This window comes from Pseudorasbora parva, chromosome 7 (assembly GCF_024679245.1).
Source record: "Pseudorasbora parva isolate DD20220531a chromosome 7, ASM2467924v1, whole genome shotgun sequence".
Taxonomy (NCBI): Eukaryota; Metazoa; Chordata; class Actinopteri; order Cypriniformes; family Gobionidae; genus Pseudorasbora; species Pseudorasbora parva.
The window spans coordinates 28,390,641-28,630,192 of NC_090178.1; the positions used below are offsets into that span (position 1 = coordinate 28,390,641).

The 239,552-nt window shown below is 39.1% G+C and overlaps 12 protein-coding genes and 2 long non-coding RNA genes across 20 annotated transcripts; 8 read left to right on the plus strand and 6 right to left on the minus strand.

Moving 5' to 3' along the window:
• Positions 1-12,044: 12,044 nt before the first annotated feature.
• Positions 12,045-21,369, plus strand: il11a (interleukin 11a). 2 transcript variants are annotated; one of them, XM_067448947.1, is made up of 5 exons: positions 12,045-12,312; positions 15,286-15,446; positions 18,548-18,640; positions 18,942-19,103; positions 19,191-21,369. In XM_067448947.1, the coding sequence occupies exons 1-5, from the start codon at positions 12,294-12,296 to the stop codon at positions 19,362-19,364; spliced, it is 609 nt and encodes a 202-aa protein (XP_067305048.1). In that variant the 5' UTR covers positions 12,045-12,293; the 3' UTR covers positions 19,365-21,369. The 2 variants fall into 2 exon arrangements, with proteins under 2 accessions (XP_067305048.1, XP_067305049.1); XM_067448948.1 differs by lacking the exon at positions 12,045-12,312 and adding an exon at positions 14,308-14,709.
• Positions 21,370-21,577: 208 nt separating this feature from the next.
• On the plus strand, positions 21,578-31,914 carry znf628 (zinc finger protein 628). The gene is made up of 7 exons (XM_067448896.1): positions 21,578-21,888; positions 23,175-23,716; positions 23,870-23,942; positions 26,152-27,237; positions 27,317-27,659; positions 27,899-28,053; positions 29,015-31,914. The coding sequence occupies exons 2-7, from the start codon at positions 23,343-23,345 to the stop codon at positions 31,265-31,267; spliced, it is 4,284 nt and encodes a 1,427-aa protein (XP_067304997.1). The 5' UTR covers positions 21,578-21,888; positions 23,175-23,342; the 3' UTR covers positions 31,268-31,914.
• Positions 31,915-32,413: 499 nt separating this feature from the next.
• On the plus strand, positions 32,414-38,695 carry nat14 (N-acetyltransferase 14 (GCN5-related, putative)). Of its 2 annotated transcripts, XM_067448954.1 has the most exons (3): positions 32,416-32,575; positions 33,009-33,094; positions 35,947-38,695. In XM_067448954.1, exons 2-3 carry the CDS (start codon positions 33,014-33,016, stop codon positions 36,706-36,708), a joined length of 843 nt encoding a protein of 280 aa, XP_067305055.1. In that variant the 5' UTR covers positions 32,416-32,575; positions 33,009-33,013; the 3' UTR covers positions 36,709-38,695. The 2 variants fall into 2 exon arrangements, with proteins under 2 accessions (XP_067305056.1, XP_067305055.1); XM_067448955.1 differs by lacking the exon at positions 33,009-33,094 and having other exon boundaries at positions 32,414-32,575.
• Positions 38,696-47,321: 8,626 nt separating this feature from the next.
• aicda (activation-induced cytidine deaminase) lies at positions 47,322-49,337 on the plus strand. The gene is made up of 4 exons (XM_067449700.1): positions 47,322-47,534; positions 47,658-47,937; positions 48,051-48,166; positions 49,199-49,337. Exons 1-4 carry the CDS (start codon positions 47,322-47,324, stop codon positions 49,247-49,249), a joined length of 660 nt encoding a protein of 219 aa, XP_067305801.1. The 3' UTR covers positions 49,250-49,337.
• A 10,256-nt stretch (positions 49,338-59,593) lies between these two features.
• On the minus strand, positions 59,594-62,782 carry LOC137083763 (uncharacterized). Its single transcript, XR_010906600.1, has 6 exons — positions 62,308-62,782; positions 61,669-61,805; positions 61,406-61,450; positions 61,256-61,320; positions 61,058-61,169; positions 59,594-60,218 (listed from the first exon to the last, which is right to left on the minus strand). It is a non-coding gene; the product is annotated as an uncharacterized lncRNA (long non-coding RNA).
• Positions 62,783-89,332: 26,550 nt separating this feature from the next.
• Positions 89,333-102,335, minus strand: mfap5 (microfibril associated protein 5). Its single transcript, XM_067449698.1, has 7 exons — positions 102,239-102,335; positions 100,815-100,899; positions 100,668-100,697; positions 92,808-92,840; positions 92,639-92,726; positions 92,458-92,531; positions 89,333-91,322 (listed from the first exon to the last, which is right to left on the minus strand). The coding sequence occupies exons 2-7, from the start codon at positions 100,858-100,860 to the stop codon at positions 91,219-91,221; spliced, it is 375 nt and encodes a 124-aa protein (XP_067305799.1). The 5' UTR covers positions 100,861-100,899; positions 102,239-102,335; the 3' UTR covers positions 89,333-91,218.
• Positions 95,177-99,822, plus strand: LOC137083765 (uncharacterized). The gene is made up of 5 exons (XR_010906601.1): positions 95,177-95,249; positions 96,071-96,127; positions 96,360-96,400; positions 96,636-96,768; positions 99,384-99,822. It is a non-coding gene; the product is annotated as an uncharacterized lncRNA (long non-coding RNA).
• A 15,528-nt stretch (positions 102,336-117,863) lies between the features above and the next one.
• Positions 117,864-125,735, minus strand: sbk3 (SH3 domain binding kinase family, member 3). Its single transcript, XM_067449699.1, has 4 exons — positions 125,254-125,735; positions 119,616-119,760; positions 119,285-119,487; positions 117,864-118,636 (listed from the first exon to the last, which is right to left on the minus strand). The coding sequence occupies exons 1-4, from the start codon at positions 125,257-125,259 to the stop codon at positions 117,872-117,874; spliced, it is 1,119 nt and encodes a 372-aa protein (XP_067305800.1). The 5' UTR covers positions 125,260-125,735; the 3' UTR covers positions 117,864-117,871.
• Positions 125,736-131,647: 5,912 nt separating this feature from the next.
• Positions 131,648-149,786, plus strand: epn1a (epsin 1a). 2 transcript variants are annotated; one of them, XM_067448956.1, is made up of 13 exons: positions 131,648-132,038; positions 133,761-133,910; positions 134,328-134,428; positions 136,971-137,129; positions 137,221-137,349; positions 137,814-137,934; positions 138,160-138,302; positions 141,378-141,449; positions 141,941-142,024; positions 142,410-142,662; positions 142,774-142,932; positions 147,737-147,988; positions 148,074-149,786. In XM_067448956.1, the coding sequence occupies exons 3-13, from the start codon at positions 134,360-134,362 to the stop codon at positions 148,559-148,561; spliced, it is 1,929 nt and encodes a 642-aa protein (XP_067305057.1). In that variant the 5' UTR covers positions 131,648-132,038; positions 133,761-133,910; positions 134,328-134,359; the 3' UTR covers positions 148,562-149,786. The 2 variants fall into 2 exon arrangements, with proteins under 2 accessions (XP_067305057.1, XP_067305058.1); XM_067448957.1 differs by lacking the exon at positions 141,378-141,449.
• Positions 149,787-149,798: 12 nt separating this feature from the next.
• On the minus strand, positions 149,799-157,771 carry foxj2 (forkhead box J2). Its single transcript, XM_067448959.1, has 10 exons — positions 157,511-157,771; positions 156,935-157,254; positions 154,712-154,786; positions 154,469-154,549; positions 154,297-154,392; positions 153,487-153,640; positions 153,092-153,367; positions 152,902-153,003; positions 151,494-151,862; positions 149,799-150,676 (listed from the first exon to the last, which is right to left on the minus strand). Exons 2-10 carry the CDS (start codon positions 157,238-157,240, stop codon positions 150,567-150,569), a joined length of 1,569 nt encoding a protein of 522 aa, XP_067305060.1. The 5' UTR covers positions 157,241-157,254; positions 157,511-157,771; the 3' UTR covers positions 149,799-150,566.
• Positions 157,772-158,019: 248 nt separating this feature from the next.
• Positions 158,020-165,017, minus strand: isoc2 (isochorismatase domain containing 2). The gene is made up of 6 exons (XM_067449701.1): positions 164,668-165,017; positions 164,035-164,159; positions 162,563-162,775; positions 162,380-162,450; positions 161,918-162,035; positions 158,020-159,083 (listed from the first exon to the last, which is right to left on the minus strand). Coding segments are annotated over exons 1-6 (594 nt in total). The 5' UTR covers positions 164,669-165,017; the 3' UTR covers positions 158,020-159,017.
• Positions 165,018-165,643: 626 nt separating this feature from the next.
• On the plus strand, positions 165,644-173,940 carry u2af2a (U2 small nuclear RNA auxiliary factor 2a). 4 transcript variants are annotated; one of them, XM_067448962.1, is made up of 11 exons: positions 165,646-166,153; positions 167,027-167,177; positions 167,256-167,362; positions 167,895-168,046; positions 169,529-169,645; positions 169,744-169,912; positions 170,016-170,095; positions 171,724-171,846; positions 172,174-172,260; positions 172,372-172,623; positions 172,709-173,939. In XM_067448962.1, the coding sequence occupies exons 1-11, from the start codon at positions 166,105-166,107 to the stop codon at positions 172,841-172,843; spliced, it is 1,422 nt and encodes a 473-aa protein (XP_067305063.1). In that variant the 5' UTR covers positions 165,646-166,104; the 3' UTR covers positions 172,844-173,939. The 4 variants fall into 4 exon arrangements, with proteins under 4 accessions (XP_067305061.1, XP_067305063.1, XP_067305064.1 ...); XM_067448963.1 differs by having other exon boundaries at positions 169,744-169,882; XM_067448961.1 differs by having other exon boundaries at positions 165,647-166,153; positions 172,153-172,260.
• Positions 173,941-173,958: 18 nt separating this feature from the next.
• cacng6b (calcium channel, voltage-dependent, gamma subunit 6b) lies at positions 173,959-192,786 on the plus strand. The gene is made up of 5 exons (XM_067448965.1): positions 173,959-175,923; positions 179,527-180,270; positions 184,793-184,867; positions 185,989-186,126; positions 187,955-192,786. The coding sequence occupies exons 2-5, from the start codon at positions 179,925-179,927 to the stop codon at positions 188,176-188,178; spliced, it is 783 nt and encodes a 260-aa protein (XP_067305066.1). The 5' UTR covers positions 173,959-175,923; positions 179,527-179,924; the 3' UTR covers positions 188,179-192,786.
• An 84-nt stretch (positions 192,787-192,870) lies between these two features.
• Positions 192,871-236,669, minus strand: cacng8b (calcium channel, voltage-dependent, gamma subunit 8b). The gene is made up of 6 exons (XM_067448964.1): positions 236,343-236,669; positions 201,904-202,169; positions 201,464-201,688; positions 197,018-197,101; positions 196,246-196,386; positions 192,871-195,245 (listed from the first exon to the last, which is right to left on the minus strand). Exons 3-6 carry the CDS (start codon positions 201,684-201,686, stop codon positions 194,425-194,427), a joined length of 1,269 nt encoding a protein of 422 aa, XP_067305065.1. The 5' UTR covers positions 201,687-201,688; positions 201,904-202,169; positions 236,343-236,669; the 3' UTR covers positions 192,871-194,424.
• Between the last annotated feature and the right edge of the window lie 2,883 nt (positions 236,670-239,552).

The following is a 239,552-nucleotide window of genomic DNA, read 5'->3' on the forward strand; positions in this document are numbered from 1 at the left end:
GTACCCCATTTTTCTTAGACTGCAGTCACACCTTTCCCATTTAGGGACAATATTTGCCCCCTTAAATTGATTTTCAGATTTATTTCTTACCTTTATAAAATGCAATGTTTTTCTATCACCATTAAATGTCTCATGTTTTATGTCAAATTCTTATAATTCCATTACTTAATGGCATTGTTAAACTTAATATGATAAAGAAATCAATAAATTAAACTAAACCAATCATTTCAATCAAGTGAAATCATTACTAACAAAAGTCATCTTTGCACTGCAGTGGCATAAGATTCATTTTAAAGGGGCCATGATCTGAGAAATAAAATTTTCCTTGAGCTTTTGACATATGAGGTCATCATACTGTAAGAATATCCTGTAAGTTTCAGAAAACTTGTTAATCCAAAAACAGCTTGTATTGTAACCAAGCCCAGTTTAGGTTTCACTGTGGAATATGCCTAGTGAAAGACCGCCTCTGCAGAAAAAAATAATCAACTACTTCTTTATTTAAATGTTGGCCCCGCCCACTGGCATGTTAGTGACATGATGAGGACAGAAGAGTGATACAGGACCACTGGACTAAAAAAACATTACCTTCCAAAGGATCCTAATACTAGGAATGTGGTTATTTAATTTTCAGCAATGTGAATGTGTTAGTTGAACATTATTTCTGTATTCGGTACATTTGTGGAATCTTTGGTAATCAGTTGCAAGCAGCGGCATAGCACCAAATTTTGGGCCCTGGGTACAAACCATCTTGCTGGGCCCCCATACCAAATACCATATAGTGATACCAATGGTTGGGGTATTGCATTTTTATCATAAAAACACTTAAAATGTAAACAAAATAAGCTATTTGTACATAAATTCTATACAAATGTTAGTGCATGTGTATGTAAGTATAGAAAACTGACTTCTAATGGAAAACTGTCTGTGATCGGCTGCAATCCTCATCACTGCAACCTTTAAAAGGCTACAATCTAAATATAATGCTATAGATCTAAATATATTGCTATGATCAACTATTTTTACGATTGGTTAACCTTCAGAGCTACAGCAAACAATATTGACAATACTGTGTTTAAATGTACATGACTTAATTTTATCTTTAAATTTTTTTAACTGTTGTATAAAACCAATGTCACATTTGAATAAATGGAAAAACTTTGTTTGTGTACACTGTACCCCCTCTCTCACCTCACGTACCCCGGTTTAGGAACCACTGGGCTCCCTCCCAGCAGTGTGGGTGCTGTTGGGATGTTTACTAACAGTATAGGCTAATGCTAGGGTATTTTGAACTTCTTTTCACCCTAAGTGAAGAATGAAAAATAACTTTGCCGTGAGTATATATTTAAAAGCCCCACCTAAAAAGTCAATTTAGCTCAATGTATGATTGATTGACAGATAAGTAGGCGTTTCTATGATCATCTCCTTCTGTAGCTCCAGACTGTAAGTGATGAGTGAGAAAAGAACTAGAGGAACATACATTCATGTCCAGCACTGAGAACCACCTGTACATCTGTGGAAGCACAGGCAAAGAACCAGTACCACCATGAGGGTGGCATCAGACTCCACAAGATTACAGCTAGCAAGACAAAACATGAGTTGCTAAGCAATGAGTTGCTGACAGTCCGGTCTACTAAAGACTCTATAACAGTGCCAATGAAAAGACTGGCATATAGGTAGCTGTCAAACAGGGTGTAGTGGCACAATGGACTCCTCCTGAGGGGCAGAATGATGACTCTAGAGGAGTTTGTCCCACCCTATAATACTGATAATGATGATATAAAAATGTGTTAAGAAGAATATAAGATTGTTTTTAAATTAGCTATATTTGGGTTATAAGTGAGTCTACTTCACACAGTAAGAATGAATGCAAGTCTCCTGGAAACCTCTTAGACAGGAAGAAATAAGGAGGATTATTGCTTAACAGCATAATGGAAAGGCCCAAGTTATTGGAAAGTGGAGATTAGTGGTCTTTGTACTTTGAACTGTTTCAGTGTGGGACTAAATGGCACATTTCTGCAAGCGGTACGGATGTTGGTTGGCATTAGTCACACGACTGAGAGCATGAGAATGCCCTCCAAAGGTTTCCCTCATTCACACCATTGGGGTCATGATAAAAACCCAGTCAGTGGGACAATCCGATGACGTTGGAGCATTCCAAGATCTTTTGTCTCCTCTCTCCGATACATTCTCACCCTCTTTCTTGCCTTCCCACTGTCTCTCTGTCAGCTGAAATCAGCCGTCCATCATATCTCATCCTGCTCCACATCCCTTTCTTTATCTTTACTTTTCCTTTCCTCTGTTTTTAAGGCACGAGATTCCATCCTCCAGTTAGCCCTCTGTGACGCAGGAGGGAAGCAAAAGGGGGTCCAGTAAGGGGAGGGTCCAATTCATGTGTAACAGAAGGCCTCCAGTAAAGGGGAGGGTGATGAGTTTGGCCTTTGGCCGCTTGTGACGTTCTCTCTTGTGAGCTATCGGACAAGACTGACAAAGACACTGAGAATGCCCAATGTCTCCTGGGTGTCTTTTTTTAGCTACAAAAGAATGTGCTAAAAATAGCCCCACTCACGCTTGTTGTCTTTCCTTTTGTCTCATCAGTCTTTAGTTCTTTTTCAGCTGTCCTTGATTAAGTTTTGAGAGAGAGAGCGAGAGAGAGAGAGACATACCACACTAGTGACCAAACCTGTTTACATATTTCACTCCTGGTTCCATCCGCTTGTTTTTGTTATTGTTTAGCAGCCCCCGGTTTATGTTTAGCCCTCTCCTCCAACACCTACTCTTCCGCCAAGATGAAGAGAGATGGAGAGGCGGTGAAAGATGGAGAGATCCTAGAAGAGATCGAGGTCAAAAAGACATATGAGTTTGTATGCATATAATATGGATAGGCCTATATAAATATATTTTTATTTTAAAAATTTGCTTTAGATTTGAAAAAATGTTTTCAAAAAATATATGTGTGAATACTAATGATTATACATGAACATTACATGCACATTACATGATTATAAAAGGAAAAATAATACAACAAATTCAATTCATAATCATTTTAAAGTCGTTTTGATTTTTCAAATTGGAAAACAACAAAAGAAATCCTGAGCAAAATTATTTTTGAGACAGACTGGGAAAGTGACGGTCTGAGATACAGACAAGACACATACAATGACAGGTGAGGAAAGAATGTTTAAGCAGACTAAGAGCGGGACGGTCAGCATTCCTGTGTTTGTATGCGTGTGCTTTAACAGACTGAACTGAAGTCTGCAAAATGTTAACATGCTCATGAGATGGACAGATGAGACGCAAGAAGAGGGGGGAGAGAGGGCCCAGAGAGTATGGAAAGACTGTAAAATGTTACTTTTTGCGTGGGTTGTCATCTTCATTCTGTTCTCTTACTTTATTTCTCTCCCTTGGTCTCTCTCTGACCTTTTGCTCATTCAGATGTCTTTATTCTAGTGCATGTTAAAAATATGGTATGTCGTAAATAAATGAAAATGAATCAAAAATACACAACCTCATGCACATGATTTAAGAGAGGAGAAATTGTCACTTTTATTTCCTCTTTTCCTAATTTTTATTGAAATATTTTATTTCACCTACTGAACTGACCACAATGCACACTCATTCTCTCTTAATGTCTTCCAGCAAGCAGCTTGCATCAGAGTGTGTTTGTGTGCGTCAGGGTAATCTCTGCACACTCCTGCCAAGCTCTAAGGACCGGAATACAGCCACGGCCACGAGTGATTTACAATTACTTATTACTTATTACTGTTTAGGAGACTTTTTGTAACCAGATTGAGCCAGTGTTTGTATTTGTGTTAAGGAAATAAAATATCATGGACACTCCAATGCTTAAGATTTTAAGAGATACATTCAAAGTGAGTTGAAAGTAATCCAACTCTCTGTGTGTGTTAGTGTAAGCTTAGTTACCTGAACAGTCCTTTATGTGTGTGGTGACAAAAGTGTAAGGCTGCGAATATTGATACGTTTCCAGATTTATATACACTGGAAAATCTATATATATATATATATATATAATATAATTACTGCTGTCAAAATGATTGATCGCATCCAAAACAAAAGTTTGTGTTTACGTGTGTGTACTGTGTATAATTATTATGTATAAATGCACACACATTCATGTTGATATATTTAAAAGAAATATTTAAGAATTTGTTATATTTATTTATATGTAATATAAATTATCTAAATATAATTACACATATTGTATATTATTTTGGATGTGATTAATTGTGATTAATCATTTGACAGCGCTTATATATATTTATAAATACACATCCACACTCTTTCTCATGTATTGCTGTAACGAACCTTGTTACATGGAACATTGCGATAAATGTTCATAAATAAATTCACGGCATGATTATATCTGTAAAATAGATAATAGGTGAACTATGCAATTAAATTTCTAATTATTTAACATATGTAATAATTATATCAACCAAATCAGTGATTAAAAGTGGCACAGGAAACACAGACATAGTGTAAAAAAAATCGATCTTGGGATTTTAAAAATCAAATGGAAGATTATTCAGAAAATCAATATTTTTACACAGACCTAGTTCACTTATTGGCTTGTATCTACAACAGATTTACTGTTCTCCCCCATGGGACTAAATATAATTAGGCAGAAATGTAATCCAGCAGTGTTGTGTGTGGTTTCCTGTGCACGTGTATTCATACATGCTTGGTGTTTGCAGCATTGTGAGACAGATTCTGAGACGTCATTTTATTGCCCAATGATTATCTTCCTGCAGTGTGTCATTCTTTCTCACTCTTCCCACTTTTTCTTTTCCCATAAAGCCATTAACACACTCAGTTGCTCTCTGACGTCTGTAAAGGGGCACATGGGTTGGGAAAGGTGAAGGGGGCTTGCCAGATTGTGGTTGGTTAGGACACACCACTTTCTTCTCTGCCATACAAAGAATGGGAGCAGTCAGCGAGGGTCAAAGGACATGAACAACATCCTGTCATAAGAATTATCTTTCTTTTTCACTGTATTTATACATCCTCCCACACACGCACACACATTCATCTTCCTGCAGTCACTCTCACTCTTTTTTCCCCTTGATTCTTTCTCAACACCTCTGTCATTGTGAAATTTGCTTGGGGGTTTAATGAGATGGTTGAGAAATTATTAAATTATATCAGATCATGCTTTTGCAGGTATTCAGTGTCATGTGCTACTCTGCCAACTGTTGATATTGGTGTGTTTGTGTGTGTGTGTGTGTGTGTGTGTGTGTGTGTGTGTGGTTATGGGTTATGGTCTGTTATGGGGACAAATAATGCCACAAAGGCAGCAATATCTGAAATCCTTGTCCTTGTGGGGATTTTTTTGTTTTATTTTATTGGTCCCCATAAGGAACGCAGCTTATAAATTATACGAAAAAGTTTTCTGTGATGGATAGGTTAAGGGTTAGATGAAAGAATATACAGTTTGTACAGTATAACAATCATTATGACTAAGGAATGTCCCCATAAAACATGAAAACCCAAAGTGTGTGTGTTCATAATGCAGTCTTGCATGTAACATAATCATATTATATGGCCTAAAACACTGGAGAACAGAATATTAAACAAAGTTTGCTTTATTTTACTGCTGATTAATTTAAACAGCCTCACTTTTATCAAATTATGTTATAACCTAGCCTGACGTGGTCATACTCAATTCTAGTCAGAATACGAGTCTGAAACTGCTCTATTGGGCTGTAATTATGGGTTGTGTTTCAACCGAACCAGGAAAGACATCAATTGGATAGACCTACAACCAATCAGAGCAACGAAGCGACGCATTGTCAAATGTCAACATAGTTCAACTGCACTGTGTTGCCAAGTTCCCCCCACCTCACCCCCCCATGCGGGTTGTTTTCTATGTCCGCGGGTTGAAGCGACTATATATTATGTGATATAGACCCATGAGTGCGAATTTTAGCAGGCATCCTTGCCAAAATAACACACATTTTACCCCCCAAACGCCATTTTTCCCCTGGAGAACCCCCCGAGAAGCTAGTGTTTAGGGGTAGTAGTTGGCGGGTTTTGTTGTAAAAACTTGGCAACCCTGTCTGCACGTGCGCTGGTATCAGGCTGGAATACACGATCTTTGCCGGTGTTGTGAAAAAATAAAAGAATTTATTGATACACAGAGTACTTACCCAACATGATTATCATTTCTGAGAGAAATTGTGAAGGTGAATGCATATACAAACAAGCTCTCCGTTTAGGATTCGAAAAAATATAATCCAAGCCCCTTTGATGACGTTACTGTTGATCATCTGTCCGTCATCGTCTAAAGCCCGCCCTGATGATTTCATTGGTCCGAACAGTTTCTGTTCGGGGATAATTACTCCTCTATGGAGCGAGGCCAGACCGAACTGCCCGACCTAAAAATTTTGTGGGCGGGGCTAAGTTCGGCTGACATCCAGGCTAGTTATAACCTATTTAGACTGGTAGAAACTTGTTCCGTTGCTTTTATTATTCATACCCAACACACACATTGTTAAACTAAAACATTCAGCATTTCTAAAGGAGTTTTACATTAGAGAAATCTAAATGGTTTCACGAATAATGGTTGTAATTGCGCATGCAGTTTGCCAAGAAAAAACAAAGTAGACTAAAACCAAATGATCCTGAACAGCCTTGAGGTTTTGGTTTGAGGAATGAAAGTGTGATCATGATTATGAATGCAGTGCAAAGGGTTATCAAATGTTACCAATTAAGTGCACACATGGACATGAAATATTGAGTTACATTTAATATATATCTTACATTTTATATATATATAAAACTTTACATTCGTCAATTTGACAGGTGCTTTTTTGCATTTTATCAGTTCACAGTATGCCTTCCGTGTGAATTGAATCCATGCCTTCAGCTTTACTTGTGCCATGTAAAAACTACTTTTACGGGTGTGGTGCTCAGGAACAGGCAGAAGACGTAGGAGATGCAAATACAAACGTGTTTTAATTATAAATAAACCAAAGGCAGGCAACAAGGCAACAGCACAATGAATCATAACGGTGACCTTTTTTTAAAAAGTAGCAAACAGAAACGACATAATTAACAGAACACAGCTAAAAGAACTAATGAGGGCAACTATGGTGACAAAGCAGTGGCGGGAAACTGAGACAAAGGAACACATGACAGGAGGAAAACACAACTTAAAGTCAAAACATAAAGATATGTAACATAACGCCCCCTCCGAGTAGATGCGTCCTCGCACCATAAAAGGAACAACTGAGGAGGGGGCTCTGGAAGAAGGTGTGGAAACAAAAGAAAAAACAATCCAAAGCAAAGAAAACCAATCCAAAGAGGATGAAGCCAGATGAAGTGTCAGAGACCAGCCAGGAGAAGTCCCCAGGGCGGAGTCAACAGAGGGAGAAATCATGGAGGAGATAGGGGGATGACCAGAGGGCCGACTCACAGAGGCAAAGCCAGTGGATGCCCTGGTGTAGCCACTGGGCCAACGCACCATGGCGATGCCGAAGATCCGACGGGGCCTGGCAATGACCTGGGCTCCAGCGACTGATGCGATGGCGTGGACACAGCAGGCCACTGTGGAGCCGGACCGACCGAGCCCCGAGATGGAGTATGAGGGAGCGAGGAGCCCAACTGAGCCCAGGGGAAGACGCGATGGAGGAAATGGTGGAAGGATCCAAAGAGGAACGGGCAGCCAACGAGATCCCAGAGCAACCCAGGAGACAGCCATGAGTGAGGTGACCCACAGTGGAAGTGATGGAGGGAGAAGCAGAGGTGGTCCTTTGAGCCCAACTTACCGCAATGATGCCTTAAGATGTAGAGGCCCAGGCAGACTGGGAGACCAAGGCAGAGTCCCCGCAATGGGTGTCCAAGGTGGAGCCAGGGGGCCAGACGACTGAGGCGATGTCAGCGTGAGTGAGGAGCTTGAGGGATGGAGGAGTCAAATAGAGCCGTAGGGGTAGAGAGCAGTAGTTGGAGCTCAGAAGTCTGTGGCGATGATGGGCCAACAACTGATCAAACTGGAGCTGGTTAAATAATGGGGGCCTGGTAGAGCCAAAGGGACAATGGTCCCAGGTGGAGCCAAGGGGGCGAGGAGCCAGGCCATAGACAATTGATCGACAGGAGGAGCTAGAATTGAGCACACCGAGGGACGAGGTGGAGCTCAGGACTCCTCATGCTAGGATAGAGCGGGGGACCGGAAGACCCAATGCGAATCAGGGCTGAATGGGAGTTAGCAGTGGCGGATCCAAAGGAATAGCTGGCTTTGGTGGAGTGTGCAGGAAAGGAAGACTGGGTGTAGAAGCAGGCTTTGTGATGGACAGGGATGGTGGTGATGAAGAACACAAGACTAGTGTTGATGACAAACTAGGGTGGGACAGGACCAGAGGCGATGATGAAGTTGGAGGTCATGAACATTCACAGCAGTCATTAGTGCAGGAAGGGACCAGCGGAGGATAGGGTTTGTAGACGGGTAGGGTGGGAAGTGGAAATCAGCTGGATCTATGGGTCTGTAGTGGGCTCATTGGTGTAGGTGTTGTGTCTGGCTCTGGGGTGGTGAAGTATCTAGAGTGTGGCTGGACGCTGGCCACGGAATTCTCTTCCTATTCACCTATATCAAAAAAATTATCCGCCAACTCGATCCACAGTGCAAAGCGTCAAGCAAGAGTTTCCTCACTGTATCACTAACCGGATTGTGTTGTCGAGTCTGATCCAAAACCCCTCCATGAGCGTGATGTCGTTAAAATGGGCAAGGTTGGTTGATTTCAACGAATTCCTCCACATACTCTTCTAGGTCTCTTCTTCTTTGGAATGTAAAAATGTAATGGTTTTGGAATGTAACAGTCCCTCAGGTAATCCACAGATAAAGAGCCGGCAACATAACAGCATGTAGACATAAACACGCAACAATATCAGACGACTCAACTGAGAATAAAGAGAAACTTACATTTATAGTGATGACGACTAAATAATGAACAGGTGTGATGATTGAAAGAGTGTCAATGGCAACTAATGACTAGCGGGTACAAAGGAAACAGGTAACTCAAGAGAAACAAACTAAAAGTCCATAAAAAAATAACAAAAACACACAGAGTGTAACAAATATATTTTATAGAAATAATTTGGTTTCTTCTTATTTTTTGTAATCAGTGTGAAAATGTAACACATAACACCATAATATACATTTATTACGTTTTGTGTTACATTTTTGTTAGGCAGTTAATGTTTATTGCATTATTTTAATGTCATTATTGTTAAATATGATCAATCTGTAATCTAAGTTACTTGTCTCCCTCTGTGATTACCTTTACATGTGCACCAATAATGCAACTATTTTTAATAATCAGAGTAAGGTCTTAATCACAGTAAGATGTTTACATGAGATGAGCAGAACTCTTCACTCCAGTTTACATGCAATTTTCCTTATTATGATTATTCGCTAATAAGTATGGTTATACCAAACTCAGATAGGCATACTGTATGCATGTTACCGGCCATTGCCTTAATCTACTCCCATCAAATTCCTAATACATTTTTATGGATTTAGCTTATTCAGTGGCATGATGAACATCTCAATGCTGAGTTTGCTTGATGCTGTCTTGTTCGTTGCGCCGTCTAGATGAAGATACGGAGCAGAGACTGCACAGAGAGTTGTGTTGACAGAGTGATTTATTTGGAGAAAAGAAAACTTAAGAATAACATTACAAAGTTAATTCAATTTGTGTGCGTCCATGCACATGGTTTGAATGGTAATAATGTGATTAAAGGGATACTTCAACGCTTTTTCATATTAAACTATTTTATTCCCTTAACTAAAATGAGTTGATGCATACCTCTCTCGTCTCAGTGCGTGTACTTAATCGCTGTGACGTGCGGTGACTATCTTATAGCATTTAGCTTAGCCCACTAAGCCCAGTTCATTCACTATGGTACCAAACAGAGATCAAGTTAGAAGCGACCAAACACCTCCACGTTTTCCCTATTTAAATACATCCTCCCTCACATCTCCCCCTCACTATCTCATTTCGGTCAATAGGGGGGAGGGGGAGATGTGAGGGAGGATGTTTCAGCCGGGACTTTTTACTGTGCCGAGCCGCAGTACTCTCAGAAGTGCTATTCCACCATACATCATAGTTCTCCTTTTTAATCCGCTTAGAAAAGTGCCACGTTTTATTTTATGTCATCATACTTGATCGTTCAACTATTCGTGTAACTGTATTTAAATAGGGAAAACGTGGAGGTGTTTGGTCGCTTCAAACTTGATCTCTGCTTGGTACCATAGTGAATGAATTGGGCTTAGTGGGCTAAGATAAATGCTATCAGATCGTCACCATGCGTCAGAGCGATTAAGTGCACGCACTCAGACGAGAGAGGTATGTATCAACTCGTTTTAGTTAAGGGAATAACATAGTTTAATCTAAAAAAAGTGACGTATCCCTTTAAGGTGTTTACATGCCTTTTTATTGCGATTAAAATCGGCATACACCACCTAGTTTAATACGACAATGGTTCCTACGATTATGAACTTAAATCGCTAGCCTAGAAATCTAGACGCACCCTTGCGGCAGCAAATGCAGTAGTTTAACTCTAGTCAATCACATCGTGTATAGAGTCGGTGGGCGAGCTTAACATAATGACGGCAGAGTTGTGACGGTTCTGCATGAATTCCCTGCTACTTCCCTGCTAACAAAGAACGGCACTGAAGTCATTCTTAAAAAAGGAAGATGAGTTCAGAGTTTTGCTCACCGGAAACGGCAAAAATGTAACTAGCTATGCTGGTGGGAAAACGCATGGGACTCAACCATAACCCACTTGTGATTGTTGTCTCACCACTGATAGCGCTCTGGTTGGTTGTAGCGATGTTCTATTGCATGCAGAGGAAATCTGAAAGACAACCATTTGTCCCAGCCCTCGAATTGAGCCCTGTCAATGGTGTGTTCTCAGATCCAACATCTTGATGTGGGGCTGGCTTGTCAGGCTACTTAATCGCATTAGTTTGATCAAAGTATTGCGTTTATATGAGGTAAAGTTTAATTGCAGTATTGCTAAAATCCTATTATAATCACATTATGAAGGAGCATTTAAAGCTACTGTCCGTAACTTTTTTTGTGTTCAAGATTTTCAAAAATTATATAATGAGAATATACAACATGAATCCATTTTCCAAAACTGTGTTTTTATCTTACCCATAATCATTATGGTACACTTATAATAAGTATTTATATTGGGACTATTTCAGGCCAGACTGGTAGGTACCGCTGCGGAGGGGCACAGTCCCTCCGTGATCCGCCATAGACATAAACTGAGAGAAGTAGCTCCGGCTACAATGTTCTTCCGAAAGATGCATGCAGTTTTGTTTATTAACCACTAGAGTGCAAAACATAGTCACTTTTCAGCCATTTCACATTTATTGTATGTTAAAATGCAAGGACATTCTGCTACACTTCTTTTGTGTTCCACAAACAAAAGAGAGCCATAAACAATAATAAATAACTTTTGTGTGAACTGTTCCTTTAAAAAAATCATTTGCACTGTTCAAGCTCTAAGCATTATCAGTGAACTGAAACTGAAAAGAATACTCTACTAGAACGTTTAAGTTTTATTCATGTGAGTTTAACCATCAGTCTCACTAAGCCTGCCCATTCCTGAGGAAAAAAACTGCTTTTCAACAGTAGTTTTTAAACTCAGCATTTTAACCACCTGTTGAAATTCATTAGTGCCTTAATTGTTCCAATTAAGCTTCTGCCCTCTTGCCTAGGGTGCTGACACATCAAAGGAAGCTATTAAAAAAGACAACAAAAACCATTTCTGAGTTGTAAGCGTGTCGGCCAATGAAACAGTATGTATTATTGCATGCTGTAGTGGATGTGTATTTCAGGAGGGGAGATCTGGCAGCGTGTGAACGTGGACATAATGAATGTGTGTGGTGGTGTGTGTGTGTCTCATAATGGGGGATATTATAGTAATGAGGTACCAGGATGTCTGGACACTTATTGCTCCCCACCTGTGTTTTACTTCCCCCGTGATCGAGGAGTGTGTGCGAATGTGTGGTAGTTGGTGTAATGTCTGTGAGGTTTGTGATCGGACAGCTCAGACTACCGGTCTTCACTCTAGTGCCTTCAGTGATCGGTGATGTGACGGCCTGACCGTCAGGACCACACACTCGCATACACACGCATACAGCAGAGCAATCACCACTGATTGGCAACCCGCTAACACACCCCCACACATAATCAGACACACACGCCCTTTGGATTAGGGACTTAAACAGACTCGCCAACAACCACCCAAGAGACCCCCATCAGGGCATGCAGGCAGAGAGAGTCGGTGAGTGACTAACTTCACTCTTTCTTTTATTCTTTTCCCAGCTGTGTCTTCAAACGGCCCTTTGATGTGGGAAATTAAAAGAGCGAGTGTGTCAATATCTCCCTCCATCCCTCCATCGCTCCTGCACACTCATCCATTTCCCTTCCTTCCATCTCTTCCTCTCTCCTCCCTTTCTTCTTTACGGCTGACCCAACAAAACCAGAATGTGACCCTGCAACCACATTACATCCACACACTCTGTGAATGTGTGTGTGCTTGAGTGTATGACAGAGAGGGAAAATAAATGGTTGTGTGTGAACTGGGCTTTTTGGATTCATAAGTGTGCGTGAGGATGCTGCAATCATCAAAACTGGGGGTGATGTATCATTAAACTGCCATTAAATGTAAACTTCATGAAAAATGTTATACACTTTTTCTATGAAACCAACATGAATATAAAGAGTACATTTTTAATTGTAATGTAGCTTGGAATTTGTTTTAAAGATTGTCCGTTTCTTTATGTCAATTATTTGACCTATGACCCATCTAATGTGCCAAGAAAATGGAGGACTATGAATGGGATTAGGCCGCAGGCCATATTTAAACCCCAGTACCTAGTCACTGTGGTTTTTCTGGGTCAACATATTTCTGTCCGAAAATAAATTCCTTACCATATTCCTATTTCCTACCCCTACCCATAAACCTAACCCTACCCATAAGTTCACCCTAAAATAAGGGGGAAATGATAAGTGAATAACAGTAATGTAGAAGCTAATACAGGTTGTAAGCATAAACTTGATGAACTGTAAACTTCTCCCTTAAATCTGATTGGTTGATTGGAAAGTTGTTCCAGGATCAACAAAGGCATTGATCCAGGAACATGTTGCACTTGGTAAAATCACGTTCACCGTGCCGGCTCTGTGCATTAACTCTTGTGTTCCCTCACTTTTTGTTAGATAATCATTGCCATACCTTAACATGTCCCCCCTCACCCATTTTGTCGTTCCTACACCTCTGAGTGAGTTTTTCTTCACTTTTGTAAATCTAGAAAGGTCAACTATTAATGCCGCATGTGTATTTAAGGTTGCATTAACCCCTCAGCCATACTTTCTCCCTCTGTCTGGAAACTCCACTCTGCTTCTGGTGCAACACTGTGCTATGCTTTATTGCATGTGACTCCGTGTTTCCAGCGCCGTGCACTGGTTTCTGTATATGCTAAATTAACCTTCCCCCTCTCCCTCTCTCTCTAACTCTGCCTGCCTCTCCTTTTCGCTCTTGAAGTGTTAGTGCTAATGTCCTGCAAGTTCCCTAACTGTTACTATGCAACACTTACAGGCCTTACTATGCAACACCTTTTTCTTTTATTCCTTCTCTCACTCTTTCCTTTACCCTGGAGAGAAATAAGAGGGAGCGTCAGAGAACGAAAAGGGTGGAAATAACAGACTGCTGTCTCAGGAGCGAAGTTTGAATATGTGTGTATATGGTAAATATGCGCAATGCAGCTTCCCCCTTTACATTGAATTATGCAAATACTGTATTTATTTATTCCCAATATAACGGGGCTGAGAGAAAAACAGAACGAGAGAGTTATGAAACTCAGATTGACCGATATAAAATGAAACAATGGGCTTTTTAAACTTTGCAGTGATAGAGGGAGAGAGGGGAAGAGATCTGCAGATGAAAAGATAACGAGATGAACGATTTGATTGCCATAGATCGCGTAGCGGGATGGAGCAGAGGAAGAGAGATAGGGGAGATAGACAGACCTAGAGAATATGATATTGCCAGAGAAAAAAAATAAAAACAACAGAAACTTCTTTTTTTTCTTTTATAAAATTTCATAAAAGGAGACAGACAGTGCCGAGGGGCGGGAAGCGCGCTCTGAGGAGAAGGCGAGTGTGTGTGTGTGAGAGAGTGTTTTTATGAATGAAGTGGTGACTCAGGATGTGTCATACCCCCGTCTTTATAAAGGAAGTTTTAAACAAGCCTAAACATTTCACTTCGCGAAAAATTAGACTTACCCTCGCATCCTTCTCTCTCTCTGTCTCTCCCTTCATACACCTCTCTGACCCTCGCCGTGTCTCTTTCCATCCTCACTCGCGTTTGTTAAAACTAAACAACTATTGGGACTGTACACAGTCAGGTTTTGGAGCTCTTTTCTTGTTCTCGTTAACTCTGCACTTCTGTCATTCATTCATTTTCTTCCTCCCCTCACGCTCTTCCTCTGTAAACTACTGTCGCGAGCCGTTCGCGCGGATACTGAGAAAGAGAGAGAGACGAACTTGGAGCACGTGACAACATCTGGAGCTTCATTTATTTATTCATTTTATACTTTTGTTTATTTATTTATTTATTTTTCTGCGTATTTATTTGCAACATATCTGCTTTTTAAAACAAGGACCTGGACAAATATGAAATGTAAGTGTCAAATGTTTTATATATTCGCTCTTTTTTCACTAATGCGCTATTTCCAGTGTTGTTATCGACACTTGTTGCTTTAACAAAGCTTGCCTTTATTATTAAAACACTTGCTGTTTAACTCATTTATGTCGCCTAATATAAAACTATGTAACTAGTAGGCTATGCATCCCCACGGATTTATTGAACTGATGAGCTATTGTGATTTATAAATGCGTGAGTTTTTGTTCGGGATGTTAGTGTTAATGGGTAAAGCTAGGTTGACAGGATAATGGCTTGAGGCGCTCGCGGTTAGTTCATTAGAGAAGCATTTATCATGTCGACAGTAATAATGGATCAAGTGTTACTCGCTCAGGGCGCACATCAGCTTCAGCGGACCCAGTGTGATGCAACATGTGCGCTTCCTTCTCTCCAAAAAAGATGAAAGAAGTGTCCTCTGGCTGAGACTGTTGATATGTTTTTGGACGTGTGGAAACACGGTACCCTACCGTTGTAAGACTGGCATGAGCTCCTGGCTGGGACGAACATTGGAGTGTTGTTTGTTGCTGTGCATCAATGATTTCCTCTCCTCCGCAGTGCTGGGTGACTCCTCCTCATCGCTGCTCCTCTCGCTGCTGTTGGCTCAACTGCATCTGTTAGCATCTGCCTTCCCTGCCCACCCCCGGCGGATACAAACTGACTTTGACAAGCTGACCAATCAGACCAGACACCTTCTGAAGCTGACTCAGGATCTACTGGTGAGTTGATCTGATGTGACACCCGGAGAGGAAGCTCGCACTGTACTCAGAGATGCTGATGATGATCAGATCTTGATCTCGAGCCTCTGAACAGCTGGGCTATAATAATGCTCCTTGCAAAGATTTGTGGACAGGAATTGGCTTATCTCTAGCGCTTTCGCTCACACAAAAACACATGCACACACCCGTCCACAAGCTTTTTTCAGCTGGCTCATATTAGAGCTGAGATAGCAGATTGCGGTAGCTTTGAGTCCATGTGGGAGCAGATAAGGCTCATTACTGTAGCCTCTATCTGACAAAAAAAAAGATCTCTGGATTAAGGCCCAGCAGCAGGGCCGACATCCCAGACTCCATCAAAGCTTGCAATGTAACATTCGTAAACTTTCAACCTAATGAGCCTGAACTTACGGGATGGGGGGTAAACACGATCTGCATGGCTCATAACGAGCCTTGTGCTAGTATCCAGCGCTCAGACCATCTGAGAGCTCAAATGCTGTGGGCTTTAGTTGGGTTTTTGTGGTTGCTATGTGATGGAGATCTGTACTTTGAGGGTCTTGAACCCACATTGCCCCCCTCACCTCTCCGAGGCCTCCTTTTCCTACCTCGGAAACATAAACAGATCCTTGTTCCCATGGTTACTTGGAGGTCCTGTTTACCAGCATGAGTGAAGCACGTGGCACAGAAAGGTGAAAAGTACAGTGGTGCCTTCTATGTAGTTCCACTGTAAATGAAAATGTTAACAGATGTACTGCTTAACGGCGCAGTATGAGGCTTGATCATCTGTTGGAATACGATTCCAGGTCATTGGGGTTCCTATCATAAAGGGATAGTTCGACCAAAAAAGAAAATGATGTCATCGTTTACTCACCCTCATGTTGCCTGTATGGCTTTCTTCTGTGTGTTTCTTCAAAAGATAGTTATAAAGAAAGTTATTTAAAACTATTAAAAATCTTTGTTAATTGAAATAAATAAAGTTAAAAATTAGGTGAAAAATGTAATTAAATAAGTTGAAGTACTAAAATTACAAATCCAAGTGGAAGCTAAAACCAAAATAAAAATAAATGTGAACGCTTTAAAAAGAAAAAGAAAAAATGATAAAATGGAGCATAAGAAACTTACAAAAATGACTATAAAATATGAGCTAATTAAAAAAAATTAAAACAATGCTACTATATAAATAATAGTAAATAGAAATATACTGGAACGTTTAAAACATTCTTCAAAATATATTTTTATTGTCTGTTACACTGCAAAAAAAGTCATGCCATTTTGGAAATGATGACAGAATTTTTTCATTTTCAGATTTAATTAGGTATTTTGCTGTTCTATTGACCCTGCATCGTTTTTTGATTCCAGATCTCATTGAGATTAGGTCAAGGTTACTCAAACTTATCTCAAACAGGACAGATTTTCCTTTTCAGTGCAGAGAATCACCTGTCTAGATCTGAATCCATCACTTATGGATTCAAAATCCCATGCCACCTCCTCCAGCTCTTTGCTTCAATTAGACACAATAATGGTTGGTTGGTTGTGAGTGTGTGTGCGTGTTGTATATAAGGGTGTTTTGCGTCTGCCGCCTTGTGTATGTGCACCAGATGTTACAGCAGAGAACTCTATCAAAGACCCCACTGGTGACAAAAGGGCCCGACACACTTTGAAAAACATTTTGTTAGTTTTTCAGTGACATGAAGCATTTATTTTGGTTTCTTTTCTTCTTGCATGGAGTTCCACTTTACAGGGGTCAAGGCTAGGAAAGAAAAATAGAATGGGAGTCGACGGAAAGTCCCCACAAGAAAGCTATAAAACTCGGTGTGTGCGTGTATGTACAGAATGTGTTACTGTTACTTGTGTGAGGTGGTGAGAGTGTGTATACATGCGATGTTTGTATGACCGTGTGTGCGTGCCGGTGAGAGTGTGCATGTTGTAAATAGTTGTGGTCTGTGTAGGTGTGGGGCTGCTTGTTTAGCTTTCGGTCTCCACAGCAAAGTGTCCTGATAAAAATCACTCCGATTTATCACATTCCCGTATTTGCATTCAGGAAGATGGGAGGAGGGAGGGCGCAAGAATCAGTCGAGTGAGGTCAAACGGAGAGGGTGGGGGGAGAAGGCGACAAGCGACCGAGGAGATAAAGATATCAGAGAGCGCTCTGGATGAGAGACGCACAACAAGTGCTTGTGTGTGATGATAGTCCCACTAAGATGGACAGTGAGGTAAAGGATGGATGTGTCATCATTTGGCTGACACTATGAGCCTAGATAGAAAAAAACAGAGGGATGCAGAGCTGAGGGAGTACAAAAACAACAACAAATCAAGGAAAAAACACATCATTCCAAACAGTGCCGAAAGCTGGCTTGAGCACGCTATTATTTTCCTCACGGTGACTTCTGGTAGGTCGACGATGTTGTTTTCCTCTTCTGATGGGGCTTCAAAGACGCAAAGGACGCATTACACCTGTCATTTTATCAGCACTCATTAGCGCTCACAAACAACCCTTCGGATGACTTGTAAACAGTCTCTGCTTCATTCACGTGGCAGCCACATTAGGAACCTCGGACATTGTAACGCATTGTCTAAACATAGACGAGAGCAAGTTAGGGTCACTCTTTGCCCCTTATGATACCTCACAAACCCCTGAGTTTGTTTCTGTCTCCCTCTAGTGCCAGGTGAGGGCAGTGCAGCCAGGCACGGACCGGCCCATACGTCATGGCACCTTTTTTAGTCCTGACCCTGGAGTTTCCCTGCAGCCCAGTGTTGTCTATTCCGTTTTAAACTCCTTAGTCATTGCTTATGTTGTTATTCTTCCTCTAAAAAACATCCTGTGGCTTTAGGTCACGAACTTTTGTTGTCTAGGTTCAGAAGTTAAAGCTCGGGGAACTCTGGGTGACTGCTGTTCCCTGTAATTCTGTGGTGGTTCTGCAGTCTTTTCATTTCTGGCACGACTGTTACTCTTCTGTTTTGATTGTTGAGTCCAAAGTTGGGGATCTAGAATTTAGGTGTGACCAGAGGAAAGTGCAATGCCGTTTCCATTCAGAATATGTGTGCAATATGCACTTTTTAACCTTTTATTGATGCCCGTTCTTTCTTTTTTCCTTTCTTTTCAGAAAGACCCGGTGTTTAGTGCAGAGATTGATCAACACAGGTTGAAGTCTCTTCCAGCACTCAGCAGCAGAGTCAGTGACCTCACCACTCTGGAGGTGTGTATAAGGACAAATAGCCCTCATGCTGCTCTTTATTATCACTATTTACGTCTTTATCAGTGCAGAGCCGTCCAAAGTAAGGGAGTCCCACTTGGTCAATTCATAATTGCCGGGCCTGGGACTCCTAATGCACCAGTTGCACTGCCCTATTTATGGCCCGTTAACTGTCTGCTTATACAATGTAGTTCTTCTGTATTTCTATTTCCTTGGCTTGTTTGCCATGCCATTATCAAGTTGTTTTGTTCTGAATTCTCTTACTAATGTTCTTTGTGGCTCTATCTCTTTTTCTCCCTTGCAGTTCAAGCCTACTCTTTCTCAGCTCCATGCAGACTTAAAGTCCTTCGAGCACCATTTTGAGTGGCTGAACAGAATAACACGCAAGCAGCACCACAGCTCAGTACCAAAGTTGACGGACATGATCTCCCATATTAAGAGCCTTATAAACTCCTTACAGCGTCAGGTACATGCTCAGACACACATATCCCAGCAAACAATACAACTGTTACAAGAGTGACTTATTTATTTTTATTTATTTTTTGCATTTCAGATGACCAAAGCAGAGGCCCCCCGGATCCCCGTTCCTTCTCCCTCACTCCCACCTAATCCCGCCTTTCATTGGGAGGTGGTTCAGTCTTCTCAGGAACTCCTGCAGCAGTTCAGGCTCTTCTGTGACTGGGCCTCACGAGTGTTCCTTACCCTTAAATCTAGATTGCCAGCATGATGAACCTCAATGGTATCATTTTAAGATTTAAAAAACAAAAAAACATTGGCGGTGAACTGTCTCCTTACAATAAAGCAAAAAATGGCCAGGACTCGATCATTATTACAGTCCAGGGATGGACTGGCCATAGGGAGCAACGAGACTTTCCCCAGTGGGCCGGATCGACTTGTGGGGAAATACTTTCGATGTTGTCCGACCGGCCCCAGTGAAAGGAGGGAGATTGAATATTTCAACTTATTCTATCCTACCCATTCACAACCTACTCTTGTTCAACCTCATTCCAACCACCATTGATGTTCGCTTTAGAACCAAGTATAAGTATGAGAGTGAATCTGTGCCTAACACAATTCTGCATTTCCAGTTATGCATAATTATGGATATTGCATATGGAATGAAGACAACAATTGTTTGGCCCTTATTTTATTTCAGAATGTTTTCTATCAGCTGAAATGTAGTGCAGCCCTAAAATAGTGGTAAATTGAGTCATAAAAAGGGGGACATTAAATCATCTAACATCATATTGGGCAAGTGATATGAATCGTGTGAGAAATATTTATACATCCCCAGTGCTTTGTTGGATATTTTAGTTGGTAATTACCTGTGGTGGGTTGTGATGGGTCGTGTACGTCTCAGGCCCATTCTTTTTTAGTCCCAGTCCATCCCTGTCGCAGTCTGAAGCCTAATCATTGAAGGAGTCCGATCTGAAATTAACAGTGCACTCCAGTCGACATCCTGCTTCTGACGCTCTATTTAACCGTAAACCTAACTTTGCCTTTTCTTTTTTATACAGTTTTTCCCCCAGAACTATTCGTTATTTATGTATTTATTTATTTATTGACTAGTTATTTATTTGATGATATTATTTATTTGATTTCTTGATACTCATGTCGACATTGTCAACATTCTTTCATTTGCAAGTCAAGAAGTAAAATGTACTCTTTCTTATTTTCCTTTATCTTTCTGCTTCGATTGTTCACACACGCATACACACATGTATGACAGCTTCATTTTTATGTCTCTTATTAAACTGATTGTATTTTTATACAATTTGATTTCCTCTTCACTGTTACCTAGGATACAATTCTCTGCCACTAGATGTAGCAATATTTTGGGAGTGTAACGTATATCAGACTAGCACTGACCTGAACTTTGCTTGTCTTTCTTTTATGATGTTGTCTTTCTTTTTTTGCACAGCATATTGGGGTTTATATTGTTTTTTATTTTTATTTTATATTATTGGTTCTGTGATTCAGGAACATGTTTTGATAAACCTTATTTCAAGCAACATGAGAAAAAGACAACCTAAGCCTTAAAATACTATGTATTGTGATACTTTGGTACTGTAAAGCTGTACATACATGTTCCTGAATGTAAACTGGTATATACAATGCGTGTTTACGTATAATATTGTTTTCTATAATATAGGTCAAGTTCTCTATCAATGTGTTGCAATATTAACATTTCCCAACTCCTTTCCTCTTTTTTAGGATTTTGATACAGTATTTACTATTTATTGATATTATTATTATTATTATGGTTATTATTAATTATAATAATTGTTATGTTCACATTATTTATTTTCACTAATCAGAAGCAAGACTTCTGTCATGTTTTGTACTTTTTTACTACTCACCACAAATCATCTCTGTTTAGACTGGTTTCTGTGTCTGCATAGACTGAAAGTTGCTACATGTATGTGCACTAAATATGCAAAAAAAACTGACTGACTGTGTTCAATTGTGTGCCTTTTGAGAGGGACAATAAAGGAATTTTCATGTACATTTTAGAAATGTGATTGTTGTCCATTGTCTAAAAGGGAAGATTATATTATTAGGAATGCACAAACATTAAGGGAACACACCTCGGAAACATGATTATAACTTATCTTTACTTTTTAGTAGGACTACACATTTAGGCACATTGAAAATACTGACCAAGCGATGGCGTATGGCATGCATGTAGTTTACTACATTACCCACAAATCCTTGCGCAGTGCCAAACCAGTGCATGACATGAAATTCCTTTGTTTATATTCAGGAATTGAGACTTATTTAGGAAGCGAGCTTTGCAGAATAACAGAATAAGTTTATTTCTTGTTCATTTCAAACAAAACTACGGACGGCGTACGCATATCTACGTTAAAAGTTCGTCACAGTATTTGTTTGACCAATGAGACGAACCAACAGGGAACGATAGGGAACCAATAGCCGAAGACTTTACTGAGAGGCGGTCACAGACGGGCGACTGCTGGTTAGTTTGTGCTCTAGATTATTGTTAAGGTTGTGTGGACTAACACTGCGGATTTCGGCCTTATATTATTGCATCAAAAAAGGCATTTTCACAGCAATGGACCGAGGGAATAACCCATGCATTGAATAATGTATTTATTCCGACAAATATTGCGACGCATGAGGAACGAAGACAAAACTGAGATGGATTCGATAAGGCCGGATCGAGATAGCACAAATAATTCAGCCAACAGCCGATAAAACGATCCACTATTGATTTGTGTAGAAACTAAGCGGTGAGTGCGCTGTGGCCAATTTAAGCTTTTTATCTTCATTTTGTATTTAGTTGTTTTTTTCCATTTCCCTGGGACAAGAAGGCAGGAACACACAGATAGATAGCGTGTGAGAGGGAGGGGGAGTGAAGCAGCAGGAGGAGGAGGATCTTTAAAGGAGAAGGTGGATCAATTCTCAGATGGTCTGTTTACTGAGAGACACAGCCCATATGAAAAAGATGTTCTATTAAATGTATTAAAAATGCATTGTAGTGTATTTGTATTGTACTAAAAACATACTCAAGTACATTTTAATGCATTTAATAGTACGTGTTTTCACCTGGGAAGTTATGTGAGCATAGCAGTTTCAAAAATATAATAGATTCATAAAATTTTGGAATGTCTTTATATTTAGTTGAGCTTTAATGACAGTCCACAAGTTTTGTTGCATGATTTGAGAATTAGCCTATCTAAGTAATATCTAGTACTCATTGGATTGAAGAACATATCGACTGTCTGTACAAAGCAGTTGAAATGATCACATCATCACATCACATATTTACTCAATTAGTGACCTAGAAATAGGGCAGAATTTTAAATATATAAAACATAGATTTTGCATCATGACCAAACAATAAGTAAAAAAAATTATCCAGCCTCATATTACATTTAAATCCCAGATTTTTTGTGCATTCTCAGAAATGTGGACTCTGCTATACAATTAATTGTACAATATGTCAGCATTTCTCACATAAGTGGCATATTACAGTCCTGAAATGATTGTGCAAAAGGAAAACAATTGTACTTTTAAGACATTAACATTACCACAAACTGTTTTAATGATTTGCTACAATGTGTTCAGATGACCAATCTGAACACATTTAAGAAACCAATCTGGTTTCTTAATATTTTGAGGCTTTCTAAATGTGACTGAATTTCATTGGCTTCATTTATATGGAATTACAAAACACATTCTTCATAGCACAAATAGTGTTTATCCTCGTTGTTCCTTGTAGTCAGGGTCATATTTACTTTTACCTTGCATAGTTGTATTCCTAGTTTTGGAGAATGAGGAAATGCTATTGAAGCTGATGTTGACATCTGCCTAATTTGGCTTGCTTTAAAGGGGAGCCAAAATACCTTTAACAAAACATAAGAGAAACATTTTCATATGAGGATCTGCTGATTGTTATACTTTATGCTCATGATTATTGACTATTAATAATCGCTTTACGCTCATGGCAATTTTTTTTTTTTTGCTTGCATATAATAAATCATACATCTATTTATATGTATTTAAATGTATACAGCTTTATCAACTACGGAGAAGACGACAGAAGACTTTCTGCCTCAGAAAAGATTCCCTGGCTGAAGTCTGAGAGAACTGGCCCAAACTCCATCGAACACAAGCCATGGCTGCCGTAGTTGGAGCAAAACTGCAAAACTGAGATCCCTTCACTACAGCCCAACATTTTCTGATGGCCAACACTGTTGCTACTCTGGTGGTCCAAACCGAACTCTTACCTTCTCAAACGTCCTCCTCCCTCTCTCCCTTTCCTTCCCTCCTCCCCTCCACAGAGGATGGAGAGGAGGATGGAGAGAGGGCAGAAGAAGAGGGCAAAGAGTCAGTAACAGTCGGGCTTACAGGTGACATGGTGACATCATCAGCTCCTGTTGCAATGGTGGCTCAAAACCCAGAGCATCCATTCCAGTGTTTGGACTGTGGAAAGAGTTTTAAGTGGTCATCCAGACTGACACATCACCAGAGAAGCCATAACAATGAGAGGCCATATCGTTGTAACCTTTGCCCTAAGGCCTTCAAGGGCTCGTCTGCCCTACTGTACCACCAGAGGTGAGAGGTCAAATGATTCTAGATATGGGTTGACATGCCAGGCCATAAAACCCAATATAAGATGTGATTCTGTGCTGACTACTTAAAAAAAATGTATTATATGCTGTTCTCCACAATTTTCACTTCATATAGTTCTTTTGTATGTAATTTAAGGTCTCATTCTGGAGAGAAGCCCTATAAGTGTGATGACTGTGGTAAAGCATTCAAACGCTCTTCTCTTCTACAGGTGAGCCATTCCAATCTCAAGCAGGGTTAACGTCATATGAGTTCCACCTCAAAGTCTATCAAAAAAAAAAAAAAGTATTCCACCTCAAATTATCAATAGATAATGGATAGATAATTAATGGTCGTAGAATACACTGGAAATTTTAATAAAACTTAAAGGGGTCATATAATGGTATAGCACTTTTACAAGCTGATTATATGGAAATGTGTGTTGGCAGTGCCTGTACACAACCATCTTATAATGATAAAAATCCATCCAGTGTTTTTTTTAAGTCTCAAATCACGTCACACGGTCGGACACCCCTCCCACGATTGTTGATTGACAGCAGCATTTCAACTCAGACCCGCCATGAGCGAGCTTTCATCATAGTCCGCCATTGTTGATATGCTGGAGCAGAATGACATCTAAGCGATTGTGGTGTTCTGTTCTTGGGTGTAATAATGAACACAGCAGTCATTTTGATGTTCCTAAATCCGAACCGCTGAAGACGCAGTGACTGAGTTTAGTTTTTGTCAATGTCTGCGCGAACTGCGAAGCATTTCTCACCTGACTGCTTTATAAACGAGGGTCAGTATAAAGCAGGTTTGGCTAAGAAGCTGCTTCTGAATAAAGGAGCGGTACCAACTAACTTATGCGTGTTCCTGCTGCACCTCCAGAAGAAGTGAGTGTAGTTTAAAACGCTTGGAAGAAGTGAGTGTAGTTTAAAACGCTTCAGGATGAATGCGGTTAAAGTTTGAAGGGTAAATTAACTTGCATTACGGCGTGCTTTATATGTGTGATGTTTTCAATATAATTCATAGCCCCACATTTATAATGAACAATGCGTTATGGTTATTGTTTTATTACAAACAGTGTACACTGGTGATAAAGTTAACATAGACGTGGTAACAGACACTGTTATACAACATCTACAAAACTAAGCTTTACTTTTGTAGATGGTTTATAACAGTGTCTGTTACTGTCCTAAAAATGTTGTAACAGTTATTACACTGCATAGATAACGTTGCACATCACTGACAAGCCTACATTTACCGAAAAAAAGTTTTTATTGACATTAGCTTTAACATCAATCTGTCAATGAACTAAGGTATGCATTAGTAAACACATAGCATTCATATCTCACTACGCTAATGTTACCCTGCCAGTACATAAAGATAAATCAAAGTGACATTACATTAACCAAACATTCAGAAACATCCTGTTCAAGCCTAAATTGTCGAATTTCGTTGAAGCTGTCATCTTGTTCCGGGTCCGACTCCGCTTCAAATTGATACCTTTGCACAGATGTGTCCTCACTCAGAGACTCCATCACCATTCTTTCCCCTCCACTGTTTTCAAGGCAACACTCCACGTAAAACCCCACAGAACAGAGGGGCGGGGTGAGCAAAGCTTATAAGCATTAAAGGCACATGCACTGAAATAGCTTGCTGAAAACGGAGCTGTTTTTGACGAGGTAAAAAGAGTGTTGTTCTTACAATACTAATTTTTAATTAAAGTATATTACAAAGTTTTCATTTAGACACTAAAGAATCATATTAACTTAAACAATGGCATTAAATGACCCCTCTAAAATCATCCTGCGTTTTTTTCTTCTTATGTGGAAAAGTTTGTTCACGTAGAGGTGTTTAATGGGCCAGTGTGAATAAATCAAAATTTAAAGGACAACTCTGGCAAATTATTTTGTTTATCTTGATCGTTATATCTTTGTGAGTACAGTCCATAGAAAAAAAAAACGAACCGGATTAGTGCTTGCAACACGGCGTTATTTAAGTTAATGCCCAGAGCCCCCTTTAAATTCAAAGAGACAAGATGGTCTTTGGCCGTTCTGACATCTTGTCCAAAACCTGTCAATTAGCCAAAGGAAAAAAAAAGGGTATTGAACTTGACATTTCCGTCCCCCTCTCTTCTGAATGTCTACACCCCTGAGATAAATACAGTTTTATAAATGACCAATAAGTTGATGTATTTGTACATTGATTGCCAAAATCTAAATGTTTTGAAACGATAATATAAAAGTCTTTATTGTCAGGTTTGATCAATTTAATGTTTTTGCTGAATAAAAAAGTGTTCATCTATTTTCATTATTATGTACCCTTACTGTACCTTACTGTAGTTTTAACCATTTATTCTAAGATTGTATGAGTGTATTTGGTCTTAAAAGTGACTTTTTTTCATCTTGATTCACTGTAACAATTTTTTAATTATCCAGATTCACCGCAGTGTGCATACAGGTCTTCGCACTTTCCAGTGCTCCTACTGCCCTTTGACCTTCAAATGGAGCTCACACTACCAGTATCACCTCCGCCAGCACACTGGTGAATGTCCGTACCCGTGTGACAGCTGCTCCAAAGCCTTCAAGAACTCCAGCAGCCTGCGTCGCCATAAGAATGTACACCTGGGCTTCAAGCCCTACGTCTGTGACGTCTGCAGTAAAGCCTTCAGTCAGTCCACTAATCTGAGACAGCACATGCGCATACACACGGGAGAACGTCCATATATCTGTTCGGAATGTGGACGCAGCTTTACGCATTCATCCAACTTGGCTTTGCATCGCATCTCTCACGAAGAAGGAAAAGGGAAGAGTGCTGGGAAGGCTGGAGGGGCCGAGTCAGCAACTCGAGAGATGGAGGTGGTGCTGACGGAGGATTTGAACACTGTTGGGATGAGCATTTCTGAAATGGTGGGCCTTGTGGGCGGACAGGAGGGTGGAGTTGGACAGGTGTTCCTGTCTCACAATACGTCCTTGTCTGCTACCTCAGGCACAGCCAATCAGAACATTCTGCCACAACTGACGCTCACACCAACTTCCTCTGCTGTCACAGGCACAGAGCATCTCCATATGAGCAAGACCAACACGGGTGCTAGTGTTTTGCTGTTTAGCTGTGGCAGCTGTAACGAGACATTTTCAACACAGAGTCACCTTGAGGCGCATCAGACTTTACACCTAGATAGCCTTGGTCCAGCGGGCTGTGGAGATGTTATTACACAAAATAGCACAGAAGCTGAGGGAGGTGGGGTATCACTGGTAGGGACTACACCATTGTTGGCAGATTTTGAAGAGGTTGTTGAAACCACCGCAGTTGCAGATAGCGGTCAGGGGGCAGAGTTACTTGGTCTGGATGCGGTTAGAAATGAGTCAGGTCAGGAACAGTATGATCTACTTCAGACCTTCACTGCGTCTGTGAATCAGATGTCCACTGAGACCAGTGTGTCAACTACACAAGCTACAACAGTATGTGCCTACTGTGGGAAGAGTTTCAAGACCAGCAGTGGACTGACCAGACACATGGCTCAGGTGAGACCAAATACATTTTTGTCAAAGATGAGCTTTTTAAGAAACAACCACCATTTCTCATCATCTCTTTCTTTTCAAGGCCCATCCTCTCGCTCTGTCTGAGTCGCGTTCTCAGTTCAACTGCTCCGCGTGTGACCGCTCCTTTCCTCTGCTCTCCTCACTGCTCAACCACCAGCACTCCCACACTCCTGAGCAGAGGCTGCTTGCTGAGGCAGAGGCGGAAGCAGAGATCGTATGTCCCTCTCTCTCACTGCCCCTGCCCTCTTTAAAAAGAGAGGGTGAAGATGGAGAGCGAGAGATCCATGTCAGTCTAATTGCTGTCACTGAGGAGGGAGAGAGACGAGCTGTGAAGCCATCTGCCAAAGCATCAGGGAAGGGAAGCAGGAGAGGTGGAAGTAGCAAGACATCTGCCACAAACAACGGTAAGAGTGCTGCAGTAGATGTTAAACCATTTGTTTGGTTTATATTTAAAATCTGGCTTCTCTGACTGTGAGGTTTATTTATTCTCGTATATTATAAATGTATGATATTTGTTGTCAAGCTTTTGATATATGAAGACCATAAATCTTTGTATTCTAAACGCCCATTTGATACGAGATACATTTCCACACATTGCGTGATATTTATCTCACGGCTATATTTCTGTTTTAATTCCCTATAGAGAGGCCATATCGCTGCTCTGAATGTGGAAAGTCATTTAAAGGTTCATCAGGACTTAGGTACCACATGAGAGATCACACTGGGGAGAGACCGTATCGATGCACAGAGTGTGGCAAGAGCTTCAAAAGGTCATCACTGCTCTCCATACACCAAAGGGTAAACACAGCTGCTTTTCAAATGTATTTGTTTCTGCATAAGACCAATGTTAAACAACTCATTCATTGCATTATTAAATCAATGCTGTGACATATTTGCTACTTTTACATTTAAATATTTTTTTAATAAATGGCATGGAACACAAAGGTGAATGTTTTGATTTATTTCTCATATTTTCCCTGTATATTTAGAATTCATATAATTATTATTTATTATGATATGTCATAAAAAGGGACTGGAGCTGTCAAGTTTCAAAGGTACCATGAAGATATCATAAAAGTTGTCTTTAATTAACAAGTATTTTAAGGTCAAGTGTGTGTGAGTAATAGAAATAAAATAAGAAAATAATATCAGAAATAAATGTGAATAGCTAAAAAAAAAAAAAGACATACACTCTAGTTCTCCTTGGCCTCCGTCAACCATTCTTTTGAATTTGATATTTTACATTACAGTCGTTTGATCTGGTTACAAAAAGGTCTAAATGGTTAATTCATGGACTAATCCTGATGCAATGATTTGTTTGCAGCACTTAGCAGTTATAATAATAATAATAATACATCTTTATGTTCTATAGCGCCTTTAAATGTACATCTCAGAGCGCTTAACAGTGAAGAGGAAACATAGACAAAAAAAGAAAATAGTAAAAAACAATTAAAACTATATAAAATTGATACAAATGTTCAATAAAAATCTACCCTAAAAAAGTGAGTTTTAAGGCTAGATTTAAAAATGCAAAGGGATTGAGTTTGCTTTATCTCAATCATTAAAGAATTCCATAATTTTATACACCTAAAAGATGTTTACATTTTGTTTTTATCTCTTAATCTATATAAAGAGTAATTAAACTTCATATATTCACTTAATTTTGGGGTATTTCTTTAATTTTGTTCATGTTTTGTAAATCTGCTAAAAGCCAAGATAAATATTAAAACATCTTGAAAATTGTTCTTAATCCATCTAGGTTCACACAGGTGTGCGGGCTTTTCAGTGCCCCTACTGTCCATTGACCTTTAAGTGGAGCTCACACTACCAGTACCATCTTCGCCAGCACACCGGTGAGAGGCCATATGTATGTCAGGAATGTGGCAAGTCTTTCAAGAACACCAGCTGTCTCCGTCGCCATAGTCAGCTTCATTCTGGCCTACGTCCACATGCTTGCTCTGTGTGTGGTAAGGCTTTCTCTCAGACCTCCAACCTCAAACAGCACGAACGGACACACTCTGGAGAAAGGCCCTTTCAGTGCTCCCAGTGCCACAAGAGCTTCACCCACTCATCCAATCTGCAGCTGCACCTACGCACACACTCCTCACGCAAGGACTTCAAGTGCCAACACTGCGGAAAAGAGTTTGTCATGCTCTCCTACCTGCAGAGGCACTTGAGAACTCACAGTTCTGGGGGTGCAGTAGCGTGTACAAAGGAAGCAGGAAAGCTGGCTAAAGGTAGTGGGGCTTCAGAGACAGCAACACTAAATTTAAACTTGAATGTACCTGGTGGGCTTACCTCATTGTTTCCCAGTGATGGCAATTCAACGTTGATTCTCTCACCCCCTAACCTTGACATACCTCCAAACACATCACAGAATTATTTTATGATCCAGACAACTTCGGGGCTGCAGCTAATCCCACTGTCCAATCCCACTCCAACACAGCAAGCCCCTCCTCCTCCACCCCCTCCTCCCCCACCACCTCCACAGACACAGAATTTCCTGCTTCTGCAGTGCCAGTCTAACAATGGTAACCAGCCTAGTCTGATCCTGGTCCCCACAGCATCCAGTACAAACACTCTTCCCACCCATTCAGAACCACAGACCCTCCCCTTGGTGCAGACCATTCAGGCAATGCCCCAAGTTCTGGCGGCACCCCAAACTCAAATTCAGCAATTTCAACCAGCTCACACACAGCAGAGATTTATTTTGACCAATAATAATGCTCCCCTCATCACTGCCCAAACTCAGAGCACATCGACGATTGCTCGTCCCATTTTAGGAAGCCTCGCTCGTAGCAGGAAAGGTGGAACAAGGCGTGGACGGAAGCCTAAAGCTGCTACCCCCAAATCCCCTGCTTCTGTTCAGACCACACCAGTCAAGCAACCATTAATGTTTTCAGCTGCTACTTCCACATCTACTACAATATCCAGTGCCACCTCTGCAAAGGCAAAGTTCCCGCAGCTAAATTCTAACAACCCACTGGCTGCGTCGGCTGTCAGTACAAGCCAAGAACCTGAAAGTCCTTCTGTCCCTGCAGTTAGCATTATGTCGGTGACGCAAAACACTACACTAACAAACAGTTCTGCTGTGTTGAGCGGTGATCCTGAGAGTGTTCCAGTAGAGGAGAAAGCTGTCGAAGAAATTCCGAGGGAGCGATTTGTTCTGTGCCTAAAGAAAGAAATGGAGAATGGCGAGCAGGGGGATGGGATGGAGGTGAAGGTGGAGATGGAGGGAGGGAATGATGCAGGGCAGTCCTATGTTTTGCAGATTGAAGGTGAGGGCCATGAAGAAGAGGGTGGGAATATTGGGGGAAGAGAGAAGTCATATGTACTCCGGTTTCAGACAGAGGGAGAATGCGAGGGAGATGCAGGAAAAGAGAAGACTGAAATGGTCTCTCTTAATTTACTCCAAGAGTGGACTGGACAGAGTGAGGGGCATGGAACTGGAAATACTGAGGGAAATGTTGAAGTAGAGAAGTCATTTGTGCTTCATTTCCAAACAGAGTCTCCAGGTGAGGAGAACATTCAACCAGGCTCAGGCTTCATAGGAGGCCCAGGCGAGGATCTCAGCCTTTCTTGTCACCCGGGTCAAGCTTTGGTGCCTCTGGAAGGGCAGGATGTGGTGTTTGAGCTTGGTGATGAGACAAAAATGGATGGAAGCACAGGTCCAGGGGACAGTGTTCAAATGATTGCACTGATAGAAGGTGAGGGCAACGGTTCTGGGGCAAGGGGCAGTTTTAAAAGTGCTGTTGGGTCAAACTCTGGGCAAATGGAGGGAATCTTCCAGTTAGAAGGAGGAGAAGGCATTGTTATAATTGAAGTAAGCACCAGCAGTTTGAGAGAGGGTGGAATAGAGACAGCAGATGTAGGACATAGGTTAGTGGAAGGAACTGAGGAAAAGCAAAATAATGATGCGCAAGGGATACGAGAGGAAGTAATGTCAGAAGAGTCAAAAGTTGCTGAGGCTGAGAGCATATCGTCATCGGAGATGGGACTGATTGGAATTTAGGGCTGAGTATATAGTAAATCTGATGAAATCTGTCAATTTAACTGGCTTTAACACAATTCACACCTCATGATGCTGTTTCACATGTAAAACTACCAGTGATACATGTTTACCAGATATCCAAACTTTCATTTCAAACAATGGTTCTGTTAATCTAAAGTGTTCCTTTTGAACTGTGAATAATGGTTTTAAATATTAGAAAGCTGATGGCAGTGTTGTAGCTGTAGGACCGACACATGACCTACAATGAATCTTACATTAATCATTTGAGATTTGTTTGTTGCACACATAGACATCCTTAGAATACCACAGTGTCTTCTTCCTAAGATGTTGTCCCCCTCAAAACTGCACTTTGTTGGGGATAAAGCACATTGTGGTTGTTCACCTGGCTCCTAAGGAGAGCTGTTTCACAAACCACAATCATTGAATCCAGCCCAACCAAAAACAGTGGTTTCTAAATGAAGAAAATCCTTTGTGTTCTTCTACACCCAGGGTGCACTGAAAAGAGAATTTATAAACTAATATGAAATATGAACTATATTCACATATGCTGTCATGTTGACAGTGACTGTACAAAGTGAACTTTTGTAAATATGTCTGCTCCGTTTGTTTTCATTCTTAATATTGGTACTAGATGACAATTACCAATAAAATTAGGTATGAATGTCAGTATTTGTGTTTGCTGTTTTACTAATTTCGCAGCTCTTAGAAATATATTCTTATATACTTTACTTCATGGATATATTTAATTTTCCATTTTGATATTGCTGAAAAATACAATTTTACACAGATATGCTGCCAACCTCTCTCTCTCTCTTTCTTTCTTTTTTTCCCCTTCAATATAGCTTAATGGGCACATATACAACTCTGAATAAAAACGAGACCACCATTGATTTGTCAATGTTAAGTGTTCTCTTAATTTTTTCCAGAGTTGTAAATATATACAACATCGCCATTCAGGTTGGTGCTGCACATTGGTGGTGGTCGAGGAGACCCCCTTTCAATGTAAAGCGCCTTAAGTGATGAGAAAAGCGCTAAATAAATGTAACGAATTATTGTTATAACGCCACAAGTCAAAGCCATACAGTGCGCATGCGCTTTAACGTCGAAAGGTTAAACCGCTACGTGCGCATCCACACTACGCAGTTTGCGCAGGGTCGTATTCCCGGATGATGATTGGTTGAAATTACATTCCATGCGGGAAGACAACACTGAATCCTCAAGTCCCTGTATGAGTGCAAGTAACATCGATTACAGTAGATAAGGGTATTGCATTGCTTTTAAAACAATACCTGCGTCTCTGAATATTAGGTAAGTAGGTACGCATGGTCTATATATGATGGCCTTTGATTGAGCTATAAAGAAGGCGGCGTTTACCATATAAGGGTTTAAAAAGTGTCATGAGGGTTTACGGAGCAAGCTAACGGTTACAGCTGCTACTTTAAAACCTTGTAATGCTTCATGAACAGTTGCAAAGCCTGAAAAACATAAACCATCTTTAGGCTGTTGTTTTTTCTTATTTGTATAATTTTCCATACATATTTGAGATTTAATTAACCACGAGGCAGTCATGCATAAACCACAAGTCTATCACTAGTCTTAATTTGCATTTAGAGACTTTACTGTTTCTTACAGTTTGAATCCTCTCAAATAAGATGGGAAAACTAGAATGAATTAATTTCCCCAGTTTAATGTTTAACATGAGGTACGACTGTTTTGTTTATATTTTGATAATGTCCCTCAGGTAAGATGGTTAGATTGGAGCTTGGTGATGTTGCCCTGCGGAGGATGCAGGAGAAGGACATTGAAGCTGTTAAGGCTCTCGTCAAGGTGCGATTCAATATTTTTTCTCACCCGCTCTCTTTTAATTATTTTCATTCGTCCTTTCTCCGCTTTTAGTGCATCATATCTATATTTACCAGCTCATCTTAGGCCAAATGCAATTTTCAGTGATAGAATCTCCATTTCAATTTATTAATATATAATAACCACAGATACAAATTCATATGGTACACCACTGACGGGTGATTTAAGTGTTATCTCTACACCAGCCTGAGGTAACGTACATTATACAAGCTAACACTGAATAAGACTGTTGGATATTTGCACACTATCGCTTATAAATCTTTTAATATTAGACTGTTGTATTTTTGTTGTTGTTAATTAGAGAGAAATACGTTTTCACGTGTGTATACTGTGAAAGATTAACGGTTCTTTTTGAAATACTATACATACTTGTTCAGCTTTAATTAAATATTCACGGTCCATGGTTTTAATTTGTACAGTTAATAACTACAGCTTTTTTTTTTTTTTATGCATTCCATGGGAATCAAACCCATGACTATGAAAGTGACAGTAACCGTAACGTTTAATGGTATAGTTCAAACCAAAATTAAAATGCAGTCATTAATCACTCTCCCTCATGTCATTCAAAACCCGTAAGACCTTCATTCATCTTCAGAACACAAATTAAGATGTTTGATGAAATCCGAGAGGCCCAGAAAGTTAGTAAAGACATCATTAAAATAGTCCATATGACTCCAGTGGTTCAACCTTAATGTTATGAGGCGATTAAAATACTTTTTATGTGCATGTGATTACAACAACCAATGCCTGTGATGCTGACGCAGGGGTTGACCAAACATTAAGTTTGAACTACTGTATATTTTTTGTTATATTCTTTTTTAACTGTAACTATTTGCTTTTATATTTGTTCAATAAAAAAATAAAATAAAAAAAAAGTTTGAACTACTGGAGTCACATAAGGTGTCTCATTTCGTTAAATTTCGAAGGCTGCGTCCTCCGGAGGACACGTCCTGTGTAGGATGCAGTATACGGAGTGTCCTCAATCAGAATTAAACGAGACGTCCTTCGTAGGACACACAGGCAGGAAGTATCACGTTGCTATCAAGGGGGTAATCTAGCGCTCGGAAAGCGTTCCACCCCTAGGGGCTGCCATTGCTAACCAAGCCATCACCTGCTGTTAGCATCCCATTGACTCCCATTCATTTTTGAGTCACTTTGACAGTGAATAACTTTACATCTGAGACGTTTAAAGACTCCATTTGTCCATTGTTTATTTATAAAGAAACACGACAATGCATAAAAGACTCCATTACCTTGTATCTTACACTATCGCCCCGCAGAAGCTGTTTTTGTAAAAATAGGCTAACGATTGCGTCATAACCAACGCGACTCTGTCGCACAGTTGAGAAATTACCGTATAGACCTGAGGAGACGCTCGCAGGCAATCTTTTACTGTCTATGAGGCAGTCGGGGGGACGTGGAGACATAAAGTCTGATAAAGTCAAGGGGGAAGAATGGGGAGAAGCCCATAGTGAGCCAAAAGCAACGGGAGAAAATATTTAAACAACCTGATTCAGCTTTCACTTTCCACATCTACTAGAAGACCTACAGCTGTCAGACAGGAGGCTCACGTCACATCTACGTCCTCAAGCTCAGTCTGAGCCTGCGCAGTTCGCTCAGCCATCAGGAAGTGAGTGCTCCTATACTGACATCACTTAATGCCGTAGAAGTCAATGGGAACGCTCCGTCCATTTCTTTTACTGTCTATGGTTGCTATGCCAACACGTTCAGCCTCTTGCGCTCTCACGCTAGTTATATGAATGAAAGTTATTTATAACTTGAAAATGACTATGAAATGTTTCTTGTCTTGACAGCGATGTACTGTTCTAAACGTTTAAAATGCACTAAACAGTTGTAATCCTGTTTACCAAAACTATCTGTTTGAGGTAATAGACCTTAAAAAAAAAAAAAAAAAAAAAAAAGCTTGAACTACTTTTTTTAAACACCACACCTACGCTCACATGCATATCTGGCGGTGGTGCCGTTTTTTCATATAATATAAAAAAAAAAAAATGACGGTTGTTAACGGAGACGCAAAGAATTGTGGGTTATCTCCAGCCGCGAAGGCTACACCTCAAGCACACTCCAAATTCCTGTGAAAGAAGGACGCATTCGAAGGTCGCATTTGGAGTGTCCTTCTCACTTTTTTGAAATGAGACGGCCTTATGACGTATGCAGCCTTCGAATGCGACCTCTGGAGGACGCAGCCTTCTGAAATGAGACACAGCTATAGACTATTTTAATTATGTCTTTACTACCTTTCTGGGCCTTGCAGTTGCAGTGACTTTGCTGCCTAAGTGTGGTTTAGAAACCTCTCGGATTTCATCAAAAATATCTTAATTTGAGCAAACGGGTTTGGACCAACAAGAGGGTGACTAATTAAAGGGATTAGTTCACAAAAAAACATTTAAATTCTGTCATCATTTTCTCACCCTCAAGTTGTTCCAAACCTGTATAAATTTCTTTGTTCTGCTGAACACAAAAGAAGATATTTTGAAGAATGTTTGTAACAAAGCAGATACCATTGACTACCATAGTATTATTTCCCTCAATGTGGTAGTGAATAGTTGCTCTATCTGCTTTGTTCTACTATCCCTTAAAAGACTTGTTAAAGGAAGAATACAACATGATTTATTGTCTTAAATGTATACTGTATTTTGAAAATATCTGGACTTTTGAAGAGATTCTTTCTGTGGTTGAAAAGTAATGTTTTGTCTTTTGCTGGTGGTATATGATGAAATAAGTGGACAAATGATTGGGCAAAGAATAGAGATTCTCAAATCACTTTTCTCCTCTCATTCTGTCTTTGTTTGCAGGAAGGATGTGAGGGAATGGAGAACCGTCTGATTCTTCACCTTCTGACCCGTCCGCTCGCTCTCCTCATGCTGGCCACCCTGTCCTCCATCCTCCGTTGTGTGCTGCACTCTTTCATCATGGCCTTGGTCATTCCCGTCTTCCTCCTCATCATCTACCTCAAGCTCACCATCCCACGATCGGTGGGCATCTTGGGCTCCAGCAGGCCGTATTGGGACTACGTAGGCAGCAGTTACCACGCAGACACCGAGCCAGATCTACCCAATCCTCACCTGAGCCGAGCCAAGCTGACCACCAACCAGGAGAAAACCAGACGCAGCAAAAAATCCAAAGAGAAGAAGATGAACGAGAGAGAGCAGGTGGATGAGGATGAGCTGAAGGAGAGGGCAAAGGTTGCTGGAGAGGTGTGGGTTGCGGAATCTGAGGGGGAGGTTATGGGATGCGTGGCTAGAGACGGTTGGAGTCGGGACGGTGTTTGTAGGATCTGCAGGCTGGTGGTACAGTCTTGGTACCGCAGAGAGGGACTGGGCAGATTGCTGGTGCAGGGCCTGGAGTCCAAAACAAAGCAGAGTGGCATAAAGCGGGTCTACGCCCATGTGCCATTTCCTTCCAGGGTGGGAGAAGCTTTCTTCAGGAGGCTGGGCTATCGTCTGCAGGGTGAGACTGCAGGGACTGAGGGAGAGGAGGAGGATGATGATTACGAAGAGCCAGAGAAGGGTTGGCTGGGGTTCCCTTTAACTAAAGTATTTGTTAAGGATCTATAAGTGTCATTGGCACAGAAACTAAATGTTTTACATATAATTAAAGAAATATTCTGGGTTCAATACAAGTTAAGCTCAATCCGCCTGTGGTGTAATGTTAATGGTGACCACAAGTAATAATTTTGACTTTGAGGATTGTGGATTTGTTAGGTCTTAGTGAATAGGATTTGTCGAATAATTAAAAATGAGATCAATAACACACATTTATTGTGTGCTGTCAGTTGAGCTTAAAGGGATTCAAAAATGAAAATGTTGTCATTATTTACTTGCCCTCAAGTTGTTCCAAACCTGTATACAGGTCCTTGTCAGAAAATTAGCATATTGTGATAAAGTTCATTATTTTCCATAATGTAATGATACAAATTAAACTTTCATATATTTTAGATTCATTACACACCAACTGAAATATCTCAGGTCTTTTATTGTTTTAATACTGATGATTTGGCATACAGATCTAAAAAAAGGTTCTCTAAATGAGCTGTTAACCTAATCATCTGAATAAACTAATTAACTCTAAACACCTGCAAAAGATTCCTGAGGCTTTTAAAAACTCCCACCCTGGTTCATTATTTAAAACCGCAAGCATGGGTAAGACTGCTGACCTGACTGCTTTCCAGAAGGCTACAGGTGCCGCATTCCCCAGGTCAAGCCACTTTGGGCTACAGAGAAGCAGCACTGGACTGTTGCTCAGTGGTCCAAAGTACTACTTTTTTCGGACGAAAGGAAATTTTGCATATCAAGGGCAGAGTCAATGCAGCTAGCTATCAGGAGATTTTGGAGCACTTCATGCTTCCATCTGCTGAAAAGCTTTATGGAGATGAAGATTTCGTTTTTCAGCACGACCTGGCACCTGCTCACAGTGCCAAAACCACTGGTAAATGGTTTACTGACCATGGTATTACTGTGCTCAATTGGCCTGCCAACTCTCCTGACCTGAACCCCATAGAGAATCTGTGGGATATTGTGAAGAGAAAGTTGAGAAACGCAAGACCCAACACTCTGGATGAGCTTAAGGCTGCTATCGAAGCTTCCTGTGCCTCCATAACACCTCAGCAGTGCCACAGGCTGATCGCCTCCATGCCACGCCGCATTGAAGCAGTCATTTCTGCAAAAAGATTCCCGACCAAGTATTGAGTGTGCATAACAACAGAATTATTTGAAGGTTGACCTTTTTTTGTATTAAACACTTTTCTTTTATTGGTCGGATGAAATGCTAATCTTTTGAGACAGGAATTTTGGGTTTTCATGAGCTGTATGCCAAAATTATCAGTATTAAAACAATAAAAGACCTGAAATATTTCAGTTGGTGTGCAATGAATCTAAAATATATGAAAGTTTAATTTTTATCATTACATTATGGAAAATAATGAACTTTATCACAATATGCTAATTTTTTTAGAAGGACCTGTACATTTCTTTGTTCTGCTGTAAAGGAAGATATTTGGAAGAATGTTTATACTTGAGGGTGATTAAATGACAGAATTTTCATTTTTTGGTGAACTATCCCTTTACTTGTCTGAAACCTAGAATATTATGCTTCGATTTCAAATGTATAAATGGACTTGTTCATTTTCACATCATCCGTGTAAGTTATTGAAACTAGTAACCTCTCTGGCTTTGCCATCATATGTATTATTTTATAAAAAATAATTTATGTAGTTGCATAAGAGAATTGTACTAATGTTGAACATTACAGAATCATCACTGGGTTTCAAAGCCTGAGCCATGAAGGTGTCAGTCAGATGCTAAAAGGACAATCAGTCATCTTGTTTATAGTCTGGATTGCTTTTTAAGAGATTTTTTGGAGGCTTTTTTAAGACAAGTGGACAAATATAGTAATTTATGTACATGTGTTTTCCTTATTTATATTGTATTTGTTTTTTTTGTCCTTTGTGAAATAATTTTGTTTGTTTCCCTTTACTGTGGATTGAATAAACTGTTTTTTAAAGGTATAAATAAAAGTCCCAGAGGTGTTGCTCCGCTATTTTAACTAAGCTCTCAGTGTAAAACCTTTAAACATGTTTCTACCAAGATGGTTATCTGTTTTTCTGCTTCACCGATCGTTTTATACCAAAATATCTGTGGTTTAGCAGCACTGAAAGGCTTTGATACATTTCAACAGAAGCAAATCTAGCGACAACATAATACAAACTCATTGCAAATTGATTTTAGTCTCTCATAACCAGCCTGATCGCTTTAAATTTGCTGCAAAACACATTGCAAGTACATTTAATTCCCGCTTGCTACTCTAAATGTGTGTGGGTGGATACAGTTTAGTGACGCTGAGTGTATTCGAAACTAAAGCTGCTCATGCTGTGTGGTTAGCTCAAAACACCAGCTATACCTTAACCACTCACTCACTAGCACCCTAGGCAGTCATTCACCACCGGATGTTTATACAGTTTACTGTGTGGTTGGCTTGATTCTCACCTGCAACACAAAGCTGCACAGTCACGTTTAAGGCTTTTGTTGCTAACTTACCTAAACCTGTTTGAGTATTCTTTTAAAACCACACACCACCGTGAAAAAGTACACTTAAAAGAATACTTAATAGGGAAGTGATATAGTTTAAAAGAATATTCTTCTGTTTCAACTGAATTTAATGTTCTTGGACACTTAATTGCATTTACATGAAAATTATTATAAATTAAATATATATTAAATGCAATGAACTGAACTTTAAAGGGTTTTTCTGACCCACTTGAGTAATAAACTATATGCTGTCAAATGTACTGACTTATGCAAAACTAAAATATTCTTTGATGTAATTTCTAGTGAAACTTTTATCTCATGTATTTATTTGTAATTATGTAATTATTGTAATGATGAAGTTGCAATTTAGTACATTTAAAATATATGAATTTTAAATACAATAGTAAATAACACTAGCGTTCACGTTCTTGTATGTCGACACATCAAACGTGTACTTATTTAAAACACTGATGTACAAAAAAATTACTTTTAATTTAAGGTATTATTTTGACATCATTAAACTGCATTTTAAAAAAGTATACTTAAGTGTGTTGAGACGCTGCATCCGAAATCTAATATTTTCCTACTATATAGTATGAGGGAAAAAAGTAAATCAGAAGAGTAGTAGGCCTATCAGTATGTCCAAAAAGGCTGTATGTGAAAATTGCATACTTCCCTACTATATAGTAGGCTAAAAGTAGTTGCCTACTATAACCTGGATGAGCTACTTTTCCAGCGAGATTATGAATTTGCATATTGCAACACTTTACACCACAGGAGAGGATTTTTGAATGGCAGTGAAGTAATGTAACTGATGCTGGTAGGCCACAATGATAATGACAATGTGGCAAATGTAGTACTACATTTTCATACTATATTAATTTTTTATTATATGGAACATACTTTTTAGAAGTTTTGAAGTAATTACTTATTCCAATAAGTTCCAGCTCAAGAAATACGCAATTTCAGACGCAGATGATTGTATGTAGTATGTATTTGTCCAAATTTCATTCATACAAACCAGATTCCAAAAACGTTGGGTCACTGTACAAATTGTGAATAAAAAAGGAATGCAGTAATTTACAAATATCATAAACTTATATTTTATTCACAATTGAATATAGATAACATATCAAAGGTTGAAAGTGAGACATTTTGAAATGTCATGCCATATATTGGTTCATTCTGGATTTCATGAGAGCTACACATTCCAGAAAAGTTTGGACAGGTAGCTACAATAAGAGGCCATAAAAGTTAAATATACATATAAGGAACAACTGGAGGAACAATTTGCAACTTATTAGGTCAATTGGCAACATGATTGGGTATAAAAAGAGCCTTATAGTGTCTCTCAGAAGTCAAGATGGGCAGAGGATCACCAATTCCCTCAATGCTGCAGCGAAAAATAGGGGAGCAACATCAGAAAAGAGTTTCTCAGAGAAAGATTGCAGAGTTTGAAGTTATCATCATATACAGTGCATAATATCATCCAAAGATTCAGACAATCTGAAACAATCTCTGTGCATAAGGGTCAAGGCTGGAAAACCATACTATGCCTGTGATCTTCGGGCCCTTAGACAGCACTGCATCCCATACAGGAATGCTACTGTAATGGAAATCACATGGGCTCAGGGATATGTATTGAAGTTCTTTTTGGAAAATTGGGACACCATCTCATCCGGACTAAAGAGGACAAGGACAACCCAAGTTGTTATCAGCGCTCAGTTCAGAAGCCTGCATCTCTGATGGTATGGGGTTCATGAGTGCGTGTGGCATGGGCAGCTTATACATCTGGGAAGGCACTATCAGTGCTGAAAGGTATATCCAAGTTCTAGAACAGCATATGCTCCCATCCAGACGTCGTCTATTTCAGGGAAGACCTTGCATTTTCCAACATGACAATGCCAGACCAGATACTGCATCAATTACAACATTATGGCTGTGTAGAAGAAGGATCCGGGTACTGAAATGGCCAGCCTGCAGTCCAGATCTTTACCCATAGAAAACATTTGGCACATCATAAAGAGGAAGATGCGAGAAAAAAGACCTAAGACAGTTGAGCAACTAGAAACCTGTATTAGACAAAAATGGGACTATTCCTAAACTCTCACAACTTGTCTCCTCATTCCCCAGATGTTTGCAGACTGTTATAAAAAGAAGAGGGGATGCCACACAGTGGTAAACATGGCCTTGTCCCAACTTTTTTTAGATGTGTTGATGCCATGAAATTTAAAAATCAACTACACTCTAAAAACTAATACTATGATTTACTCAATTTTTTTGGTGAAACATTTTTACACAAAAAAAATGAGTAAATTTTAAAGCAGTGGAATCAATTATAGACACCATAAGAACTGAGTAAATGTAAGTAAAAAAATTAAGTAGATCTGAGTAACTGCATTTGTTACATTAACAAATTTAATTGAGTAGAAAAAATTGGGTAAAAAGCATTTTAAAAACCAATATTTATGACTAATATGAACTGTTTTTATTTATGAGTATTACTAACTTGTATAGTATAACTTTAATTTCCTCTAAACCTTTGTAAAATACTCCACAGTCCACACAAACACACTTATACATGACATGGCCTTTATTGTCAACGAGTACAGCAATAACGTTAACGTTACAGCATATAACAGTTATTAGGCTACTGTTTTGACATGTAAAGAATAACAGTTATTTTACAACATTTAAACTCATGTAACAAACATTTTAGAAGTAAAAATTAAACATTTAAAAGTAATTCAAGTGTAATCAACCGGTCTGTTATCCCATTTCCACCGTATCAGCGCTGTTTCTCGAGCCTGAGATGGACTAACGTTAGCGGTGGACTTTGAACTTGAGACCGCTGCGTTTCATTCGTAGATGAAAGATGCTGCGAGGAGGCGCCAGACTCCATAACCTGACAATAAACAAAAAGTGCCCAGTTTTAATAAGATTTTATCGTCCAAATTCATTATATTCATTATCTTTACGAATAAAGTTGTGTGTTTTGAGCCACACAGCAGGCGTTTCAAAGACCAACGCCACACGTTAACTTAAGGTGACTCACACTGTCCCTGTATGTTGTTTTGAATTAAATAAAATGCCTTTTAGCACAGTAATGATTATATAGATTTTTTTTTAAAAACATACAAACCTGAATTTCAGAGGAAATGCCCCAATTCTGCAACACTGAGAAGAAGAAACTGCTCTGGTGACTGAGGAGAATTCAAATATCCGCACTCACACATCACGTCAGAGGGTGGGGGAGGGGTGCATTGTTTTAATCGAGTAAACTTACTTAATTTCTTCAGTGTGTGTTAAATATTAATAATCTTGATTTTAATTAAGTAATATTTGTGGTTCTTGAAACAGATCGGTTTAATTCTCCATTCTCAAATATTTTGAAATAAATTTCGCAAATGTATTAAGTATATTCAAAATAAAGAATTGGTTATTTGAATACTAAATTATTTTAGTGAAAAAAACTTAAATATAACTATACATTTTAGACAAAATTAACTGTTGGATTTTTAGTCAATTATTTTGGTATGTTTAACTAAAACCATCAAGTAAATGATATTGAGAGATTTTATTAAGTTAATAAAGTTAATTATTACTGTGATATTTACTAAGCCACTGAATTATTTTTTAGAGTGTAATTTTCCCTTGAAATTATAAATGTTCTCATTTTAAACATTTGATGTGTCTTCTATGATGCATTTCTGAATAAAATATTGACATTTAAAAATTCCACATCATTGCATTTTGTTTTTATTCACAATTTGTACAGTGTCCCAACTTATTTGGAATCGGGTTACTAACAACCACATTCATACTACAGTCAAACCAAAATGTATTCAGACATTTTCTCACATTATCAGTTTATTCCCTAAAGAAAATGGTAATAAAATAGGACAAGAACTCAAAGTTAAACTGTCAGATTTTTGGCAAATTCATCTTGATAATGTCAGACAACTTTGATAGAAAGGTGATGGGTTACAATCAACTAATCAGCTGTTACATTTAAGTACACATTTAGATACCAATTTACCCAATGGCCAAGCAATACTTCATTTAGTTAGTTCAGGCTGTGATGTAAAAGGTTGCATTACCAATTAAAGAAAGAAAAAAAAAAACACTTAAGCAAAACATGGTCAGGTCAAAGTGTCTGAATAATTTTAGTCACCCACTTTGATAAAAAAATATGCCTGGTCTCAATCATTTTTAGTTTGACTATGGAACATACTTTTTAATGACATGAAGTAAATCCAAATGTAGTACCTACTCAGATATTATCCTATTTCGGACACAGCGATTGATGAAAGTGTATTGAACTCTTATGTACACTTAAGTGGTATCTCATTTAATTAAGATTATATTATCTTTAATTACAGTTTTAAAATAATATACAAGTACAGTAGTGTACGATCAAGCACACTTTTTCTTTTTACAAGGGTATATTTACAAGATGCAAGACTTTTGACTATTAAAAATTGATTGTTGACCTAACTAACATATTTTTGAATATATATGTAGACCTGTTGTACTCATTTTTCTGGTTTTGATTTTACTTTACAGTACACAGTATTATGCATGCTTAGGTTTAATACAGTTTCAGGATGATTTCATTTGCTACCTGAAACTTTTTTCTTTTTTCTTTTTCTTCTTCAGTATACTCACATTGAGATACATAAATCAATCGACTATAAGTAGATCCATTACCCTATTTTTTCTTCAGACAGTGTCGTGTCTGTCATGCACATGTACAAATCTAATGTGAAAAACCTCTTTTAGTACCCGCCACTAAGCTTTTATGGGCTGCAATTGTGTTAGTCAACTAATGAGCTCAATTACTTCATCTTTCCTTTTGGTAGCTTTTGCAAGTCATAGTGGCTGGTTTGTTGTGGAGGAGCTTTTGTTATAATGTACAGAGCTGCTCAGGCAATTGAACACCTGCTACTATATCCTCCTAACTGATGTGTAACTATTATTGTCTCCAGGAAACAGATGTGAGTTCATGACTCTGGAAAGTAAGTGTGTTTGGAGTTGTGGTTGAGTTTGTCTGCACGATGGGCTTCACTCTGTATGTGTGTGTGTGTGTGCTTGTGTGTAGGTGGGTGGGTTTCGGAAAATATGACTTGGCATTTCCTGCTAAAATTCGATTAATTTGTTATCCCAATTGACACAATGTGGTGGTCTTCATTACCCACCACCAACAAGAGACGGAGGAAAGTAGGCTTTGTGTCACCTGTGAAAGCCAAACGTTAAAACTTCTGTCATCATTTAATTCTTCTGCAGAACACAAAAGAAGATATTTTAATGTTTTAGCTGTTTTTGTCTTCACAGTGAAAGTCAATGAGGTGCAAAACAACATCAGGTACAGTTGACTTTCAGAAAAAGCACTGAGCCTATCTTCTTTTGTGCTCCAGGGAAGAAAAACATATTTGTAATGAGGATGAGTAAATTATTACAGATTTTTTCATTCTTTGGCCATCTAGCCATTTATCTTTTCTTGATAAAGCAAATTACTATCAGGTAAAAAAAAAAAAAATCATGAGAACCAACCTTAACGGGAGCAGGACCTACAGTATATTTTTCCCATGTTATACACACATAGCGCATTGTGGTAAGACCTCAGAAAGACTTGTGGTCGGAAGGTAAATCATGGGAGCAGACAGATCTCTTCCAGATGTTCGAATTCAGACATACACTTACACACACTTGAGAGGGAGCTCATAGGGGAGCGGTGATTTCCCTGGCCACAGAGTGCATGAGAGGGTGAAGCAGAGTGACTGGAGACAGACAAACACACAGGGTGCCAACTTTAAAGTCACCAGGAAAGAGTCAAAGACGGTTTCAGACGGAAACAAATGAATAAGCACGCAGTAGATGTGTTTCACTCTCCTTCCTTAACCAGGCACATTCACCGGGCCTTCTCGCTACCTGTGCGCTGGTGTGCGTGCTTGTGTGAAGTTTAGGTAGCTTTTTGGAAAAACCCTCTGGGAAGGTTTCTCCAGGGGTTGTGGTGACCTCCTGCAGTAAAACAGCAGCCCCCCCTCCCCTTTTATTCCTTGTGGGAAAAACTAAACAAGTGGAAAGGGTGCGTATGGAGAAAATCTGAGCAAGAGAGAGAAGGTATATGGGAGTGTTTGGGTTGTCTTTTGGAATTGTGTGGGAAAAATTAAGCAGAGGGTTCCCTGACTGGGTGCAAGAGATCTGGAAATTTCCAACTGGCTTTGGTTATGATGTTGGCAGCAATTTCTGACGCACATTCTGGAGCAAAAAGGTTATAAAACACGTCAAATGTTCAAGAGACAAATATGCGGTTAAGACAAGGTCAAGTGCTATTGTAGAAACTTAAACAAACTTAAAAAATAGATAATAAAGGCATGCATCCTTCCAGTATGCCATCTAGTTCACAACTGAACCTCTATAACGCATGTATGAAATTCTGATTTACACCGTCCTTTGTCTGTGCAGCTAAGACTCTTTTACATACCTCTTTAAATATCACCAACACCGATTATTGAGCCGTGTCACAATGCACCTCACCCTCCCAAAAAGGTTTGAAAACCATTTTCACCCAATCAGGGACCCTTCTTACAGCTATATGAGTATGTCATAGGTTTTCTATACCTCCCTCTTCCTCGACCCACTTTTAAACTCTCACTGTATCTAAATGAGTTAGCAAGTTTCGACTTTCGGAATGATCAGCAAGCTGGACAGGTAAGTGAAAACAAAACAAGTGATAGTGAGAGACAAGGGGGGATTTATTTAGTTTACATGTTGTATGCAGATAAAGCCTATACCCATCTTTACAAGAACTTATTAATAAAGGAATAAATCAATGCATTAGTGCATTCAGTTCATGCACTTTAATGACATGCAAGTCCATTGACTTGTTTTCAGACTTTCTCCAGTTTCAGAAGGTGTAAATTGAAACTGATAGTTATTAGTGTAAATATCTGTGAGTGATTGTGGGAATGATTAGATGCATGTTGCTCTGAGTCTATTTTTAAATGCACATGGTTAAGAAGCAAGTCTAAACTCAACCGACTACTAATGACTGCAGGTGTCCCAGTCACACTGAACAATGTTGTGTCGGGAGTTTCTAATTATTCAATTTCTTTATGATTGAGGCGCAAAAGCTGTAATTTAATTTTGTGATTATACTTTTTATTTATTTATTTGAAAGTAACTAAGAACTATTTTTACCACAATGTTCAAGTTTAGAAGTTGTTAATAATGTTTTAAATAGCATTTTTCTTAAAATTAAAATATACCAAAATCCTTCCATTTGCAAGACATTTATTTGAGAATCAGAATGATGTATACAAGATATGTTTTTAGAGAATGTATCTTGAATTGTGTTTATTCTTTACTTTTTTTTTAAAGACAGATTTTTTTACAGGAAATGAACCCTCTGGTCTGGTGCTGTTCAGTTATTTTTGATCAAAAAAGTGTACATTGTACAAAATTTGGTAATGGTTTTTGCACTAGCTGTGTGAACCATGGACAAGATTTGAAAAGGTAGTTGAAAAAATAGACACTTGTATTGTTCGCAGTCAAAAATAGATGGGAGACAAATTCTTTCCTATTGGAAACATTTGGTACTGCGCACAAACAAGTTCTTACTGTAAGCTCATTTTTTGAGATATGAACCTGTTTAGAGTTTCTCACATTTTTATAGAAAACATTTAAGTCTGTGCTTCAAAGCACTTAAGATTCATGACAGTTTAAGTTCATGCTTAAAAAGTGAATAAATTGATTATAATTTCTGGATAAATATAATTTACTACCATAAAATCCCCTAAAAATACAAAATATTAACTAAAAAAACATTATTGAACTAAAATATAGTACAGTCATTTCAGGGAAATACTGGTTACACTTTATTGTCAGGTGAGTAATATTAATGAACTACATGTACTTACTATAGAGTTACGGTTAGGGTTTGGTTTAGAGTTAGTTACTTGTAATTATGCATAATTTACTGTTATAACTAAGGTAACTAAGTACACGTAGTAAGATGTAACTGCGTCACCTTAAAATAAAGTGTTACCAAATAAATAAATAAAAAATCTGTAATTTGACCAACATGCACAGTATCAGAGTGTTAAAAAAGAAAAAGATGTGTACTCCATTCTGTAATTTAAATGACAAATGTGGTACAAATGAATAACAGTGTCATGTTTTACTGTAGTGTGCTCATGACCCAGAGGAAATTTATCTTCCATTATAAGAATGTGCGCTGGGCCCGAGGGAGACACGAGACGTACCTTTGTTTTGTAGTGAAGAGACGCATCGGCCCAAACTCCCTCTCTTTTGACTTCGGACACCTGCGCAATCGCTCTGGCTGCCATGTAGAAGTGAGAAGAAGACGAACTGATAATATGAAAAAATATTATAAAGGCATTATTATAGAGATAATAACTTTCCTCTTACTCATTCTCTCTCCATTTGTATCTTTTTTTCTCCTGTTTCATCTCAAGCTGCTCTTTCTGCGTCACTTGGGTGCACTGTGTCCGGGCCTGTGTGGTTCCAGTGTGGACGGTGCGAGACTGTGTTACTCAGTGACCTGGTTCTGCTCCTGGTCGCCCTGCTCTAAATGCGCTCAACAACTTGCCCACTTCCTGTCGCAGACGCCCAATCTGCGTCTGAGAATCTTTGTGTCACGCCTTTACTTCTGTGATGAAGAGGACAGCCTGGAGAGGGAAGGACTGCGACACCTGAAGAGGGCAGGAGTGCAGATATCTGTGATGACTTATAAAGGTAAATGGGGGATGGAACAAAGGGGGCATAGTTAATATTTGTGGTGTGACAAATTACTGCCACACTTATTGCCACACTTGTCCTTTATTAGATTCTGTTCTGTTTGTTTTTAGACTATTTCTACTGTTGGCAAACATTTGTTGCACGGAGGGAGAGGAGTTTTAAAGCCTGGGATGGCCTTCAGCAAAACTCTGTCCGACTCGTCCGAAAACTCAATCGGATCCTGCAGGTTAAAAAATATTTCAATATTTGAATACAACCTAGCATTAAATTACAGGAATATAATGAATATTTACTCAATTGAATTATAGCACTCTGACTAATATGAGATAACTGATGTGGCCATTTATAGCAATAACAAATTTAGTCATTAAAGGGTAAGTTGAAGTTCACCCAAAAATGAAATTCTCATGTCGTTACAAGCACATAGTGTAAGACTTTAGTTCGTCTTCGGAACACAAATTAAGATACTTTTGATAAAATCCGAGAGCTTTCTGACCCCTCCATAGACATCTATTTACTTTAAAATGTTCAAGGTCCAGAAAGGTAGTGAAGACATTGTTAAAATAGTCCATCTGACCACAGTAGTTGTAACCTTAATTTTATGAATCGACGAGAATACGTTTTATGTGCAAAAAACAAAAAACAACAACAACTTTATTCAACAGTTTCTTCTTGTCTGTGTCAGTCTCCTATGCAGTTTACATTGGCGCTGCATCAACATCACATGCACGTGTCGTGGTGCTCCCGTGAACAGATTCGGCCAATCGTAAGCTGGCGTTCTGGTGTAACACTGATGTAACTTGGAAGTGGTGCACTGTACAGCGTAGTAGACTGAAACAAACGTGAAGAAATTGTTGAATAAAGTCGTTATTTTTGTTTGTTTTTTGCGCATTTAAAAAATATTCTCGTCGCATTAGTCACATGGACTATTTTAATGATGTCTGTCCTACCTTTCTGGGCCTTGAAAGTGCTAATTAAGTTGCTGCCCATGGAGGGGTCAGAGAGATCTCAGATTTAATAAAAAATATCTTAATTTGTGTTCTGAAGATGAACAACGGTCTTACAGGTTTGGAACATAAAGAGGGTGAGTGATTAATAACAGAATTTTCATTTTTGGCTGAACTTACCCTTTAAGAAATTTCCCCCCTTGTACTCACTTTATTAACAGTAAATTAACATTGTGTTAATGATCCATATACTATATAAATGTAAAGATTAAAAATAAAAGTTAAATGACTTGCTTTCTTTTTCACTGTAGCCCTGCGAGACTGAAGATCTAAGGGATGTTTTTGCTCTACTTGGGCTATGATCACAAATATGAGATTCACAAATCAATGAACACTGAGATATTGACTGACTAGGATGTAGAGAAATGGTGCTGTATTATCTGAGACTTGAATCCTTTGACTTGAATTTGACCTGATCTTGTACTGTATGTATAGCATTAATGTGGTTATTTTGGAGGTCAAAATAAAAGCTGTTATCTTTTTACCGGCATTACTATTTTATCTGTTATTCTATCTGTGATAAACCAGTATGAACACTATATACACTTCAAAAATTCAAAACTGGGGTCAGTAAGAATTTTTTTAATTTTTGAAATAAATTAATATTCAGGCAATAATTGTTTTAAGTGTAAGATTTAGAATGAGATTTCCATTTTAAATACATTATCATCCATAAAATAATCATTCCATAAAAGATAATAATAATAATAATAATAATAATAATAATAATAGAATTTATTTATAATGCACTTTTCATTCCGAAGAATCTCAAAGTGCAAGATATATTAAATATATTAAAATAGAAAACACTTATTTTAAATTGTAATAATATATTTTACAACACTGCAGATTTGTGATTAAATAAATGCAACCTTAGAGCATAAAAAACTTCATTAAAAAACATCTTCAAATCTTACAGTAGTGTTTGTCATCGTTGTTGTCAGTCTTATTTTGGTGTTGGTGTTTGGTTTGCAGTTTATTGTTTGAATGACTGAACGTTATTATGTAGTCTATTTAACAAAAGTTAATCTAAGCTTAAGTGAAGAAGTTTAAAGTTAGCTGAATGTTTCATTGTCCCACCAACATTAAAATTAAACAAATTACAATTTAATCTGCAAGTATATAACTTAGAGTATTAGCAATGATAAGTTTAAGGGCTTTGCAATGTCAGTATCATAACAATGTAGCCTATTGTAACGGTTATGCTCAGTTTTGGTTTCATTTTCACCGTGTACCTGTTTTGCCTTCCTTAGTCAGATGTTTTTCAGCTGTTCTTATTTTTTGGCCACTAGTACGTTTCCATGGTTATTCATCATATGATTCATTATCTCACACCTCATTCAGTCCATTATCTTGTGCACTTAAGCCTTTCAGTTCTTTTGTCATTGTCTAGTGGGCACTGTTTTAGGGTTAATGAAAATGTATGTAAAATTACTGGATAATGTCCTGACATAAAATGACAAGCAATTATCCATTTTTTTCTTTCTTTCTTTTACAGATTTGTTTGTGTTTTGAGCACTGTTACTCTATTTGGAATATGACCTTTGTTTGTTTTATAAAAGTTTCTTTTTTATTATTATTTGCATGCTAAACGTCTTCCTCGTCTTCTCTGTGGACCAAAATGTGACGCTTATAAAAGTGCATCAATGTGGCAGCCTTTTATTTATTTTTATACAATTTGTAACAATGTCATTGCTCCACCAACCAAGGGGTCCATGGCCAGGGGTTTGAAGGTTGTTCCTTCCTTCCATCCTAATTTGACCAAATTGGAAAAACTCAGTATAGGCTAATGGTGAAATTCTAAGCAGTTGTTTACACCGAGTATACATCACATGTATTATTGAGGCTGGTATGTTCTGTGTGGGAGACCCTGGAAATGCAACATTTTTAAGCAGTTCTGCCCACACTTTCTCCAGTTTATTAACAGGCAAATTTCTGCATGTTCACTCGTTTAGTTTTTATTTCAGGGTCCTAAAGTAAATGTTCCCTCACAGTTACGTATCCCTGTTTCCCTTGTGTCCAGTAGAGGGATCTGTTTCCCATATGTTGTTGTGGAAACCATGAGTGACTCAATTGCATTGTGTTCTGAGTCTGGATCTAGGATGACAGTGACAAGAGAAATTTTTAAATAAATAATTACTTCACAACCATTAAAGAGTAAAAATATATATCAGACATAGCATCATTCCTAATATTGTGTTGGTCCCCCTTTTGCTGCCCAAACATCCCACCATGAACATTAGACCCCTGAAGGTTTGCTGTGATATCTGGCACCAATATGTTAGCAGCAGATCCTTTACTTCCTGTAAGTTGCAAGATGGGGCCTCGATGGATCGCACTTGTTTGTTCAGCACATCCCACAGATGCTTGATTGATTTAGATCTGGTTAATGTGCAGACAAGTAAACACCTCAAACTCATGCTCCTCAAACCATTCCAGGACCATTTGTTGCTTTGTGGCAGGGTGCATTATCCTGCTGAAAGAGGCCACAGCCACCAGAAAATACTGTTTTCCATGAAAGGGTGCTGCAACTATGCTTGGGTAGGTGGGACATGTCAAAATAACATCCACATGGAGGACCCAACGTTTCACAACAGAATATTGCCCAAAGCATCATACTGCCTTATCCAGCTTGCCTTCTTTCCATAGTGCATCCTGGTGCAATGTATTACCCAGGTAGGCTAAGCGACGCACATGGAACTGGCCATCTATGTGATGTATAAAAAAAAAATGTCATTCATCAGACCAGGCCACCTTCTTCCATTGCTCCATGGTCCGGCACTAACAGGTGCTGTGATGAAGAGATAATCAGTCTTGTTCACTTGTCATCATTTTATGTCTGATCGGTATACACTATGTGAATGAGTGTATTATGAATGTAATCTGGACATACTACATTCGCCACGTTGTCATTATCATGTGACCTACCAGCGTCAGTTACATCGTTTCACTGCCATTTATAAATAATCTACCGTGGCCTCATGGGATAATAATAATTAAAAATATGCAATCTTCAGAATCTCACTGGAGGTACTTTTGCCCTTTCTTTTAAAATTAGGACTACTGTGAATTTGGGCACACTTCTTTTATCACATGTAGCTGCAGGGATTATGTCATGAATAATGTATGAAATAACTTAAACATTGTAGGAGTAGAAAGATGCAAATCACATTAATAAAGCATTTCCTGTAATATCAATTTTCAACCCAGAGAAGAAAACAGGAAGACTGTTCACAAGTATTACTTCTGTTATTTCTGTCTTCCATCTGTTTACATATAAGTAAACATATTTTTGACATATTGTTTAAAAATGTTATTCATGACCACAATGAGATCATTAAAACCATCTCAGGCACCAGACACAGGCCATAAATCAAATCATTATAATTCCTATTATTTATATCCACTTATCAAAACAATTAATTACTCAGAGAAGACACTTGTATCACAGATGTGTTTTCCCCCCAAGGACAGTGTTCATAGCAAGTGACTTTCTGCTGCACTCTTTTTTTTTTTTAATCATGTCTGTCGCCCTCTACTGTTTGATTTTTTTTATAACATTCCATGAGACTACTTTGTTTGTAGGCCAACCGGCAGTTTCACTGGTTTTCTCGAGAAAAAACATAGAAAACCCCAAGGCTTTTAGATTATCGCAAAAACACAAAAAAAGTTTATGATACTTACATGTTTTGTCCATCAAGATAATCATCACAGATAAACAAACATTTGTTTATCTTGAAGCCTAAATGCAGTTGCCAGAAGTGAAAAGCTAAAGGTAGGCAAACCACGTTATACACCACGGTCCCGCGATTTCACCATCACATACGACAACTTTTTCAGTTTTTATCTAAAACATTTTCCCTAGAACGTTTGAGTTAGAATAGTTAATGGGGCGCAATTATTAGCATAATGGCTGTAAAAGCGGAGTTTAACTTACCTGTTCGGCGCAATGACGTTTAATCTCCTTGACAGCCTCAACGTGGGTTCAAATGCTGCCTTTACATGCTATCGGAATTATCGTAGATACGAGTTTCCGAGGTAAAAATTGCACATGAACGCCCTCTGATGTCGTGTTTACCACTGGGAAGTTCGGGAATAATTTTGATACCCAAGTTCCCGAAATGAGCGTGCCATAACTGTTAAAAATGGCGGATGGGAGACGAATTTCTGCTGTGGCAGGTGTTTTATTAGTTGTTGTTTTTTGTGCAACAGTTTCATTGTCTTGTCTTGTCGTTAAAGTAGTACATATTTACATAAATTAACAATCATTTGAAGCATATTCTCTATTTTAAACACATTGAAAATCGCATGTAGTTGACCATCATTCCAGAATAGCAAGCGGACTAGAGTGTGGTAAAAGCTCTACAATAGGATGTATGACTGAAAACTATTGCCATTTTAGACTTTAAGCAGCCTTATCTTGTCTACAGGCCTTTATTGTGAATGTGATTATAAACAATATGCTTTCATGTGGTGCTGCTATAGCACTATAGTGTTTGCCAGTGATTCTATGATTTTCTGGGACCGGGAAATGACTGAAATGTTTATAGAAATAACATTTTCCCAAGACGCACAAAAGTATGAACCTGCATGGCGTCCTCCATTCTTTCCAACAACAAAGCACCTAACACAACAAGCTTGTAATCACGACTTCTGAAGTAAGTAGGAAACTTCCGATAGCACGTGAAGGCAGCATAAGGCCCTGTCCCAAATGGCACACTTCATGTGCACTTTCGGTCTTGTGGACTTACAATGGCCATTGCGTGCACGTGTCCGTTAAGGCCACAAGACCGTAGGGTGTCCCATTCATCATTTAAGCTTAAGCGCCCCCTTTGCGGCTGCTATGCGCCCTCGATGCGCACTACAGCTGATCCCGCAAGTTTGCGAGCTACGCAGAAGACTTCTACCCGGCAGTCAAAGCAGCATTACGTCGTGAAAGTGCGGACTCAGAGGAAGACCGTTTAGGGTGCCATTTGGGAGAGGGCCTAAGTCTCTTGGTCAGTGCAAGATGGTGGTGTACCTTCTTTAAAAGAATTTCACGAAAATACAGCAAGGTTTTTAAACTCTGCTTATAGAAAATAGAAAATTAAGAACAAAGAATGCACATCAGGTGAGTCTTTTACGTTTTTAATTAATCTATTCTATGAAGCCACTGAAAATGTATCGTTATAATTAGGCTAATTGTTTTATTACGATGCTAGCTTTTTTGTAAATGACAGCCTGACAGTGTCACTCTTAAAGGGGGGGTGAAACACTCAGTTTCAGTCAGTGGCATGTCAATCTTGAGTACCTGTAGAGTAGCATTGCATCCTGCATATCTCCGAAAAGTCTTTATTTTTTTTATAATTATATAAGAAAGATGCGCTGTTCCGAGTCTTTCCGAAAAAAGCAGAGCGGGTGGGGGCGTGTCGTGTGAGCGGAGCTAAATAATGACGTGTGCTCGCTGCTGCTATTGTGTTGAGTCGAGTGCGTCGTAAAGCTGTGTCATCCCTAACAGCGGGAAAAAAACTTTATTCAAAATAAAAATATGGCTTTTAATCAGATACAGCCATACATCTATGATCCGGAATCAGACCCAGAGGCTGCAGTTGAACAGGAGCAGCAGCAAAAACGACTAGAGCAGGACGTCTCTATGTGGTACAAGTTATACACTAACTATATAATATGCTGAGCGGCTTGTGTTATTTACATATTTATACTTGAATTATATCGTCGTATTTTTGTCTTTGAAGGTGTACATGTGGGAAGTGCAGTTGTGCACGTGTGTTTGTGTGTTTACGCGTGGTTTGTGTAGACAGTAAGCTGACTGGTTTTGCACGGCAGGTTAAGTTAATGTTTACATAGAAAGACACGGAATAGTAGCGCATTTGAATGAAGAAGCGCGCTTATTTAGTTCAACATATTTCCCCCCTCTTTGTGTATTGTTGTTTGGAGTGCTTTTACAATACACAAACATAAAGTTACACATATAGTGGCCAGCTAAACAAATGTACACGCACTACACATCGCATGCTCCATTGATCAATTAACTATACGTGATCATGTTTGGGCTACTTGATGAGCATAGGCAAAAACACAGACATTTGAAGCAGTCTCACTCACCGCCTGCGGTTCTAACGTTGGGACTGCTCCGTCATTCAGCATTAGGCGATCGGGAAAATCCGGCGTCGAACTGGGCCTTGTTTATGAAACAGCCGGCACCGAAATGCAGCGAACAGATATAAACATTCGCGCAACTCAGTTGCTGATCCGGAAAAGCAAATTACATCCACTGTTGCCTTAACGCGGGGGTTTTGGGGAATCTGTGCAGGACTGTCTTGGTCTGGCAACCAAAAACGCACTTTTTTGGTGACATTGTAATTGTGCACATCACCTGTCCAGCATCCTACGAGCCAGCGCTTTGATGGGCATAGCCTGTTATTTTCGCTCTCTCCCTCTCTCTCTCTCTCACGCGCTTCCGGTAGAATTGTCCGTAAGGCCCATACAAGGAAATTCCGCCCCATTAACGTCAAAGGGGACGCATGATCTCAAAAAACTTGCAGAAACTTATGACTAACCGGAAGTAGTATTTTTGACAAAGAAATACTCCCATCAAACGTCCACCTTAACTTTTGAAACTTTGTCTATGTTTAGTATGGGATTCCAAGTCTTTAACAGTGTAAAAAGATCAGTATGCATGAAACAGCATTTCACCCCCCCCTTTAAATACCTGTTATTAACAGGTATTTAGGAACCGGAAGTGCTAAAATGCTAACTTGCTTCTGCGTTTTGGCCTACAAAGTGATGTCATACTTGCACTTATGGTCATGTTGGAAATATCATATTTATGAGTTGAATGCACCATGAAATCGTAAATTATGCTGCATTCACATGCTCTCAGAATTATCATAAATATGAGTTGTAAAAATTACACATGAACGCGCTCTCAATTCTAATTTTGATTAGGATGGGCTTGTAATCACGACTTTAGAAGTGGGAATTATCAAATTTCCGATAGCATGTGAAGGCAGCATTATGCTGCCTTCACTATCGGAAATGTCCTAGTTCCTACTTCCGAAGTCGTCATTACGTGCTTGTTCCATTTTGCTTTGTTGTCGGAATGAATAGGAATCATGGAGGACACCATATTTATTCTCTCCTATATTTATTGGGAAAATCGTAATAAACCCAAAATTATATGTAGTGTCACATAGCCTACACTGACAATAAACATACAATGTGAGATTCTGCAATCTTGGTCAAATTTTCGCTGTGTAGCTATACAACCTAGGTTACAATATTCTACACTTCAAATGATTATGTAAATATAGGCACTACACTTGCTACAATAAAAGACAAGACTATAGACAATCTAGCTGTTTTGGGGTAAAAACTAATAAATAAATCATAGCTACCTGTCACAGCAGTAGGCTAGTTCTGTTCTCCCCGCCACTATGTTTAAAGTTTATGGCATACATCTCAGGAATTTGGGTATCAAAATTATTTCCGAACTTCCCAGTGGTAAACACGACATCAGAGGGCATTCAAGTGCACTTTTTTACCTCAGGTCCAATGGCATGGATTGTTTTATTATTTTATAATGTTTCCTGAGGTGTATTTATATTGTTAGTATATAAATTTTAAAAAAAATTCATAATTTAGAAATAAAAGGCATTTTTTTCTATCCTGATATTAGCCCTCTGGCTTGAATGCTCTGTTTCAAGGGATGTGTCTGCTGTGAGACAGCCCCTGTTGTGATTGGCTGACATATGACATATGGCTGCATTTGATGAGATTACGGAGGGGCGTGGTTTAGTCAGGCAGGAGCAGCTGCAGCGCTTTGCTTCCTACCTGCCAGTCCAGGCAGAGACAGGGAGAGCTGTGGAAAGATTGCTAAGAAAGTGTTATTCTACCGATTTGTTGAGAGCACTGTGCGTGTCCAAATTTATTTTGATTGTATCTGAGAGTTCTGAATAAACACAGGTAAACTTTGCAACCTTATTTCTATCACAAAATGCTTTCACCACAACAAACAACAAACACGACATCGACATGAATACAGTAAGAGCTTCTGTTGAGCATCCTAACAGCGTCATTCAAACAGCAGTTTAGACAAGTGTGCATATGTACGTGATTGACAGATCCGAACATTATAAAGAGCGTTCTTTGATCACTCTCTGTAGTTTAATCATCTAAATAACAGATTTGTTTCATGCTATTAACAGAAACAATGTCTTTTTAGTCACTTGCTTGATTCACTGATAAATCAAGAAGGACAGCGGCAGGACTGACAGCAGGGCTGGACTGGGGCTAAAATTCGGCCCTGGCAAACCGGCCCATAAGTTCCCCTTGAATGTTTTTGCTGGGGTTGGGGCCTTAAATTGGAGTAAATGAATAAAACTTGCACTTGGCAGTAAAGCGCTGATGAGTTTGAGCTAGGATGCAGTAAAGTAAATTTACTGCTTTTAAAAGCTGTCATCATTTAGCCTACTCACTCTTGTGTCCTTCCAAACCTGTATGACTTTTGAAGATATTTTGAAGAATGTTGGCAACTAGAGGTTAGATCGGGCTCAAAAAATCAAGCCCGACCCTACCCGAGCCCGTGCACGTTGTGTCCGAGCCCGGCCCGGCCCGGCCCGACACATTAACTGTAATTATGAGCCCGAGCCCGATTTAAACCCGACCATTATTCAATACATGGGCTTTTTGACTAGAACGAGCCTGTAATGAGCAAAGCGCAGCGAAGCGGACTGGTGAGGCTCATGATAAAACTACATTGATAAACTTAAATGAGTTGATAACATCGCTGTTTTCTCCACAGCGACTGTACAGCCGAATAAAATTTTGTTGCAATATTTTCATGTTTAACACTTTGAAGCTGCTTTGAAACAATCGTCATTGTAAAAGCGTGATATTAATACATTTGACTTGACTCCGCTCAATAATCTGCAGGCGCACGCTCATGAACCGCTCACTGGTAAACTGATGTTTGCTCAAATCCAGCTCAGACATTTATCTGTAGCTTACGTTGTTGTAGCCATTAAACAATGTGTTTTTTTCTTCATATTTATGTTTAAATATTATAATATTATTTTTTACATTTCATCTGATTATGATAAGTGAAAAGATGCGAGTGGGTCAGAAATGATTTTGGTGGTTATATTTAGTTTAATATTAAGTTTTGTTTTGTAGAAAGCATTTATTTCGTTTTGTTTAAATTGTATCTTAATTTAAAAAAAAAAGGTTTCTTAGGCCAATTGCCTGGATTTAATAAATAAAAAGCAAATAGCAGATTATAATCGTGAGGTGAAGTTGTGGGAGTGATTGCTTTCATTGCTCATGAACTGGAGCACGCGTCTCATAAATAAACCGAAACTCAGCAGGCTACTTGCCTCACAGACATGAGAAATGTGCGTATAGAAATGACCACTTTTAAACGAAACGATTCAAAGATATTTAATTACACTCTAAAAACTAATACTATGATTTACTCAATTTTTTTGGTGAAACATTTTTACACTAAAAAAATTGAGTAAATTTTAAAGCAGTGAAATCAATTATAGACACCATATGAACTGAGTAAATGTAAGTAAAAAAATTAAGTAGATCTGAGTAACTGCATTTGTTACATTAACAAATTCAATTGAGTAGAAAAAATTGGGTAAAAGGCATTTTAAAAAACAATATTTATGACTAATATGAACTGTTTTTATTTATGAGTATTACTAACTTGTATAGTATAACTTTAATTTCCTCTAAACCTTTGTCAAATACTCCACAGTCCACACAAACACACTTATACATGACATGGCCTGTCGGTACACGATCCGTTCCACCTGCACGATCCGTTCTACGCATGCGCATAATTACGTAGTAGAAAACGTCACGGTTTTCCTACACTATCGGCACAAATGAAACACTTGACGGCAAGGCGGCACAATTTGCGTCATACTTGTGTTACATTTAACAGCATGTCTATTTGGATGCTTTTAAATGTAACACAAAATAAATAGCAAAGGACGTGAGTCGTTACATGAACGTATGATCAACCGTCAAAGGCGGTTTGTGCCGTTTTTTAAAATTAATATCTGCTAATAGTTAACCTTTAAATTGAGTAATTTTGTATTAGTATGGATCTATATAGGCTATCTATATAATCTAAATGAGGAAAATAATCCCTTTAATGTTGTTTACAGAAATAATACCCTACCGCATCTGGTGATATAGACTAGTTTATGTGAATATTAAACAGCAAAAAAAACTATTTATGCTACGAATCCTGAGTGTCCTCCTGACTCCTGTGTGTGTGGGTATGAATGGCGCTGATCCGCAGTTTACCTCAAACCCATAGGCCTACAAAGAATTGCGCTTGACAGTCGTGTGTTTCCATCTCATACGAGGACATAAACGCATGTCCGTCATCTCCAGAGCCACTCAGTCACTTCATCTGCGTTTCACCGTTTCATTTGAGAAAAACCACCGTCATATCATAAACACGCAGAAACTAAAAGGTATATTCACGGCAACTCGTCTAAATGAAAGTTCGGTTTTACTTGAGAAATATATCACTGTTGTACTGTAGAATTTGTGGGAAATTTAATAGAAACTAAATTAAAATGAAAACAATAATAATATTGTTGTTTTATGAATTAATTAAGTTGCTATAACCTACTCTTTACTGGTAAATATTACAGCAAACAAACATCACAGACAATGGCAGACCAATGCAGCTCTTGCATAATGTCAATAATACTTCTATAATGACTTGTGTAAAATTATTTTCAATGTTTGATGTTGACTGCTATGTGTAAATGACTTGAAAGAAGCATTTGTTCACACAGAAGTTTTATTTATGAGTACAAATACACACACACACACACACACACACATATGTCTCTCTCCCTCCGTCTCCCACACACACACTCTCTCCCTCTCACGCAGAGTGTGGGGTGCACAGTCACCCAGATACACCCACACTAACAAAATGTATATGGGTGACTGTGCACCCCAACTCCAGCATTTACTCTCAGGTTGAGGGTGTCTTTGCAAATTATCATTGAATGTTTCCATGTCCTGGAGGTTTTCAAAAATAAACGTAAAAGGCTCCATGGCATCACAGCTCATCAACTCCAGCTCCCTCCATGCTTTCCTTCGTTCATCATGATCCATGGACATGTATTTTGGTTCTTGCACCTGGCCAGTGAAAAGCCCAACACTGTTCCTCACAATGTATTCTGCCTGGTACATATGTTTCAATGTGAGGGGCAGCTCCTCCACTTCTACTTGTTCCTCCTATGACAAAGTAAAATACCATTAATACAACATAAGATGTTTTGGGTCTTTCAAAAGGGGCCTTAAGACATATTTTCAGCATAAATTAAATAGTTATTATTAGTTATGGTTTTTTATGCTTTTATATTGTATTTTCATTAGGCTATTAATTGCGAACCTTTGTACTGTTTTTATTTGTAAGCCACTTTGGACAAAAGCATCTGCTAGCTCAAATAAACCATAACATGCACAAAGTAAATACAGGTAGGTCTCACAAAATTTGAATATTGTGGAAGTTTCAATAATTCAAATTTACAACGTGAATCTCATACGTTATGTAAATTCATTGACAAAGAGATTCAGTGCCTTACCTTGCCTAACTTACCGGTGTTAATTCAGCGCATCCGCTTCAGCTCGCGCAGTTCAAACAGCAACGCACGACTAATAATAACTATGATTGGGACTGTCACATTACATAACATTAATGAAAACAATATTTTAATAAATCATTTTGAATTAATTGGGTTGAGGTGATGCTTCAGCACGTTGTTCTTGGAAGTGCGTCCACACATTCTGAATAACAGATCTGAGGCGGGGTTCGTGTTGTATTACAGGTTATATTTGGTTATTAAATAAGTAATTTAATTAAATTATAAATCCATTTGACTGTTTGTTACGATCTTCTATTTTTGAATATATCACATGATGTAGCATGTTGTATACATCTATATAATGTATCCGTTTCAAGTTTTACATTTAATTCAGTAATTCACACACTTTTCCAAAATATTCTAATTTTTGGAGACCTACCTATATAGAATGCATACGTGGAAATGGTTGTCTGGTTAGTTTGGCCATACCTTGACTATTTGGGGTCGATAAAGGCTGTAAATCGGTGGTAGGGTGCCTGCCATCAGTTGTTCTGCCTCCTCTGTCCAGAAGGCAAAGCGCTGCCCTAAGTTCTGCCCATGCCTATTTAAAAGTATGGTACTGTTAATGCAGCACAATTGTAAAGCAGACATTGCAAGCAATGTTTTAGTGCTTGAAATGTGTCCTACCTTGCGATCGAGAATTTCTCCAGGATCTGGAGACACCACCACTTCCGAATAGATGGTATGTCAGTCTGTAATATACATGTAATATTGGAGTCTTGCATTGTTTGTTTTTTAACATTCTTGGATACATACATTACATGAACTACAACTTACATCCAAAAAGTGAAACATGGCACCAGTACAGATGCAGAGGGCATACTGTTAAAGAGAAAAATAATGACTTTCTGTGATAGACAAACAATGTTTTTACAAAATGAATGCACTTTTTTGTAACACATCACTTGAAGATATTAAACATTTATTTTTTGTATTGCCCTTTTTCTATTTCATTTTGGACTGACTTTAAAATAGATATTCCTAAAATTACTATTCCGCCCATTACTCCTAGCTGCTGCTACCCGTCTCCACTCACTTACCTCTTATAGCAAAATTTTTAGCCATGCATGAGACCTTCTTCTTAAACGCCGCATCCACTAGCCCGTAAACCAAATATCGCTGAACGGCATCGTAAAGGGCAAACTTCTCTGTTTTTCCTCTGAACTCCATTTTCATTCTATAAGAAAAAATATTTTTTTTCTGTCAGAAACCCTTCTCTGACACCAAATCCTGTCAGAAAATATTACATGCTACTGTCATTTCTTCACAACTTTATAAAAATCATGTATGCAATATGAAATAAGGTGAATAATTACTTTAAAAAAACAAATTTCTGTCAGAAACCCTTCTCTGACACCAAATCCTGTCAGAAAATATTACATGCTACTGTCATTTCTTCACAACTTTATAAAAATCATGTATGCAATATGAAATAAGGTGAATAATTACTTTAAAAAAACAAATTTCTGTCAGAAACCCTTCTCTGACACCAAATCCTGTCAGAAAATATTACATGCTACTGTCATTTCTTCACAACTTTATAAAATCATGTAATCAATGTAACCTCTGTTGTCAGTGTCATCTAGGCCTTATCACTTTATTTTTATTAGATTTCTTTTTTAGTCGTGAAGTTAGTTATAATATTTAAACAGTTTGTGCAAAAATAAAAAGTTACTCACCTCTGGAAATAGGCTTACTTTGTTGCCGAGTTGTTGCTGAGTGGATGATTTGCGGGGGGGCAGTGGTATTAAACTTGACAGCAGTCCAATCAGCCAATATCTCCAAGGCACATGATGACAAGATGGTAACCTCTGGCCAATGATTTTATGATTTTCAATGATTTGACCCCAAACCCTCCAACCGAGCTCATACTCATACTCATACATGCTCCACTCGCCCATAGTCATACTTTGTAATTAACAACAATAATAATAAACATTAAAAAAAAAAAAATCGCCCATAGTCTGCAGCCAGACGCTTCTCTTTTCTTTTGCTGTGAGTGAATGAAAGTCTCGTGGTATAAATATGCGCATGCGTGGAACAGATCGTGCAGTGTCGTAAATCGTTGCAAAACAGTATTTTCATTTGCGCATGCGCATTTTCTAAAGAGTCTACTACGCATGCGTAGAACGGATCGTGCAGGTGGAACGGATCGTGTACCGACAGCCTTTATTGTCGATGAGTACAGCAATAACGTTACAGCATATATTACTCTTTTGACATGTAAAGAATAACAGTTATTTTACAACATTTAAACTCATGTGACAAACATTTTAGAAGTAAAAATTAAACATTTAAAAGTAATTCAAGTGTAATCAACCGGTCTGTTATCCCATTTCCACCGTATCAGCGCTGTTTCTCGAGCCTGAGATGCGGTCTGCGGGTGGACTTTGAACTTGAGACCGCTGTCCTGCTTCATTCGTAGCTGAAAGATGCTGCGAGGCGCCAGACTCCATAACCTGACAATTAACAAACAGTGCCCAGTTTTAATAAGATTTTATCATCCAGATTCATAATATTCATTATCTTTAGGAATAAAGTTTTGTGTTTTGAGCAACACAGCAGGCGTTTCAAAGACCAACGCCACACATTAACTTAAGGTGACTCACACTGTCCCTGTATGTTGTTTTGAATTAAATAAAATGCCTTTAAGCACAGTAATGATTATATAGATAATAAAAAAAAACATACAAACCTGAATTTCACAGAGGAAATGCCCCAATTCTGCAACGCTGAGAAGAAGAAACTGCTCTGGTGACTGAGGAGAATTCAAATATCCGCACTCACTCAACCGTCGAGCTGTCGTCACGTCAGAGGGTGGGGGAGGGGCGCATTGTTTTAATCGAGTAAATTTACTCAATTTCTTCAGTGTGTGTTAAATATTAATAATCTTGATTTTAATTAAGTAATATTTGTGGTTCTTTAAACAGATCGGTTTAATTCTCCATTCTCAAATATTTTGAAATAAATTTCGCAAATGTATTAAGTATATTTAAAATAAATAATTGGTTATTTGAATACTAAATTATTTTAGTGAAAAAAACTTAAATATAACTATACATTTTAGACTAAATTAACTGTTGGATTTTTAGTCAATTATTTTGGTATTTTTAACTAAAACCATCAAGTTAATGATATTGAGAGATTTTATTAAGTTAATAAAGTTAATTATTACTGTGATATTTACTAAGCCACTGAATTATTTTTTAGAGTGTAGGGGGGGGGGGGGGACACTCAGTTTCAGTCAATCTCATGTCAATCTTGAGTACCTATAGAGTAGTATTGCATCCTTCATATCGCAGAAAAGTCTTTAGTTTTATTATATTTATAAAAGAAATATGTACCGTGTCTGTACCGTGTCTTTCCGGAAAAAAACGAGCACCTGGTGGCGTATCGAGTGGGCGGAGCTAAAGAATGACGATCGTGAACAAAGCGGTGACGTCCGCAAGCGTGGAGAAACCCATGGCTATCTCCGCTAATAGATACATGATCCAGAATCAAATCTGAGGCTGAAATAAATTGAACTGGAGAAACAGCAACACCAGGACGTCCTTCTCTGTGGTATGTACTATATTTAGTGGCCTGTCAACATTTGCACTTGTTTACTCGCAGTTTATGAGGAAATGATTCGGTTTATGGACTATTGTATGCGACTAAACCTTAGCAGTAGCAAGCAAAACGGTTTTGCACGTCAAACTAGTGTAACGTTATACATAGAACAGCAATGGAGTAATGTTAGCGCATTTGAATGACGAAGCACGCGATCGTGTCGTTTACTGATGTTTACTCATGCGACGGTAGCCAACAGCATAGACATTTGAAGCAGCTTTACTCACCGGCTGCTTCCAAAGCAGGGCCGTACCTTTATCGCTGGGACTGCTCCGTCAAAAACACACTTCTTTGGTATGATTTGGTAAAGTCCTGACAGCAGTGAATGGTGGAGATCCACTTTGTGACGTGACTGAAGCGATGTTGTGAAGCTTCCCGTCATTTCTGCGTTCAAATCGGTTCAAATGCAGCACTGCCTTCTCGCTTGATGAGTCTCTTGATGTCACTCATAGGAATAAAGAGGAGCGTGGCACGTGGCGCGTGACATAAGTGTTCACGGACGATTGGATCTGCAGCTGAGAGAGTTTTTATGGGCGTGCATTTCTTCTCTCGCTCTAGTCACGCACGCGCGCACCCTACCGGGAGAAGAGCCCGTACAGCCCATACAAGGACCTTCCGCTCTTATTAACGTCAAGCCGAGCTATACTCTATAAAAACTCTCCGAAACTTGTGAGAAACCGGAAGGAGTATTTTTGACACAGAAATACTCCATCAAACGTCCAACGTTAGTTTTGGAAACTTTGTCTATGTTTCGGATGGGAATCCAAGTCTTTAACAGTGTAAAAAGCTCAGAAAAAGCTTTGAAGCTGTTTTATAGACTGTCGTTTAACTGTAGGCCAGTTTCGTTTAAATGTAAGATCATGGTAGTTACAGGGTAAAAAACAAAGACTGTAAAAACCTTGCTCCTCATTATATGGCTATATATATTAAACTATTATATTTGTAATAAAAAAAAAGCTGATTCAACAGAACCTGTAATATCACACAATTGTATAAACCAAAATAAGTCAAATTGCCGTTCATAGAGCAGGATTTAAATGCAGTGTACGTTCGTCAGCGGCTGCGCTGTGCGGATATTTGCCTTTTGCAGTTCCATGCACTCAAATAATAAATGAATACATAGAAAAAAGTGCCTAATATGGAGGGGAGGTCTCTCTCGCTGGCCCGTCAATCCAGAAGACAAACCAATGGGCCGCTGTCGTTGCATGTTGTCAGTGGCACACACACACAAAACCTATCGACCCCAAAGTGCGTCGGCCCACCGGGAAAATGCCTGGTATGCCAGATTACCAATCCAGCCCTGACTGACAGTATTAAATGATTTAGAAAGAAAGTCTATGTGAACTTGAATGATTATCTACACATCACTGATCACAGATCAGGCATTAATTAACACTGTTACTCACTGTTTGTGGTGGTCCTGTTGAATCCATATGGTAAAGCCTGAGCTGACATCGCGACTGATAAACTGAATCCTCTAATTCTCTGGGTGGGCAGTAGCCTGACAAGCCAGACCCACATCAAGATGTTTGGTCTGGAAACTACCTATTGACAGGGCTCAATCCGAGGGGCGGGATTATTGGTTGTCTTTCAAACTCCCTCTGCACGGTGTGCACGTAATTGGATAGCGCTACAACCAACCAGAGCAACGAAGGTGAAGCAGAGCTAGTTGACAGATTAAACTTTCGCCGTATCCGGTCGGCTTACTAGTAAGCATGCACGCAAGTGCAACTCGGCCGTCATTATGTAAAGCCCCGCCCACCGACTATACACAATGTGATTGGCCCGACCAGAGTTTGGCTTTTACAGCTCAGAAGTGTATTGAGAGTTGCTAGATGACACTTGCGGCAGATTAGATTTGCTGCCGCTAGCGTGCGTCTAGATTTCTAGGCTAGGTGGGCAGAGCAGAGGAAGGGGTGGAAACCTTTCCTGGTATGACGTCATAACAGGAGAAATTAAGATCATCTCCTCTGAGCTCTCATTTTCTCAAAGGCAGAGAAAGACAGCCAGAAAAATAAGTTTTCACCGTTCAAAATTTCTAACCACTTAGGGACAATATTCAGGCTTGGGAAACTCATATTAATGTTGAAAAACCTCATAAAATTAAAATGTAATGCCATGGGACCTTTAATGGTGCTTTCAAGTGCATTTTCTTTTAAACTGTACACTGAAATTGATTTTTTTGACCAGGTAAAATTACAATACTTTTATTACAATACTAATGAGAATTTTTAATTAAAGTATATTACAACATTTTCCTTTAGACACTAAAGAATCATATTAACTTATGTAAAATGCCATTATATGACCCCTTTAACTCTGCTTATAGAAAATGAACATCAAAGAATGCGCATCAGGTGAGTTTTAGGCAAGTTTATTGGTGTAGCACATTTCATACCCAATGGCAATTAAAAATTCTTTACATAGAAATTAATTAAAATAGTTGTAACCTATGCATGAGAAAAAAGAATTGTCACGCCCTCACAACCATTAGACACTGCCACGCCCACTCGTTCACCATCACCTGAATTCTAAACACCTGGGCACCATCACCAGTCTTCCTATATCAACCTGGCTCACCTTCACGCTTACGCTGGTTCACGCTGTACGGTCCTCACTTGTTCACGACACTCCCTCCACCGCTACTCAAGCTAGCGTGTCATCACCTGCACCCCCGGCACCCGTTACTTCGTCAGCTGCTCCATGGCCCGACCAGCAACCTACAGTGGCGCGGCGGAGGATTGCAGCGGGTTTCTCTTGCAATGTTCCCTGTATTTGGAAGCGAATTCCCATCTGTTCCACAGCGAGAGAGGCCGGGTGGCGTTTATGATATCATTACTCTTAGGCCGAGCCTTACAGTGGGCACAGTCACTATGGGAAGCGAATGCCCCCATCATCGGCTCAACCACCACCTTCTGAACTCATCTAAAAGAGGTATTTGGTCAACAAACTGCCGAATTATCTGTCCATAATCAACTGTTTTCTATATGCCAAGGCAAACGAGAGACAACAAATTCCTATTCATTGAGCTTCCGCACGCTGGCCTGTATGAGTGGATGGAATGAATCAGCCCTCGTCACTGCCTTTCGCCACGGCCTCCGTGCTGACGTCAAGCAACTTATTGTGGTCTACGAGGATGCCATGGGCTTGGAGGCCCTCATCCAGAAAACCATCTGCGTGCCTCAACGGTTATCTGCCTGTGGCCTCTCCTCACCCGCTGCCGATCCTCCGCATCTGTCGCACCTCCAGCACCTGAACCCATGCAGATTGACTCCACCACTGAATGCCAACGCAGGATATGACAACATCTGTGCCTGTATTGTGGGGGAGATGGACATGGCATTACGACCTGCCCCATGCGACCCACTCGGCCAGCGGTGAGTACCATCCAATTACCTGCTTTAACGGCAAACCATACCAAGACGGCAGTATTCATTTGTAATTCTCACTCATCTGTTGCAGCACAAGCCCTCATCGACTCCGGGTCAGCGGGAAACTTCATCAGTCAGCAAACCCTTGAAAAGCTAACCGCCCAATGTCAGCGTTGTCCCGTCGACCTCAGAATCACCACCATTCAGAGAAAACCGTTGGGCCGAGGTAGTGTCCGCCATTTCTCCCCCACACTTACACTTTGGTCTTCTGCATGAGGAAACGATCCCGTTCATGGTGCTGGAGGAGTCAACCGCGGACATCACCCTGGGACGCCCCTGGCTTATACTACACCAGCCGCATATCCACTGGTCCACCGGAGAGATCCTGCAATGGGGTGAGAACTGCTTTGATCGTTGTATTCATCGTCCTCGCCGAAAAGGTCCATCATCATCGTCAGTTTCTTCATCATTACCTGTCCAGTCCACCTCAGTAGAGAGTCCCGAAACTCAAGTCAACGTGGCCATTCCCCCAGCTTACCGGGCGTTCCAGGATGTCTTCAGTAAGCGGTTGGCCACCAAACTACCACCCCATCGGCCATGGGACTGCACCATCGACCTCATGCCTGGGGCTACTCTACCAAAGGGCTGCGTCTATCCTCTGTCCATCCCGGAACAGAAGGCCATGGAGGAGTACGTGCACGAAGCGCAACAACAAGGGTTTATCCGTCCATCGACCTCCCCTGCCGCTTCAAGCTTTTTCTTCGTGGCCAAGAAGGACAGAGGCTTGCGGACGTGTATTGACTACCGTCACCTTAATTCTCAGACTGTCAAATTTAGTTATCCTCTTCCTCTGGTCCTATCCACCCTAGAACAGCTCCACGGGGCTACCATCTTCTCCAAGCTTGATCTCAGAAGGGCCTACAACCTCATTCACATTCGCAAGGGAGATGATTGGAAGACAGCCTTCATCACTCCCTCAGGTCACTATGAATATCGGGTGATGCCGAATGGGCTGTCCAACTCACCCTCCGTCTTCCAAAATTAAATGAATGAGGTATTTAGTGAATTCTTAAACAAGTTTGTCATCGTTTATATCGATGATATCCTCATCTATTCTAGTGACCTGAGGGAGCACGAGGAGCATGTCTGTCAAGTCCTGCGAAAACTCTGAACCATTACCTTTATCTCAAGCTCGAGAAGTGCAAGTTCCACGTCTCCACTGTCCAGTTTCTTGAGTCCATCAAAGACAACCATGGAGTCAAGATGGACCAGAGGAAGGTGGACACCATCACCCATTGGCCACAGAGCTGCAGCGCTTCCTGGGATTCGCCAACTTCTACCGCCGCTTCATAAAGAATTACAGTCTGCTCAGCTCCTCACTCACCTCTCTGCTCCAGAACCGGCCCAAGTCTCTGTCCTGGACTCCATCAACCACGGAGGCCTTCCACCAGTTGAAGAACGCCTTTCAGTCCGCTCCGCTCCGATCCTGGTCCACCCCAATCCTCATCTTCCGTTTATCGTTGAAATGGACGCTTTATCGACCGGGGTCGGAGTGGTTCTGTCTCAGCGGCAGGGGACACCCTCATGACTCCATCCATGTGCCTTCTTCTCCTAGAAGCTATCCCTGGCAGAGCAGAACTATGACATCGGCAACTGGGAGTTCCTGGCGATCAAGCTCACCCTGGAGGAATGGAGACACTGGCTGGAGGGAGCAGAACATCCATTTGAAGTCATCAAGATCATCGTAACCTTGAATACCTTCATGACGCCAAACGGCTGAATCATCGTCAGGCCTGCTGGGCCCTCTTCTTCACCAGATTCAATTTCAAGGTGACGTACCTTCCAGGGAACCAGAACAACCGGGCAGATGCCCTCTCTCGTCTCCACTAAGCCGACCCTGAGCCTGAGCACCTTGAAACCATCATCCCTCCAGCCATGGTTGTAAGCCCGATCCAGTGGGCACTCCGCAAACATACCCAACAGGAGAACGCCCAACAGCCTGCTCCGCTGGGAGGTCCAGAAGGGTGCCTATATGTCCCGCCTCACCATCGCCTGCCCCTTCTGGACTTGGCTCATTCTTCACCGGGCTCTGGACACCCAGGCAGGAGAAGGACACTCTTGCTCCTTCGTCACCGTTACTGGTGGCCCGCAATGTCTCGGACGTCTCCTGATTCGTCAAGGGATGTTCAGTCTGCGCCATTGCCAACACCCTAGGAGACTCCCCGAGGGCAAGCTGGTCCCTCTTCCGATCCCTGAGCATCCCTGGAGCCAACTTGGGATCGACTTCATGACCGACCTGCCATTATCCCAAGGATTCACTTGTATCTTAGTCATTGTCGACCGATTTTCAAAATCCTGCAAACTCATCCACTTCAAAGGTTTGCCTACCGCATTGGAAACCCGCGGAGGCACTCTTCACCCAAGTCCGCCGACATTTTGGGCTTCCGGAAGACATTTTTTCCGACCGAGGACCCCAATTCATCTCTAGAGTGTGGACCGCCTTCTTCTGTCTCCTAGGGGTATCGGTCAGCCTCTCATCAGGTTAACATCCTCAGACCAATGGCCAGACTGAACGAAAGATCCAGGAGATCGGGAGATTCCTGAGGGTATACTTCCACCAGAATCAGAAGAGCTGGAGCCAGTATCTCCTCTGGGCCGAATATGTCGAGAATTCGCTCCAGCAGTCCACCACAGGGCTCACCCTGTTCCAATGTGTCCTCGGGCTACTAACCACCGCTCTTCCCCTGGACGGGTGAGCCCTCGGAGGTCCCAGCGGTGGATTACTGGTTCTGTCAGAGCGAGAGGGTCTGGGACTCCAAGCAGGCAATCCGGAGACACAAGCACCACGCTGACACCAAACGTAGACACACGCCGCGGTACCAGCCAGGCCAGAAGGTCTGGCTCTCCACGAGGGACGTCCATCTCCGGCTGCCGTGCCGTAAGCTGAGTCCCAGGTACATAGGACCGTTCACGGTAGACAGGCAGCTGAACAAAGTCACCTACCGCCTTCACCTTCCTCCCACCTACAGAATATCACCTTCATTTCATCTGTCACTGCTCAAGCCCTTCACTGAACCTGTCCCTTCTTTACCCACAGATCCTGGTGATGGTGCCGTACCTCCTCCTCCTTCCATCGACGAGGACCCATCAGTCTACCGGGTGAGAGCCATCCTCAACTCGCGATGACGGATCCTGAGGAGCGGAGCTGGATCTCCAGGAACAATGTGCTGGACGCCATGGTAGACCCCATCGCCGCCCGTCCCAGCCGTCAGGAGCTGCCCGTGGAGGAGAGGGTACTGCCATGCCCTCACAACCATTAGACACTGCCACACCATATTCTAAACATCTGGGCACCATCACCAGTCACACTATATCAACCTGACTCAACTTCACACTCACTGTCTGGTCTTGCACCGATCCTACCTCAACTACCTGTCCCTCTTCGAAGCCCTCACCTGTGATCATCTTCGTCTTCTTCGTTTGTGGTTGTGTTAAAGTGAAACGATTGTAGTAATTGCCGTTTTCCACTTTACCTCGTCATATTTAAATCATGGTTGTTTTCAGCTGTTTCACCACAGAACCTGTAATGTTCCCATTTCACACAAAATTCTGAGTCAAAGTGCCGTTCGGCACTTTATAGAGCAGCAGAAACTGTACGTTCGTCACTGGCTGCGTTGTGTGGATATTCGCATTTTGCAGTTCCATGCGTCATGGGTGCTCAAATAAAAATAAAAAAGCGCCTTATATGTGTAACAGATTTTACTGAAAAGTCGAAGTTTTGAACCCAATTGCAGTTTTATTTATAAAAACTTAAATCCAAACATAAACATAAAACAAAGGCTTGGCAAAACCAAACAAAAGACTTGACTAGACTTAACTTAAACTTTACTAAACTTGACTTAACGTGACATAAACTTGACTAGACAAAACAAACACTCACCAACAGTAGACTTACAACATCAATAACTGACCAAGACTATGGCAAACATGAGGGCTTAAATACACAAGGGCTAATAACAAGACAAGGGACACCTGTGAACAATGATTAACCCATAAACCAATGACAACATGACACAGGAACACGAGGCAGGAATACATGAGGGCACAGAGTCACATGACACGGGAACACATGACAAAACCAGGAAGTGCGTAACAACATGACAACATGACATTGAACATAAAAACCTAAAAACAGGAAACATGAACCTACACCAAAACACCCTGTGACAATATGGAGGGCAGGTCTCTCTCACTTTGACCTGTCAATTCAGAAGACAAACCAATGGGCCACAGTTGCTGCATGATGGGCCAGTCAGTGACAAAAATAAATAAATAACCTATCGGCCCTGTAACAACAACGAGTTTATGAGTTTAATGTCTCGGGGAATAATTAACTCAAAAGGGGTTCAATATTCAATATTCATGAATTTATGAATATAATTTGCCCGTCATTCATTACGTATTAAAAATTTCCCGATAGGGAAAATTGTTTAATTAAATACAAGTAACCCTTTATGAAATTGCTTGAAATTATCCTACTAAGTTCGTCCACCAAATTAGTTATAGACTTTTCAACTCAATTCTCCATAAGGGATCACTGCTTTACGAGCGCATAAGAAACATTAACTTTACTGATCAGGACAAGTTCAATATTTCAAATGGTCATACAGTTTACTTTACTAACATAGTAGCATAAGCAGTTAGGTAACTTAGATCGCAAGTTTCATTGACTTTGTGTATGTGGGAGAACAACAGACCCAACTCATTAAATGTCTTTCTGGAGGTTTAATAAACACAGACTAAAAATAACACTACGATTCACACAGAGAGTACACACTAAATATGCATCAAGAAAGTAGACATGTAGATATTAACGAAAGAATACATAAAAGAGAATAATGAATAGACTGAAATTAGAGAGAGATAAAAGAGAGAGATGGGAGAGAGAGAGAGATGAGAGAGAGAGATGGTACAAAGCATTTAGAGGTAAAAACACAACTTTCCTTCAGTTCAACAACTACGACCTTCACGGAGCTTGTCCCAACGGGACAATACACACCTTCTTTACAGCAGTATGAATTTTATAAGAAGAAGAATACTTGCATTTCTTTTGGTTTCGTTTTGGCTTCTCGCTTGTGTGTGTGTGTATATGTCTGCGTCTTAGGTAGTTCTCTCCGAGGTCGGGAGGTGACGTAGTTTTCCTTTAGCGGCGTTTCGGGTCTACCTCCTGAAGTAGCCCGTGGCTAGTAAGTTGATGGAACGAGGAACAAAGGATTGTTGAAGACCGGATTGTAGAAACGGAGTTTCTTGAAGAGGAGTTTCCAGAAGAGAAGAGTTCAGAGGAGAGTTTCAGAAGTCAAGCCGGGAAGAAGTTTCAGAAGCGAAGAGGGAAGTCAAGAGGGAAGTCAAGAGGGGCGATTGTGGTCTCCACTGATCTTTTAAGAGAATTAATCCACGCCCCCTTCTGGCTAATTCACCCAATCCAGAGGGTGAATTCGGTAGCGGGAAAAGTTCTCTTTGTCTCATTTTATGGCCTATTTTGCATGTTCCTGAGGTGTCGTAAAGGGGTGTTGATTTTGTATGGTTTTACTCCCAAGTCGGCTAAACATATTAATGATACATTTCACAATCCCATTTTGTGCATCATTGAGTAAGTCAAAGAAATAGGAATATTTAGGTATCAAACACCTTATGGCTGGGAGATATTAAAACAGAGATACAATTTTACACAGGAATACAAGCATTTAAAATGAGCTTACATTGTTTCTATGCCATGACTGAGTAGGCCTGAGTCAAGGAGCATGCATATACACACCAAGCTACCTCGTATACAGTCTAGAATAGTCTTAATTAAAGCTTCATAAGGAATGTGTGTGTGTGTGAGTCCTTGTGTATTGACAGGAGCCTTGGCGCCTTTCGGTCTGGGGAATGAAAAAGGGGGGGGGAAACAGGGTTCGAGTCGTGTGACCCGATCAGGGCCTGTGTTATTGGACGGGGTCGTAAAACTGCCGAAGTTGTCACTTCCCCCAGACTCTGTGGCGTGGCTCTTAATTTACATGCGGCTAAAAGCTACCCCCCCCCTTTTTACAATCAACACTGGGTTCCTCTTTGATCCTCATTGTAAGAGACCACAGACGCTACAGTTCCCCCTTTTCATCTGACGAAGTCCGTATGACATCGTCGGATGACAGTTATCGTTTTGGTCGGATGACAGGTGGATCATGAGGGTCAAGTGGCTAGTGGTTTCTTAATTGTTGTTTTTCTTCAGCCTTCGGTTCCTGAGGTTATTCTCGGACAGCCTCCCATCACGATGGATGGATGGTAGGTGAGTCGGGCAGTCGGGAGCAGGTGTTTGTTACGGCTGGGGCGCCAGCTCGATGAGGTCCGTCTCTGCTCCGGGCGTTGTAATTTCCCTCCGGGGTTTCCATCGGAGACCCCCGGACACGGCCGTTGTGAGCTTGGCTGTGGAGGTTCTCATCTGGTTGAATTTTCTGTACAGGAGGAAAGCGATGCCCAGGGTTAGGGTATTGCCGAAGATCATAGAGACACATAGCGCAGTGTCAGCTGCGGTCCAGGTTTGGACCACAGGAGAGTTATTCAGGATGGGTATTCGGGACAATGCTTGGAGGGCTGTATCAAGGGGAGCAATGTCAATGAGCTGGGGCCCCCCTTTCTCAATCCACAATTCTAACTCGGGAGCGAGGGTGAAGTTGTGGTCCTTGAAGAAGGCGGGGATTTCCAGTTCCGACTGGTATTCTTCGCTCGGGAGGTGGTACAAGGCCAAGTCGTCCAGGTGGAGGATGGCTCCTCGTGGTACTTGGACCCACATGCTCTGATCCAGCAGGTTGATACGAGTCGCAGTGTCGTGTTGGTCGTAGATCAGTGTGGCGGTGCGCACGGGAGTGTTGACGAGCCACCTGTCACCTACGATCTCTGCTTGCGTCTCGGTGACTAGGGTACGAGGCGTTGCGTCGGTGGGGCAGCGGGTATTGCTGAGCATAGGTTGCAACCCGCAGATTCCCTCCGTGTTGTCTCGGAGGAAAGGTTTGCTTGGGCAGAGATAATGAATGTCTTTGGTCAGGGTGCACATGTGTAGGTTTGGGGCTAGGTACAGCTGTGTGTCGCTGTCATGGTACGCGACTACCTGAGGAGTGCGCACCTTGAGGTGGGTGTTACTTTCCAAAAGCCTACATTAATAATGTCTTTGAGTCGGTAGATTCGGCTCGACTCGATGATGGGTAAATTAAGGAGGAAACCCATTTCTTTCTGCTCGGGATCCACATACAGGGGAATGGCGCTTCCCAAGGAGTAGGCCAGGTGTATCTGCAGCGGGTCAGTGGGTGCGTTGATCGCAGATGCCAACACGTTTTGCACCAGGCTTAAGGGTATCAGGTACGGTGGGATTCTACCCATGGCTAAGCTGTCGATGGACGAGCTTATTTCCCGTAACATGTCCGTCATTAAGGCGGTAACTAGCTGTGTTTGGGCAAAGTCATTTTGGAAGACGGTGAATAACTGTTTCATGGAGTTCACGGTCTGGTTCAACAGGACACTGTGGGTGTTTAGAATTACCACAGTTCCTCTCAACGTCTTGCCGATAGTCTGTAGAGCGGCACTCTGTGTGGTGAGTTGCTCTTTGAGCTGTGGAAGTTCAGTTTGGATTTCAGCCACATGTCGTCTTACTGTGGCGATGTTCACTGCGTTGACACTGGACATACCAATGTTAAACAGAGTTCCGACGGCGGCAGCGGCTCCGAGCAGCGCTCCCAGGAACCGTTTGGGGCGGCGGTTGTGTCCACCTAATTCTGCCTGGGTGACGGTCATCTTCTCTAGTTGTTTTAGCATGTGCGTGACATCAGCATCGGCGTGGCGGAGAGAGTCCTCTGTCCAGCGAGCACCGGCCCAGCTGTACTGGGCTACTGCACGGGGGTAGTGTGCGTTGTAGACGTTGCGGGGGTCAAGTCGGACATACACCTTCTGAGTGTGGGTTCGGCAGTTGGTGATCAGAAGTCCAGGTTGCTCTCTCAGTACGATGCCCGAGGCTGGACCCGGTGTGATGATGTCTGGTGGTGCCTGGCCTCTGATTGTCTGGAGGCACAGGAGCAGGATCCACAGTGGCATCCTGTTACAGGCAAGAGAGAGAGAGAGAGAGAGAGAGAGAGAGAGAGGGAGAAAGAGAGAGTGTGTGTCAGTGAGATTTGTCCCAGGTGGGTGGGACAGTCTTCTCGTTTCGGGGACGGCGGTTGTGTTCAGCTTGCATTGGCCCCTAACTGTCTTTCTCTGTTAGTGGCCACATGTCTCTTGATCTGGTTCCTGTGAACCCATTTGAGAACTGGTTCTCTTTGTCCCTTTTTGAGAGTTTGTTCATAATCTCATGGGGTCCCGTCCAGTGGGGCAGAAATTTCTTTGACAATCGTCGGGAGCCTGTCAAAGGTGGCGGGTTGAAGTTGTAATACCAGACCTTGTTGCCCACCTCCAGTTCTTGGTGTGAGGCTTTGCGGTCGTAGTAGGCTTTCTGACCTTCAGCGCTCTTTTGCAAGTGTTGCTGAGCAAAGGCAAAAGTTGTTTTTAAATGTCTATGGAGCTCATCGAGGTACTGGAATGTGGTGTACGCGGTGACCAGGTTGGAGTCGCCGGGTTGGTACAGCAGGTGTAGTGGCAGAGTCATCTGCCGCCCAGTCATGAGTTCAAAAGGGGATACCCGTGTTGATTCCTGCGGGGTGGCTCTGAGGGCCATCAGCACGAGGGGGAGTTTCATATCCCAGTCTTTTTGGTTAGCAGACACGTACTTTCTCAGCATGGCGACTACTGTGCGATTCGATCGTTCAACTTGCCCTGATGCGATTGGATGGTAACTGACGTGCAGTCTAGCCTGTATCCCCAGGCATTTCCAGATTTGTTGCATGATCTCGGCAGTGAAATGGGTGCCTCTGTCTGAGTTGACTTTCAGTGGCAATCCGAACCGTGAGAAAACGTGGTTTAACAGGAGGTATGCTGTGGTCTGGGCGGTGTCGTTGGGTGCTGGTAGACACTCCACCCACTTGGTAAACTGGCACACCACTGTAAGAAAGTACTTGTTGCCTCTTGTGGACCTGGGCAGGGGTCCTACCCAGTCGATTTGTAGGTCTGACCACGGAAACGTGATTCCTCTGCGTTGCAGTGGGGCTCTGTGGTTCGGGTTTGCCGGTTGGAACTGACAGCAAACCAGACACTCTCTGACGTACTCCGCAACATCTTGCTGCATGCCGGGCCAATATGCCACCTGTTTCAGTGTGTCATACGTGGCTCTGGTGCCGTGGTGTCCCGCACATGGTGTGTCGTGGGCGTACATTAGCATCACCCCCCTTTGCGATCGTGGCACCACAAGCCGTGGCGTTGTGCTGCCATCGGGTGCAAACCACAGAATGTCGTCCTGTATACGCATCATGTGTTTGGAGTTGTATAGTTGCTTGAGGCTTGAATCCTCAGAGAGGTCAGAGTCAGAGATAGGGTGGTCGGAGGGGTCAGAGAGGTGGTCGAAAATCGTCTTAATTGCCGTGTCAGAGGCTTGCATTTCTGCAATGTCGTTGTGTGAAATCTGCGGCGTGAGCGCTAGTGACTGTGCGGCGGCCATCGTGGCAGGTGCTGGTCGCTTGCTGCGGGTTAGCACTGCCACGGCGGGGCTGGGTGTGGGGTTTGGAGGTTCCCACATCTCGCCGTGTAGTGCGCCCATCTTTGCGAGGGCATCGGTCTGGTCATTTAAGTCTTTGTCGGGGCCGGGTAGTTTCGAATGGCCTTTGACCTTTTTCCAGTACACCGTCAGTTCATGTGTACTTGTGATGTTGTCACATTCCTGGAACAGGTGTTGGTGCTTGACTGGCTTGTTGTTAGCGGTCTTGAAACCATTTTGTTTCCAGGTTGGAAGGTGGCAAATGAAACTGAGCCTGGCGTAGTTAGAGTCTGAGCAGATGAGTAGTTCTTTGAAGTTATGGGCTGACGCGATCTGACAGGCTATGAGAATGGCTGCTATTTCTGCATATTGCGATGACTGGGGGCCCAGCATGAAGTGTCGTGGTGGGCACGGCTGATCGTTCACCCATAGCACACCTGCACCTGCTTTGAGGGTGCCGTCGTGGTTGTAGGAGCACCCATCGACGTAGGCCGTGGGCATGTCCTGGCACGCGTTCAGTTCAAAGTACCTGTGACAGGTGAGTTGTTGTTGTTGGGGTTCTTGTTCATCAGCGGCAGCTGTAGGCGTGTCATCGGAGCAGTTCTGGCATGCAGCCAGGCCATTACCCAGCGCAGACTTGTGGGTCTGTGCATATCGTGCCTCAACGTTGCGGCCTTGGAGGGCCATCAGCCATGTGGCGATACGTGAATTAGTGACTACGCCATCTCGGATGCGTTGGCTATTGAGGAACATTACGGGCTGGTGGCAAGTCTCTATGATAACCTTCTGCGCCCCAATGTAGTTGGAGAACCGCTGTATGGCCCATACCGTGCAGAACAGAGCTTTTTCACAGTCCGAGAACTTGAACTCCGGTGGGAGAAGCGTTTTGCTGGCATATGCGACCACCTTTTTGTCTTGGTCATGTCGTTGATAAAGGCCAGCACTAAGACAGTGGTCGGAAAACCCGGCTTCCAGGTAGAATTCCTTCTGTGGATCTGGGTAAGCAAGGCATGGGGCTGTGCATAAATGTCTTTTTAGTGCTGCCATGGCGTGTTCCTGAGCTTCGGTCCAGACAAACGGTGAGTCTTTCTTTAGCAGGGCTGTGAGCGGTCTGGCAATGTCTGAATAGTTCTCGATGAATTGTCGGGAGTAATTGCATACCCCAAGAAAACTGCGTAGCTTAGAGACATTAGTAGGGGGCTTGATGTTTTGAATGGCATGAATTCGGCTAGATTGAGGTTCAATGCCTTGGGATCCGATGAGCAGGCCAACGTAGTTGACCTTGGTTCGGCACCATTGTCCCTTGTGGAGGGCAATCTTGGCACCGGCTGCGGATAATTGGTTCAAAACATTGTCTATTTCTTTCAGGTGGTCGTCCACCGTGGCGCTCTTCATGAGAACGTCGTCTACGTAGATTAAGTTGCCTCTTACTCTGGCATCCGGGCAGGCTTTGTTAAGGAAGATGTTGAACTCAGCTGGTGAGTTAGCATATCCGAACGGGCACCTGTTGAAGGTGAATTGTCGGTTGCCAAATGTGAAGGCCAGCTTGTGTTGATCTTCTGGATGCACTGGGATGGTCCAGAATCCAGAGGCCACATCAAGTGTAGAGAAGATTGTGGCCCCCCTTATTCGGGGTATTTCTTGTTCCAACTGAGTCATTGGCCACCTTGAGAGCGGCACCTGTTGATTCAATCTCCGATAGTCTATTGTTGGGCGCCAAGTGCCGTTGGGTTTGAGCACGGGCCAAATTGGGGCGGAGTAGGTGCTGTTACATGGACGGATGACACCTTTTTCGAGCATGGACTCGATAATCTTCTGCACTGGTTCGTATGAAGCGATTGGAATCTTGTACTGCTTGACAAACGTGGGCGGCGCACCAGGTTGTGTTGGGATGCGCACCGTGTGGAGGTTTGTGAGCCCGCAGTCTAATGAGTCTTTGGCAAAGGATTCTTTAAACTTATAGAGGACTCGTCTGAGTCCCTGACGTTCTGTCTCATTTTGGAGCGCGTTAGCGTCTCGTAGAATTTGTTGCACTTGAGACTCAAAACCGGGGTACGGTTCCTCCACCTGGGTGTCATCAGGCAGTTTGGTATGGAGGGGTGCAGCTAGTTCATCCGTTTCCATGACAGGCTGTTGGGAGACTGTGTATATTACAAGGTGACTGTCCTCTGTCAGCTCCGTTCGGCAGACCTGGTCTTTGGCCGCCGGCATGACAGATGTTATGGCGATGAACTTGAAGGGTACAGTGAACAGGGTGTTGTCTGTACATTCTGCTGGTATCAGTGCGGGTGGAATGGGCCCAATGATGGGTAACACAAGTTCAAAGTCATGAAAGTCATTGCTGATTAGCCATCCCAGTCGAAAGGCTTTTGGGATGTTGATGTCCATTGCTGTGCAGTTGTTGAACAGGATGTAAACAATACGAGATGACACTTCAGTGAGGGGTGTGGCTTCAAGTGTGAGTCCGAGTTCCACACATTCGGGTGAGGGTTGGAAGAAACTCAGTGTGTGGTTTAAGGTTTGACCACATCGCATGTTGAGCCGCACAGCGACCCCTTTGGTGTATGCTGGTATTGCAGTTCCTTGTTCACTGACAAGCGTGCAGACTTCAGGGATGGTCTGTCCCGACATGAGATTGTCAAGGCTGATGGGAAAGGGTGGCTGTGACGTTAATGGAGCCCATACCATTTCGTTACATACGTCCACATGAGCCTGGAGGCGAATCAGAATGTCTGCTCCGATGTAAACATCGTGGGGCGGGTCCGGCAGGACCAGAAAATAATGGGTAAGGCACCTGTGGTTCCATTTCAGGTGTAACGCACAGACTCCTTTGGCGGACTCCATAGAGGAGGGGTATGAGTTCAAAGGAAAGCGGGTGCGCTTGCTGGCGTAAAGAGTGTGTGGTGCCTTTTCACTGAGTGACTTGAACAGTGAGAGACTAATGGCTGAGTTATCGGCCCATAGTGCGAGAATAATGTTTGTGGTGGTGATGTCATTCAGCTGTAGGTCATTCATGACCCGGGGGCAGAAGGCATCAGAGTCTTTGGTTAGCTGAAATGTGCAGAGTAGCGAACTTGCACTTGGCTTTGGGGCCAAGTGTCTCATTATGCGTGCAAATAATCAAAACAGCGCTTTCTGGTACGCTGGCCTGCCCCATGATGCTGTCTTGATCAGAGGCTGTTGCTGTCAGCTGTTGTGTGGGTGTGCTGCTGACGTGTGGGGGTGCAAAAGTTAGTTCCTTAGTCTGTGGTTGGGGAACAGTGTTCAGGGTGGATGATTCAGTTGCAGGAGGGTCAGGCAGGTTGATTTCAGGTATCATGTCTAGTCATGCTGTGCCTGGTCCGTCCTTCTTGTCTTCCTTGTGAGGTTTCTGTCGGAGGAACTCTTTCAGGGTTTTTAAGAGCTCTGTAACCTCAGAAGCAGCTGCACTTTCTTTGCCAGACGTGGGTTCAGGTCTGGGCCTGCCATTGTCCCGTCGAGGGTGGCCTCGTCGCTGGCTTTCTGGGCTGGGTGGACCCGGAGGTTCGTTTCGGCTCCGTCTGGGTTGTCGGCCGGCTTCCCAGGTGCCCACCCCCTTTTGGTTGTGAAAGGGGCGAGGCGGTTCCCAGGATCTTTCAGAGCGATCGCTCTGGTACCGTGGCCGGTCGCCATTATGACCACGCTGCCCTCTGCTGGCGTGGAGTGGTTTGGACTCTCTGTTGACGGGTCGGTAACTGTGGTTCTGTTGGGCGCCCTCTAGGGTTAGCTCTGGGTGGTGCTCAGAGACAGGGCAGATGGTGGGCTGTTTTACAGTCTTTTCAGAAATGGTTTTCTGTTTGACATAAGCTTTGTGAGCCAAGTCTCTTAACTGTTGCATGTCCATGCTGCGCGGGCACGCCAGCACTCCCAGGTGGTGACTGACGGTAGGGTGCAGGTTTCGGAGGAAAAGAGTTTTGAAGTTGATGTCCTCCTCCATGCCTGGGTCGTTACGTGCCCCGAAGTAAGCACGTCGCAGTCTGTTATAAAAGTTCTGTGAGGTCTCGAGTCGGGCTTGCTTGAGTTCCATGGCAGTGATGAGCCCCTGGTCTGACTCGGGATCGGAGTACTCACGAATTAGAGCTTGTCGTAGATGCCAGTAGTCCGCTTTGATGGCCTCTGGTTGTCGATCCAGAAAGCTGCGTACGTCCCGATTAGACGTGGCCCTGAGCAGGTACAGTCTGTCCCAGTTGTTCGCGTGAGCGACAGTTTGCAAGTAAAAGTCTATGTCTTTTAAGTATGCGTGGACGTCGTGTCCTCCTGCCGGGTCTGGGCTGAAGGTAGGAATATTTCTGGCCAGCTTGTCAAGGTTCTTTGAGGCTTTGTGGCTGTCGACCTTGACTTCCTGGAAGGGCGTCCTTTCCTCTGCTGCTGACGGGGATTCGTGGAGACTGGCAGGTGATCTTTTACACAGGGGGCTGTCATCCCCCTTCGTAGTTCTTGCTTCTTGGTGCAAAGGTGCGGAGTAATTGGTCAGGGGAAACTCTGTGTTGTGTGTTTCCCCTTTCCGGTCACGTTGCACTTTATATGATTGTCTCAGTTCTCTGTGCACCATGTCAAGTTCATCTTTGAGCTCGTGTCTTTGCTGGATGAGCTCGTCGATCTCGGCTTGTGCCGACTGCAAATGTTTTGCACAGACTTTAGCGTTAATGTCTCTGTCTTTAAGTTCATCATGGGCTCTCTCCAGGAGGGCTTCGCCACGCCGAAGCTTTTCGTCGAGGTTTTTTCTGGCGTCTTTCTCTGACTGTATTCGTCGGTCGGTGTCACGACGGAGCTCCTCCAGGGTCTCTTGAAGTCTTTCTATTTCTTTTCTTTGTTCTTTGTCTGTTTCGTCATCTTTCTCTGTGTCCAGAAGCTGATCTAGACGAAGCTGGGTGAGGGCTTGGTCTCTCCGGGCCTCCTCGGCTTGAAGCTTTAGCGTTGCTGCCTCCTGTTCCAGGTTGGCGTAGCTCCCTTCGCTTAGCCGTGCCTGTGCGATGAGGACGTGGGCGAGGCTTCCGAGGATCTTGGCCACTTCCTTGTTGGAGTAGTTCTGCGTGGGGTCGTGTGTCATCAGCTGGTCTAGCTCTGTGTCCAGTTGTCCCTGGTTCAGCTGCCCCAGACTTCCTTGACTGGTGGCCGTTAGCGCTTCCAGCCATGTCGTTAGGCGGTCCCACGGGACGGCAGGGCTGGGGGCACGGGACATTACTGCGAACGAGAGAAACACAGCACACACACACACACACACACAGAGAGAGAGCCAATGCAAGCTTGTTCTAGGCTAACGAGCTATCGTACGGATAGCTGGGAATTTTGGCTAACTGATGTAGACAGTTAGATAATTAGACAATTCAGACAATTAGGTGGGCGGTAGCCCTGGTTGTCACTTGGTGAACTGCTGCTCGGTCGTCCCGGGACTATCTAATTCTCCTTGGGGTCTCTTGGTGAACTGAAAGAAACACAAACGTGATAGTCCAACAGTGAGGATAGGAAAGAGCACAGTGGAAACAAACACAAGATGAATTGGTCTGTAATGAAAGGAATGTCAGCGTGCGCGCCGGGAGTGTTAGGGAAATTAACAGGCTAAATGCTCAAGATATACTAAAATTCGGCTTGTACTATGGGTTGTCCCATTTAGCTCATCCGGGGTGAATTGGGGTCGCTCAAGTGGAAACCCAGCGGTGTGGTTGGCCTTTCAAACGCTTCCAAACACCCACTGCCGTGTCCCCGGTCCCCTGCCACTCTGTGTCGCGTTGCGCCCACTCAAACAGCTTATGACTTTAAACACAACCCGACACACCAGTCCATCAACCGCCAGCCCGCGCAGCAAAATCGGAACGTCCCCAGAACCCTCTTTTTCAAGAGTGGCCCCGCTCAGGCCCCGGTTTAGGGATTAGTCCCAGAGATTGCCTTGCGTGCGTGAGCTGGACTGGTTGACTTCTTTGGAGTGTCGAATTGCTGATGTCGCCACTGCGTGCCGCAGCCGCGGACAGAGATACAAGAAACCGAGACTCACACACAGCCGGTGCCGGTTACGTCGGTCGGGCCACCCCCCCCTCCGGAGACCAGCCTGTGACGATTCTCAATGCACCTCGGACGCGTGAGCCCTACAATGGATACACAAAGAGGGTAAACAGGTGGAATTAAAATGAATTAAAAGCTCCCCTGTTCACCGGATCAAAGGCCTTTTGATTGTAGGTGAGAAGGAAGTGGAAGTTTAAATATCAAGAGCAATTTAGCAAAAAGGCAAAAGTTTCTGTCAAGTAGTGATAAAACAAAAAGCACCTTTGATACTGTTTGTAATTACCAGACTGAACTTTGTTCCCGATGGGAGGGGAAAAGAAAACTTTTGCAGAGAGAGAAAAAAAAAAATTAATAATAATAAAAATAATAAAAAATAAAAATAAAAAAAAAATAAAAAAATTAATAATAATAATTTTTAATTAAAAATTAATTAAAATTAAAAATTAAGATTAAAAATTGAAAATTAAAATTAAAATAAAGTTATAAATTAAATAAAAAAAAAAAAATTGAGATAAAAAAATAAAAATTAGAAGCTCAACTTAATTCAAATTAAATTCAAAGCAAGTTTAAATGAAATTTAACTAAGCCTGTAAGGAAAATCAAATAAAAGAAAGCCAATCAAAAATCCTACCCTATAACGATTAATCTCTAAATGGGAGTTATCCAAATAAAAGAATTAATCAGGAAGGGCGTAGGGATTTAGTGTTGCGCTGACTTAACAGGGTATAGCCACACGGTGGCGTCCTTCCTTCCAATTGGACTGTCTGTGACTTAAACCTAATTTCACTTTGGGTTAGAGGAAGTTATGTTTCTTTTTAAACTTCAAATTCGAATAAGGGTGTTTAATCAGCGAGAAAGGAGATTTGGTTGTTGCTAGAAAAATTGTATAAATGAAACTGTGTACAACAGTAAGCAATAAACAATTATAGGCTCAAACTTATTTTGTAAAGGCAGAATCAAATACGGAGAGTGAAACTATCCGAATTTATCCACACGATGGCGCTATTGCGCCCGCCCTAGACTAGAGTTAGTTAGGCGGAAATGCTCACCAGATGGCTTTGTCTGGTTCTTGAGTCGCCCTCTGGCGGTTTGCAAGCGGCGTTGCAATTTCTGAGTCGCCTTCGCGTTTTGCAAGCGGCGTTGCAATTCTTGAGTCGCCCTCTGGCGGTTTGCAAGCGGCGTTGCAATTTCTGGGTCGCCCTGGCGTTCTTCGCTTTACTGGCTCTTGCAAATCATTTACAAATGACTGGTGCTCTAGAAGCACGCGTAACAAGACGGGTGAATGCAGGAATTTTCCGTCTGCCTATTCACGCATTTTACATGGACTCCAATAGACATTTATCAATATGGCTGACGGTTTTTCAGCATCTCTGATTCAAATGTTTTAGGTCTCAAGTCTTTGGTTAGCTAAGCCAGACTTAAACCAGGAGTTATCGTTTATCTTAACGATATAATAATTATTCTGAGGCCCCTTATATTGTACAGGAGAGTCTCGTCCTGTCCCAATCTTCCGCACAGAGAGAAACTTTTTGTAGTTCAGATCAAGCGGGATAACGCAACGTACGTGTCTACAGACATCATCAAAATCTCATTATTTTGATGGAACACATAATATATTGCTCGAGTCAAATGTATGGATTTTCTACAATACATTCGTTTGGAAATCACGCGGATAACCCTATTGTGCCTACGGCTGTAGAGTTTTTCGTTTCAAAATTGGATTTTTGTACCGTTCATATTTTCATTAATATAATCCGGCTACTTCAACATTTCTCAGCATCTGTTTATGCTTGGGTTCGCCTTGCGCGTACCGTTCAATTCACAAAACAACACCAAAACAAAACGAAACAAAAACGCGCGTGCAGGTTATTAATACTCCAAAAATACACAATGAATAGAATATGAATATCACTCACACATACACAAACGTTTGAAACTTGCCCGCATTTTTCTCCACCAAATACATGTAACAACAACGAGTTTATGAGTTTAATGTCTCGGGGAATAATTAACTCAAAAGGGGTTCAATATTCAATATTCATGAATTTATGAATATAATTTGCCCGTCATTCATTACGTATTAAAAATTTCCCGATAGGGAAAATTGTTTAATTAAATACAAGTAACCCTTTATGAAATTGCTTGAAATTATCCTACTAAGTTCGTCCACCAAATTAGTTATAGACTTTTCAACTCAATTCTCCATAAGGGATCACTGCTTTACGAGCGCATAAGAAACATTAACTTTACTGATCAGGACAAGTTCAATATTTCAAATGGTCATACAGTTTACTTTACTAACATAGTAGCATAAGCAGTTAGGTAACTTAGATCGCAAGTTTCATTGACTTTGTGTATGTGGGAGAACAACAGACCCAACTCATTAAATGTCTTTCTGGAGGTTTAATAAACACAGACTAAAAATAACACTACGATTCACACAGAGAGTACACACTAAATATGCATCAAGAAAGTAGACATGTAGATATTAACGAAAGAATACATAAAAGAGAATAATGAATAGACTGAAATTAGAGAGAGATAAAAGAGAGAGATGGGAGAGAGAGAGAGAGAGATGAGAGAGAGAGATGGTACAAAGCATTTAGAGGTAAAAACACAACTTTCCTTCAGTTCAACAACTACGACCTTCACGGAGCTTGTCCCAACGGGACAATACACACCTTCTTTACAGCAGTATGAATTTTATAAGAAGAAGAATACTTGCATTTCTTTTGGTTTCGTTTTGGCTTCTCGCTTGTGTGTGTGTGTATATGTCTGCGTCTTAGGTAGTTCTCTCCGAGGTCGGGAGGTGACGTAGTTTTCCTTTAGCGGCGTTTCGGGTCTACCTCCTGAAGTAGCCCGTGGCTAGTAAGTTGATGGAACGAGGAACAAAGGATTGTTGAAGACCGGATTGTAGAAACGGAGTTTCTTGAAGAGGAGTTTCCAGAAGAGAAGAGTTCAGAGGAGAGTTTCAGAAGTCAAGCCGGGAAGAAGTTTCAGAAGCGAAGAGGGAAGTCAAGAGGGAAGTCAAGAGGGGCGATTGTGGTCTCCACTGATCTTTTAAGAGAATTAATCCACGCCCCCTTCTGGCTAATTCACCCAATCCAGAGGGTGAATTCGGTAGCGGGAAAAGTTCTCTTTGTCTCATTTTATGGCCTATTTTGCATGTTCCTGAGGTGTCGTAAAGGGGTGTTGATTTTGTATGGTTTTACTCCCAAGTCGGCTAAACATATTAATGATACATTTCACAATCCCATTTTGTGCATCATTGAGTAAGTCAAAGAAATAGGAATATTTAGGTATCAAACACCTTATGGCTGGGAGATATTAAAACAGAGATACAATTTTACACAGGAATACAAGCATTTAAAATGAGCTTACATTGTTTCTATGCCATGACTGAGTAGGCCTGAGTCAAGGAGCATGCATATACACACCAAGCTACCTCGTATACAGTCTAGAATAGTCTTAATTAAAGCTTCATAAGGAATGTGTGTGTGTGTGAGTCCTTGTGTATTGACAGGAGCCTTGGCGCCTTTCGGTCTGGGGAATGAAAAAGGGGGGGAAACAGGGTTCGAGTCGTGTGACCCGATCAGGGCCTGTGTTATTGGACGGGGTCGTAAAACTGCCGAAGTTGTCACTTCCCCCAGACTCTGTGGCGTGGCTCTTAATTTACATGCGGCTAAAAGCTACCCCCCCCTTTTTACAATCAACACTGGGTTCCTCTTTGATCCTCATTGTAAGAGACCACAGACGCTACAGCCCCAAAGTTGTCGGCCCACCGGAAAAATGCCCGGTATGCCAGATTACCAGTCCAGCCCTAGAGGGAGTGAAACACCCCTTTAAGGTCATCACTGATCATCGAAACCTCGAATATCTGAGAGATGCCAAGCGACTCAACCATCGCTAAGCCCGTTGGGCATTATTCTTCGCCGCTTTAACTTCAAGGCAACTTTTCGCCCTGGAGACCTAAACATGACAGATGCCTCGGTTGTATCAAGCGGATCCTGACCCTGAGAACACAGAAACCATCCTCCCTCCAGCCATGCTCGTCAGTCCCATTTAATGGGAAGGTGAAGTGGAAAAGGACCCTCTCGCTCCTCCGTCAATGCTACTGGTGGCCCTCCGCTCCTCGGGACATCTCCCAGTACATCAAGGGATGCTCAGTCTGCGCCATTGCTGATACTCCTAGGAGATTGCCTGACGGTAAGCTGGTGCCTCTGCCCATTCTGGAACGCCCTTGGACTCACATTGGGGTGGATTTCATGACGGATCTTACTCCTTCTCAAGGGTTCACCTTTGTCTTAGTGGTCGTAGACCGCTTTTCAAAGTCTTGTCAACTTATTCCCCTCAAGGGATTGCCAATGGCGCTGGAAGCCACGGAGGCAGCCCGGAAGACATAGTATCCGACTGAGGATCCCAATTCATATCCCGCATCTGGTTAGCCTTCTTTCGTCTCCTAGGAGTATCCGTCAGGCTATCCTCCAGGTACCATCCTCAGATCAATGGCCTGACTGAGCGTAAGATTCAGGAAATCGGGAGATTCCTGAGGCTGTACTGCCATCGGAACCAGGAGGGTTGGAGCCAATACCTACCCTGGGCCGAATATGCCCAGAACTCCCTCCGGCAGTCCACCACAGGGCTCACCCCATTCCAGTGTGTTCTAGGATATGAACCGCTTCTCTTCTCTTGGTCGGGCGAGCCCTCGAAGATCCCAGCAGTGGATTATTGGCTCCAACAAAGCAAGAGGGTCTGGGACTCAGCTCAGGTGCAACTCCAGCAGGCAGTCTGGAGGCACAAGGCACAGGCTGACTTCAGGAGAGGACCCCCACCGCAGTACCAACCGGGCAAAAAGGGGTCCATTTACCATAGAGAGGCAGCTGAATGAAGTGACCTACCGTCTCAACCTTCCTGCACAGTATTGTATTGCACCATCATTCCACGTTTCCCTTCTCAAACCCTTCACTGAACTGTTGTCTCCTCCTTACACAGAGACTGGTGATAATGCTGTACCTCCTCCTCCTGTCATCGATGAAGACCCCAACGTCTACCGGGTAAGAGCTATCCTTGACTTGCAGCGTCGGGGGTCACAGCTGGAATACCTAGTGGACTGGGAGGACTACGGTCCCGAGGAGCGGAGCTGGATCAACAAGAACTTGACCCCAACCTTCTGACACAGTTCCACCAGGACCACCCTGAACGACCCGCTCCTCAAAGCCGTGGTAGACCCCGTCGCCGCCAACCATCGCAGTCTTCAGGAGCCGCCCATGGAGAAGGGAGTACTGTCACAACCGCACATACTGCTCCATCAGACACAGACACGTATGCCACGCCCACTTGTTCACAATCACCAACATTCTGATCACCTGCGCATAATCACCAGAGCCACATAAGCACGACAGTCACAAACACTAATCGTCTGGTCTTGCACTGACACCATCCTATGACTACCATCTACATACCTGTTGTGCTACTTACCTGTCTTCGTCATCTTCATCATCTCCACATTCGTCTTTGTCTTCACCATCATCTCCACCATCTACAAGGAAAGTTCAGTCATCAGTCAGTTAAGGTTTCTCCTTGTGTCAAGATATCATTCTATCTTCTTTCTGTGTCCGTTACCTCTGCTAATACACTGTTTCACGTTAAACTTACTTACTGTGTCTGACACTCACCTTGTAAATACAAACATCCCAAGAGGACTTGAATGCAACATATACTGTCCTCTGTTTAAAGTTACCATAAAATCAAAATTGACCATTGTTATTTTTATATGGATAAGTGATTTAATCGTGTGCACCATTATTTATTTATTTTTAAATCATGTGCCCTCAAAATATTTAATCAAATTACCCCTCTTACCAGTATGCCATTTTGTACACAGGCTTTCACTCTATACATCATAATAGAAAAAACTAATGCAACTTCTGTTTCATGCTGACTTTAGTTTTCTATAATAATAGGGTATCCTAAAATCCAATGCTATACATCTACATCCTGACATACAAAACATGAAAGTCCAAAAGAAGTCATTAATAAGTAACATTAATTCTGAAATGAGACATAAACATTTTTATTTGCTATTGTGGATGCTGTCTTTTACTTACAGTGGTTGGTGTGGACATTTACTGTATACTAGAAGAATATAAAGCACATATAGTGGTTATACAGTGGGCTACTTTAACATTTAGCACCATAGCTGTGCATTGTCATGCTCTTTGTGATCCTTTTAAAATACAGTCTTAAAACAAAAACGCTGAGACATTCAACCAAGCTTATTTCAGTTCCAAGCACAAACTTTAAAATAATTTTTAAAAAAGTGATGTAAATTGATAATGAACAGTAATGATTGTGGCAGCTTCTGTTTGTTTTAGGAACACAACAGGTTTAAACTTTCGAATACTGTTCTGTCATTAATGAATAACTACACAGGAACAAATGAGGAATGCAATATTAGCACGTAACTACTATTAACTTTCCCTAATATTGACTGAAGTCATTGAAACCTTTTGCAGTTTATGTAAGGTTGTTTATAGTAATGACTCAAGTGTTAACTTCCTTCTAAAGGAATTACTAATTATTTGGATCAGTATTCTTAGGGAAAAACATGGTAACCCAATAGTGTTACCAAATCAATCGGAAGAAATTTCAATCCAAAAACTTACAAAAACATACAAAAAAACGCAAAAGCTTAGAATTGATTATACATTATGTATTATTCATGTTAATTATAAATATGTGTATGGTAGTTCTTAGTAGTCCTCTGGGAGGTATGAAAAAATAAAAGTTACTGATTAGCTAATAGTGCACGAAATTCAACTGAACAATATTTCTTACTAATTCGTTAATCATAATTTTTTGTTAGTTTGTTAGGGATAGTTCACCCAAAAATTTAACTTTTATGTTGATCTGCTTACCCCCAGGGCATCCAAGAAGTAGGTGTGTTTGTTTGTAGAACACAAGTGAAGATTTTTAACTCCAACCGTTGCACTGTGCCAGTCATATAATGCATGTCAATGGGGTGTTTTTCTATGAGAGTCACAATGAGAGTAAAAACACATATACATACAAATCCATATTAAACACTGTGGCTCGTGGCGACACATTGATGTCTTAAGACACGATACGATTGGTTTCTGTGAGAAACCGAGCAGTATTTATGGTATTGTTTTACCTCATATCAGACGGATCTCATCCAGTATTCCCAATGCCATTACTTCTGCCGGAGAAGGTCAAAAACCCGGTGCGATCATAAATATGTGTACATAGATGCCTCATTCGACTGATCTGCGCAAGCACTAATGAGGATTCTATATATATATATATATATATATGATCGCACCAGGTTTTGACCTTCTCCGGCAGAAATAATGGCGTTGGGAATAATAATAATAATAATAATAACAATAATTTATAATTCATTACATTTATATAGCGATTTTCTAGACACTCAAAGTGCTTTACATATAGAAAGGGGGAATCTCCTCAGCCACCACCAATTATATTAGATGAGATCTGTCTGCAATGAGGTAAAAAAATAACAAAGACATTTTAAGACATCTATGTATTGTCTTGTCATGAGCTGCAGGGTTTAAAAGGGATTTGTGTGTATAACTGTGTTTTTTACTTTTATAGAAAAAAAAATCTTCATTTGTGCTCTACTGAAGAAGCAAACACATACATCTTGGATGCCCTGGGGATAAGCAGAAAAACATATTTTTTTTCATTTTTGGGTGAACTAACCCTTTAATAGTTAATAGAGTGTTAATAATACATTACTCATTTGTTCTTGTGTACGTATTCATTAAATATGAAACAGTATTCTAGTGTTTCCGGTTTAAAGTTTAAGAGTTCAACATTCAGATTTATATAGTTGTATTTGTTGGAACCAGGACTCTCTTTGTTTTCTTTCTGTCATCCATCTTTTCTTTTATCATCTAACTTTACGGCTTGTTTGCCCAGGTTTTTGGGTAGCCACGGCGACAGCGTCTACTAGTTGTCCTCTTTTGGCGTTTTGGCCACCCAGATTTCTCTCTGCAGAGTTCAGCTGAGAGAGAGAGAGAGAGAGAGAGAGAGAGAGAGAGAGAGAGAGAGAGAGAGAGACCACCATAAGATTGTATATTTTTTATTGTGGATCGAATAAATGCAGCATTGGTGAGTGTGAAAGTCTAATTATTATTGTTATTTTTTACACCAGCGCTTTCTTCATCTTTCAAGCATAAATCACGTTAAAGTTAGTTTGATTTATTAAAAAATGTAGCAAGATGGAATTTTATCAATTTATGATCAAAGGATACTGTTCATCGCGATTCCATCTTTCAAACTTTAGTTAGTGTGAAATGTTGCTGTTAGAGCATAAAAAATACCTGTAAAATTATAAAGCTCAAAAGTTCAATGCCAAGCGAGATATTTTATTTAACCGAAGTTCCCTTTCAAAGCCTACGGCGAACGGCCGGTTTGGACTACACCGCTGCACTTCCTTCTGTATTGACGTCACTAGAACCTTTTGTTGACTAACCCTCCGCCTCTAAGTACACGTAAAATAGGGGGCGTCGTCTTGTTACTCTCCCACGTGGAGAAGAGCGTGCATTCAGCTTGCATCTTCCCCGTTAAGGTAAGAGGCGGGACCTTTCTGGGCAAAGTACGCTAAGCTGCTGTCCAATCACAACATGGGAAGCGCTTGCCCAATCAGAACTCGCTACGTTTTCTGAAGGAGGGACTTCATATAACAAGGAAATCATCAGGCCGCTTTTAGGACAGAGAAAACAGCGCTGTACAGATAAGTAAATTGTGTGAGAAATACTGTGTTTTTTTACACGCGAAACATGTTATATTGCACACTGTAAACATAATCAAATCTTTGAAAACACGTGAAGAACGGGACCTTTAATATTAAAATATTAGTTTTGCTTTTAATATCGTTGATATTTACACATATATTTACTCAAAAACAACACAAATATTGATTAAGTAAATTTTTCCAGAAAAAAAAAAAACTTCTTTCAGGATAGGTAAAAGGTAAAAAATTGTCATGTAAATCTAAAGATATCAGACCTATCATTATAAGTTGAATTTTATGGGATAATAATATATTATATGATAATATATAACAATATCCTTTCAAAAACTAAATTCACATTAGTGTATTAGGTTGTTCTGTAGTCTACTACTGAGTGTCTCACCCATCAGGATCTCGTCTTGTTGGCACACGGTCCTCACACAGATCTCCTTGTTGATCACATAGACTCTTGGAAGACTGGAGGAAACAGATGCCATTTTGTCACAAACCTCTTTTTGTATGTTCAACAGAGAGGAGAATGTAAGCAGGATAGAGAAAGCAGCTTAAAAATGTATGTTAGCCACCTGTAGAGACAGAGCGAATGGATACATCTTTTTATCGGTCGATGGACAGAGTACATCCTGGTGCAGGGGTATGTTTCCTCTCTGCAGTCTGTGGGACAGAAACAAGATTGTTATTGTCTTACTGTTGATACAAATGGTGTACTGGCAAATACTGTATATACAAACTCACCTGGTGGTGGCAAAGCATCAATGTCTGATATTTCTGGTAAGAAAAAGAAAAGTACAGGAAACTAAAAATGTGTACGGTAGGTTTCTTTTTGAAAGTCAGTGTGTGTATAGATATACAGGTGCTGGTCATATAATTAGAATATCATCAAAAAGTGCAACTATATTACTATAGTTATATTCATTAATTTCACACAGACTGATATATTTCAAATGTTTATTTCTTTTAATTTTGATGATTATAACTGACAACTAAGGAAAATCCTAAATTCAGTATCTTAGAAAATTTGAATATTACTTAAGACCAATACAAAGAAAGGATTTTTAGAAATCTTGGCCAACTGAAAAGTATGAGCATGTACAGCACTCAATATTTGGGGCTCATTTTGCCTGGATTACTGCAGCAATGTGGCCTGGCATGGGGTTCATCAGTCTGTGATACTGTTCAGGTGTTATGAGAGCCCAGGTTGCTCTGATAGTGGCCTTCAGCTCTTCTGCATTGTTGGGTCTGGCATATCTTCCTGTTCACAATACCCCATCGATTTTCTAAGGGGTTAAGGTCAGGCGAGTTTTCCTGGCCAATTAAGAACAGGGATACCATGGTCCTTAAACCAGGTACTGGTTGCTTTTGCACTGTGTGCAGGTGCCAAGAAAATGAAATCTCCAAAAAGTTGGTCAGCAGCAGGAAGCATGAAGTGCTCTAAAACGTCCTGGTATACGGCTGCGTTGACCATGGACTTTAGAAAAAACAGTGGACCAACACCAGCAGATGACATGGCACCCCAAACCATCACTGACCGTGGAAACTTTACACTGTACCTCAAGCAACGTGGATTGTGTGCCTCTCCTCTCATCCTTTGGATGGACTCAGACTCTGGGACCCTGACTTTCAAAGGAAATGCAAAATTTACTTTCATCGGAGAACATAACTTTGGACCACTCAGCAGCAGTCGAGTTCTTTGTTTTTTTGTCTTTAGCCCACGTTAGACGCTTCTGATGCTGTCTGTTGTTCAAGAGTGGCTTGACACAAGGAATGCAACAGCTGAAACCCATGTCTTGCATATGTCTGTGTGTAGTGCTTCTTGAAGTACTGACTCCAGCTGCAGTCCACTCTTTGTGAATCTTCCCCACATTTTTGAATGGATTTTGTTTCACAATCCTCTCCACGGTGTGGTTATCCCTATTGCTTGTAAACTTTTTTCTACCACCTCTTTTCCTTCCGTTCACCTTTCTTATAATGTGCTTGGACACAGAGCTCCGTGAACAGCCAACCTCTTTTGCAATTAACTTTTGTGTCTTGCCCTCTTTGTGCAAGGTGTCAATTGTTGTCATTTGGACAACTGTCAAGTCAATAGTCTCTCCCATGATAGTGTAGCCTACAGAACTAGACTGAGAAACCATTTAAAGGCCTTTGCAATTGTTTTGAGTTAATTAGCTGATTAGAGTGTGGCATCAGGTGTCTTCAATATTAAACCTTTTCACAATATTCAAATTTTCTGAGATACCGAATTTGTGATTTTTGTTGTTGTCATTTATAATCATCAAAATTAAAATAAATACATATTTGAAATATATCACTCTGGGTGTAATGAATAAATATAAGTTTCACTTTTTAAACGGAATTATTGAAATGAATCCACTTTTTGATGATATTCTAATTATATGACCAGCACCTGTATACTTTAATACTTTAAGTACTTTAAGTCTGGGATACAAAAAAGCTAAAGAACATTTCTTTTTCCAAAGAACAGGAAAAAGATACAGTTCATTTAACGGGCAAATTTGTGAGTTGTCAAAACAAGGACTTTTGAGTATTATTTACAATAGAAATAATTCATTAAATGCTTTATCTTTAGACAAGAGAGACTACAGAGAGAGACTTTCTACAAAAGCCGTTCTCATCCTTTTTTTAATTTACTAAAACTAGTGACATTGCAAATTAATATAATGAACTATTTAAATGTTTATATAAATTGTATAAATTAGTAATAATATTTAAGTAAACTTATTAAATAAAGTATAAAAATACAATACAATACAATTCTAGTAAAAAACTTCTGAATTTACCAATTAATTTATATAACTTTTAGCACAAAAAAATAAAAATAAAAATATATTTTTTACATTTATTTACTTTTTAAATACACTGTTAAAAATTGCTGTAAAAATACGGGCGATTTCCAACAGTAAAATACTGTTATTTTAATAAACAGTTTAATCCTGTAATTTAACAGTCTAGGTTCCATAAATTAATTACTTGCAGTAAATTTACAGCATTTATGTGTAAATCCATGTGTTCCTGGAAAAAACAGTATTGGCCTGTAAAAAATATCACGTGGGGGCGGGGCATCTTTAACGCGGTTTTTTTTCAAACAGAAAGCAGACGCAGTCAAAGAACAGCAACACTCCTCTGTCTAGGCTATTTTAAAGAAGGACAATGTTCAAGGTGAGTTTATTTCTTTGCAGTTATTCTATTATGTTGCTCCCAACCTATAAAATCGCCTTTTTCACAAGGTATTTTTGACTGTGCTAGCCCTAATCGCATTTTGCAGACAGAGCTCTCAACGGCATGAGGCCTTTCGCCTGCTAATGAATATTCTCTGAGCTCCGATTTAAAGTATTACTGCGAATTTGCTTGGTTGAAGTTAAGTTACCATTTAGAAATTATTTTGGCTTGCTTTTGTAGTAACATTAACCCTTATCTCGATTCACATGAATTTCTGGTTTAGTAAGTTAATGTTACATGATGCTAACGTTAATCTAACCAGATGCATTAATGTTATTCGCATAACGTTAATATCATGCACATAAGATGGAGAATAATTACAAAACTACTCGAAATATCCAGAACCATGATAGCAATTAAAATGTTGTGGTCAATTTGATTAGTTTCCATGCAAATAATGTAAAGCTGTTAAAATTCCCAATGCAAAATAGATATTTAACGTTTATATATATATATATATATATATATATATATATATATATGTGTGTGTGTGTGTGTGTGTGTGTATGTTATATTTTCAATTTAGTGGTCCGAGTACTTGCTTTTTTGTGAGATTCGCATGTAACGTTATGTAGTATTAAAAGTCAAAGAGGTTGTTTTTGAAAGAGGAGGCAGATATTCTTGACTGCACTCGTTTTAGCAGACAGTTTTCAACAGCTTAAGTTTCACTATGCAATGTTCTCCATGCTCTGACGTCGAATTTCTTTGCTTGGTTAAAGATTAAATATTTATTAAATAATAATTGTATTCTTTTTTTCTAGGAATCAATCACTTGTTGTACTGAGTTTTACTGACATTGTATGCATCCCTAATCATTGGTGAGTTTCACGTCATGTAAATTATCAGAAAATGTATATTTTTGTGTAAACTGTTGTTTTAAGTGTTGTGTATAATTTGAAGAAAAAAATAATTTCAGGGAGGGCAGATAACTGTACTGAACACTGGATGTTTACCCTAGACTAGAGGGTCGTGTTGTTTGTAAGGGCATACAATCACGATTTCTGAATGCAATTGGAATAATGTTTACAATGTTCTGTCTTCAATTGTCAGTATCCAGAGGAGGCATGTGGCACATTGGAATTCATTCAAAGGTATGTTGTGACCTTTTATAGTACCCTTTAAATTTGTTTATTTTCTTTTATTGTCCCGTAATTTAGCAAATGTATATTTAATCCAATATTTAAATTGATAAAAGGTAGATTTTTGTAAGTTTTCTATTTTAAAGTGTGTGTGTGTGTGTGTGTGTGTGTGTGTGTGTGTGTGTGTGTGTGTGTGTGTGTGTGTGTGTGTGTGTGTGTGTGTGTGTGTTTGGATAAACCCCGAAAGAGGTTCTAAGACCTGCAGAGGCAAGGTGGTTTCAAAGAAGACTGGAAAACTTGTCAGCAAGAAGTCTGCCACTGTCAATCCCAAAGTTGCTTCTCTATGGAACCTCATCGATTTCGAATGGAATTTCGTCTAGGTAACTAAACTTTATGCCTACTGACACTCCCATTTGTGCAGCTTCCTAAAAGAATCAACACCGCTTAAAGGATAAGTTCATCCCAAAATGAAAATTTCCTGATAATTTACTCACCCCAATGCCATCCAAGTTGTTCATGTCTTTCTTTATTCAGTGGGAAAAAAATTAAGTTTTTTGAGGAAAAAATTTCAGAAATTTGCTCCACACAATGGATTTCAATGGCAACCAGAATGTTGAAGTCCAAATAAATATGTTTCAAAGGATTTTTAAGTGCTTCAAATGACTCCCAGCTAAGGAATCCATCTGTCATTTTCTAAAAAAATAAATAAATAGTATATACTTATTAACCACAGTTGTTCATATTGTGCTGGTCTCCGTGCCAGGCATGACATCCTCACATAGGAAAGGTCTCGCATGACATTATTAGACATCCAGGATATACACACGAAATGACCATTTTAAACAATAAACTGACACAAAACCATAAATATGTAATTCAACATACAATACAATGTGAACGATAATCCTTCTCCATACTAGTAAACAATGGGGTGGTAATTACTTTTGACCTTTCCAATGGGATGACGTAATGCCTGTCACATTGCAGACCAGCACAAGATGAACAATTGTGGTTAAAAAGTATATACATTTAAATTTTCTTAGAAAATGACAGATTGAGTCACTAGATAAGACTCTATTCCTCAGCTGGGATTGAGGAGAGCCCTTTGAAGCACTTTGAAACAGCATTTATTTGGACTTCAACATTCTGATTGTCATTGAAGTCCATTGTGTGGAGAAAAATCCTGAAATGTTTACCTTAAAACACTTAATTTCTTTTCCACTGAAGAAAGAAAGACATGAACATCTTGGATGGCATTGGGGTGAGTAAATTATCAGGACATTTTCATTTTGGGATGAACTAATCCTTTACCTGCATTCATATTCAGTGGTAAGAAAGTATCTGAACCCTTTGGAATGATTGTCTGCATTAATTGTTCTTAACATTTCATGTGATCTTCATTAGTCACATAGACAAAAAAAAAAGTGTTTAAGCTAGCTACACAAACAATTATAATCTTTAATGACTTTACTCAACACTTCCCACACTCTCAGGGCTGTGTAATAAAAATGTTAATTTGGTAAGTGACTACCTTGTTGTTATCTCTATGAACCACAAATGTTGTTTTTGTGTCGTAATGGTTGTACATGAGTGCCTTGTTTGATCTGAGCAGTTAACCTGCTCAATGTTCTTCAGAAAAATCTACCATGTCCAGCACAGTTTTGGTTTTCCAGCATATTCTGCACAATTGAACCCTTTACAATAGTGACTGCATGATTTAAAGACCCATTTTTTCACAATGAGAACTACTGATGGACTCAACTATTACAAAGGGTGCCAGGGGGAGGATTTTATTCTGAAGAACAGTGGACAGTTTAACTGCTCAGAACAAACAAGGGAATCATGAACAATTATTACCAAAACAAAATTAGATTTTTAGGAAACAAATCCATCTCTGAGTCCATATAATGTCATTGATTGGCTGTCACATGTCTGACACTTAAAAAAGAACAGCGATCGTGATGGTAATTCATATGAACCCAGTGGATAAATCAATGCCTTTTAAAGCCAAATGATAGGTTTGTGCAATAAAATAAAAAAACCTAAAAATGCTAAATTAAATAACTCATTGCTTCCAGTCTACTGTCATATGAGCACTTATCAGAGGGACATTGTGACGTGATGTAAGTGCATTGTGAAAGCTTGTTCGAGAAGTAACACAGAAGCAAAGATGACCGACATTTCGCATGAGCTTCACTTATGACAGTAGATTGGAAGTAATGATTTATAGTTTAGTTAGCATTTCATTTTTTGTTTGTTTTTCAAACACAAAAATAAAGTGAGTTAAAAATATTAATATTTTTATTACACACATCTACGGTTTGGTTTCAGAAGACATTGATTCATCCACTTCAAGATTGTTGTGTTTTTTAAGTGTCAAAAGAATGGCAGCCAATCAATGCGATTGTCATGTGTTATATATAGCATGGGGGTTAGAAATTTTGGATTTTTGGGGTGAACTATCCCTCTAAGGACATTGTGTTTGTCTATACTTGTGACTGGTAAAAATCAGATGAAATTTTATGATCAACTAATGCAGAGAACCAACCAATTCCAAAGGTTGAGGGTTTACAGCTTTTTTTCCCACTGTACTCTCAAATGTACTTCTTCTGCTGTAAAAAAAAATGTTTTATATTTAACTTAGCTCTCTTTACATATACACAATTATAATATACTCCTAAATCTACTAAATAAATGTACTCCTATCCGGCCAACTGGAAAAAACACAATCACATTCTTTTACACACAGCTAAACTTTCTGGTCTTGTCTTGACCCCATAATCTTTCTGTTAAGATTGTTTTTTATGTTTTTCCTCTATGCTGTAACAAACATTCAAAACAAACTGCACACTCAATTGCTGTTTAAGATTAGTTTAGTTCATTAACATGATCATTTTATGTCTCTTTTGAAAGTTTTCACAGAGTATGTGATCACTAGTTTTTGCCATGTGCTTTATTTTACCACTAAGATTTTCTTGATTTTCTTTCCTTTCAGACCTGGATTTCCTCTAAGACCAGATCTGTCAAAAGCTGATGTGGGCCGTGTTGGCTGTTTTTTTTGCCTCTTCCTACGTTTTATTCGCCCATTGGTTCTCTTGATTATGTCCTCTCAGATCTGGACTTCCTCCCAGGCCAGCTCTTTTAAAAGCAGGTTTGGGATGTTTTGACAGTATTTTTTGCCCTATCAAGGATTTTTGATCCATTGGTTCTCAATGATTTCTAAAACAGTATTTAAGGAAAGAAAGTCAGAGAAAATACATTTTAAAATGCATTGAATGTATTGTTAAAACCTGTTTTAAATAAATGGCAAACAATGTACACCATAATCTATTTCTTTATTTTTTCCATTGAGTAAAAAGTCTGTTTGGAATGTCTGTAAACATTATGGTACATAGGGATGTTAATAGATATCAGACAATAGAGTAAATAGAAAACAGTATTTATATTAACTTTTTTTATACTGTAGCATTGTAGTTGGAACCATTGCTGCCAGTACTTTGTGAAATTACAGAACAGCCATACAAATTAAAAACTGTAAAATTACGGTAAAGGGCTGGAACCACAGCTGCCAGTACTTTGCTGTGAAATTACAGCATTATTGAAACCGTAAAATTACGGTAAAGGGCTGGAACCACAGCTGCCAGTACTTTACTGTGAAATTACAGCATTATGGAAACCGTAAAATTACGGTAAATGACTGGAACTAGCTTGCCAGTACTTTACTGTGAAATTACAGCATTGTTGAAACTGTAAAATTGCGGTAATGGGCTGGAACCACAGCTGCCAGTACTTTACCGTAAAAATACGGGTGAATTTTTTACAGTGTAGCAATATTTTACAGTTTGGCATAACTTTAATTTATTTTTAATTTATGCATTTATTTTTTCTTGATTTATTATTTTTTTCTTTTTTTGCTCATTCGACTATTGTATAGACTTTTGGTAAAAAAAAAAAAACATTTAAATGACAGTTAAACACAAATTATTCATGAAACAGCAAAACATACAATTTAATTTAATTATTTAGAAAATGACAACAGAAAAAACACATGACAACTTGCCACTGACATTTATGAAAATGTCTATATAATGCATATATGTTTGAAACCAAGTGTAAGTTTTGAGCTACTGAGATATATCATTGTGACAACTAGGCCCAGTCTGCAAACACACACACACACACACACACACACACACACACACACACACACACACACACACTCACTCAGATGTTCACAAAATAATTTTAACAAAATAGTTACAGTGTTATGGTGAATTACCAGTTTGTTGTGCCCGGACAGTAACAAGTACTGAGAGAAGGGGGGAAAAAATGCAGAAAAAGTTTTTTGGCTGGGCATTCAAAAGGAATCATTCATTCATATTAATTAAATGATTTGGCTTGTAATTGGTTGTTTAGATGAACTTACCAAAGAAACAACAGCATAGCAGCACAGAGACTGGATAGCTGCCCATCTTTCAGGGTCTTTACGGGGTCCGATCACAGTTTAGGGGCTGGAGAAACAGAGAGCAAGAACTGTTATGAGCATGTTTATCATAACAACCATGGAATAGCTTTTTTAGAAATTAAAATGGATGGTATGGAAAGTAATTGTTAAAAAAACAAAATGAGTAAAAATAAATAAATAAATAAAGATTATACGGCTATTGATACATTACCGTTCAAGGGTCAGTATGATTTTTTTAATGATTAAAAACTAATATTGTGAAATAGTTTTAAAATTAAAAAACTTCTGTTTTCTATTTTAAAATATTTTAAACTGTAATTCATTCCTGTGATACAAAGCTGAATTTTTCAGTGTTGAAGAGTTTTTTAATATTTTTGGGGGGGCTTCTGTGATGCGTGTTTTGCATGATGAATAGAAAGTCAAAAAGACTATTTTTACTAAACTATTTGGGTTGCTAAAATTATTTTTATCCTTCTGGATAAGAATCCACTTTAATTTGTTTAAAATGGATGGTATGGAAAGTATTTTTCTTTTTTCTTTTGAAAAAAGAAACGTTTCAATGTCAGACCGGTTACTATGTATCCATGTGCTGGCAGAACAGATTTACTCCTTAGTAGGCCATGTTGTCAACAGGTCCACACTTCTAAAATGTATCCATTTATAGACATCCTTGAAAGACTTGGACAAAACAAATGAATTCTGTATATGAGAAGGCAGACCTGCAGATGGTTGAAGCCTAGATTTTCATTTGCCTCTGACTCATTCAGATTCTCATTTATTGATGTCACAGAACTTAAGTTCTCTATTCTTAATCGCTCATTAAAGATATCAGTTACAGCTGTTCCATCCGTTCAGCTTTGTCTGTTTCCTTCTCTCTCCCCAAGTCTTTTCCTCTAAGTCTGTATTTCTCGGTGTCCAAGACATGAGCTCACACTAAAGAATGTGCATTCCCACCCCTCCCTGTGGACTCAACAAACTAACACACACATATGCGTGCATGCACACACAAACACAGATGAAAAATCACACACATGCACATAAACACATACGAACCCTTATGCATTCCCTCAGACCAAAGTTTAGCCTGAGGGACCCATTATATATTCATAAACTGACAACTCAAATGTAGAGTGCATGCACAGTCTACACTCACATTCTGCATTCTTTTTCATTTAAAGCATGTATTTCTTGTACTGCTGCACGTTTTTTCACAAGTAATGCAGATTTTTACATATTCATCTCTTTAAGATGCTTTACTAGCCACAATCCGAATGCGTATCCTCTGTCTTACTGTGTGCATGTTAAAAGCAATGACTAGATGATGAGTTGTATGATGATGGTAATGATGTAATATTCTCAAAAGAATTTGTTTTTATAATACTTACAAATTTCCAATCCTCTGTTGCTCCTTGTGTTTTTCAGAATCCTTTGGCTTTTACTTTTCCCCTCCCTTTCTCTTCCCTCCCCTCAACCTCCCTCCGCCTGTCTCTCTCTCTCTCGATTGCTCATTCGCTCTTCCCATTTTTATCCAAATGTTGGAGTTATAGCCCTTAAAGAGAATATGGCATGGTTTTGCCACAGGTTTTTAAAAAAGGAAACATTTTTATTGGGGCTAATAATATCATCTTAGGCCCTGTTAGGCAGTCCTACATTAAACTTTGAAGTTGTTTGTGTTCTGAATCAGAATAAATAGAGATAATCTAAAAGTGTTGTTCTTTATGTCATTCTTTTGTGAAAGAGAAATCTGCCTATGCGCACCCTAGCAGCAGCAAATCTAATCTGCCGCAAGTGTCATCTAGCAAATCTCAATACACTTCTGAGCTGTAAAAACCAAACTCTGGTCAGGCCAATCACATTGTGTATAGAGTCTGTAGGCAGGTCTTCACATAATGACGGCCGAGTTGCGCTTGCATGCTACTAGTATACACAGAAGCTGTCGAATGGTAGTCATTTGAATCAGCTTTGACCGCAACTCTGAGTTAACTTGGAGTTAAGCTTTTCTCTGAGAAAAGAACAAAGAACGGCACTGAAAGGGGGGGTGAAATGCTGTTTCATGCATACTGATCTTTTTACACTGTTAAAGACTTGGAATCCCATACTAAACATAGACAAAGTTTCAAAAGTTAAGGTGGACGTTTGATGGGAGTATTTCTTTGTCAAAAATACTACTTCCGGTTAGTCATAAGTTTCGGCAAGTTTTTTGAGATCATGCGTCCCCATTGACGTTAGTGGGGGCGGAATTTCCTTGTATGGGCCTTACGGACAATTCTACCGGAAGCGCGTGAGAGAGAGCGAGGGAGAGAGCGAAAGCAACAGCCTGCGCGTGAGAGAGAGCGAGGGAGAGAGCGAAAGCAACAGCCTACGCCCATCAAAGCGGGGCTTGTAGGATGCTGGACAGGTGACAATTACACATAGCACATAACAATGTCACCAAAAAAGTGGGTTTTTGGTTGCCAGACCAAGACAGTCCTGCACAGATTCGCCAAAAACCCCGCGTTAAGGCAACAGTGGATGTAATTTGCTTTTCCGGATCAGCAACTGAGTTGCGCGAATGTTTATATCTGTTCGCTGTTTCATAAACAAGGCCCAGCTCGACGCCGAATTTTCCCAATCGCCTAATGCTGAAGGATGGAGCAGTCCCAACGTTAGAAGGGTGAGTGAGACTGCTTTTAGTCACCTTACTGTCTACACAAACCACGCGTAAACACACAAACACACGTGCACAACTGCACTTCCCACATGTACACCTTCAAAGACAAAAATACGACGATATAATTCAAGTATAAATATGTAAATAACACAAGCCGCTAAGCATATTATATAGTTAGTGTATAACTTGTAACTTACCACATACAGACGTCCTGCTCTAGTCGTTTTTGCTGCTGCTCCTGTTCAACTGCAGCCTCTGGGTCTGATTCCGGATCATAGATGTATGGCTGTATCCGATTAAAAGCCATATTTTTATTTTGAATAAAGTTTTTTTCCGCTGTTAGGGATGCACTCGACTCAACACACAGCGCGCTGCTGCACACGTCATTATTTAGCTCCGCTCACACGACACGCCCCCACCCGCTCGGCTTTTTTCGGAAAGACTCGGAACAGCGCATCTTTCTTATATAATTATTAAAAAAATAAAAACTTTTCGGAGATATGCAGGATGCAATGCTACTCTATAGGTACTCAAGATTGACATGACACTGACTGAAACTGAGTGTTTCACCCCCCCTTGAAGTCTTCTAAGATTCTTAAAAAGAGAAGATGTGTTCTGAGTTTTGCTGACCGGATACGGCGAATGTTTAATCTATCAACGAGCTCTGTTTCACCTTCGTTGCTCTGGTTGGTGGTAGCGCTATCCTATCACGAGCAGAGGGAGTTTGAAAGACAACCGTTTATCCCTTCCCTCAGGATTGAGCCCTGTCAATGGTGAGTTTCCAGACCAAACATCTTGGTGTGGGTTGAGGCTTTAGATCAACATCTTTGTTGATCCTGAAACAACATTCCAAACAACCAATCAGATTTGTGGGCAAAATTACAGTTTATTTCAAGTTTAGGCTTAAAACAAGTGTTAGCTTCTACAGGGAGTGCAGAATTATTAGGCAAGTTGTATTTTTGAGGATTCATTTTATTAACAACAACCATGTTCTCAATGAACCAGTGGCGAGGCCAGACATTTTTAACTGAGTGGACCTTGGTGGAATAGGGTGGACCTCAATGACTACTCTCAAATTACACAAATTTAACAATATGGGACAAAATCACTTGACAGTAAATATAAGCTATATATGATTTATTTTTTTGCCAACAAATTCATATAATTCATATATACAAAATGTATTTATAACAAGCAGCTACAAAGCCTATTGCAAGGAAGACAAATATAGATATTGTGCTGCTATATGACCACTAACAAGACATCAGTGTTCAGTAATTGGGTTCATTTTAAAATGGAATAACCAATTCTTGTCAACTAATGCAACTCAGTATAACTGTTGTCAAACATGTATTTGCAGCTTAACCTGTGAGAATTTCGTCTCGTGTTATGCATCGTGGCCCGTGTTAAAAGTTTATTTCACTAGCAGACGTAAACTCATCTTCCCATCCCCTCAACAATACGCGATTGGCTAAACATTACTACTAAGCTTATTGATTGGCTGTTGCAATAAGGCAGTTATATGAAAATGTTTTCGCTCTACAGTAATTATTTTTTAATAGGGCTGTCAATCGATTAATATATTTAATCGCAATTTAATCGCACATTTTTAGCAATTGTAAATCTAAAATGAAGTTTTTAATACTCTAATCAACATGAGTATGGACAAAAATGCATGCTTTATGCAAATGTACATTTATTATTAGTGAAACCATACTTACTTAATAATGATCAATACAGCATGAAGATTAGACATATCAAAGGTCATAGATATGTTTATCTAAGAAATTGTTCATGTCTCTTAAGCCTAAACTTAAAAATTAAGAGTAAGTAGTGATTTCTCTCATTTTAAGAATATAAAGGGAGTTTTTAAACTGGCAGTTTAATTCAGAGCAGGGCACAGTTCGTATGAAAAATTGGTAATGTGTACCAGTGAGCGCACCAGAACCACACCACACCCGGAGGAGGTCCATATTACACGAGTAGGAATATAGTGCGGCCCCTTTAAGAGACGCGCGCTCCCTATTGAACTGCCGGTATTTTGCGTGTGCACGCCGAACTGGGCCGCGATTCACGTGGACAGTGTGAAGAACATGGACTCGGGAGCGCGCTTGTTCAGGAAAGTAACCTGTGCATTCGTTTTAGCCGATTGTAATGTATTTAGTTCAATAAAACAGGTGTACTGTAAGCGGTGATGGTGTTAATGATTTACCTCAGACATGAGCGAGAGTGAGATGCAGTGCTTCGCCCTCGGACTGCAGAGAATGTGCTCTGTGAAAAAAAAAACGCACTTTTTCTTTCTGAAGTCTAATAAAAGTTAAACAAAAATGTGGTAGCTTAGGCTATGTGGTAGCTTATGTAGGCAATAACTGCACTTTTGGTTTAGAATATTAATGTTAATGTCAACCCTTTTCTTTCCCTATTAATGTTTGCTGCTGCATCCTTTGCGTCTGACTGCTCTCACTTTTTCCAACTACGGGCTATGCCTTATGCCACGGATCAAACAGAAAATGCGCACTGCGTTAATAAATGTAGTGCTGTTAAAATGAATTTGCGTTAATGCGTTATTAACATATTTGACAGCCCTATTTTTTAATGAAACTTTTTGTACGTGTTTAAGTGATTTGTGTTGTCACATAGGCATATTCTTACTGCTATCCCATTTTTTATTTTTTTGTCTGTTCTGATTGGGTGGGCCAGCCGTCAATCTGAGTGGGCCAGTGCCACCCTGGCCCTTATGTAGCCTCGCCCCTGCAATGAACACAAAAAACTCTTTAGTTTTAGCTATTTTAGGGGGATATCTGTGTGTGCAGGTGACTATTACTGTGCATAATTATTAGGCAACTTAACAAAAAACAAATTTATACCCATTTCAATTATTTATTTTTACCAGTGAAACCAATATAACATCTCAACATTCACAAATATACATTTCTGACATTCAAAAACCAAACAAAAACAGATCAGTGACCAATATAGCCACCTTTCTTTGCAAGGACACTCAAAAGCCTACCATCCATGGATTCTGTCAGTGTTTTGATCTGTTCACCATCAACATTGCGTGCAGCAGCAACCACAGCCTCCCAGACAGGGGCGTGGGACTGGGGGGATAAAGGGTACTGAGTAACCAGGGCCCGAGGCAGGGGGGCGGGCCTTAGAAGTCAGTTTTCTATACATACACAAACATGGTACGGGGGCCCAGCAAGATGGTTTGTACCCAGGGCCCAAAATTTGGTGCTACGCCCCTGCTCCCAGACACTGTTCAGAGAGGTGTACTGTTTTCCCTCCTTGTAAATCGCACATTTGATGATGGACCACAGGTTCTCAATGGGGTTCAGATCAGGTGAACAAGGAGGCCATATCATTAGATTTTCTTCTTTTACACCCTTTCTTGCCAGCCACGCTGTGGAGTACTTGGACGCGTGTGATGGAGCATTGTCCTACATGAAAATCATGTTTTTCTTGAAGGATGTAGACTTCTTCCTGTACCACTGCTTGAAGAAGGTGTCTTCCAGAAACTGGCAGTAGGACTGGGAGTTGAGCTTGACTCCATCCTCAACCCAAAAAGGCCCCACAAGCTCATCTTTGATGATACCAGCCCAAACCAGTACTCCACCTCCACCTTGCTGGCGTCTGAGTCGGACTGGAGCTCTCTGCCCTTTACCAATCCAGCCACGGGCCCATCAAGACTCACTCTCATTTCATCAGTCCATAAAACCTTAGAAAAATCAGTCTTGAGATATTTCTTGGCCCAGTCTTGACGTTTCAGCTTGTGTGTCTTGTTCAGTGGTGGTCGACTTTCTGCCTTTCTTACCTTGGCCATGTCTCTGAGGTATTGCACACCTTGTGCTTTTGGGCACTCCAGTGATGTTGCAGCTCTGAAATATGGCCAAACTGGTGGCAAGTGGCATCTTGGCAGCTGCACGCTTGACTTTTCTCAGTTCACGGGCAGTTATTTTGCGCCTTGGTTTTTCTACACGCTTCTTGCGACCCTGTTGACTATTTTGAATGAAACGCTTGATTGTTCGATGATCACGCTTCAGAAGCTTGGCTATTTTAAGACTGCTGCATCCCTCTGCAATATATCTCACTATTTTTGACTTTTCTGAGCCTGTCAAGTCCTTCTTTTGACCCATTTTGCCAAAGGAAAGGAAGTTGCCTAATAATTATGCACACCTGATATAGGGTGTTGATGTCATTAGACCACACCCCTTCTCATTACAGAGATGCACATCACCTAAATATGCTTAATTGGTAGTAGGCTTTCCAGCCTATACAGCTTGCAGTAAGACAACATGCATAACAAGGATGATGTGGTCAAAATACTCATTTGCCTAATAATTCTGCACTCCCTGTACATTACTGTTATTCACCTATAATTTCCCTCTGATTTCTAGGGATAAGTTATGGGTAGGGTTAGGTTTAGGGGTAGGGATAGTGTTAGGACTACATTTTCCAACACATGTTTTTCCAGGATCATCCAGAACAATTGATTCAGTAACATGTCTTCCATCTACCAGCAGAGGTCACCAAAGAGCAATGATTGGCGCAGATTTTAAATTTTCATAATAACTCTTTTTTTCATAGGGAATAAATGTAGCCCTTCATAAAAAGAATAATAATATTTTTAATTAGGTCTATTATCACAGTCAACATGTAGGCCTAAGTATTATTAATAATTATTAGAATTACTATTTATAGTTTAATTATTATCAGTAACAAGGGTGTTTGGGTTGAACAGTCTTAGGCTTGATGTGTTAACATTTAGCAGGTTCCTGGGACATGCTCCCTCATGAGATTTATTTGTTTGCTTGTTTTTTTTTGTTTTTTTTTTGCAAAAATGTATTTTGTGGTATCATCCACATGCAAAGTTGGTTGATAACATAACTAAAATAAAGTAATAGCCTTGTTAACAATTACGTGTTTGCATAGGATATATGATGAATGTTTTATTATTAAACCACTTTAGTTGACAGAATTTTACTTAAATAACTTTACTTAAAATGTTCTTTTACTGAAGATGTTAAAGGTGCACTATACAACTTTTCCATCCGCTAGAAGGCGCCTATTCAAAACAAAGTAGTTTGATGACACCAAGTTTGAGTGCAGCATCTTGGGACATGTGGTCTTCACCTCACAGACGGTGGAAAATAGGACTTGGGCAGAAATCATGTTCATGGATGCGATTATTAACGTTACTGTAGTATGAAGCAGAGCAGGACAGAGTGTTGTGGAGCTGAGCAAGGCCACTGGAGCGATTGTCAATGAGATGAACAACACATGCCTCATGAGCAGCCGGACTTTTATTATGACTAGACGGGACACAGTCGCCGGGCGCAGACGCTATTTCCACTTTTCCGGTCACAAGTATGAGGTTACACAGCTCTGTTATGATGATGTTATGACATTACTCTGTGCGTTCGCTCAGTGGCTGCTGTGACACTTGTTCGCACTGCTAAGAGTAAAGCATTTCTGCCAAATAAAACCGGAAACTGAGGCTAACGCAGATATGAAAACTGACAGACGACTCCCTAAGACGCTATACTCAGACGTCCCTGGTCCTTGGTTAAAATAGCAATTTTCTCACAATTTACAAATAGTTGGAAACATTTGGGATATTGTAAGTACTCAACTGAACAAAATATATAAAATTGGCCTAGTGGTTTTACTGCAAATATACTACATAGTGCACCTTTCATTTCCTGTAATCTATTGGAATATCTGAAAGCCAGGTTTTCCAAATATCTATCACATTTTACACATGCGGAAAAACAGTTGTTTAGACAATAATTCAAGAAGGTCCGGACTTTAAAGCTCTTGATTCTAACTTATACATGGCCTTATGGAAAAGTAACCTGTTCTTGTAATTGTTTAACTAGCATTTGTTACAATAAGATTATAATTACAGGTAAGAGCATTGATAGCACCTTGCGGCTCCACCAGGTTCCCCTGTCCCACTGGCTCCCCCTTGGTCATTCGTCACTCTACTTCCACAACAGACTTCCAAGCCTTCTGCTGCACTCAGTCCCTTCACCCCTACAGATACAGCAGATTCCACCTTCCCTCTGGCTATTCCTCTGTTACACCAATTCCACATTAGTCCTCGGGCACTCTGACTCTGCCTCAGATGATTAGGTCGATTAGGTTAATCAGGTCTCCATCCGTGCTCTGGGATCCATTGGATCCCTCTTTGTCGGTCATCACCAGAATGTTGTCAGCCAACATCATGGCTCCTCTCTTCCTCAACTCTGCCCTGGGTTGTCATCACTGCCAAGCTCTGGGTCTGCTGCATCGCACATGCTTCATCAGCACCAGGGTGTAGACGATGTCCGTCCTCCACCGCCTTCTATCACTATCCCTTCGCCTGCTCTTCTAGTCATCTCTTCGCCACCTCCAGAGCTCCCACCTTTCCTCCCTTGTCTGTTGTTGCGGCACAAGGTCACACCTTTCCAGAGGGGCCGTAATGTCACACTTCCTATCAGCTAGTTTCAGTTTTCATTAACTTTTAGTTTATGTTTCTTTGTTTGAACTTCCCACCACTCTTTATCTTTATCACCACTCTTGTTTATGTCTGTACTTAAGTTCCGCTGTCTCCAGAGGTCTTAGTCGGTTGTTGATTTTCTATGACACACTATTAAGCCTGTCTGCTCATCAATTATTAAACACAGTTTTACTTTTAATCTGCAAGTCTGTCTGTCTTCCTCATCAGTCATCATGGCAAAATATTTTTTTGACCCAACAGCAATTTCTTAAAGGGTTACTTCAGCGATTAGCATATGGCTTTGTATCAGTAGAAACCTTGGAGTATATTTGAATGATTGTCAAATATACCCCCCCCCCCCCCCCCCCCCCAAAAAAAATTGCTGTGTATGTGGAGTAGGTGCTGAGCTCTTGCGGATCAGCTTTCATAGTTGACCTGGCAGACGATGACGCCAGCTCAACTCCCAATCCAGTGCAGAGCCAGAATCTCTCCAGCTGTGAGGAGCAGCAGCAAGTGCCCACTGCAACAACAAAAAAAGCCAGACTTGTGTGAGCGATGTGTAAGCCTGCGCAGAGCCAGTCAGACCAATGAAGTCTGAGCAGAGCCAGTCTGACCAAGTGTACGGGCTGCCCCATCCATTGCAGAGGGAGCATGGAGTTTGATGGGTTTGGATTGGAGACACACCCACCCACCCATCACTGAGAGTGAGTTGCTGGACTTAGACTTTTTCTTTTAAACCCTACCATGCCTGGGGGTTTTTCGGACTCACTAGTCCTGCCCAACCTCCATCTCCCACCACCTCTTTAATGCTCTCCTGTGAGTTTGTTTCTTCTTCGTTTTTCTGTTATTCTCCAGTCAGTTGTCCAGCCCTCAGCCACACCTACTGTCCAGGATGAGGTGGCTCAGAGCAGGTCTACAGTGCAGCCACTGAGAGGAGGTAAGGGAGGCACTAAGGGACTGTGGTGAGGACTGGGCAGTAGGTGTGTCTGAGGCTCCACCTCCAGCATCTGATCCCTCCATTCTACTTTGCCCTAGCCCTAGCCCTAGCCCTAGCCCTAGCCCTTGCACATGTGCTCCTTCCTCCCTCGACTCCCCAGCTCCACCTCAGCCCTCCGGGTCGTCACTGTGGCACTATCACAGCCACCTAGACCATCTGCATCATTGCACTCCATCTGCTCTTCTCTGCGCCGTGGGCTCCCTTATCTTCGTCGTCACCTACACCATCACCATGGCTCCTTCCTCCAGCAACGCTATCTTGGGTTGCAGTCCTGGCTGTGAATCACTCCTGGATCACCCTTCCATCTACTACACTCCATAAGATAATCTGTCAATTTTGGGCCCCCTTCCGACAATACTAGGTAAAGTCCTGATGATCTTGATGGTTCTACGGATTATTTTATCAGATTTTCTGGGGTGTGAAGAGTGTTAAGAGTGACTGAATCTGCTCAGAAGAACATTGGAGGCACCCCGATCTCAAATTGTAAAAATTCAATATGTTGAATATTTACGATCAGTAAATCCTGTTGTGTGGGGAGACAAATGGAGTCGAGCTCTGGAGATTATCACGTGAAATGAAACAATACCCAATCAGAAAGTAAGCTGATGGGATACTCACCTTCAGCTACATCTTTACATTGTCTCCACAACTTCATCTAAACATGTTCCTTTCCCCCCCACTACAGACTTTCTGTATAAAGCAGTCTATACACTACAAGCCATTTCTTCTTGCCGGTCGTCTGTCAAAAGTCACATTTGATGCAGATGATTTTGCAAGTTTTCCTATGTTCACAGACGAGACTCTGGTTGTTTGTGAATGGAATCTGTGAGTGTGTGCTTTCCTGATCACATCTCAGCACTCCACAAACTAGAGGGAAAAAATCTATAGTTAAAGATATAGATATAGATAGTTAAATCTATGATTTCTTATCATCATGTTTGTGGTCTTTGACATTTTGAAAATCTTAAAAGATTCAAAAAACCTTTCAGTGTGGTCTTCCACCTAAGCCACATCCATCCATCTGCTGGTGCAAGGTCACGTCTTCTAGAAGGGGTGTACTGTCACACTCACGCACCTTTTGGACTTTGTTTCCCTTAGATTATTGTAATGGGTGCTAATTGACTGGTCATTTTGCATGGCTAGTTGCACCTCATTATAATCAGTACTTAAGTTGTCTCTGTTTCTGTTCATTATAACCTGCCTCGTGCTTTGTGAATGTTTAATCTGTTTCCTATTACCTGAGAGTTCATCGTCGTCTTTGTGCTTACTAGAAACCGTGACAGATATATTCTCTGAAAACAATCTTAAACTTTTTAATATTATTTATTAATATGATATTTAATACTTAATGTCAATTAAGATTATTCTTTATAGCTGGCATATAAATGAATTAGGGCTGGCATATAAATGAAAGGAAAGTTACCACTGCTGAAAATAAACCTTGCAAATACTGTCCCCGACGCCCACACCCTCATTTAAGGATCAAAATTGCTTTGAATGGGGGAAACCCACAGTGCCACTGGGATGGTCTGGTATTGACCTTTAGCTTAAATGGTGCCTCCTTTAGGCCTACAGACAGTCATCATGCAGTTGACAACATGGCTGCCTGATTTCCCAATATTCATACTGTGCTGTGGGGACAGTAGTCTAACTAGGTCGACAAACTGAGCACCAGGGGAGCTGATGACATTTTGACAGATGGAGGCATAGCAGGAAAAAAGCCAAAGCTGAGCTAGTCCAAACCAGTGTACACAGCGACCTGACAACCCGATTGTGGAATTCCATGTGCTTCATTATGCCATGTGGGGGTGGGGGTGGGGGCAACGAAGACATGGTGGCTCCTTGAGTCAACCAAAAATAAGGTAAGCATGCCAGATCATAAACACTGTATAATATCTAGACCTGTTTATTGGAGGAATGTAGTGGCATACTGCTACTGCTACATATACTTGGACTGCCAGTTAGGATACTTTAACACAAAATCGCATTAAAAAAATGCAAAGTAGCTAAGTGTCCCACCCCAGCTACAAGGTGATAACTGGCCTGGAAGTCACTTGCTGAATTAAAGATGCAATAAATTATGTCACATGACAACCAGTGTTGTTTGAGTATTCAAAATTAAGATATTTAAAATATGTCTACACAGAGTTTCAGGACATTTTTTTGAAGTTATTTCAAGTTCAACGCATGCCAGTAGGCGGCGACAAGGCTTTTTGGCTACGTTCAGACTGTCAGTTCAAGATTATTGGCCAAAAATCAAATTAAATGTTTCAAGTTACATTCATGCAGTATGTGGTTTGAAATTTATTCAAATCACATTTCTGGAAATCGTGTGACCGCTCTGATCGAATTTCACATGGTTTATTTGACTTTCTCATGCCTCATAAAATGTAAACATGTCGGATGTTGTTATAGGAAACATGCGGAAAGGCGCTGCTGCAGAAATAAGATTGTGTTGTTGCAAAATGAGCAGATGAGCAGAAAATGATGTATATATCGGAGACATGTTTTAAAACGGGCCGAGACAGCATGCAGACAGTATTTGTATGCAAACCCCTCCATGCTGCGTTTGTTGTTGTTTTTGCATTATCATAAAAACCAACACAGATATTCCGTAAAATAAAAGGACACACAAATCAGATCTGATTATCTGAATTTCAGTCATTTTAGATCAGATTCCAATCGGGATACACAAATAATTGGATTTGAAATGACAATAGCTATGTGTTATAGAGTTGTAATGTTATAATGTTTCCATCCAAAGTTGCAAATTTAGCCTAAATTTGAATATTGCATAAAACATTTGCATATTAAGCACGCTTCTATCCAGTGAATTGAAGATAACAAAATTATCACTTGTAGAACTAGGTGAAGCCACTGTATATATAATATTTTTTGTAGGCTATATACTTTTGTGCATATGTTTTAGGTGCCCATTTTTAGAATGTATGCACATCTTGCCATTTCCATTCAGCATTTTTGATGTGATATCCCAAAATGCATTGGTGGATGGAAACAGTGTGAACATTGACGTTGTGCATTTTGAGTAAGTCATTGAATTATTTACTCAACCGATTAATTTAAAATAACTGAATCATTCAGGAAGGAAATAACACAGTGTTGGAGATGCTCAACTGCTCACTCTGCTTTGGCTTGGCTTTGTTTGGATCTGTTTTTGCTGAGCAAAAATTAACAAAGCGAAATTGTGTCTATACGTTTTACTCTTTATTTAACTGAATCCTATAAAACAGGGGTGTCCAATCCTTCTCCTGGAGGGCCACTGTCCTGCAGAGTTCAGCTCCATCCTATCATTTAAACACATTTGTACCAGCTAATAATCATCAAGGTTTTATTAGGCATACTAGAAACTTCCAGACAGGTGTGTTGAGGCAAGTTGGAGCTAAACACCACAGCTATAAAAGAAATGTAAAACTTGCAATCTCATGCTTGTGTGCTTGAATGTAAAATGCTCCAGCTCTAATTCTGGTCCTTGAATGTTTCCAGACTGAATCTGCTGATATTGCTAAAAGGAATCGGTCTTTGCTTCTGTAAATGCAAGCGATCAGTTTCATATGTTGACTGCTATTGATGAAGATTAGCCAGTCTGTATATTGATATGTTAGAGCGATGTAATCGTTATCCCTGTATTCTGCTGAGGTTTGTAGCGAGTTCTGCTGCACACATTGCTGTCCTTGGCTCTGTTCTTGCACTGCAGCTCTTCTCCTGTCATTCTCATGATCCATTGCGCTCTATCTGTGACTCCCACCACTCATCAGTTGTTGTGTCCTTCCATCCAGCTGTCCCCTGCAGAGTCTATCCCTGTCCACTGGAATTTACTGGCCATCAAATCTCTGTTTATGACATCGTGCACATTTGTCTTATGTCTGAGATTCAGTTTTATTAGCTGCAAAGTGCATGAAACAAATAAAAATATGAACAATAATGAATTGTGTGTGCTGATGAGGATGTCAGACTGAGGGATATTATATGTTGTTTCACATGGCTCCTGTTTGTAGAGCTCAGGCGCAGGTATATATGTTTTATAAAAAATAAAATCATGGATTGTGCACCATTGCACACAAATTGGTTGCTGCCAACTAAATGCTGCTCATATTTTTTTTTTAAATGACTTTCTCATATTGCCAACAGTTTCTATTGCTTGTGTCATCAGAAATCACCAACTCATTCAACTCAACTCATTCAACTCAACTCAACCCATTTTGTCAAAAAAACGGACCCTTTAGATGCCTTCAAACAGGAAATCAACAAAAAAAACTATTGCATAAAATGTTTTCAATGTTCATATTTACTGCTAAAACACATTTTTTTCCAACTACATATCCCAAACCCCTGTATGTTTTATTGGCTATGTCACCTAAGGTTGTCTGCAGCTCAGAACATCGACAGATGCAACACTGTTGATGTTGTGCATCTCTAAATTGTGTTGCTTCATTTCCTGGACGCTGATGACGTGAAGCGGAACTGGTTTGGGCGATAAACGAAACACAGAACCACATATACTTTCGGCCACATTCTCTACCATATAAGAGAACCTCAATGTCATTGACTGGGGGAGAGGTGACACTTATTGGACTGCATTAATGCATCATTGAGGCGTTGAATGTGGACTGTGGAATCAATGGCCTTCACTGAACTGGAGAAGGACAGATCACAATGTTTCATCAGAGAGATGAGGAGGTGGTGTGAGGGAAAGTCAAGATGGCAAAGAACACGAATAGTGAGAGAGATCCAGGGTGAAAAGAGGGGTCATGGAAAGGTGCTGATGTGTTCGACAGTCTAAATAGATGGACCTGAGGCTATTTATAAAACCATCTGCAGAAAGGGCTCACATAGGCCTCATAGTGAAAGCCAGAGCTGATAGAGCAGACTATTGGGATTCATTGAGGGGGTAAAGGGAAGAAAGAGTAGGAATCAAAACACTAAATGAACACAAACAAGTGATAGTTGATTAAATGTAGTTTAACTTTCTGCAAACTAAATGCTGTTGTGCATAAATTACTGATTATATGTAAGTAATCTGGATTACGCAATCAGATTCCAGAAATATATTATTAGAGTATATTTTATTTTACTAATTATTAGCTTCTCATCAACTTACAAATCTCCTGCAATTCATTCAAATACCCCCGTTTGGGGAACCCTGACGTAATGTAAGGTTTAATGCAATTACTTTTGCATCTTTGTCTTTGTTCGTTGTTTTTTTTTTTTACAGGTCAATATGGATGTTCAGTTCAAATCAATTTGATAAATGAGGTTAAATGTAATTTAAATGTAATCACAAACTGGACCAATTATATTACTTACATTACCAACTACAATTTGTATTTTTATTCAGTAACGCACTACAATTTGTAATTTAACCAGCACTGGTTGCAGGTGGGACAAGGTGGTTTTGATGGTGCGACAGTGTGGACAGCTGGAAAAGCTGGATTTGCCCGCACATATCTGAACTGATCCACTGAATCCCAGAACAACACTAACCTGACACCCGCTCTATTGTACCTGTTTATTTAACATTTCACACTGCTCTTGTCCTATTTAGAGTGGAGTGGAGCTGTATTTCAATCAGCTTGCCAGTATGCTGTCTTCAGACCATCTGAAGTGTTATAATGCATGAGGTCAGTAGGGTTCTAACAAATGCTGATGTACGCACATGGGGATGTCGACTTATAAGTGCAACTCGAGGAGTGCATATTGTATAACAGACTGAAGAGAGTAAAAGAGTCACCAAAAACAAACAAGTTTATTCAAACATGTACAAACCAATATGTAGGGCTTTCAAAACACCTGGTTTGAGGTAGACAGGCAGTGTTTATGTATTCCACCCACATCTAATGGGCATTATTCTGATGAGCAACTCCTCTACAGTACCTATTTACCTCTCTAGAGTTTACTTGTATGTTGCACCTGAGAAAAACTCTGTTGGCCATTACAGTATTGATGGTTACAGTATTATTATCAGCTCAATATGAGAAACATGAATTATTGTGACACATACTTGTATGAAAAAATGTCTACTCAACTGCTGACATGATAGTAACAATAAGTTACATATATATATATTTATATATATATATAGATAGATAGATAGATAGATAGATAGATAGATAGATAGATAGATAGATAGATAGATAGATAGATAGATAGATAGATAGATAGATAGATAGATAGATAAATGATATTGTAGTTAAGTATTATTACTATTTACTATGATATCAAACTAATTCGGCTGTTCTATTTAACTTTCTATTTATCAAAGAATCCTGATATAAGGGATCCTGATTTCCACAAAAATATTAAGCAACATAACTTTTTTCAACATTGGTAATGAGAAATGTTTCTTTCGCACTAAGTCAGTTTATTTGAATGATTTCTGAATGATCATGTGACACTGAAGACATGAAGACACTGGAGTAAAGATGCTGAAATCATAGGAATAAATTACATCTTAAAATGAAAAAAAAAATGATAATATGTAGGCTATATACAGTATACTGTGTACAGTCATTTTACCTATAAATATATATATATTTTTAAATGCAACTTGGCTGGATAATTTGTTCTCTAATGAAATTATGTTAATACTTTAATAAATAATGTTACTAATAATTGAAGATTAAATATTATTAATAATAATAGTGTCCTCATGCTGTACAACTGTCTTTAAAAGCTTTCACACATCTGATTACAAAGTGTACCTTTAAATCCATTTTTTTTCTCTTTTTTTTCTCTAGTTTTATAATAAAACTATAAAATAATTATGGATCATAATAAAAGTCTATTTATTAAAAAACTAATAATCCAAAATATAAACACTATAAAAACTCTTGAATATAATCTGTTTATAAAATTGCTGTTGTACATGAACTTTATCTCTCCTCCCGTCCCAATATCTCTTTTCCCCCTTCCACCCCTCCTCTCTCGTAGATCTTCTTGGCCTCCATGTGCGCCTCCTGCTCTCTCCTCATCTCCTCTTTCTCTGTCTTCAGTAACCAAGGTCCTCCAAGATAGGATAGGATCTCTTCAGGCCCGGGGCGAAGCCGTGGCAGCGGGTTCAGCAGCTTTCTCAGAAGAGTGAGAACGAATGAGCTTAAAGAGTCAAACTGAGGGGCAACTTTGAATTCAGCCTCATTCTCCTCTCTCACAGTGCTTTGCTTTTCACAATGATCTTCCTCCCTCAGTTCGTTCTGTTCTCTGTCCTGCTCCTCTCTCTGTTTGGTTTTGTTGAACCAGTCTCTGTACTTGCAGTAGGAAGGGTCATCAGAAGTGGTCTCTTCCCAGGGGAAGCAGCTCGTCAGCAGGCAGTATATGAGGATGCCTAAAGCCCAAGTATCCAAACTGGGATCCACAGACATCCAGGTGTCCTCTGCTTCCTCCTCTGCATCACTGAGTCTCTTAGCACACTCCATCTCGGGCACACAGAAAGGGGAGTTGTACCACACAGCGCGGACCTTGGTCCCCTGTGCCCGCGCCAGGCCAAAGTCACCCAGTTTGACCCAGCGACAAAAACGGTCACACAAGAAGATGTTCTCTGGTTTAATGTCACGGTGCACAAAGCCAAGAGAATGCAGGTGAGACACAGCACCACTCAACTGAGACATCACACTCTGAGCACACTCCTCACTCACCACCCCCTACAGAAAAAGAGAGAGGTGTTTTTAAATGGATTTTATATTAATATATTCTATCTATCTATCTGACCGACCAAACGATCGACCTAAACCCTCATCAAACCATCCATCCATCCATCCATCCATCCATCCATCCATCCATCCATCCATCCATCCATCCATCCATCCATCCATCCATCCATCCATCCATCCATCCATCCATCCATCCATCTATCTATCTATCTATCTATCTATCTATCTATCTATCTATCTATCTATCTATCTATTCAGTGCATTTGTTGTGAGTATTGATGCTTTAATGTTTGTACAGTACAGTTTGTAACAGTCATTCCTTTGAGTTATGAGATGGTGGAAAGTCTGTGTTCTAATCTGCTTCTCAGTGGTACACTAAGTACTGTCATTAAACTGCATTCATGTATCGAGGCTGATGATAGGAACAGTTGTTTTGGCAGGAGAGTGAGAACACGGGAGCATATTAGGGATCATGCGCGTGCCTGAATATTCAAAGACATTCCCTGGAGAGATTCATTACAAAATATAAAATAAAAAATATTTAAATACATTTGTCTAATGGTCATCAAAATCTCTTCGGAACAACCTGAAGGGTGTGTGAAGTATGAAAAAGTGTTAAATTCTTCTGCATTTACTGACCTCTGACACAATTACATCATACAGGTCTCCATAGAGTCCAGCCTCCTGGGCAAAGACGTAGTGAGAAGGTGTGGAGTAGAAGATGCCTACAGCCCGCGTCAGAGACGGGTGTGTGCAATAGGAGACTGACAGATTGTATTCACGTAGGAAAGCTTGGAGAGTGGTAGAGCGACGGGGGAAGAACTTCAGAGCCAATGGAGTTCCTGGAAGTTCAAAGATTGCTAAAGTGAGAATGCTTCACCTTCACCGAATATACACCCTGTCTTTGTGTTACAATGCTATTAGTTTAGAGCTCAGTCTGAACAAAACAGATGACCACAAAACAACTGACCTCTCTTCTGATGCACCGCCAGCATCACCTTGCCATACGACCCCTCTCCCAGCTTTTTGATCAGCTTGAAGTGCTCTGATGTCACCAGTGATATCATAGACTGAGCCGTGAGGTAGCACAGCTCATCCAGCTCTCTAGGTGCAGTCTGACAAGAAAACAACAGCTAAATTAACATTAAGGTCACTATGAAATTAACAATTCTTTTTTAAATAAAATATACTGCAATATATATGTATTCTAAGGTCAAGCCTGTGAACTTGATATTTGTAAAACATGAAAGTTATGAAAAACGTTTGTCTTATACCGATATTATAATTCTGGCTGATACCGAACCGATAAGCTGATGGTTATTTTGATAACCCCTAAATGCCTGAATACTAAAATCAGATTTTGTCTAAATAGTTTATAAATGAAATTAAAATCCTTCTTTTTCAATGTTAAAATTATTAATTTTCAATGTTAACATTTAGTTTAAGCATCACAACTTTATAATATACATTATTAAAATGGATATTCATTTGAACATTTTCTAAATATTAAATTTGTCAGTGTTTAAATTAAATATTGATTAATATAATATTTTATTTGCAAATATTAATGTTATTAATTATACAGATTTTTTACACTTTCAATTTCTCTCTAATGTTATAAATTTTTCTATAATATATATATATATATATATATATATATATATATATATATATATATACACATACACACAGTGGGGCAAAAAAGTATTTAGTAAGCCACCAATTGTGCAAGTTCCCCCACTCAAAAAGATGAGAGAAGCCTGTAATTTTCATCATAGGTACACTTCAACTATGAGAGACAGAATAACAAAAAATCCAGAAAATCATATTGCCTGATTTTTAACAAATGTATTCGCAAATTATGGTGGAAAACCATAGACCTGTCACAAACCTGTGACATCTTCTTTAAGAGGCTCCTCTGTCCTCCACTCATTACCAGTATTAATGGCACTTGTTTGAACTCGTTGTCAGTATTAAAGACACCTGTCCACAACCTCAAACAGTCAGACTCCAAATTCCACTATGGCCAAAACCAATGAGCTGTCAAAAGACACTGAGCTGCTTAAGCCAGTACATGTCTGGGCCTGTCTGGAGTTTGCTAGAGAGCATTTGAATGACCCAGAAAAGGATTGGGAGAATGTCTGCTGAAACTAAAATATAAGATTTTGGTAAAAACTCAACTTGTCGTGTTTGGAGGAGAAAGAATGCTGAGTTGCACCATGCCTACTGTGAAGCACGGGGGTGGAAACATCATGCTTTGGGGCTGTGTTTCTGCAAAGGGACCAGGACGACTGATCCGTGTAAAGGAAAGAATGAATGGGGTCATGTATCGTGAAATTTTGAGTAAAAACCTCCTTTCATCCGCAAGATAAACGGGGCTGGTTCTTTCAGCATGACAATGATCCCAAACACACCACCCGGACAACAAAGGAGTGGCTTCGTAAGAATCATTTAAAGGCTCCAGATGTTGAAAATCTGTGTTGCCCAGTGACAGCCCCAAACATTACTGCTCTGGAGGAGATCTGCATGGAGGAATGGGCCAAAACACCAGCAACCGTGTAAAAACCTTGTGGCGACTTACAGAGAACATTTTACCTCTGTCATTGCCAACAAAGGGTAAATAACAAAGTATTGAGATTAACTTTTGTTATTAACCAAATACTTATTTTCCACCATAATTTACAAATAAAATCTTTAAAAATCAGACAATATGATTTTCTTGATTTTTTTCCCACATTTCGTCTCTCATAGTTGAAGTGTACCTATGACAAAAATTACAGGCCTCTTGCACAATTGGTGGCTGACTAAATACCTTTTTGCCCCACTATATATATACAGTCTTGTTCAAAATAATAGCAGTACAATGTGACAAACCAGAATAATCAAGGTTTTTAGTATATTTTTTATTGCTACGTGGCAAACAAGTTACCAGTAGGTTCAGTAGATTGTCAGAAAACAAACAAGACACAGCATTCATGATATGCACGCTCTTAAGGCTGTGCAATTGGGCAATTAGTTGAAAGGTGTGTGTTCAAAAAAATAGCAGTGTCTACCTTTGACTGTACAAACTCAAAACTATTTTGTACAAACATTTTTTTTTCTGGGATTTAGCAATCCTGTGAATCACTAAACTAATATTTAGTTGTATGACCACAGTTTTTTAAAACTGCTTGACATCTGTGTGGCATGGAGTCAACCAACTTGTGGCACCTCTCAGCTGTTATTCCACTCCATGATTCTTTAACAACATTCCACAATTCATTCACATTTCTTAGTTTTGCTTCAGAAACAGCATTTTTGATATCACCCCACAAGTTCTCAATTGGATTAAGGTCTGGAGATTGGGCTGGCCACTCCATAACATTAATTTTGTTGGTTTGGAACCAAGACTTTGCCCGTTTACTAGTGTGTTTTGGGTCATTGTCTTGTTGAAACAACCGTTTCAAGGGCATGTCCTCCCTCTTCAGCATGCAACATGACCTCTTCAAGTATTTTAACATATGCAAACTGATCCATGATCCCTGGTATTCGATAAATAGGCCCAACACCATAGTAGGAGAAACATGCCCATATCATGATGCTTGCACCTCCATGCTTCACTGTCTTCACTGTGTACTGTGGCTTGAATTCAGAGTTTGGGGGTCGTCTCACAAACTGCCTGTGGCCCTTGGACCCAAAAAGAACAATTTTACTCTCATCAGTCCACAAAATGTTCCTCCATTTCTCTTTAGGCCAGTTGATGTGTTCTTTGGCAAATTGTAACCTCTTCTGCACATGCCTTTTTTTTAACAAAGGGACTTTGCGGGGGATTCTTGAAAATAGATTAGCTTCACACAGACGTCTTCTAACTGTCACAGTACTTACAGGTAACTCCAGACTGTCTTTGATCATCTTGGAGGTGATCATTGGCTGAGCCTTTGCCATTCTGGTTATTCTTCTATCCATTTTGATGGTTGTCTTCCGTTTTCTTCCACGTCTCTCTGGTTTTGCTCTCCATTTTAAGGCATTGGAGATCATTTTAGCTGAACAGCCTATCATTTTTTGCACCTCTTTATAGGTTTTCCCCTCTCTAATCAACTTTTTAATCAAAGTACGCTGTTCTTCTGAACAATGTCTTGAACGACCCATTTTCCTCAGCTTTCAAATGCATGTTCAACAAGTGTTGGCTTCATCCTTAAATAGGGGCCACCTGATTCACACCTGTTTCTTCACAAAATTGATGACCTCAGTGATTGAATGCCACACTGCTATTTTTTTGAACACACCCCTTTCAACTAATTCAACTAATTGCCCAATTGCACAGCCTTAAGAGCGTGCATATCATGAATGCTGGGTCTCATTTGTTTTCTGACAATCTACTGAACCTACTGGTAACTTGTTTGCCACGTAGCAATAAAAAATATACTAAAAACCTTGATTATTCTGGTTAGTCACATTGTACTGCTATTATTTTGAACAAGACTGTATATATATATATATATATATATATATATATATATATATATATATATATATATATATATATATATATATATATATATATATATATATATATATATATTTTATTTATTTTTTAATTTTTATTTTTTTAAATGTTCAGCTGACTATACATTATTCACCTTATTTGGGCTATACTGTATTTACCACATAATGTTCATGAAATAAAAGAAAAAAGACTACAGTTTCAATAGGTTACTTAAGACAACGATCAATTACGCAAAAAAATGTCTGACCTCAGAATTTTGCAACTGAGATTCATATATTCAAGAGAGGGTAATAATGATAGTTGCATGACAGTTGAATTTCCCATCTGTCAGTACTTTCACCAGCCTTCACTTTTATGTTAGACAGAGGATGGTCAAACAATACCATAAGCCCATTAACACCTCACCGGCCCTGAAATAGCTATGGCGCATGTTGCCAATACCTTTTTACATAACACAAAGCAAGCAGATCATATTTACATTACACTCTTCTAAGGGACCTTCATTGATTAAAGTTCCTAGAAATGTGCGTCATACCAGTCCTGTGTGCATCGAAATTCTGTCAGTATATCCAACCTGCACTAACACCCTGCAGCTGAGAAGCAGGAACATTTATGGCCAGCACCATCAAAGAACATGTAATTGTGTGGTTCTGTTACAACTTTATAAGCCTGTGATATGGGCCTATAGTGATGTGGTTGTATGAGTGTGTTGCTAGGCATTGAGAACAGAACTACACAAAGCTGCTTTTATCTTACTGATAGACGTCTCTGGCAGTGGCCTTTGATAAGGTGCCAGGAGTGGACGTGCATATGCTCCAGCTTGTTACATTTTCCATGCAACCTTTATGTCTGTAATGTAAAGTAAGACTAACAATGTTGATTCTAAAATCATTTTCATAAGCACTTAAGTTTATGGTCCAATTCTCACTATTAACTTGCTTATTAGCATGCATATTATGATATTGGGTGTTGATTAGTACTTATAAACACATATTACTGCTTTTTTCAATCGCTTTGGCACATTTTTTGAAACAGTCTTAACATTCTCTAAACTGTAAGTTCAATTGTCACAACTGTTTGCTAGAACATCAGAACTCTATGTAGTTACTCACTCAAAACATTTAATTCATGCTTTAAAACAGTTATTGTGCCAGTAAATTGGCCAATGCCACCAAAAAAAAAAAAAATTGTGTGAGCCATACTGCAATCTTTGTTTCACCATAGAAATATCAATGTATAGAAATGTCATGTTTTTTCATATATATTTTTTTCATTTAAGTTAACACTAAATGCCTTCTATTCTAAACAATAATGTCAGGTTTTGTTTTTGTTTTTGTTTTTTTTTTGCTGAAAGTGCTTGTGGATCACACTGAGCTTTTTACTGTAAATACAGATTTAGATGATTGAATGGGATTGAATGGGAAAAGTCTCACACACATACGCACCAATGCACGCACATATGCACACATGTACACACATGAGTTTGACAGTTTTAGAATCATCTCATCAGATTTGATAAACAAGCCATGTTCATTTAGTCAAATTGTAGACGATTGTGCCACACACGTGCCAAACCAAAAGCAATTTTCTTAAATCGCTAAGAAATGAATCTGATGTGAACAAGAAAATAAGAGATATAAACTTATTGTTTTGAGAAAAAAAGTCTCATTCAGGAATTGAGCCAAAGCCTTATTCTACATGACCACATTCTACAGCCCTTAATCTTATCCAATGACAAATTATCAATATTAATAAGCAGTAATAAAAATGTATTGAGGCAAAAGTAGTTAATAGTTAGATAAAAGTGAGACTTGACCCCTAAACTAAAGTGTGCCCAAATTTCTTGCAATTAAGTATGTTCTTTGTGCTTGGCTTAGAAATATATACAGGAGTAAATCATGACTAAATAACATTCCAGGTTTTATCCTGCTAAATCCATTAGAGCTGTGCTATACACCTGGGGATAATACAATCCGCTCTAGCCGTGCTCCCCAGCACTGCACATATTTTGCAATATATATATATAAATTGTTATATATTGTTATATGGTTATGTATTCATTTCGAATGTGTTCTTGTTAATGTGTATTAATACAAAATGGAACATTTTGTATTTGACTCACAGTCATTGTCCAACGATGCAGTGTCTTTCAGGAAGTCTTGGAAACAGTCAGTTTCTCTCTCACTGTCTCTTTCCCATCTGTACAGGACTGAGCTCTGAGTCAAACTGTACGTTGCTCGTTATCAGCATACAACTGAGATCGACAGCCGTTAATCAGATGTCACGGTACAAGCGTGAGTGTCAGTTGCTACTGAGTATTTTTATATCTGTGCTCTCTCTCTCTCTTGATCCGTAACGAGTCTAAAGACCCTCGCGCAAGCTTACCACCTTCCTCTGCTCTCTCTCCCTTGCTCTCCCTTTTCCCCTACAAAATTCCTCTCCATGTTTCCATCCCAGATAGCCATGTACTACAGCAGTGAGGTATGCCACCCCTTCCCATTGTCTCACTCTTTCTCTTGCTCTCTCTCTCTTTACTTCTCTACGTCAGTAGTGTCCCAGTGTGTTCCACCTGTCAGTCAATGTCTGCAACACTATTCAGTTGCTGCTGTTCCCTGAAGTCTCTCTTGAGCTCCCTTCTTCCTACTAGCACTATCACTTTCCTATTTAGTAAATTCCTCCTACTGTGCAGCTCCAGTCTGCAGGATTAAGTGAGATTGAAGAAGATACCAAGAGGTTTACAGTTTTGAGATCTAATTACTTCCAAGGCTCTTGGCTAAGAAATTAACATTGTGAAATGCATTATATTAAAAGAAGTATTCTCACACAGTACATCATGGCAAAAATGTTCGAAATCATCCAAGTGTGATCAATTTACTTGATTTTTGAGAGAATGCAGTGAGATTAGTGCCAGTCAAACACACTTTTTAAAGTTTTTAATTTAGGTTAAAACAAATATTAGTAAATCAAGGCACAAAAAACATTTAAGCTGCATTTTTTAAATATAGAAGAATTATATTTGATTAGAATCACAGTACTAAAAGACATTATAAGAAATTGAGGAAAACAAGAAGCCCCTGATTTAAATGAGCTGGCATTTTCAACCAGAGGACAGTGGACCCTTGGGGGTCCTTGAAGAAGAAGTGCTACACATGTCAAGTCAAGTTGCCTTTATTTATATACCAGATGGAGTTTGTTTATTAAGCCTGCAGGGCAACAATCTAGCCTTGAGGTTATACATGTATTAACTTTTCTGCATTTGACATTACAAACATATGTCATAATTTAAATCTATTTTTAAATTGGAAAATTGGTTTTACAAATGTTTGAAATATGGCTTTCAAAAGTGAGATAGCTATCACTGAGCACACCCAATTTCCTATTCAACAACATAGACTTGTGTCACGGAACGCTTGACAACGCCCCCTCCTGGTTGCTTCAGATTCCTCTCTCCTGTGTATTAGGACTGCATTTCCCCTTCTTCCTCCTCGGCTCATTATCTCCTGATTAACCTCCTTATCATTGCCTCATTATTACCTGTGGACCCTCAGCTTACCTTTATCTGGACTGCTCTGTTCATTGTTAATTTGTGAAGTCTTGATATACCTATACTCTGTCTCTAGCTTATTTCTCGTGTTTGCTCTTGTGTTTTCGACTTGGTATCTGATCTTGTTTTTTTACCTAAGCCGCCTGCCTCTGACCTATGCCTGTTTGACTTACGTTTCTTGGATTGCCCTTCTTGTGTGCTGTTTGAACTTTATGACTGCCTTTCTCTGCTGGCTTACCTGTGTTAATAAATAACTGCAGATGGATCTGAATGCCTCAGCCTCTTCGTCACAACTTGACAGAGCACCCATCAAGTGTTAGACAGTATTCTAGGTTATTATGTGCAGAGGTTTATGGTCCAATAATTGAAACGTCTTTTTTTTCTTTCTTAGAATTTAGTAGTAGGAAATTAGTAGTCCCACAATTTTTTCTATCAACTGTGCATTCCGTTAGCTTTGTGAGTTGACATGTTTCGTCAGGCCGCAAAGAAATAAAAAGCTGAGTATCATGAGCATAACAGTGAAAACGATGTTTCCTAATGATACCTCAAAGGCACGTACAGGGTGAAAAGCAGTGGTCCTATTAATGAGCCTTGTGGTACTACTGAACTTGTGTTTGATGTGATACCTCTTCATTAACTGCTACAAATTGATGGCATCCGATAAGTACGAATTAAACCATGGCAAATGTGATTTCACAAACATAATTTCGAGCCTTTTCACAAGGATGCTGTGGTCGACAGTGTCAAATGCAGTGCAAAGGTCAGTCTAGACTCTAGAGCAGTCTCAGTACTATGATACTGTCTAAATCCTGACTGGAAATCCTCACAGATACCATTTCTCTCTAAGAAGGAATATAGTTGCAGCCTTTTCTAGAATTTTTGACAGAAAAGGGATATTTGAGTTAACTAATTCAGGATCTAGTTGTGGTTCATATACATCACTAAACCGTTCAAAAGTTTTGGGTGGATGAGAAAGGTTCTTTATAGTAAAATGCTCTTTGCACTAAGACGAAAAAAATAGATTATTGTTAAATATATATTACAATAAAAAATATATTTTTAAGAACTTTTCGCTGAAAGGTTCTTTTGGAGAATCAAAAATGATTCTTCTATGGCACCACTGTAAAAAATTATTTTTGGACCCTTTATTTTTAAGAGTGTGCATGTGTAAGGAATGCACATGGTGAGTGACTATAAAACATGGAAAACAGTTCAATTAAATGAGAGCCATTATATTATGTGTGTATATATATTGACATTACATTAAAACTGTCCTCTCGTTTTGTTTTATTTGTTTGTTTGTTTATTGGCTGGCATTCTTCAATGGTATTTAACCTGCACATTCTGCCACGAGTGAAAAAACTAGCAGCTGAAAGCTTGCAGAACCTAATATGACAAACCTCTGCTTAGTGCTGCCAATTGACATTCTCTCTTTCTGCATCTCATTCTCGGTTTACCCTGAACCCCCCTCTGCACTTCACAACTTACATGTTTACATGACCAGAAAAAATAAAATGGAAGATAGAGAAGGACAACATGTTGTTATTGTTTTAAAAAATATGGTGAAAGCAAGAGTTATGTTTGCTTTCAAATTCTATAAACTAATGAGTGATTTTTGCATAAATGGTGTTTTAATGGAGCTATTTGTACAGTTGAAGAAGAAATGTTGATCTTTACTAATATGTTACAATAAGTCCGGGTTGTTGCACATATTTCTTGTTTTTTTGTTTTGTTTTTTTGATAATGTGTAACTGGATGTTTTGCTGATGTTGTAATAAATAAAGTGTGTTGAAAACTCAAAAAACTCTCTCTCTCTCTCTCTCTCTCTCTCTCTCTCTCTCTCTCTCTCTCTCACAATTGAATCATTTATACATTTACATCTCAGAAAGATTTCCCTTATATCTCAAATGCAACATGGCTAGGATACTGTATTTTACGTAAGGCAAACAATCCCTGTTATCACAACCACGGCCGTTTCTGTTTCTCCAGCTGCTCTGTACATGCTTGAAGCTGTTGCTAATACAGACTGTTGATGACTTGAAAGAGACTTCATCAATCCCTCCGGACTCATCTCCATTCATAATCAGCACTACGCTTCTGTCACTCCCCTGCTGTTCTGGAATTTCACATGGTATATTTGAGGCATCATAGAATTAGTCGAACATGTAACCCAATAGGCAAGATACGGGAATAGGTAGCAATGATTCATTCGGGTTTGTATTGCAATTACCTGCTTTTAACACTCACTGTCTGTGTGCTTATAGTCCTTAAATTGTTCCTGCAAAATCAACTTGCTACACTCTAAAAAATACTGGGTTAAAAACAACCCAAGTTGGGTTGAAAATGCACTATCCCAACAATTGGGTTGATTTTACCCAACGGTTGAGTTGTTTTAACCCAGTGGTTGGGTTAAATGTTGCTTAAGACAACCCAATGGCTGGGTTAAAACAACTCAGCCATTGGGTTAAAACAACCCAATTGTTGGGTTAGTGCATTTTCAACCCAACTTGGGTTGTTTTTAACCCAGCATTTTTTAGAGTGTATTTTTATCTAAAAGAAACACGGCAGAATGCCATAAGACAAGCTCAAAATAAATCTTTTGCATGTAACTTTAATGAATGATTAAAAAAATGATAAAGGTAATATGAAAATACTAACATTATTGGAGTGCTAATGTGTTTTGGAAAACAGCAGTATATGTTATTTTTATTTTCTTGTGTTCTAAGTGTTAGAAAATGCTCTATTTTTAAAGTGAAATTAATTTAAATACAATATGACACATCCCAATTTATAGAGAAAGGGCTCATAAATTTCTTTAGAGGTGGAAGTGGCTTGAGTTCAGCTGACATGTGAAAATTAAAAAAGAATCCCACTTAGGTGCACTTTGGAAATACATTTCTCTCTAGAGCCATTTTTACGTATCTAAGTAATATTCGATGCAATAAGGAGCAATCTCAATCAGGAGACTTGAGAGTGTTTGTAATATTTTATACACCAATCAGGCATAACATTATTGTATTGGTCCCCTTTTTTGCTACTAAAACAGCCCTGACCTGTCGAGGCATGGACTCCACTAGACCCCTGAGGGTGTGCTGTGGTATCTGGCACCGAGATGTTAGCAGCAGATCCTTTAAGTCATTTAAGGTCCTCCAAGGATCGGACTTGTTTGTTCAGCACATCCCACAGATGCTCGATTGGATTGAAATCTGGGGAATTTGGAACCCAAGTCAACACCTCAAAGTCTCAAACTCGTTTTTGTGCTCCTCAAACCATTCTTGCTTTGTGGCAGGCCACAACCACTAGAGACCATTTCCACGAAAGGGTGTACATGGTCTGCAACAATAGGTGGTATGTGTCAAAGTAACATCCACATGGATGGCAGGACCCAGGTTTCCCAGCAGAACATTGCCCAAAGCATCACACTGCCTCCTGCCATCCTGGTGCCATGCTTTTATTTTGGATGTGATTATTCACAATACATTTCCCAGCACTAGCTTATTTATTTAAAGTCTCCAAAAGAAAAAGAAGTGGTGATATTCTTTTATTCCCCATTATAATACTTGATTTTGTTAATCAGGAACTTATTGGTTTATTGGATGCTTGTGGTTTGCTATTGCTGTGGTCTCATGTGAGTGACACGCTTGTACACATAATCAGAGAAGAGATGTTGCAAGTTTATTTTCATTAGCCATTACGAGGTTTAGCAGAATAGGAGGACACATAAAAAAATTAATGATGTGCACAGATACATCATTTATAATAAATAGCCTACTGCAATACTCCATAAAAATAAGAATTTTTATTTTATAAAATTTTTATAATTTTTTATTTTATTTTATTTTATAAAATTTACAATTTTGGTGACTTTAATATAGGCTAGACCTATTGACACGTAACAAAAGTTTGAAAACAATTGCTGCTGCGTTATAATTACAGAAAATTATACAAGGCACGGCAAGTTTATATAGCCTAGCACATTTCATACACAATGCCAATTCAAAGTGTTTTACGAATAGAAATAGTGATATAATAATAAGAATAAAAAAAACAAGGATAATTAAAACAGTCTTAAAGTTAATTTAAAAAATAAAAAATAAAATTGTGATAAAGGTATCTGCATGATTCTCTAAATTCGGGTAGCCTACCCAGATATATTATGGGGCCTTTCCCTTACGAAAGGAAAATTTACCAATATATCAGGCCTACTTGAAATATATTAGGCTATAATATATAAATACATGGAATTATATATTGATGGTATTATACAGTATATTATATATTCCTATAATATATTGCAAAATATACAAATGATTGCCGCTTTCATATATTGCAATATATTGGAGAATATAAATATTAAATCCCATGTGAATATTGCCTAATATTACATGATATTTTCCAATATACTGCAATATATTTTTGTTTCGTAAGGGTTTAATATTGTGAACAGTCAAAAAGGCTAAGAACCACTGGTGTAGCAGGCTACGTGTAAATCCGGCTGATTTCATGAGTAACGTTAGCCTACTACAGGGGTTTTCCTCTAGCGGAGGCTGCTGCAGTTTCAGCCAGGACCGTATTTTCATTGAGCACACCGCCGTTATGCGGGCACTGCGTGTTATAGCACCACTGTAAAATTAGGAAAGAAAATAGCAGAGGGATACGTGTCATCTCTTCATAACTCAAGGCTTATAGGTTAACATGACGCACGGATGGCGCCACAAATGTTAATAGTAGCTACACAGCAGCCTTTGCTGTCAAGATAGAGATGTAACTCGAGTGTGCAAAGTCACCAAAACAGTACAAATTTGTTCGTTTGAATATCCATATCCCAGAATTGTACATTTCACAGGTATTTAGTTTGGCTGCTGTTAATATACAGCTAGAAAACTACAGTAATCGATGTTATGGTAGTATTTACCACTGTTCATGAATATTCAAACCAGGGAGCGCGCAAGGGGGCGCGGTCCGTCCGGCTGCGGGGAAACGGAAGCGGAAGTGCCGCCATCTCCTCTCTCTAGCCGAGCAACAGCAGGGTCAGTGCAAATGTTATTTGAGAAAGTAGCTCTGTTATAGCATTAAAATCGGTTGTGTGACACGGTATATATTTAAATGACGAACGCGACTCGAGAGGTGATAGTTGTGAAGGAAAACCACTGTAGCTTTAATCTGTCACGCACTCACGCGCGTCTCTTTATGAGTTGAGTTAGCATAGCGCAGAGCTCACGTCTCTAAATGAGTGTTTTTAATTCAGCGCCGTGACAGAGCCAACAGCGCTTTCCTTTTCTCCCGTCTTCACCGAGAATAACCCGCTTTCTGGTATTCGGCTGGATGTCTGGTCGTGTTTGAGGGGGAACAGAAGCACAGCGGTAAGTAGCTCCAGCTAGCTGTTCTCTAGTTGACTTGGTAGGGATCTCTATTTTTTTAATCAGTTTGAGCTTCTGTGGACCCCAGAAAGCGTAGTTGGTCCTGAGGTTATCCTCGGAGGGTTGTCTAAAGGCTGGGAACAAAAAACTGTTTTTTTTCAGTTGCTGGATGGTGATCTAGAGAGGTTTGTGTGCTGTTGTTTGATAGCCCTACTGTCATCTTCTCAGACGAAGATAAACTACACTCCACATTAACAGATATGGTACTTCACCAACTGTCAGATTTCACACACACATTTCCAAGAAACAGTTGTCATAGATAAGTTCAATGAATGTTGTTTTATCTCATCGCTAACTTGATTTGGAAAACCACCTGTTGACCCCTGAATTTACTGTTTTGAATGGAGGTTGAGGTCAAGGTCTGTGGTCTAATTGACAACAGTTCATTCAGACTTTTGTACTTTGCTCCTGGCATCCTCAAGGCGGCTGTTATTATCAGGTCAAAGCCTTATGCAACAGGGCTGCATATTAATACACCCTAATGAACTTGTACCTCATGTTCTTTCTGGATTAATCAACACACTTTAGAAATACATTTTTAGTAGTTTTCATAAAAATGATAATGAAAGTGGTGCTAATGAATTGAATTTATACAATCAACTTAGGTTATTAAGTAACTCCCTTATCTGTATGTTATACAATGTTTAATTTAACCCTGTAAAGCCTGACATTAAATGATAGGCAGAAACTTTTTTTTTTTACGGAACAGTGTATTGTACCTTTTAGACAAAGTATAAAAAAATCAAAAAGCTCACATTTGAGTAGGGAAACTACATAATTTTTTTAGAAGCCCATTCTAACCAAACATAAGCAATTTGGTGCAGATGTTATTCATATAGCTAAAAAGTAATATGAAATTCTGATTGCTTATAAATCCTTTGCTTATTAATAATTTTTTTTTTTTTTTTAATAAAGCATGACAGACTGCATGAGGACTAAGACGTGTAAAAATAAAGCCCTATTGTATTATATTTGGTACATTTTAACATGAACATGTAAGAGAATTGATGAATTTATCAAGTCAACCTAAGCTTCCATCCAGTAAAGATTTCCCCGCAAAAAGATGTGTACTGAAGGTGGGCTTATTTATAATTGTACTAAAGGCCATTTGCGTAAGATAGACTATATTATAGACCTTATGCACCAGAGAAATGGCATTGCTGTCAAATAGTAATTAGCTGGTGAAGTGGATTTACTTATTGCAGAGTTAATGAAAGTTATCATGAGTATGTTAATGTTTGAAGCAGATGTCATAACAAATATCAGTAGACTGGGAATATTTTAAAGCGGTTCATTTATTAATCCGTAAGATCTTACCTTCACGCTGTGGAGATACAAACTGGAAGACAAAACACAATGTGCACAGGGCCACATATAGGTAGTTAAATGTCTGTGAAACCAACGTGAGGTTGATTTAAAGTTATTTAATTTAATGGTTTATACATCACAGCGGGTGTCAAGCTTCAGCTTTGTTGTAGTTTCTCTTGGCCTACACCTAGCTGATGTTACAGATGAGTAATGTGCTGTGCCTTTAGGCACTGTCCGCTATTAATGCCTTTTCTCTATTGTGAGAGAATGTCTATTGTGTTTTAAACCACCATAGTGCTGCACTAGATTTCATCCCTGTATGTTGTACCTCCTGTATAAATCTCTGTCTTCTCATAGTTGTTTCAACCCACATCTGTGGTTCCGGGCCCTCATGTGGCCGCCGTGTGGAGGTTTGGAACAGTGGACAGGCTAAACACTGAGAGACCCCGACCTGAGCACGCACACGGAGAGAGACCGAGAGGGGGGGAGAGAGACTGACACTCCCAGGTATACTCTTCACAGACACTTCCTGGAGACAGACTTGCACGTCATCAGATGCTCTTGTGTGTACTGGGCTTTTTAGGTTGGGGAATTCCTCGGGCTGCGCCCTCATGGTTACAGTGGGTGTGAGGTACTGTTGACGCTCTGTTAGATTGGCTCTAGCATGTTTGGTTTTTTTTATTGTAACTTGTTTTATTTATTTTTATTAGGAAATGGATGGAGTCTGAATAGCAGCCAAAGCAAAAGCATTTATTTTGTGTTTTCTGATAAATGTTTGACTGGTACCTCTGTGTCATTCTGAGATATTGAAGTTTGTTTGAATCTCAGAGTCAATACACTCCCATCTAAAAAATGTGAAGCCTTTGTTTGCTTTAGTACCTGTGCGTATTAGTGTTTTATTGACATTGTTTTACAATGTCCCAGATTTTGCAGAACCTGATAGCCAGCCTGTTGCCATGTCGACATCATCGCTGCGGCGACAAGTGAAGAACATTGTTCACAATTACTCAGAGGCAGAGATAAAGGTTAGACTTTTACTGTTGTAACTTGGCTTTCATTTTCTCTCTTCTTCTATTCACATTCTTCTCCTTTTTGGCCATGAAACTATCTTATTGGTCAATAGTCTTGAAGTTCCTGATAAATGTTTTGTGCTTGTCCTTAGTTTAGTAGTCAAATTAAACTGTATGCATGCAGTCATTTTTTGGTTATTTTTCTTTTGGTGGAAGCTAACACAAAATGCTATACAAAGATCTTAAATGAATTAATATCACTTGTTTTTTATGAGGTCACCTTTGTTCAGTGAAATGTTGGGGATGATATCCAGTCAGGCAAATAGGAAACTGTTCTACAGTCCAAATGTAGATTTCGCTCATGTTCAAGTTGGTCACGCAAATTCACTGTATTGACCACACTATAAACCAAACTCAAAAATTGAGAAAATCAGTTATATACAATCTTACGAAATTCAAAGTAATTAAAACTGGAAGATTATTTTGTATTCATTTTAATTGCTATTAACATGAATATTTGAATAAGCTAATTCATAAATGTTTACATTTAAAGCTGCTGTCCAAACTTTTTTTTGTGTTCAAGATTTACAGAAATAATATAACGAGAATTGTCTTTTGTTTTTGTCGTACATTGTCTAAATTATTAAGGTACACTTATAATAAGTGTTTACTTTGGGATTATTTCAGACCGGTCTGGTAGGAACCGCTGCAGAGGAGCACAGTCCCTGAGTGACTCACCATAGACATAAACAGAGAGAAGTAGCTCCGGCTGCAAAGTTCTTCTGCAAGACAACGAGAAGTTCTGTTTATTAACCGCTAGAGCGCAAAAAGTTATGGATTGCAGCTTTAAAACGATCATGTAATCTTAATTTAAATATTTTTAGAAGTGGTAATTTGGCTTAGCTTTAACTAGCTAATGCAGTAAATGCTATCTTGTTAATTGGTAACACAATGCTTTGATAGCATTAGCATAGCAATTGCTGAATGAGTATAAAAACATATAAAACCGCATTATAAGGCATTTGAAATCTGTTCCTAAACCAAGCTCATGCTCCACTCATCACATGATAAATTAGCATGATATTAGCATTGTCTCTCACTTTTGTATCATGGGAAAGCATACAGGGAAAAAGATTTCCAAGCTCAGTTTTTTTTAAAGTGTATCTAAACTTTCAACTTATGTCTAATTTAAGGTCATAAAACTCAAAACAATGAAACAATACAGATTCCGTAAAATTTGTCAGTTTTGTCAACTCAAAAGAAACACTCATATGGGCATACCACAGGGTTCTATATGTGGTCCTTTGCTGTTCAGTATTTTTATAAATTACTTGCCATTAAACTGTTCATGTGCCAGTTTCCAGCTCTATGCAGATGATGCAGTTGTTTATGTACTGGCAAAATCACCAGAGCTGCTGATGTGCTGTCTATATGTAGGACTGATGTCAGACAGTGGCTCAATCAAAATAATTTGGTACTAAATCTTGCAAAAACTTATTTAAACAAAATATTTAAAATTAACTCACAAAAATGCACTCTGTTACAGAATTTAAATATCTCCGATTGGTTTTAGATCCTCAACTTAAATTTGCTAAACATATAAAGAAAATCTCTCAAATAATACAAAGCAATCTTAACCATTTTAAACTAATCAGACACAATATTCCAAACCAGACAGCCATGCTGTACATGCATACTATGATTTTTTTTAAACATATTTCATACTGCATGACACTTTGGGCGCAAGCAGCTCCATCTGCTATAAAACATATTGGTTCACTCTATAACCAAGCAATACAAATTATGGATAAAGAACAGTTCGCCATCATCATTGTCATATCCTTAAAGCTACACTGTGTAACTTTTTTAGTTCATTCTTAGCTAAAAACACTTAGTTCTTTCAAAAATATATGTGCTCATTAATGTATATTTACTTCTTTCAAGTTATAAAGTATTCTCGTAAGTTTATAATATGCCATTGAAAATACATACGGGTGAGGGGTTCTAATGCTGGTCGCCATGTTGCCTCTCCATCTTGAAAGTACATTAGCCAAAGAGGGACATACCCGTAAATTCAAGTTTCGCCTTTCACGTTTTAACACTCGATGGCACTGTGTGGAATGTGAAGAGGAGGATTGCCATGATAATCTTGGACTAAATCGGCCACCGTAGGAGTTAAAACGAAATCACAATTGAGAGGAACAGAAACTAATATTCGCTGGATGGTCATATACCTTTTCACCGCTAGATGGGGGAAAATATCACACAGTGTAGCTTTAAGATATATAATTTACTAAGCTTTGAAAGCTTTGGTGATTTATGTTTTCTAAAAATAATTTTCAAATGTATTTATAATTTAGAACCTGAGCCACAAAAATGCTATATTATTAAGGTTATGTGACAGCATACTACTGTTTGAAATGTTTTTAGTTGCATACATTATACTGTTTCACATATAGCACTTATTTAAAAAAGAGTTGTAGGCAGTATACAGTGCATTGCTCTGTATTCAGAAGCAGAGCTAAGTTTATTTAACTTTTTTTTGTACTTTCTCCAGGTTAGGGAAGCAACCTCTAATGACCCATGGGGTCCCTCTAGCTCTCTGATGTCAGAGATTGCTGACCTGACATACAATGTAGTGGCCTTCTCAGAGATTATGAGCATGGTCTGGAAGAGACTCAACGACCATGGGAAGAACTGGAGACATGTATATAAAGTAAGTTTGCTGGTTTACTCTAGTGGCAGATGTGTTATGGGGCTATAAACAACATGATCTGATTGTATTTTTTACTTTCGCTTTTTCTCAGGCCATGACTCTGATGGAGTATCTGATAAAGACAGGATCAGAGCGAGTAGCACAGCAATGCAGGGAAAACATCTACGCCGTTCAGACACTCAAAGACTTCCAGTACATAGACAGAGATGGCAAGGACCAGGTACATAGAAACTAAAATCTTTATTACACACATGCAAATTAAACCGTGCGTTCTCTTTAATAAAAAGGAAATAAAAGAAGAGCTCTTAGTGCTAGTTGGAAGTGTCCTTCAACATGTTAGTAACATGTTGATTCTCAAGTATGATTCACACACTACAACAATCTCTCGTTCAAGGTCTCCTTGTGCAGTCAACTCAAACACCATGACTTTCAACCAAGGTCTTTCTCCCACTCACACTTAAACCACAAAAACATCAGCCCTGTCTTCAACCCACTAGGTTTTATTTTTTAGTCACCCTGGTGTATTCATAACATGTTTGTCACGAGCACTACCGCCATACAGATGCTGGACAAAAGAGCCATTAAACCTGTTACAATTGCACACATGCCTACTACAAAACAAAATAAGTTTAAAAACATTCCTGAATGTAACATCGTGTGTGTGTGTGTGTGTGTGTGTTTCAGGGTGTGAATGTACGGGAAAAGGCCAAGCAGCTGGTGACTCTGCTAAAAGATGAGGAGAGGCTACGAGAGGAGAGAATCCATGCACTCAAGACCAAAGAGAAGATGGCACAGACCAGCAGTGGTAAGACCTAGAAGTGTTTTGCAGTTGGAGGTGCTCATGAAGGGGTCAGAGCAGACACTCAAAGGAGTTTGTCAGCCCCCCTTATAAAAACACTCTTGATTACACTTCACAGCGTTGGCCAAGTGTGGAGGTTGGCACGCATTTTGCTATGGAAGCACTTTTAGGGACCGATACTCCACCATCTATTGATGCATCATAATGGCTGTCATTTGACTCCTTCCTTAGCATCTTCGGCCCCTTCTGCTCCTGATTTAGGGGGAGGACTGCACTCAGGAGCAGACGCTGAGCAGGCGTGGCCCCAGAGCTCCGGAGAGGAGGACCTGCAGCTCCAGCTGGCACTGGCCATGAGCAAGGAGGAGGCAGAGCAGGTAAAGTCTCTCAGCCAATCAGCGAGAGCTGGCTGCAGGTAAAATGCACTACTGAAATGGTTCAGAGTCTGAGGAAGATGAATAGTTCTACCAGAAACGGAAAGTGCTTTGTAAGCATACTTAATGTGAAAGTGGATTTAGCAAAAAATATATGTAAGGGGTAATCTTCGGTCAACTGGTCATTAGTGCAGAATAAACCCTGACATGGTGATTAAAGCCCTAACGCAAAAGCACAGGGCTCTTGTATCATCCTGAAGGGGTTCCCTTTGCAATAATGACCGGCTGACTGTACATTTATCCTGCTTATTACACGGCTTGAGTTTTTGTATGTACGGAAAGAAGTTGATATGATAAGGTTGCACAGGAAATTATTTGTCTGGGACATTGGTCAATTATACAAACATATTTGACCGCAAAATGCCAAGATTGAACAATTAAAGTATTCCAGAGAGTCGTGTAATAAATTGCTCTAATTAGCTGTGACTTTTGAAACACATTTTTGTTTTTTGTAAATAATAATTAGGGCTGTCAAAATGAATGCATTAACGCATGCTATATATAAATTATTTTATTTTTTTCCCCAGTTTAACACGTTAATGCAATTCTCCTTTCTGTGTAACACACATGACTCATGCACACAGAAAGCCGCTTCAGACATTGCGCTGGGCTCCATTGAGTTCTCTTTTACACTTGAACGGACAAAAACACTAAATTATACCAAAATGCCAGCTTTGTCAAGTATCCTCCAGTCTTGAATGAGTTAATTAAATATTTTAAAGGACTATAAATAGCTGCGAGGACATTATCTTAGAGACAGCAGCCTAATAAACCTTCTGCTGTCCGTGTTATTAATATTAATCAAACCACAAAAGACAAAGAGAACTACTCTTAACGGAAAAACTTTTATAGCTTTTTAATAGGCTATAAAATGGTTGATCTATTTTTTATTTATGCTGTGAAGTTTGATTATCTTTATTTAATTCTCTATATTTCCTGCATGTTAGATCAAATATTTAAAATCTACTGTCTTTAAGTTGTTACTACTGTATTTTGGAGATTAAATGGGGAACTATTACAATGCAGAAATATAGTAAAAAACGTTAATTTTTGGTGCGGATAATTATGATTAATTACAGAAAGATGTGAGATTTAATTAGTTAATTTGGTTCCACTTTACATTAGTTGTCTTTACTATGTACTAACATTTAAATTATTTTGATACAATACACTTATGGTGTACATACATGATTTTACATTTTATTTATATTTTTAAAATACTTGCATGTAAATACAGCTGAATTTAATTTCTGTAGTTACATTTATAATTACACTGTTGAGCCTTTCCTTACACCGTAAACCCACCCTTAAACCTACTCATACCACCAAACCTGTTCCTAACTTTACCCGTGTCCCACCTCAATAGAAGCAAAAGTATTTAGCAATACAATATGAACACAATAAGTACATTGTACTTTTTTGATGTAAGTACATAGTTAAGGACAACTAGTATAAAGTGTGACTGCAATAATAGTAATATAATAGCTGTGGCTTCCCAATTCCCAATAGCACTCAAAAGTTCTACTTGCCGAGTCGGACCAGTAGTTCAGATATCTACTTGCCCTTGCCCAGTAGCGGCAGGCTATATTGTTTGCAAACATCCATGTTGCTGGGAGCGGGCTTTAGATGAATATGTAAATATTTGCTGCATGCTCTCCTCTCAATAACAGAACACACAACAAAAATAAATGAAGTGAGAAAACAACAGTCAATGGGTCCTGCACACTGTGATTTTTCAAAATCCTTCGCGAATGTTCCTTGTCAGACTGTATGAACATAATCACTGTTGTAAACCATGTCACATTGTAAGATCTCAGTTGTCATTAATGTCAGACTGTTAGATAGTCAAGGCACGCTAAAAACGGATGCACGCAAGAAAACTCGTCCAGAGTTTTATATCATCAATGAATGACGCTTTCGGTGACAGTGAGCTGCATTACACGCGGTACTGAAATGGTGGATACAAAGAAATCTCTAGCTCTCATTTTGGTCATAGTTTGTCTTGAAAAACCGAGATATTTGACGGTCGCCGCAGGAGAAGTTAAACTGCAGGATTGTGCGCCAAATCTTCTGACACTGCCAGAATTTTTTATGAGGTAAAATTGGATCGCAGTGATCATTAATTGGCTGCCGGTGAACATGTGAAACTAATAATCAAAAACGTCAGATTTTAGCCTAGGATCAGAGGAATCTTTTAGGATTTGCAAAATGTGTCTAAGACAGCCAAATAGTGGGCAAAATCACACAGTGTGCACCCAGTTTAAGAAAGCATATTATCATAACGACATGGATATGTTTTTGTGCCAGCTCTGCAATTTGGCATTCGTCACGTCATGTTTTTTCATGTTCTTTTTATATAGCACATCTTAAAGCAAGGAGCTTTATAGTGTTACACATTAAAAACAGGGTCAGCATCTCTTTCAATTAAAATTGCAACTTCACTTTCTACTGTAAAGCAGCTCACCAATATGTTCATGTTTTACACATGTCTGACCTTGATGTACTGAACAAAAGAAATGAACTGGAAAAGATTTTTGGAGCCACAAAGCACATCTAATTATGCAATCAACATAAACAAATGGTAGTTCGAAATGGCTTACCAGCCGCAGCAAACGCAAGCTGTTTCCAACTATAAATTATAGATGATATATGATGATGCATTTTTTAAATGACAACATTATCTACTGATTTTTTAAAAATGTTGTATTATTATTATTTTACAATTAATGGTACAAAAAAAAATTAAAATAGGGCAAGTGACCGTTCTGTCATCTGGCTCAACTCTCACGCTGGCCCCAAGCCATCCTTACTGTTGAGCCCTGCTAATAATAACCATGTTTAAAGCTCCCTAAATCTTCCTTCTTCCCTAACTGCCTTCATAAAATAGAAAAATTGGCTGTTTCGCTAATGAAGTACAATAACATTCAACATTAGGGGCCCTTCCTCTGCACATTTTTTGTACATTTCCCCTCTCACTCCTTCACTCACACCTGTCCTCAACCTGCCCCCCTCCTTCAGACTAGCAAAGACCCTCTGGAAGATGCAGAGATCCGCTACGCACTCACAATCAGCCAGGAGACTCACCAAAAGGTCAGGGAGCAAAAATTCACAGTGGATGAACCTTTCCTTTGCTATCTTCTTCCCTCTCAAATCAAAGATCAGCCTAAAATCATATATACATCAGTATGATCATGGAACAATCGAAATATCTAAGAAATACCCAGTAAGTGCTTTTAAAAGGTTAAACATTTTCCTCTTGTTAGTCATTCCTGTTGTTTGAAATCTTCTGAAATCTTCACTTGCATGATGAAATCAATGAGTCATTTCAAAGGTACCTATGATTCTTAGTAATTGTTCATTCTTTGTAATTCCACCTGAGCTTATCAGTGCAATATCAGAGTAGATGAACTTCCCACTACTTCCAAATGTTGTTCATTTGTGTCTAACTCAAGCCTTAAAACACACCTCTGAAGCTGGTGAGACATGGGAGTCAGGTTGCCACAGTTCAGTAGACTCCCTTTCTCACCAGCTCACAGAACTTGGTTCACTATGATGATGTGACGGTGGTGTGTGATTGGCAGGAGGAGCGTCTGCGCAGGGGAGACGACCTGAGGCTGCAGATGGCCATCGAGGAGAGTAAGAGGGAGAAAGCCAAGCCCGAGGAGGTGTGTGATTGTGTATGATTGTGTCAGAAAGAGTTCATGCTTGATGAGCTGTTCATCTAGGGCGAGAGCATGAGGTGTACACATGATAGTGTGTTGTGTTACCGAGGGTTGTGTGTTTGTGTACCTGCCTCTCACTCTCCAAGAGTTACCTGCTCTGTCTGTGTCTCTCACCCTGCGTACGCTCTTTAGCACAACAGAGTGTGTGAGCCAGTTTCACTTCCTCTAGAGTTTCCTCCTTACCATTTTGCCACACTAGTTTTTATTAAACTACTTGCAAGTGTAAGTGTCTGTTCTCTCTGTACAAACAAGCTTCCCTCTCACAATTTTGCTTTGTCGCTTACTACCTTCTGATGAGGACGTTCTTACTGACCTGTCTCTCTCTCAGTCGTCTCTGATGGAGTTGAGTGTCGTAGATCCTTGGGGGGCCCCTGCGTCGGGCTCCGCAGGACCCTCCCCTCCTCCCACTTTGGCTCCTGCATCTACCGCTGGGCCTTGGGGCCCGGCTGACCCGTGGGGAGCCGCCTCCCCCGCTTCTCCCCCGAGTGCTGATCCCTGGGGAGGAGCACCAGCAACAGTAGTCCCAGACCCATGGGGTGACTCGTCGTCTAGAGTGAACTCTGACCCCTGGGCGTCCACAGGTGAGAGTGTAGAGGATGTGACCTCCTAGTGTCCTCTCTGTTTTTTCCCTGGCTTTTCCTCTTAATTTGTGGTGTCCACTGATCCTTGACCTCTCCTTGCATCCCCTCCAGCTGTGACCCCTCCAAGTGCCGACCCTTGGGCTGCCTCAGTGGCTCCGGCTCCTACCCCGCTCTCAGGGTCAACCGATCCCTGGGCAGCGGATGGAGCCGCCACTGATGGTCTGACCTCTGACCCCTGGAGTGGCTCGGTTAAACAAACAAATGGCACAGGTATAATTGTACATGTAAATGCATAGATACTTATTATCACAGGGATGTCAAATCCTGTTCCTGGAGGGCCAGCTTCTTGCAGAGTTTAACATGTACCAGCACACTTGCCTGGAAATTACAAGTCATTCTGAGGACTTTCATTACCTCATTATCAGTTGTGTGTAATTGGGGTTGGAGCTTAACTCTGCAGAACAGTGGACTTCCAGGAGCAGGCATGTACACCTCTGACATGCCAAACATAAATGTGGTTGCATAACATTTTGTTTGATGGTGATTCATATACCTTTCCAATTCTGAAGATGAAAAGGTTTTGTACTTGGTACTGGTTAATTGATCCTTTGCTAAAGCTCCGCCCCCTTTGTTACTTTTGCTCATTTAGACAAGCTTTAGAGTAAGTTTCTTAGGATTTACTGGAGAAAATAAAGTGGATATTATTCTTATGTGGATTGAATGAATTGTGATGTTGGAAATATCTGCATCTGCTGTTTTTTTTTTTTTCTTTCTTTTATTAATTAATTATCCAGTAAGACGAACCTGTAGAGACTGAATAAGAATCAGATCAAACACGATGACCGCTAATAACATTAGTGTAAAGTCACCATTTCACAATCGCCGACAAACAGGACAAGATGTCATTCATTTCCAATAGAGAGTAATGTGGGCACACTTTGTGGAATTCTGTTCATATGTATACGCTTATGTTTCAGATCTGATTTGAGGTTTGTGTGCGTTGACATATTTGAATTTTTGTGGCTAGAGCGTATCTAGATTTTAATTACTTGCATTAATTAGGTCTAGAAAAACTATGCTTTTCTTTAAAACGTTAATAAATCATTAATTTTACCATGGTGAATAAGACCAATTACCAATTTCAAAGTTCCTTGTGACTGCCACTAGGGGGCAAAAATGTAGAAGTGATATGTGAATCTAGGTGATAGCAGAAAAGCTGGTTTCCACAGAAAAGTTACTAACATTTAATGTGAACTGTTTAATTACTGTCGTCAGTTACTTTTCATTTCCGTTCCATTTAATAATAGTTAACTCTTTCCCTGCCATTAACGAGTTGACTCCTCATTCATGAGAAAATTCTTCCCTGACATTGACAAGTTTTTACAGCATTTTGTGTTTTCACTGTAATAAGCTAGGAGACGCTATAGAGGGTAATAATAATAAGAAGAAGAATAAGAAGAATTTGTTACATTTATATAGCACGTTTTCTGGGTACTTAAAACGCTTTACATTTTGAAGGGACTGATCTCCTCAACCGCCACCAATGTGCAGAATCCACCTGGATGATGCAACGGCAGCCATATTGTGCCAGAATGCCCACCACACACCAGCTGATTGGTGGAGAGGAGACAGTGATGAAGCCAATCAGTATATATGGGTATTATTTGGAGGCCATGATGGACAGAGGCCAATGAACAATTTTGACCAGCCTGCCAGGGTTACATTCATACACTTTTTTCCTAAGGACACCCTAGGATTTTTTTTTATGACACTTGGTTTAAAATCTCATCCGAAGGACGGTGCTCTTTGACAGTTTATTGTCCCCATCACAATACTGGGGTGTTAGCACACACACACAGACTACTGGGTGAGCACCCCCTGCAAGCCTCATTAACACCTCTTCCAGCAGCAACCTGGTATTTCCAGGAGGTGGTTTTTCCCCTGCTTAGCTGGTGGGAAACCAGTCTTGGGTTACAGGGTTATATGGCTGCTGACATATGGGTATGCATTGACATCACTTTCCTGCCAGAAAACACCCCCTCAGCTGGGACTAAGTGATAAGAAGCATGCCTGCTGCAAGCTAATAGAAGAGCAAATTTTACTAAAATAACCACTTGTTACAACTGTGATATGCAGCAAAGCATTTGTGAAGCGACAACACGCACAAACTTGAGGCGGATAGGCTACAACAGCAGAAGACCCCACTGGGTACCCATCATCTCCACTACAAATAGGAAAAAGAGGCTACAATTTGCACAAGCTCACCAAAATTAGACAGTTGAAGACTGGAAAAATGTTGCCTGGTCTGATGAGTCTCGATTTCTGTTGAGACATTCAGATGGTAGAGTCAGAATTTGGCGTAAACAGAATGAGAACATTGATCCATCATGCCTTGTTACCACTTTGCAGGCTGGTGGTGGTGGTGTAATGGTGTGAGGATGTTTTCTTGGCACACTTTAGGCCCTTGAGTGCCACTTGGGCATCGTTTAAATGCCACAGCCTACCTGAGCATTGTTTCTGACCATGTCCATCACTTTATGACCACCATATACATCCTCTGATGGCTATTTCCAGCAGGATAATGCACCATGTCACAAAGCTCAAATAATTTCAAATTGGTTTCTTGGACATGACAGTGAGTTCACTGTACTAAAATGGCCCCCACAGTCACCAGATCTCAACCCAATAGAGCATCTTTGGGATGTGGTGGAACGGGAGATTCGTGCCTTGGATGTGCATCCAACAAATCTCCATCAACTGCAAGATGCTAACCTATCAATATGGGCCAACATTTCTAAAGAATGCTTTCAGCACCTTGTCGAATCAATGTCAGTGTTTATTTAAAAACATCCAGTTATGCAGAATTTAAGATGGAAAATATTTAATTGATGAGTTGTCACCCTATATATTTTTTTATTATATATTGTATTATGATTTAACCCCAAAATTCCACATATTGACACAAAATGATAACTGCAGATCAGAGTTTAGCTGCCCGCAGACCAGCTGTTTCTGTGAATTGCAGCGATCCATTTGCTTCTCTTTTCTGTAGCTTTCAGCAATCTGTAAAAATATACCTCAAATTTCTTGTCAAATCTATTTGTACAGTCAATCTCAAAGTTCTTTCCCATTTTAGATGTGTTTTGTGTTTTTCGCGGCTTTCACGCTGAAAACCGATGTTGTCTTTTTACCACTCAGTGGGCATAATTGCAGTCATTCCGGCTGACAGTGACGTCACACACATACACTCTATTATGCAAATAGAAAGAATACTGAAAGAATCAAGTATCTCAAAACACAGGGGAAAAAAGCAGAATGTATATGTAAGCAGATGCATATGAAAAGGAATGCAATCATCAACAATAAACCACATATAAATCCAAGTGGCCTAATATAACAGAGTTAAATGTCAACCCAGGAAGTGGTTAGGACTGTGCAAGCTTTGAAGGTGTTGATGGCCTCAATCTACCGAATCTATAAAAAAATCGGTTTTGCACATCATACTGAACACGATTTTCTCATTTTTCCATTTTTCTCACTTTTTAAAGCAGAGTCTGTTCTTTCTAATGATATGTTGCATGTTCGGATATTCATACTAAAAAAATATTCTGGGTGCCATAAAATTGTGAAAATGACCAAAAAACGTAGGTGGAGAAAGAGTTAAAGGGAAAGTGACCTTCAAGAGATTGTGCTCTTAAAGCATTAAATCTTTGGCAATATTTATTTGTCATTTACAATCACCTAAAGTATTATTAGGAACACCATACTAATACTGTGTTTGACCTCCTTCGCCTTCAGAACTGCCTTATGTGGTATTGATTCAACAAGGTGCTAAAAGCATTCTTAAAAAATGTTGGCCCATATTGATAGGATAGCATCTTGCAGTTGACGGAGATTTGTGGGATGCACATCCAGGGCACGGAGCTCCCGTTCCACCACATCCCAAAGATGCTCTATTGGGTTGAGATCTGGTGACTGTGGGGACCATTTTAGTACAGTGAACTCATTGTCATGTTCAAGAAACCAATTTGAAATGATTTGATCTTTGTGACATGGTGCATTATACTGCTACATGGTGGTCTTAAAGGGATAGACATGGTCAGAAACAATGCTTAGGTAGGCTGTGGCATTTAAACGATGCCCAATTGCCACTAAGGGGCCTAAAGTGTGCCAAGAAAACAACCCCCACACCATTACACCACCACCACCAGCCTGCACAGTGGTAACAAGGCATGATGGATCCATGTTCATGATCCAGGTCCATTCTGTTTATGCCAAATTCTGACTCTACCATCTGAATGTCTCAACAGAAATCGAGACTCATCAGATCAGGCAACATTTTACCAGTCTTCAACTGTCTAATTTTGGTGAGCTTGTGCAAATTGTAGCCTCTTTTTCCCATTTGTAGTGGAGATGAGTGGTACCCCGTGGGGTCTTTTGCTGTTGTAGTCCATCCACTTAAAGGGTTGTGCGTGTTGTGGCTTCAAAAATGCTTTCCTGCATACCTTGGTTGTAACGAGTGGTTATTTCAGTCAAAGTTGCTCTTCTATGAACTTGAATCAGTCGGCCCATTCTCCTCTGACCTCTAGCATCAACATGGCATTTTCGCCCACAGGACTGCCGCATACTGGGTGTTTTTTCCTTTTCACACCATTCTTTGTAAACCGTAGAAATGGTTGTGCGTGAAAATCCCAGTAACTAAGCAGATTGTGAAAAACTCAGACCGGCCCGTCTGGCACCAACAACCATGCCGCGCTCAAAATTGCTTAATCACCTTTCTTTCCCATTCTGACAGTCAGTTTGGAGTTCAGGAGGTTGTAATAACCAGGACCAAACCCCTAAATGCATTGAAGCAACTGCCATGTGATTGGTTAGTTAGATAATTGCATTAATGAGAAATTGAACTGGTGTTACTAATAATCCTTTAGGTGAGTGTAGTGCAGTGTACATCTGCTTTGGTTGATCTGGTCAGACGGGGCTTAGCAAAAACCTGTTTCTTTGTTAGTCTGTCAAATTATCATACTGTTAAACCATTTACCTGTTAGTCTTTTGTCTCATTCTTTTTCACACACAGGAGATCCAGAGAGAAGAGGATCCTCTGTGACAGGTGATGTAGGAGGTGGAGGCAGCACAGGCTCTCCGGTGCCCTTTGACCTTTCATCACTAGGTTCCTCCTTGCCTGTTCGAAAAACGCCAGAGTCATTCTTGGGGCCCAATGCAGCGCTTGTGGATTTGGACTCGCTAGTATCATCAAAACCCAAACCTAAACAACCTCCACCGCCAAGCATCTCTTCATCATCTCACAACCCCTTTCTACAGACACAAGGTGTGTGTTTAAAATAGGCCATATTTAAGAGAGAAATCGTGTGTTTGTTTATCCCTCAAACTTTCTTTTTTTCCATTTCATTTAGGTCCCTCCTCAACAGGTATGGGAGTTACCCCAGGCAGTACCATTTCCAGTAGAGGGGTGTCTCCGACCCCACCTTCCGCTTCTAATCCTTTTGGCGTGAACCCGATGGCATCCATCTCCCCTCAACCTTCTTCACTTGGTCTGAGCCAGCTCCGTACTAGCCCTGTTCCCCCAAATCCTATGCTGGGTCACATGCCTCCACCAGCAGGGGGAATGGTTCAGCCAGGGATGGCCATGCCAGGAATGGGGGTCCCTATGGCGGCCCCTGGTATGGGCATGGGAATAGTACAGTCCAGCCCAATGGGCATGCCTTTTGGTGGAATATCCCCAATGGGTCCCACAGGAAACCCCTTGCTTATGGGCCCAGGAGGCCCTGTGCAGCCTGCACTGATTTTGGGTGGGCCGTCTGGGGTGGGCGGTGTAATGGGAACAGGCGGATCCATGGGAGGCGGAACCACAGGCACAAGCACCAATCCTTTCCTTCTTTGAAAGATTTCACCAATCCTATGTTGCCCTATCCACTAAACAACCAATCCAAACCCACCCTACCAACACAAACAGTTTGTGTTTGACAAAAAAGAAATGTGTGTACATCTCTATATTTAATGAAAAAGTAAAAACAAAAGTGTTATTTTCTTTCACAAAACGGCATTTCAATTTTCCTTTTCATTTTATTTTACACAGTATTTTGGAGTCTATTTATTTTCTTTTCGTTCAAATATTTTTTCTTTTTCTTTGACAGACATGGATGATTGCTGGGTTCATTCAATGAATGCAGATTGTTAATATTGTTATATTATTAGGATGATTGTTATTGCTCAGTAACAGGAAGATGAAGATATGGGAGGAGGAAAACAAGCCACTAATGAACTCAATCATATACCCCTTTCTCCCTCTTTCATCGATGAGGTGAACCTCTGATGAAAGAGTACATGAAGGATGACTGACGGGCTTGAGAAGAATTCAGCTGTCCGTTTTATTCACAACTCTACTAAAAATCATCAATAAGATGTATTACTTTTAATTTAAGTTAATGTGTAATCTTGTGTAATTTATTTTAATCGAATGTGTTAGACTTCTGGGAACGATTAAACCAAGGAAAATCGCACTGGAAATTGCCATTGAAACCGATGCCTGCTTGGTTTCCTTTGACCTGCGAAATTTCAGTCCACAACACGTGGTTCTTTTACACATGAAGAGGGGCTGATGTGTGTGTGTGTGTGTGTGTGAGAGCGTGTATGATGTATCCAGAGTTTTCACTCGGCCCATTGCTGTGTTTCTGAAGGGGTTTTATCAGCATAGTCTCACTTTCAGCCATTTATTTTTACAGTTGTACGAGTCAAAGCATTAATTCAACACCTGTTCACGTGAGAAACAGCGCCTGTCTTTGCATTTCACTTCAGCACCTTTTTACTTTGAACATTACACAAAAAATGGGACAGTGTCAACGCTTGTGAAAAAGAAAATTATCTGAATGATTATGTGAAATCATAATGTAAAATTGGGGGACTGAATGACATGATCCATGCTGTTATTCTCTATTTACTTTCAATGGATTATTTTATATATAAAATTTTAGAGATGTTTCTCTAATATTGGCTATGGTCAAAAATTGTATGGTGTTGACTGTGAACATTCACATTTAAAAATAAAATGGAGGGGGAAAAAAAAATCAAAGAAATTTAAGAAATAATAAAAAAAATCCACAAAACAACATTGTCCAAGCTCTTTTTGTCGCAGATTTAAAAAACATTCTTTTATTTGTTTTAACTAAAGACAGATGTTCCTCCCTTTTGGGATATGCTATGTGATAAAATGTAGTAATATCAAGCAATAAATGTTGATCAATTTCAGTCAATATACATCCATACTTATTGTCATAATATACCTCAGTGTACTGTTAAACTGTTTATCCTCCCACAAATTCGTTGTGCATGCAATTTGTTGGAAAAGTGCCATTTAAAAATATTTCTTTGGTCAAAAAGTTCTTTCAATAACTACTGAACTAAGATCAGCATTCAGTAAAAACTGAGCCATTGCCATTTGGCTAAGGCTTTGGAAGTGCTAACGTTATTTACATTGTAATATACTGACGTAAAAGGCAGTCGGGTTTGTGTAGCGTGAGTTAAGAGAAAAGGGATGTTACATTATTGAAAACATTGTCAAATGATTGATCCATCCCACCCTTTAAGGTCTGGAGCAGTTCAGGAACAAACATGATGAATATATTGCATTGTAAGTTTTGGTTAACCTCACAGTTTGGTGCTGATTGTCATTGTTCACCAGCACATCAACATGCGGCTGACTATAGCAGCACCATTGTGCCGTATAAGAGCTGGGTCAACGTTAAGATGGTGCTGCTTTTGTTCCGAATATACTTCAATGAAGATGAATCAGTTGGCTTCACTTCCCTGACACATACTGATGACTGCTCAATAATTGGCTCATGTTTTATTTTACTGTTGTATTTATGTGTGTATATCTGCCAACAAAATTATTCAATCAATGAATCCCAATCGAAATCATCCTGGATTTCTTCACTGTTGCTATGAAGATTCTTCAAAGGTGGACGACCTGTTGGGGTCAGGGGTTGAGTTTGAAGCGCTGCATAAAAACAGAATAACTTCATATTATGAGCAATCAGACAAACATAGCAACACTCATTTCCTCTCGTAATGAATGATAATAAGGGCACTTAAAGGAATAGTTCATCCGAAAAATCATTTACCCATACCCTCATGTAATTTCACCACTGCAGAACTCAAATATACTTTTAAAAATGTCCATACAATGAAAGTCAACAAGGTCCAAAACATAATTTGGACACAAATTACTTTTATTTTGTGGTCAAAATCAGTTAAAACGTTCTTCATAATATCTTACGTTATGTTCCACAGAAGAAAAGCGTATTTGGTTTGGAATGACATGAGGGTAGGGTGACCTACCGAAATTGAGAGCTTTGTCCCACATCCTGCAAGACGTAAGCAGTGTCCTGCATTTCAATTATGTCTGTATTATTTAACCAGGACTTTATCAAGACACATACTAGATAAGAACATCCTGATAAAACCTGACATAATCCAACAAAAAATACAAGTACAGTCAATTCCAATGTCCTACTCGAACCTGGGTAAATCAAGTGCCAGTCACAGAGCCGGTCAAAGTTAGCAAAGCTTACTGGCGATTTAAAACATGTTATCATCCAATGTAATGGCAAATAGCATTTCCAACTAATTTAAATCAATAGCAATTGCATAGTATAATAGTAGTAAATTTATCTCACTTGCAAAATGCATTAACCAGGTGGTAACCGTACACAAGGGTTAGAAAATAAAGACAGAATTTTAATTTTTGGCAAACTATCCCTTTAAGTTTAGATGCACAGTTGTCCTGTAAGAATTTAAGGGATCTTTCAACGTACTGTTTGGAGTCAGCGGCTGGCTCGTGGTGGGTTGCAGCCCTGGTGGTCTTTGTGCTGTCTGGTTGTGGGTGTGAGGGGTCAGGGTTCTCCTGGGATTTTGGAGAGGAGGTTCACCAGTGCCAGGATGGAACTGGGAGGAGTATATGAGTGGAGAGGGTTGAGTTAAACTAGCCAGGGTGGGAGGGTTAGTGGGCGGAATATTGAGAGGAGGTGGAGCCATTTGTGCAAAAGAGGAGGTGCCACCAGAAGACGAGCCAATGAGACCCTTCTGAGTGAAGAAACGGTTGAGCGAATCACAGAGCGAGGTGAAAAGTGCTGAATCCAATGCCCAGTCACAGAGCTCGGCCTGACGCATGCTCTCGACCAGGTCTGGAAGTGAACAACACAGATAGAGACACCTAATAAATATAACATACACTCATTTACTACTGTTTAAATAGTCCATTATTTAAAAAATAATTTTATAGAGAAAAAGTAATGTCTAGCTAAGGAAAAAGAGTGGTACAGGTATGACGTCACCTTGTAGGCCAACCGGCAGTTAGCGTCACACTGGTTCCCTCAATAAAAACCAAACAGGATTTTTCCACAGGCTTTTCGATTATCAGAATTAAAGTTTTTGACACTTTTTATGACACAAGATCCTTTCTAAAGATGAGCACAACCTTTTACATATTTTAAGTCTAAATTTAGTCACCAGAAGTGAAAAGCTAAAGGTAGGATATAAACAAACTACACCTCCGTCCGACTTCAATCTCACTATCACGAAGCTCTTTCAGTTTTTATCAAAAAAAAAACATTTTCCTAGAAAGTTTATAGTTATATAGTTTATAAGAGCACAATTATAAGGCTGTAAAAGTGGACTAAGCTGACCCCTACAGCCTCTGTAGTCCCATTTAGCCACTTGCTAGCAACCATCAAAACACGTAAAAGCTTCAAATCATGAGTGGGCTAATACTGATGTATTTTATGCCATAGAATAAAACATGAAAGTGTCTTGACCTTGTGTTCACCACAGATCTTATTTAAGCCAATAAAACATTAAATAGAAATAAAAAAGACTCATTGACTTTGGGACAACGGAACCGGCAGTGCTAAAATGCTAACCCACTTCTGCGTTTTGGCCTACAAAATTTACATCATACATACACTCCTCTATGCACTATATACTATACTTTGTTAGCTTCGTTTAGAATAGCATTTATTTCCAATGGGTAGCTTAATTTTTTTTTAACTTTCAATTATAAGCAGCTTGTAACTTGACAAGCTACAGTTTTAAAATAGTTTCCCAACAGTTGGAAATAATACATTCCAAGAAGGTCCCTTTGAAACTAAACTGTAAATCCAGAGCAGGAAATGAAAGCATGTTGTGCATTATATATCATAATATAGTCTATAGTTGAGTACTGACCAGGGTGAGAGGTGAGGTCAATGTTAGCCCAGTCCAGACTACTAGCAATTCTGAAACTCTCTCTCAAAGAGTCAGCGTTACTGAACCAGTCTGCTGGAACAACTAAAAGAGTAAGAGATAGAGAGAGAGGATCATGTCATCAGGACACTCATATCCCATCTACACATCACTACTGAGCAGTTATACTCACCATTACTGTGCAGCAGCTTGTCAGGCTCAGTGTTGGAGTTTGGATGAATGTTAGCATTCTGGTTTGGGTTTAGGTTTGGCATAAAACTAGAGTTAGTATTGAGTGTATTTGGGTTGAAGTTGCCGTTGGTATTGAGGTTTGGGTTAAAGGTAGAGTTTGGGTTGGTATACTGGTTAATACTGGGGTTTGGACAGGGGCAGGGGGAGAGAGGAGGCAGGGTTGGGGTGTGGAGTGGTGTACTGTCATGTGTAAATCCAAGTAAACTGGGAACGTCCGCTATGAGAGAGAGTGAGAGATTAAGCACACCTACTCTTAAAATGTATTCATTCGAAATCTTTGAAAGTAAATAATAAGCAAAAGGAAAAAGAGTATGGTAACATAACTGATTTTCTTACATTGTGAAGTGACTCTGTCTCTCACAGAGCGACAGAGGGATTGAAAGGAATTGTACAGATCTGGTAGGTTCAAATCAGCAAAGGAGAATCTGAGAGAGGGATCGGCATGAGGATTCGGAGGAAGAGATGTAGGTATGGGGGCACTTGGACGCTGCTGTGGAAAACAATGACCATAGAGATCATTTTTGAGTAATTTGGATAAACAATATGCCATAAATCTCATCTCATCTCATCTCACATCTCATCACAATCAACTACAAATTCATATTCATATTGCATGCAAAACAACACACAACCAATGGATAGAACCAACTCTAAACTTTGTCTTTTTCACTAATTTGTCAAACTCGTATGCACAAAACTGAAGAAAATATATGTCGCTACATCCATTTGATCTCTACTTTAAGCCATCATAGTACTTCAGAAGACTTGTAATATAGCACACAAGTCACACTTTTATGATGCTTTTAGTCCTTGTTGAAGCTTGACAACCAGGGTCACTCCGGTACAGCTGTCATTGTAAAAAGAGCTATATAAACACTTTTCAAAATATCTCCTTTGCTTTGCGTTCCATGAACAATAATAATACCATACAGGTTTGGAATGACATAAGGATGAGAAAATATTCTGAACTATTCTTTTAAAGTGAAGCATGATCCAAATTTATTATAAATGAAAGTGATTTTAAGTCCAGCAGTCACTACTCACTAGTTCTATTTTGTTTACCTTACACTCTATATTCCCCATTTTTAGAACTCTTCCTTAATAATGCTTAATAGAAATAGAAAAGCAGAAGAAATGACTTTGAACCTTGCAAGGAGGGGGGGAGAACATGCTTTTGGTGTCTGGCTGAGGTGGGAGGGGCTCCGGTTGATCGACAGGCACTTGGGCCTCTGAGGATGGAGCCTGAAACAGGGATGTCCATGAGTGGAATACTGATCTCACAGATGTGATGAGTTAACTTCATGTGATGTACTCTTACCTCCTCCTCTTTAGGATAAGGACGTTTGACTCCTCTGGGTTGAGTTGAGTCTGGCGGTACATCCATCGTCCAGTATGACCCCTAAAACAAGTGTTTATTTTAACTTCAGCATTATTAAGCAAAAGAACCTGTGCATGTGAGAGCCTTAAAATTGTTTAAAAAAGTTATTAGGATGGCAGTAATAGGGCCAATGACAGTAACCTCAGATAGTAAACAAAATAATAAATAATTTGACTACATCACCTTCCCAGGATCGCTCTGTGGTCGAGGAATTTTCCGGAAACATTTGTTGAGAGACAAATTGTGCCGAATTGAGTTCTAGAAGAAGGAAAAAACGGAGATTTGTCTATTATGTATCTGTATTTTACACACAGTTCTGTTCAAAATATGTGGTTTTTATACAAATCATTTAATCAAATCTTTTTTTAAACCTGCACAAATCTGCTCAGATAATCATCAGTACCGTTTCCAGTTAAAGAGCACCATATATCATTTAGCTTTACTTCTTGTTAAGAGATTGCAAAACATTTCCTCACTTCACTACACATCACTACTCCTACAAACCGTCATTTCATATTGACAACAAATATGTGATGAATCATATACACATTTTATGGATGCAATAATGAAAAGCACTCTGTTTGATGACTCAGTAAAAAGCATAAGTTGTATTTCAACATTATGTTATGACGCAAATCCAGAGCTCCCTAGACATGTCATGTCTATCAAAAGAGAACTAAGGCACTGGACAGAACCCTCCGGTTTATGGTTTAAGTAATGCTGATGACATGACTTGCTCCAAGAACCCAGCAAGATGAGCCATTCGAGGCTCTGCTGAAAATCTGTCAAAATCAATGGTTCTCCAAGACTGTTATTTAAGTTATTTTTAATAGTTTTTATGGATGTTTTGAATTAGTTTTTATATTTATAGTTTAGTTTAGTTATTTTATGATGTGCATTAGCATTTTATTCGTTTTTTTATTTTTATATATTGCTATTTAGGTTTAATTTAATTTAATTTCAGAAATTTCACCATGATTTACCCTCAAGGTGTATCCCAGGTGTGTGAGACATTCTTCTTTCTGATGAACACAATCAGAATTATGTATTAATAATAAATATCCCAATGCTTCCAAGCTTTATAATGGCAGTGGCGGGGTTTAGTTTGAAGCTCAAACAAGCACATCCATCCTTCATAATCGTACACCACACGGCTCTGGGGGTTAATAAAGGCCTTCTGAAGCGAATAGATGGGGTTTGTAAGAACTTTATAAAGTAAAATATCTAGCTTCTGCCAAACCTCTTTTCGTATTCAACTTGCGCAGAAAGTGTAACGCCTCTCGCAGTTCAAAAATGCTTACGCTATTTTCTAGAGATACGGCGTGCCAGTTAATCTTTTTAGTACTTTTTAGCGACGAGAATGGTTTTGTGAGCAAAAAAATTACAACAACTTAATAAATACTTATATAGTGATGGCCGATTTCAAAACACTGGGTGTTATGATTCAGCGTATCGAATCGGCAGTTCAGATCGCCAAAGTCACATCATTTCAGCACTTTGGTGGTTTGTCATGTGATCTGAATCCTGATTCTATACACTGATTCATAAAGCTCTGAAGCTTCAGGAAGCGGTTGAAATCGACCATTACTATACAAGTCTTTTTTTTTTTTTGTGCACAAAAACGATTCTCATCGCTTCATAAAATTACTGTAGAACCACTGTAGTGAGATGGATTTTGCAACTACATCTTTAGTGTCTATTATGGGTCTTGAGTAAGAAAATGTCATTGCTGCCAATGGAGGCCTGTCTGAGCCATCGGATTTCAACAAAAATATATTTATTTGTTTTCCGAAAATGTATGGAGGTCTTTTTGAAAATCTACAACAAAATTCTCTTAGTTAACGAGTCAATTACATAAGAGTTTTTATCAATTTAATTAAAAATGTTGTAGTGTAAACATTAAGTACAATGTAATAACACATTTTCCTGACAATACGAGTTTGCACATGATCATCGTTATTTTAAAAGTTTACAAATGCTTATAGTAGAATTTTTTTTATTTTTTTCCTTTCTTTTTCCAAATATGAATGACTAATTCATAAATATGTTTCCTTGAAGTCACACTACATGATATTTTACAACCTAAACTAACCAAGCTTTAAAAAAAAAAAAAAATTCAAATCACGATTTTATTTTATTTTTAATTCTAAGAAATAATAAAAAAAATGTCATATATGCCAAAATACGAGTTTTTCTTCTTGAGAGTTTCATTCTTTTAATGAGATGTTTTTCTTCATATCAGGACATGTTTAACTTCATCCCTCTGACCCTTAAAGTGGCAAAATAAGAAGCTTAAGCTACATTTATATTTTACAATAAAGTTACTTTCTAGACTTGCTGCTCGAGCACCACTGAATACATAACTCTATATCTAGCACAAGGAAGTTGTCATGGTCTGGCCTTTACCTTCCATCCTCTTCCTGCTCTGCAGTAATAAGGAAATGTATTACTGATCCATGTGTAAATATCATTCAAACTCAGCTTCATTTCAGGAGCGGAACTTATTGCCATTGCTATCAGAGTGGCGTAGCTGTGGGGAGGTTTCACTTTGGAATTAGATCCGGTGGACGGTGTAGGTATGGGAGGGATGTCCTTCTCTCTTCCTCGTTCTTTTTTTCGTTCCACTCTTTCTTTCCCTGATCGCAAGGTGCTGATTCCCAGCTGAGGAAGCCAGTCAATGCTGGTTAAACTAGAGTCCAGTTCAGAAGTCATGCTTAACGGGATATCTGAGGTGCAGAGAAAACAAAACATTATGTAATACTGTGTGTTATCTCATGCATTCCAGCTAAGCTGTGCAAGTCAGTCATGCCTTATGCCGTTGCAATATGATTTTAAAGTGTCCAATCTTATTAAAAATTCATCATGTAATAGTTTGAAAAACAGATACTCGAATCAGTTACTCCACACTTGATTAATCAAATGCTAGATACACCTGAGGCTTTTAAGAGGGTTCGTATATATAATAGTTAAGTGGAAACATACCTCAATCCTGTCAAAAGGCCACCGACTTCACACTGTCAATTTTTAATGCCGTCATCTGTTGCACTGAGGCAGATGGGGGATCTCAGCAAACGTTTATTTGTCCTTCTTCTCTCTTCTATGTTTACCGCTGTATTCATTCGCTGCATGAAGTTAACACGTTTTGTTTGAAATGCGTGTTTGGGAGAAGAAGAAAAAAAACTGTCGGAAAAAGTTCTTCCCTTTCTTTCTCTTTCCCCTCCCTTTCTGCCTGTGTTTAACGTCACACACGCCACCCTTCATTTGAGAACTGTGTTTCTCCTCCTCCTTTCATGGCAGCACTTTCAGTGAGTAAGTTCCTGTTTCACTGTTGAAATAGGAGAGGAGTCGAGCAACAAGCGGGCACCCACTGTAATAATTTCCATTGAGATTTTCTTGGTCCTATGACAGTGATCTTTACATCCTGGTGGATTTCACACTTGACACACATTTAATAATGCAATGAAGCAAAAAACAAACAAAACAAAACACCATTATGCATAATAAAGAGGCTCTATATTTTATTGTCATTTTATAATGATGAGTGTACAGAATGTAATCATTTGGCAATTCTTTACAATACGGTTTTATACATTCATACACTTTATGCAAGTTAATATGGAATAAAAGTGAAGTACAATAAGGTCTCATTTGTTAACATTAGTTAATGTATTGACTAACATGAACTACCAATGAACAATACGTTTGTTACTCTATTTATTAATCTTCAATGTAATCATATTAGTTAGTCCACACTGCATTAATGTTAAAAAATACAGCTTGTGATTTTAATAATGTATTAGAAAAAGTTGAAATTAACATTAAGATTAATAAACGCTGTAGAGGTATTGTTCATTCTTTATTCATCAAGTTAGCTAAATTGGTTAACTTATACAATCTTATTTATAAAGTTTTACTCAAAATAGTATATTAATAAATTAAAATGATTCAATTCGGTAACACTTTATAATAAAGTACCATTTGCTATCATTAGTTAACATAAAAAAATGAAAAATATTTCTAAAGCATTTATTAATCTTAGTTAATGTCAATTTTAAAATGTACTACTACTAACATATTCAAATCAAAAGTTGTCTCAATTCATATAATTTAATAGACGTTCTAACATTAACTACCATTGAACAAGTGTATTTTTTATTAACGAACGCAAAATAAGATGAATAAATACTATAATGAATGTATTGATCATTGTTAATGAAAATGCTCATTGTTAGTTTATGATATCTAAAGCATTAACTAATGTTAACATGCAGAACCTTACTTTAGCGTTACCAATAAACGTTTCTTCTGCCAGATTTTAGAACCATCTGAAAACTATTTGACTTTATTTGCATTTCTACCAAAAGTAAATATTATTTGCAATACGCAAATACTCAACGATCACATGAGTCCAACAGATTCAGAGTACGGTTTGTGCTGATTTATAGTAATTTTTGTAATTATGTCTGCAGGGTGTGGTGTGTGACTGGCCCTATAGAGAGCTGTAGAAGGCCAGCAGGCCTGTATCAGGGGAGGGGTGAGCCAAGAGCTTCTGGATCTGTGTGAGAAAAATGAAGGAGGACAGGTCACAACATGAATGCAAACCTAATCACCACAAAATCCCATCCACCTCAGCGCTGCCTCATTATGCTCTCATTCAGACACAAACCTACAATTACAAGCAGTGATAAAAATAAAAATAAACTCCTGCAGAATCATATTATTAAAATGGATAGTTCCCCAAAACTCTTTTGAATAATTAAAAATAGGAATTAAATCTGTCAAGCTTAAAATATAAAAAATATTGTTTAATGTAGCCAATGCAAACTTTGTGCTGTATTCCTTACCAGCTGTGTTTAGTGTGCATGTGCAGTGCAATATTTCCTACATTAAATATATATAGTGCTGGGAAAAAATGAATTGTGATTAATTGCATCCAAAATAAAAGTTTGTTTACATAATATATACACGTGTGTGTACTGTGTATAATTAGTATGTATATATACACACACATTCATGTATATATTTAAAAAATATTAGCATTTATATGCTATATATGATTTGTTATACACACACACACACACTATGTAAGCACAAACTTTTATTTTGGATGCAACTAATCACGATTAATTTCCCCCCAGCACTAATACACACACACACACACACACACACACACACACACACACCAGGCATAACATTATGACTGGTGAAGTGAATAATACTGGTTATCTCTTCATCACAGTTTGAGAGTGTATTAGGCAGCAAGTTAGAGGCAGGAAAAAATGGGATGGCTAGACGACTAGGTCACAGCATGTCCAAAATGCAGCTTTTGTGGGGTGTTCTCGGTCTGCAGTGGTCAGTATTTATCAAAAGTGGTCCAAGGAAGGAACAGTGGTGAACCGGCGACAGGGTCATGGTGGCCAAGGCTCATTGATGCACGTAGGGAGTGAAGGCTGGCCCATATGGTCCGATCAAACAGATGAGCTACTGTAGTTTAAATTGCTCAAGAAGTTAATCCTGGTTCTGATAGAAAGGTGTCAGAATAAACAGTGCATCTCAGTTGTTGTTTTTTTGTATGGGGCTGCATAGCCGCATACCAGTCAGGGCCCAGTCAGGGTGGTACCAAGATGCACTATGGGAAGAAAGCAAGCTGGCGGAGACAGTGGGATGCTTTGGGCAATGTTCTGCTGTGAAACCTTGGGTCCTGCTATCCATGTGAATGTTACTTTGACACGTACCACCTACCCAAGCATTGTTGCAGACCATGTATTGTACACCCTTTCATGGAAACGGTCTCTGGTGGTTGTGGCCTCTTTCAGCGGGATAATGTGCCCTGCCTCAAAGCAAGAATGGTTCAGGAATAGCTTGAGGAGCACATCAACGAGTTTAAGGTTCCAAATTCCCCAGTTCTCAATTTCAAATGAGCATCTGTGGGATGTGCTGAACAAACAAGTCCGATCCATAGAGGCCCCACCTCATAACTTAAATTGACTTAAAGGATCTGCTGCTAACATCTTAGTGTCAGATACCACAGCACACTTTTAGGGGTCTAGTGGAGTCCATGCCTCGACGTGTCAGGGCTGTTTTGCCAGCAAAAGGGGGACCAATACAATATTAGTAATATTACCCCCTTTCACTTTCAGAACTGCCATAATTATTTGTGGCATAAATTCAACAAGGTTTTGGTCCATATTGACATGAAAGCATCACGCAGTTGCTGCAGATTTGTCAGCTGCACATCCATGATGCAAATCTCCTGTTACACCACATCCCAACGGTGCTCTCTTGGATTGAGATCTGGTGACTGTGGAGGCCATTTGAATATAGTGAACTTATTGTCATATTCAGAAGATGAGTACACTGGATACAAAGGGATGAAGGTGGGTAGCAATAATACTTAGGCAGGCTGTGGCATTTTAATGATGTTCAGTTGGTAATAAGGGCCCAAAGCGAGCCAAGAAAATAACCCCACACCATTACACCACCAGCCTGAACATTTGCTACAAGGCTGGATGTATCTATGCTTTCACATTGTTTATGCCAAATTCTAACCCTACCATCTGAATTTTGCAGCAGGAATCGAGACTTATCAGTACTGCTAACATTTTTCCAATCTTCTGAATTGTAGCCTGAGTTGCCTGTTCCCACCCGGTGAGTCTTCTACAGCTGTAGCCCATCTGCTTCCAGGTTGGATGTGTTGTGCATTTTGAGTTGCTCTTCTGCAGACCTTGGTTGTAATGAGTGGTTATTTAAGTTACTATTGCCTTTCTATCAGCTCAAACCAGTCTGGCCATTCTCTGCTGACCTCTGGCATCAACAAGGCATTTTCAGTCACACAACTGCTGCTCACTGTTATTGAAGTCCATTGTGGGACTGAATGAGTGCAATCAAAAGCATCCACTATATTTCAGACAACACTACAAATGGCTGTCCTATTCAAATGGTGACAACTTAAAAGGTTATTAGTTCACCAAAAAATGAAATTCATGTTATTAATGATGACTCACCCTAATGTCTTTCTACACCTGTAAGACCTCCGTTCATCTTCGGAACACACTTTAAGATATTTTATATTTAGTCTGAGAGTGTATGCAAGTGCAATATGCAAGTGTATGCACACCATACTGTCCATGTCCATGTTTTACAGCTGTGGAATGACAGGGTGAGTCATTAATTACATAAATTTCATTTTTGGGTGAACTAACCCTTTAACTAGCAATTGAACAGGTGAACCTAATAAAGTGGCCATGTGAGAGTGCCACATACATATACATACACATACACATACACATACACATACACACACACACACACACATATATACATATGTATGTATATATATATATAAAGCTTTGAAATAATTCAAATATTGACAGACAGGTCAACAGGTACCTCTTTAAAGTTTGGGTGCTTGGCATCCTGCACTAGTTGTAATAAAACTCCCTCTGTAGTGGTGAGAAACGCCCCACTCTGCTTCAGCCGTGACAGTGCAAAAAGACGATCTGTCTGACTGAAAAACAACAGGTAGATATATTTTGAAAACCCTGACAAGCACTTAAAGAATTGACTTGTAGGACACATCAGATTTCACACAACCTCATCTGTAAGCAAACACTGTAAAATTCCTCCAGTTTATATAGACCTTAAGAAAAAAGCTTATGCAATCCATCATTTGACTTTTTGTGTTTGAAAAATGTGGGTGTGAGTAGAGATAAGGTATGTAGGTGTCTCGTGTTTGCATTGATTTAAAACATACTTTTTATTTTTATCACAATGATTTCCATAAGATACATAAATATCGAATATCACAACAGTTTTCAATTTTGTATATTTAATTTTTTATTATTATTATACCTTCGAGAGGAGACAGCATCTGCAACAATGTGGACCTCCATGCCTCGTTCCAGAAGATCATAGGTTGTACACTACAGGGAAACAAAACCCTTAAAGATCATGATAAGCAGACAGTAAATGTGTCTGTCAAAGTAAAAAGTACCATGGCACCAGTTTAAACATCCATTTGAGATTTGTAGTTACCGCAATGCACGCTTGAGCCTCGATGCCACATAGTATGACTTGCTGAGGGTCTCCCAGGCTCTTGAGTGAGCTCTTGACACTGTCCGTCAGCATGGAGAAAGTGGTCTTTGTATGAGGCTTCAAACCCTCAGCCCCCAGCTCAGGAACAGTGGGGCCCAGACCTTTAGGGTACTGCTCGGTTAAAATCTGAGGGATGTTCAAGATTCGACATGCCTGGAAGAGAAACAAAATGTATTATGTCCATTTACCGACCTACAATCAAATTTAAATGGATACCCCTCTGGTATACCATACTTAAGGGATAGTTCAACTATGTTGTTAATAATGTCACCCTCGTATCATTCAAAACCCGTAACACCTTCATCAACTTACACATCAGCTGTGGTAGACAACGGTTACTTTAAGAATGTTTGCTTGACATGCGAGAACTAATGAGGTTCATTCTTGTGTGTTATGCAGCACTTTTGAGCTTCTGCAAGAGGATTGTAGTCACGCCTCAAGCTTCATTTGAGCTTCTGTGTATGGTCGCTTATGAATGTTTATAATGTGAATAAAAGACTAAATCAAACCTGGTCATCATATAAAGTGATCAAGACTCTTTAGAAAATATGGACACAAATCTCTCAGATTTCATCAAAAAGATCTTCACTTGTGTTCCAAAGATGTACAAAAGTCTAAATTACATTTTTAATGGTCACACAATAAGCATAACATTTTTTAATGAATAAATGTAATATTGTATATTATAATAAAAATTGTATTTACCTAGTTTATAATATTTATTTTGAATGGATTTCATGGTACTACAAAATATTCACCTCAAAGGATGCACCATTTCTCTCTCTCTCTCTCTCTCTCTCTCTCTCTCTCTCTCTCTCTCTCTCTCTCTCACACACACTCTGTCTGTCTGTCTGTCTGTCTGTCTCTCTCTCTCTCGATAGATAGATAGATAGATAGATAGATAGATAGATAGATAGATAGATAGATAGATAGATAGATAGATAGATAGATAGATAGATAGAGGCTGAAGAGTATTTACATTCTTACTTTTATTATTTAAAATGTATTACATATTTTGACATTAGAAATTATTAAACACTGGTTTATCATGGCTAATTTGGAGATTGTGTGCCCAAATAAAAATGCTCTGCATTTTCATATTTTTTGTGTTTCCAATTAATTTCTAATAAGCGGTCATTTTTGTGTAACTATTTTATAAGAGACAATTTAGCCTTTTCTAATCTTGTCCACAATTTATGTGGTCAAAAAGCAAGTGCCACACAATTCTAATCATTGCAATGAAGTAAAAAATTAAAACAATTCAAAACGTCTAAAAGGACAGACGACCACCAGAGGGATATAAATAATGCAGAGAAAATCAGATAGTGGACAAGATGCAGTGATGACAGCACATTTAACATCTGATGATTATAGATTGTGTTGAGCTGATTAACTGAAGGTGCTGATTGTACCTGTAGCAATCGTGCAGCATTGCTCACAATGTTTGTGAACTGGAAAATATTGGGTCTGAACTTCTCCTGAATGTCACACAGTAGTAGCACTGAACCTTTGGTGGACAGCCTGCCAATTCTTGCCACTGAGGAGAACACCAGGTAATATCACATGTAAACTGCATGACTTTGTGCCAGGGCCTAAGAGGCATTGGAAAACTTCCAGGTGCCCCAATAATTGTTAAAATTATTTCAATTTAGTTATGATAGCATAATATTAATTAAAATGCTAAATCGTTAAAAACAAAGAAGCATATCTGTAAAACTGACAATATTTTTTTTTAGTTTATGGTTTCAATCAAGGGTGGTCAAAAAGGCTGAAAACCACTGTTGTATTACATTTGACGTGACATTTATGAGAGACTATAACTATACCTAAACTTTAATGAAAATAAAAACCAGTATGTCTGAAACTATGCTGTGCGCCACTTTCATTGTGACAATAAAAGTGAAAGTACATAAGCAAAGCAGAGCTCCTAATGTCTTGCATGTAAATAGCTTCCCGAATCCTTCTAATACATTATGAACAGACTTCAACCATAACACTGCATTGATAAAGTTCAGTGCCATTCAACGAGCAGTAACATTACTTACTGTTTGCAGTGTAATATGAAGGAGTCTCTCAGACCTCAAAGATTAAGATCAGGTCACCGTTACCTGTGTGTTATATAAGTGTCCACGACTCTTATTGGTCAAACTGTCCTTGAGAGTCTGGTGAACACACACAGCTCTTAACAAATTCATAAATGACTGCCACGCAAAAAATGCAGACACAGCGCACTCAATATAGCACAAAGTATCTTATTTTCAACGTTTGCCCTTGAAAGATATATTTCCTTGATTAATATTACAACAATTCGCACGCTGTTACATTACACAAACCTCCAGATAAGAGCCCCACTAGTGGTGCTGCTCAGCTCGTGATTTTGAAACAATCTTTCAGCTGAATGATTCACACAAACCAAAACCAGAGCACAAACAAACCCTATTCAAGAATGATTATAGGAATAGCCAATAGAATTCAAGTAAGGACTGTAAATGAGAATTTTATTGGTTGGACCTCAACGAAAACGCCCCCTTCACTGAACGAGTCGGTATTTTGCATAGACAGTAAAAGACTCGGAGCTGCACTGAACTATTCATTTTGTTTGTGTACGAACCATAGACCGTAAAAAATACGAACTAAATGAAAAAATGCATCGGTTGAGTAAAATTTTCACTGGCTCACCCATAACCACAAACAAAAATACACTCGACAGCACCCTCTGAAGCACCGGTGTGTAAATTGTGTGTAACCCATACCAAATATCACTAAATTGAAACGAAATAATGTAATGAACAGATTCAAAATATTCGATTCAATTGGATGAATCCAAATCCTTACCCCTGTTCACTGCTTATGAACATATTCGTTAGGGGGCGCTGTAAGATTCGAAACAATACATTGTAGTTTTACATTTTCTTTGTTGTACTGAACATGTGAAATTACATGTTATGATTTTAAAGGCATATACGCAATACTAAAATCAGTAAAAATATTGTACTGTATTTCAATGGCTTGATATGTAGAATTGAGATTGACCCGGAAGTGTTTGGGAGTGGTCGCTGACCTTAGTGGGCGCACTCTCACGGCCTTGGCGTTTCACATAGATTTTGTGGAAAATAGAGGCTGTATTGAACGCATCTCGATGTTTTTGAGGAATGCATGAGCAAAGCCCTCGTTTATTCCAGCACATAATCTGGTGTATGTGTGTTTACTCTAGGGCTCTTTGAAAGCACGTTTTCCTCATGCTAGTCTTTGTATGTTCTGAGCGTTTCTGGAAGGCTCCAGCTCGACTCCTGCTGCTCTTATTAAACTCCGCTTTGCTTTCCCGGGGTCGCATTTCTCCCCCTACAAAAACTGTAGTTTCTTAACGCTCCACGCTTGGTGTGAACTTTATTTTCTTATTTGCGAGATATTCGCAGCCACTAAATTGCTAGCTGCTAGCTAGCTCGCTTCACCCTCATTCGGCGTGTTGAAGCTGCTGGAAAATGTCAGATTTTGACGAGTTTGAGAGGCAGCTAACCGAAAACAAGCAAGGTGAGAAATAAAGGTATACTTGTGATGAAAGTGAGGTTTTGGTCAAGTGTTAATGCGGTCGTGGTCAGTAAGTGGGTCTGTTTCCCAGGATGTTCCTGCAGCCTGTAAGGTGGTCTGCATCATATTGCACCGAAAAACGCAAGACAAATGCAGTCAGTGCTGTTGTTTCTTATGTGTACTGCAAACCCAGTTTTAACAGCATGTGTGTTTGGAGCATGGTTTTACATATTGAGCTTTATGCATGCATGCAGAAATAGTAGCGAGTTAGTGCTGACCAGTTAAGCCATTACCAGTGCTTAGGGCACAAATGTGATAATTAAAATGACACCTATCACTAATGTTAAGGCATAGTTCACCTCAAAATTAAAGTTCATCATTTATTCACCCGTATGTTCCAAACCTGTATGATGCACTTTCTTCTGTGGAACACAAAAAAGAACATTCAAAAAATGTTGATGGCAAAACAGTGTTGGTGCTTATCACTTCCATTGAATAGACCAACAACAACGATATTTTTAACACATTTTCTCAGTATTTATTAAATTATACTTTTTTTTTTCTTCTTTTTTTTTTTTTTAGCGAACTGTCCCTTTAAAAGATGTAAATATTGCAGTGACCATTTCAAATAAATTAAACATGTCCCCTCAAATAGACAATGTCAACATGCTATTACAAAATAATAATAATAATGCTCTCGTAAATGTACAAAATACTACTTTCAGCCACCATATATTGTTTTAACATAACATTTCTGACACTGGTGCATAGATGAGCATCAGCAAGCAATATCGGTGTAAATAAAAACATGATGAATTGAAGAAAATGCTCATTTTATTAATATTTTGCACATTGCTTTGCAACTCAAATGTGCAGCGGACCGAGACAAGGAGAACAAGCACCACCGGCGCAGTGGCTCGAGAAGTCGTAGCAGAGACCGGGACAGGAAGAGAAGGAGCCGGGATAGAGAAAGGAGAGGTAGCCGAGAACGCCATGGTGATAGCAAGGACCGCAGACACAGACGCAGGTATGTGGGGAAATTCTTAGGAGCCTGTAGATTTTTCAGATATCATGTCATTGTTGTTTTCTCTTTCTTCCTGTGCAGTCGCTCTCCACACCGTGAGAAGAAAAAGATTAAAGTGAAAAAATATTGGGATGTTCCTCCTCCTGGATTTGAACACATCACACCCATGCAGTACAAAGCCATGCAGGGTAAGGGTCTGTTTTTTCTTTCTTCTTTTTTTTCTGTCCCTGTTTATACCTTGTATTGGGATTCATCTTGATGTGACCTTGGACAACGTTGAATGGGTTTTAAGTATTTGTATATGTGCTGCTTTAAAATTGTCTGATTGAATATTTCCTTTGGTTAATCATAAAATGATGGGGGGAAAAAGATTAGTATGTAAATTTGTAAAAGCATATAACAAAAGTTTGCCGTCAGAGTGAATTTATTTTCTGAAAGGAATTACTATCACTTAAGAAAGATGTATTAAATTGATCAAATGTGACTAAAGACATTTATAATGTTACAAAAATTAGGCTGTTTAATTCAAAATAAATGTTGTTCTTTTGAACGTTAAATTCATCAAAGAATCTTAATGTTAATAATAGTAAATATTTCCAAAAATTGCATATTGCAATAATTTCTCAAGAATCAGGTAACACTGGCAACTGAAGTAATTTAGCTTTGCCATCACAGGATTACATATGTCTAACATAGTTGTAAACCTTTCTTTGACTTCAGCTGCTGGTCAAATCCCGGCCACTGCTCTGCTGCCCACAATGACCCCTGAGGGTCTGGCCGCGACCCCAACACCTGTTCCTGTCGTGGGCAGTCAGATGACTCGACAGGCCCGGCGACTCTATGTGGGCAACATCCCATTTGGTATCACAGAGGTGAGGTTCATTGTTATCTTTGACATAATTTGGTATTTTGGTGTAGTAGAAGGTCAATATCATAAGTCCTTCAATGTTATAATGAATTAGTGCTGGGTGATATGACCAAGAATTTATATCACAGTAATTTTCCAAATTATACCGGTTTCATGGTATATGATAGTATTTTTCCCCTATGCATGACCGGGTGTTAACCATATTTTCTATTGATTGAGAGAGGAAATACTGCAGTAGATGGACTAGAATGCCCTATTTTTATATTCACTCATGTCATGATGAGGGAAAATTCTAGAAAAAATCCACACTAGAGTTAATACAGGTTTGCAAAGCCCCATAAAGTGATGCTGTGGGCAGACAACAACCAATAAAACACAGACCTGCAACACACTCATTAGAGACACATTAATAAATAAATAAATAAAAATAATAAACAGAGCTGAGGGCACCTTAAGCATTTTAAAAATCTAACCTCATATAACTGCAAACGACCAAAACCAGGGAGAAACATTTAAAAGAGCATTTAAAAGGTCTAAGTACATTTTCAATACATTTTAGAGCACCACCATCTCTAAACAAACTCAGAAAGAATAACTCAGAAAGCAGTTACATTTTGCCCATTCTTCTTTGAATTGTGTATTTATTAACTTTGTCTATCAGAATAAAATGGACATATGGGTGTAGGATCAGTGTCCTTGTTTGTGCACATATTTAATTTGAAGATGATGTGATGAAATATGTGCACATACTGCACATAACTGTGGGTCATGTTTACAGCACTAGAGTGTATGAAATATGGCCATATAAAAAACTTAAGTGCGCTTGCTGTATCTGATATGTGGAGAGCATTGTTAATTTCATCACAGCTCTCCCTGCATAAACCGTTCTCATGCGCATGCTGCATGTTGTTTGAATTCTCCGCTGTAATAAAGGGCTGAATCCGATATCACCCCCTATACCTCAATCACTATTCCCTATGTTTTCCACTAATATAGTTCACTTGAAAGAGTGAATTAAAACGAGTGTGTGAAGTCGGACAGCCGCTGTTTGTACATCAGCTGTACACACATTATTGCGGTGCAATGTGAGATTTAATGAGTGCACTCAATAACGTCCACTATGGTTTCACACACCACTACAAATGGCTGTCCCCTCAAATAATGCCCTACTTGAGGGTATATAGGGTGATTTTGGATTCACCAATAGCCTGTAATGTGATCTCAGCTGTGTCCTCACTTCAGTGAAACAGGACCCCTGTCAAATAGTGTCGTGCTGTGTTCCAAACGTTCATTTAATATCATCAAAATTCATATCACAAAAATTAACACCAGTATTCGGTATGAACCGGTATACCGCCCAGCTCTTATAATGAATCCATGCATATTCTGTAAATTGGAGTACAACAATAATTTTTGATGCTTTGCTTTGGTCTTGCTTGCATGATAATAGCAGTGCTCTTATTTCTCTCTTTTTTTATATTAATAGGAGTCTATGATGGACTTCTTCAATGCTCAAATGCGTTTGGGTGGCCTGACTCAGGCCCCAGGAAACCCAGTCCTTGCTGTCCAGATCAACCAGGACAAGAATTTTGCCTTCCTGGAGGTCTGTCTTCATTCTGAGAAATAGTTATTAATTTGTAGACCATCACATAAATTATTCAGAATGTTTTATGTGTGTTATTTTTATGTTTGGCTTTACAGTTCCGCTCTGTGGATGAGACGACACAGGCCATGGCATTTGATGGTATTATTTTCCAGGGACAGAGTTTGAAGATTCGCCGACCACATGACTACCAGCCTCTGCCTGGCATGAGTGAGAATCCCAGTGTCTATGTCCCAGGCACGTCACTCTTTAGCTCCCCCAATTCTTGTACGCTCAATGTTTTGCTCTTTTCAGTCATAATTTCATTGAATCATTAGTGATTGATTTAATATGGATCATTATTGGTCTCACTCTGGCTCTTTCTTTGTAGGTGTCGTTTCCACGGTGGTGCCTGATTCGGCCCATAAACTCTTTATTGGCGGTCTGCCAAATTACCTCAATGATGACCAGGTTTGTGTTTAAAATGGCATTATGTGGCAGCACGTTCCAGTCACTGAGGGTTGCTGAGCTAACTATTGATTGGGCAGAACTGATTTCCCAGTATGTTTTATTTGCCATTTATTTTGAATTTAATTAAATTAGAATTGTTTTGAAGATATTTGTATAACTTGGCATGGCTTGTTGTTTTTAGCGGCTGTGCGGTCCTTAACCCCTGATGACAACACCAACTACAACAATGTGATTATAATAGCTTTTGATATTGGCAGATATGTTAATCTTTTGACTGAGCTAAAGTGAAGAAGCGGGGTCATAATAATTTGAGGCATTTAATTAATCGTTTTATGCTTTACTAAAGGAAATATAAATGAAAAATCATTCTCCTCAGAGCAGATGCATCCATGATATTAAATGAATAGTTCACCTAAACATTTTAATTGTCATTAATTTCTCACACACGTCATTCCAAAACAGTAAGTCTCATTCATCTTTGGAACACAAATTATAATCTTTTTAATGAAATCTGAGAGCTGTCTGTACGTGATCACTTTATTTGATGAACAGATTGGATTTAGTATAAAGCTCAAACGTGCTGCCTAACACATGAGAATTGAACTTCATTGGTTCTTGCATGTCAAGCAAATATGCTTGATCATCCATTTATCATAACTGATTGTTGTGTTGATGAATGTTTTTAATAACCTAAATAAAAATTTTCATCATATAAATCGATCATGTTCTTCAGAAAATTGACTTAACCACTCAATTCATATGGATATCTTTTTATTTACTTTTTAAAGTGTCAAAGTGCTAGTTGCATAGCTGTCTTTGGAGGGACAGAGAGCTATCTCAGATTTCATCAAAAATATCTTAATTTGTGTTCTGATGAATGAAGGTCTTACGGGTTTGGAATGACATGGGTGAAAAATTCTGAAATTAATTATAATTTTTGCGTGAACTATCCCTTTAAACATGAGGCCTTTAAGTTCCCATGTTTGTAGGGTTACCATGTCTGCATAACAAAATTTGCCCATTAACCAGTCAGTAATAGCCCAAATAAAACATTACTCGTATACCTAAAATATATTTTACAGTCACTGCTATGACTTATACACAATTATAACTTGAAAATCGCTAGTATGTAGTAGTAAACATAAAAAAATGTTTTCATAAATGAGCTCTCAGGAGTACAAAGGCACCCTACCTGTGACTCCTCACAAAATGTAACGATTATCATTGGTAGAATATAAAATATTTCAGTACAAGCATTCAAAGTCAAACCTTTAACCCGTGGCAACCATTTAAAAGTAACCTAATTTTGCAAGAAATCTCTTGTTTGAAATCTCTTGATATATATATAAAAAAAAAACTCAATATTTTAATGATATTTTAAGAAAGTCTCTTATTCTCATCAAGGCTGCATTTTTCACCAAAATACCATAAAACAGTAATATTGAAGTATTACAACTTTAAATACATTTCATTTTATTTGCATATTTTAAAATGTAATTTATTCCTGTGATGGCAGAGTTGAATTTTCAGCAGCCATTACTCAAGTTCTGTGAATATACACGCACAAATATATGTATAATATTTATGTCAAAATAATTTTAAGTAATTAATTTTTCCTTATTCCACAGGTCAAAGAATTGCTGACATCGTTTGGTCCGCTGAAGGCCTTTAATTTGGTCAAAGACAGCGCTACAGGTCTTTCTAAGGGTTATGCCTTCTGTGAATATGTTGACGTCAATATCAGTGACCAGGTGATTAAAATGCAACGCATTAAAACTACATAATCAGTCTGTCAACTCCTAGAGAGTAACAAGCGTATACAACACTATTTAAGACATCACCCAACAGTTACCTTTGTCCCATGCATGTACCGTAGTCTTCATCACATTACATATGTGTACATATATTACATACACTGTTATATACATATGGGCTGTATCTGTAGTAAGTCCATGAGAATGAAATAATTGGGCCAGGATTTATCCATGGGTTAGAATAGGAAATGAGCTAGAGGCGTGTCAGAGCTGTTGATTGACACCCATGTTAACCTCTCCAAGGCACACTGTTCACTATCACAGGCCATCGCGGGGCTGAACGGGATGCAGCTGGGGGACAAGAAGCTCCTGGTTCAGAGAGCAAGCGTCGGCTCCAAGAACACTACACTGGTGAGTGTGAATGTGTTATTGCCTCTGTGTGTGGTTGATGGGCTGAATATAGGCCACATAGACCTTATTTCCTATTTATCTCTCTCATCCCTGTCTTTCTCTCATCTACAGATGGGTATAAACCAGACTCCAGTTACCCTTCAAGTTCCAGGTCTCATGAACAGCTCAATGACTCAGATGGGTGGCATTCCCACAGAAGTATTGTGTCTGATGAACATGGTAGCCCCAGAAGAGCTGCTGGATGATGAAGAGTATGAGGAGATTGTGGAAGACGTCAGAGACGAGTGCTCTAAATATGGTCAGGTCAAGAGCATCGAGATTCCACGACCTGTAGACGGCCTTGAAGTTCCTGGCACTGGAAAGGTTTGATAACTACATGTACACGTAAATGTAAAATTTAAACTTAAGTTAAAACTCTAATCAGTTTTTTGTTGTCTTTTTCCCTTAGATCTTTGTGGAGTTTATGTCAGTGTTTGACTCTCAGAAGGCAATGCAAGGCTTAACAGGAAGGAAATTCGCCAACAGAGTGGTGGTGACTAAATACTGCGACCCTGATGCTTATCACCGCCGCGACTTCTGGTAGAAACTGGACTGAATCAAGCGCAAGAGAGACACAGGCGGTGTGATGTCAGTCTCTCGGGAACCCCTTATTTTGTAGGTTTATGGGGTCTGAGAGGGTGTGAGTTTTTTTTTTTTATTAAATCTGACAAACTAAAAACATGACTTGTGATTGGTCAGAATGTAGCGTACCAATTATCTGTCATGTTTTTTTTTTTTTTTTGATGGCAACATTGAAGAATGTGCAAAGCTTTAAGATGGGAAAATAGACTGTACTATGTCATTGTCACAGCTTGATTTTGGCCCTTAGTGATTTTACAGTTTTTTCTCCCCCTCAATGTTAAATACCTGCTCTATCATCTGTACAGCTCACACTTTGAGCCAGACTGGTCAGATAGGAGTGAGAGGAGGATGTAAAGGAGCAAGTGAGGGAAGAGAAATGATGACAACAACAGAAATGAATGTTAACACTCAAACAAGAAGGTGAGAGGGGGTATTTGAGGAGAGATGTCTTTTTTATTTGGATATTGTTTTTATTTAGGCTGTGAAATGGGAATTCCTGTATAAAAGTGCAGTTTAAAAAGCCAGAGACGTTTGTGTCTTTTGACACCACACGTGTATGAGGTAAAGCCGCTAAATGCATCTATCTTATAGAAGGTGAATATTACCAATTAAGTCTATTCTGTCTTCTATCTTGCCCTCCTCTCTTTTTTCCTGCTATCTCTCCCTCCTTTTATAATAGTTGTACTGTTTCTTGTGAACCCTATTTCCTGGCCCCATCTAACCAAATTTATACACAGTGAAAAAGAAACTTGTCTCTCTCTCTTTTTTTTCTTTTTTTTTTATACATTCTGTATCTAACTGTCCACTGCTGTTTTTTAAAACTGTAATAAGCTGAGTTGATTTAATACAATGCATTTATGTATGAGAACCAGAGAAACAATCTGGTGAAATAAACCCAATGCGTTTGAATTGAATCGCTACACACTGCATCTGTATTCTGCCAGCAGATAGTGCTAACAGGCACTGCTCACTTTAACTAGTTTAATGCCAATACGGTATCTTGAGTATTATGAGCAATGGGTCAATCTGTAGTCGGTCTGTTTTTAGACTGGGGGGCAGGGGGGCATTATGCGGGGAGGAGGGTTTGGATTGGGGTAGGGTGTTGTGTTTGCTTGCTTTTCTCAAATAAAAAACAAGAAAATATAATTAAAATGTTGATTACCTGTAGTCATGTGCTTCTATGAGTTGGCTGGAAATTATAAAATGCAGGGAATTAGAGATTATGAGGAGTTAAATGTGCTTTGCAAATCCAGTAGAATGAAACTGAATAAAGTCCTCTGTAAAGACTGGGGGGAGAAAAGTTGTTGACTTGATGGTTCATTTTAATAGAATATAATAAACTGCTTTTAGCTGCTTGGCAAGGGTATATGAATATAAATTAACTTTTTATTATGTAGAAAACAAATTTCATAACTGGTTAAAATACACGGTCTCCTAGTCTCAGACGTCAGTGGCACAACTATAAACCACCTGATGCATGTTGTCTGAAAATATATTCTCAACCTTCTGACCAATCATTTTTAGGGAGCCAGGAAAAAAATGTTCACAAGCTCAACAGTAAAAAATCTTCTGGTTAAGTTAGCCCAGTACTTCTGTTTTAGTACTTATTTGCCCCCCTAAAAAAAAAACCAAGGCAAAATGAACAATTTTAATGTATTTACTATGAAGTTTTTTTTATTTATTCAAATTTACGTTTTATACTTTTGTTTAACAAAAAATGTACACCTGGAATTTAAAGGGTTAGTTCACCCCAAAATGAAATTGATGTCATTAATGACCCACCCTAATGTCGTTCTACACCTGTAAGACCTCCGTTCATCTTCAGAACACAGTTAAAGATATTTTATATTTAGTCCGAGAGCGTATCTAAGTGTATGCACACTATACTGTCCATATCCAGAAAGGGAATAAAAAAATCATCAAAGTAGTCCATATGTGACATCAGTTAGGTAATTAGAATCTCTTGAAGTATCGAAAATACATTCTGGTCTAAAAATAACAAAAACTACGACTTTATTCAGCATTGTCTTCTCTTCCGCGTTTGTTTTCAAACCTCAAATATAGATTCAAACGGTCATGAATCAGCGGATTGATTCATGATTCAGATCACTGTCACGTGATTTCAACAGTTTGACACGTGATCCAAATCATAAATCAATCTGCCTGAATTTTTTATTTTTGCTCATGTAGGTTAGCCAGCTAGCTTATCATGGAAACAAATCCGCAGTTTGCAATAATGGCATCAGGTCTTGGCAAGTAAATAAGATTCTTAAGTGCAGTTTTATATTCTGCTTTGTTGTTAAAGTTCAGTGAAATACTGCTCATTACTTTGGAGAGATGACATGTTTTCTACTGATTTATTCAGCGCTTTATCTAAAACCATTATTGAATGGCTATGGCGTTGTATGAATAAACTGCTTCTAATGGATAGATAGAAACATGTTCTGTTGGATTATTAGAGACCATAATTTTGGCTTCATTATTTTAACCTGTCAATAATGCGACAATATTATGTCTTATAGCCAGCTTTCTAACCATCTTTATTTTCTTTCTCACACATCATATTTGATTCCATCTATAACTTTCTAAGCTGCCCTATCAGCGTCTTTCTCTCGCCTAATAAACAGTCCTCTCTCTCTCTTTTCTGTCTTTGCAACTGTAACTCCCACGCTCTTAATGTCATTAACAGGTGCTCTTCCAAAATAGAACCATTGGCCATACACCAGCGCACACACGCAAACATCAGTGGATCAGCTGACATACACTCAACTTTATTTCCCCCACATATGCAAACCTACGCTGAATAATTAAAAAATCTATCCATGCGTGGAAAAATACTCTTGCTTGGACCATCTACTCACGCTTAAGCTATCATGCATTCAAATTATCCTCAACTTGATTGCGTGAGCCCCAGTCCCGCTTTTCTCCACCCTCCACTTTCTCTTTTTTTGTTTCTCTTGCTCTCGTTGCGTCCCTCCTTCTCCTACCCTCTCAGTTGAGTTTCATGTGTCTAGTCATCAGATCTGCACCCACACAGAACAGGTCAGGATTTGATTGCTCTCACTGTTGCTAAAGCTTGATGGCTTTTCAATGCACTTACTGCACAACATGCATACTGTCATAGTTTAATAAAATCTGTGACACAATCCTTAAATTTAGTAGTGTGTGTTGTGCAGCTTATAAAATTATGCATTTTATTATGCTCTCAGGAAGAGCGATTGCACATTTGATAACTTTGCAAACTTGTTTTTATTTTTTTCCCTTTAAAAATCTGAATCTAAAATGCATGGATGTGTTGATATAATTAAAAATGTATTATATCTGAACTGCTACGAGTGTAAACGATTTTGTATATTAACCAGATTTATTTTTATTTTTAAATAATTTAGCATTTTATTGCATCATAATCGCATCACTGTTAAATATGTGACTACTTGTCATTTACATTATAAACATTTAGGTAGTTCCATTGGTCTGGATGTAATTTATTGTTATGAGAAATGTTTTATAGATGGATTCTGGAGTCTAAATCATAGGTCTAGTGTGCGAGTTTTGTGGCTGAAGCCCTGTTACTTTAAAGTGACAATTGGTTTCTTTCATTCTGGCTGACAAAATTGTCTCTTGACTGAGATGTGAGCCCCTTAGGAATGTGTGTAGACTTCTTGCTTTTGAGGCAACAGCTAGCAAAGTATTGTATGCATATTATAGAAGCGTAACTGTTTTGAAGAAAGTTTTGACAGAGTCGGGGTAATTTAAAGAGCTACGATGGAGGTAGAGATGATCTTGTTGGGTTAATTATAGCCTGTTACATTTCCAGGTCATGTTTAGTGTTGTGACAGTCTGTTATATGTCAAATGACTAAATTACAAAGCCTAAAATGGCCTAAAAACTTACTGAATAACTAGTTTCATATCTGTGTGTGTAGTCTAGTCACACTGCAAATGTCTTAATCTGGATTTTTAACCTGTTTTCCAATGAAACAACAGGCTTGTTTTCTGATATAAATTGACAAAGTTGAATATATGGAATCATTTATATTTTGTTGTGCAGTCTTAAGTGCCCTTCAGAAATCACATCCATACTGTTTCGGTGCTCAAGAAACATTTTCTATTAATTTTGAAAATAGTTGTGCTGTTTAATATTTTTGTTGTTGTTGAAACAGTTGTAGTTCTGTTGTTGCTTTTGTTTTTATTTTTGAAAAAGACATTTTACATTTTGTAACAATGGAAATATATTTATAGTTACTTTTGAGAAGTATTTTTAGTAAAACTATCATTGTTTAAAAAAAATAGTAGTGTATGGTAGTGTATAGTTGAAATAAAAATTTAATTGTCAGCTAATTAAATTTTTCTTGAGTACCTATAAAGTAGTATTGCATCCATCATATCTTTGAAAACTCTTTAGTTTTATCATTTTTATAAAAGAAATGTGCTGTACCAATTCTTTCTGAAAACAGCCGAGCTTGTCCAAGCGCGCCACACACAAAACATCATGGCATTATCCCATTATCCAGTAGTTATCCAGTTTAATTTGCCGCCTGTGGTTTCGACTCATGACCTGGAACAAACAAACACACTTGCAGAACTCTGGTGCTGCTCTGGAAAAACAAACTGCATCCACTGTTTCCTTAGCGCTGGGTTATTTGGGAAGCTGAACAAGGTCTTCCTTCACAATAAAAAACACTTCTTTAGCGACATTGTTGATTTTGTGGTCAAAAAAAAAAAAAGAGACCGCTCTGCCAACAGCTTCTGTAACCCGGACTAAGCTCGTTGATGGGCATGCTCCTGCTCTCACTCTGGGAGCGATGTGCAGATGCCCAGATGCGGTCATCTGGGAAAAGTGCACATTAAAGGAATTCCCCCCTTTATGAAGTCATACAGGCCCATACTCGTAAAAAAAACCCTTCCAAAACCTATTCGATTCCTGAATTAGCACAGGAAAATTCTGTTTTGTATTAAAATTATTTGGAATTATTTGGCCACATTTAGCATTAGAATCTACCTCTTTAACCGTGTAAATAAGTCAGAATGGCTGAAATGGCATTAGACCCCCCCCCCCCTTTATTAATATACTTGCTTTGTTGCTAAAATGCATTTTTTTTTTTTGAATATATAGACTATATTATTTAAAAAAGTATTTTTTAAAATAATATATTCTAATAAACAAATGGTTGAATATCATTTGTTTGTACTATGTTTTACAATACAGATTTTTTTTGGAGATGTATTTTAACAGCTCATTTAAAAGTCTGTGTTTGGGAGTGTATCATCCTAAACAGGCCACATGCTTAATTCTTGCATTGTTTTCTTTTTGCTCCTGAGTGAGTGATTGGCTTCAGTGAGCCTTGTCCTGTAGTACTCCCTGTACAAGGACAGTGATAACGACTTTAGACCCTCTGTTGGTTTGCCTGTCACACGTGAATTAACACCCACTGCTCCACCTGGCTCTTCTTTTCGCCTTCATTCTCAATCAACCTTGTGTTTCATCCCTCCGTCTGTTCAGTCCCCATTAAACTCTTCCCGCTCTCTCTTCTTTTTTTAGAATAGCAGAATGCCGCACACCTTGAAACTCTGTCCATAGATCTAATAGTTCTCTGTACTTGTAATGCTCGGGTATTTATGAGGCCTTAAAATGGCACAGATCAAACACGCTGGGCTAAAGTGGGTCGGGTTATGCGGGTATGTGTTATTATCTTGGAGTCGCATCTGGCATAGCTGATTCTTAGACAATGTGACCTAATCGTGACCCATATTTACCTTCTCTGAAAGTAAGCTGCCTGTTTGCTTATTGAAGGACAAAGGTATAATGTTGTTTTTCCAGGTATTGGGGCTATTCAACTGTGCCGCTACTAACTTTAACAGCAAAGAGAAAAAAGTTCAGTATTAAAATAGTATTATCGAATGAATACATATATGTTGTATATGCTGCAAAATGTCTTGTTTTCCATTCAGTTGGATAAAAACAAAAAGCTTAATTCAAGATATTTTTAAAACAAATATTTGTATGAAACCTGAGAGATTTCTGTTCCTCCATTTAAAGTCCATTCCTCTTAAACTTAAAAGGACCCCCCCCCCCCAATAAAGAAAAGTAATCGTAAAAATAACTAATCGAGTGGTCTTATTCAGATCTAAGTCTTCTGAAGAGACACGATGGCTTTATATGATGAACAGATTTACCACGACGCGCATACTGTAGTAAACGCAGATGTTCAAATGCTTGCATAATGCGTGAAAACAACATGAGAGTGAGTAAATGCAGAATTGTAGTGTATATTTACACCTCTAGTAGTTAACTAATATTAACAAATGGAACCTTATTGTAATGTGTGAGTGACCATTGCTGTTAATAATGGCTGTTGTTGTGAATTCATGATTCATGATCATTATTGTGAATTCATGATACCTAATACATTCACTAATGCCAACAATTTCAACCTTATTGTAGTGTTAGAATGAAATTAGTAAAGCATTAGAGTTATGTTAGAGTTGCCTTTATTAATTTGTTTTAAAAATCTAGAGAGTATCTTGAATTAAGTTTTCTGCGTCATTGGCAAATTGTGCAATGTTTGACTTAAGAGAAAAATAGATTGGGTTTCTGATAAATTTATCCTTCAGTCTTTTGATTACTATTTTTTTTCTTTTGCAGATTCATCAAAAAAAGAGGAATGCATCTTCTTTTTACAGCTCTATAAGGCCTCAATCCAATGTCGCTCATCAAGTCGTTCTTTTCATCTACCCATTATTCCTGTCTAGATTGTTATCAAACCTTCTCGCATCTGTAGGCGTCAGTTAATTCCCACTCTACGTTCTTCAGAAATGACCCCCTGTCACTTGAATTTGTGGCACGCCGGATTCTTTTTAAATCACAGAACATTGTAATTCACTATCATTTCCTGTTCTTTTTTGAGCTTTCTATTAATATACTTCTCTGTGTTCTCATTATTCATCCGGCTAACTCCAGACTAATCTCCCTAGTCTCCTGTTTTTTGCTCTAGTCATTTCTGTTTGTCCCCTTTCTTGACTTTGCCTCTGGGAGTTTTCGCCATGTGGTCCAACTTTTTTATCGCACAAGATGATGATGGAAGAGGTATGGGAGGAGCTGGCGGTAAGAGCGGACGTGTAGGTAACCGGCCAAGGCCCCCTCGGATGAGTGACAGCAAGGAGGGAAAGATCAAGCTGACGTTTTTTATCGCCTGCATAGGCGTAACTCTGATGGTACTTGGCATGGGCACAGAGTTCTGGGTGGAGCTATCCCAACCAAAACACTTCAGGAACAACCAGACGTGTGAGATGGCACATTACGGCCTTTGGAAATCATGCATTCGCACTCTTTGGGTGTCAGATATTGACCCAGAGAGAGAGAGCTGTGGACCTGCAGAACTGCCTGGAGGTGAGAGCGCTCGTTCTCTCTATCCCTCTATCTTACATACTCACTCGATAGTTGTGTTCACATGGACCCTAATAATCCGATTGTAATCCTACTCGGAATATAAAACTCACATGTAACCATGTCAATAAGAACGAATTGGCCAAATCCAATTAAAATTTCATTTGGATTGAAAGGGATGGTTTAGACCTTTTCTAATCCAAACAAGAGGACACACTTGATCGGATTGAAACCCAAAACTGGAAAGTACTGCGCATGTGCAATGATGTATGACGTGTGAAACTAGCGGTTGTTGTTGTTGAATGAAGTGTCATAAATGACTGTTGTGTCATTCTAAAATTGTCCCTCCATTCATCGTCTTTGAAGTAGAGCAGGGCAGCATCTCACCTAGCCTCAGACGTCACACCCAAGGACTTTTGGCTGAACGTCTGATGTAAAAGGCACACAAAACCAGAAAAACTTCAGGAATTTTGACACCGTCATCTGATGGCTGCATTCTACAAGATTTCCAGGACTCGTGTCGTGTTCTTTATGGTCAGCCTGTAAACAAAGCTGTTGTGATGCCAAAATCGGTCTGTTATCGTATGGAAATTAACTTGCATTTAGGCATGTGACGGTACCAAATGTTTATGTTGCGATAATTGCTGAAGCTTTTTTCACAGTATACGATATTATCACAATATTGAAATAAGCTGCAAAAAAAGTGCTAACACTGTAACAGGTTTAATTACTTTTTTTTTATTATACCAAAATAACATTTTTTCACAATTTTTTCTAAAGTAAACAAATGTTTCAAAAAGATTAAAGTGCAAAAGAATTATAAAGAACAATAGGTTTCACTTTACAATAAGGCTCCATTCGTTAACGTTAGTTAAGGTGGGGTAAGCGATATTTGAAAAACATAAAAAAGCTTGTCGGACCAACACAACAACAAATGTGTAGCCAATCAGCATTAGGGGGCGTATGACGGTAAAGGAGAGAGAACAAGCAAAAGGGAGATTTGAAGAAAATTGAAAGAGAAATGCCTGAGAGACATTTAACTATCCCTGCCAAACACAGAATACGTTTTCATGCCCCTAAACATGACGCCGAACAAAACAAACTCTGATTGGTTGCTTTACATGCCAGTCAGATGTCCTCTTGGGCACTATTTGGCCAATGAAAGCTGCGATAAAGTCCAGACCTTTTACTGTCAGTCTGGCAACGTCTCTTATCCACGTCTTGAACAGATGTTTTGACTGCTTAATAAATATGCAGCACTCACAACAATTTATGTGCTTGTCATTTCCCAATTTGGACCCGAAATAGATAAATATTACTAGTCTGCTCATTAAAAAAAAAAAGATAAGAAGCAATATAGGAGAGTGGTAAGTATGTGCAAACAGCGGGAAAATATATTCGTGCAGTGTGCCCATGTCAAAAAATCAAGATTTGAAGCTAGTGACATATACATGCGCATAACCTGATCACTTAATTTAGTGTTCATGCAAACACTATGTTCGGATTCATTCCGATGAAAAAAAAAAGGTGTCCATGTAAACATAGCTGTCTATTCAGAACAATATACTACCATACTTCTGTCGCTGGTTCTGCAGTATATGGTAGCATATAGTATGCAGATTTTCTATATGATGACCTGCTGCATACTGTATCCCACAATGCAATGTGCTTGAATAATATATATTCAAATAATATATATTCATATGTTATATATAATATAACTTATATGCTATGAATATTCACACACACACACACACACACACACACACACACACACACACACACACACACACACACACACACACACACACACACACACACACACACACACACACACACACACACACACACACACACACACACACACACACTGGAGCAAGAAAGTATTTAATCAACCACCAATTGTGCAAGTTCTCCCACTTAAAAAGATGAGAGAGGCCTGTAATTTTCATCATAGGTACACTTCAACTATGAGAGACAGAATAAGAAAAAAATCCAGAAAATCACATTGATTTTTTGAGCCTGCTTTTTAAATAATTTATTTCCAAATTATGGTGTAAAAAAAAGAAGTATTTGGTCACCTACAAAAAGCAAGATTTCTGGCTCTCACAGACCTGTAACTTCTTTAAGAGGCTCTGAAATTAATTGTGATTAATTGCATCCAAAAATAAAAGTTTGTGTTTACAGAATATATGTTTGTGTATTGTGTATAATTATTATGTATATATCAAGCACACACATGCATGCATATACTTAAAAAAAAGATTTTATATATATATGCAAATATTTCTTAAAAAATGTTCCACCTGCAAGTTCCTTGAAATGCAAGTTCCACCCTGCATTTTGTTCACTGTTCCAGTGTATATATACACGTCACAATAGGGAAGAAAAGATCTTATTATGCTGCCATTAAACATGCAGCATGAAGAGATTGTGGACAAATATGTAGCATAATGCTGTTTAATTAATGTTTTATTGCATAATGCATTGTTGTTCTTCATACTATTTTTAGTTGTATGTGGATTAGAGTGTTCAGTAGGTGGTATGATGGTATTTCATTCTTAACATAGTGTTTGCTTTGCTCTTGGGGAAACTGGAGACTGACATTGAGATAAAATACAAATGAATAAGGAACTATAAAGAATGAATTAGATTTACTAAATGAATAAACTAAATCTGGCTACGTTGATGTTACACTAATAGTTTTTTGAAATGTGAACCTATAATATGGCGTACTTATATGTATGTATCTGGGTTATCAGGAGGAAAAGATCATGCATAATTATTTTTAAAGACAAAGCAGCATTCAGCTCACATACAGCCATACAGTGATATTATTAATGATGGTTGTTCACATTTTGAGATGCAACGGCTTAGTTTATCTAGCGTGATATTTGTGTTATTCATCTTACCTCTCACGTAACAACACGCATAAACAGAGAGCCAGGGAGTTTCATCTGCCTCGGTTTTTAAGACCCAGAGGACTGTGATGATGTCTCTTGAAACAGTGCCATCGGTCTGACTGCCAGCTCTGTTAAGGAACAGTTCCACTCTCGACTTGAACCTGTCATAACAGATCATAACGCAACACCCCTTTAGCTGAGAACGCAGAACAGCATCTTTTTGGGCTATTTTTTCTGGCAACGTTAGAAAAATTCAGCAAATTCAAAGAAAAGACAACTAGTTTGGTTTCTGCATACAACATTTAAACAGTGATAGCTAAAAATGATCAGCAGTTTGATGTTTAAACATTGTATGGAGATGACCTGCTTTCATTCTCGGTTATGACTTCCATGATGCATTTTTAAGAGATCTGTTCAATATTACATTACCAGCTCTATGCTAATCATATCTAGTGCAACGCTCAGCAGTGACCTTACTTGACTGTGTGCATGTGTGTGTGTGTGTCTATGTTTGTATGTATGTTTATATATATATATATATATATATATATATATATATATATATATATATATATATATATATATATATATATATTGTATTAAGCTAATTATAAAATTAATTTAAAAAAAAACCCATTTAATCATACCCTGACCTGTACATAAATAATAGTCTGCATGTAAATAGGAATCTTCATAACATTTTGAAAATTGAAGATAAACTTTTTTGACAAAATGTCTTAAAATGTGACATTTATGGTGAGATACCCAAGAAATAACATCAAGACAAAAACAGATGGCCAAAAACAGTCTGACTCATGTGTACTTAAAAAAATAGCATAGACGGAGATTGTGAGAATGTGTTCTGTGTGAACTGACCCTGAATCAACCTCGAACAAATTGACAAAAAATGGATTGCCGTGGACTGTAGGTCAGTCATAAGCTTATGTTCACCGATGTGAAAAATAAAAAAACAATATATTGACTTCTAAAGACATGTAAAGATGTATAAATGGATGTTTTCCTAGTTTTATTTTATTATTTTTATTTGATCTTGATTTTTTAAAGAGCTGAAATTTTACTATATAAAAATTGGGTGTGCACACATTTTTCCAACAAGGGTAAGTTTCCAAAGAGGGTAACTGGAGAAAATATGTGTGATGGGTCACAGTTATAGCTATAGAAAGGTCAGTCATATTGCACATTGAAATACATGCAATCTGCACATGCAATCCGACTGCTGCCTGGTTCAAAGTCTAAATATAGTTGACATGAGAGAAAAATCTAGACATATACGACAACAGACAAGCTGCAGAGGACGAGAGAGAATGTGGATTTTATTTTACATTAACCTGAGTCTGTTCCCTCTTCCTTGTTCTACCCTTCATCTTCTCTTTCCATCTGCCTCACTCTCATTCCCTCCCTCTCCATCTGCCTTGCTCTCTCTGTCTTTCTTGTTCTTTCAGTGCCATATGTGAGAGGGCTGCTCTGTGTCCTCGACACATTAATACACAATGACCCTCACAGGGCTTACAGCAGAGAGCTCAAGTGCCTTTTTCTGTTTCTTTATTCTTCACCGTCTCTGCCTCATTCTTCTTTCTCACTGTCTCATTTTTCACCCTTAGAATCAAACTGCACATTCTTTAAATTCTACACTTCTGGAGAGAATGCTGTCATATTTAAGAAAACCACCCAAAAAAGTAAGTTCTTCCTGTATACTCTGCCCTCTTTTCTCTGTGTGTTGTCTGTGTGTTATTCTCCTCTTTGCTCTCTCATCTATTCATTCTCTCTCCTTCCACGCTGTTTCTCTCATTGAAAATCAGTCATGTGTTTCGGTCTCCTCCCCCTGCTCCATGTCTCTCCAGCTCTCCACCTCCCGTACAGTGTACATGCACAAGAATTTATAATTCTTACACTCCTTTTCATAATTACTGAATACCCCAGCAATTTACAATATATACCCAAAAAAGTGTAGCTGGACACTCCTAACAGGTTTGGTGTTACTGGTAACTTTTTCCATGCAGTTAGAATAAAAAAAGGATGCAAAAGCACTATAAAATGATGATAAAGTGGTCCATGTCATATACACAAGCTATATTTCCTGTCCTCTGAATTAAAATGATAACTTTGTGTGAGAAGACACTGCAAATCTCTCCTACTAGTCAACTGTTTACTTTGATTCTACAAAGTGTTTTACACCACTTTGATTCATGACTAAATCATTCAGACTGGTTCCGTGAACTGGCTGAACTGATTCTTTAAAATTGCAATGCGTTCATGAATTAGATTCATGAATAGACCTACAATCAACATTTCCAGTAAATTTTGGTCTGTTGCTTTACTTGAAGCTTTTTGTATGACTTTAGATAGCTTGGAATATAGCATAAAGATATATCGTTTTTGTTAGTGTTCTGGTATTTTAACTGGGAGAGCATGACACTAGCAATATTAAGGAACGATTAACTGAATCCAGCCTGCCTAAAGCTCAGATTGAACACCTTTGGGATGAACTGGAATGCCGAACATGTGCCAGATCCCACCAGCCAAAATCAGTGCCTGACCTCACTAATGCTCTTCTGTCTAAATGGGAGCAAATCCCCCCAGCAATGTTCCAGCATCCAGTGGAAAGCCTTCCCAGAAGAGTTCAAGCTGTTAGGGGGGCCATTATTGCCAATTGTTTTAAAATGAAATGCCTCAGGTTTTGGTTGTCCACATACTTTTTCCTATATTGTAAAATTAAGGAGACTTTTAGTATCAAGTACAACTCAAGTATAACTTTAGTAACACGTATAACTAAGTGCTTGCTTTGTTTCCCTCTTAGGTTTGCATATAACAGGTGCAATGTTGGCTTTGTTCAGTTTGTTTCTGATGGTCATGGGCTCTCTGTGCATCACTATGTCTCTCAGTAAGAGTGTGCCCTTCTTCCTCAAGCCTGCTACCATCTGCTTCGTCCTCTCAGGTACTTTTCAAACACCTCATAACAGCATCCACACACCAGTAAAACTGAAGTAGACTAGGATTGGCAGTGGTCAAGTTCACTATGTCCCGTTGCTGGGATTATGAGCTCAAACTTTAACCATCACAATGTCAGGCATCAAGAAGTACAGCTGGCCTATAGAAGAAATATTTCAGGCCTATTCATAGTCCTATGCAGCTCCAGACTGAAACTAAAATAGAAAATAAATTAAAACCTGCTACAAACATTTAAAATGTAGTTGCCATTGGCAACAGTCAATTAAATTGTGTCATCATTATATGCGGTTTCACAAGATATAATCTTGTTATGGCCGGTTCACACAGTTAAAAACGCAAGGCGTAGGTCAGTAGCTAGGTTTCCATAAAATTTGAAGCGAATCTCTTCAAAGTTTACAAAAAAAGTGAAATAGGTGCGTTTCCATCAAGTTGTTATGTTACGGTGATATTGGTAACCTAATAACCATCAGAGTATTAGACCGGTAGGGTTAGAATAAGTTGACGTAGTTGTAAAGTTACTTATAGCCAGCTGAATGTGTATTGGGGGAGCATCACAATAAAGCACTTTTTTCATTCCAGTAGTTGTTTTTATCCTCCTGTTTTTATGCACATTTAAAAGTATCATGTCAGAAGCAAGTGATGGAAATGGCAAATTCTGCACTCTTTAGGTCGTTTTTGACTTGCAAAAAAGAGTTGATGGGATTAATGGGAGATGGAAAGGCATTTGCTGAATAAATTCTGACGCAGCGAACAGTAAACCCACGTGGCTAACCGGCTGTTTCCGCTGATGGTGTTTTATTTACTGTTGAGAGTTGGTACACATATAGGTGCAATGTTATTTATAGTTAAGGTCTAAAGAGCTTTTTACTTAAAATGTAATTTGAGCTCCGAGATGCTCAACATGATGCAAGACTTAAACAGTTAACTCTTTCCCTGACAAACTGATTTTTTTTTTTTGTGAAAAAACACTTCCCCGCTTACACTTAATTTTCAGTGTTTCCGTGTTTCCACTGTTATGCCCTGGAGGGAACAGAATCTCCTGGTCAAAACACAGGCGAAAAAGATGCATAACATCGTTCAGAATCTGATCTGGATGTAGCCTTTGAGAAAAATGTGATTTCTCAAAGAATGTTTTTTTTTTTTTTTTTTTAAATGAAACCTCCCACATTTAAGTGTTAATGAAAAAATAAATGCATGAATCTAGAATAAAACTGAATTAAGCTTTGTTTAAAACAGAGGGTCTGCTGTTTCTTTTGATGTATTTCATGCTCAGATATTCATACAACAAAATATTCTATGGACCAATTTTTGTGAAAATGTTAAAAAACCCTGGCGGTGACTGGCAACTTTTTTTTTTTTTTCAATGCTGGTGGGGAAAGAGTTAAAGACATCCGTCTAGCATGTTTACATTGATAAACAATGGAGAAGTAGCGCATTGGAATAGTTCTGTGTGACTGGCCCCTTTAGAGTTTTTACTTGAACATTGACATTGAACATGATCACAGCACAATTTTTGTTTTATTTTTATATTTATGACACATACAATCCAGATCACTCGAGTAACAGTATATAAAATTGGAAATAATTCACATTAAATCCAACTATTTAAAAAAAACTCCTTAATTTTTACAACTTAAACTGTCTATATGTTAAAATATCCCTTCATCACAGTCTGAAGTGACCGCCGTTACAAGCTTAAGTAGACCATGCTCCACTAGAAATATAATTTTGCTCCTAAATGTTTCATGTTGAATCGAAAAGGGTAAACTGTTCCTTTAAAATGAAATGACCTTTCATCTCTCCACTTTCCCCAGGTCTCATGGTCCTGTTGTCCATCATTGTTTTCCACCAGTCTGTGCTGGCTTTATTGGCAAGCGATCACAGTATCCCTCTCCATCACGAGCTGTCCTGGTCAGTGGCGTGTATTGGCTCGGCTGGGGCCATTCTCATTTTTGGAGGTCTAATGTTCCTGTTGCTTTCCCTCCCCTACAACCCCATGGAGAAATGTTTTCGTCAGCCAAGCAGTAGTGATGCCTAGCTGTCAGGACTGCCAGTGAGTTAAGTAGCAGAAGATCTTTTATACTCTTATGCTGCTTGAGGGATTAACTGATGCTGTAAAGGACTCTCAATAGCTAATGTTCATAATGATTTGGACATAACCTGCATTAGAATTGTTTATGCATAAGATTACACACACACACACACACACACTGAATTTGAACTGATATTTCTATAATGGCTCTGTACATAAAATCAGTGACCAACAGATCTGTTTACTATCTTTAAAGGCTTCATTTACACAAAATGCTGTGCTATTATGCATTGTTCATTTATCTGCATTGCTGATTTGTATAGGAAACCTGATTTAATTACTTGCTATGTAAAACTGACTTCTGACAGATTTCTGCAGGTTGAAAGTGTAAAATGTTTTTTCTTCTTCTTCTTTTTAAATAGGCCATCCTATCTATGCTAAAGGTCTGTTCACACCAAGAACAATATCTATAATGATAAATATAAAATTATTTAGTATCCATTAAAAATACATGATATGATTATGGTTACTGTTTGACATTATGTTGACTATAAGTAACTTTGCAGCTACAGGTCAACTTATTCTAACTCGTTAGAGCATTAGTAAACTGTCTGCTTAATATCTGCTAACTCTTTATTGTGATGGTCCTCCAACAGACATCTACTGGACTATGAGTAACTTTGCTACTACATGTTAACTTATTCAAAACCTTAACCCTCCCAGTCTACTAATACTGTACTAACACTCTAACGTTACTTAAAGTCAACAGAATGTGTTAAATGGACAATCAAAATAAAGTGAAACCAATAACTGTATTAGCGTCCACACCAACACATGATCACATTCTGTTTATTATAAATAATAAATGCGTTTTATTATTTTTCCGTCTGTAGCTTTAAAGGGTTTTAAAGTTTTAAAGTTCACCCAAAAAATTTAATTCACCCTCATGTTGTTCCAAACCAGACTTCAGAACACGATTGAAGATATTTTTAGAGAGAGATTTAGAGGTAGATTTGTTCCTCTGTCCATTGACAGCTACGCAACTACCACTTTGACACTTAAAAAAGTTCATAAAGAGATCATAAAAGGAAAAAGTTCATAAAAGATCATAGAATCCGTATTAATTGAGCGGCTTATTCCAAATTTTCTGGAGAGACCGGATTGCTTTGTGATGAAACAGAGCAGATTTCATTTCTGCTTTTATTCACATATAAACATTGATCAGGGAACATAAACAGAAGGTCAACCGAACCTGCGAGAACAAATCTCATTGGTTCTTGCAGAAGCTCAAACGTTCTGCGTAACACGAGAATGAAACGTATTGGTTCTCGCACGTCAAGCGAACATGCTTGAGCTTCCGTTTACCACAACTGATGTGTGCGTTGACAAATATGTGAATTAAAGCCTAAATTCAATGTTCATCATATATAGCGATCGTGTCAGAAAATGTGGACTAAACAACTCAATTCATATGGATTAGTTTTATGATCTATTTATGAACTTTTTGAAGCGTCAAAGTGTCAGCTACGTAGCTGTCAATGGAGGGACAGAAATCTCTCATGATTACATTAAAAAAATATCTTGATATGTTCCGAAGATGAATACGAAGAGAGCTTGGAACGACATGAGTGTGATTAAATGACAGAATGTTCAGTTTTGCATGAACTATCCCATTAAATCCCTGAGCTATTTAAAGTCACCATGAAATCAAGATAGACCTTTTTTCTTTTTTTAACAGAATGTTGCTGCAGAATGTATAAATGATGCACATCCTATCTATTTATTATTTTTTTAAATACATATGCCATCGTAATCTTTAATCAGAACACGTTTACCTCCCTTCCCTTTGAAACAACGTCTGTTCTCTTCATGATGAATGTCTCGGCGGAGAGGGGATCTAAATATCCTCCACAACTGACTGCAAACCACTATTCAGATCTGCTCCTATTTAGTTAGCAACACCCAACTTCCTACAATCCAATCAGTTTCCGAAGGATGAAATCAAATCCCACCCAACAATTTTCTCTTTCCAGAAGGCGTTTCATAAACATCACAATAGGGAAGAAAAGACAGTCGCAACTTCCATTTAATGCCGACTTTATAGTTGGTTTAAAGAAAAAGTGATTCCAATGATATCATTCACGTGTCATTGTTATCGTAGGACTTCCCTACTGCCATAAAATTAGAACATTTCTTAAAACTTTAGTCACGGTTAATGCCTTTTTTGTGAACGGCCTTTAGAATGTAGTTAAAGTCATTATAGTTATCATCCTTCATGTGAACGGGCCTTAACTGGGATTTCCTGGCTGAAAATACCAGCTTTCCAAGTTAGCGTATGCTAGTTAGTGGTGTGAACCATCATAGCCGTTTGCTAGCAAAACTTGGCAGTAGAGCTTCGTTGACCAGAATTATCTTTATGGTGAAGCTGGTTGACCAAGAAAGTCTTGCAATAAGCTAATTAAAAAGTCTAATGGGCACATTAGCATAACAACAAATGCTGGTGACCAGCTACAGTGATCCCCAAAAGTACCACATTTGGACACATTTAAAAATGTGAAAGTCTATTGTTTTATAAACCTAGCAACTATTTGTGCCATCGTTCTTTAAATGAAATGCTGCTTGGTTTTGATATTTTGGTATACAATGCAGTATTTATGCATTTAAATGCCCATTTGACTCTTGGGCATCACTTTATGCTGGTCTTTTCTGCTGGTTTTCAGTGAACAATGTAATCAGCAGATTAGATGTCAGATTTCCATGCATAGATTTAATTTACATTATGTAAAATGATGCTTAATACTATACATGATGCGTGTGTATGAAAAGGATGAATATATTGATGTGGATGAAATGGACCCACATTTGTTATGTAAATAATGTGTTTATATTGTACTCCAGTCGACATGAGAGCGCCTTGTCCTTATACTGAAGACACTGTCCTTCACTGAACCTTCTTCATCTCCTTTCTTATATCTGTTCTTCACTTGGTTGTTCATCACACTCTTTCTCGTTGACTAGTTTTGCTTGAGGATTAAATCTCTTTCACCTAAGACAGTCTCCTGCACTCCTTTCCTCGCCTATTTTTTAATCTCTCTCCTTCCCTTTTGCCGCTCGCTCAGTCTAAAATTAGTGCATTGCTCATCTAAGCACATCATGTTGAAGTGGATGAGAAATATTATCCTAGTATGTCAACTATGCCCACCCTCGACGTTCTCTCGATGTTGATCGCTCTTGGGTGTCTCCGAGGGTTTGGGTGGAGCTGCTGTTTCCCTGCGTCTGCCGTCCCGTTTCTCCCCTCCCACCCGAGTGTTTGTGAATACGGTTGCCAGCACATTTGGGAAGTGAGGAAAGGTCTGGGCCTCGGTAATCTGCATGTCTCTCGTCCAGTCTATCTAAAGCCTCCATCCTGCGCAAAACAATCTAGATATCCTCGAACCGCAGAAATGACAGGTGGCGAAGGGTGTTCCTGGAGCAACCACCCCGACATGTCCTACAGCATGAATAATAACTGGCCCTTTTAATTTGGTGAATGTGTATTGGGTCTGTAGCATAAGAGTGTGTGGCTTGATCAGATGGGGGGAGCATGGGTGGGTGCAGGACTAGGGAAATTGGAGCCTGTAGGTTGACACTGAAGCCAGAGGTCTGCTAGTATATATAGCCTGTCAGACTAGCGGGCTGTTCTTTCACTTTTTTATGTGTCTGAGTAAACGGGGAAATAAAACAGGATCTGCGTTATTAATTGTTGCTCTGGACAGAAATGAGTGCATGCTTGTGGGTGGGTACAATAAAACCCTCAATAGCCTGTCTTCCAATAGTAAAAGAACTGAGGTGGTGTTTGATGGTCCGCTCATCTGGAAATTAGGAAAAAAACGGTCAATAATCATCTTCCAAATGGCCAAATTATTCTGCAAAATATGTAATTACAACTTAAAGGCCTGTTAAAAGGATGTCAGATGGTAATAGCGTATTCTTTGTCATGTTTGTTTCGAGTATTAGGCTTTTGTTTTTGTAGTTATAAGAACAGTGCTTCTCAACCTTTTTGACTCCAAGGCCCTCCATTGTTTACAATATTCAAAGGCCCAAAATGAACCTTTTGTTTGTGATTCACTGTACATGTTTACACTGTATGCAATTTCTAAAAATGTATAGCTTGGCATTATAGCTATAGGAAAATATATTCATTTAAAAAATATCCATGGAATTGTATTCATTTACGCAACTTTTCCAGGTTTAGAAATCCCACAAAATTAGGCTCCCTCATATATACAGGTTTTCAAATACCCTGAGTGTCCTCGTTCTTAAAGAAAAAAAAACAATAGTGGAGGATGTTAAATAAAATAAGAAATATCTTATTATGTTAATGCTTTTATTTTAAATAATTTTGGTTGAGAATCACTGTATTATGAAAGCTCATTTTGTCTCCAGAGTAAAAAAAAAAGAAGAGAAAATCGTCATATTTGCATTTCTGACTTTCTCATAATTGCGTCTTTATATCTCACAATTGAGACATAATTTTTCATAATTGTGACTGAACATTTGCATCCTTTAGTCTCATAAACGTGACTTGTATTTTAAACTCTCTCAGTCATCTTGTAATATTTTTTACTCTGAGGTTAAGATGTGCTTCCATAGAAAACAATCTTAATAAAGTTATCTTCTTAGGATCAAGATTTTAAAAGACACAAATGACATCACTCGTAGATTGTCTGTTGTTTCTTTTATATATAAAATCCGTGCAATACAGTGTTAGAGTTTATCACACATTAAGATAAACCATATTTTCTCTAGATATATCTATTCTCCACTACGTAATATTTATAACTAAGCACATAAATGCTGTCTGTGTGTAGTTTTTCACATTTTTTTATGAATTAAAAAAGCCCCCCGATTACAGGAGATTGTGATTTGATGCCCATTTGCACTCTATTATGTAATGTCCTGTGTTGACCTCTTGTTGGCTGGGATCATGGAATAAAGGTTAAAGGTTAGCAGAATGTCCACATATATAATCTCTCATTTAGAGAAGCAGACGGGTCAAAGGGAGTCAGGTGCAGCACAGTGAACGTTTGTTTGTTTGTTAGCCTTTTTTTTCTTTTCATTTTTTTTGTTTGGAGGGGAACTTTGCCTTTGGGATACTGTCATGATCACATGACACAATGGAGGGAAAACACAAATGACACAGGGCATGCCCCAACATACAAGTGTAGCCCAATCAGAGCTCAAGGAAGACAGTGTCCTCGTACATATTCAAAAAAAGCCCCGCCCACCCATTCTGCCCTGTCCAGTAAATATCTGTACTCTGGATTTTAAAGTCTTTTTTTGGGGGGGAAATGTGTAATATACATTTGCATTTCAAAATGTATTTTTTCGGCCTCCCTCCAACTGCAGAACTGTCGATTTACAATTCAAATGGTCCTTTATTGTCCCCGCCCATTGGAAATGCACAGTTCCAGATAGAAGTCCCTTTTCTGAATGTCACTCACCATTTTCTCTATACAAATATATCATCTGTCCCTCTTTGACCAAGTGAGGGAATGTTGTAATGCCCCAAAACAAAGATTTTCAATTCAACAAGTGCTACTTCTACTGCTAACAGTGATTTTAACAAAAATAATATGATGGTAGGTTTATATAAAAATCTTTTTCATTTGAACTCTTTGTCGTTTCAGTCCATCAATTATGGTGCTGATCTGTTTACTGAGCTGGAAGACAGATATACAGATATTACACTCTAAATTGCATGTTATCAAAGGGTATAAAATAAAACTTTCATTAAAATAAATAAAATGCTTCTCACAAAGTTAGTTGTAATAATAATAATCTCATTCTCACAATACACTCATGTTTCTGCAGTGCTCAGTATCACGTTTTGGAATCACAGTCAAAATCTTATCTTTCTAGTTTAAAAACTAGAATCGTTTAACAATGTTAAGAGCCAGCGGTTCAAACGTACTCATAATAACAACAACACTTCGTCATCTTTAAAATCAAGCAAATTAATAAACATCACAGTATCCCATGATTATAGTTTCATTAAGAATAAACATGTTATAAAACAGTACTGAAAAAAAAACTAAACATGAATGTTGTTGTTATTATGAGATGTTTGTCATTCCTTTACTCTATTTTTTTTTTTATAAAGTGAAACTTTTGTCAGTACCGAGAGAGTTATCCCCTTTTTTTAGTTGTTTTCCAGTCTTTCCGTCTATGACGTTATCTCTCGCTTATCAACTACTCCAACTCTCGATCTATCTAGACCGGTGTAGTTTTCCTATTTAGTGTGTTGGAGTTACTCTCTCTGTCACCTTTTCCTAGCCTATCCAGCGTTCCCATCCCTCGTTCCCTCTCCACTGTAGAGGAGGAGAAAGGTGGAGGCTGGGAGGACGGGACGGAGTTGCTGAGCGGAGCGTTGGAGTTGGAAGAATTCTGGACCACTGACGGATTGTGGGATTTGAGCGAGGGCAGCGTCCCACTCATCATCATGCCTCCTCCGCTCTCTTTAGGGAAGCAGTTGTGCAGCTGGTATAGTGTGGCGCGGTCCACCGTTCCGTACAGCGGAGGGGCGCCCAGCCCTCCTAAACCACCCAGTTTGGGGTCTCGGGAGAGGGTGTAAAGGGAAATATCGCCCCCTGGCAGTGCGGAGCGGGAGTGGGGGTTGGGTAGAGTGGACACCGAGATGGGCCCCTGGGAGAGTAAAGCTGACGGGGGCATTCCGAAGTTCTTACCCCCCGGAGGTCCACCCACAGGGGACGGGTCTCGAGAGCGCGAAGGGTCGGTGGATCGAGAGCTGGAACGCGATCTGCGGCGGAAGCGGTAGCTAGGGAGCCGTAGCATGGCGTGGGTGGTGCTCTTAAAGATATCAGTGCGAGAGCGACAGCGGAGCTCCTTGTTCTTCTCGATGTAGATGTTTACCGCCAACACACCCACCATCTCAGCCAGGATGAACGACAGCCCACCAAAGTAGAAGGACCAGCCGTAGGAGTACTGCCATTTCTTATCCTCGTCCTTCTTTGGGGAAATGTCACCCAGAGCGGCAGAAATGTACACTATCACACCAATGATGTTACTCAGGCCTAAAGATCAAGGGTCAAAAACATGCCAACTGATCAAAATGTGTTGTTGCTTCAGGTGATATGCAGCTTTAGTTTGCAGAATAACTACGATTCAGAAGCATTTGCAGTCTAATATGGCAATAGACAATTGGATTTTTACAATAATATTGTGTATAATTTTGTACTAGGCATATGCAATCAAATACATTTTATAATGCATTCTGTGTTGTTTTCTATTGTCAGTATTAACTGGACACACATTGGGGTTCAAATGTCACGTCAACTTTACATATATTTCCCTAATAAAAATATATTATTAGTAAACAGATTTTTTACTGAAAAGTTTACTAAACAAGTAACATTTATTTGGCTTTATTTTTAATTTTGCTTTAATGGCAGCATGAAAACTTTATTTATACGTCAGATGCTTTTATCCAAAGTGACTTATCATTAATAAATGTGTATCATAAATACAATTTAAGTCACTTTGGATGAAAGTGCCTGCTGTATTGTAATACAATATATAATATGTATCTTATAATTAGATGTCTATCTAAAATGTAAGCTATACATTATATTATATTATATTAAATTATATATATATATATATATATATATATATATATATATATATATATATATATATATATATATCATTATTGCAACCATGCACGATAGATATTATATTAAATAATATATTTTGTATTATATAAAAATGTAGTATGTAGTAGTATATAATTTTTAATATAATGTTAGCTTATATTGCATTTAATATATATATAATTCATTTCATTATATATATTTTACACCCACACCAATATAACCAAATTATATTATAAAAATTTCTTAATTTAAATTCAGTTTTTAAATATATTTACATTTATTTTCAGGGTTTTAGGACTTTTGGACACCACTGTATGACACATTTTTTTTGTAGATTTGGCAAATATTAGGTGTAATCTGACATTTACTCCTGCACCAGTACATGAACACACACACACACACAGTGCACACACTTTACCTGCTGCTACAAACAGAATGCCAGCCCCCAGCACGATATTCCTTTTGCTCTTGTAGAAACGACTGGCTGCGATACAGACCCCTCCCATTAGTAGCAGGATGGCACTAAGAATGGGAAAGATGTTGGAGGCCCGGACCACTCCTGCAGGGAAAGAGAGAATAGCAGGGTAGAGAGACAGATGGGAGGGTGAGAGACTGAGCGCATTACAAGCGTGAGACATGATGAGTGCAGGCGAGTCGGTTCTGTTGAGGTCTTTAGTGCTGCATTTGTATTGCTGTGCATTTTAGATATAAATATTGAGCTAAAATGAGACACCTGGTTAATTGAATTATGCCGATGTGCTCTCTCTGTGAAAAAGCCCAAGAGGGAAAATGTTCCCCTGGCAGTTGGGTATCCCATCTGGGACCAGTCAAGCTGGGACAGTGCAAGGAAATGCCATCTAAATACCAACCAAAATGCCAACCTGTGTGTGTGTGTGTGCATTTATGCGCGTGACATGTACACGTGCACACAGGAAGCTGTAGCACAGAAATGTCTTGGAGCATTTCAGGGGATATGAAGCATAGGATTGAATCTGCTGAATTATTGTGAATCTGCAATGTCCCTTTAAAAAGCTTATTTGTTACGATACAAAAGGGGAGTTGGTAAATAATATTTTTTTATTTTGGGGTGAAATGTTGCAGCGCAAAGTTACATTGCTGCATTCCATTCATGCTGCAGAACTGCTTTGTCATGCTAAACTCTGTTGCTGTAATAAAGGGCAGCCTCTTACGCAGGACGTATTCTGCTCCATCGTGATCAAAGTCAGCGTCCTCTGGGAAGTGGTTGATCTGGGAACACACACCCCGCTTCACCCCTACAAGCAGAAACGTGGGAATATCAGAGGTAAGACATCCTGACAACAACCCTCACATACTGCGCATATGTTAACCCTGAACTGGAGATGAACTACATCACTCTTACCTCCATAAAAACCCCTCACACACAAAAATCTTACTGACCACAAACTTTTGAACCATGGTGTACTTTATGTACTTTAATATTTTAAGTGTGTACTGTATTTACACAAGAATTGTCTCATGGAATATCAATTGTGATCATGGCCAAATCCAGAACATTTTCTATTTTCTCATAATAAAACTGGCATTGATGTTTGCTCAATTAGATAGGCAGACGTAGATTGATAGAGAAAGAGACAGACAGATGTATAAACTGACTAACACAGACCCTTCCTTCAGAAATCTCATTAAAAAGTTGCCACGAGTTCTGACACATCTTTTAATTGTTTAATCTGGTATCCAATCTTTTTAAATTAGATAGGGAACTCATTTTTGGATTGTAGCTTCTGATACAGATCTAATTTTCTTAATTCATTATGTTCATTTGTTAAGATGTGGAACAGAGAAACACACACACATGCACCCTGGAAATATAGCCCTGGAGTCAATCGGGAGTGAATAGCTACCCGCTCCAGTGCTGGGGGCCTACGGCAGACAGACAGACTGACGCACTATGGACATCATGACTGGTGTTGATTGATGGAGTGGGAATGTGATGGATTGATGAGACAGACGAAGGGAGATACAGGTGGACAGGTGTATGGGGGACTCTTTTCACAGCTGTTTTTGTCTTTTTATAGTCCTCCTCTTATGGACATTAATCTGTAGGAAAGAGACGAGGGCACAAAAGGGAAAGGCGTCAGCGTAGGAGAATCTGGCATCACCATTTTGTTTCTTTTAATAAAGATACTGCAGCAATTGCCTTGTTACTGCCATCAAGTGTACCTCACCAGACCTGCCAACCTTGGGAAAATATATAATAAAAACCGTATGGCCCAGTTTCACAGACAAGGCTTAGATTAAGATTTAGGTTAAATTAGGACATTTAAATAGCTTTTATAAACGGGCCTTAGAAAGAAAACATTACTGATTTGCATCTTAAGACAAACCAATGGTGCTGACACGTTTAAGAAATGTCATTGCTTTCAGTTAAACAGTTATAACATGCATTTTAGCCTGGAACTAGGTTTAAGCGTTGTCTGTAAATACGGCACACTATTTAAAGTTCCACAGATCTCAGGCCACATTCTGACTGTTGCCATTCAACATGACTATACAATATTAAGTATTCAAATATTTTTATTTATTTTTTAAAATTATAATCATTTAACAATATTACTGTAGAAATAATATTATTGTATTGTAAAATTAAACATCAGTAAAATTACAATACTAATTTTTATGGCTCTCTTAATTTCCTTCCTTTCCAACTAATTCTTCAAGCTGCTGCTTCTTGCTTGACTTGAGAACTCCACTAGTTTAGAGTCAAAAATACTTTACTTCTCCAGGTATTCCATATCACAGAAACCAAAGTGTTTCAACGCTGGGCCTCCGAAGTGTTCTCAAGCGCCTGCAGCTGAGTGTTTTTTAGAAGAGTGCCTGACATTTTCAGCTGGCTAAAATGCTTTGTTGGACACACTGCCTAAAGGCCAGCTGGAGTGTAAAAGGGATACTCCAGCAAAAATGAATATTCTCTCCTTGTTTACTCGCCCTCGTGCGTTTTTAGATGTATACTATCTTTCTTCAAATGAACACAAATTAATTTTTTTAGAAAAAGTATCTCTGTGGGTCCATACAGTATGTGACCTCCTACATTTACTTTTTTTTAAATGAAAACAACAGTAATCCATACAATCTCAGTTGATGATGAATCAATGTCGTCTGAAGCCAAACAGTAGGTAAAGTGTAAGGAAAATATTTTACACCATAAAGCATCACTTTCATCTAGCTGTCAAATGTTCATGAGTTCACACTTGACATAGTCAACATGTTGTGAAGCTCTGTGCTTCTGCATCACTTCTTGCTTGAGAACATGCTTACTATGTTCTGACAAACAAACCTGTGTTTGACAGCCAGATGGAAGCAAGGGTTTGTAGTGTAAAATGTTTTAAATATTAGTATTTTTCTCACACACACCTATCGTTAATGCTTCAGAAGACATTGACTCATTCCAGTCATCTTCACTTGTGATTTTGAAGTGTCAACTTTAAGGGCTCCATCCACTTGCATTACATGGACTCGCAAATATTATATATATTATATATATACTTTCTTTGTGTTCAATTGAAGAAAGAAAGTCATACATCTAGGATGGGTAAGTAAGCTTGATGAGAGAATTCTCATTTTTGGGAGAAGTATTGCTTTAAGACTAGCACCAAGCCAGTATGGAAATTCAAACTGGTCTAAATTGTTCCAGTAGGAGGTTTACCTGCTTACCATGACCTTGCTTTCTACCACCGATAAGAACCACCAATAAGCTACGTTACACATGAAAGAAACTAATTAACTTTGAGAGTAGCATTAGCCTCCGCTATCGACTGCTACAGCAGTAGAGGAGCCTAGATGACAGGTAGGACGAGGCCCGGCATGTGTGTGCATGTTTTTTGAGTCAGGGTGATGTGAAAATCAGTGCACCTACCATCATGAGGCCAATAGTATTTGCTGTTTGGGTTGATTTAGCTGCAACATTTATTATGCAGATCCAAAATGTCCGCTTTCCACTTCACCTGCTCTTAATTGTGTTTCTACTAAGCATCCATCTTGGCTCTAATCCCTCGGGAAAGCAAGGATGTCTTGACCTCTAAACTATGCCAAGAGTGCTGTAATACTGCAGTGACCAAAGGGGCAAAGAAAGAGGGGAATGCGAGGCTTTAATGAGATAGAGAGAGAAACAAAGAGAGGCGACCGAAAAAAGAAGCCGCGTCGCTATGATGATTGGGAATCCAGGCTTATCTTTAATTGAATGCTTTGTTATCAGAGAGCTTAGCCATAAGGCTAAATTAGAAGAGCACAATGGCTGGCTGCAGGCGGAGCGGAGAGTGTATTACACGGGGATGAGTGAGAACATGAGGTGCTAGAGCGGCCCCTAAGACCGCGACGCTGTCCCTCTGTGTTGACCTCCCAATGCAATCTGCTCAGCCTTTTAATTAGGCCTTTATAGGCCTTTTTGTGCCTCACTCCTAAATTTATAACTATTTAGCAGCAAATAGCTATATCAGGGTTCAGGATGTGTACATGTTTTATCGCACCGTCTTATAATCTACATTTACAATTATCCTTAAATACCATTTAAATAATGAATGTAACTACTTTTGTAATAGTGTCATCTTTTATACAGGCATATTAGATTTTATAATTTAAAGGCACCTGGTGATTATGAAAATAGATTAATAATATGCATTATGTAAAGCTTGTGAGATCCTATTAATTTGATGAATAAATAAAGTAAATAACAAAGATCTTCTTAGTAAATTTTTGGAATTGCTTGTAAATTGTTCCAAGACAGAGGACATGTCTATCTTCTTCAAATACAAATATTAAAAATGGTGTGATATTATAAAGATAAAATGTTATATTGTCACTGCAATTACTATAGATATGTATACACTACCATTCAAAAGCTTGGGGTACGAATATTTAAAAAATAAAATAAATGAATGCTTATATTCATATATGCAAAGACACTAAAGCCCGGTTTCACAGACATGGTTTAGATTAAGCCAGGATTAGGCCTAAATTCAATTCAGGACGTTTAAATAGCTTTTATAAATGTGCTTAGAAGAGCAGATTGATACAAGATGATGGTGGAGATATATTGCTCAAAAATGCATTTTAGTCTGGTACTAAGCTTAAGCCTTGTAAAACTGGCATAAATTGATCAAAAATATTTTACAGATCACAAACTTTTAAACAATTGTGTATGCATACACATTTTTATATGTATACATGGAATTATTTTTAATTTCTTATTGCTGTCAATAAAATAAAATATCTATTTATATAATAATTTTGTAGAATATAAATTCTATAAATTCAATTTTTATTTATAGAATTTGATATATTAAGTGAATCTCCAGAACTTTGACTGGAGATATTTGTATTCACCGTGGATTCCATTTTGAAAATAACATCTAAGATTTAGTCACATATCTTCTCTCATAGTCACGTAACTCTTTTTGATTTCCCCATTTGATGTTGTTAGTTTTACAAACTGTGGCCTGGTATTTTTTGTAGTATAAACTGCATCATCATAGAACTGCCCTAGTTGAGGCAAATGTTAATAAATCTGAACTCTCCTGTTCTCCAAATAAGTGCACAGATAGCACAGAAACACAGATGCCACCCCTACAATGTAACCAAGAGCCAAGATAGTGGCTGACCCTCCAGACAACAGATCCTCCACAGGCCAGAGTGCGTCAAGGCCCCGGGGTCCTTCTTGTCTTTATTATGGGGATCCTCTTGTGTGTTGTTGGCGGTGCTGTTGCAGATGAGCGCCCGCGAGTACAGCCAATAATCCGTGCCGATAGCCACCGTCATCAGGCCAAAGGATGCGAAAGCACCCACGATGGTGAGAAGGATCTGAATGCCCTTCTCACACACCATGCCTACAGGAGAGAGCAAGAGATGAAGGAAATGAAGAGAGAGAGAAAGAGAGATAGATAGATACAGAAACATCACTGATTGTCCATCTATCTTTCCTCCAATTTGTTTTCTTTTATAGCATAGCATCTGACCTCCTCTTTTCAGACTTGATTCTAATCATCCACCCTCAACCTCAAGGCCATTCAATGCCGTTACCTGATTGGACGAAATAGCTTACCTGATGGCGAGTTTCTGTCCTTCGACTCAATTTTGAAATCTTTCTTTTCCTCGTCAGATGAGAATGTGCTGTCCCCTCAATCCGGGCAGCATCCATCGACTGTCCTCGCACACTCCTTTTCTCCTTCCTGCACTCGTTTACTCCCCCGCTTCTCTTCTGACAGGTCGACCACAATGAAAAAGCTTCTGTTGGTCTCTGTGATCCCGTCGTATGTATGTAGCCTTACTTTGTGTCAGTTCTGGTCATTGCTGATTAAAAAAATAAACCTAGAAATAGAAAAGGAAGAAAACAAAAAGACTGAATTCTGACGCAATTTCTTTGCCGCAAAAACTTTGGCAAGGAATGATTCTAAAGAACTTGGGGAGAAAGGAGCAAAGGCAGGCCTACACTGTTACCATAGTAACGCTGAATTGCAAAAGCTTGAGCACGGAGAGATGGGAGGAGGGGTGGGGGGCAGTGCTTTCATCCCTTGGGACGAGATAAGGGAATAACTGACAAACATGCAATTCAGCAACATTACATGAATTGGATCATTGCAATGATTCTGTAGAGACTCCCTGACCAAGCAAGAGGGAGAAGCATTACCTCACAGATCTGGATGTTTTATGTTAACCACACCTATATGAGACACAGACGTATGCGAATGCACACACACGCGCACACACACAATAAAAACCTATAAAACCAGAGGACAATCATGCAGTACGCATAATTTAGCAAATATAATTTAGCAGACATAATGCAGGGCTGCCTTGGCTGTTAATAATTTATAATGCAATATGGCACAGCCATCAAAATGGGTTAAACCCTGTTCACATGGTGAGCCTCTGCAGTACAGATTTGTAGCGCTCATAGAAAAATCCCTTTCGAGTAAAGCATGGATAGAAAATCTGAGCCGTCTTCTAATGTGTCAGAGACGCATCCATTTTTTTTATTTTAAAAGGTGCAGTTTTGCATGTTGCAATCCAAACTATTCTGGCTAAAGACGTTTATCAGGCGTAAGCTGTTAGATAATATGAGAGAGACTAAAAATAAAATAGCACAAACAAACTAAATATAATATAATCTGTACAAATATGCAATTTACACAATGAAAACCATTATGTGAAACACACAACATTAAAGGGGATCTATTATGCCTCTTTTTACATGATGTAAAGTCTCAGGTGTCTCAAGAATGTGTATGTGAAGTTTCAGCTCAAAATACCCCACTGATCATTTATTATACCATGTTGTAAATGCCCATTTATCAGTGGAAGGAAAATGATGCTCTTTTTGTGCATGTACAGTATCTTTAAATGCAAATGAGCTGCTGCTCCCCATCAAGCTTTCCAGAAGTGGTTGGAGCCTTGGATGCTCTGCCAAAACTGAAACATCTGTTTGGTTGATTATCATCTCTATCGTGGTCATGCTGACGTGACATTGCAGCTCTTTATTATCATCTAAGTTTATTATCTACATGCGTTTGAAAGCCATATCATTCTAAATTTCTGATATATCTTTTTCTGTGCACACACCGAAGCACGAGCACAGAAAGCAGGATGTTAGACGCACAGGCTCCTCCTGTGATTATTAAACAAAGTTCTCTTTTATGTCTTATATGTCAAATACACACAAGGTTATGTCAAAAACACACAAAGTTCCCAAACACAGTGGGTTATGTCTTAAACAGTGATACGCGGGTATGTATGAACGACCCGCACCCGACCAACGTTTTCAGCTAACCTGTCCGCAAATTGGACCGCAAAAAATTTAATATTGTAACGTTACCCAACCCGCTTCCTGACCTGCATTTTTTAAAAGTAGTAACTGCTCCCTGGCATAATATCCATTAATCCAGCCTGTGGAGGAGAAATGTTTCAGGCTTGACGTGCGCTCAGAGGTGCAGCGGCGAGAGCAGGCAGTTTGAGGCGGCCCATCATTGTCCATTTCAGCTCTAGATGCATATTATTGATGAACGCAATGTTTATGTTTCGACCCTGCTTGGAGAATTCATTTCACACTTCCACAAGTGTGAAAGCCCTTAGAAGCGCAAATTGCAAACTGTTCTTTTTCTGAATGCTGTATGATATAGCCTAGTGTTGTGTAATAAAGGCTTGATGTTTTCATTTAATTTCGTTTCGTTTTCTTAACAGTTAAGTGCATGTGTTTATCCAGTCTAATTGAAGTGTGCATCTCTCCCCCGACTTTCCCAACAAAAATCCTGCTCTGAAATGCATACGCCAGAATGAGTTTTATGCACGGTTTTTCGCGTGCAGATGATACGCGCTTTATGCTGTATTATACACACAAACCCGCCACCCAACCACCCTAATCCTACCCAAGAGCGAGTCATATACAAGCCATAAAGTGCGTATCATATGCACGGCAAAACTGAACTTATTGATACGCATGTGATCGTGTTGGACATTACTGAGCTAGGCTATATGCATTTAAAAAAGGATAGCCTATTAAAAAGGTACAATTGCTCATTACAACGTGTTGGGAAATCGGGCATTTTGTCCTGCATTATCTTTTTTTCAAACGACCCGACCGACCGCGACCCAAATATCATTTAAAATATTTTTGAATGACTCGTACCCGCGGATGACCACAGGCACCCGCTCGTTTTGGATCAACCCGCGCATCACTGGTCTGTAAACAGCAAGGAAAGAAATCTCATGTGTATATTAGATCTGTGTAATAAAGTGACAGCAGCATAATATACATACATACCTACTTATAATGGAAATAAAATATATTTTAAAAGAATATACTTGTTTAAACTAAATGTAATGTTTTTGGACACTTAATTGCATGTAACTGCCAATAATGAAAATGTATTATAGTTTGACCTTCTTAAGTTCATCTATGAATCAAATATTTATTATTTAAAGGGACAGCCATTTGTAGTGGTGTGTGAAACAATAGTGGACATTATTGAGTGCACTCATTTCATACCACATTGTACAGCAATGTCGAGTGTACAGCAGATGCACACACAACTGCTGTCCAGCTTCACGCACTCGTCTTCATTCACTTCTTCAAGTGAACTATTAGTGGTCGAGGGTTTAGGGGGCGATTTCGGATTTAGCCTAAGAGAACTAAAGGCTTAAAAATCCCAAGTAAGGAAATCAACAGAAACTGAAACAGGTAACCAAGTTTCCAATCAGTAACTAAGGAAACCAGTGAATAAAGACAGCCAGGCAGAGAGGGGAAAACCAAATCCAAGGAGTACACTTACATGACAACATGTGCTAAAAACTGAAACGTTTTTCCTTTGCATTTTTGTTTTGTTTTTTGCGTACAAATGACAATGTTGTCAAGATGATCTGCCATCACACTGATCTGCAAAAATGATAAGAAATGCTGTATTATAAATGCCAGGCCAATAGTTGGTGATGTCACTTAAAAACACTATGAGCCTATTTGCCTTATTCATCTCGAACGTTCTAAGGAGCTTGACGGGTACACCTACCACTTCCGGGAATTCTCGCGTCGCGATTTCTCTTAGCAGCAATGACGGCTGTGTTCCCCAGTGCACTTCGTCACACAGGAAAAAATCCAACAGAGGACAAACCTTTCACCTTTTTCCAGAGGATAAAAGACTACGTCGAGAGTGGATAAAAAAATATCAGAAGGGTTTGTGTACCCCTCAACTGCGTTCGAGTTTTCAAAATGGCCGCGAATACTATATAGACTGAATACTTAAATCACCCCTATTATGCTATTTTAAAAGTTCCTACTTTGGTTTCGGAGGTCTCCTACAACAGGGTTACATGCATCAAAGGTCAAAAAACACTATCTTTTACTCATAATATACATTGCACATCACCATATTTTCAGTGATTCTCAAATGGCTTGTTGGATGAATCAGTCTCTCTAATCCCTCTTTTCCGTGAGCCTGCCCTACTGTGATTGGCCAGACGGCCCAGTCTGTTGTGATTGGTCTATCATTTACAGCATGAGTCAGAAGCTAAACAGCTATTACCAGCTCCGGAGTCTTCCTCAGTCTTCAGCGATTTTACACACTGTGAAGACAGTAATGATGATGTCGATTTTACTATATCAATCCTAATGCGAGTCAGATGATGATGATTGGAAGAACTTATTCAACCCAAAAACTCAGAGATTTGAGAAGCAGTCTTAGTTTTCACAGAGACCATAGCGATATTGTTTTCAAAAACTTGCACTTGAACCCGTTTTCATAATGTGATCTTTTCAGGCCTCCAAAATATCATTGTTGTGTCAATAAACAGCAAAAAACACTTTTGTTCAGTTTTTAGTTAGAAACTGTGTGGTGTGAATGACCTCTTAAACACAAACATTACCTAACATTACAAAAATTACCTGCAGCTGCAGTAAAAAAAATTTTTTTTTTAAAAATTAAGATTTAAAGTACACTACAACTGTACATTTAATACAGTCAAGCACACTTCTTTTCACTTTAGGGAAATCTAATCTCTTAGAAAGGCTTTTTTATTAATCAAAAGGCAAGTTATTAATAAAAAATGCCAATAAATATAGCTAGATAAAAGCAGATGGATTAAAGATTAGAATATCTCATCTAATCTCTTCTCACACCGTGAATACAGTTTATTTGGATCAATACAAGAATCTGGTAATGAAACTGTGAAAAAGAGAGACAATGAGAGGCAAGTCTCACTGTCACTTGAGTCTCAGCAGGGAATAAACCATCATGTGACACTAATGTGTAAACGGGGTCCAAGTCTTCATGACTACAGCTCCTGTCTCTGCCAGCAGTCTTCATCACAGTCACATTCACAGATCACAAACACCTCTTTTCTAGCTGTGTAATCACTCATTAATGGTGTTTTATCACATTGCCAGTGTTAAGGAAGATTTAAAACTTCATAAATGTAGGTTACCAAGCTAGAAATAAAAAATAGCAAATCATTGAGCCAATATTTTATTATCACAAAGAAAAACCAACAAACAATACTACTAAATAAATACTAATAATTAATACTAATTTATTTCATGAAAAAAAGCTGCGTGGAGACTTCTGGGAATACTTTTTGCATTACAATAACCTTGTATTCTACTATTGTATGCACTATAGGTGCACTATTAACTCTAAATCTAGTATGCACTACAAATTGACTATTGCACAACAGTATATAGATCTAGTATGCAGTAACTATAAACTAATACATTGTATATTATACTAACCGTTCAAATGTTAAATCAGTAAGATTCTTTTTGAAAGATATTTTTGAAAGAAGTCTCTTAGTATATTTAAATACAGTGCCTTAAGAAAGTATTCGGCCCCCTTGAACTTTGCGAACTTTTGCCACATTTCAGGCTTCAAACAAAGATATAAAACTGTATTTTTTTTGTGAAGAATCAACAACAAGTGGGACACAATCATGAAGTGGAATGAAATTTATTGGATTTTTCAAACTTTTTTAATAAATCAAAACCTGAAAAATTGGGCGTGCAAAATTATTCGGCCCCTTTACTTTCAGTGCGGCAAACTCTCTCAAGAAGTTCAGTGAGGATCTCTGAATGATCTAATGTTGACATAAATGACTAATGGTGATAAATAGAATCCACCTGTGTGTAATCAAGTCTCTGTATAAATGCACCTGCACTGTGATAGTCTCAGAGGTCCGTTTAAAGCGCAGAGAGCATCATGAAGAACAAGGAACACACCAGGCAGGTCCGAGATACTGTTGTGGAGAAATTTAAAGCTGGATTTGGATACAAAAAGATTTCCCAAGCTTTAAACATCCCAAGGAGCACTGTGCAAGCGATAATATTGAAATGGAAGGAGAATCAGACCACTGCAAATCTACCAAGACCTGGCCGTCCCTCTAAACTTTCAGCTCATACAAGGAGAAGACTGATCAGAGATGCAGCCAAGAGGCCCATGATCACTCTGGATGAACTGCAGAGATCTACAGGGAAGATCTTGATGGGAAGATGGATGGAGCCAAATACAGGACCATTCTGGAAGAAAACCTGATGGAGTCTGCAAAAGACCTGAGACTGGGACGGAGATTTGTCTTCCAACAAGACAATGATAACGTAAAGCAAACGTAAAGCAAAATCTACAATGGAATGGTTCAAAAATAAACATATCCAGGTGTTAGAATGGCCAAGTCAAAGTCCAGACCTGAATCCAATCGAGAATCTGTGGAAAGAACTAAAAACTGCTGTTCACAAACGCTCTCCATCCAACCTTACTGAGCTCGAGCTGTTCTGCAAGGAGGAATGAGCAAAAATTTCAGTCTCTCGATGTGCAAAACTGATAGAGACATACCCCAAGCGACTTACAGCTGTAATCGCACCAAAAGGTGGCGCAACAAAGTATTAACTTAAGGGGGCCAAATAATTTTGCATGCCCAATTTTTCAGTTTTTGATTTGTTAAAAAAGTTTGAAATATCCAATAAATTTCGTTCCACTTCATGATTGTGTCCCACTTGTTGTTGATTCTTCACAAAAAATTTGTTTTATATCTTTACGCTTGAAATGTGGCAAAAGGTCGCAAAGTTCAAGGGGGCTTCGCACGGCACTGTATTTAAAGAGATTGTTCACACCAAAAAAGAAAGAATTGCCCTCATTTACTCCACCCTCATGTTGTTGCAAACCTGTAAGACTTTCGTTCATCTTTGAAACACAAATGAAGATATTTGTGATGAAATCTGAGAGATTTCTGTCCCTCCATTGTCAGCTACGCAACTGACACTTTGACGCTTCAAAAAGTCCATAAAGAGATAGTAAAGCTAATCCATATGATTTGAGTGGTTCAGTCAAAATTTTCTTAAGAGACATGATCGCTATATATGATGAACAGATTGAATTTAGGCTTTAATTAATATTGAAACTTTGATAAGTATACTAGTGTCCACAATACTGGAATGTCCAACTCGATGTGCTACCTTTGAAAATGTTGATATTCAATACCATTTTTGATACCAATGGAAAAACTGATATACGCCATCATTTTACCCACATAATTTGGTTTTAATAGCTTACACACAACACAGGGATGCTTTATTTGAATCCTTGAACTAAATTTCTAATAAATTACAAGTAAACAGAAAAAATAAGAACAGATAAACAAATTGCTAACAGTAGCAAAAATAAGCACAACAAAATAAAGAGAAACGTTTTTACAAATAAAGTTACAAAAGTCAGTCAAGAGCACTGAATGATTTTACTATATTACGATTTCACTATTCAACCGATGTGAATGGGGCAAGGGACCATCAGAGAGAAGAATGCGAGAATGCACAGCTGGTATCTGTGAATCGATATTGTAAAAAAGGAGTATTGGAACCATTTCAGATATTTCAGAATCAATACATATTAGGGCTGCACGATTATGACAAAAATCATAATTGTGATTTTTCCCTTGAAATTGTAATTGCGATTATTTGTAATTGATGTTTTGAATAGCATTATTCAGTTGTCTGAATCAAGCAACCTCATGCCATATTTTTTATATAAAAATATGATATAAAAATATGGAACTTAGTTATATGATCTAGGCATCAGGGTGGTTCCCCGAGAACTAAACGTTCCCCTAGGATCATTTTTCTGGTTGCCTTCGCACCGCCAGTATAGGAACTATGAAATGACGTAAGCCAAGCTTACAGTTGTGACTTTTATGTTGATGGCACGTCAGACATTTATTTTGATGGTGCTGAAAACGCCAGAGTCTGAGCACAGAGCGCTGTCATTCTCCATCTTGATTAGCTTACGATCTTTTTAACAGTCCTGTCTAATATGTTATTAGTTAGAACTGTTATACAAAGAAAGTAGAAATTATATGAAAAAGTATGAACGTTTGCCATGTGGTTGATGTCCAGTGTTACTAGCTGAGCAGAAATACATAATCGTGATTCACTTGCTCCTCTCAAAATTGCATTGAATTGTCTCCTTAGCATAAAATTTGAGAGGTCCATCTATTACTGTTTTCCATGTTAGTTAGTTCATATAGGCTGTGTGCACAGCTTTTTTTTAAATAGCCGGTTGCTATTCCTTGTGCATTCTATTAGTCAGCATACACTTTTGTCACTGGTAGTCCTTGCTGGGTTAAGCCTTGTTTATACTTTCGTCTGGCTCCGCAGCGGGTGAGGGTTAGTAAATTGCTTTCATTTTTGGGTGAACTAATCCTTTAAATATCTTTACTGTCAAATTTGATCAATTTATTGCATCCTTGCTTAAAGGTGCACTATGTAGTATTTTGCAGTAAAATATCCAAAAACCACTAGGCCAGTATTATATATTTTGTTCAGTTGAGTACTGTATCCCAAATATCCCAATATCCCAAATGTTTAATTTGAACTATTTGTAAATTGTGAGAAAATTGCTATTTTAACCAATGAACCAGGATGTGTCAGCATAGCGTTTAAGGGAGTCACCTGTCAATTGCGTCATATCTGCGTTTCCCTTGGTTTTTATTGGGCAGAAGCGCTTTTCTGTGAACAAGTCACAGCAGCGCCGTGCAAACGCACAGAGTAACGTCATGACATCATTTTAAACACACTTAAATGTATCTAATATGATAAACAGAGCTGCTTTACCTTATACTCATGACCGGAAAAGAGGAAATAATGTGCGCGACTGGCAACTGTGTCCTGTCCAGTCATAATAAAAGTTCTGGTGTTCGCGAGGCGGGTGTTTGTATAACAATCGCTCCAGCGTCCTTGCTCAGCTCCACAACACTCTGTCCTGCTCTTCTTCCTACTAAATTAACGTTAATAACCGCATCCATGAACATGATTTCTGCCCGTGTCCTATTTTCCACCGGCTGTGAGGTGAAGACCACATGTCCCAAGATGCTGCACTCAAACTAGGCGTCATCAAACTACGCCCTTGTTTTGAATAGGCGCCCTCAAGTGGACGGAAAGTTGCATAGTGCACTTTTAATACAATTGTTAAATATTCTTTACAAAAATCTTACAGACCCTAAACTTTTGAATGGTAGTGTACATTACAGCATTAATTCTCCACTGCCAGTCAAAACTCCAACATGGGGTCTCATAGCGTTGTAGATGGTAGGGAAAACAATGCTACTTTTATTTTTAACAATTAACTTTTATTATGCACTGCAGTCAGCAGTAGGTCATATTAATTAAATCTGGACTATGTTGCTAAGTGATATGCAATTCATTTAAAAATAAATTGTAAAGTATTCAAACAGTTGCTCACCTGTCTAATAAAGCACATAATATATTAAAGTGCCTTTGGTGATTCCATGGTTTCTACAAAATCGAGAGTAACACGGATTTGGCGTAATTGACTATGGTAAATGGACTGCATTTATATAGCGCTTTTATCCAAAGCGCTTTACATTTTTGCCTCACATTCACCCATTCATACACCAACGGCAATGTCAGCCATGTAAGGCGCCATCCAGCTCGTCGGGTGCAGCTGGGGTTAGGTGTCTTGCTCATGGACACTTCGACACTTGGTCAGGTGGAACCGGGGATTGAACCACCAACCTTCTGGTTTGTAGACAACCTACATGAACCACTGAGCCACTGCCGCCCTAGTTGGTGCAATGACACGGTCCGTGATCTGGTTGAAATAGCTGATTTAATCTAGATTAAACATTGTTGGAAACGTTTGGGATAATGTACGTAAGTCAAAAAAAAACAACTAGGGCTGGGCGAAAAAACATTAACGATAATTATCGCAAAATAATTTTCCTCGATAAAACGATATCAACAGTTTGATAAATTCTCAATATAATGCTTACGCCCAATGCCTAATGCTCCACATGCGTATTGCAGACCGGCTTCTGGATGCCGCACATGGTGTTGTTTACAGTCAGTGACTGACAGGCTTGGAGGATCGGAGTGAAGTGGAGCGAAAAAAATGAGCAATAGTGAAGAAAATTCAGTGCTCACGAACTGAACTTTCTTGTCAACGATATCTGTGTCCTCACAGATATCGTTGACAAGAAAGTTCACTCAACATCAGTGGTTTGGAGATATTTTGGGTATTTGTCATATATAACAAAACAGAGCGACTTGCATTTCTTATCGTAGGTCCACCACATGGAATATAATTATTAAATGATCTTGCTTCTTCAAAGTTCTTCCATATAGCATTGTGCTCTAATATCAGTTCACGCATAGGCTTATCACCTTGTTAGTTGTAGTTGGTGACTTACAAGCTAACAATAACAAACTATAATCACTTAAAAATCAGACTTTTGGAAAAATATCATCAATATAAATGTATTAATGACTCAGCATCGCCTGTAAAGAGAAATAATTTCATCCGATGTTTAAAGTAAATAAAACAGACTTGACATAACTGAACTTTGTACTCTCTCTCACGGCCAGCCCACTGTCGGTGAGATGTGTGTGTGTGTGCGTGTCGGTGAGATGCACGGTGGGCCAATCCACTGTGAGGCAAGACTCAAAATGTTTCTAAACTTAAAATGCATTTTTTTTTGCCCGTTTGCGTTTTTAGTGTTTTATTACTTACACAATTGAGAATATATAATGATATTATTGATATATAGTGTAGAGTAAAAAAAATGCTGACTACAGTTAAGAATTTTCTTTTATTTCTTTTTTTCTTTTATTTATATTGTCAATGTCCTATATTTATAAAGTTTGGCATGCTGACCTGAAAGATTTTTTTTATTATATTTTTGTTTGTTGACAAACATTTTCAACACTTTGACTTTGCATTTGCAGTCAGCAGAGCCAAATGTTATATAATTTCAGTTCTAGATTTTACTACGGATATTTATTTTATATATTATATTCATATTAATAATATTCTACTCTATTAATATTGTTTTTATTAGTAATAAATAAATCTACCTCAGTTTTAATAAATTGTTCACCTGTTTGGGAAGTGTTTGTCATGTTTTGACAATAAATGATAGTTTAACCACCGTTAACTGTCTGTTTTCTACATCTTTCACTCAGGTGCAAAAATATGCCTTTAAACTTTAAATACATAAAGATTTTACATTTATCGTGACATTTATCGATATTGACTGATATACAAAATTATATTGTGATAATTTTTTTGGGCCATATCCCATTTGGGCCCAGCCCTAGATATAACATTGTTCTAGTAGGTTTTGAATATTTTAATCAAAAAATCTTACATATTGTGCCTTTAAGGACATTTTGGATAAATAAAGTAGTGGGTAGAACCACTACATTATAGCATTCACAACATCAAATATATATTTCAAAATATAATTATTTCCTCAAAAGAAGATGAGTTATATTTCTCCCACAAACACTAGAACGTTTTACTGATTAATTATAGACCAGAAAGCCAGAGTGAACGCCACCTCTACAGGTCACAGAAACATTTACTGAGGCTGTATGAAATACACTGTTGTTCTATATGTCAAACTAATCAGCCTGAGAGTCACTCAGAAGACAGTCAGCAGCTTTTAGTGTCTGTTTAAAACTGAAGTAGGCAAAAAAGAGCATCAATCCGAGAACCACATAACACCTCTTATGAAGCAGATCGCCTCTGTTTCCAAAACTGCCACTTTCTATCGCAGTAAATAAACATATGGCTTGGCAGACTACAAAAATATTTATATTTATTTACATCCATTTATAATCACACAAGGACAAGAAAAAAATAGCAGAGCTCTTGTTCTCATGAGACGGTCACGTAATCAGCTACTGTGCTTCCATTCATAACTTCCCAGTTATTGCAGTCATGCGAAAATTGATTTGCAAGGCTTGGGGGGAGGGGGGAAGAAGTGACACAAAATAACTCATTTCCACCGTCATTACTTTCTCACCATCATACATTCGACATGTCAATGTGTACGTCAAGTAACCGATCAAAATTACAGACAATTAATACACCATTCTGACAAATCATGTCTTGACTGTGAAAGGCGAAGCTGTAATTATGGGAAACGGGTCCAATTATTATGACTCGTGAATCAAAATAATTAGCACATAAGTCCCTGCTGCAATCATGACAAAGAGCGTCAATTATGACCTCTTTTGCGTGGCTCAGAAGAGAGGGAGAACGAGTGAGACAGGGAGAGAATGGACTGAGCAAAAGTAATATAATCATGGAGAGTGCGTTTGACATCAAACAAAAGCAAGCCCACTGAAGTTTGAAATACCTTTTGTGCAAGGAAACACTTGAATGATTCATTTTGAAAAGTGAATAGCATTATACATCGAATGAATGCAATGAATGAAACACTACCTTCACCTTTCTGAATTTAGCTCTACTGCAGCATCATCCCCAGCCAACATTCTATCATGGGGCCCATGTGGGCCCCATATGGGCAGTAAACATGGGGCCTACATGGGTTTGTCCATGGGTTCCATGTGGGCCCCATCTATATTATCCCATATGAATCCCATATGGGGTCTGACTGGGGTTAATGTGGGGCCCAACTGGGCAACACATATAAGACCCATATTGGTCCCACTTATGGTCCAGCCAACAAAATAAAGGTGGGGCCTGACTGGGGCCCAAATGGGCAGTAAACATGGGGCATACATGGGTTTGTCCATGGGTTCCATGTGGGCCCCATCTAAATTATCCCATATGAGTCCTGACTGGGGCTAATGTGGGCCCCATATGGGCAGTAAACATGGGTTCCATGTGGGCCCCATCTAAATTATCCCATGTGGGGCCTGACTGGGGCTAATGTGGGCCCCATATGGGCAGTAAACATGGGTTCCATGTGGGCCCCATCTAAATTATCCCATGTGGGGCCTGACTGGGGCTAATGTGGGCCCCATATGGGCAGTAAACATGGGTTCCATGTGGGCCCCATCTAAATTATCCCATGTGGGGCCTGACTGGGGCTAATGTGGGCCCCATATGGGCAGTAAACATGGGTTCCATGTGGGCCCCATCTAAATTATCCCATGTGGGGCCTGACTGGGGCTAATGTGGGCCCCATATGGGCAGTAAACATGGGGCATACATGGGTTTGTCCATGGGTTCCATGTGGGCCCCATCTAAATTATCCCATATGAATCCCATATGGGGCCTGACTGGGGCTAATGTGGGGCCCAAATGAGCAACACATATAAGACCCATATTGGTCTCACATATGACATTTATATGAGCTAATTCATACAGGGTCCACATAGAACCAGCGGACAAATTAACCCATATAAATGTCACATAGAATCTAAGTGGGGCCTAAATAGGCAACATTCATAATATTCATCTGCTTGACTATTAAACTGGTCACTCATCTACAAAAATTAATAAAAAAAAAGAAATACATGTAAAAGTTCAGTATATCAAGTTCTTTATTTTAATTCATATTCATTTTATTTCATTATAATTCATATACTTTTCAATAAAAGTTTTTGTAAAGTGTCAAACACCAACATTACCAGTTTATTTTAAAACAGGGTGATTCTCTCACAACAGCTCGTTTTACATAACCAAAGTTATGGAACAGATAAATATCAAGTTGAGTTTGACACCACTGGTTTAAATCAACAGAAGAGAGAGAAAAGATTTTAATACTTTGGGTGAACAATCTTTTAAAAAAAGAAACACTTAAAGGAATAGTTCACCCAAAATGAAAATTTGACATTTATCTGCTTACCCCCAGGCCATCCAAGGTGTAGGTGTGTTTGCTTCTTCAGTAGAACACAAATTAAGATTTTTAACTCCAACTGTTGGTGTGTGTCAGTCATATAAATATGTCAACAGGGTCTAATTCTATTAAAGGGTTAGTTCACCCAAAAATGAAATTGATGTCATAAAGGACAACTCCGGTGAGAAATGAACCTAGGTGTAATTACAGATGGTTACAGAGTAGATTGTTCCGGATGCGTTTTCATGGAAATCGAATGTAAAGAGTTTTATCTCTAAAAACAGATTAGCTTATAACACTAGTCTATGGGGCACAGGGTGGTGAAATTAAATCGCTAGTTAATACCACTAACAAGGCTCAAAATAGCCTCACACTAACACAGTGGCATAATGAGGGTCCCTACATGCAAACCGAAGCATTGAGAACTTTGTAAGAGTACAAACAGTTTAATAAGAAGATACTTTATAAACATAGTGCATTACGCGTTCACGGACAGGCACCATCTTGGAAAACAGTCTCGACCAGTCGAGCCACGAGAGCTCTGTTAAGTGATGAACCGTGACTTGGAATCTCATATGGTCCGTTGTTTCCGGAAGAAAACACTGAACACAACAGAGAAGATAAAAAAATAAAAATAAAAATGTCTATGTTATTACATTTCACAATGTTTTTTATGAAATTATTTGGCCCGCCCCGCACCACTGTATATATTTTTACAACCCGCCCCGCACCCGGGGTCCACAGGTTATGAGACGACCCGCGCATCACTAGTTCAGGGCTATCAGGGTTGTCATGTCAACAAATGCACGCGCAATGGCATCCCCTGTTGTAGAATGACAGAGCTTACGACAGTAGTTGAGAACATTATTTTTTCCCAACTGTAGGGGGACCCTGAGAGCAAAAGTTACCAAGTGCGGCTTTAATCTGTTTGTACTCTTACAAAGTTCTCAATGCTTCGGTTTGCATGTAGGGACCCTCATTATGCTACTGTGTTAGTGTGAGGCTATTTTGAGCCTTGTTAGTGGTATTAACGAGCGATTTAATTTCACTACCCGGTGCCCCATAAACTAGTGTTATAAGCGAATCTGTTTTTAGAGATAAAACTCTTTACATTCGATTTTTATGAAAACGCATCCCAGAGAACGATCTACTCGGTAACCCTCTGTAATTACACCTAGGGGCATTTCTCACCGGAGTTGTCCATCAATGACTCACCCTAATGTCGTTCCACACCCGTAAGACCTCCGTTCATCTTCACACACAGTTTAAGATATTTTAGATTTAGTCTGAGAGCGTATGCAAGTGTATGCACACTATACTGTCCATGTCCAGAAAGGGAATAAAAACATCATCACAGTAGTCCATATGAGACATCAGTGGGTTAATTAGAGTCTCTTGAAGCATCCAAAATACATTTGGGTCCAAAAATAACAAAAACTACGACTTTATTCAGCATTGGCTTCTCTTCCAGGTTTGTGTTCAATCCTCAAATAAAGATTCAAACGGTTATGAATCAGCAAATCGATTCATGATTCGGATCGCCAATGTCACGTGATTTCAGCAGTTTGACACGCGATCCAAATCATGAGTCAATCCGCTGATTCATGACTTTTTGAATATTCATTTGAGCTTTAAAAACAAACGCGGAAGAGAAGCCAATGCTGAATAAAGTCATAGTTTTTGTTATTTTTGGACCCAAATGTATTTTGGATGCTTCAAGAGACTCTAATAAACCCACTGATGTCTTATATGGACTACTTTGATGATGTTTTTATTCCCGTTCTGGAAATGGACAGTACAGTGTGCATAGACTTGCATACGCTCTCGGACTAAATATAAAATATCTTAAACTGTGTGTGAAGATGAGCGGAGGTCTTACGGGTGTGGAGCGACATTAGGGGGAGGAGTTAATGACAGACATTTCATTTTTGAGTGAACTAACCCTTTAAATAGATAAAAAAACATGCAGACAACTTCAAATTAAACCACATTGATGTCTTAAGACACAAAACGATCGGTTTGTGCGATAAACCTAACAGTATTTATATAGTTTTTTAACCTCAAATACAACACCATGTCCAACAGCCCTTATATGTCACTCACTTCTGGTGTTTGTGTAAACTACGCCAGATCATGTAGAGACCTCACACACAGGATGTGATGTCTCTAGACTAGATTATATACATTGACCTTAATTTCAGGGCTGTTGGGCATGGTGTTGTATTTTAGGTAAAAAATTATATAAATAAATACTGTTCGGTTTATCGCACAAACCGATCGATTCGTGTCTTAAGACATCAATGAGTTTTAATTTAAAGTTGTCTGTGCATGTTTTTTATTTATTTAATAGAATTAGACCCTGTTGACATATTTATATGACTGACACACAGCAACAGTTGGAGTTAAAAATCTTCATTTGTGTTCTACTGAAGAAGCAAACACCACCTACACCTTGGGTAAGCAGATAAATGTCAAATTTTCATTTTTGGGTGAACTATCCCTTTAAAACCTCAACGACAAAACAGTTTAACTTACAATACAGTATTACAATGTTTGGTCTCAAGAATTTTAATGGATGGACACAAAACTGATCACAGTCCTGAAGACTGCTGTGACCTGCTTGCTCTCGTTCCGCCCCTGCCTCTAGCCCCCGTGGACCATTTTGAGAGTGCCTTTTCTATGTCTTTCTGGTTCGCAGTCTTGGTCATCGCATTCTTCTTCAGACCACCTATAAAACAAAAGCTTACACATATAATCATCTGAAATGTCCAGTTACATACTTTTACCTTGTACTGTGTCCTTGTGAGGTGTACATACAGTGCCCTCTAAAATTATTGACACCCCTGTTTAAGATGGGGTCGTGGACTTCTAAACATTTTTTTTTTTTATAAACATAAAACCCAAATATATAAAAAAGTGAAAAATCTTAACCTTTCATTTACGTATTGTAGACATGTTGTGAACGATGTACTCTTTTATTTGCTATGTATTTGCAAATTCTATGTATTAACTAAACACTAATTGAAGAAAAAATTATATGGGAGCGTTACTGGAGCGGGAGTCAATTTACCAGGAGCAGGATAGGTTTTTTTTTAAAACTTTGGTCTGGGAATGGGATGGGACAGGAGTGAAAATCCACTCCCGTGTCATCCTCTAGTGTGTGTGTGTGTGTGTGTGTGAGTGTGTGTGTGTGTGAGTCTGAGTGAGAGAGTGTGTGTGTGTGTGAGTGAGTTTGTGAGTGTGTGTGTGTTTAAGTGAGTTTGTGTGTGTGTGTGTGTGTGTGTGTGTGTGTGTGTGTGTGTGTGTGTGTGAGAGAGAGAGAGTGAGAGAGTGAGTGTGTGTCAGTGTGTGTGAGTGTGTTTGTTTTTGTGAAATATGAGGACACAAATGTGTATAATGACATGGGTATTTCACCCAGGAGAGGGTGAAATATGAGGACATTACCCATGTGCCACTTTTCACAAAAACAAACGTGTGTGTGTGTGTGTGTGTGTGTGTGTGTGTGTGTGTGTGAGAGTGAATGAGAGTGTGTGTATAATTGTGACTGTGCTTGTTTTTGTGAAATATCAGGACACAAATGTGTATAATGACATTGGTATGACACAGGTAAGTTATTACAAGGAGAGGGTGAAATATGAGGACATTGGCCATGTCCCCACTTTTCACAAAAACAAACGTGTGTGTGTGTGAGAGAGAGAGAGTTTTTGAGCGATTAAGTGCATGCACTGTATTAACTGTCTTAGTTAAGGGAATAACCGTTTAGTATGAAAAAACAGTGGATTATCCCTTTAAAAACTAAGTATTTTACAATTCAAACGCGGTTATTACTAATTGTGAGGAAATCCAGTTTCCACTCAGGTAAAAATAGCGGCTAACGTTGGTCACAAAATGTGTAACGTTACGTGGAGCATAAATGAACAATAATATCTTACTTTAAAGGCTGGCAAGAACAAAACTACACCTTACCGTCAACAAACGTTTAAGCCTTTAACAGTTATACATTTTTAGCGATTACTTACGCGGCCAAAAAACAATATAACATCATAATATTAAAGGCTATATCATTGTAAAGGTAATTTAAACGTTCAAAACAGTGTTCTCAATACTTGAAACCGTGGATAATTCAACAATTTCAAAAAAATAAATGCATATTACCTGCTTTTCCGATCTGTCTCGACTTCTGCTGCTGAAGACTCCTCCAGGCTGCCGCACCACTGCGCTTAGAAGAGATTGTATCCACGCGCCAGCGCGGGAATTCTTTTTGTTCGAATATTTAAAATCGTTACAGTTATAAATTAAAATGTACGCATACTTTCAGCCGAGATCAATGACATATGATATTATACGATATAATATTATGTGGGGAAAAAATCTAACTAAAATTGTGATACAGGACTACTTTGTCAAGCGGAGTTGTCAGAACGAGAGTGTACAGTATAGGTCCCATGGCCGTGAGACTGATAGAGTTTGAAAAAAGGGCGTTGTCCCTGGTAAAGCAAAAGAAAAATGCATTTTTGCATAGGCAGGGTAACATTTTAATATTGATAATTCACAAATGTTAATTTAAAATATTTTAAATGTTTAAAAAAACCTTTTATTTTATTTTATACATTCTCTTTATTTATTTTAATTGGCACAGAAACAAAAACATTCCAATACAAATTTTTACACTTTTATACAAATCCTGATTTAGCACTAGATTTTGACATTGTAATGATATATGGAAGAAAACAAAGAAAATGGAAAATAAATAAAATAAATAAAATAAATAAAACAAAAAAAGTATTTGGGGAGGGGGGTTGGTGGGTTGCTTGTATTAGAATTAAATTACTGTTTTTATTTAAAATAATTGATAAAAGGCCTGCATGCTGCATACAATCTCATACGGATCCACATTATGAAACACACATGGGCCCCACATAAATTGCCCATTTGCCGCCCATGCCCACATAGAACCCATGAAGTCCCATATGTTCAAACCCATATGGGTCCCACATTATGAAACACACATGGGACCCACATAAATTGCCCATCTGCAGCCCATGCCCAAATAGAACCCATGAAGGTCCCATATGTTCAAACCCATATGGGACCCACATTATGAAACACACATGGGCCCCACATAAATTGCCCATTTGTAGCCCATGCCCACATAGAACCCATGAAGGTCCCATATGTTCAAACCCATATGGGTCCCACATTATGAAACACATATGGGACCCACATAAATTGCCCATTTGCCACCCATGCCCACATAGAACCCATGAAGGTCCCATATGTTCAAACCCATATGGGACCCACATTATGAAACACACATGGGCCCCACATAAATTGCCCATTTGCCGCCCATGCCCACATAGAACCCATGAAGGTCCCATATGTTCAAACCCATATGGGACCCACATTATGAAACACACATGGGCCCCACATAAATTGCCCATTTGCAGCCAATGCCCACATAGAACCCATGAAGGTCCCATATGTTCAAACCCATATGGGTCCCACATTATGGAACACATATGGGCCCCACATAAATTGCCCATTTGCCGCCCATGCCCACATAGAACCCATGAAGGTCCCATATGTTCAAACCCATATGGGTCCCACATTATGAAACACACATGGGCCCCACATAAATTGCCCATTTGTAGCCCATGCCCACATAGAACCCATGAAGGTCCCATATGTTCAAACCCATATGGGTCCCACATTATGAAACACATATGGGACCCACATAAATTGCCAATTTGCCGCCCATGCCCACATAGAACCCATGAAGGTCCCATATGTTCAAACCCATATGGGACCCACATTGTGAAAAACACATGGGCCCCACATAAATTGCCCATTTGTAGCCCATGCCCACATAGAACCCATGCTGCCCAGGTATAACCCATATGGGCCCCACATATCAATGTTGGCTGGGTCGTCATGCTGAGGGTGTGAGACCGCACTGAGCTGAGAGATGACATCGCTAATGAAGGATTAGACTATAACACCTGAGCTCTCATGCACTCCTCTCATTCCCACACACCCCTTATAACACCTCACATTCCCACTACACTTCTTGACCGTTGTCATATGTAAAACCCTCTTTCTGCCAGCCACACCTCCAATGTGCTCAAATTGTGGACATTGTGTAAAGGTGCTGGTAATATAATTAGAATATCATCAAAAGTCGATTTATTTCCCTAATTCCATTCAAAAAGTGAAACTTGTATATTATATTCATTCATTAAACACAGACTGATATTATTTCAAATGTTTATTTCTTTTCATTTTGATGATTATAACTGACAACTGAGGACAATTCCAATTTCAGTATCTCAGAAAATTACAATATACTTAAGACTAAAACAAAGAAATCTTGGCCAACTAAAAAGTATGAACATGAAAAGTATGAGCATGTACAACACTCAATATGTAGTTTGCCTCAATTACTGCAGCAATGCAGTGTGTCATGGAGTCGATCAGTCTGTGGCACTGCTCAGGTGTTATGAGAGCCCAGGTTGCTCTGATAGTGGCCTTCAGCTCTTCTGCATGGTTGAGTCTGGCATATCTTCCTCTTCACAATACCCCATCCATTTTATATGCATCCTGGCCAAATTTGCAGATTGGCCGCTGTCCATCATGACCTCCTAATAATCCCCATATCCTGATTGGCTTCATCACTCGGTCTCCTCTCCACCAATCAGTTGGTTTATGGTGAGCGTTCTGGCGCAAAATGGCTGCTGTCGCATCATCCAGGTGGATGCTGCACATTGGTGGTGGCTGAGGAGATTCCCCCGCTATGTAAAGCGCTTTGAGTGCCTTGAAAAATGCTATATAAATCGAACGCATTACTATTATATGGGGTTAAGGTCAGGCGAGTTTGCTGGCCAATTAAGATCATTAAGACCATGGTCCTTAAACCAGGTACTGGTTGCTTTGGCACTGTGTGCAGGTGCCAAGTCCTGTTGGAAAATGAAATCTGCATCTCCATAAAGTTAGTCAGCAGCAGGAAGCATGAAGTGCTCTAAAACTTCCTGGTGTATGGGTGTGTTGTAATGCAAAATTTACTTTCATCAGAGAACATAACTTTGGACCACTCTGCAGCAGTCGAGTCCTTTTTGTCTTTAGCCCATGCAACACGCTTATGACGCTGTCTGTTGTTCAAGAGTGGCTTGACACAAGGAATGCAACAGCTGGAACCCATGTCTTGCATATGTCTGTGTGTAGTGGTTCTTGAAGCACTGACTCCAGCTGCAGTCCACTCTTTGTGAATCTTCCCCACATTTTTAAATGGGTTTTGTTTCACAATCTTCTCCAGTGTGCGGTTATCCCTGTTGCTTGTACACCTTTTTCTTAGAGTGTAGCACCAGATGTCTTCATTATTGAACCTTTTCACAATATTAAAATTTTCTGAGATACTGAATTTGGGTTTTCCTTAGTTGCCAGTTAATGATCATCAAAATTAAAAGAAATAAACATTAGGAATATATCAGTCTGTGTGTAATGAATAAATATAATATACAAGTTTCACTTTTTAAACGGAATTTGTTACATAAATAAACGTTTTGATGATATTCTAATTATATGACCAGCACCTGGATGTCCTACTTACACTATACACTACACACAATGAATGTGTATAGTTACATGTCTTCTGACTGAATTTTGAAACATCATGTTCCTATAGCTTGAACAGTAGAGCATAGCACTAGCAAGGCCATGAGTTTGATTCATTTTAACTGATAAAATGTACAGATCTGTTCAAAGGTTTGTTTTAATGTTTTGAGGGAAAAAACTCTCTTTTTTTTCACCAAGGCTGCCTTTATTTGATCAAAAATACAATAAAAACAGTAACACTGTGAAATATGATTACATTTTTAAAAAACTGTTTTCTATTTTATCACATTTTAAAATGTAGTTTATTCCTGCGATGAATTTTCGGCATCATTACTCCAGTCTTCTGTGTCACATGATCCTTCGGAAATCATTCTAATTTGCTGATTTGCTGCTAAATAAACATTTCTTACTATTATAACATGAAAATTATGTGCTGCTTAATATTTTTGTGGAAACTCTTCAGGATTCTTTAATGAATAAAAAGTTCAAGAGAACATTTTTATTTAAAATATAATTCTTTAGTAATATTATAAATGTCTTTACTGTCACTATTGATCATACTTACTCAATAAAAAATTAAGTATTTAATTTTACGACAAATTTTTGAACAATAGAGCATTATGAAATGCGATGCGTGTCACTGATATTAAAATTGTCTACGAAATGTGAAAGATTATTTGCTGCATTCTGACATTTTAATGGTATTTATTCATTTATTTAGTAAAGGTAATTAATTTTAGGCTAGTCTTGCACATCTTTAACTAAATAGCATTAGTTATACTTCCCACTCCAGCTTATTCTGGCTGACTTATTCTAATCAAAACTAAAAGAGTGAAGGTCGAAGAAGTTGGGAAGACGGCTTTAGACTGGAACAGCATTTAGGAGATACCAACCATATTTTGCGTTGCTGTTTAAGAACAGGTTTACCTGAAATAGAATACCAAAATATCATGGGGCTTTTCAACAAATAGAAAAAACTGGGAAAAAAGTATGAAATGTGTAGAATGAAATATGCTGTCCCTCCAAATGCACTAATATAGACATAATTTGTAAATTAAAGTGAAATTTAAATTAGTCATTAATTACTCACCCTGTAAGACCTTTGTTCATCTGTGGAACTCAAATGAAGATATTTGTGATGAATTCAGAGAGCTTTCTGACCCCTCCATAGACAGCTATTTGCAACGTAAACTGCTTAGGAGACTGGAACAGGTCAAAACTAAACTGTTGAATAAAGCCGTTATCATAAAGTTGTTTTGCACACAAAAAGTATTCTCTATAGAGGGGTCAGAGAGCTCCTAGATTTTATCAAAAATATCTTAATTTATGTTGGATTCTTAATTTATATTTATTTGAACGACATGAGGATGAGTAATTAATGACAGAATTTTCAATTTTGGGGGAACTATCCCTTTAAGTGACTCATACAAAACTTTGAATATCCTTTAAGTTGTTTTAATGCCACTAACCTGGTAAACTTTGGAAACTCTAGCTATTATTTCATCCTTGCTAGTAAACATTACTTAAAATAAAAAAAGATGGACTGATAACATAAACCTACTGCCCTTTCTCTCTGAAATTGTGTAAAACCAGCCAATCAGATTCAAGCTTGCCAGAGCAAGGGCAGGCACAGCATCTGACGCTGAAAGATGAATTATGCCAATCCTACACTACATGCATTTCAAAGTTATCGGATTGCTTTTCTTTTTACACTACACAACTGTGTCATCGCCAGTCGTAGAAATGGCCGAGTTCTCAGGGGGACCATAATTGTGGACATATTTTATATTTTTAAACCATTGATGCAGAAAATCCCACTATTATTTATGAAGAAAATTTGCATAGAATTTGGATAAAAGATGGAAATCTTCTACATTTTGAACTGGAACTTTGTTCCCCTTTGAAATGTACTCGTTTAACTCCAAAACCCCTGCCCTAATGAAATGAGGAGTTCATTTCAGATAATGTTTCCCCTCAAAGACTGAACTCTGTGCTTAATGAATCTTTATCGTACTAGTCATTTAGCTGACACATTTATTCAAAGTGACTTACAGACAGTATACTTTTTGTTACATGGACCGTCTCCATCAAGCAACCTTTAGTTTAAGTGGCTTGCTCAAGAGCACAACAGGGATAGTTCAGGGATCGACTCTTTCATTTACCAGCCTAGCTCTACACCATCAGCTGACATTATGAAGGAAAAAATGTGTAACTCTGTGAGAAAAGCTGTGATAATGGGCCAGCAGGCAGAATATTTATATTCTATCAGATTTGCATAATATCAATATGCATAGACATGTCAGGCTTTCAAGAAGAGGTCACCTTAAAGATTCAAATTCAACAGTCAGACTCAGAACACAGGACAAAGCACAGGGTCACTTAGTCTAACAATATCATCCATTTATCCCCACAAGAACACATTAAACAGCATTCATGCACTGATCTACTGTTATTAATGAAATAAATCACATGTGGTTAAAAATGATTCAAATGATCCAGTAGATTCATTCAAAAATACCACCATAATACATCAACACTATTCTTAAACTGACAAGCATGGTTTGACCATATGCACTACTGTTTAAAAGTTTGCAGCTATAGCGATAAAAAATAAATAATAAAAAAATACTTTCTTTAGCAGTGATAGTAACACTTTTACATTGTTTTAAAATATTGTCATAAAAGAGTTCAAATAAATGCTGTTCTTTTAACTTGTTTATTCATCAAAGAATCATATAGTTTCCACAAAAATATTAAACAGGAAAACTCTTAACATTGGACATTTTTTGAGCAGCAAATCAGCACATTAGATTGATTTCAGAAGGATTATGGGGCACTGAAGACTGCAGTAATGATGCTGAACATTCACCTTCTGTCATATAATACAATAGAAAACAGTTATTGTAAATTGCAATAATAAATATTTTAATGTAATATTGACAAAAAAAATAATTGCAGCCTTGGTGAGCATTGGTGAGAACTTCTTTTAAAAACATACATAATCTTACAAACCCCAAACATTTGAGTGTATATGTAATATCAACACCACAAGTGGCTAAAACTGATTCAATTAAACATTTACATTAAAGCTGCAGTCTGTAAGTTTTGCCACTTTGTTGCCATCTCTGTTTGAAACCTGCAATTGCAGTTATTTGCAGAGTTATTGTCTTTAGGTTGTGCATCGGTGGCTCCTCAGCACGGAAGATTCTAATGTTTTAAGGATGGAAGAATCTAATGTTTTATGTGTGTGGCTGGTTGTCAGTCACCACACCGGTGTGTATATTTACTGTACATCCGAATCACAGATTGTAAAGTAAGTAACATGTCTGCCAATTTTGTTCTGAACTGAGAAAAAAAAACAAGTTTTTCATTAACCGTTAACCGAGGCCCTTAGCGGTTAATACTCGGTTAACCATAGTGTGCGTCAGGGTTATTTTTAGTTTATTAATTTGACTACCGCCATCTCCGTATAGTGAACGCGCCTAGAGAAATGCGCATCATGGATTACATAATCAGAGAGTAGCCTATTTCTTTTCGTTTTAAATTGTTAAAAGACATTTCAAGCTTTCTTAAGATCTATTTCATGTCTGTGAGGCGTACGCTGAGTTTCATTAAATTAGGATGAGATGCGCTCCAGTTCACGAACAATGCGACTCTATGGGAAGCCAAACAATCCAAAATAGGGATGAGTCAGCGGGCTGTTACAGAGCTCGCGCCGCGCGGACATGTCATCTGCGCGGTTCAATAGACCGAGCCGCGCGGCCGACTCGTCAGCGCAGCGCGGACGTGTTTACTAGTGCTACCCAATGGGCAGCGCGGCGCGAATTAATCCGTTTTTTTTCACGGTCTATGGAACTAATCCTCACCAGCGCTGCAATGAACAATTTAAACCAATACAAGTTCATTTGAAGCAGAAACTTCAATGACTTTGTTATCAATATTATGATATAGCCTAATATCTATCTATCTATCTATCTATCTATCTATCTATCTATCTATCTATCTATCTATCTATCTATCTATCTATCTATCTATCTATCTATCTATCTATCTATAATTTTTATATCGGAATTCAGATATAAAAAGCTTAAGTATTACAGTCATGGGCGTCGGAAGCAAATAAAAAATGTAATTTACAGTCTACAAATAATAGCTGAATGCAAAACTTCATACAATAGGCTAATAAGATTAATTACCTGAACATATAAACTCTAATATAATTACCAGGAGGTTGGCGCTTCTCAAGAGGAATATGATATTGAAAATCATTAACATTTGCTTTACAGATATTTCCATATAGCGTGCAGTTCAGTATCGACACAACACTGACTTGACTTTTCAAGATAATAAACAAAAGAAAATGCATTTCATCCCCGATTTCATTTGTCTACTGTAGGGAAAAACAATTAAACTTCAGCAGAGAACCAATGTTTGTAAGGAATGAGGGGTTTCTTTATTGTAGCCTATATTTGAGTGCATTTATGGTTCGCGCCGCGCTGCCCATTGGGTAGCGCTAGTAAACACGTCCGCGCTGCGCTGACGAGTCGGCCCGCGGCGCGAGCTCTGTAACAGCCCGCTGACTCATCCCACTTTTGGATTGTTTGGCTTCCCATACGACTCCGAGTGGCCGCGAGGGCGCCTGCATGATTAAGGCATGTAGAAAAATATGCAGCCGAGAATGATTCACACAGCGTTAGACTCGCGCGGCTGAGCCTCTCCCGGCAGAGAGTTCAAGCATCTGTGGACTCGTTCCTTCAGCTCTTGCCATCTTGCTTTCAGTCCGCGATTAGCTTTTTTTGTTTTCTTCATTACAGTTAAAGTAACGTCTGCTTTTCTCTAGTCATTCACAAGTTTCTCACTTCAAACTTTCTTTCTTCTGATCCTTTATGCACAGCGCGCGCGGCTCCCGCTCTGCTTCTGCCCTAAATGCTTATAGTCCAGTGCGACTTATGTTTTTTTCCTCTTCATGACGCATTTTTTGACTGATGCGACTTATACTCCGGAGCGACTTATAGCCTGAAAAATGCGGTAAGCACTGCATTGCAATACTTGCATTTTGCCCCGTCACTCTCATTTTTAAAGTGCTCCCACGCTTTCTTTGCGCGCTTCATTGCCCGCTTAGAAAGCTGGTCATGACTTCTTCTTGTGGATATTAAAAATGTCTGTGGGAGCGCTCTGGCGGTCTCTAGGGGTGCAAAAATATATTACAACTAAATTCAAAGCACGTCATTGACGCCACTTAACCGAGCAAAATGTTTCACTCGGTTACGCAATTTTTAACGGTTAATCGGTTAACCATGGACACCCCTAAGCTACACTGTGTGATATTTTCCCCCATCTAGCGGTGAAAAGGTATATGACCATCCAGCTAATATTAGTTTCTGTTCCTCTCAATTCTGATTTCGTTTTAATTCCTACGGTGGCCGATTTAGTCCAAGATTAACATGGCAATCCCCCTCTTCACATTCCACACGGTGCCATCGAGTGTTAAACCGCGAAAGGCGAAGATTGAATTTATGGGTATGTCCCTCTTAAAATGTCCCTCATAAAATGTCCCTCCAATTTATAGGTATGGCTAATGTGCTTTCAAGATGGAGGGGTAACATGGCGACCAGCATTCGAACCCCTCACCCGTATGTATTTTCAATGGCATATTATAAACTTACGAGAATACTTTACTACCTGAAAGAAGTAAATATACATTAATGACAAATATATTTTTGAAAGAACTAAGTGTTTTTAGCTAAGAATAAACTAAAAAAGTTACACAGTGTAGCTTTAAAATAAATCGTTCTACCAACGGTGATTACCCCTTTGATGCATAAGCTATGCAAACCCCTTCTAAAGCACAACATGGGTCTAAAAAGACCCGTATTCATTTCCTGTTTCATGCATGGCTTGACTTTTTTTTAATCTTTTGAATTCAATTTAAGAATTTAATATCCAGTGATCTATTAATTGCATGATCCATAAATATTCGAAATATCTTGTTTTCAATTACCAAATTTTTTTTATGGGTTTTGTGTTACTACATCAAGTTTACATATATGGGTCAGAAATTACACATCTATGCAAGCATGATAAAATAAAAGAATAAAGACAACATTTTGTTTCAAGGTAACTATAGCCTAATATTCAAATTTTATGTCAGTTCTTTTACAAAATATCAAATATTGTCTGTGGTTATAAATAAATAAAATAAGACTTGCATCCAATATACAAAAGCAGCTGTGTTGAGTTGTGAAATGTGAGGCAGGTGAATAGTATTCTGCAGTAAATATGTTCCTACTTGCAAAAATGTTCAAGTATCAAAGGTTTTTCATTTCATCATTTTTGACCCATATTATGTCAAATGATGTAAAATACAAAAACTGCATTTGTTTATAAAGTAAGAAAGGAAACATTAAAAAATGGGGGGGGGGATCAAAAACAAGATATTTGATGAACACCTAACAACATAAAATACATATATTTTTAAAGATGCAGCAAAGAAAAACTCAGCCATGATTGAAATAACATAGAAAATGAATGCAGGTCATTTTAGACCCATGTATATAAAATTGATGTAGAAATACAAAAACTGTTTGTTTATAAAGTAAGAAAGGAAATTTAAACATGATTTGTGGAAATAAACAAGATATTAAAGATTCAGCAAAGAAACTCTTAGCCATGACTGAAATTACATCGGAAATGAATACGGGTCATTTTAGACCCATGTTGTAGCCTGACAAGCCAGTCCCACAACAAGATGTTTGGTCTGGAAGCTCATCATTGATAGGGCTCAATCCGAGGGGCGGGATAAACGGTTGTCTTTCAAACTCAGCTCGACACTCGCGGCAGATTAGATTTGCTGCCGCTAGGGTGGGTCTAGATTTATAGTCTACCCATGTTGTGCATTAGAAGGGTTGCCATACAAAAACTATTTTTATTCAAAAAGTAAGAAAGGAAAAGTAAGGATTTGTGATGATCTAAAACAAGTTAAATGAAGAATAACTGGAATACTGAATGATTACACACTTAATACAGTATAATCTTTTGCTTTTGACAATGGGTGAATCTCCAGTTGTCACTGATGATTGTCGTTTGGATCTTTCTGAATTAAAATCCTCCAACCAAATGACATTTATTATTCCATCTGCTGAAAAAAAAGGCTATAAATGATCTGACACCTTCAGCATCCTCACATGTGATAGCCTAGACAGACTCCCTCTTTATACAGATGTGATGTAATGACGCAAAGACGAACAGCTGCATGATCAAATTTCCTGCGGAAACCTACCCGTACCACTCAAATTATAACACATTTTTACAAGCGTACCGTTGCAAATCGGGCTAAGGTAAGGAGATAGTTTTGAACACTGGCTGGTTAACTTGCTAAAAAGTTACAGACTAAAGCTTTAATTAAATACACATTCCCTTGCATTCAGACGACACAACCAATTACATCTAGGCTTTATTCCCAGCCATAGAATATATTACTCCTACACATATTACGTCCAGAGTTTTTAAACCTGTCCTGGAACACTCCCAGCACTACACATTTTGTGTATCTCTCTTATCTGACACACCCACTTATGAAAACAAGTGTGTGAATTCGGACAATGAATATGCCAGAAGGGCTGCCACTTTTGCATAGTTTGTGCTTGTTGTTAGCCTGGGAAAACCCAGACAACTATCTGCAATTTTAGAATTAGATTTGCTCTGCAAGTAGTCTGGCAAAGAGCCCATTCAAGCCCATTTCTAATCCTTTGAAATCACGGCACCAGTCAGAAACAATGGTGGCGGGCTTTACACGATAACGACAGTGCAGCGACGTGAAGCAGATTTTGTACATTACAAAGATGGATGCCGAAGTGGAACATCAGCTCTGGATCTGGCCTTTCTGTGATTATTTCCTCACACTAGATCTAGTAGTCATGTAAAAATTGTAAATAATTGTAAATAAATAACTAGCGTGACTATGCTCAAGTCTGAAAATGTTCTAACACATCTGAAATGACTGAATTTGAATAAGGTTTGTGAGACTCAATTTTCCAAAGACTCATCAATATTATTTTATTTTTTTAAATATTGCAAAATTAAATCACATTATAATCGCAATACCGACGCTTTACAACGGGGGCAAATGTGATCAGATCTTGATGTTTTCTGTTCGACCGTCAATCCGAGATTTTTCAGTCAGTCCGAGATGCTAAGAGGTTTTCCAAATTTTGCAAAAATGTTGATGGCGTGGCGGTGGACACCAGCTATTATCATATTGCTTTTCCAACAATGGCAAAAGTCATCAGAAGCCACTGCAACATCTTCCTCAAAATCACAAACAGAATTGCTGTCTCAGCTGTTTCTCCGTCGCTCTGCATACGTCATCATTCGTTGGTGACGCCCCCTTGAAAATGATTTGTCTATGAAGCTTTGCCAGAACATAACTCAGTTACTACTGAGAATGGTCTGGTTTTAACCAGGCTAACTTGTTGTTTAATACAACCGCAGGGTTAAAACAACCCAATTGCTGAGTTAAAACAACCCAATTGCTGGGTTAGTCCATATTTGACCCAACATTGGCTTAAAACAACCCAGCATTTTTTAGAGTGTAATCATATTAAACTTAGCAAACTGGTAGCTCCAGTAGTAATGAAAAGATTTATCTTGAACTCTGTCATGGAAACTAGCATGCATAAACATTAATCAAACAATTGGACCAAAGGTTTGGAAAATAGATGGGTGGATGGAAGATTCATGGGCACCATCTTCTGGCAAGACGCAGTGGGATTGAATAAGCACACTCTGCCATTATGGTTTCGGACACCAATGGCTGTCTCCTCAAATAGTACCCTATTTAAGTGTATGCCCAATTCACCTACTTGTACTACGACCTAAAAGTATGTACTCCTTTTGTGAAGAAAAAGTAAGAAGACTTGAGTAGGCAAGCTTTGGGACATACTACTTTGTCATTTTTAAAAGATGAACAGCTCTATCGCTTAGTTCCGTCCATCCTGTCACCGTTTATTGCCCTGTCAATCATCTTGTCACAATTTAAATCCTCCACATTCAATTGTATTTCATTTCCTACCGCAACAGAGAGAATTGTAGCACGTTGATCAGCCAGTCATGGGTCTTTCATGCGGAGACTTTCCTCATCTGTTTGCAATTTAAATATAATGATGCATGTAAAAGTTAATGACCAAACGTACCATTACAAAGTTCACAATGCTGCTTAAATGTGGATTACATGTGGATAATATTAAATAATAAATATATTTTCGTCAAGTAGCCTGATTGATAATACTGATCATTATTCACTAAATCACCTTTATCTAAACCTCTCTACTTAACGGTCAGACTCACACATTCGTCATGTTTGTAGTTTTAATCCTCTTCCTATTCTAATCGAATCGAATCGAATGGATTCTAAATAGTAGACCATCAGGGTATCTTTGGAATACTCATTTCAACATACTACGATTTGGGACGTACTAATTCTATTTTCGAATACTACTTGGGACACATAGTATGCAAATTGGTATGCATTGGTACAGTGTCTAGCAGTCTCTACTAATGAGGTGATGAGTTGAATCAGGTGTGTTAGATGAGGAGACATCCAAAATGTACAGTGCTGGAGGTGCTCCAGGACAGGTTTGAAATCCCTTGTTTTAGGTTTTTGTATGAGTGGTACAGTAGCAGGAAGTATAGCAGACTGAAAGTATGAGAATTTCTGCTTGGGTATGCTGAAGAAGCTCAGGTGCTTCTTTTATTTCAGTAAAGTTCTTTTCATATAAACTTTAGAATCAGACATCAAGACCGTAAGGCAGTTGCTCAATGAGCGATGAACAATAATATAGTTCCAGTTATGCAGCTGTATCTGTGAAGGAAGCTCGAAGGAAGAGAGAGCGAGTAAGGATATTCATTTTGTTTGCTTAACCTGGATGTCCTTATCTCCTCCCACAAGAAATGTACAGTCTCTAAACAAGCGGCATTACCTTGTTTCTTAATTGCTTTTGTGATCCAGACAAAGAATGTATAATCTGACTGAATGAATCATTTTCTTTTGCTTACAGCTTGCTATAGGTTCTGTTTGATGACTATGCATGAAGGTAACAAGCGATCACAGTGTATGTCTCTTGCACTCCGTCGCGTCTGTATTTAAGGTAGAGGATTCTCATTCCATGAAAGTTTCAGTCCCATTTGGGACCGATGAAAGGGAGAGTTAATTATCACAGCTCTATGAGGTTAGTGCATGTGTAATCTGCTCAGTTTGATTCCACACTAAATTAAAATCTGACAATTCTGTTCAAAAGTTTGAGGTAAGATGTTCTTTTTTTAAAAGGGTTAGGATTATTTGATCAAAAATTCAGTAGACATTTTTACATTGTGAAATATTATTAAAATGATAAAAGAACTGTTTTATATATTAATATATTTTAAATGTAATTTTTCAGTGAATTTTCAGCATCATACTACAGTCTTCAGTGTCACACGATCCTTCAGAAATCATTCTGAATTTGGCACTCAAGAAACATCTTTTATTATTATCAATATTAAAAATGGCTGTTCTGCTCAGTTTCTGTGGAAAACAACACGATGATTCCTTGATGAATACAAAGAAAGCATTTATTTGACTTGTTTTGTTTTTGGAACATTGTACATTTCTTTACTATCAATTTTGATCAATTTAACGTGTCATTGCTGAATAAAAGCATTAATTTCTTCCTGGCCACAAACTTTAAATGGCGATGTATATTATATTATTTGATCAAATGACACATAATGATTTTGCTCTGCTAGATTCAATTGATTGCATATGGATGGCAGACTTCTATGTAGGATTGAAATCTCAAAAGCTTCAAGGAGTCTCAGAAATGTTTCATTACATATCACTATTGTCATCAACTGCTGGAAAAAGAGATCAGTCGTCTGGGCCAAAAATGGTTTAAAATGAGTACTATTGCATCATTGCACTAGGGTAAAAAGTAAGCACACCACAAACAGATGTTGCCTGATTCATCTGATGTCACTGTCTGTTAAAAAGCCACACTAATAAAACCATGACCATGATCTTAACTGCACTGGCCATGAACAGTCTGCATATAAACAATAGCTTCTAAATCTGCTTTAAAATGTAAACCTCCATCACTGATGTAGGTTGTGAGAAAAACTCACAACCGGTGTTGTTGTTAGGACGCAGCTTTGCTTTAGACAACATTGATCGGAGGTATGAGGGGTCAGTTCACTCCACTTTGTTTGTCTGCTGCAGTATGACTGTTTTAAAAGCTGTATTGGTCTAGTGGGAAAAAAACAAGTGTGCCTAGGAAAGTGTCAAGACTAAAACACAATGTGCACTTCATAGCGGAGAGAAGCCAATTGCTAAAACAATCTGTGTCTTGACCATATTTCACCATTTATCTCTTTCCCCCCCCCATCTGTCATTTGTGTCTGAAGCACTACAGCTGCAGGACTCCTTAATTTTACAGTTCACTTCTTTAAATTATACCGAGAATAAAGGAGATAATCTCCGCTCTTTAATAATTGCAAAAAGGCCGTCCGCTGGGGTTTCTTTTCCTTTGTTGTATTCTGAAATGCGCTCAGTTCCTGTATAGATCGTGGGAAAATGGTGTTGGTACAGCAGTGCTGACACAGGACTCTTCAGAGTATTACATAATTATGATCCCAGGAGACGCAATCTGCTTAAACAGAACCCACCAAAGGAGAGCGATGCAACCTGAGCACTGACCAGGTGCTTTGTTTCATTAAAACATTTCTGTGTGGTCATAGGCCATGTAAACGGTGGAGGCACATCTTAGGCTTCCTGTGAGCACACACACGCGACCATGCTGATTAAGGTTTCTGTGCCAAAGCCAGACACTGTCATCACTAGCTTGTGCTGTGTGATTATTAACTGCTATGATTCATTCATTTTTTCACAGTATATCATACAAAATGACACTGAATTGGAGACATATTGCAACTTGTAAACTGGGCAGGTGAAATGAAAGTGCAGATAAGCAATATTCCCACACATTCATAATGTGAGTTGACAGGAATCCAGTGCAAGTTGCCAGAATGCTGCTGTAAAAAGGCATTATGGGATGGCCTTTTTAGTGACAGTATACTTTACAATTTGTATATATATATATATATATATATATATATATATATATATATATATATATATATATATATATACACACACTGTAAAAAAATCTGGCCCCAATTGAAAAATTTCTAGTGACTGATCACATCTACATTTTTCAGTAGGCCAAATTGAATTTCTGTTAATTAAATTGCATCAAATCACAGAAATTCAATTTGGCCAACTGAAAATTTTAGATGTGATCAGTCACTAGAAATTTTTCAATTGGAGACATGATTTTATTTCTTTTTTTACAGGGTATATATATACTGTATTAATGTACAACCTGTTTCAGCTATTAATAATTGCTTTTTACAGTATAGCCTAATGTAACAGAGTGGTACACTGTAGGCCACATGATGTCTTTGAGTTCATGAACACCGTAAAATACAACAGTAGGCTAAACATGAACTAAAAAAATCTAGGAGCCTTTATGTAGGCCTTCATCATGGTGTGACTGGCAGTGCATCGTTTCCTTCAAAAATTGCCTAATGTTGAAATAGAGGCCTCCTGACAGCAAAAGCCATGTTCGTAAGGTCACATTAAGTGAGTGAAAAGCATGGATCAAACATGCACGAGCAGGGCTGTGAAAAGGTCCACGCTCGTGATCAGTGAGATCAGATAAACGGTCAGGGTGAAGTGTGGGAGTTGACAGGGGGAGGCTGGGCGCTGATGCGAACCGCAGTGCATTCATTAGAGGAGACCTCCACCGACACCGAAAATGGACGCCTTTCTCTAAAAAAAAGCCCCTCATTCTCGCATCAAAAAGCTAAACGGACAGGATATGTCCAAAGGGCCGCGACAGACTTGTTCTAGAAGTATATCAGTGTGTTTGTTTCATCGAGCTCTAGATAAGAGGAGTTTATGCTGCACATGCATAATGAATGCGAGGATGCGCTTGCAGATCCACTATGAAGAAGACGATTTCATCATGTAGCCTATCATATTTTTCCCCGTTCGGTTTGATTTAACAAACATTTGCAGAGACAACCAAACGCAGGCGAAGAGCTTTGCGAAAATCGACAGCTGAGCTTGCAAGCTTGCAATTTGGCATCGATTGACCGCTCTTTACATTCCACATGGACACACACATGCAAACGGAAACATCCAAACAGCCTCCCAAAATCACGAGCACACACGCAGACTAGAGAAAATGTGAGATTATTGCTTACCAGTGTAGTTTGTCTCCTGTTTGAATACCGTCGCGCTCCTAAAGAGGAAGACGAGGAGAGATAATTGCATATCAAGAGAAATGGACTGTAAACGAGTTAGCAAAGAAAATAATGGCGGGGTTTGCTCGTCTCGGGAACTGACGCTTTTAAAATGTCGTCAAATAATAATAAAAAATAAAATAAAAAACAAGTTACAAATGTGAATCTCTCTCAAGACAGATAGTATATAGGAGAGATATTCAACGCGCACACGTCCCCACGTCACTCGAGCACGGATTTGTCTAGAGCGCGTGTAGCCAATGCGTGTGCGCGACTGCGTCTCCCCCGCCCGCGCAGCAACCCTTCACTCGCTCTATCCGTCCCTTTCCTTACCCCATGAGTTTGAGAGAGAGAGAGAGAGAGAGAGAGAGAGAGAGAGAGAGAGAGAGAGAGAGAGAGAGAGAGAGAGAGAGAGAGAGAGAGAGAGAGAGAGAGAGGCAACTTGTCGCATACCAAATCCTGGCAGACCACACGAAATATTCGCGCCATTGTGCTTTTGAAATTGAAGCCTTTTTCCCCGACCACCGTCACACACAAACACCATCTCCTGGGACAGATCATTCACAATGTCGGCACTAGAGAGGCTAAGTGTGTGTGTGTGAGTGTGCGTGCGTTTTATGGTGACCAAATGTCCCTACAAGTACACTAATACTAATTTTGACCTTGAGCTTATAAATCATTACAAAATTATGTTTCTTGAAAATCTAAAATAGCAGACCGTGTTCTATGATGTGTGGGTTTCGGGGTTATATGGTTAGTGTAGGTGGATAGAATATAGGCTATGGTTTGTACAGTATAAAAATCATTACGCCTATGAACATGGAAAAATTGCCTGCATTTTGGAGACCAAATATGTGAAATCACACACACACAGACCAATTTTACATGCACATATTTTGACAACCTTCACCGCAGTTCAATATTCTTTGGAATCAGCATATTCCGCACACACACACACACACACACACACACACACACACACACAAAATGCATTTCAATATTTTTTCTTGTGGGAACAGGCCTACTGCAGGTATTTTTTCTTATTTATTTATTTGCATTTTGCACAATGATTTAATCAACATATTTCCTTTGACTATACATCAAACAATAACCCAGTGAACTGCAAAATGTAGGTCAGATGCTTTTATGTGTCTGTATGTTGGTTTCATGATCACTTATAACTTAAATAAACCTTACCTGACTTCTGACAACAGTCTGTATCTAATTTCACCAATAATTATAATTGCTTGGACATGCACAGATATAAAATATTTATATTCTGAACAATTACACACAAATCTGATTACAGTGATTCACAATTGCTAAAACACTAAACCCCATTCTCTGAACCCAATACTCAGTGGTGCTCAATGTCCAATGCTTCTTTCTAATGATGATCTAGAATATAAGCCAGTTCAGAGTACACAGGTGGCCCAGGTATGTGGAGTGTTGATACCACAATGGATGGAAACAATGTGAGAGGAAGAGAAGGAAGAGTTTGTGTAAGAGGTGGTGGACGAGGAGGAAGAGTACAAGGACAACGAAGAGCAAGATCAAGAATCGTAATTTCAGATCAAATTTGGGAAACTGTGATAGACCATGTTCTTGTTCATGGATTGCTTTCTATATGCAATTCACGAGTTCCCACTTACATCAAATTAAATAGAGTAAAGATTATGCGTATTTGGCGTGCTGTCCAGGGGAGGGCTCCGGGCTCGGATTTTTGCCCGAACCCAGAGTATTCCCACTGTGGACACTGTGTTCTCAATTTTTTTTTAATGTAGTGTCTAATGAATGCTGATGAATTTTTATATATTGACTGACTGTGCTTATGTTTGTATGTCAATGAAAGCATTGTTTGATTTTGAGCACAGATCAAATGGTTTTGAGGCAAGTGTTTGATTTTGCCAGAAGAGTCATGGGTTTTGTGAATGTAGTTTAAAGACAGGGTTTTGAGTTTACATTGTTAAGAATATGGGTGAAGGTTTCAAGAAATGTTTTTTAGCAATTGTGAATTATTGTAATTCAGGCATATGTTTAGCCTAATCCGTTTATGACAATATTCACTTTAAAAAAATGCTGGGTTAAAAACAACCCAAGTTGGGTTGAAAATTGATAAACCCAGAAATTGGGATTTTAAACCCAGTTTCTGGGTTTGTCCATTTTCAACCCAACTTGGGATGTTTTTAGTCCAGCATTTTTAGAGTGTTGCAAATGATATTTACATGACCATAAGCAAAAAAATCTTCATATTTTTTTCTGTGGAAGTGTTGAAATGCAACAAGGTTTTTGTGAGGGTTAGGTTTAGGGGATAGAAAATATCATTAGGACAAGAAGTCAATGTAAAGTCCCCCACCATAAACAGGCTTGACATATTGTCGTCATTGGTTTTTGCCTTTGCAGGAGATAAGAGAATCAGGCATCTTGGAGATGATGTTAGTACCGCACTGCTAATGAATGCAATGTTATCCAGCCTGAGAAAGAGCACTGAGTTCCGCAGAGGGAGGGAGGGAGAGGGGGGGGGGGGTGTATATGGAGGGAGGGAAGTGAAAATGGCAGGTTGAATGCGACAGATGCCTCAAAATTGGCTTTGAGCGGGTGAGAGTCTATTTCTTATGCTTTTTGTGGTTTAAAGGATCAATATAGTGTGTGTGTGTGTGTGTGTGTGTGTGTGTGTGTGTGTGTGTGTGTGTATGTGTGCGCGTGTGCATGTGCGTGTGTGTGTGTCAAATAATCTGAGGTCGAAAGTGAAAGCGTGATGGGTAATCATGTGAAAAGACTAGTCCCAGTTTTGGACCAAGGAAGGGTTTTTTGAGAGCGTGCCATTGGTCTAGTCTCGTGCGAGCACATGACGTTGCCAGGATGCATTCCTCATTAAGCAGACTGTCAAATGACCAAACTCAGACATCTGCATAGTTGTACAGTGAACTACGACCTTCAAACGTTTTCTCGATAGATTTTCATGTTCATTTTTTCTCTTCACCTCTCACACGCATGGAGCAGGGAATGGCTAATGTTGGGTGACAGCTCTTTCATGCAGTAATGTTGGTGAAAAGAGAGCTATATCCAACTCTTGACTGACACACACGGGCAGTCTCCCCCACCCCCTCATATAAGCACAGACACACTAACACACACTCTATTAGCTGTTGCGTTGAGACCAAGCAGAAG

What these genes read in the sequence shown, in the direction of transcription:
- cacng6b (XM_067448965.1), top strand. Translation starts at nt 179,925, where the DNA reads ATGTGGTCCAACTTTTTTATCGCACAAGATGATGATGGAAGAGGTATG. An exon ending in ACCTGCAGAACTGCCTGGAG is followed by an intron (nt 180,271 to 184,792) that starts GTGAGAGCGCTC and finishes TTTCACCCTTAG; the next exon opens with AATCAAACTGCACATTCTTT. An exon ending in TAAGAAAACCACCCAAAAAA is followed by an intron (nt 184,868 to 185,988) that starts GTAAGTTCTTCC and finishes TTTCCCTCTTAG; the next exon opens with GTTTGCATATAACAGGTGCA.
- isoc2 (XM_067449701.1), bottom strand. An exon ending in GATGCTGTCTCCTCTCGAAG is followed by an intron (nt 162,036 to 162,379) that starts GTATAATAATAA and finishes GTTGTTTTTCAG; the next exon opens with TCAGACAGATCGTCTTTTTG. An exon ending in AGCACCCAAACTTTAAAGAG is followed by an intron (nt 159,084 to 161,917) that starts GTACCTGTTGAC and finishes TTTCTCACACAG; the next exon opens with ATCCAGAAGCTCTTGGCTCA.
- sbk3 (XM_067449699.1), bottom strand. An exon ending in GGCGGTGCATCAGAAGAGAG is followed by an intron (nt 119,488 to 119,615) that starts GTCAGTTGTTTT and finishes TTGAACTTCCAG; the next exon opens with GAACTCCATTGGCTCTGAAG. An exon ending in ATGATGTAATTGTGTCAGAG is followed by an intron (nt 118,637 to 119,284) that starts GTCAGTAAATGC and finishes CTTTTTCTGTAG; the next exon opens with GGGGTGGTGAGTGAGGAGTG.
- mfap5 (XM_067449698.1), bottom strand. Translation starts at nt 100,860, where the DNA reads ATGGGCAGCTATCCAGTCTCTGTGCTGCTATGCTGTTGTTTCTTTG. An exon ending in GCTATGCTGTTGTTTCTTTG is followed by an intron (nt 100,698 to 100,814) that starts GTAAGTTCATCT and finishes CCCTTCTCTCAG; the next exon opens with TACTTGTTACTGTCCGGGCA. An exon ending in ACAAGACGAGATCCTGATGG is followed by an intron (nt 91,323 to 92,457) that starts GTGAGACACTCA and finishes TCTCTCTCTCAG; the next exon opens with CTGAACTCTGCAGAGAGAAA.
- epn1a (XM_067448956.1), top strand. Translation starts at nt 134,360, where the DNA reads ATGTCGACATCATCGCTGCGGCGACAAGTGAAGAACATTGTTCACAAT. An exon ending in ACAGAGATGGCAAGGACCAG is followed by an intron (nt 137,350 to 137,813) that starts GTACATAGAAAC and finishes TGTGTGTTTCAG; the next exon opens with GGTGTGAATGTACGGGAAAA. An exon ending in GATGGCACAGACCAGCAGTG is followed by an intron (nt 137,935 to 138,159) that starts GTAAGACCTAGA and finishes CTCCTTCCTTAG; the next exon opens with CATCTTCGGCCCCTTCTGCT.
- cacng8b (XM_067448964.1), bottom strand. Translation starts at nt 201,686, where the DNA reads ATGGTGTGTGAGAAGGGCATTCAGATCCTTCTCACCATCGTGGGTGCT. An exon ending in TGGAGCAGAATACGTCCTGC is followed by an intron (nt 196,387 to 197,017) that starts GTAAGAGGCTGC and finishes CTTTCCCTGCAG; the next exon opens with GAGTGGTCCGGGCCTCCAAC. An exon ending in CATTCTGTTTGTAGCAGCAG is followed by an intron (nt 195,246 to 196,245) that starts GTAAAGTGTGTG and finishes CTTGATCTTTAG; the next exon opens with GCCTGAGTAACATCATTGGT.
- u2af2a (XM_067448960.1), top strand. Translation starts at nt 166,105, where the DNA reads ATGTCAGATTTTGACGAGTTTGAGAGGCAGCTAACCGAAAACAAGCAA. An exon ending in TCCCATTTGGTATCACAGAG is followed by an intron (nt 168,047 to 169,528) that starts GTGAGGTTCATT and finishes TTATATTAATAG; the next exon opens with GAGTCTATGATGGACTTCTT. An exon ending in ATTACCTCAATGATGACCAG is followed by an intron (nt 170,096 to 171,723) that starts GTTTGTGTTTAA and finishes CTTATTCCACAG; the next exon opens with GTCAAAGAATTGCTGACATC.
- foxj2 (XM_067448959.1), bottom strand. Translation starts at nt 157,240, where the DNA reads ATGACTTCTGAACTGGACTCTAGTTTAACCAGCATTGACTGGCTTCCT. An exon ending in CAAGCTGCTGCACAGTAATG is followed by an intron (nt 153,004 to 153,091) that starts GTGAGTATAACT and finishes TTACTCTTTTAG; the next exon opens with TTGTTCCAGCAGACTGGTTC. An exon ending in TGACCTCACCTCTCACCCTG is followed by an intron (nt 151,863 to 152,901) that starts GTCAGTACTCAA and finishes GTTCACTTCCAG; the next exon opens with ACCTGGTCGAGAGCATGCGT.
- aicda (XM_067449700.1), top strand. Translation starts at nt 47,322, where the DNA reads ATGACAAATGTGGTACAAATGAATAACAGTGTCATGTTTTACTGTAGT. An exon ending in GCTCTGGCTGCCATGTAGAA is followed by an intron (nt 47,535 to 47,657) that starts GTGAGAAGAAGA and finishes TTTCATCTCAAG; the next exon opens with CTGCTCTTTCTGCGTCACTT. An exon ending in ATCTGTGATGACTTATAAAG is followed by an intron (nt 47,938 to 48,050) that starts GTAAATGGGGGA and finishes GTTTGTTTTTAG; the next exon opens with ACTATTTCTACTGTTGGCAA.
- znf628 (XM_067448896.1), top strand. Translation starts at nt 23,343, where the DNA reads ATGGCCAACACTGTTGCTACTCTGGTGGTCCAAACCGAACTCTTACCT. An exon ending in GCCCTACTGTACCACCAGAG is followed by an intron (nt 23,717 to 23,869) that starts GTGAGAGGTCAA and finishes ATGTAATTTAAG; the next exon opens with GTCTCATTCTGGAGAGAAGC. An exon ending in AACGCTCTTCTCTTCTACAG is followed by an intron (nt 23,943 to 26,151) that starts GTGAGCCATTCC and finishes TTAATTATCCAG; the next exon opens with ATTCACCGCAGTGTGCATAC.
- il11a (XM_067448947.1), top strand. An exon ending in AGCTGACTCAGGATCTACTG is followed by an intron (nt 15,447 to 18,547) that starts GTGAGTTGATCT and finishes CTTTCTTTTCAG; the next exon opens with AAAGACCCGGTGTTTAGTGC. An exon ending in TAAACTCCTTACAGCGTCAG is followed by an intron (nt 19,104 to 19,190) that starts GTACATGCTCAG and finishes TTTGCATTTCAG; the next exon opens with ATGACCAAAGCAGAGGCCCC.
- nat14 (XM_067448954.1), top strand. Translation starts at nt 33,014, where the DNA reads ATGGTTAGATTGGAGCTTGGTGATGTTGCCCTGCGGAGGATGCAGGAG. An exon ending in CTGTTAAGGCTCTCGTCAAG is followed by an intron (nt 33,095 to 35,946) that starts GTGCGATTCAAT and finishes CTTTGTTTGCAG; the next exon opens with GAAGGATGTGAGGGAATGGA.